The 288,358-nt window shown below is 38.3% G+C and overlaps 1 protein-coding gene, 1 long non-coding RNA gene and 22 other non-coding genes across 25 annotated transcripts; all 24 read right to left on the bottom strand.

Moving 5' to 3' along the window:
- Positions 1-912: 912 nt before the first annotated feature.
- LOC100618384 (thyroid transcription factor 1-associated protein 26-like) lies at positions 913-1,700 on the bottom strand. The gene has a single exon (XM_056808885.1). It carries the CDS (start codon positions 1,683-1,685, stop codon positions 918-920), a length of 768 nt encoding a protein of 255 aa, XP_056664863.1. The 5' UTR covers positions 1,686-1,700; the 3' UTR covers positions 913-917.
- Positions 1,701-3,054: 1,354 nt separating this feature from the next.
- Positions 3,055-3,115, bottom strand: MIR1544C-1 (microRNA mir-1544c-1). The gene has a single exon (NR_127603.1). It is a non-coding gene; the product is annotated as a microRNA mir-1544c-1 (primary transcript).
- A 2,105-nt stretch (positions 3,116-5,220) lies between these two features.
- MIR1545E-2 (microRNA mir-1545e-2) lies at positions 5,221-5,279 on the bottom strand. Its single transcript, NR_162987.1, has one exon. It is a non-coding gene; the product is annotated as a microRNA mir-1545e-2 (primary transcript).
- Positions 5,280-8,296: 3,017 nt separating this feature from the next.
- MIR1544E-1 (microRNA mir-1544e-1) lies at positions 8,297-8,355 on the bottom strand. The gene has a single exon (NR_127609.1). It is a non-coding gene; the product is annotated as a microRNA mir-1544e-1 (primary transcript).
- A 2,481-nt stretch (positions 8,356-10,836) lies between these two features.
- On the bottom strand, positions 10,837-10,896 carry MIR1545F (microRNA mir-1545f). The gene has a single exon (NR_162988.1). It is a non-coding gene; the product is annotated as a microRNA mir-1545f (primary transcript).
- A 6,540-nt stretch (positions 10,897-17,436) lies between these two features.
- Positions 17,437-17,494, bottom strand: MIR1545D-3 (microRNA mir-1545d-3). The gene has a single exon (NR_162989.1). It is a non-coding gene; the product is annotated as a microRNA mir-1545d-3 (primary transcript).
- A 2,540-nt stretch (positions 17,495-20,034) lies between these two features.
- Positions 20,035-20,095, bottom strand: MIR1544C-2 (microRNA mir-1544c-2). Its single transcript, NR_127604.1, has one exon. It is a non-coding gene; the product is annotated as a microRNA mir-1544c-2 (primary transcript).
- Positions 20,096-22,589: 2,494 nt separating this feature from the next.
- MIR1545D-4 (microRNA mir-1545d-4) lies at positions 22,590-22,648 on the bottom strand. Its single transcript, NR_162990.1, has one exon. It is a non-coding gene; the product is annotated as a microRNA mir-1545d-4 (primary transcript).
- A 4,831-nt stretch (positions 22,649-27,479) lies between these two features.
- MIR1545G-2 (microRNA mir-1545g-2) lies at positions 27,480-27,539 on the bottom strand. The gene has a single exon (NR_162991.1). It is a non-coding gene; the product is annotated as a microRNA mir-1545g-2 (primary transcript).
- A 2,466-nt stretch (positions 27,540-30,005) lies between these two features.
- On the bottom strand, positions 30,006-30,066 carry MIR1544C-3 (microRNA mir-1544c-3). The gene has a single exon (NR_127605.1). It is a non-coding gene; the product is annotated as a microRNA mir-1544c-3 (primary transcript).
- A 7,071-nt stretch (positions 30,067-37,137) lies between these two features.
- On the bottom strand, positions 37,138-37,197 carry MIR1545G-3 (microRNA mir-1545g-3). The gene has a single exon (NR_162992.1). It is a non-coding gene; the product is annotated as a microRNA mir-1545g-3 (primary transcript).
- Positions 37,198-42,066: 4,869 nt separating this feature from the next.
- On the bottom strand, positions 42,067-42,125 carry MIR1545B-1 (microRNA mir-1545b-1). The gene has a single exon (NR_127612.1). It is a non-coding gene; the product is annotated as a microRNA mir-1545b-1 (primary transcript).
- A 4,857-nt stretch (positions 42,126-46,982) lies between these two features.
- MIR1545B-2 (microRNA mir-1545b-2) lies at positions 46,983-47,041 on the bottom strand. Its single transcript, NR_127613.1, has one exon. It is a non-coding gene; the product is annotated as a microRNA mir-1545b-2 (primary transcript).
- Positions 47,042-49,400: 2,359 nt separating this feature from the next.
- Positions 49,401-49,461, bottom strand: MIR1544C-4 (microRNA mir-1544c-4). The gene has a single exon (NR_127606.1). It is a non-coding gene; the product is annotated as a microRNA mir-1544c-4 (primary transcript).
- A 4,868-nt stretch (positions 49,462-54,329) lies between these two features.
- MIR1544C-5 (microRNA mir-1544c-5) lies at positions 54,330-54,390 on the bottom strand. Its single transcript, NR_127607.1, is given in 1 exon segment — positions 54,330-54,390. It is a non-coding gene; the product is annotated as a microRNA mir-1544c-5 (primary transcript).
- Positions 54,391-66,673: 12,283 nt separating this feature from the next.
- MIR1545B-3 (microRNA mir-1545b-3) lies at positions 66,674-66,732 on the bottom strand. The gene is given in 1 exon segment (NR_127615.1): positions 66,674-66,732. It is a non-coding gene; the product is annotated as a microRNA mir-1545b-3 (primary transcript).
- Positions 66,733-75,222: 8,490 nt separating this feature from the next.
- MIR1544G (microRNA mir-1544g) lies at positions 75,223-75,282 on the bottom strand. Its single transcript, NR_162993.1, has one exon. It is a non-coding gene; the product is annotated as a microRNA mir-1544g (primary transcript).
- Positions 75,283-77,250: 1,968 nt separating this feature from the next.
- MIR1545D-2 (microRNA mir-1545d-2) lies at positions 77,251-77,309 on the bottom strand. The gene has a single exon (NR_162994.1). It is a non-coding gene; the product is annotated as a microRNA mir-1545d-2 (primary transcript).
- Positions 77,310-79,810: 2,501 nt separating this feature from the next.
- On the bottom strand, positions 79,811-79,871 carry MIR1544C-6 (microRNA mir-1544c-6). Its single transcript, NR_127608.1, has one exon. It is a non-coding gene; the product is annotated as a microRNA mir-1544c-6 (primary transcript).
- A 4,944-nt stretch (positions 79,872-84,815) lies between these two features.
- MIR1545A (microRNA mir-1545a) lies at positions 84,816-84,887 on the bottom strand. The gene has a single exon (NR_034960.1). It is a non-coding gene; the product is annotated as a microRNA mir-1545a (primary transcript).
- A 1,509-nt stretch (positions 84,888-86,396) lies between these two features.
- MIR1544A (microRNA mir-1544a) lies at positions 86,397-86,478 on the bottom strand. The gene has a single exon (NR_034959.1). It is a non-coding gene; the product is annotated as a microRNA mir-1544a (primary transcript).
- A 2,433-nt stretch (positions 86,479-88,911) lies between these two features.
- MIR1545C (microRNA mir-1545c) lies at positions 88,912-88,969 on the bottom strand. Its single transcript, NR_127616.1, has one exon. It is a non-coding gene; the product is annotated as a microRNA mir-1545c (primary transcript).
- Positions 88,970-91,482: 2,513 nt separating this feature from the next.
- Positions 91,483-91,543, bottom strand: MIR1544D (microRNA mir-1544d). The gene has a single exon (NR_127617.1). It is a non-coding gene; the product is annotated as a microRNA mir-1544d (primary transcript).
- A 16,570-nt stretch (positions 91,544-108,113) lies between these two features.
- Positions 108,114-287,368, bottom strand: LOC103101359 (uncharacterized). Of its 2 annotated transcripts, XR_008914431.1 has the most exons (14): positions 287,226-287,368; positions 269,933-270,085; positions 191,521-206,473; positions 189,364-189,501; positions 188,230-188,369; positions 187,284-187,426; positions 186,034-186,171; positions 185,118-185,258; positions 183,697-183,828; positions 182,785-182,919; positions 181,144-181,288; positions 180,171-180,311; positions 159,632-159,744; positions 108,114-145,216 (listed from the first exon to the last, which is right to left on the bottom strand). It is a non-coding gene; the product is annotated as an uncharacterized LOC103101359 (long non-coding RNA). The 2 variants fall into 2 exon arrangements; XR_008914430.1 differs by lacking the exons at positions 269,933-270,085; positions 287,226-287,368 and having other exon boundaries at positions 191,521-207,853.
- Between the last annotated feature and the right edge of the window lie 990 nt (positions 287,369-288,358).

The raw sequence follows: 288,358 nt of genomic DNA, 5'->3' as shown, positions 1-288,358 counted from the left end.
CAAAAGGATGTAATAGACAGAAGCCCATGACAGAAGTCATGCCTTCCACTGGAGAGCACATACCAACTGTATCCTCCTAAAGACCAGAGTGAGCGAGTGGGAGGGAAAATGAGCACATCAGAAAAGAACATGATGATTGAAAGTGACTGTGGTGACAGGCAAGCTTAGGACATCTACTCAGAAATAGACAATATCTTAAAACCCAGAGCAGTATCAGAAAAATTGGCAAAAGAAATGTAGACACCAAAATGATGATTAGAAAGTGAACAACCTGATAAAATTCAGGGGCCCAAATCCAACAAAACTAACTCCTTAGCTATCAGACTTCAACAAATGGTGAAATGTTAAAAGGTTCAGTGAAGAAATTAAATCCTGAAAAATTGGAATTGGACAATGAGCCAATCAATCCATGACACATCAAGAAAAACAGGTAATCAAAGGGGAGAAGCATGGAGAAATAACAGGAGAAAATGTGAACTGCCTCAGGAACAGCAACTGAATTGCCAAATAAATGGAAGACAATTGCAGAATCATTGGAGTAACTGACATATGAGTAACCAACGAGTCTTGACATCCAATTTTAAGAAACATGTCCAGATCAATTGTAGGCAGAAGGCAAAGTCATAATTGAAGGAATGCACTAGTGAACTCCAAAAAGAAATCCCCCAAGTGAGAACTGCCAGGAATGTTCTAGTTACTACCCTGAGCTTCAGGGTCAACAATAAAAGACTGCAATTAAACAGCAAATAATATTTCTAATATGTTGGAACCACTGCGAGGATGACACAAGATTTCTCCTCTACTATTCTATAGATCTGCCAGCTCTAAATTCTCTTCTCTCTGTTTTCTCCTGGACCTGAAATTCTGTGTGCTCAGATGCCACAGACTTAAACATTTTCACTTCTCTGCGTCTTTTTTTATTTTTTAATATTTATTAAAGGAAAAATGTGTTTTAGGTTCTCTCTTGTATTTTCTTTAGAAGATACTCCATTTGTAAGTTCAGATTTGGTTGTCCTTTTTTCATTTTTTTTTTGCTCAATATTTTTTATGCTTCCATTTTCTTTTTTTATAGTGCTGTTGTGCTTTTTCTCTCTCTTGTTTTCTTTTTTCAAACTCCTGCTTCTTAGCTGAATGCTTAGCTTGTACCTTTTCATGTTCTTCTTTTGCTTTCTGATTTGATGTTTTTTTCTTATTTCTTCTTGGAGTGGCAACAGGGCTTCGTCAAAATAGCCAACAAAGCCTGGATTTAATTTCCAGGATTTACACAAGAGAGAGAAAACATACTTCATCGACACTCTAGACTTTTCTTCTGGCAAAGGTTGTTTTTCTTTTTTATCTTGTTTCCTGAGTATTTCTTCTTCTTCAGCTAAATATAGATGTTTTAAATGCTCTGGATATTTTTCAGTAAACTGAGACTCTTGTTTAATCTGTGCCTTTTTTTCTTTCCTTAATAATTTTTTGTACTCCTGAATTTTTTGTTTTCTCTGAAATGCAAATCCTTGTCCCTCATGAACACTGCATGAAAAAGCCTTCTGCGTGTTCGTCCGCCACATCCGTTGTTTTTGCAGCTTCTTCTTCTCCTTCTTCTTGAATTCTGGGCTTCCTGCTGGTCCACCCTGGGGCTGAGCTCCTCCCATCTGGGCCCCTTGAGGCTGGACCACATGGGAGCTCTTCGCCGGAGCCATGTTCCTGCTCTTCTGGGTCCCACTTCTCTGCCTCTTATCATCTCTGCCCTTTCTATGATCTAAGTCTGTCCCCAAGTTGGATCATAGAGGTGAAAAGTGCCACCCTGCTCTGGGGCCATCTCTCCTAAATTGCCTCAAAGCTCAGACATTCTCTGTTGACCACAGTAGCTTTGCTAGGGATACTATGCCGACTCCTCATTCTGATAGAGCCCGGCTGACATGCCCACATGGAATTTCTCTGTTTGGCTGTTTCCATGCTTTTTCATGTTCTCTTGAAAGGCATCTCCAAGTTAGACATTCAGTTTCTCATGGCAATTTCACAGTGATTTTTGTTTGGTTTGGTTTCTGTATCCAGACCTGTTGAGGTTCTAAACACAGATTTATGGGAAAAATATTTTAATTTACTACCACATTTCATCAGTCCTGTTTTAATATAGTCCCTGGTTTGACCTCTGCTAATGTTATTATGGTCTTTGCAATAGAAACACTTCTTGCCAAGCTACCAAGTTAACACCATCTTCATAACAGTAGAAGCTCATTTCCATATCCAGTTTCCAAGAGTTGCTATACTATCCATTGTCTCATTTGGTTCTCTGACAGTTGTTCAGAGGATCTCCTTTTTCACTCTTCATTTTGTCCTAATTATTACATGTAAATTTGTTATTTATCATTATTTGCTTTATTTTTAATTTTGCATTCCCAGGTGTCCCTGGCTGTCCCTCACTAGGGAAGTGAGCACTGTGATATAGATTTTACATGTGCAATCACAGTCTTGTTGTTTGATGTTGAAAAGGGTCTTGCACCCTAATATACCTTTTCCTCATCAGTTGTTTTGTTGCTCCCAGTATAAGACATGACAACGCTTTCTTAGAAATACAAGTATTCTAAAAAGAAATGGTGTCCCTCTTGAGACTTGTGTACTTACAGGATATTTTTTATAGGTACAGCCTATTGATTCACCATAAGCATAACAGAAGAACTTTTCCTACATTTGATTACATTTTGATGATGATGATAATTTTTCCATCTAATTCTTTGACATTCAGAAAAGGAATGGTATATTGAGCTCTGCACTTTGGGCTTCTCTGAAGGGGTTACAGAGTGAGAGGTCACAACAGAGGCCAAACCTCCCCCATAATCTCCCCTACAATAGAATGATCTAACATCCTTAATCAATTCATAAGCAGGATAGCCAAGAAAAACTCACAGTGATTCCTTTGTGACACACGAGGCAGCTGAAGAAGACACATGGAGAGGTCCACCGATGCAGAGGTGGAGTTGGCCCTTGGCATGGCAGGTGTGGCAGGCACCTGAAGGTGCTGGCAGAAGGCAGCAGCAGTGAGGCAGCAGTGGTGGTGGTAGCAGCGGCACCAGTACCAGGGATAGAAAAGTGGTCTTTGAAGTTTACCGCTATTATATCCCTGGGTGCAGGGGCAGCTGCTAATGGTTTGCTCTGTAGCTCTTTATTGAGATTTAGAGGTGTGTTTCCAAGATGCAGAGGAGTGGTGGTATTCTGGAGGGAGCAAATGCCCGGCCCGAGGAAGGACCAGAGCTTAGGTCAGCAGCCTAATGACCACATCTCTATGAGGAGGATACAGCCATGAGAGGTATTAGAAACCAACAAGAGACCAAGGTTGATCTGTAGAAGCTAAGAGGTGTAATAGACACAAGCTCAAGACAGTCATCCCTTCCACTGGAGGTTGAAGAAGCGTGTGTGAAAAATGAGCAACCAAAAAAAGACCTGATGATGTACAGCTCTTATGGCGAAAATGACGCTTAGGACATCAAATCAGAAATAGAGAATTTCTTCAAAACTAGATAAAAGTAGAACAATTAGGAATGATTTGAAAGGTGGCTATAAAGTTGATGAGTAGAGAATGAACTGCTTAGTCAAATAGAGGAGCCTCAAATCATGATGAAAATATCCCCTTAGGTATCAAAATTCCAGAAATGGTGAATGGTATAGAAGCTAAGTGAAGGAATTAGAATTTGACAAGTAGGAGCTAATGAATCCATGACACATCAAGAAAACAAGGTAAACAATGTACAAATGGTAAAAAAAAATGTAAAGTGTAGGAAAAGCAAGTGACCTACAAAAATGGTGGAGGAGGGTGAATTCCAGTATCATTTAGCCACCTGGCAGTCACAATTAACCCACGAGCTTGTGATTTCAAAAAGTTTTAGAGAATCATGTCTGGGGAACTTTTAAGCAAAGGACAAAGTCACAATTGAACGTGTCACCTGGTTGCTTCTGAAAAGAAATCCCCAAAAGAGAACTCCCAGGAATATTCCAGCTGGAACTCGTATCTCCAGGATCATGGAGAAAAATCCTGCAAACAAACAGCAAATAAAATTCCAATACTGTGGAGCTACATTGAGGATGCCACAAGAATTCTCTTCTTTCATTGTATCAGATTGTAAGCTCCCAGATTCCCTTCTCTATGGCTTTCTGTTGCCTAGACCTTTTCTGTGTTCAGATCACATGCAATGAGATACTTTCAGTTCTCATGATCTCATCATCTCTCCCTGTCTGTGAGCTAAATTCCCTCCTAAATAGGATAATCTAAGTGAGAGGCGGCCATCTTGCTCATGGCCAATCTCTTCCCAATTGCCTCAATACTCAGCTATTCTGTCAACCATTGATTCTCAATTCTCACAGTTTGACACTTTGTCCACTCCCTATCCCTAAGTTTATTTTGATGCCAAGTTTTAAAGAGGTGTTTTGGCACCCATCTGCTTATTTAAATGTCTGGCAATTGGGCAGAGAATTAATGTATTTAACACATTTCCTTCCCCCACCCCATGTTTATAAGTACATATAAATGCAATTTCAAATATTAGTTTTTGGTTTTAATTTTGGGTTCCACATTACTTCTCCCAAGGCCTCACCAGGATGGGAGGCACTCGGATATGGATTTTCCATGCATAATCCCTTTATAATTATTTGACCTGCAAAAGCATTTTGTCCCCTAATATTTACAGGATTTGTTCTTTCTAACACCTCTGGTGAATCTTTGATGCTGATAAGTATATACATTCTTTAGAAATACAAGTATGCCACATCACAAATGGCTTTACTTCTGAAACTTGAGTGCTTACACGATCTATTTTCTAAACAAACTCTGTGATCATTCACTGTAACAGTAAAAGGTACAACAAAATTTCTTGTGGAAACCAGTGCATTTGATTACATTTCTGACAATTATTTTTTTCATGTTTTCCCTTTGATATTCAGATTAGGCAGAATATATAATCAGCATTGCCTATTGGGAGGCAGAGTGAAGCTGGCAGGGTGGAAGGTCACCACAACAGGCAAACTTCCCTCAAGACCTCCCTTACAAGAGCATCACAGAAAATACCAAATTGATTTGTGAGCAGAAAAGACAGGAAAATGAATGTATTTTTGGAAGATGCAAGAGATCTGTAGACTCCTGACTGGAGCTTGGACTCTGGTGGCATTTGTGGCAGTCCACTGAAGATGCTGGGAGCAGGCAGACAGCATTGAGGGGAGTTGGTGGTGAGGGTAGCAGCGGCACCAATGCCCAGGATGGAAAGGAGGATTGCAAAGGGATCACCTATCTATCCCAGGACACTGGGTCAGGTGCTAAGTGGTAGCTTTGTTGTCCATTATTCACTTCAGATGCAGGTTGAAGATGGAGACTAGTGGCGGTAGTCAGGAGGGTGCACGTGGCCTACATGAGTAGGCACCAGAGCCAAGGTCAGCAGGCTGGTGAGCAGACCTCTACCAGGAGGAAGCCATGATGGAGGCACCACAAATATAGAGGATACCAAGATTGAGCTGTGAAAGCAAAAGGATGTAATAGACAGAAGCCCATGACAGAAGTCATGCCTTCCACTGGAGAGCGCAGACCAACTGTATCCTCCTAAAGACCAAAGTGAGCGAGTGGGAGGGAAAATGAGCACATCAGAAAAGAACATGATGATTGAAAGTGACTTCGGTGACAGGCAAGCTTAGGACATCTACTCAGAAATAGACAATATCTTAAAACCCAGAGCAGTATCAGAAAAATTGGTAAAAGACTTGAAAGGTAGACACCAAAATGATGATTACAAAATGAACAACCTGATAAAATTCAGGGGCCCAAATCCAACAAAACTAACTCCTTAGCTATCAGACTTCAACAAATGGTGAAATGTTAAAAGGTTCAGTGAAGAAATTAAATCCTGAAAAATTGGAATTGGACAATGAGCCAATCAATCCATGACACATCAAGAAAAACAGGTAATCAAAGGGGAGAAGCATGGAGAAATAACAGGAGAAAATGTGAACTGCCTCAGGAACAGCAACTGAATTGCCAAATAAATGGAAGACAATTGCAGAATCATTGGACTAACTGACATATGAGTAACCAACGAGTCTTGACATCCAATTTTAAGAAACATGTCCAGATCAATTGTAGGCAGAAGGCAAAGTCACAATTGAAGGAATGCACTAGTGAACTCCAAAAAGAAATCCCCCAAGTGAGAACTGCCAGGAATGTTCTAGTTACTACCCTGAGCTTCAGGGTCAACAATAAAAGACTGCAATTAAACAGCAAATAATATTTCTAATATGTTGGAACCACTGCGAGGATGACACAAGATTTCTCCTCTACTATTCTATAGAATTGCCAGCTCTGAAGTCTCTTCTCTCTGTTTTCTCCTGGACCTGAAATTCTGTGTGCTCAGATGCTACTGACTTAAACATTTTCCCTTCTCTGCCTCTTATCATCTCTGCCCTTTCTGTGATCTAAGTCTCTCCCCAAGTTGGATCATTGAGGTGAAAGGTGCCACCCTGCCCTGGGGCCATCTCTCCTAAACTGCCTCAAAGCTCAGACATTCTCTGTTGACCACAATCGCTGCTCAAGTGTCATGCTTGGATACTATGCCAACTCTCATTCTGATAGAGCCCGGCTGACATGCCCACATGGAATTTCTTTGTTTGGCTGTTTCCATGCTTTTTCATGTTCTCTTGAAAGGCATCTCCAAGTTAGACATTCAGTTTCTCATGGCAATTTCGCAGTGCTTTTTGTTTGGTTTGGTTTCTGTATCCAAACCTGTTGAGGTTCTAAACACAGATTTATGGGGAAAATATTTTAATTTATTACCACATTTCATCAGTCCTGTTTTAATTTGATCCCTGGTTTGACCTCTGCTAATGTTATCATCCTAGGGCAGCTCTCCAACCTCTGACCCTCACCTGAAACCCAGTTCTCATTTTTGGTCCCAGTAGCTGCTAGCTTGTGGCAGCATCCACACCCCCTAGGCAAAGTCTTCGACAGGCCGGCCAAACCTTGTGAGGGTAGCCATCGGGTCATAGACCCCTGGTGAACTAAGACTTTGCTCACCTAGTATGTGAAGACTGCTTCGGCTGAACAGACAGAAGAAACCAATAAGAAGGTTCAACGGCTGAGAGGGCGATGTAGGAAAGCACTGTGGAGTGCTTAGGGCGTGTTGTAGCACAAAAGACAACAAGGCCATCCAATGCAGCTGAGGAAGTCTCCAGGTGTAAAGATTTTTCATACCACTGGACCCAGGCTTCCAATGCCAAGAGAGTGGGACTGTCTCTGTGCATAGACTTTTCCACTTAAATCTCCTTCACGCACAAGTGTTTTTGTGCACACTCATCTACATCACAGATGAAAGCGCACAAAGACAATCATCATCCTCGGTTACCGAGAGTCTACTACTACTAATGTTATTATGGTCTTTCCAATAGAAACACTTCTTGCCAAGCTACCAAGTTAACATCATCCTCATAACAGTAGAAGCTCATTTCCATATCCAGTTTCCAAGAGTTGCTATACTATCCATTGTCTCATTTGATTCTCTGACAGTTGTCCAGAGGATCTCATTTTTCACTCTTCACTTTGTCCCAATTATTACATGTAAAATTGTTATTTAACATTATTTGTTTTGTTTTTAATTTTGCATTCCCAGGTGTCCCTGGCTCCCCCTCACTAGGGAAGTAAACACTGTGATATAGATTTTACATGTGCAATCACAGTCTTGTTGTTTGATGTTGAAAAGGGTCTTGTGCTCTAATATTCTTTTTCCTTATCAGTTGTTTTGTTGCTCCCAGTATAAGACATGACAAAGCTTTCTTAGAAATACAAGTATTCCAAATTAGAAATGGCGTCCCACCTGAGACTTGTTTACTTACAGGATATTTTTTTATAGGTACAGCCTATAAGCATAACAAAAGAACTTTTCCTGGAGAAAAGTGTGCATTTGATTACATTTTGATGATGATGATAATTTTTCCATCTAATTCTTTGACATTCAGAAAAGGAATGGTATGTTGAGCACTGCACATTGGGCATCTCTGGAGGGGTTAACAGACTGAGATGTCACAACAGCAGCCAAACCTCCCCCATAATCTCCCCTACAATGGAATGATAGAACATCCTTAATCAATTCATGAGCAGGATAGCCAAGAAAAACTCACAGTGATTCCTTTGTGACACACGAGGCAGCTGAAGAAGACACAAGGAGAGGTCCACCGATGCAGAGGTGGAGTTGGCCCTTGGCAGGGCAGGTGTGGCAGGCACCTGAAGGTGCTGGCAGAAGGCAGCAGCAGTGAGGCAGCAGTGGTGATGGTAGCAGTGGCACCAGTACCAGGGATAGAAAAGTGGTCTTTGAAGTTTACCGCTATTATATCCCTGGGCGCAGGGGCAGCTGCTAATGGTTTGCTCTGTAGCCCTTTATTGAGATTCAGAGGTGCGGTTCCAAGATGCAGAGGAGTGGTGATATTCTAGAGAGAGCAAATGCCCTACCTGAACAAGGATCAGAGCTTAGGTCAGTAACCTAGTGACCACACCTCTATTAGAAGGATACCCTGCTGGAAGTACCAGAAACCTACAGGAGACCAAGATTGAGCTATGAAACAAAAGGGTGTAATTGACCCAAACTCAGGATCATCATCCCCTCTACTGGAGGAAAAGAATTTCCCAGGATATTAAGTCCACAATGAAAAAATAGGAAGAAAATTTGGCAACTCAAAAAGCAAACTTGCAAATTAGCAAACTCATGATATAAAGCTGCTCTGATTATAGGGATGCTTTGGATGTCAAGTTAAAAAGACAGTGTCTTAAAAACTAGAGCATAATGGGAAAAGAATTGAAAGGTACACATAAAGTTGATGACTAGAGAATTCTTAGCTTTTTCATATTGAGGGGTCCCAAATCCTAATGAGATATCAGAATTTCAAAGATGGTGAAAGGTACAGAAGCTCAGTGAAGAAATTATATCCTGAAAAATTCGAGTTCGATGAGTGGTTGATATTGAATCCATGAGACATCTAGAAAAATAGGTAAACAATGTGTAAAGGGTGAAAAAATAGAAGATAATGTGAAATATAGGAAAAACAACTGACCTGAAAAATAAGTGGAGGAGGGAGCCTTCCAGAATCACTGAACTGCCTGAAGTCTCAATTAGCCAAAGATCCTTGACATGAGATTTGAAGAAGTTATAGAGATATATGTGCAATTATCTCATAACAAATGGAAGAATTCACAACTGAAAGAATTCCCTGGTCATCTCTGTAAAGAAATTCCTAAAGGAGAACTGTCTGTAATATCCTGTCTAATACCCTGAGCTGCCAAGTAAAGGAGAAAAGATTGCAAACAAGCAGCAAACAGTAATTCCAATATTGTGTAGTCAAAGTGAGGATCACACAAGATTTCTCCTCCACAATTCTATAGAATTACCAGCTCTGAAATCCCCTTTTCTCTGGCTTCTCTTGAGCCTGACATTTTCTGCTCTCAGATTCCATGAAATTAGATACTTTTAGTTCTCTGGCTTTCATCATCTCTCCCTTTCTGTGAGCTAAATTCCCTCCCAAGTATAATCTAGGTTAGAGATGGTCAACTTGCTCATGGTCTATCTCTTCTAAATTTCCTCAAAGATCAAACATTCTCTTTTGACCATAGCTTCTCAAGTCTCATAGTCTTGACACTGTCAACTCCCTATTTTGATAGAGCATGGATTGAATTCTTCATGCTAAGCTGTTTTCATGTTCTCTTGAAGGGCATGTCTCTGTGAAACATTCAATTTACTAAAGACCCTCCTAGCATAATTTTTGGTTTTTGTTGGTTTCAATTTCCAGATCTGTTGTTGTTCCAAATGCAGATTTTAGGAAAAAAAGCATTTTAATATCATACCATATTCCATATGAACCATTTTTGTGACATTATCATTTCTTTTATAAAGAAGACCTTGTTTGATCTATGATAATTTCATGACCAACTTTGGATATAATCCCTTCTATTCATGCTACCATTTTATCTTCATAACAATAGATTATTTTGATGTCAAATTATACAGTTAATTTGGCATCTATTCTCTTATTTGTTTCTTTGACCATTGTGCACAGGATGAATGTATTAAAATATTTCATTTTCCCATGATTACATGTAAAGATAATTTTTTAATATCAGTTTTTGTTTTAATTTTGAGTTCTGCATTTCTAATCCCAAGCCCTTGCCAGGATAGTAAGCACTCTCATATAGAGTTTAGATGTGCAATCCCTGTATAGTTATTTGATGTTCTAAAACATTTTGCCCTCTAATATTCTTGGTATTTCTACTTTTAAACTTTTTTAGGCAATCTTAGTTACTTAACAGCATCTGTTTCTTAGAAATAAAAGGATCCAAAATTGGAAATGGTGTGATTTCTCAAACTTGAGTGCTTACATGATTTTTTAAAACAAATAGCCCATTCACTTACCATAACAATAATAGTTACAATAACGTTTCCAGTGGATAATAGGGGATTAGATTACATTTCTCTCTGTTATTCTTGTTCTTTTTAAGTTTTTTCTTTGATATTCAAATTAGGTATGGTATATTCAACAATGCATATTGGGGGTCAGAGTGAAAGTGGCAGGGTGAATAGTCACAACAATAGCCAAACGTTCCTCAAAATCTCCCCTGCAAAAGTATCAGAGAATATATCAAATTGAGGTATGATCAGGAAAAGCAGGAAACCAGAGTATTTTTATTTCAAGCATGAAGCATTTTAGGAAGGTGCAAGGGAGATCTGTTGATGTCTGACTGGAGCTTGTTCTTGGTATAGAAGATGTGGGAGTCACCTGAAAATGCTGGCAGCAGGCAGCAGCAGTGAGGGCAGTGGTGGTGAAGGTAGCAGCGGCACCAATGCCAGGGATGGAAAAGGGGATTACAAAGGGATCACTTATCTATCCCAGGACACAGGGTCGGGTGCTAAGTAGTAGCTCTGTTGCCCATGCCTCAGTTTGTAGATGTAGTTCCAATATGGAGAGTAGTGGTGATAGTTAGGAAGGTGCACATGGCCTACATGAGTAAGGACCAGAGTCAAGGTCAATAGGCTGGTGACTAGATCTCTGTCAACAAAAGGCCATGTTGGAGGCACCAGAAACCTATAGGAAACCAAGATTGAGCTGTGAAAGTAAAAGTATATAATAGAAGCCCAGGACAGTCATGCCTTCCACTGGAGAGCAGAGCCCAACACTATCATAAAGACCAAAGTGAGGAAGTGGGTAGAAAAATGAGCAAACTGAAAAAGAACCTGATGATAGAAAGTTACTATGGAGACAGTTAAGCTTAGGACATCAATTCAAAAATTAGACAATATTTTAACAACTCAAGCAATAACAGAAATTGGTAAACAAATTGAAAGGTGGCACAAAGGTGATGATTAGAGAATAAACAACTTGATAAAATATGAGGGTCCCAAATGCTACAAAAATATCCCCATAGCTATCAGAATTCAGAAATGGTTAATGGTACAAAAGCTCAGTGAAGACATTAAATGCTGAGAAATTAGAATTGGATATGTAGGAGCTAATGAATGCATAGCACATCAAGAAAAATAGGTAAGCAAAGTGAAAAGAATGGAAAAAATAGAAGGAATTGTGAAATATCTCATAGGAATAGAAATTGAATTGTCAAATTTATGGGAGAGAGATAATTCCAGAATCATGATTAAGCAAAGAGCTTTAACATGCAATTTCAAATTATAAAAGAAACATATCTAGATAGCTTGAAAGCAAAGGGCAAATCCCCAATTGAAAGAATCCCCTGATCACCTCTGAAATGACATCCCCACAAGAGAACACCTACAAATATTATAGCCACAACTCTCAGCTTCAGAGTTAAGGAGAAAAGAATGCAAGTAAGCTATAAATAGTAATTCTAATATTGTGGAATCATGGTGAGGTTCATACAAGATTTCTCCCCTACCTTTTTTTAGGAGTGCCAGATCTGAAATTCACTTCTCACTGGCTTCTCTTGGGCCAGACATTCCATATGCTCAGATCTCATTGAATTAGACACTTTCAGCTGTCTGGCTCTCATCTCTTCTTTTCTATGACCTAAATCCCCTTCCAAGTAGGATAATTTAGGTTAGTGGTTATCATCTTACTCAGGGGCCATCTCTTCTAAATTGCCTTAAAGTTCAGTCATTTTATGTTGACCATAGCCTTCTTATGTCTAATAGTCTGGACACGTTGTCAACAACATATTCTTATATTCAGAACTTGGACTGACATCCCATCATGGGGAATCTTCACAGTCAGCTAATTTCATATTCTCTTGAAGGGCAACTCCTAGTGAGACACTCAATCTCCTAAAGGCCCTCCCAGCATAGTTTTTGATTTGGGTTTTGTTGGTTTGAGATTCCAGATCTGTTGATGTCCTGAATGATTTTACAGAAGAAACATTTTCATATCATATAATTAAATAGAACTATTTTCCTGACATTATCAATTCTACAAGGCATTGTTTAACATATGATAATTTCATAATCAATTTTTAGATATAACCCCTTCTACTCATGCTACTATGTTTTCATCATCTTTATAAAATAGAAGCTTATTTATATATCATTTTACAAAGGTGCTTTGGCATCCATCCCCTTATTTGTTTCTCTGATGTTTATGTAGAGAATGAATGTTTTAAAATTATTTCATTTATCCACAACTATATGTAATGACAATTTTTAATATTCACTTTTATTTTAATTTTGACTCCCACATTGCCACCCCCAAGTCCTTGCCAGCACAGTAAGCATTCTGATACAGATTTTACATGTGCATTCTCTGTATAGTTATTTGAGGTTAAAAAACACATTTTGTCTACTAATGTTCTTGGTATTTCTACTTTTACATTTCTTTCATCAATCTTAGTATACTCAAAACATCCATTCCTTAGAAATACAAGCATACAAAATCAGAAATGGCTTTACTTCTGGAACTTGAGTACTTACACGTTTGTTTTTTTCCTAAGCCAACAGCCCATTCATTCACCATAACATTAAAAAGTCCACAGACTTTTCTTGTGGAAGACAGTGCATTTCATTACATTTCTGACAATTGTACTTGTTCTTTTCATGTTTTCCCTTTGGGGCAAGGTATATAATCAGCATTGCATATTGGGAGGCAGAGTGAAGCCTACAGGGTGAAAGGTTACCACGACAGATTTTACATGTGCCCATCACAACGTCCCCTACAAAAGCATCATAGAAAATACCTAATCCATTTGTGAGCAGGAAAGGCAGGAAAATGTTCCAGGGATTCTTATTTCAAGCATCAGGCATTATAGGATTATGCAACAGAGGTCTGCAAGCCCCAGAATAGAGTTGACTCTTGGCATGGCTGACATGGCAGTCATCTGAAGACATTGGCAGCAGGCAGCAGCAGTGAAGGCAATAGTGGTGAAGGTAGCAGTGGAACCAATGCCAAGGATGGAAAAGGGGATTACAAAGGGATCACTTATCTATCCTAGGACACAGGGTCAGGTGCTAAGTGGTAGCTCTGTCTCTCATTGTGAAATTCCAAGATGGGTAGTAGTAGGAGTTAGTCAGTTAGAGATAGTCAGGAGGATTCACATAGCCGGTATGAGTAAGGGCCAGAGCCAAGGTCAACAGACTGGTGACCAGACCTGCACCAGGAGGATACCATTTTGGAGGCACCTACAGGAAGCCAAGATTGAGTTGTGAAAGCAAAAATACGTAATAGATAGAAGCCCAGGACAGTCATCCCCTCCACTGGAGAGCAGAGCCTAACTGATGAAAGTGAGGATGTGGATAAGAAACTTAACAAACTGAAAAAGAACTTGATGATAGAAACTGACTGTGGTGACAGGGATGCTTAGGACATCAACTCAGAGATAGACTATATCTTAACAACTAGAGCAATAGCAGAAAAATTGTGAAAAGTATGGGAAAGTGGGAACAAAGATGACAAGAAAATGAACTATGTGATATAATACAGGGGCCTGTAAATCCTACAAAAATATCCCCTTGTCTATCAGAATTCGACAAATGGCAAAAGGTATAGATATTCAGTGAAGAAATGTTCAATTTTGAGTTACCAGTCTTCCCTGTCAACTCCTATCTAGGACAGTAAGCACTCTGATATAGATTTTTACATGTGCAATCACAGTATGGTTTTTTGCTGTTCAGAGGGCTTTCATTTTCTTTTATTCTTTTTTTTCCTTTTCACTTGTTTTATCAATCTTAATATAAGACATAGGTATCTTAGAAGTTCAAATATTCAAAATCAAAAATGGCTTCTGTTCTGAAGCTTGTGTATAGGATATTTTCCTTTTCAATATAGCCTATTGATTCACCCTAATGAAAAAAGGAAAAACCTTGTGGAAAACATGGCATTTGATTACATTTTTGATGGTTATTATTATTTTTTCATCTAATTCTTTGACATTCAGTTTGGGCATATGAGATTCAGATTTGCACATTATGGGTCTGAGGGGAGATTACAGAGTGAAAGATCATAATAACAACCAAACCTCCCCCACAAAAAGAATCACAAAACATCCCAAATTGATTCATGATCAGGATAGCCAGGAAAACTCACAGTAATTCATTTGTGAAGCACAAGGTAGCAGAGGAAGACACAAGGAGAGGTCCCTACATGCTGGATTGGAGCTTGACCTTGGCATGGCTGGTGTGGCAGATACCTGAAGGTTGGCAGATGGCAGCAGCAGCACCAGTACCATGTATAGAAAAGGGGGCTTCCAAGTGAACCGCTATACTATCCCTGGGTGCAGGGTCAGGTGCTAATGGTTAGCTCTTTTGCCCAATATTCAGTTTAGGAGGTGCAGTTCCAAGATGAAGAGGAGTGGTTGTAGTGTAGTGGGAGCACCTGAGGAAGGACCAGAGCCAAAGTCATCAGCCTAAAGACCAGACCTCTACCAAGAGGATATCATAATTAGAGGCACTAAAAACCCACAGGAGACCAAGATGAAGTGGTGAAAGCAAAAGAGTACAATAAGCACAAGCTCAGGGCAGTCATCCCTTCCATTGGAGAGCAGAGCCCAACCATAAGAGTCTAAAAGGAAGAAATAGGTGAGAAAAATTAGGAAATTGAGAAAGAACCATGATGATGCAAAACAGCTATGGTGGCAGAGTTATTTTGTATATCACCATGGAAATGTACAGTGTCTTAAAAACTAGAGCAGTACTAGAAAAATTGGGAAAAGAATTGATATGCAGGTACAAAGTTCATGAATAGAGAATGCACAGCTTAGTCAAATAGAGGGGACTCAAATCCTAAAGGAAATATCCCCTCATATATCAGAATTCAACAAAGGTTAAAAGGTATAGAAGATCAGTGAAGAAATTAAATCCTAAAAAAAATTAGAATCGGACAAGTGGGAGCAAGTGAATCCATGACATATCAAGAAATACAGGGAAACAATGTGCAAAGCTTGAACAAAAAATAGAAGAAAATGTAAAGTATAGGAAAAATAACTGACTTGAAAAATAGGTGGAGGAGGGATCATTCCAGTATCATTGGACTACCTGATAGTAACAATTAACCAAGAGTCTTGACATTAGATTTTAAGAAATTATAGAGAACTATGCCCAGATGGTTTGTAACCAAAGGGCAAAGTCACAATGAAAAGAACCCCTGGTCACCTCCAAAATGAAATCCCCAAAGGAGAACTCCTAGGAATATCTTAGTTACAACTCTGATCTCTACATTTAAGGAGAAAAGACTGCAAACAAATAGCAAACAATAATTCCAATATTGTAGAGGCACAATGAGGATCCCACAAGATTTCTCTTCTACCATTCTATAGGATTGCCAGCCCTGAAATTCCCTTCTCTGGCTCCTCTTTGGCCTGACATTTTTTTGTGCTCAGATCCCATGGAATTAGAAACTTTTGGTTTTCTGACTCTCATCATCTCTTTCTTTTTGTGGGCTGAATCCCCTTTTAAGAAGTATAATCCAAATGAGAGGATGCCATCTTGTTCAAGGCCCATCTCTTTCCCTCTTGATCATACCTTCTCAAGTGTCATAGTCTAGACTCTCTGCCAACTCCCTATTCTGATAAGAGTCTAGACTGACATCCCATCATGGGAATTCTTCATGCTAAGCTATTTTCATATTCTTGTAAAGCACACCTCCCAGTGAGACCCTCAGTTTCCAAAAGACCCTTCCAGGATAGTTTTTGGTTTGGGTTTTTGTTGGTTTAAGTCTGCAGGTCTGCTGATGTTTCAAAGGGAGATTTTAGGAAATAAACTTTTTTATATCATGTCCTATTTCATCAGGATTGTTTTTCTAGCATCACCAGTCTTTGATAGAACAGTATCTGCTATGTGATAATTTCATGATCCTCTTTGAGATATAACCATACTTCTTCTCACGCTGTTATTATCATCTTCATAACAACAGAGGCTTATTTTAAGACCAAGTTTTATAGAGGCACTTTGCCATCCATCATCTTATTTGATTCTCTAATAACCATACAAAGCATTACTATTTAAAAACAATTCAGAGAGCAGTTGGGTATCTCAGTGGATTGAGAGTTAGGCCTAGAGAAGGGAGGTCATAGGTTCAAGTCTGGCCTCAGACATTTCCTAGCTCTGTGACCCTGGACAAGTCACTTAACCCCATTGCCTAGCCCTTACCACTCTTCTGCCTTGAAACCAATACACAGTATTGATTCTAAGAAAGAAGGTAAGGGTTTTTTAAATTCATTTTCCCAAGCTTACATGTAAAAACAATTTTCAATATTAGTTATTTTTGTTTAATTTTGAGTTCTACATTCCTCCCCCAAGCTTTTTCCAGTTTAGTAAGCACTCTGTTATAGATTTTACATGTGTAATCTCCATATAATTATTTGATATTCAAAAGCATTATACCTACTACAACTCTTGGGATTTGTTCCTCTAAACATCTCTGTCAGTCTTAGTACTTTTAATAGCATCTGTCCTTTAGAAATAAAAGGATGCAAAATCAGAAATGGCTTCGCTTCTGAAAAATATATATATATATATTTATGTGATTTTTTTCTATACAAACAACCCATTCATTCACCATAACAATATATTAGTAAATCTACCTTTCCTGTGGAAAACACTGCCTTTGATTACATTTATGGCAATTGTTCTTGTTCTTTTTATGTTTTTTCTTTTGACACTCAGATTTGTTTGGTATATTCAGCATTACATTTTAGGATTCTGGGGGGAAGTTGGCAGGATATAAGGTCACAACAACAGCCAGATCTCCCCAGAATTTCTCCTACAAAGCATCACAGAAAATACCAAGTTGATGTGTCGTCAGGAAAGACAGGAAAATGTTCCAGGGATACTTTTTTCAACCATGAGGAATTGTAGGAAGATGAAGGAGAGGTCTGCAGATGCCAGAGTGGAGCTGGCTCTTGGCATGGTGGATTTGGCAGCCCCCTAAAGATGCTGGCAGCAGGCAGCAGCAGTGAGGAGCAATGGTGGTAGAGGCAGCAGCGGCACCAGTGCCATGGATAGAAAAGGGAATGGAAGAGATCGCTTATCTATCCCAGGGCACAGGGTCAGGTGCTAAAAGGTGCTGTTGCGCATTACTCAGTTCATAGGTGAAGTTCTAAGATGAAGAAGAGTCGTGGTAGTCAGGATGGAGCATGTCCCATACCTGAGGAAAGACCAGAACCAAGGTCAGCAGGCTGGTGATCAGACATCTTACCAGGAGAATATCACTTTGGAGGCACCATAAACCTTGAGAAACCCTAGAATGAGTTGTAAAAGCAAAAGGATGTAACAGAAACACAGGATAGTAATCCCCTTCACTGGAGGGCAGAGCCCAAATGTAACATCAAGTCTAAAATGAAGACATGGGTGAGAAAATGAAGGAACTGCAAAAGAACCTGATGATACAAAGGTACTCTGGTGAGAGTGAAGCTTAGACATCAGCTCAGATATAGACAATGTCTTGAAAATGAGAGTAATAGCAGAAAAGTTGTGTAAAGAAATGTGTGCAAAAAATTAATGACTAGACTGAAGAGTTGAGTAAAATAGAGACCCCACCCCCACCCTGTGATGCTGGAAAAATGTGTATCTCCTTAGGAATCAGAATTGAACATATGGTAATGGTAAAAGCTCAACGAAGAAATTCCCCCCTGAAAAATTAGAATATTCAAGGGGGAGCTAATGAATTCATGACACATCAAGAAAAACAGGCAAACAAATGAAAAAGTGTAGACAAAAATAGAAGAAAATGTGAAATATACCCTAGGAATAGTAACAGAATTTCCAAATTGATGGAAGGCAGATAATTCCAGATTCATTGGGCTATCTTACAGCTATGATTAATCAAAGAACATTGACATGGGATTTTGAGAAATTAAAAAGAAAACATGCACAGATAGCTGAAAGGATTCCAGCGTCACCTCCAAAAAAGAAATCCCCAAAGGAGAACTCACAAGAGTATTCTTGCCACAATCCTGAGCCCCTCGGTCAAGGAGAAAAACTACAAGCAAGCAGTAAACAATAATTCCAATATTATGGAACCAAAATGAGAATTACACAAGATATTATCCTGTACCATTCTATAGGATTGCCACCTCTGAAATTCCTTTCTCTCTGGCTTCTACTGGACCTGATATTCTGTGTGCTTAGATCCCATAGAATTGGACACTTTCAGTTCTCTGGTTCTCATCATGTCAGCCCTTTCTGTGATTTAATCCCTTCTCAAGTTGGATAATTGAGGTAAAGAGTGCCATTCTGCTCAGGGCCATCTGTTTTATATTGCCTCAAATCTCAGCCATTCTCTATTGACCATAGCTTCTGAAGTCTCATAGTCTGTATACTATGTCAGCCCCAGTTCTGATAGAGCCCAAACTGACATACCAACATGGGAATTCTTCATGCTAAGCTGTTTCAGTGCTCTTTCTTGATCCCTTAAAAGGCATCTATAAATTAGACATTCAATTTTCTCATGATGTTCCCAGCATAGTTTTTTGTTTGGATTTTGGTTGGTTTCTGTCTCTAGATCTGTTGAGGTTCTAAAGACAGATTTTAGGAGAAAATATTTTCATTTACTACCACATTTCATCAGGTTCTTATTTCTGATAGTAATGGTTTAGTTTAAAGTGTTAGGTTTGACCTCTGCAAATATCCTGATTTTCTTTGCAATAGAAATACCTCTAATCACGTTACCAAGGTATCATCGTCTTCATAACAAGAGAAGCAATTTCCATATCCAGATTGCCAGAGATGCTTTGCCATCCATCCTTTTATTTGACTGACTGTCGAGCAGAGGGTCACTTTTTAAAAATTCTTCATTTTGTCCCATTAGTATAATGAAGAATTTTTTTAAATGACCCTATATATATACATATATACACACATATATAAAGTTGATATTTAACATTAATTCGTTTGCTTTCAATTTTGTGTACCCAGTTGCTCCCACCACCTCCTCACTAGCATTCTGATATAGATTTTACACATGCAATCACACTATAGTTGTTTGATGTTCAAAAGACTTTTGTCTTCTGATATGCTTCATTACTTTTCACTTGTTTTATCAGTCAGTATAAGAAATGACAAAGGTTTCTTAGCAATAAAAATATTCAACATCACAAATGGCTTCCCATTTCTAACTTGTATACTTACAGGATATTTTTCTCCAAGTACAGCCTATTGATTCGCCATAATGATCACAAGTAAAACAACTTTTCCTGTGGAAAACACTGCATTTGATTGCATTTTTATTGGTTATTATTTCTTTCATCTGGTTCTTGATGTTCAAATAAAGCATGGTGTATTCAGTATTGCACATTGGGTGTCTGAGGAAAGTTGGGATAGTGAAAGGTCATAAGAACAGCCAACCCTCCCTGACAACCTCCCTAAAAAAGAAACACAAATATCCTGAAGCGATTTGCGAGCAGAATAGTCAAGAAAAACTCACAGTGATTCCTTTTTGAAGCATGAGGCAGCTGAGGAAGATGCAAAGAGAGGTCCATATATGCCAGAGTGGAGCTGGCCCTTGGCATGGCAGGTGTGGCAGGCACCTGAAGGTGCTGGCAGAAGGCAGCAGCAGTGAGGCAGCAGTGGTGGTGGTAGCAGCGGCACCAGTACCAGGGATAGAAAAGTGGTCTTTGAAGTTTACCGCTATTATATCCCTGGGTGCAGGGGCAGCTGCTAATGGTTAGCTCTTTCACTCATTTCCAAGATTTGGAGGTGTAATTGGAGAAAAGTAGTTATATTCCAGAGGAAACACATGCCCTATCTGAGGAAGGTCCAGAGCCAATGCCTACATCCTAATGACCTCTACTAAGAGGATAATACATTGGAGGCACTAGAAACCAATGGGAGACCACGACTGAGCTGAGAAAGAAAAAGAATACAGTAGATATATGCTTAGACCAGTAATCCGCTCCACTCAAGAGCAAAGCCCACCTGTAACATAAAGTTCATAGTGAAGAAGTAGGTGAAAAAAATGATCAAACCGAAAAAGAATCTGATAATACAAAGTTGTGGCTTAAGACATCAACTGGGGAAAAGACAATGTCTTAAAATCGAGAAACAGTAGAAAAATGGGGAAAGAATTGAAAAGTGGGCATAAAGTTGATGAGGAGGGAATGAACAGCTTAGTCAAATAGAGGGGCCCCAAATCCTAAAGGGAATATCTCCTAGTGATCAGAATCCAACAAATATTAAAAACAGAGAAGCTCAATGAAGAAATTATATCCTGAAAAATTATAATTGGACAAGTGGGAGCTAATGAATCCTTGACACATAAAACCCCAGGTAAACAATGAACAAAGTTTAAAAAAAAGAAGGAAATGTGAAGTATAAGAAAAACAACTGACCTGCAAAATAGGTGGAGGAGGGAGAATTCCAGAATCACTGGACTACCTGACATTCTCAATTAACCAAAGAGTCTTGACATGTGATTCCAAGAAGTTGTAGAGAACCATGCCCAGATAGGTTGTGATCAGTGGGCAAAGTCACAACTAAAAGAATCTCTGGTCACCTCTGAAAAGGAATATCCCCAAAGGAGAACTCCCAGAAATATTATAGCCACAACTCTGAGCTCCAGTGTCAAGGAGAAAGGACTGCAAGCAAGCAGCAAACAGTAATTCCAATATTGTGGAGCCACAGTGAGCATCACACAAGCTTTCTCCCATACCATTCTATAGGATTTCTAGCTCTGAAATTCCCTTCTCTAAGGCTTTTTCCTAGGCCTAACATTCTGTGTGCTCAAATCCCATGGAATTAGACACTTTTGGTTGTCTGGCTCTCATAATCTCTCCCTTTCTAGGAATTAACTCACCTCCCATGTGGGATCTTCTAGGTGAGAGGGTGTCATCTTGCCTAGGATCCATCTCTTCTTAATTGGCTCAAATGTCAGCCATTCTCTGTTGACCATACCTTCTCAAGTCTCATAGTATGGATGCTATGTCAAGTCCCTATTCTGATAGTCAGAGCCTGTACTGACATCTCATCATGAGAATTCTTTATTTTAAGCTGTTTCCATGTTCTCTTGAAGGGCATATCCTAGTGAGACACTCAGACTCCTGAAGACCCTTCCTGCATAATTTTTCATTTGGGTTTTAGTGGACTTGAATGTCTAGATCTGTTGATGTTCCAAATTTTTAGGCAGATTTTAGGAAAGATTTTTTTATGTCATATCCTATTTCATCAGGATTGTTTTCCTGGTATCACCAGTTCATTAATAGTACAACGCCAAGTATGCCATGTGATAATTTTATGATCCTCTTTGAGATAGAACTACTTCTTCTCATGTTACCATGTTATCAACATCTTCATAACAATAGAAGCTTATTTTGATGTCAAGTTTTACAGAAGTGCTTTGCCATCCATCATCTTATTTGATTTTCTCTCAATTGTATAGAGGATTGCTTTTAAAAATATTTCATTTTTTCCTAACATTACATGAAAAACAGTTTTTAATATTAATTTTTTTCATTTTTATTGCTACATTCTTACCCCTATGCCTTTGTCTGGACAGTAAGCACTCTGATTTTACATGTGTAATCTCAACGGTTATTTGATGTTCATAAGCATTGTGTCCACTACTATTCTTGGGATTTGTTCCTTTAAACTTCTTTTGTCAGTCTTAGTCTTTTTACTAGCATCTGTTCCTTAGGAATGAAAGAATGCAAAATTGGAAATGGCTTCACTTCTGAGAACTGCGTACTTACTTCTGTGTACTTTTTTCTAAACTAACAGTCCATTCATTCACCATGACCATAATAGGTGCAATGACCTTTTCTGTGGAAAACAGCACATTTGATTACATTTCTGACAGTTGTTCTTGTTGTTTTCATGTTTTTTCTTTGTCATTCAGATTAATTATGATATACCCAGCCTTATACTTTGGGTGTCTGGGGAGGCTGTCAGACTGTAAGATCACAAAACAGGTAAATCTCCCCAAAACTTCCCCTACAAAAACATCATAGAAATACCAAATCGATGTGTGAGCAGAATGGACAGGAAAATGTCCCAAGGATTCCTTTTTCATGCATGAGGCATTTTAGGAAGATGCAGGAAGATTGCAGACCTCAGAATGGTGCTAGATCTTGGCATGGTGGATGTGGCCAGCTCCTGAAGACTCTGCCAGCAGGAGTGAGGCGCAGTGGTGGTGGAGGCAGCAGCGGCACCAGTGCCATGGATAGAAAAGGGAATGGAAGGGGATCGCTTATCTATCCCAGGGCACAGGGTCAGGTGCTAAGTGGTTGCTCTGCCACCCATTACTCATTTCGCAGTTGTAGTTTAAAGATGAAGAGGAGTGGTGGTAGTAAGGAGGGAGCATGTGCCCTACCTGAGGAAAGACCAGAGCCAAGATCAGCAGACTGGTGACCAGACTTGTACTAAGAGAATGCAATTTTGGAGGCACCAAAAACTTAAAAGAACTCTGGATTGAGTTGTGAAAACAAAAGGATGTAATAGAAACACAGGACAGTCATCCCCTCCTCTGGAGGGCAGAGCCCAACTATAACATAACCGCCAAGTGAAGTGAGTGGGAAAATGAAGGAACTTAAAAAAACTTGATGACACAAACTGTTATGGTGACAGTAGAGCTTAGGACATCAACTCAGATATCAATTGTGTCTTCAAAATGAGAGCAATAGAAGAAAATTTGGAAAAGATGTGGAAGCTATGCAAAAAATTGATGAAGAAATTACCTCCTGAAAAATTAGCTTCGGGCAAGTGGGAACTAATGAATCCATGGCAAATCATAAAAAAAGGGCAAACAAAGGTAAAAGTATAGAAAAAATAGAGGAAAATGTGAAATATCTTATAGGAATAGCAAATAATAGCCAAATGGATGGAAGAGAAATAATTCCAGAATCGTTGGAGTACCTGAAAGCTATGATTAAACAGAGTCTTGACATCCTTTTCCACAAAATTATAAAGGAAATATATTGAGATAGCTTGAAATCAAATGGTATATTAACAATTGAAAGAATTCCCTGATCACTTCCAAAAAAAATACCCAAAGGAAAACTCACAGGAATATTCTAGCAACTAACCTGAGCTCTCAGGTCAAGGAGAAAAGACTTCAAGCAAGTAGTGAATAATAATTCAAATACTGTGGAGTCACATTGAGGATCACATCACCCAAGATTTCTCCTCTGCCATTTTATAGGACTGCCATTTCTGAAATTCCCTTCTCTCTGGCTTCTGCTGGGCCTGATGTTCTCTGCACTCAGATCCCATGGAATTAGACACTTTCAGTTCACTGTCTTTCATTATCATAGCCCTTTCTGTGATCTAAATCCACTCCTAAATTGGATAATCCTGTTTAGGGCCCACCTCTTCTAAATTGCATCCAAGCTCAGTCATTCTCTTTTCATGATAGTTTCTCAAGCCTCGTAGTTTGGATATTATGTCAACTCCATGTTCTGATAGTTAGAACCTGGACTGACATGCCCCTGCTAAGCTGTTTCCATGCTTTCAAATTCTCTTAAAAAGCATCTCGAAATTAGACATTCAGTTTTCTCAGGATCCTCACAGCATATTTTTGTTAGGGTTTTGTTAGTTTCTGATTCAGATTAGCTGATGTTCTAAAGTCCAATATTTTCATATCCTAACATATTTCATCAGGACCTTTTTTCTGTCAGTAATTATTATTTTTTTAATATAGTGCATGGTTTGACCTGATAATATCATGATTGTCTTGGCAATAGAAACACTTATAGTCATGATCACCTTTTTTATCATTCTTTATTTTCCTCCCATTATTACATGTAAAGGTGATATTTAACATTTTTTTATTCAATTTTGCATTATCACTTGTCCCTGTCACCCCCCTTCCCTGCTAGTATGGTAAGCACTCTAATATAGATCTTATATACATGTACAATAACACTATATTTGATATTCGAGAGGCTTTTTTCCTCTGAAATTTTTTCTCCTTTTCATTTCTTTTATCAGTCATATCACAAGATGTGACAAAGGTTTCTTAGAAATACAAGGATTCAAAATCAGAAATGGCTTCCCTTCTGAGACTTGTTTACTTACAGGCTATTTTTCTATAGGTATAGCCTATTGATTCACCATAATGATAAGAGGAAAAACAACCTTTTCTTTGGAAAACTCTGAATTTGATTGCATTTTGATGGCTATTATTATTTTTCCATCTTATTCTTTAACATTCAGATTAGACATGATGTGTTCAACATTGCACATTGTGGGTCTAAGAGAAGGTGGCAGAGTGAAAGGTCATAACAACAGCCAAACTTCCCCCACAACCTCCTCTACAAAGCAATCCCAGAAAATCTCTAATCAGTTTTAGGGTAGGACAGCCAGGAAAAACTCACAGTGATTCCTTTGAAAATTACAAGGCAGCTGAGAAAGATATAAGGACAGGTCTATTGCGGCTGAAGTGGATCTGGGCCTTGGCTTGGTAGGTGTGGTAGGTACCCACAGGTGTTGGCAGAAGGCAGCAGCAATGAGGGCAGTAGTGGTGATGATGGCAGCAGCACTAGTCCCAGGGACAGAAAAGGGAGCTTTTTGGAGACCACTATTCAATCCCTGGGTGTAGAATCAGGTGCTAATGGTTAGCTCTGTCCCCTATTTATCAGATTCAGAGGTATGGTTCTAAGATGGAGAGGAGTGGTTATATTCTGGAGGGAGCAAGTAACCTACCTGAGGAAGGAACAGAGTCAATGCCAGCAGCTTAGTGACCAAACCTCCACTAGGAGGATACCACATTGGAGGCACCAACACCTTCAGGAAACCATGATTGAGCTGTGAAAGGAAAAGAGTACAATACACACAAACTCAGGCCAGTCATCCCCTTCATTGGACAGCAAAGCCCAACTGTTAGAGAGTCCAAATTGAAGAAATGAGTGAGAAAAATAAATAACCAAAGAAGAACCTGATGATATAAAGCTACTATGGTGACAGGGAAGCTTTAATACATCAACTCAGATATCAATAATGTTTTCAAAATGAGAGGAATAGTAGAAAAATTGGGAGAATTGAAATGTGTGTGTAAAGTTGATGACAAGAAAATGAACAGCTTAGTCAAACAGAGGGGCCCCAAATCCTAGAGAAAATATTCCCTTAAATGTCAAAATTCAACAAATAGTGGAAGGCACAGAAGTCCAGTGAAGAAATTAAATCTTAAAAAAATAGAATTGGACAAGTGGTAGCTTATGAATTCATGACACATCTAGTAAAATAGATATACAAAGTGCATAGTTAAAAAATAGAAGAAAATGTGAAGTATAGGAAAAGTAACTGACCTGCAAAATAAGTGGAGGAGGGAGAATTCCAGAATCATTGGACTGACAGTCACGATTAACCCATGAGCTTTTACATGTGATTTCAAGAAGTCATATAGAACCATGTCCAGATACCTTGCAACCAAGGGGCAAAGTCAGAATTGAAAGAATCCCATGATCGGCTCAAAGTGAAATCCCCAAAGCAGAACTCCCAGGAATATTCTAGCCAATATCTTGAACTCCCAGGTCAAGGAGAAAAGACTGCAAGCAAATAACAAACAATAATTCCAATATTGTGGAGCTACAGTGAGGATGACACAAAATTTCTCTTCTATCCTTTTTATAGGATTTGCCAAATCTGAAATTCCCTTCTCAATGGCTTCTCTTGGGCCAGACATTTTCTGTGCTCACATCTTTTAGAATTAGACAGTTTTGGTTTTCTGGCTCTCATTGTCACTCCCTTTTTTTCTGAGCGAAATCCCCTCTCAAGTAGGATAATAGAGGTTAGAGGTGGCTATCTTGCTGAGGGCCCATCGCTTCTAAATTACCTTCAAGTTCAGTCATTCTCTGTTGACCATACCTTCTCAAGGTTCATAGTCTGGATGCTTTGTCAACTCCCTATTTTGATAGAGCCTGGACTGACATCCCAACATGGGGATTCTTCAGGCTAAGCTGTTTCCATGTTCTCTTGAAGGTCATCTCTCAGTGAGACACTCAGTTCTCCTAAAGATTCTCCCAGTACAGTTTTTGGTTTGAGTTATTGTTCGTTTGAGTTTCCAGAACTATTGATATTCCAAAGACAGATTTTGGGGGGAAATTTCATATCATACTATATTTCATCAGGACCATTATACTTATATTCTCTATTCTTTTATATTATAAAACCTGGATTGATCTGTGATAATTTCATGATCATCTCTGAGATATATCCACTTCTATTTATGCTATCATGTTACCATCATCTTCATAACAATAGAAACTTATTTTAATATCAAGTTTTACAGAGGTGCTTTGGCATACATTATCTCATTTGATTCTTTGGCCATTGTTCAGAGGATGAATATATTAAAATATTTCATTTTCCCCAAGATAATTTTTTAATATTTTTTTGTTTTAATTTTGAGTTCCATATTCCCTCCCTCAAACCCCTTGCCAGGACAGTAGGCATTATGATATAAATTTTACATATGCAATATAATTATTTGATGTTTAAAAAACTTTTTGTCCAATAATATTCTAGGGATTTCATCCTTTAAACTTCTTTTATCAATCTTAGTATATTTAATGATATGTGTTCCTTAGAAGCATAGGGATGTAAAATCAGAAATGGCTTCATTTCTGAAACTTGAGTATTTACATGTTTTTTTTTTGCTAAACAAACAGCATATTCGTTCACCATAACAATTATATAAGTACAACGTTTCCTATGGAAAACAGTGAATTTGATTACAATTCTGGCAATTATTCTTGTCCTTTTCATATTTTTCTTTGACATTCAGATTAGACACGGTATATTCAGCATTGCATATTGTGAGGCAGAGTGAAGCTGGCAGGGTGGAAGGTCACCACAATGGCCAAGCCTCCCTCAAAACCTCCCCTACAAAGACATCACAGAAAAGATCTAATTGATTTATGGGCAGAAAAGACAGAACAATGTTTCAGAGATTCTTATTTCAAACATGAGGCATTTTAGGAAGACACAAAAGAGGTCTGCAGATGCCTAACTGGAGCTTGCTCTTTGCATGGCATTTATGGCAGTCATGCTGGCAGCAGACAGACAGCATTGAGGGGAGTCGGTGGTGAGGGTAGCAGCGGCACCAATGCCCGGGATGGAAAGGGGGATTGCAAGGCGATCGCCTATCTATCCCAGGACACTGGGTCAGGTGCTAAGTGGTAGCTTTGTCGTCCATTACTCAGTTCGCAGGTGCAGGTCGAAGATGGAGACTAGTGGCGGTAGTCAGGAGGGTGCACGTGGCCTACATGAGTAGGCACCAGAGCCAAGGTCAGCAGGCTGGTGAGCAGACCTCTACCAGGAGGACACCGTGATGGAGGCACCACAAATATACAGGATACCAAGATTGAGCTGCGAAAGCAAAAGGATGTAATAGACAGAAGCCCATGACAGAAGTCATGCCTTCCACTGGAGACTCAGACCAACTGTATCCTCCTAAAGACCAAAGTGAGCGAGTGGGAGGGAAAATGAGCACATCAGAAAAGAACATGATGATTGAAAGTGACTCCGGTGACAGGCAAACTTAGGACATCTACTCAGAAATAGACAATATCTTAACAACTAGGCTATTGTGATAAATTTGGAAAAGAATTGAAAGGCAGACACAAAATTGATGATTAGAAAACAAGCAACTTTATAAAATACAGGGGCCCAAATCCTAGAAATTATCACATTATCTGTCAGAATTCAACAAATGGTAAAAGGTATAGAAGTTCAATGTAGAAATTAAATCCTAAAAAATTAGAAGTAGACAAGTGGGATCTAATAAATCCATGACACATAAGTTTAAAAACAGGCAAACAAAGGGAAAATTATGGGGAGAAATTAGAAAAAAATGTGAAATATCTCATAAGAATAACAACTGAATTATCAAACAGATGATATAGAGATAATTTTGGAATCACTGGATTATCTGACAGCTCTGATTAACCAAAGTCTCTTGACATCCAATTGCAGTAAATTATAAGGGAAACATCCAAACCAAAGGTCAAAGTTACATTTGAAAGAAGCCCTTAGAGAACTCCAAAAAGAAATCCCCAAATGAGAACTCCCAGGAATATTCTAGTTATTACATAGAGCTCACAGATCAAGGAGAAAAGACTACAAGCAAACATCTAAGAATAATTTTGATATTGTAGAGTCATGATAAGAATTACACAAGACTTCTATACCATTCTATAGGATTGCCAGCTCTGAAATTCCCTTCTCTCTGGCTTCTGCTGGGCCTGATATTCTGTGTTTCATAGAATTAGACACTTTCATTTCTCTGGCTCTCATCATCTTACCCCTTTCTGTGATCTAAATTCCTTCCCAAGTTGGATAGTCAAAATGAGCAGGTGCCCTCCTATTCAGAGCCTATCAGAGCTGACTCCAAGCTCAGCCATTCTCTGTTGACCATAGCGTCTTAAGACTCATGGTTTGGATACTATTTCAGCTCCCTATTCTAATAGTCTGAACCTGGCTAACATGCCCACGTGGAATTTCTCTATACTTAACAAGTATAGTACATGATCTTTCATGTTTTCTTGAACTCTCCAAGTTAGACATTTGATTTTCTCATGACACTGCTAGTAGAGATTTTTGTTTGAGTTTTGGTTGGTTTCTGTTTCCAGAACTATTGATGTTCTAAAAGCAGATTTTAGGAGAAAATATTTTCATATCCTACTATCTTTCATTGGGGCCATTTTTTTCTGACAGTAATGATTCTATTTTAGTACAGTACATGGTTTTGCCTCTGCTAATATCACAATCATCTTTACAATTGCAATAATTCTCGTCTCACTACCAAGTTATTATCCTCTTCATAACAAAAGAAGCTCATTTCCAAATCCAGATCATCAGAGATGCTTTACCATCCATTGTCTTATTTAATTCTCTGTCAGTTGTGCAGAGGATCACCATTTTTGTCCTTCATCCCCCCCACCCCATTAATACATATAAAGTCTATATTAAAAATTAGTGGCCTTGTTTTCAATGTTGTATTCCAAGTTGTCTCTGTTACCCCCTCACTAGGATGGTAAGCACTCTAATGCACAGTATGGTTATTTGATGTTCAAAAGGCTTTTGTCCTCTGATATTCTTTTTCTTTTTCACTTGTTTAGTCAATATTAGTATGAGATATCACATAAGTTTCTTACAAATACAAATATTCAACATCAGAAATGGCTTCTGTTCTCTAACTTGTGTACTTACAGGATACTTTTCAATTCTTATAGCCTATTGATTCATCATAATAATCATAGGTAAAAAAAACTTTCATGTGGAAGACATTACATTTGATTATAAGTTTGATGGTTATTATTTTTCTAACTAATTCTTTGACATTCAAGTTGGGTATGCTATATTTAGCATTGCACATTGGGGGTTTGAGGAAAGTTGGGATAGCAAAATGTCATAACAACAGCCAAACCTCCCCTACAAGAAATCGCAGAAAACCCCGAATTGATCTGTGAGCAGAATAGCCAGGAAAAACTCACAGTGATTCTGTTTTGAAGCATGAGACAGTTGAGGAAGATGCCGGAGTAGAGCTTGCTCTTGACATGGTGGCTGTGACAGGCACCTGAAGATACTGACAGTAATGAGGGCAGTGGTAGTGATGGTAGCAGCGGCACCAGTACCAGGGATAGAAAAGTGGTCTTTGAAGTTTACCGCTATTATATCCCTGGGTGCAGGGGCAGCTGCTAATGGTTTGCTCTGTAGCTCTTTATTGAGATTCAGAGATGTGGTTCCAAGATGCACAGGAGTGGTGGTATTCTGGAGGGAGCAAATGCCCTGCCCGAGGAAGGACCAGAGCCAAAGTCAGCACCCTAGTGACCATACCTCTACCAGGAGGATACTAAGTTGGAGGTAATAGAAACCTATAGGAAACCAAGATTTAGCTGGGAAAATGAAAGGTTACAGTAGACACAAGCACAGGACAGTCATCCCCTCCCTCTATTACAGCAGAGCCAAGCTGTAACATAAAGAGAAGAAGTGGATAAAAAAAATGAGTAGACCTAAAAAGAACCTGGTGATACAAAGATACTATGGTGACACTTATGGTTCAGACATCAACTCTGAAATAGACAGTGTCTTAAAAACTAGAGGAATAGTAGCACTATTGGGAAAAGAATTGAAATGCATGCATAAAGTTGATGACTAGGGAATGAAAAGCTTAGTCAAATAGAGAGACCCCAAATCCTAAAGGAAATATCCCCTTAGATATCAGAATTCAATAAATGTTAAAATGTACAGAGGCTCAGTAAAAAAATTAAACCCTGAAAAATTGGAACTTGACAAGTGGGAGCTAATGAATCCATGACACAGCTGGTAAAACAGCTAAACAAAGTGCAAAGAGTGAGGAAAAAATAGAAGAAAATGTGAAATATAGCAATAGCAACTGACTCATAAAATAGGTAGAGGAAGGAGGATTCCAAAATCATTGGGCAGACATAATTAAGTAAAGACCCTTTTCATGTAGTTTCCAGAAGTTATAGAGAACCATGTTTAGTCAGATCGTAATCAAAGGAAAAGTCACAATTGAAAAAAATCCCCTCATCACCTCTGAAAAGAAATCCCCCAAAGAGAACTGCCAGGAGTATTATAGCCATTACAAGAATGCCTACCCTTTGACCCAGTCATAGCACTGCTGTATTTGTACCCCAAAGAGATAATAAGGAAAAAGACCTGTACAAGAATATTCATAGCTGCACTCTTTGTGGTGGACAAAAATTGGAAAATGAGGGGATTCCCTTCATTTGGGGAATGGCTGAACACATTGTGGTATCTGTTGGTGATGGAATACTATTGTGCTCAAAGGAATGATGATATATATATGAACAGGGAGAACCTCAATGAATTGATGCAGAATGAAATGAGCAAAACCAGGAGAATATTGTACATAGAAAGTAAAACATTGTGGAACAACCCAATGTAATGGATTTTGCTACTGGTAGCAATGCAACAAGCCAGGACACTCCTGAAGGTCTTATGGGAAAGAATGTTAACCACATTGAGAGAAAGAACTATGGGAGCAGAAACACAAAATAAAAACATATGACATCACTTATCACATGTATACATGAGTATGTGATTTGGGGTTTAGGCTTTAAAAGATAACATAGACCAAAAATGAATAATATGGAAATAGGTATCAAGTGATAACATTTGTACAACCATGGAATTGCTTGTTGGTTCTGCAATGGGGGAGGGAAGAGGGGAGGGAGAGAAAATGAATCATGGAAACATGGAAAAATATTTAAACATAAAAATAAAATAAAATTGAAAAAAGGGAATATTATAGTCACAACCCTGAGCTCCAAAGACTGTAAGCAAACCCCAAACAGTAATTCCAATATTGTGGAGTCACAGGGAGGATCACATAGAATTTCTCCTCTACCATCCTATAGGATTGCCAGCTTTGAAATTCCCTCCCTTCTGGCTTCTGCTGGGCTTGACTTCTGTATGCTCAGATCCCCATTTTTTTACACTTTTTTACACACTTTTTTCCTCAGGCTGTCATCATCTCTCCCTTTTCTGTGCTGTCTCCTCTCATGTAGGATAATCTAGGTGGGAGGGTGCCACCGTGCTCAGGACCCATCTCTTATAAATTGCCTCCAAGTTCAAAAAAATATTCTCTGTTGACCGTACCTTCTCAAGTTTCATAGTCTGGACACTCTGTCACCTCCCTATTCTGGTAGCCAGGGCCGAGACTGATATCCCGTCAGGAAAATTTTTCATGTTAAGCTGATTCTGTGTTCTCTTGAAGGGCACATCTCAGTGAGATATTCATTCTAGTTTTTGGTTTGGGTTTTTGCTGGGTTCAGTTTCCAGATATGTTGATATTTGAAAAGCAGGTTTTAGGAGGAAAAACAGTTTCATATCATATCAAATGTCATTAGAACTGTTTTCCTGGCATTACCAATTCTTTGATATAGTACAATGCCTGGTTTGACTTTTGATAATTTCATGATTAACATTGAGATATAATAACACTTCTTCATACCACCATGTTATCATCATCTTCATAACAATAGGAGCGTAATATCAAGGTTTATGGAGGTGTTTTGCCATCGATCATCTTATTTGATTCTCTGACAACTGTATAGAGAATTACTTTTTAAAAAAATATTTCATTTTCCCCAGGATTACATGTAAAACAATTTTAACATTTTTTGTTTTAATTTTAAGTTTCACATTCCTGCCCCTAAGCCTTTGCCAGGACAGTAAGCATTCTCATATAGATTTTACATGTGCAATCCCTGAATTTGATGTCCAAAAGCATCGTGTCTGCCAATATTCTTAGAATTTGTTCCTTTAAACTTCTTTTGTCAAGCTTAGTATTTTTAATGGTAGAGTTCTTTAGAAATAGGAAGATGCAAAATCAGAAATGGCTTCATTTCTAAAAAATTGTGTACTTATATAATTTTTTCCTATTCAAACAGATGATTAATTCATTATAACCATTAATAGGTACAACATCCAAAGAGTGTTAACATGAGTTTTCAAGAAATTATAAAGAAAACATGACTACATAGCTTGAATCTAAAGTATACAGTCACAATTGAAAGAATCCCCTGGTTACTTCCAAAAAGGAATCCCCAAAGGAGAACTCCCAGGAATATTATAGCCTCTATCCTGAGCTCCTAGGTCAAGAAGAAAAAAATTAAAAGCAAACAGTAAACGATAATTTCAATATTGTTGAGCCACTGTGAGAATCATACAAGATTTCTCCTCTATCATTTCATATGATTGCTAACTCTGAAATTCCCTCCTCTTTGGTTTCTGTTCATCCTGATATTTTGTATGTTCATATCCCATGGAATTAGACACTTTCAGTTCTCTGGCTCTTATCATCTTACCCCTTTCTGTGATCTAAATCCCTTTCCAAGTTGGATAACCAAGGTGAAGGGAGTGCCATCCTGTTGCAGGCCCATCTTTATTAAATTGCCTCTAAGCTCAGCCAGTCTCTGTTGACCTTAGTTTTTCAAATCTCATAGTTAGTATACCGTTTCTGTTCCCTATTCTTATAGTCACTACCTGGACTGACATGCCTACATGGAATTTCTCCATACTAAGCTGTTTCCAATGTGCTTTCACGTTCTCTTGAAAGGCATCTCCAAGTTTCATGTTTGATTTTCGTGGGATTCTACCAGGATAGTTATTAGTTTATATTTAGGCTGGTTTCTGTTTCCAGATGTCTTGAGATTGTAAAGGCAGATTTAAGGAGAAAATATTTTCATTTGCTATCATATTTCATCAGGACATTTTTACTGAAAGCAATAGTTCTATTTTATTTGAGTGCGTGGTTTGAACTCTGCTAATATCACAATTGACATTGCAATACAAACACTTTGAATCATACTACCAGGTTATCATCATCTTCATAACAATATTAATTCATTTTAATCCAGATTTCCAGAGGTACTTTTCCATCCATAGTCTCATTTGATTCTCTGGGTTGTGCAGATGATCACTTCTTTTTGGTCTTTCTTTATTTTTCCCCTAATTTTACATGTAAAGTTGATATTTAACATTAGTTGCTTTTTTCCCAAGGGATTGATCTCCCAGTTTTCGCAGTCCCCACATTGGTAGGAAGGTAAGCACTCTGGTATAGATGTTACATGGGTAATCATAGTATAGTTATTTGAAATTCAAAATGGTCTTGTGCAATGATATTCTTTCTCCTTTTCACTTTTTGTCAACCGTATTGTAAAAAATAATATGGGTTTCTTAGAAGAACAATATTCAGAATCAGAGATGGCTTCCCTTCTAATATTTGTGTACTTACATGATATTTTTAAAGGTACATGATATTTTCTATAGGTATAATGACAACAGGCAAAACAACATCTCCTGTGGGAAAAAAAAACGGCATTTAATTACATTTGGTGGTTACTATTGTTTTTCTATCTTATTCTTTGGCATTCAGATTAGGCATGGCATATTTAGCACTGCATATAGGGGGTCTAAGGGAAGGTGGCAGAGTGAAAGCTTACAAAAACAGCCAAACCTCCCACCCAAACTCCCTACAAAAGAATCACAGAACATCTCAAGCCAATTCATGAGCAGGATAGCTAGGAAAAACTCACAGTGATTCCTAGGTGACACACGAGGCAGCTGAAGAAGACACAAGGAGAGGTCCACCAATGCAGAGGTGGAGTTGGCCCTTGGCATGGCAGGTGTGGCAGGCACCTGAAGGTGCTGGCAGAAGGCAGCAGCAGTGAGGCAGCAGTGGTGGTGGTAGCAGCGGCACCAGTACCAGGGATAGAAAAGTGGTCTTTGAAGTTTACCGCTATTATATCCCTGGGTGCAGGGGCAGCTGCTAATGGTTTGCTCTGTAGCTCTTTATTGAGATTCAGAGGTGTGGTTCCAAGATGCACAGGAGTGGTGGTATTCTGGAGGGAGCAAATGCCCGGCCCGAGGAAGGACCAGAGCTTAGGTCAGCAGCCTAATGACCACATCCCTATGAGGAGGATACAGCCATGAGAGGTATTAGAAACCAACAAGCGACCAAGGTTGATCTGTAAAACCCAAGAGGTATAATAGACAAAAGCTCAAGACAGTCATCCCTTCCACTGGAGAGTGAAGAAGGGTTTGTGAAAAATGAGCAACCGAAAAAGGACCTGGTGATGTAGAGCTCTTATGGCGAAAGGGATGCTTAGGACATCAAATCAGAAATAGAGAATTTCTTCAAAATTGGATAAAAGCAGAACAATTGGGAAAGATTTGAAAGGTGGCTATAAAGTTGATGAATAGAGAATGAACTGCTTAGTCAAACACAGAAGCCATAAATCATGATAAAAATATCCCCTAAGGTATCAAAATTCCAGAAATGGTGAACAGTATAGAAGCTAAGTGAAGGAATTAGAATTTGACAAGTAGGAGCTAATGAATCCATGACACATCAAGAAAACAAGGTAAACAATGTACAAATGGTAAAAAAAAGTGTAAAGTGTAAGAAAAGCAAGTGACTTGCAAAAATGGTGAAGGAGGGTGAATTCCAGTATCATTTAGCCACCTGGCAGTCACAATTAACCCACGAGCTTGTGATTTCAAAAAGTTTTAGAGAATCATGTCTAGAGAGCTTTTAAGCAAATATCAAAGTCACAATTAAAAGTATCACCTGGTTGCTTCTGAAAAGAAATCCCCAAAGGAGAACTCCCAGGAATTTTCCAGCTGGAACTCGAATCTCCAGGATCATGGAGAAAAATCCTGCAAACAAAGAGCAAATAAAACTCCAACACTGTGGAGCTACAGTGAATGTCACAAGATTTCTCCTCTACCGTGGTATCAGATTGTAAGCTCCTAGATTCCTTTCTCTATGGCTTTCTGTTGCCTAGACCTTTTCTGTGTTCAGATCCCATACAATCAGATACTTTCAGTTCTCAGGCTCTCATCATCTCTCCCTGTCTGTGAGCTAAATTCCATCCTAAATAAGATAATCTAAGTGAGAGGCGGCCATCTTGCTCATGGCCAATCTCTTCCCAATTGCCTCAAAGCTCAGCTATTCTGTCAACCATTGAGTCTCAATTATCACAGTTTGGACACCCTGTTCACACCCTATAGACAGGGGCTGGACTGAGATCCCATCAAGAGAATTCTTCCTGCTAAACTGCTTCCATATTCTCTTGAAAGGCACATCCCAGCAAGGCACTCAGTCTCCTAAAGACCTTCCCAGAATTGTTTTTAATCTGGGTTTTTGTTAGTTGGAATTTCCAGATCTGCTGATGGTCCAGGCAGATTTTAGGTAAAAAAGTTCATATCATACCATATTTCATCAGGACTGTTTTGTTGACATTACTGGTTCTTTTATTGTACAACATCTGGTTTGACTTGTGATAATTTCATGATCGCTTTGGAAATGTAACCACTTGTAATCATGCTACCACATTATCATCCTCTTTGTAAGAAAAGAAGTTTATTTTGATGCCAAGCTTTACAGAGGTGTTTTGGCACCCATCTACTTATTTAAATGTCTGGCAATTGGGCAGAGGATTAATGGATTTAACATATTTCCTTCCCCCCCACAAGTTTACAAGTACATATAAATGCAATTACGAATATTAGTTTGGGGTTTTAATTTTGGGATCCATATTACATCCCCCATGTCCTCACGAGAATGGCAAGCACTCCTATATGGATTTTACATGCATAATCCCTTTATAATTATTTGACCTGCAAAAGTATTTTATCCCCTAATATTTGCAGGATTTATTCATTTTAACTCCTCTGGTCAATCTTTGATGCTGATAAGTATATACATTCTTTAGAAATACAAGCATGCCACATCACAAATGGCTTTACTTCTGAAACTTGAGGGCTTACATGATCTTTTTTTCTAAACAAACACCGTGATCATTCACAGTAACAGTGTAAGGTACAACAACATTTCTTGTGCAAAGAGTGCATTTGCTTACATTTCTGACAATTATTCTTTTCATGTTTTCCCTTTGACATTCAGATTAGGCAGAGTATATAATCAGCATTGCATATTGGGAGGCAGAGTGAAGCTGGCAGGGTGAAAGGTCACCACAACAGGCAAACTTCCCTCAAGACCTCCCTTACAAGAGCATTACAGAAAATACCAAATTTACTTATGAGCAGAAAAGACAGGAAAATGAATGTATTTTTGGAAGATGCAAGAGATCTGTAGACTCCTGACTGGAGCTTGGTCTCTGTGTGGCATTTGTGGCAGTCAACTGAAGATGCTGGGAGCAGGCAGACAGCATTGAGAGGAGTCGGTGGTGAAGGTAGCAGCGGCACCAATGCCCGGGATGGAAAGGGGGATTGCAAGGGGATCTCCTATCTATCCCAGGACACTGGGTCAGGTGCTAAGTGGTAGTTTTGTCGTCCATTACTCAGTTCACACAGATGCAGGTTGAAGATGGAGACTAGTGGCGGTAGTCAGGAGGGTGCACGTGGCCTACATGAGTAGGCACCAGAGCCAAGGTCAGCAGGCTGGTGAGCAGGCCTCTACCAGGAGGACACCGTGATGGAGGCACCACAAATATACAGGATACCAAGATTGAGCTGTGAAAGCAAAAGGATGTAATAGACAGAAGCCCATGAAAGAAGTCATGCATCCACTGGAGAGCACAGACCAACTGTATCCTCCTAAAGACCAAAGAGAGCGAGTGGGAGGGGAAAATGAGCATATCAGAAAAGAACATGATGACAGAAAATGACTCTGGTGACAGGCAAGCTTAGGACATCTACTCAGAAATAGATAATATCTTAACACCCAGAGCAGTAACAGAAAAATTGGTAAAAGACTTGAAAAGTAGACACCAAAATGATGATTACAAAATGAACAACCTGATAAAATACAGGGGCCCAAATCCAACAAAATTAAGTCCTTAGCTATCAGACTTCAACAAATGGTGAAATGTTAAAAGGTTCAGTGAAGAAATTAAATCTTGAAAAATTGGAATTGGACAATGAGCCAATCAATCCATGACACATCAAGAAAAACAGGTAATCAAAGGGGAAAAGCATGGAGAAATAACAGGAGAAAATGTGAACTGCCTCAGGAACAGCAACTGAATTGCCAAATAAATGGAAGACAATTGCAGAATCAGTGGACTAACTGACATATGAGTAACCAACGAGTCTTGACATCCAATTTTAAGAATCATGTCCAGATGAATTGTAGGCAGAAGGCAAAGTCACAATTGAAGGAATGCATGAGTGAACTCCAAAAAGAAATCCCCCAAGTGAGAACTGCCAGGAATGTTCTAGTTACTACCCTGAGCTTCAGGGTCAACAATAAAAGACTGCAATTAAACAGCAAATAATATTTCTAATATGTTGGAATCACTGCGAGGATGACACAAGATTTCTCCTCTAGTCTTCTATAGAATTGCCAGCTCTGAAGTCTCTTCTCTCTGTTTTCTCCTGGACCTGAAATTCTGTGTGCTCAGATGCCACAGACTTAAACATTTTCCCTTCTCTGTCTCTTATCATCTCTTCCCTTTCTGTGATCTAAGTCTCTCCCCAAGTTGGATCATTGAGGTGAAAGGAGCCAACTTGTCCTGGGGCCATCTCTCCTCAATTGCCTCAAAGCTCAGACATTCTCTGTTGACCACAGTAGCCTCCTCTGGATACTATGCCAACTGCTCATTCTGATAGAGCCTGGCTGATATGCCCACATGGAATTTCTCTCTGTTTGGCTCTTTCCATGCTTTTTCATGTTCTCTTGAAAGGCATCTCCAAGTTAGACATTCACTTTCTCATGATCATCTTGCAGTGTTTTTGTTTGATTTGGTTTCTGTTTCCAGACCTGTTGAGGTTCTAAACACAGATTTATGGGGAAAATATTTTAATTTACTATCACATTTCATCAGTCCTGTTTTAATACAGTTCCTGGTTTGACCTCTGCTAATGTTATTATGGTCTTTCCAATAGAAAAACTTCTTGCCAAGCTACCAAGTTAACACCATCTTCATAGCAGTAGAAGCACATTTCCATATGCAGTTTCCGAGTTCCTATACCATTCATGGTCTAATTTGATTCTCTGACAGTTGTCCAGAGGATCTCCTTTTTCACTCTTCATTTTGTCTTGCGATTTGTCAAGCACAGTTTTGTTGCATATTGTTGAGAAGGGTCTTGTGCTCTAATATTCTTTTTCCTTATCAGTTGTTTTGTTGCTCCCAGTATAAGAGATGAGAAAGCTTTCTTAGAAATACAAGTATTCCAAATTAGAAATGGCGTCCCACCTGAGACTTGTTTACTTACAGGATATTTTTTATAGGTACAGCCTATAAGCATAACAAAAGAACTTTTCCTGGAGAAAAGAGTACATTTGATTACATTTTGATGATGATGATAATTTTTCCATCTAATTCTTTGACATTCAGAAAAGGAATGGTATATTGAGCTCTGCACATTGGGCTTCTCTGAAGGGGTTACAGAGTGAGAGGTCACAACAGAGGCCAAACCTCCCCCATAATCTCCCCTACAATAGAATGATCAAACACCCTTAATCAATTCATGAGCAGGATAGCCAAGAAAAACTCACAGTGATTCCTTTGTGACAACGAGGCAGCTAAAGAAGATACAAGGATAGGTCCACTGATGCAGAGGTGGAGTTGGCCCTTGGCATGGCAGTTGTGGCAGGCACCTGAAGGTGCTGGCAGAAGGCAGCAGCAGTGAGGCAGCAGTGGTGGTGGTAGCAGCGGCACCAGTACCAGGGATAGAAAAGTGGTCTTTGAAATGAACCGCTATTATATTCCTGGGCGCAGGGGCAGCTGCTAATGGTTTGCTCTGTAGCTCTTTATTGAGATTCAGAGGTGTGTTTCCAAGATGCAGAGGAGTGGTGGTATTCTGGAGATAGCAAATGCCCTGCCTGAGGAAGGACCAGAGCTTAGGTCAGCAGCCTAATGACTACATCTCTATGAGGAGGATACAGCCATGAGAGGTATTAGAAACCAACAAGAGACTATAGTTGATCTGTAGAAGCCAAGAGGTGTAATAGACACAAGCTCAAGACAGTCATCGCTTCCACTGGGGAGTGAAGAAGGGTGTGTGAAAAATGAGCAACCAAAAAAGGACCTGGTGATGTACAGCTCCTATGGCGAAAGGGAAGCTTAGTACATCAAATCAGAAATAGAGAATTTCTTCAAAACTAAATAAAAGCAGAACAATAGGGAAAGATTTGAAAGGTGGCTATAAAGTTGATGAGTAGAGAATAAACTGCTTAGTCAAATAGAGGACCCTCAAATCATGATGAAAATATCCCCTAAGATATCAAAATTCCAGAAATGGTGAACGGTATAGAAGCTAAATGAAAGAATTAGAATTTGACAAGTAGGAGCTAATGAATCCATGACACATCAAGAAAACAAGGTAAACAATGTACAAATGGTAAAAAAAAAAGTACAAAGTGTAGGAAAAGCAAGTGAACTGCAAAAATGATGGAAGATGGTGAATTCCAGTATCATTTAGCCACCTGGCAGTCACAATTAACCCACATGCTTGTGATTTCAAAAAGTTTTAGAGAATCATGTCTAGAGAGATTTTAAGCAAAGAACAAAGTCACAATTGAAAGTATCACCTGGTTGCTTCTGAAAAGAAATCCCCAAAGGAGAACTCCCCGGAATATTCCAGCTGGAACTCGTATCTCCAGGATCATGGAGAAAAATCCTGCAAACAAAGAGCAAATAAAACTCCAACACTGTGGAGCTACAGTGAGGATGCCACAAGATTTCTCCTCTATCGTTGTATCAGATTGTAAGCTCCCAGGTTCCCTTCTCTATGACTTTCTGTTGCCTAGACCTTTTCTCTGTTCAGATCCCATGCAATGAGATACTTTCAGTTCTCAGGCTCTCATCATCTCTCCCTGTCTGTGAGCTAAATTCCCTCCTAAAAAGGATAATCTAAGTGAGAGGCGGCCATCTTGCTCATGGCCAATCTCTTCCCAATTGCCTCAAAGCTCAGCTATTCTGTCAACCATTGAGTCTCAATTATCACAGTTTGCACACTCTGTCCACACCCTATAGCCAGGGGCTGGACTGAGATCCCATCAAGAGAATTCTTCCTGCTAAACTGCTTCCATATTCTCTTGAAGGGCACATCCCAGCAAGGCACTCAGTCTCCTAAAGACCTTCGCAGAATTGTTTTTAATCCGGGTTTTTGTTGGTTAGAATTTCCAGATCTGCTGATTGTCCAGGCAGATGTTAGGAAAAAAGTTCATATCATACCATAATTCATCAGGACTGTTTTGTTGACATTATTGGTACTTTTATTGTACAACAGCTGGTTTGACTTGTGATAATTTCATGATCGCTTTGGAAATGTAACCACTTGTAATCATGCTACCACATTATCATCCTCTTTGTAAGAAAAAAGTTTATTTTGATGCCAAGTTTTACAGAGGTGTTTGGCACCCATCTGCTTATTTAAATGTCTGGCAATTGAGCAGAGGATTAATGGATTTAACACATTTCCTTCCCCCAACCCGTTTTTATAAGTACATATAAATGCAATTTCGAATATTAGTTTTTGGTTTTATTTTTGGGTTCCACCTTACTTCTCCCAAGGCCTCACCAGGATGACAAGCACTCGGATATAGATATTCCATGCATAATCCCTTTATAATTATTTGACCTGCAAAAGCATTTGATCCCCTAATATTTGCAGGATTTATTCCTTTTAACTCCTCTGGTCAATCTTTGATGCAGATATGTATATACATTCTTTAGAAATACAAGCATGCCACATCACAAATGACTTTACTTCTGAAACTTGAGTGCTTACATGATCTGTTTTCTAAACAAACACTGTGATCATTCACTGTAACAGTGTAAGGTACAACAACATTTCTTGTGCAAACCAGAGCATTTGATTACATATCTGACTATTATTCTTTTCATGTTTTCCCTTTGACATTCAGATTAGGCAGAGTATATAATCAGCATTGCAAATTGGGAGGCAGAGTGAAGCTGGCAGGGTGAAAGGTCACCACAACAGGCAAACTTCCCTCAAGACCTCCCTTACAAGAGCATCACAGAAAATACCAAATTTACTTATGAGCAGAAAAGACAGGAAAATGAATGTATTTTTGGAAGATGCAAGAGATCTGTAGACTCCTGACTGGAGCTTGGACTCTGGTGGCATTTGTGGCAGTCCACTGAAGATGCTGGGAGCAGGCAGACAGCATTGAGGGGAGTCGGTGGTGAGGGTAGCAGCTGAACCAATGCCCAGGATGGAAAGGTGGATTGCAAGGAGATCGCCTATCTATCCCAGAACACTGGGTCAGGTGCTAAGTGGTAGCTTTGTCGTCCATTACCCAGTTCACACAGATGCAGGTTGAAGATGGAGACTAGTGGCAGTAGTCAGGAGGGTGCACATGGCCTACATGAGTAGGCACCAGAGCCAAGGTCAGCAGGCTGGTGAGCAGGCCTCTACCAGGAGGATGCCGTGATGGAGGCACCACAAATATACAGGATACCAAGATTGAGCTGTGAAAGCAAAAGGATGTAATAGACAGAAGCCCATGAAAGAAGTCATGCATCCACTGGAGAGCATATACCAACTGTATCCTCCTAAAGACCAAAGTGAGCGAGTGGGAGGGAAAATGAGCACATCAGAAAAGAACATGATGATTGAAAGTGACTGTGGTGACAGGCAAGCTTAGGACATCTACTCAGAAATAGACAATATCTTAACACCCAGAGCAGTAACAGAAAAATTGGTAAAAGACTTGAAAGGTAGATACCAAAATGATGATTACAAAATGAGAAACCTGATAAAATACAGGGGCCCAAATCCAACAAAACTAAGTCCTTAGCTATCAGACTTCAACAAATGGTGAAATGTTAAAAGGTTCAGTGAAGAAATTAAATCCTGAGAAATTGGAATTGGACAATGAGCCAATCAATCCATGACACATCAAGAAAAACAGGTAATCAAAGGGGAGAAGCATGGAGAAATAACAGGAGAAAATGTGAACTGCCTCAGGAACAGCAACTGAATTGCCAAATAAATGGAAGACAATTGCAGAATCAGTGGACTAACTGACACATGAGTCACCAACGAGTCTTGACATCCAATTTTAAGAAACATGTCCAGATCAATTGTAGGCAGAAGGCAAAGTCACAATTGAAGGAATGCATGAGTGAACTCCAAAAAGAAATCCCCCAAGTGAGAACTGCCAGGAAAGTTCTAGTTACTACCCCGAGCTTCAGGGTCAACAATAAAAGACTGCAATTAAACAGCAAATAATATTTCTAATATGTTGGAATCACTGCGAGGATGACACAAGATTTCTCCTCTAGTCTTCTATAGAATTGCCAGCTCTGAAGTCTCTTCTCTCTGTTTTCTCCTGGACCTGAAATTCTGTGTGCTCAGATGCCGCAGACTTAAACATTTTCCCTTCTCTGTCTCTTATCATCTCTGCCCTTTCTGTGATCTAAGTCTCTCCCCAAGTTGGATCATCAAGGTGAAAGGAGCCACCGTGCTCTGAGGCCATCTCTCCTAAATTGTCTGAAAGCTCAGACATTCTCTGTTGACCACAGTAGCTTTGCTCAGGATACTATGCCAACTGCTCATTCTGATAGAGCCCGGCTGACATGCCCACATGGAATTTCTCTGTTTGGCTGTTTCCATGCTTTTTCATGTTCTCTTGAAAGGCACCTCCAAGTTAGACATTCACTTTCTCATGATCATCTCGCAGTGTTTTGTTTGGTTTGGTTTCTGTTTCCAGACCTGTTGAGGTTCTAAACACAGATTTATGGGGAAAATATTTTAATTTACCACCACATTTCATCAGTCCTGTTTTAATATAGTCCCTGGTTTGACCTCTGCTAATGTTATCATGGTCTTTGCAATAGAAACACTTCTTGCCAATCTACCAAGTTAACACCATCTTCCTAACAGTAGAAGCTCATTTCCATATCCAGTTTCCAAGAGTTGCTATACTATCCATTGTCTCATTTGGTTCTCTGACAGTTGTTCAGAGGATCTCCTTTTTCACTCTTCATTTTGTCTTGCGATTTATGAAGCACAATCTTGCTGTCTGATGTTGAAAAGGGTCTTGTGCTCTAATATTCTTTTTCCTTATCAGTTGTTTTGTTGCTCCCAGTATAAGAGATGAGAAATCTTTCTTAGAAATACAAGTATTCAAAATTAGAAATGGCGTCCCACCTGAGACTTGTTTACTTACAGGATATTTTTTATAGGTACAGCCTATAAGCATAACAAAAGAACTTTTCCTGGAGAAAAGAATGCATTTGATTACATTTTGATGAGGAGGATAATTTTTCCATCTAATTCTTTGACATTCAGCAAAGGAATGGTATATTGAGCTCTGCACATTGGGCTTCTCTGAAGGGGTTACAGAGTGAGAGGTCACAACACAGGTCAAACCTCCCCCATAATCTCCCCTACAATTGAATGATAGAACATCCTTAATCAATTGATGAGAAGGATAGCCAGGAAAAACTCACAGTGATTCCTTTGTGACACACGAGGCAGCTGAAGAAGACACAAGGTAAGGTCCACCGAAGCAGAGGTGGAGTTGGCCTTTGGCATGGCAGGTACCTGAAGGTGCTGGCAGAAGGCAGCAGCAGTGAGGCAGCAGTGGTGGTGGTAGCAGCGGCACCAGTACCAGGGATAGAAAAGTGGTCTTTGAAGTTTACCGCTATTATATCCCTGGGTGCAGGGGCAGCTGCTAATGGTTTGCTCTTTAGCTCTTTATTGAGATTCAGAGGTGTGGTTCCAAGATGCACAGGAGTGGTGGTATTCTGGAGGGAGCAAATGCCCGGCCCGAGGAAGGACCAGAGCTTAGGTCAGCAGCCTAATGACCACATCTCTATGAGGAGGATACAGCCATGAGAGGTATTAGAAACCAACAAGAGACCAAGGTTGATCTGTAGAAGCTAAGAGGTGTAATAGACACAAGCTCAAGACAGTCATCCCTTCCACTGGAGGTTGAAGAAGCGTGTGTGAAAAATGAGCAACCAAAAAAGGACCTGATGATGTACAGCTCTTATGGCGAAAGGGACGCTTAGGACATCAAATCAGAAATAGAGAATTTCTTCAAAACTAGATAAAAGTAGAACAATTAGGAATGATTTGAAAGGTGGCTATAAAGTTGATGAGTAGAGAATGAACTGCTTAGTCAAATAGAGGAGCCTCAAATCATGATGAAAATATCCCCTTAGGTATCAAAATTCCAGAAATGGTGAATGGTATAGAAGCTAAATGAAGGAATTAGAATTTGACAAGTAGGAGCTAATGAATCCATGACACATCAGGAAAACAAGGTAAACAATGTACAAATGGTAAAAAAAGTACAAAGTGTAGGAAAAGGAAGTGACCTTTAAAAATGGTGGAGGAGGGTGAATTCCAGTATCATTTAGCCACCTGGCAGTCACAATTAACCCACGAGCTTGTGATTTCAAAAAGTTTTAGAGAATCATGTCTAGAGAGATTTTAAGCAAATATCAAAGTCACAATTGAAAGTATCACCTGGTTGCTTCTGAAAAGAAATCCCCAAAGGAGAACTCCCCGGAATATTCCAGCTGGAACTCGTATCTCCAGGATCATGGAGAAAAATCCTGCAAACAAAGAGCAAATAAAACTCCAACACTGTGGAGCTACAGTGAGGATGCCACAAGATTTCTCCTCTATCGTTGTATCAGATTGTAAGCTCCCAGATTCCCTTCTCTATGACTTTCTGTTGCCTAGACCTTTTCTCTGTTCAGATCCCATGCAATGAGATACTTTCAGTTCTCAGGCTCTCATCATCTCTCCCTGTCTGTGAGCTAAATTCCCTCCTAAAAAGGATAATCTAAGTGAGAGGCGGCCATCTTGCTCATGGCCAATCTCTTCCCAATTGCCTCAAAGCTCAGCTATTCTGTCAACCATTGAGTCTCAATTATCACAGTTTGCACACTCTGTCCACACCCTATAGCCAGGGGCTGGACTGAGATCCCATCAAGAGAATTCTTCCTGCTAAACTGCTTCCATATTCTCTTAAAAGGCACATCCCAGCAAGGCACTCAGTCTCCTAAAGACCTTCCCAGAATTATTTTTAATCTGGGATTTTGTTGGTTGGAATTTCCAGATCTGCTGATGGTCCAGGCAGATGTTAGGTAAAAAAGTTCATATCATACCATAATTCATCAGGACTGTTTTGTTGATATTACTGGTTCTTTTATTGTACAACATTTGGTTTGACTTGTGATAATTTCATGATCGCTTTGGAAATGTAACCACTTGTAATCATGCTACCACATTATCATCCTCTTTGTAAGAAAAAAGTTTATTTTGATGTCAAGTTTTACAGAGGTGTTTGGCACCCATCTGCTTATTTAAATGTCTGCCAATTGGGCAGAGGATTAATGGATTTAACACATTTCCTTCCCCCACACAAGTTTACAAGTACATATAAATGCAATTTCAAATATTAGTTTTTGTTTTTATTTTTGGGTTACACGTTACTTCTCCCAAGGCCTCACCAGGATGACAAGCACTCGGATATAGATTTTCCATGCATAATCCCTTTATAATTATTTGACCTGCAAAAGCATTTGATCCCCTAATATTTGCAGGATTTATTCCTTTTAACTCCTCTGGTCAATCTTTGATGCTGATAAGTATATACATTCTTTAGAAATACAAGCATGCCACATCACAAATGGCTTTACTTCTGAAACTTGAGTGCTTACATGATCTGTTTTCTAAACAAACACTGTGATTATTCACAGTAATACTGTATGGTACAACAACATTTCTTGTGCAAACCAGTGCATTTGATTATATTCCTGACAATTATTCTTTTCATGTTTTCCGTTTGACATTCAGATTAGGCAGAGTATATAATCAGCATTGCATATTGGGAGGCAGAGTGAAGCTGGCAGGGTGAAAGGTCACCACAACAGGCAAACTTCCCTCAAGACCTCCCTTACAAGAGCATCACAGAAAATACCAAATTTACTTATGAGCAGAAAAGACAGGAAAATGAATGTATTTTTGGAAGATGCAAGAGATCTGTAGACTCCTGACTGGAGCTTGGACTCTGGTGGCATTTGTGGCAGTCCACTGAAGATGCTGGGAGCAGGCAGACAGCATTGAGGGGAGTCGGTGTTGAGGGTAGCAGCTGAACCAATGCCCAGGATGGAAAGGTGGATTGCAAGGAGATCGCCTATCTATCCCAGAACACTGGGTCAGGTGCTAAGTGGTAGCTTTGTCGTCCATTACCCAGTTCACACAGATGCAGGTTGAAGATGGAGACTAGTGGCAGTAGTCAGGAGGGTGCACGTGGCCTACATGAGTAGGCACTAGAGCCAAGGTCAGCAGGCTGGTGAGCAGGCCTCTACCAGGAGGAAGCCGTGATGGAGGCACCACAAATATACAGGATACCAAGATTGAGCTGTGAAAGCAAAAGGATGTAATAGACAGAAGTCCATGACAGAAGTCATGCCTTCCACTAGAGAGCACATACCAACTGTATCCTCCTAAAGACCAAAGTGAGCGAGTGGGAGGGAAAAATGAGCACATCAGAAAAGAACATGATGATTGAAAGTGACTGTGGTGACAGGCAAGCTTAGAACATCTACTCAGAAATAGACAATATCTTAACACCCAGAGCAGTAACAGAAAAATTGGTAAAAGCCTTGAAAGGTAGACACCAAAATGATGATTACAAAATGAGAAACCTGATAAAATACGGGGGCCCAAATCCAACAAAACTAACTCCTTAGCTATCAGACTTCAACAAATGGTGAAATGTTAAAAGGTTCAGTGAAGAAATTAAATCCTGAAAAATTGGAATTGGACAATGAGCCAATCAATCCATGACACATCAAGAAAAACAGGTAATCAAAGGGGAGAAGCATGGAGAAATAACAGGAGAAAATGTGAACTGCCTCAGGAACAGCAACTGAATTGCCAAATATATGGAAGACTATTTCAGAATCATTGGACTAACTGACACATGAGTAACCAACGAGTCTTGACATCCAATTATAAGAAACATGTCCAGATCAATTGTAGGCAGAAGGCAAAGTCACAATTGAAGGAATGCACTAGTGAACTCCAAAAAGAAATCCCCCAAGTGAGAACTGCCAGGAATGTTCTAGTTACTACCCCGAGCTTCACGGTCAACAATAAAAGACTGCAATTAAACAGCAAATAATATTTCTAATATGTTGGAACCACTGTGAGGATAACACAAGATTTCTCCTCTAGTCTTCTATAGAATTGCCAGCTCTGAAGTCTCTTCTCTCTGTTTTCTCCTGGACCTGAAATTCTGTGTGCTCAGATGCCACAGACTTAAACATTTTCCCTTCTCTGTCTCTTATCATCTCTGCCCTTTCTGTGATCTAAGTCTCTCTCCAAGTTGGATCATTGAGGTGAAAGGAGCCAACTTGCTCTGGGGCCATCTCTCCTAAATTGCGTCAAAGCTCAGACATTCTCTGTTGACCACAGTAGCTTTGCTCAGGATACTATGCCAACTGCTCATTCTGATAGAGCCCGGCTGACATGCCCACATGGAATTTCTCTGTTTGGCTGTTTCCATGCTTTTTCATGTTCTCTTGAAAGGCATCTCCAAGTTAGACATTCACTTTCTCATGATCATCTCGCAGTGTTTTTGTTTGGTTTGGTTTCTGTTTCCAGACCTGTTGAGGTTCTAAACACAGATTTATGGGGAAAATATTTTAATTTACCACCACATTTCATCAGTCCTGTTTTAATATAGTCCCTGGTTTGACCTCTGCTAATATTATCATGGTCTTTGCAATAGAAACTCTTCTTGCCAATCTACCAAGTTAACACCATCTTCATAACAGTAGAAGCTCATTTCCATATCCAGTTTCCAAGAGTTGCTATACTATCCATTGTCTCATTTGGTTCTCTGACAGTTGTTCAGAGGATCTCCTTTTTCACTCTTCATTTTGTCTTATGATTTGTCAAGCACAGTCTTGTTGTCTGATGTTGAAAAGGGTCTTGTGCTCTAATATTCTTTTTCCTTATCAGTTGTTTTGTTGCTCCCAGTATAAGAGATGAGAAAGCTTTCTTAGAAATACAAGTATTCCAAATTAGAAATGGCGTCCCACCTGAGACTTGTTTACTTACAGGATATTTTTTATAGGTACAGCCTATAAGCATAACAAAAGAACTTTTCCTGGAGAAAAGAATGCATTTGATTACATTTTGATGAGGAGGATAATTTTTCCATCTAATTCTTTGACATTCAGCAAAGGAATGGTATATTGAGCTCTGCACATTGGGCTTCTCTGAAGGGGTTACAGAGTGAGAGGTCTCAGCAGCGGCCAAACCTCCCCCATAATCTCCCCTACAATTGAATGATAGAACATCATTAATCAATTCATGAGAAGGATAGCCAGAAAAACTCACAGTGATTCCTTTGTGACACACGAGGCAGCTGAAGAAGACACAAGGAGAGGTCCACCGATGCAGAGGTGGAGTTGGCCCTTGGCGTGGCAGGTGTGGCAGGCACCTGAAGGTGCTGGCAGAAGGCAGCAGCAGTGAGGCAGCAGTGGTGGTGGTAGCAGCGGCACCAGTACCAGGGATAGAAAAGTGGTCTTTGAAGTTTACCGCTATTATATCCCTGGGTGCAGGGGCAGCTGCTAATGGTTTGCTCTGTAGCTCTTTATTGAGATTCAGAGGTGTGGTTCCAAGATGCACAGGAGTGGTGGTATTCTGGAGGGAGCAAATGCCCGGCCCGAGGAAGGACCAGAGCTTAGGTCAGCAGCCTAATGACCACATCTCTATGAGGAGGATACAGCCATGAGAGGTATTAGAAACCAACAAGAGACCAAGGTTGATCTGTAGAAGCTAAGAGGTGTAATAGACACAAGCTCAAGACAGTCATCCCTTCCACTGGGGAGTGAAGAAGGGTGTGTGAAAAATGAGCAACCAAAAAAGGACCTGATGATGTACAGCTCTTATGGCGAAAGGGAAGCTTATGGTATCAAATGAGAAATAGAGAATTTCTTCAAAACTAGATATAGGCAGAACAATTGGGAAAGATTTGAAAGGTGGCTATAAAGTTGATGAGTAGAGAATGAAGTGTTTAGTCAAATAGAGGACCCTCAAATCATGATGAAAATATCCCCTAAGGTATCAAAATTCGAGAAATGGTGAAAGGTATAGAAGCTAAATGAAGGAATTAGAATTTGACAAGTAGGAGCTAATGAATCCATGACACATCAGGAAAACAAGGTAAACAATGTACAAATGGTAAAAAAAAGTACAAAGTGTAGGAAAAGCAAGTGACCTGTAAAAATGGTGGAGGAGGGTGAATTCCAGTATCATTTAGCCACCTGGCAGTCACAATTAACCCACGAGCTTGTGATTTCAAAAAGTTTTAGAGAATCATGTCTGGGGAGATTTTAAGCAAAGGACAAAGTTACAATTGATAGTATCACCTGGTTGCTTCTGAAAAGAAATCCCCAAAGGAGAACTCCCAGGAATATTCCAGCTGGAACTCGTATCTCCAGGATCATGGGGAAAAATCCTGCAAACAAAGAGCAAATAAAACTCCAACACTGTGGAGCTACAGTGAGGATGCCACAAGATTTCTCCTCTATCGTTGTATCAGATTGTAAGCTCCCAGATTCCCTTCTCTATGACTCTCTGTTGCCTAGACCTTTTCTGTGTTCAGATCCCATGCAGTGAGATACTTTCAGTTCTCAGGCTCTCACCATCTCTCCCTGTCTGTGAGCTAAATTCCCTCCTAAAAAGGATAATCTAAGTGAGAGGCGGCCAACTTGCTCATGGCCAATCTCTTCCCAATTGCCTCAAAGCTCAGCTATTCTGTCAACCATTGAGTCTCAATTATCACAGTTTGCACACTCTGTCCACAACCTATAGACAGGGGCTGGACTGATGTCCCATCAAGAGAATTCTTCCTGCTAAACTGCTTCCATATTCTCTTGAAAGGCACATCCCAGCAAGGCACTCAGTCTCCTAAAGACCTTCCCAGAATTGTTTATAATCTGGGTTTTTGTTGGTTGGAATTTCCAGATCTGCTGGTGGTCCAGGCAGATTTTAGGTAAAAAGGTTCATATCATACCATATTTCATCAGGACTGTTTTGTTGACATTACTGGTTCTTTTATTGTACAACATCTGGTTTGACTTGTGATAATTTCATGATCACTTTGGAAATATAACCACTTGTAATCATGCTACCACATTATCATCCTCTTTGTAAGAAAAAAGTTTATTTTGATGCCAAGTTTTACAGAGGTGTTTGGCACCCATCTGCTTATTTAAATGTCTGGCAATTGGGCAGAGGATTAATGGATTTAACACATTTCCTTCCCCCAACCCGTTTTTATAAGTACATATAAATGCAATTTCGAATATTAGTTTTTGGTTTTATTTTTGGGTTCCACCTTACTTCTCCCAAGGCCTGACCAGGATGACAAGCACTCGGATATAGATTTTCCATGCATAATCCCTTTATAATTATTTGACCTGCAAAAGCATTTGATCCCCTAATATTTGCAGGATTTATTCCTTTTAACTCCTCTGGTCAATCTTTGATGCTGATAAGTATATACATTCTTTAGAAATACAAGCATGCCACATCACAAATGACTTTACTTCTGAAACTTGAGTGCTTACACGATCTGTTTTCTAAACAAACACTGTGATCATTCACTGTAACAGTGTAAGGTACAACAACATTTCTTGTGCAAACCAGTGCATTTGATTACATTTCTATCAATTATTCTTTTCATGTTTTCCGTTTGATATTCAGATTAGGCAGAGTATATAATCAGCATTGCATATTGGGAGGCAGAGTGAAGCTGGCAGTGTGGAAGGTCACCACAACAGGCAAACTTCCCTCAAGACCTCCCTTACAAGAGCATCACAGAAAATACCAAATTTACTTATGAGCAGAAAAGACAGGAAAATGAATGTATTTTTGGAAGATGCAAGAGATCTGTAGACTCCTGACTGGAGCTTGGACTCTGGTGGCATTTGTGGCAGTCCACTGAAGATGCTGGGAGCAGGCAGACAGCATTGAGGGGAGTCGGTGGTGAGGGTAGCAGCTGCACCAATGCCCAGGATGGAAAGGTGGATTGCAAGGAGATCGCCTATCTATCCCAGAACACTGGGTCAGGTGCTAAGTGGTAGCTTTGTCGTCCATTACCCAGTTCACACAGATGCAGGTTGAAGATGGAGACTAGTGGCAGTAGTCAGGAGGGTGCACGTGGCCTACATGAGTAGGCACTAGAGCCAAGGTCAGCAGGCTGGTGAGCAGGCCTCTACCAGGAGGAAGCCGTGATGGAGGCACCACAAATATACAGGATACCAAGATTGAGCTGTGAAAGCAAAAGGATGTAATAGACAGAAGCCCATGACAGAAGTCATGCCTTCCACTAGAGAGCACATACCAACTGTATCCTCCTAAAGACCAAAGTGAGCGAGTGGGAGGGAAAAATGAGCACATCAGAAAAGAACATGATGATTGAAAGTGACTGTGGTGACAGGCAAGCTTAGGACATCTACTCAGAAATAGACAATATCTTAACACCCAGAGTAGTAACAGAAAAATTGGTAAAACCCTTGAAAGGTAGACACCAAAATGATGATTACAAAATGAGCAACCTGATAAAATTCAGGGGCCCAAATCCAATAAAACTAAGTCCTTAGCTTTCAGACTTCAAAAAATGGTGAAATGTTAAAAGGTTCAGTGAAGAAATTAAATCTTGAAAAATTGGAATTGGACAATGAGCCAATCAATCCATGACACATCAAGAAAAAAGGTAATCAAAGGGGAGAAACATGGAGAAATAACAGGAGAAAATGTGAACTGCCTCAGGAACAGCAACTGAATTGCCAAATAAATGGAAGACAATTGCAGAATCAGTGGACTAACTGACAAATGAGTCACCAACGAATCTTGACATCCAATTTTAAGAAACATGTCCAGATCAATTGTAGGCAGAAGGGAAAGTCACAATTGAAGGAATGCACTAGTGAACTCCAAAAAGAAATCCCCCAAGTGAGAACTGCCAGGAATGTTCTAGTTACTACCCTGAGCTTCAGGGTCAACAATAAAAGACTGCAATTAAACAGCAAATAATATTTCTAGTATGTTGGACCCACTGCGAGGATGACACAAGATTTCTGTTCTAGTATTCTATAGAATTGCCAGCTCTGAAGTCTCTTCTCTCTGTTTTCTCCTGGACCTGAAATTCTGTGTGCTCAGATGCCACAGACTTAAATATTTTCCCTTCTCTGTCTCTTATCATCTCTGCCCTTTCTGTGATCTAAGTCTCTCCCCAAGTTGGATCATTGAGGTGAAAGGAGCCAACTTGCTCTGGGGCCATCTCTCCTTAATTGCGTCAAAGCTCAGACATTTTCTGTTGACCACAGTAGCTTTGCTCAGGATACTATGCCAACTGCTCATTCTGATAGAGCCAGGCTGACATGCCCACATGGAATTTCTCTGTTTGGCTGTTTCCATGCTTTTTCATGTTCTCTTGAAAGGCATCTCCAAGTTAGACATTCACTTTCTCATGATCATCTCGCAGTGTTTTTGTTTGGTTTGGTTTCTGTTTCCAGACCTGTTGAGGTTCTAAACACAGATTTATGGGGAAAATATTTTAATTTACCACCACATTTCATCAGTCCTGTTTTAATATAGTCCCTGGTTTGACCTCTGCTAATATTATCATGGTCTTTGCAATAGAAACACTTCTTGCCAATCTACCAAGTTAACACCATCTTCATAACAGTAGAAGCTCATTTCCATATCCAGTTTCTAAGAGTTGCTATACTATCCATTGTCTCATTTGGTTCTCTGACAGTTGTTCAGAGGATCTCCTTTTTCACTCTTCATTTTGTCTTGTGATTTGTCAAGCACAGTCTTGTTGTCTGATGTTGAAAACGGTCTTGTGCTCTAATATTCTTTTTCCTTGTCATTTGTTTTGTTGCTCCCAGTATAAGAGATGAGAAAGCTTTCTTAGAAATACAAGTATTCCAAATTAGAAATGGCGTCCCACCTGAGACTTGTTTACTTACAGGATATTTTTTATAGGTACAGCCTATAAGCATAACAAAAGAACTTTTCCTGGAGAAAAGAGTGCATTTGATTACATTTTGATGATGAGGATAATTTTTCCATCTAATTCTTTGACATTCAGCAAAGGAATGGTATATTGAGCTCTGCACATTGGGCTTCTCTGAAGGGGTTACCGAGTGAGAGGTCTCAGCAGCGGCCAAACCTCCCCCATAATCTCCCCTACAATTGAATGATAGAACATCATTAATCAATTCATGAGAAGGATAGCCAGGAAAAACTCACAGTGATTCCTTTGTGACACACGAGGCAGCTGAAGAAGACACAAGGAGAGGTCCACCGATGCAGAGGTGGAGTTGGCCCTTGGCGTGGCAGGTGTGGCAGGCACCTGAAGGTGCTGGCAGAAGGCAGCAGCAGTGAGGCAGCAGTGGTGGTGGTAGCAGCGGCACCAGTACCAGGGATAGAAAAGTGGTCTTTGCAGTTTACCGCTATTATATCCCTGGGTGCAGGGGCAGCTGCTAATGGTTTGCTCTGTAGCTCTTTATTGAGATTCAGAGGTGTGGTTCCAAGATGCAGAGGAGTGGTGGTATTCTGGAGGGAGCAAATGCCCGGCCCGAGGAAGGACCAGAGCTTAGGTCAGCAGCCTAATGACCACATCTCTATGAGGAGGATATAGCCATGAGAGGTATTAGAAACCAACAAGAGACTATAGTTGATCTGTAGAAGCTAAGAGGTGTAATAGACACAAGCTCAATACAGTCATCGCTTCCACTGCGGAGTGAAGAAGGGTGTGTGAAAAATGAGCAACCAAAAAAGGACCTGGTGATGTAGAGCTCTTATGGCGAAAGGGACACTTAGGACATGAAATCAGAAATAGAGAATTTCTTCAAAACTTGATATAGGCAGAACAATTGGGAAAGATTTGAAAGGTGGCTATAAAGTTGATGAGTAGAGAATGAAGTGTTTAGTCAAATAGAGGACCCTCAAATCATGATGAAAATATCCCCTAAGGTATCAAAATTCGAGAAATGGTGAAAGGTATAGAAGCTAAATGAAGGAATTAGAATTTGACAAGTAGGAGCTAATGAATCCATGACACATCAGGAAAACAAGGTAAAAAATGTACAAATGGTAAAAAAAAGTACAAAGTGTAGGAAAAGGAAGTGACCTTTAAAAATGGTGGAGGAGGGTGAATTCCAGTATCATTTAGCCACCTGGCAGTCACAATTAACCCACGAGCTTGTGATTTCAAAAAGTTTTAGAGAATCATGTCTGGGGAGCTTTTAAGCAAAGGACAAAGTTACAATTGATAATATCACCTGGTTGCTTCTGAAAAGAAATCCCCAAAGGAGAACTCCCAGGAATATTCCAGCTGGAACTCGTATCTCCAGGATCATGGGAAAAAATCCTGCAAACAAAGAGCAAATAAAACTCCAACACTGTGGAGCTACAGTGAGGATGCCACAAGATTTCTCCTCTATCATTGTATCAGATTGTAAGCTCCCAGATTCCCTTCTCTATGACTTTCTGTTGCCTAGACCTTTTCTGTGTTCAGATCCCATGCAATGAGATACTTTCAGTTCTCAGGCTCTCACCATCTCTCCCTGTCTGTGAGCTAAATTCCCTCCTAAAAAGGATAATCTAAGTGAGAGGCGGCCATCTTGCTCATGGCCAATCTCTTCCCAATTGCCTCAAAGCTCAGCTATTCTGTCAACCATTGAGTCTCAATTATCACAGTTTGCACACTCTGTCCACACCCTATAGACAGGGGCTGGACTGAGATCCCATCAAGAGAATTCTTCCTGCTAAACTGCTTCCATATTCTCTTAAAAGGCACATCCCAGCAAGGCACTCAGTCTCCTAAAGACCTTCCCAGAATTGTTTATAATCTGGGTTTTTGTTGGTTGGAATTTCCAGATCTGCTGGTGGTCCAGGCAGATTTTAGGTAAAAAGGTTCATATCATACCATATTTCATCAGGACTGTTTTGTTGACATTACTGGTTCTTTTATTGTACAACATCTGGTTTGACTTGTGATAATTTCATGATCGCTTTGGAAATGTAACCACTTGTAATCATGCTACCACATTATCATCCTCTTTGTAAGAAAAAAGTTTATTTTGATGCCAAGTTTTACAGAGGTGTTTGGCACCCATCTGCTTATTTAAATGTCTGGCAATTGGGCAGAGGATTAATGGATTTAACACATTTCCTTCCCCCACCCCATGTTTATAAGTACATATAAATGCAATTTCGAATATTAGTTTTTGGTTTTATTTTTGGGTTCCACCTTACTTCTCCCAAGGCCTGACCAGGATGACAAGCACTCGGATATAGATTTTCCATGCATAATCCCTTTATAATTATTTGACCTGCAAAAGCATTTGATCCCCTAATATTTGCAGGATTTATTCCTTTTAACTCCTCTGGTCAATCTTTGATGCTGATAAGTATATACATTCTTTAGAAATACAAGCATGCCACATCACAAATGACTTTACTTCTGAAACTTGAGTGCTTACACGATCTGTTTTCTAAACAAACACTGTGATCATTCACTGTAACAGTGTAAGGTACAACAACATTTCTTGTGCAAACCAGTGCATTTGATTACATTTCTATCAATTATTCTTTTCATGTTTTCCGTTTGATATTCAGATTAGGCAGAGTATATAATCAGCATTGCATATTGGGAGGCAGAGTGAAGCTGGCAGTGTGGAAGGTCACCACAACAGGCAAACTTCCCTCAAGACCTCCCTTACAAGAGCATCACAGAAAATACCAAATTTACTTATGAGCAGAAAAGACAGGAAAATGAATGTATTTTTGGAAGATGCAAGAGATCTGTAGACTCCTGACTGGAGCTTGGACTCTGGTGGCATTTGTGGCAGTCCACTGAAGATGCTGGGAGCAGGCAGACAGCATTGAGGGGAGTCGGTGGTGAGGGTAGCAGCTGCACCAATGCCCAGGATGGAAAGGTGGATTGCAAGGAGATCGCCTATCTATCCCAGAACACTGGGTCAGGTGCTAAGTGGTAGCTTTGTCGTCCATTATTCACTTCAGATGCAGGTTGAAGATGGAGACAAGTGGCGGTAGTCAGGAGGGTGCACGTGGCCTACATGATTAGGCACCAGAGCCAAGGTCAGCAGGCTGGTGAGCAGGCCTCTACCAGGAGGAAGCCATGATGGAGGCACCACAAATATACAGGATACCAAGATTGAGCTGTGAAAGCAAAAGGATGTAATAGACAGAAGCCCATGACAGAAGTCATGCCTTCCACTAGAGAGCACATACCAACTGTATCCTCCTAAAGACCAAAGTGAGCGAGTGGGAGGGAAAAATGAGCACATCAGAAAAGAACATGATGATTGAAAGTGACTGTGGTGACAGGCAAGCTTAGGACATCTACTCAGAAATAGACAATATCTTAACACCCAGAGTAGTAACAGAAAAATTGGTAAAACCCTTGAAAGGTAGACACCAAAATGATGATTACAAAATGAGCAACCTGATAAAATTCAGGGGCCCAAATCCAATAAAACTAAGTCCTTAGCTTTCAGACTTCAAAAAATGGTGAAATGTTAAAAGGTTCAGTGAAGAAATTGAATCTTGAAAAATTGGAATTGGACAATGAGCCAATCAATCCATGACACATCAAGAAAAAAGGTAATCAAAGGGGAGAAACATGGAGAAATAACAGGAGAAAATGTGAACTGCCTCAGGAACAGCAACTGGATTCCCAAATAAATGGAAGACAATTGCAGAATCAGTGGACTAACTGACACATGAGTCACCAACGAATCTTGACATCCAATTTTAAGAAACATGTCCAGATCAATTGTAGGCAGAAGGGAAAGTCACAATTGAAGGAATGCACTAGTGAACTCCAAAAAGAAATCCCCCAAGTGAGAACTGCCAGGAATGTTCTAGTTACTACCCTGAGCTTCAGGGTTAACAATAAAAGACTGCAATTAAACAGCAAATAATATTTCTAGTATGTTGGACCCACTGCGAGGATGACACAAGATATCTGTTCTAGTATTCTATAGAATTGCCAGCTCTGAAGTCTCTTCTCTCTGTTTTCTCCTGGACCTGAAATTCTGTGTGCTCAGATGCCACAGACTTAAACATTTTCCCTTTTCTGCCTCTTATCATCTCTGCCCTTTCTGTGATCTAAGTCTCTCCCCAAGTTGGATCATCGAGGTGAAAGGTTCCACCCTGCTCTGGGGCCATCTCTCCTAAATTGTCTGAAAGGTCACACATTCTCTATTGACCACAGTAGTCTTCCGCTGGATACTATGCCAACTGCTCATTCTGATAGAGCCCGGCTGACATGCCCACATGGAATTTCTCTGTTTGGCTGTTTCCATGCTTTTTCATGTTCTCTTGAAAGGCATCTCCAAGTTAGACATTCACTTTCTCATGACCATCTCACAGTGTTTTTGTTTGGTTTGGTTTCTGTTTCCAGACCTGTTGAGGTTCTAAACACAGATTTATGGGGAAAATATTTTATTTTACCACCACATTTCATCAGTCCTGTTTTAATATAGTCCCTGGTTTGACCTCTGCTAATGTTATTATGGTCTTTGCAATAGAAACACTTCTTGCCAAGCTACCAAGTTAACACCATCTTCATAACAGTAGAAGCTCATTTCCATATCCAGTTTCCAAGAGTTGCTATACTATCCTTTGTCTCATTTGGTTCTCTGACAGTTGTTCAGAGGATCTTCTTTTTCACTCTTCATTTTGTCTTGTGATTTGTCAAGCACAGTCTTGTTGTCTGATGTTGAAAAGGGTCTTGTGCTCTAATATTCTTTTTCCTTATCAGTTGTTTTGTTGCTCCCAGTATAAGAGATGACAAAGCTTTCTTAGAAATACAAGTATTCCAAATTAGAAATGGCGTCCCACCTGAGACTTGTTTACTTACAGGATATTTTTTATAGGTACAGCCTATAAGCATAACAAAAGAACTTTTCCTGGAGAAAAGAGTGCATTTGGTTACATTTTGATGATGAGGATAATTTTTCCATCTAATTCTTTGACATTCAGAAAAGGAATGGTATATTGAGCTCTGCACATTGGGCTTCTCTGAAGGGGTTACAGAGTGAGAGGTCTCAGCAGCGGCCAAACCTCCCCCATAATCTCCACTACAATTGAATGATAGAACATCCTTAATCAATTCATGAGCAGAATGGCCAGGAAAAACTCACAGTGATTCCTTTGTGACACATGAGGCAGCTGAAGAAGACACAAGGAGAGGTCCACCGATGCAGAGGTGGAGTTGGCCCTTGGCGTGGCAGGTGTGGCAGGCACCTGAAGGTGCTGGCAGAAGGCAGCAGCAGTGAGGCAGCAGTGGTGGTGGTAGCAGCGGCACCAGTACCAGGGATAGAAAAGTGGTCTTTGCAGTTTACCGCTATTATATCCCTGGGTGCAGGGGCAGCTGCTAATGGTTTGCTCTGTAGCTCTTTATTGAGATTCAGAGGTGTGTTTCCAAGATGCAGAGGAGTGGTGGTATTCTGGAGGGAGCAAATGCCCGGCCCGAGGAAGGACCAGAGCTTAGGTCAGCAGCCTAATGACCACATCTCTATGAGGAGGATACAGCCATGAGAGGTATTAGAAACCAACAAGAGACTATAGTTGATCTGTAGAAGCCAAGAGGTGTAATAGACACAAGCTCAATACAGTCATCGCTTCCACTGCGGAGTGAAGAAGGGTGTGTGAAAAATGAGCAACCAAAAAAGGACCTGGTGATGTAGAGCTCTTATGGCGAAAGGGACACTTAGGACATGAAATCAGAAATAGAGAATATCTTCAAAACTAGATAAAGGCAGAACAATTGGGAAAGATTTGAAAGGTGGCTATAAAGTTGATGAGTAGAGAATGAACTGCTTAGTCAGATAGAGGTCCTCAAATCATGATGAAAATATCCCCTAAGATATCAAAATTCCAGAAATGGTGAACGGTATAGAAGTTAAATGAAGGAATTAGAATTTGACAAGTAGGAGCTAATGAATCCATGACACATCAAGAAAACAAGGTAAACAAAGTACAAATGGTAAAAAAATGTACAAAGTGTAGGAAAAGCAAGTGACCTGTAAAAATGGTGGAGGAGGGTGAATTCCAGTATCATTTAGCCACCTGGCAGCCACAATTAATCCACCAGCTTGCGATTTCAAAAAGTTTTAGAGAATCATGTCTAGAGCGCTTTTAAGCAAAGTACAAAGTCACAATTGATAGTATCACCTGTTTGCTTCTGAAAAGAAATCCCCAAAGGAGAACTCCCAGGAATATTCCAGCTGGAACTTGTATCTCCAGGATCATGGAGAAAAATCCTGCAAACAAAGAGCAAATAAAACTCCAACACTGTGGAGCTACAGTGAGGATGCCACAAGATTTCTCCTCTATCGTTGTATCAGATTGTACGCTCCCAGATTCCCTTCTCTATGGCTTTCTGTTGCCTAGACCTTTTCTGTGTTCAGATCCCATGCAATGAGATACTTTCAGTTCTCAGGCTCTCATCATCTCTCCCTGTCTGTGAGCTAAATTCCTTCCTAAAAAGGATAATTTAAGTGAGAGGCGGCCATCTTGCTCATGGCCAATCTCTTCCCAATTGTCTGAAAGCTCAGCTATTCTGTCAACCATTGAGTCTCAGTTATCACAGTTTGGACACCCTGTCCACACCCTATAGACAGGGGCTGGACTGAGATCCCATCAAGAGAATTCTTCCTGCTAAACTGCTTCCATATTCTCTTGAAAGGCAGATCCCAGCAAGGCACTCAGTCTCCTAAAGACCTTCCCAGAATTGTTTTTAATCTGGGTTTTTGTTGGTTGGAATTTCCAGATCTACTGATGGTCCAGGCAGATTTTAGGTAAAAAGGTTCATATCATACCATATTTCAACAGGACTGTTTTGTTGACATTACTGGTTCTTTTATTGTACAACATCTGGTTTGACTTGTGATAATTTCATGATCACTTTGGAAATGTAACCACTTGTAATCATGCTACCACATTATCATCCTCTTTGTAAGAAAAAAGTTTATTTTGATGCCAAGTTTTACAGAGGTGTTTGGCACCCATCTGCTTATTTAAATGTCTGCCAATTGGGCAGAGGAACAATGGATTTAACACATTTACTTCCCCCCCACAAATTTATAAGTACTTATAAATGCAATTTCACATATTAGTTTTTTGTTTTAATTTTGGGTTCCACCTTACTTCTCCCAAGGCCTCACCAGGATGACAAGCACTCGGATATAGATTTTCCATGCATAATCCCTTTATAATTATTTGACCTGCAAAAGCATTTGATCCCCTAATATTTGCAGGATTTATTCATTTTAACTCCTCTGGTCAATCTTTGATGCTGATAAGTATATACATTCTTTAGAAATACAAGCATGCCACATCACAAATGACTTTACTTCTGAAACTTGAGTGCTTACACAATCTGTTTTCTAAACAAACACTGTGATCATTCACTGTAACAGTATAAGGTACAACAAAATTTCTTGTGGAAACCAGTGCATTTGATTACATTTCTGACAATTATTCTTTTCATGTTTTCCCTTTGACATTCAGATTAGGCAGAGTATATAATCAGCATTGCATATTGGGAGGCAGAGTGAAGCTGGCAGGGTGAAAGGTCACCACAACAGGCAAACTTCCCTCAAGACCTCCCTTACAAGAGCATCACAGAAAATACCAAATTTATTTATGAGCAGAAAAGACAGGAAAATGAATGTATTTTTGGAAGATGCAAGAGATCTGTAGACTCCTGACTGGAGCTTGGACTCTGGTGGCATTTGTGGCAGTCCACTGAAGATGCTGGGAGCAGGCAGACAGCATTGAGGGGAGTCGGTGGTGAGGGTAGCAGCGGCACCAATGCCCAGGATGGAAAGGTGGATTGCAAGGAGATCGCCTATCTATCCCAGGACACTGGGTCAGGTGCTAAGTGGTAGCTTTGTCGTCCATTACCCAGTTCACACAGATGCAGGTTGAAGATGGAGACTAGTGGCAGTAGTCAGGAGGGTGCACGTGGCCTACATGAGTAGGCACCAGAGCCAAGGTCAGCAGGCTGGTGAGCAGGCCTCTATCAGGAGGAAGCCGTGATGGAGGCACCACAAATATACAGGATACCAAGATTGAGCTGTGAAAGCAAAAGGATGTAATAGACAGAAGCCCATGACAGAAGGCATGCCTTCCACTGGAGACTCAGACCAACTGTATCCTCCTAAAGACCAAAGTGAGCGAGTGGGAGGGAAAAATGAGCACATCAGAAAAGAACATGATGACAGAAAATGACTGTGGTGACAGGCAAGCTTAGGACATCTACTCAGAAATAGATAATATCTTAACACCCAGAGCAGTAACAGAAAAATTGGTAAAAGACTTGAAAGGTAGACACCAAAATGATGATTACAAAATGAACAACCTGATAAAATTCAGGGGCCCAAATCCAACAAAACTATCTGCGTAGCTTTCAGACTTCAACAAATGGTGAAATATTAAAACGCTCATTGTAGAAATTAAATCTTGAAAAATTGGAATTGGACAATGAGCCAATTAATCCATGACACATCAAGAAAAACAGGTAACCAAAGGGGAGAAGCATGGAGAAATAACAGGAGAAAATGTGAACTGCCTCAGGAACAGCAACTGAATTGCCAAATAAATGGAAGACAATTGCAGAATCAGTGGACTAACTGACATATGAGTAACCAACGAGTCTTGACATCCAATTTTAAGAAACATGTCCAGATAAATTGTAGGCAGAAGGCAAAGTCACAATTGAAGGAATGCACTAGTGAACTCCAAAAAGAAATCCCCCAAGTGAGAACTGCCAGGAATGTTCTAGTTACTACCCTGAGCTTCAGGGTCAACAATAAAAGACTGCAATTAAACAGCAAATAATATTTCCAGTATGTTGGAACCAATGCGAGGATGACACAAGATTTCTGTTCTACTATTCTATAGAATTGCCAGCTCTGAAGTCTCTTCTCTCTGTTTTCTCCTGGACCTGAAATTCTGTGTGCTCAGATGCCACAGACTTAAACATTTTCCCTTCTCTGCCTCTTATCATCTCTTCCCTTTCTGTGATCTAAGTCTCTCCCCAAGTTGGATCATTGAGGTGAAAAGAGCCAACTTGCTCTGGGGCCATCTCTCCTAAATTGCGTCAAAGCTCAGACATTCTCTGTTGACCACAGTAGCTTTGCTCAGGATACTATGCCAACTGCTCATTCTGATAGAGCCCGGCTGACATGCCCACATGGAATTTCTCTGTTTGGCTGTTTCCATGCTTTTTCATGTTCTCTTGAAAGGCATCTCCAATTTAGACATTCACGTTCTCATGATCATCTCACAGTGTTTTTGTTTGGTTTGGTTTCTGTTTCCAGACCTGTTGAGGTTCTAAACACAGATTTATGGGGAAAATATTTTAATTTACCACCACATTTCATCAGTCCTGTTTTAATACAGTCCCTGGTTTGACCTCTGCTAATGTTATTATGGTCTTTGCAATAGAAACACTTCTTGCCAAGCTACCAAGTTAACACCATCTTCATAACAGTAGAAGCTCATTTCCATATCCAGTTTCCAAGAGTTGCTATACTATCCTTTGTCTCATTTGGTTCTCTGACAGTTGTTCAGAGGATCTTCTTTTTCACTCTTCATTTTGTCTTGTGATTTGTCAAGCACAGTCTTGTTGTCTGATGTTGAAAAGGGTCTTGTGCTCTAATATTCTTTTTCCTTATCAGTTGTTTTGTTGCTCCCAGTATAAGACATGACAAAGCTTTCTTAGAAATACAAGTATTCCAAATTAGAAATGGCGTCCCACCTGAGACTTGTTTACTTACAGGATATTTTTTATAGGTACAGCCTATAAGCATAATGAAAGGACTTTTCCTGGAGAAAAGAGTGCATTTGGTTACATTTTGATGATGAGGATAATTTTTCCATCTAATTCTTTGACATTCAGAAAAGGAATGGTATATTGAGCTCTGCACATTGGGCTTCTCTGAAGGGGTTACAGAGTGAGAGGTCACAACAGAGGCCAAACCTCCCCCATAATCTCCCCTACAATTGAATTATAGAACATCATTAATCATTTCATGAGAAGGATAGCCAGGAAAAACTCACAGTGATTCCTTTGTGACACACGAGGCAGCTGAAGAAGACACATGGAGAGGTCCACCAATGCAGAGGTGGAGTTGGCCCTTGGCATGGTAGGTACCTGAAGGTACTGGCAGAAGGCAGCAGCAGTGTGGCAGCAGTGGTGGTGGTAGCAGCGGCACCAGTACCCGGGATAGAAAAGTGGTCTTTGAAGTTTACCGCTATTATATCCCTGGGTGCAGGGGCAGCTGCTAATGGTTTGCTCTGTAGCTCTTTATTGAGATTCAGAGGTGTGGTTCCAAGATGTGGAAGAGTGTTTGTAGTCTGGAAAGAACATGCTCTACCTGAGGAAGGACCAGAGGCACGGTTAGTAGCCTAGGGACCAGAATGTTTCACAATAGGATACTAAGTTGGAAGGAGTAAAAACCTAAAGGAAACCATGACTGAGCTGTGAAAACACATATCATACACACATGCTCAGGCCAGTCATCCCCTCCACTGGAGGGCAGAGCCAAACTGTTACATAGAGTTCAAAGTGAAGAAGTGGGGCAGCAAAAAAAGGACCTGATGATACAAAGGAATTATGGTGAGAGACAGTGCCTTATAAACAAGAGTCATAGCAGAAAAATTGGGAAAAGAGTTGATAGGTAGACATAAACCTGATGACTTTAGAATGAATAGCTTAGGCAAACAGAGGCACCCCAATCCTAAAAATAATATTCCCTTAGATAACAGAATTCATCAAATGGTGAAAGGTACAGAAGCTCAGTGAAGAAATTCAATCCTGAAAAATTAGCATTGAATAAGTGGGAGGTAATGAATCTATGACCCATTACGAAAAATCAGTGAAAAATATGCAAAACTTGAAAAAATAGAAAAAATGTGAAGTATAGGTAAAGGAACTGCCCTGCAGGGGAGGGCAGAAAATTACATAATCCCTGGACTACCTGAAGTCTCAATTAACCAGTCTTGACATGCGATTTCAAATAGTTATAGAGAACCGTGTCCAGATAGTTTGTAACCGATGGTCATATTCACAAATAAAAGAATCCCGTGGTGTCCCAGAAATTTTCTAGTCACTACCCCAAGCTCCCAGGTCAAGGATAAAAGACTGTAAGCATGTAGCAAACAATAATTCTGATATGGTGGAGCCACTGTGAGGATCACACAAGATTTCTCCTCTAACATGCTATAGGATTGACACCTCTTAAATTCATTTTTTCTGACTTCTGCATGGCTCGACATTTTCGTGTTCTGAACCCATGGAATTAGACACTTGAACTTCTCATTTTCATCGTCTCTCCCTTTTTTGTGCTAAATCTCCTCCCATGTAGGATCATCTAGGTGAGAGGGCACCATCATGCTTCTGGCCTATCTTTTCTAAATTACCTAGAAGCTCAGCCATTCTTTCTTGGCCATGGCTTCTCAAGTCTCATAGTCTGGACATTGCCAGCTCCCTGTTCTGACAGTTAGAGCCAGGACTAAAAACCCATCATAGGAATGCCTCATGCTAAGCTGTTTCATGTTCTCTTGAAAGGCGCCTCCCACAGAGATACTCAATCTCCTACGTAGCCTTCTGTATAGTTTTTGAGTTGGGTTTTTTCTGCTTTGATTTTTCAGATCTGTTGTAAGAAAGGCGGATTTTAGGGGGAAAATTTCATATCACACCATAATTCATCAGGACAATTTTTTCTGACATTATTGGTCTTTTATAATGCAAGGCCTTGTTTGACCTATGATAGTTTCATGATCACCTTTGGAATATAATCCTAAAGATTATAATTATACATAAATAATTATAATCCTAAAGAGATCATCTTTAAAACAGTTGAAGCTTATTTTGATATCAAATTTTATAGAGGTGCTTTGCCCTCCATCCACCTATTTGATTCTCTGATAATTGTGTAGAGAATGAATGTATTAACATATTTCATTTTCCCATGATTACATGTAAAGAGTTTTTTAATACTAGTTTCTTTATTTTTATCTTGAGTTCCACATTCCTTCCCCCAAGCCTTTGCCAAGACAGAAAGCACTCTGTTATAGATTTTACATGTGCAATCTCTATATACTTATTTGATGGTCAAAAGCATTTTGTCTTTTAATATTCTTGGGCTTCATTCCTTTAAACTTCATTTGTCAATCTTACTATAATGGCATCTGTTCCTTAGAAAGACAAGGATTCAAAATCGCCTTAGCTTCTGAAACTTGAGTATTTACCTGATTATTTTTGCTAAACAAACAGCACATTTAGTTACCATAACAAACATAGGTACAACAATCGTTCTAGTGGAAAACAGTACATTTAATTACATTCATGGCAATTTTTCTTACTCTTTTCATGCTTTTCCTTTGACATTCAGATTGGGCATGGTATAGTCAGGATTGCATGTTGAGGGTAGATTGAAGTTGGCAGGGTGTAAAGTCACCATAACCGCCAAATCTCCCTCAAAATCTCCCCTAAAAAGGCATCACAGGGAGTATCTAATTGATTTGTGAGCAGGAAAGGCAGGAAAATGTTCCAGAGATTCTTATTTCAAACATGAGGCATTTTAGGAAGACGCAAGAGAGGTCTACAGATGTCTGACTGGAGCTTGCTCTTTGTATGGTGTTTGTGGCAGTCAACTGAAGATGCTGGGACCAGGCTAGCAGCAGTAGTGGGGGTGAAGGTAGCAGCGGCACCAATGCCCGGGATGGAAAGGTGGATTGCAAGGGGATCGCCTATCTATCCCAGGACACTGGGTCAGGTGCTAAGTGGTAGCTTTGTCGTTCATTACTCAGTTCACACAGATGCAGGTTGAAGATGGAGACTAGTGGCGGTAGTCAGGAGGGTGCACGTGGCCTACATGAGTAGGCACCAGAGCCAAGGTCAGCAGGCTGGTGAGCAGGCCTCTACCAGGAGGAAGCCATGATGGAGGCACCACAAATATACAGGATACCAAGATTGAGCTGTGAAAGCAAAAGGATGTAATAGACAGAAGCCCATGACAGAAGTCATGCCTTCCACTGGAGACTCAGACCAACTGTATCCTCCTAAAGACCAAAGTGGGCGAGTGGGAGGGAAAATGAGCACATCAGAAAAGAACATGATGATTGAAAGTGACTCCGGTGACAGGCAAGCTTAGGACATCTACTCAGAAATAGACAATATCTTAACACCCAGAGCAGTAACAGAAAAATTTGAAAAGATTTGAAAGGTGGGCATAAAATTGATGATTAGAAAGTGAACAACCTGATAAAATATAGGGATCCCCAAATCCTAAAGAAAATATCTTCTTAGAATTCAGAATTCAACAAATGGTAAAAGATACAGAAGCATGGTGAAAAAATTAAATTCTAAAGAGTTCAAATTGGACAAATGGGAACTAATAAATCCATGACAGATCAAGAAAAACAGGCAATCATAGAGGAAAAAGTATGGAGAAATAACAGAAGAAAATGTGAAATTCCTCATAGGAACATCATCTGAATTTCCAAATAAACAGAGGACAATCCCAGAATTAGTGAACTGACATATGACTAAGCAATGATACTTGACATCCTTTTTTCAAGAAATTATAAAGGAAACGTGTTTAAATAGATTGGAACCAAAGGGCAAAGTCAAAATTGAAAGAATCTCTCTAGTGAACTCCAAATAGAGATCCCCAAATGAGAACTCCCAGGAAAAGTCTAGCAATAGTCTACCCTGAGCTCCCAGGCCACGGAGAAAAGGCTGCAAGCACACAATAGTTCCAATATTGTGGAATCACTGTGAGGATTATCAGGTATGAAATTCCCTTCAGTTTGGCTTCTTCTGGGCCTGACTTTCTGTTTGCTCAGATCCCATGGAATTGGACACTTCCAGTTCTCTGACTCTCATCATCTCAGCCCTTTCTGTCATCTAAATCCCCTCCCATGTTATATAATTGAAATGAAGGGGCACCATCCTGATCAGAGCTTATCTCTTCTAAATTGTCTCCAAGCTCAGCCATTCTCTAGATGTTATGTAAGCACTCTGTTATGATAGAGATAGATAGACTGACATGCCCACATGGAAATTCTCCATGCTAACCTATTTTCATGGTCTTTCACGTTGTCTTGTAAGGCACCTCCAAGTTAAAATTTTGATTTCCTCACAACACTCCCAGCATAGGTTTTTGCTTGTTTTGTTGGTTTTTATTCCAGATGTGTTGATGTTCTTTTTGAAATTAAGTTCATTTAATTAATTAATTTAGATGTGTTGATGTTCTAAAAGCGGATTTTAGGAGAAAATATTTTCATATCCTACTATATTTCATGAGGACAATTTTTATGATAGTAATGGTTCAATTTTAGTGTGGTGCATGGTTTGACATCTGCTAACATTACGGTTGTCTTTGTAATAAAACACTTCTATCTATGCCACCAAGGTATCATCATCATCATCATAATAGAAGCTCATTTTGATATCCATATTTTCAGAGGCGCTTTCCCCACCTTCATCTTATTTGATTCTCTGACAGTTGTGCAGAGGATAATTTCTTTTTGGCCATTCTACATCTGACCCCATTATTACATATAATGCTGATATTTTACATTAGTTTCTTTATTTTCAATTTTCCTTTTCTACTTGTCCCCACAACCCCCTCACTAGAATGGTAAGAACTCTGAAATATATTTTACATGTACAGTCACAGTACAGTCATTTGATATTCAAAAAACTTTTGTCCTCTAATATTCTTGTTTCCTTTTCACTTCTTTTGCCAATCTTAGTATAAGACATGGCATGAGTTTCTTAGAAGTAAGGTATTCAGAATCAGAAATGGCTTCCCTTCTGATGCTTGTTTATTGAGAGGATATTTTTCTATAGGTACAGGCTATTGATTCATCATAACAATAGATCAGTGGCAAAACAAACATTCCTGTGGAAAGTACTGCACTTGATTACATTTTTACATTTTTGATAGTTATTATTTGCCCATCTTATTCTATGACATTCAGATTAAGAACTCTATATCAAGCATTGCACATTGGGGATCTGAGGGAAGGGGGCACAGTGAAAGGTCATAACAACAGCCAAACTTCCCCCATAACCTCCTCTACAAAGGAATCACAGAACATTCAGAATTCGATTTGCGGGCAGGGAGCCAGGAAAAACTCACTGTAATTCCTTTTTGAAGCACCAGGCAACTGAGGAAGACCCAAGGTGAGAGGTCTACTGAGGCCAGGGTGGAGTTTGCCCTTGGCATAGTGGGCAGCAGGCACCTGAATGTGCTGGCTGAAGGTCGTAGCAGGGGAGAATCAGTGGGGTTGGTAGCAGTGGCACCAGTGCCAGGGATGGAAATGAGGGCTTCTGAGTGAATTGCTGGATGCAGGGGCAGCTCCTAATGGTTTGCTCTGTAGCCCTTTACTCAGATTCAGAGATGTGGTTCCAAGATGCAGAGGGGTTATTGAAGTCTAGAGAAGTACATGCCCTACCTGAGACAGGACCAGAGCCAAGGTCAGCAGCCTAGTGACCAGACTTCTATAGCCCATTGGAGGCACCAGAAAGCTACTAGAGACCAAGTTGAGCTGTGAAAGCAAAAGAGTAAAATAGACACAAGCTCAGACCAGTCATCTCCTTCAGTCCCAATTAAAGAAGTAGGTGAGAAAAATAAGGAAACTGAAAAAGAACCTGATGATACAGCATTATTATGGTGATGGGGAAGCTTATGACATTGCCTCAGAAATTGATTGTGTCTTAAACACTAATTTAATAGCAGAAAATTTTGTGAAAGGATTGAAAGGTGGGCACAAAGTTGATGAATAGAAATGAACAGCTAAATCAAATAGACAGGCCCCAAATCCTACAGAAAATATCCCCTTAAATATCAGAGTTCAATAAATGGTCAAAAGTATAGAAGTTCAGTGATGAAATAAGATCGCAAAAATTAGTGTTGAAAAATGCGAACAAATGAGTCCATGACACATCTAGAAAAACCGTTAAACAATGTGCAAAGAATAAAAAAATAGAAGAAAATGTGAAGTATAAGAAAGGCAACTGACCTGCAAAGTAGATGGAGGTGGGAGAATTCCAGATCACTGAACTACCTGAAAGTCACAATTAACCAATGAACCTTGACATACGATTTCAAGTATTCATAGAAGACCATGTCCAGATAGCTTGGAACCGAAGGACAAAATCACAACAGAAAGAATCCCCATTGAACTCCAAAAAGTAATGCTCAAAGGAAAACTACCAGGAATATTCCAGCCAAAACCCTGAGCTCCAAGGTTAAGGAGAAGCACCAAGCTTCTGCAAGCAAGCACCAAACAATAATATATTATGGAGCCACAATGAGGTCACAAAAATTTTCTCCACTGCCACTTGAAAGGGTTGCCAGCTCTGAAATTTCTTTCTCTCTGGCTTCTCCTGGGCCTGACATTCTGTGTGCTCAAATCCCATCAAAGTAGACACTTGTGGTTCTTTGGCTGTCATCATCTGTCCCTTTTGTGTGAGCTAACTCCTTTCCCATGTAGGATCATCTAAGCGAGAGAGTGAAGTCTTGCTCAGGGCCTATCTCATCTAAATTGCCTCCAAACTCAGCCATTTTCTGTTTACCATACCTTTGAAGGTCTCATAGTCTATATACTCTGTCAGTTCCCTATTTTTATAGAGACTGGACTGACATCCCATCATGAGAATTCTTCCTGCTAAGCTATTGTCATGTTCTCTTAAAGGGCACATCCCAGAGAGACACTCAGTCTCTAAAAGACACTCCTAAATAGTTTTGGTGACCTCTGACTATATCATAATCATCTTTGAGATATAACCACTTTTACTGATGCTACCATGTTATCATCTTTATAACAATAGAACTTTATTTTGATATCAGGCTTTATGGAGGTGCTTTGATATTCATCCTCTTATTTGATTCTTTGAAAACTATACAGAGGATAAATATATTTAAAAATATTTCCTTCCCTCCTACAGTTACATGTAAAGACAAATTACAATATTAGTTTTTTGTTTCAATTTTAAGCTCCATATTTTTACCCCTGTGCTCTCACCAGGATCATAAGCACTCTATAGATTTTACATGTGCAGTATAGTTATTTGGTGTTTGAAAACATTTTGTCCCCTAATATTCTCAGGATTTCTTCTTTTAAACTTCTTTTGTCAATCTTAATATTTTTTTAAAATATATTTTATTTGATCATTTCCAAGCATTATTCGTTAAAGACATAGATCATTTTCTTTTCCTCCCCCCCACCCCCAATCTTAATATTTTGACAGGATGTATGCTTTACAAATATGAGGATGAAAATCAGAAATGGCTTCACTTCTGAAACTTGAGTACTCACATTTCCCCCCTTTAAACAACCTTTCTTGTAAAAAAACAATGCATTTTATTACATTTCTGACAAGTATTCTTGTTCTTTTCATGCTTTTCTTTTGACATTCAGATTAGACATGATATATTCCCCATTGCATATTGGGGGGGCAGAATGAAGGTAGAAGGATGTAAGGTCACAACAACAACTAGACCTCCCCAAAACTTCCCCTCCAAAAGCATCACAGAAAATACCAAATTGATCTGTGAGCAGGAAAGGCAGGAAAATATCTGAGGGATTCCATTTTCAAGCATGAGGCATTTTAAAAAGATGCAGGAGAGGTCTACAGACACCAAAATGGAGCTGGTTGTTGGCATGGCAGGTCCCTGAAGATGTTGGCAGCAGGTAGGCAGCAATAGTGTTGGCAGTGGTGGTAGCAGGAGCAACGGCACCAGTCCCAGGGATAGAAAAGTGGGCTGCTAAGTGGACCGCTATTCTATCCCTGAGTGCAGGGTCAGGTGCTAATGGTTAGTTCTGTCGCCCATTACCCAGATTCAGAGGTTCAGTTCCTAGATGGAGAGGAGTGGTTATCATCTGGAGGGAGCACATACCCTACCTGAGGAAGGTCAGGAGCCTAGTGACCAAACTTCTACCAGGTGGATACCATGTTGGAGGCACTAGAAACTTACAGGAAACCAAATTGAGCTGTAAAAGCAAAAGGATAGAATTGACACAATCTCAGACCAATCATCCCCTTCATTGGAAAGCAGAGGCTACCTGGAACATAGAGTCCAAATCGAAGAAGTAGGTGAGAAAAAATGAGCAAAATGAAAAAGAATCTGATGATACAAAGCTACTATGGTGACATGGAAGCTTAGGACCTCAACTCAGAAATAGATAGCACCTTAAAAACTAGAGCAGTAGCAGAAAAATTTGGGAAAAAATTGAAAGGGAGGCACAAAGTTGATGACTAGGAATGAATAGCTTAGTCAAATAGAGGGGCCCCAAACCCTAAAGAATATATCCTCTTAGATGTTAGAATTCAACAAATGATGAAAGAACTTCTGTGAAGTTCTGTGAAGAACTTAAATCTTGAAAAATTAGAATTGGACCATTGAAACTAATGAATCCATGACATGTATAAAAAATGGGTAAACAATGTGCAAGGAATGAAAAAAATGTGAAGTATAAGAAAAGCAACTGACCAGGAAAAGTTGGTAGAAGAAGAATTGCAGAATCACTGGAGTACCTGCCAGTTATGATTAGGCAAATGATTTCAAGTAGTTATAAAGAATGATGTCCAGAGAGCTTGCAACTTAAGGGCAAAGTCACAATGGAAAGAATTCCCTGGTCACCTCTGAAAACCCAAAGGAGATCTCCCAGCAGTATTTTTGCCATAATCCTGAGTTCCAGGGTCAAGGAGAAAAGACTGCAAGCAAACTGCAAACAGTAATTCTAATACAGTGGAGCCACACAAGATTTCTCCTCTACCATTCTACAGATTTGCCAGCTCTGAAATTCCCTTCTCTCTGGCTTCTCCTGGGCCTGACATGCTGTGTAGTCAGATTCCATGGAACTGGGCACTTGCAGTTCTCTGGCTCTCCTACTCTCAACCCTTTCTGTGATTTAAATCCCTTCCCAAATTGAATAATTGAAGTGAAAAGGTTCCATACTGCTCATGGCTCATCTCTTCTTAGTTACCTCAAAGGTCAGCCATTCTCTGTTTACCATAGCTTCTCAAGCCTCATAGTCTGGATACTATGTCAACTCCCTATTATGATGGTCAGAGTCTGAAATGACATCCCATCGTGGGAATTCTTCATTCTAAGCTGTTTCCATTTCTCCTGAAGGGCACATCCCAGTGAGACACTCTATCTCCTAAAGACCCTCCCAACATAGGTTTTGGTTGTTTTTATTTGGGTTAAGTTTCCAGATATGTTGCTATTCCAAAGGCAGATTTTGGGAAAGAAACTTTTTCTAATCATACCATATTTTGTCAGGACTGTTTTTCTGACATTACTTGTTTTTTTTTTTAGTTCGGCATCTAGTTTGAACTGAGATATTTAATGATTGTTTTTGAGATAGAGCCATTTCTACTCTTCATCTTCATTCAAATAAAAGCTTATTAAGATGTCAAGTTTTACAGAGGTGCTTTGCCATCCATAATCTTATTTGGTTCTCTGACAGCAGTGGAAATAGTCACTGTTTAAAAAATATTTCATTTTTTCCCAAAATTACATGTAAAGACAATTAAAACTTTTTTTGCTTTAAGTTCCACATTCCCATCCCCAAGACTTTATCAGGATGGCAAGCACTCTGATGTCAATTTTATATGTGCAATCACAGTATAGTTATTTGAGGTTCAAAAGCTTTTTTTGTCTACTTTATTCTTGGAATTTGTTACTTTAAACTTCTTTTGTCAATCTTAGTATTTTTAACGGCATCTGTTGCATAGAAATATAAGGATGCAAAATCAGAAATGGATTTGCTCCTAAAACTTGTATACTTACATGTTTTTAGTTCTATACAAATAGCCCATTCATTCATTATTACAACAATAGCTACAACAACATTTTTAAATGGAAAACACTAGATTTGATTACATTTATGATGGTTATTCCTTTTTCATGTTTTTTTCCTTTTACATTCAGTCTAGATATGGAAGAGGCAAGCAATAATTCCAGTATTGTAGAGCTACAGTGAGTATCCTATGGAATTAGACACTTTCAGTTCTCTGTCTTATATCACCTCTGCCCTTTCTCTAAATGTAGATCCCACATGGAAATTCTCCATGCTAAGCTGTTTCCATGTTCTTTCATGTTCTCTTGAAAGGCACATCCTACTTAGACATTCAATTTTCTTACAACCTTCCCAGTATATTTTGGGGTTTGTTTGGAGTTTGGTTGGTTTCTTTTTCCAGACATGTTGATGTTCTAAAGGCAGATTTTAGGAGAAAATATTTTCATATCCTACTATATTTCATTAGAATATTTTTCTGACAGTGGTGGTACTATTTTAGTACAGTAATGCATGGTTTCACCTCTGCTGACATCACAATCATCTTTGCAATAGAAAAACACTTCTAATCATGCTACCAAGTTATAATCATCTTCATAGCAATAGAAACTCATTTCACTCCCTGAATTTCCAGAGGGGCTTTGTCATTCATTGTCTTTTTTTTGATTCTCTGACAGTTGTGCAGAGGATGCCCTTTTTAAATTTTACATTTTTTTCCTTTTTATATGGAAAGCCAATATTTAATATTAGTTACTTTTTATTCAGTTTTGGGTTCCCAATTTCTCCTTGACATGCCCTCGCTAGGATGGTAAGCACTCTGATATCGATTTTACATATACAATCACTATATAGTCATTTGATGTTCAAAAGGGTTTTTGTCCTCTGATATTTCTTTTCCTTTTCAATTGTTTTGTCAGTCTTAGTATAAAATAAATGACATTTCATACAATTATTCAAAATCAGAAGTGGCTTTCTATCTGATTCTTATGTACTTATAGGATATTTTTCTATATGTACAGTCAATTGATTCACCATAAAAGTAGCATGTTAGTCAATATTTCCTACAGAAAACACTGCATTTAATTACATTTTGATGGTTATTATTATATTTTCATATTAGTCTATAACATTAAGATGGTATATTCAGGTTTACACATTGGGGATCTAAGGGAAGGTTGCTGAATGAAAGATAATAACAGCCCAAACTCTCCCATACTCCCCTACAAAGGAATCAAAGATTCCCAAATTGATTTGCAAGCTGGATATCCAGGAAAAACTCACAGTGATTTCCTTTTTGAAGCATGAGGTGACTGAGGAAGACACAGAGAGATCTGTAGACACTGAAGTGCCCCTGGCTCTTGGCATGGCGGGTGTGGCAGTCACCTGAAGGTGCTGGCAGAAGGCAACAGCAGTGAGGGCAGCTGTGGTGGCAGCAGCGGCACCAGTCCCAGGGATAGAAAAGTGGGCTGCCAAGTGGACCGCTATTCTATCCCTCGGTGCAGGGTCAGGTGCTAATGATTAGCTCTGTCGCCCATTTTTCAGATTGGGAGGTGCAGGTCCAAGATGGAGAGGAGTGGTTATAGTCTGGAGGGAGCAAATGCCCTACCTGATGAAGGACCAGAGCCAAGGATGGCAGTCTACTGATCAGACCTCTACCAGGAGGATACCACATCAGAGGCACCAGAAATCTACAGGAAACCAAGGTTGAGCTGTGAAAGCAAAAGGGTACAATAGACACAAGCTCAGGACAGTCATATCCTCCAATGGAGAGCAGAGCCCATCTGTTACATAAAGTCCAAGTTGAAGAAGTGGACAGAAAATTGATGACAGTAAAAGGAACAGCTTAGTCAAATAGAGAGTCCCCAAATCCTAATGGAAATATCCCCATGAGTAATAAAGAATTCCACAAATGGTAAAAGGTACAGAAGCTCAGTGAACAAATTAAATCCTTAAAAATTAAAATTGCATAAGTAGGAACTAATGAATCCACAACACATCAAGAAAACATGCAATATGCAAAAAGTGAAAAGAAGAAGAAAATGTGAAGAAGAGGAAAAACAACTGACCTGCACAATAGGTGGAAGAGGGAAAATTCCAGAATCATTTGACTATCTGATAGCCATGATTAAGCAAAGAACCTTGACATACAATTTCAATAAATTATAAATATGATAAACATTATATATATAATAAATAATAAATATGTCCAGATACCTTGGAAACATACCTTCTCAAGTATCATAATCTGGAAACTGTGAACTCCCTATACTGATAGTCAATGGCTAGACTAACATGCTTTCATATTAGTCTATTTCTATTAAAGGCTATCTCCCAGTGAGACATGCAGTCTCCTATAGAGACTCTAAGCATATTTTTTCATTTGGGTTTTTTTTTTGTTGGTTTGAATTTCCAGATCTGTTGATGTTCCAAAGGCAGATTTTAAGAAAAAATATTTTCATATCATAGCATATTTCATCAGGACTGTTCTACTGGCAATACTGTTTCTTTTATATGAAAGCTCATGATTTGACTAGAGATAATTTCATGATTGTCTTTGACATAAATCACTTATGTTCATACTACCATATTATCATAATATAACAATAGAAGATTATTTTTATATCAAGTTTTACATATGCTTTTTGCAACCCAACATCTTATTTGATTCTCTAACAACAGTACGGAGGATAACTTCTTTTAAAATATTTCATTTTTCAAAAAATTACATGTAAAAATAATTTTAAGTTTAGTTTTTTGTTTTAATTTTAAGCTCCACATTCCCACACCGAAGCCTTTGCCAGGACAGTGAGCACTCTGATATAGATTTTACATGTGCAATACCTATATAATTATCAGATATTCAAAAGAATTTTGTCCACTAATATTCGTGGGGTTTGTTCCACTACATTTTTTTCATCAATCTTAGTATATTTAATGGCACCTGTTCCTTAGAAATTAAAATGTGCAAAATTAGAAATGGTTTCAGTTCTGAAACTTGTGTACTTGCATGATTTTTTCCTACACAAAAATCCATTCATTCAACATAAAAATATTAAGTACAACAACTTTTCCTGTGGAAAACAGGCATTTGATTACATTTCTAATTGTTCTTGTTCTTTTCATGTTTATTCCTCTGACATTCAGATTAGTCATGGTACATTCAACTTTGCACTTTGTGGGGCTGAGTGAAGTTGGCAGGGTAGAAGGCACCACAACAGCCAGATCTCCCCAAAACATCCCCTACAAAAATATCACAGAAAATATCGAATCGATGTGTGAGCAGGAAATACAGGAAAATGTCCCAGGAATTTCTTTTTCAAGCATGAGACATTTTAGGAAGATTGCAGGCAAGGTCTGCAGATGCCAGGGTCGACCTGGCTCTTGGCACGGTGGATGTGGCAGGCCCTGGAAGACTGGCAGCAGGAAGGTAGCAGCAGTGAGGCACAATGATGGTGAAGGTAGCAGCGGCACCAGTGCCATGGATAGAAAAGGGAAAGGAAGGAGATCACTTATCTATCCCAGGGCACAGGGTCAGGTGCTAAGTGGTAGCTCTGTTGCCCTTTACTCAGTTCACAGCTGTAGTTCCAAGATGCAGAGGAGTGGTGATAGTCAGGATGGAGTATGTGCCCTTCCTGAGGAAAGACCAGAGCCAAGGTCAGCAGGCTGGTGACCAGACCATTATCAGAAAGATACCACTTTGGAGGCACCAGAAACCTACAGGAAACCAAGATTGAGCTGTGAAAGCAAAAGGATGTAATAGAAACACAGGACAGTCATCCCCTCCACTGGAGGGTAGAGCCCAAATGTAACATCAAGTCTAAATTGAAGAAATGGGTTAAGAAGTGGGTGATAAAATGAAGGAACTGAAAAAGAACCTGATGATACAAAGCTACTATGATGATAGGGACGCTTCAAATATAGACAATGTCTTGAAAGTGAGAGCAATAGCAGAAAAATTGGAAAAAGAATAGAAAATTGTGCTAAAAATTGATGTCTAGAGAATGAAAAGCGGAGTAAAATAGAGACCATCCCCAAATACTGGGAAAAAATATTCTTAGGAATCAGAATTGGACAAATGGTAAAAGATAACAAAAACTCAATGAAGAAATTACCTCCAGAAAAATTAAATTTGGACAAGCTAATGAATCCATGACACATCAAGAAAAATAGGCCAAGAGAAATGTAATGGGAAAAAAAAGGAGAAAATGTGAAATATCTCATAAGAATAGCAAATGACCTATGAAATAGAAGGAAGAGAGATGATTCCAGAATGATTGGATGATCTGTCAGTCATGATTAACCAAATAGCCCTGAAATCTGATTTCAAGAAATTATAAAGAAAATCTTTTCAGATGGTTTGGAACCAAAGAACACTGTCACAGCTGAAAGAAACCCCTGGTTACCTCCAAAAAGAAATACCCAAAGGAGAACTCCCAGGAATAGTCTTGCAACTACCCCAAGCTCCCAGGTAAAGGAGAAAAGGCTGCAAGTAAGTGGCATATATACTAAATATATATAAACAATAATTCCAGTATCATGGTACCACAGTGAGAATCACACAAGATTTCTCCTCTACTATTCTATAGGATTATGAGCTCTAAAATTCTCTTCTCTCTGGTTTCTGCTTGGCATAACATTCTTTGTGCTCAGATCCCACGAAATTAGGCATTTTTCAGTTCTCTGTCATCATCTTTCCCTTTCTGTGACCTAAATTCCTTCCTAAGTTGGATAATTGAGTTAAATGGGTACCATCCTGCTCAGGGCCCATCTCTTCTAAATGACTTCTAAGGTCAGGCATCCTCTGTTGACCATAGCTTCTCGTTTCATAGTCTTGATACTACGTCAGCTCCCTATATTGATAGTCAGAGCCTGGGCTCACATGTTCACATGGAATTTCTCCCTGTTAGGCTGTTTCCATGCTCTTTCATGTTTTCTTGAAATGTACCTCCAAGTTAGTCATTTGGTTTTCTCCCAGCATGGGTTTTTGTTTTTGGTTTGGTTGGTTTCTGTTTCTAGATGTGTTGGTGTTCTAAAGGTAGATTTTAGGAGAAACTATTTTCATAACCTACTATATTTCATCAGGACCTTTTTCTGACAGCAATGGTTCTATTTTAGTACAGTGCATGTTTTGACCTCTGCTATCATCATGGTTGTCTTTGCAATAGAAACATTTTTAGTCATGCTACCACATTATCATCATCTTCATAAAAAAAAGACGTTCACTTCAATATCCAGATTTCCAGGGATGCTGTGCCACCCATCATCTCATGAGGTTCACTTTTTTATTCTTCATTTGCTACCCATTATTATATGTAAAGCTGATATTAAACATTAGTTCAGTTATTTTCAATTTTGCCTTCCCAGTTGTACCTATCACCCCCTCATGAGGACAGTAAGCACTCTAATATGGGTTTCACATGTACAATCACAGTCTTGTTTGATGTTCAAAAGGCTTTTGTCCTCTGATATTCTTCTTCCTTTTCACTTGTTTTGTCAGTCTTAGTATAAGAAATGACAAAATTTTTAAATAAATATAAGTATTCAAAATCAGAAATGGCTTCCCTTTTCTAACTTGTGTACTTACAGGATATTTGTCTATAGGTACAGCCTATTGATTCTTCATAATGATAGCAGGTAAAGAACCTGCTATGGAAAACATTGCATTTGATTACATTTTGGTGGTTATTATTTTTCCATTTAATTTTTTGATACTCAAATTAGGTATGGTATATTAAGCATTGCACAATGGAAGTCTGAAGGAAGATTTCAGAATGGAATCAATCAAACCTCCCCCACAACTTCCCCTATAAAAGAACCACAGAATATCCTTAATCAATTCATGAGCAGGAAAGCCAGGCAAAACTCACAGTGATTCCTTTGTAACACACGAGGCAGCTGAAGAAGACACATGGAGAGGTCCACCGATGCAGAGGTGGAGTTGGCCCTTGGCATGGCAGGTGTGGCAGGCACCTGAAGGTGCTGGCAGAAGGCAGCAGCAGTGAGGCAGCAGTGGTGGTGGTAGCAGCGGCACCAGTACCAGGGATAGAAAAGTGGTCTTTGAAGTTTACCGCTATTATATCCCTGGGTGCAGGGGCAGCTGCTAATGGTTTGCTCTGTAGCTCTTTATTGAGATTCAGAGGTGCGGTTCCAAGATGCAGAGGAGTGGTGGTATTCTGGAGGGAGCAAATGCCCTGCCTGAGGAAGGACTGGAGCCAATGTCCATCACCCAGTCACCATTCCTCTACCAGAAGGATACCACTTTGGAGCCACCAGATATCTATAGGAAACCACAAGTGATCTGTGAAAGCAAAAGTGTACAGTAGACAGAAGCTCAGGCAAGGCTCCTCCTTCACTGGAGAGCAGAGCCCACCTGTTACATCAAGTCCAAAATAAAGAAGGAGTTGAGAAAAATGAGCGATCAAAAAAGAACCTGATGATACAAAGGTAATATGGTGACAATGAAGCTTTCTACATCAACTCAGACCTAGACAGTGTCTTAAAATTATAGCAATAGCAGAAAATTTGGAAAAGTATTAAAAGGTAGGCACAAAATTAATGACTGCAGAATGAACACTTCAGCAAAATAGAGGGGCCCCCAAATCCTGAAGAATATATCCCCTTAGAAATCAGAATTCAAAAAATGGTAAAAGTACAGAAGCACAGAAAAGAAATTAAGTCCTGAAAAATTAGAATTGAAGAAGTGGTAGCTAATGAATCCATAACAATGTGCAAGGAAGGAAAAAATAGAAGAAAATGTGAAGTATAGGAAAAGAAACTGACCTGCAAAATATATGGAGGAGGATGAATGCCATATTCACTGGTCTACCTGACGGCCATGATAAACCAAAGAGCCTTGTCATCTGATTTCCAGAAGTCAGAGAAAACCATGTCCAGATATAACCAAAGGGCATAGTCACAATTGAAAGAATTATTTGGTCACCTCGAAAAAGAAATCCCCAAAGGAGAACTCCCAGCCAAAACTCCCAGCCAAAACATCAAGGACCATGGTGGCAAACCTACGACATGTGTGCTAGAGGGGGAACTCAGAGCCTTTCTGTAGGCACGCGTGCCATTTTCCCAGCACAGAATTCAACAGAGTCCGTTACTAGAAAGCCAGAGGGATGCAGGGCTGGGCCTCTCCCCTCCCCATCTCCACACACACACCTGAGGACATTTCTCACACCACCCAACCTTCTAAAAGATTTGCCATCACTGGTCAAGGGGAAAAGACAGCAAGCAAGTGCACACAATAATTCCAATACTGTAGAGCCAAAGTGAGGAACACATAATATTTCTCCTCTATTATTCTATAGGATTTCCAGTTCTGAAATTCCCTTCTCTCTGGCTTCTTATGGGCCTGACATTCTGTAATCTAAATCCCCTCCCAAGTAGGATAATCAAGGTGAGAGGGTGCCTTCCTTTTCAGGGCCCATCTCTTAAATTACTCCACACTCAGTCATTTTATGTTGACCATACCTTCTCAAGTCTCATAGTCTGTTGATGTTCCAAAGGCAAATTTTAGGGAAAAAAGTTATCATGTTATACAATATTTCATATTTCATCATGACATTTTCCTTAACATTACTTGTTCTTTTATAGTTTAGCACCTGGTTTGATCTGAGATAATTATATTATTGTGTTTGAGATATAATCACTTCTATTTATGCTACCATGTTATCATCATTTTCATTACAATAGCAGCTTATTTGGATAGTTTTTACAGAGGTACTGTGCCATCCATCAACTTATTTGATTCTCTGACAATTCTGCAGAGGATGGATGTATTTAAAAATATTTCTTTTTTCCCATAATTACAATCAAACAATTTAAAAAAATATTAGGTTTTTAAATTTTTGAGTTCCACATTCATGTACCCAAGCCCTTGACAGTATGGTAAACACTCAGATATAAATTTTACATGTGTAATTCCTGCATAGTCATTTAATGTTCAAAAGCTTTTTATCCACTCATATTCTCAGGATTAGTTCCTTTAAACTTCTATCAATGTTAGTATGTTTTATAGCATTTGTCTTACAAAAATAAAGAGATGCAAAATCAGAAAAGGATTCGATTCTTAATGTTGGGTACTTATATGATTATTATTCTGTACAAATAGCCACTTTTAATAGAGCAATAATAGGTACAACAATATTTCTTGTGGGGAAAAAAGTGCATCTGATGACATTTCTGAAAGTTATTGTTCTTTTCATGTTTTTTCCTTAGACATTCAGATTCAGCATGGTTTACTCAGCATTGAACTTTAAGGAGCTGAGTGAATGTGGCAGGGTGAAAGGTCACAATAACAACCAAATCTCCCCCACAACCACCCCAATAAAAGAATCACAGAAAATCTTAAAATCAATTTCTGAGCAGTATAGCCAGGAAAACTCACAATGATTCCTTTTTCAAGTGAGGCAGTTGAGGACGAAGCAAAAGATGTCCACATATGTCATAGTGGAGCTGGCTCTTGGCATGGCAGATGTACAGGCACCTGAAGATGCTGGCAGCAGGCAGCAGCAGTGAGGGCAGCAGTGGTGGTGGCAGCAGCGGCACCAGTCCCAGGGATAGAAAAGGGGACTTCCAAGTGGACCGCTATTCTATCCCTGGGTTCAGGGTCAGGTGCTAATGATTAGCTCTGTCACCCATTACTCAGATTTGGAGGTGTGGTTCCAAGCTTCAGAGGAGTAGTTGTAGTGTGAAGGGAGCATCTGCTCTATCTGAATAAGGACCAGAACCAAGGTCAGCAGGCTAGTGGCCAGACCTCTACCAGGTTACCACATCAGAGGCACCAGAAATCTACAGGAAACCAAGACTGAGCTGTGAAAGCAAAAGGGTACAAATAGACACAAGCTCAGGCCAGTCATCCCCTCCACTGGAGAGCAAAGCCCAGCGGTTACATAAAGTTCAAATTTAAGAAGTGGGTGAGAGAAATGAGCAAACCAAAAAAGAACCTGGTGATATAAAGTTTCTATGGTGACAGGGAAGTTTAGGACATCAACTCAGAAATAAACAATGTCTTAAGAACTTGAGCAATAATAGAAAAATTGAGAAAAGAATCAAAAGGTGGTTACAAAGTTGATGACTAGAGAATGAACAGTTTAATCAAATAGAGGGGGCCCGAACCCATCAGAACATATCCCTTTAGATATTGGAATTCAACAAATGGTAAAAGGTAGAAAAGCTTAGTGAAGAAATTAAATCCTGAAAAATTAGAATTGGACAAGTGGGAGCCAATAAATCCATGATACATCAAGAAATACAGGTAAACAATGTACAAAGAATGAAAAATAGAAGATAATGTGAAATATAGGAAAAGTAACTGACCTGTAAAATAGGTAGAGGAGGGAGAATTCCAGAATCACTGAACTACCTGAATCATGATTATTCCAAGAGCCTTGACATGATATTTCAAGAAATTACATAGGAAACATATTCAGATAGCTTATAAACAAAGGGCAAAGTCATAATTAAAAGAAATTCCTGGTCACCTCCAAAATGAAATCTCCAAAGCAGAATTCCCAGGAATATTCTAGCCATAGGATCAAGGAGAAAAGAGTACAAACAAGCCACAGACAGTAATTCCAATATTGTAGAGCCACAGTGAGGATCACACAAGATATCTCCTCTAATATTATATAGGATTGCCAACTCTGAAATTCCCTTCTATCTGGCGTCTCCTTGGCCTGACATTCTCAGATTCCATGGAATCAGATATTTCATCCCCTCTCCCTTTCTATGATCTAAATCTCCTCCCAGGTTGGATAATCAAGGATAGAGAGTTCCATCCTGCTCAGTGCCCATCTCTTCTAAATTGTCTCCAAACTCAGTCAACTCTGTTGACCATACGTTATCAAGTCTCATAGTCTAGATACTCTATTCTGATTGTCAGAGCCTAGATTGACATGCCCACATGAAATTTCTCCATGCTAAGTTGTTTACATGCTCTTTCATGTTCTCTTGATACACACCTTCCAGGTTAGACATTGGATTTTCTCATGACATTCCCAGCATAGCTTTTTGTTTTGGTTGGTTTCTGTTTCTAAGTGTGTTATTGTTCTAAAAGGCAGATTTCAGGAGACAATATTTTCATATCCTACTATATTCCATCGGGACCTTTTTTCTGACAATAGTGGTTGTATTTTAGTATAATGTATGGTTTGATCTTTGCTAATATTAGTATCATCTTTCCAATAGAAACACTTCTAGTCATGCTACCACATATCATTGTCTTCATTGCAATATCCAGATTTCCAGAGGTGCTTTGCCATCCGTCATCTTATTTGATTCTCTGACAGTTGTGACCACTTCTTTTCCATTCTTCATTTCCCCCCATTAGTTGCTATTTTGTCAATATTGATATCAAAATTGTCCCTGGCACTCCCTTTGCTAGGATGGTAAATACTCTGATATTGATTTTAATGTGCAATCACAGTATATAGAGTTATTTGATGTTCAAAAGGCTTTTGTCTTCTGATATTTTTTCTTTTTCACTCATGTTATCAATCTTAGCATAATTAATGACATTTCTTAGAAATTCAGATATTCAAATAAAAAATGGCTTCCTGTCAGAGACTTGTGTACTTCCAGGATATTTTTCTATACATACATCTTAACATGGAGATAATAGGAAAAATAACCTTTCCTGTGGAAAACATTGAATTTTATTCCATTTTTGATCATTATTTTTCCCATCTTATGTTTGACATTCAGGTTAGGCATGGTATAATCAGCATTGCACATTGGGGTCAGAGGGAAGGGGACTGGGTGAAAGGTTATAACAACAGCCAAACGTCCTCCGGCCAAACTTCCCTTTCAAAAGAATCATACAAAATCCCAAAAGGATTGTGAGCTGGAAATGTAGGGAAAAGTCCAAGGGATACCTTTTTAAAGCTGGAGGCAGTATAGGAAGATGTAAAGTGAGGTCCCCAGAGGCAGAGTGGAGCTGGCTCTTGCCAGTGCAGATATGGCAGGCATCTGAAGACGGTGGCAATTGGCAGGCAGTAGAAGTGAGGGTCAGTGTTTGTGAAGGCAGCAGCGGAAACAGTGCAAGGGATGGAAAGTGGATTCTAAAGTGACCTCTTATCTATCCCTGCGCACTGTGTCCGGTGCTAAGCGGTAGCTCTCTTGCCCATTACTCAGTTCGCGGGTAGAGTTCCAAGATGAAGAGGAGTTTTGATAGTCAGGAGGGAGCATGTGTCCTGCATGAGGAATGACCAAGGTCAGCAGGCTGGCGAGCAGACCTCTACAAGGAGGATACCACGTTGGAGGCAGTACAAACCTACAGGAAACCAAGATTGAGCTGTGAAAGCAAAACTATGTAATAGACAGAAGCTTAGGACATTCATCCTCTCCACTGGAGAGCAGAGTCCAAATGTAACATGAAGTCCAACGTGAAGAATTGGGTGAGAAAATGAAGGAACTGAAAAAGACCATGATGATACGAAGCTACTATGGTGACAGGGAATCTTAAAATGTCAACTCAGATATAGAGAACTTCTTGAAAACAAGAGCAATAGAAGAAAAATTGGGAAAGAATTAAAATGTGTGCAAAAACTGATGACTAGAGAATGAAAAGCAGAGTAAAAAACAGGCCCACCATCCATGAAAATCCAGTAGAAACTATCTCTTATTTTCATATCCTACCATATTTCATGAGGACCTTTTTCTGGCAGTGATGGTTCTATTTTAGTACAGTGTACAGTTTGACCTCTGATAATGTCATGACCATCTTTATAATCAAAAAATTCTAGTCATGTTATCCTGCTATCATCTTCATAAGAGTAGAAGCTCATTTCAATAACCAGTTTTCCAGAGTGTTTTCCCCCAATCTCTTCCTACTTGATTATCTGACAGTTGTGTAATGGGTCACTTTTTTCATTTTTTGTCTTATTACTTATTATTTGTCTTATTGCTTATTAATACATATAAAGTCTATATATTTAACATTATTTGCTTTGTTTTCAATTTGGCATTCCCACTTGTCCGTGTCACCCCCTCACTCTGATATAGATTTTATACAAGCAGTCACAGTATATTTGTCTGATGTTCAAAAAAAGCTTTTGTCTCCAGATATACTTCTTTCCTTTATACTTGTTTTGTCTATCTTAGTATAAGACATCACATAGGCTTCTTAGAAATACAAGTATTCATAATCAGAAATAGTTTCCTTTCTGAGGCTTGGTACTTACCAGATATTTGTCTATGGGTACAGTCAATTGATTCGCCATAACGATCACAGTCAAACTTTCCTGTGGAAAGCACTGCATTTGATTACATTTTTGATGGCTATTATTATTTTCCCATCTTCTTATTTGACATTCAGGTTGGGTGTGATATATTGAACATTGGTAATCTGAGGGAAGGTTTCAGAGTGAAAGGTCATAACAACAGCCAAACGTCCCCCACAACCTCCCCTACAAAAACATCACAGAGCATCCCGAAACAATTCACCAGCAGGATAGCCAGAAAAACTCACAGTTATTCTTTTTGGAAGCATGAAGCTACCGAGGAAGATGCAAGGAGAGGTCCATAGACATGGTGGTGGGGCTGGCCCTTGGCATGGCAGGTGTGGTAAGCACCTGAAGGCAGCAGCAGAGAGGTAGCAGTGGTGGTGGTAGCAGCGGCGCCAGTACCAGGGATAGAAAAGGGGGCTTCCAAGTGAACCGCTATCCTATCCCTGGGTGCAGGGGCAGCTGCTCATGGTTAGCTCTGTTGCCCATTACTCAGATTCAGAGGTGGAGTTCCAAGCTTCAGAGGAATGGCTGAAGTCTTGAGAGAATATGTTCCCTATCTGAGGAATGACCAGAGCCAAGGTCAGCAGACTAGTGACTGGACTTCTACCAGGAGGATACCATATTGGTGGCCCCCAAGACCTATAGAAATTCAAGATTGAGCTGTGAAAGCAAAAGGGTACAAATAGACACAAGCTCAGGCCAGTCATCCCCTCCACTGGAGAGCAAAGCCCAGCGGTTACATAAAGTCCAAATTTAAGAAGTGGGTGAGAGAAATGAGCAAACCAAAGAAGAACCTGGTGATATAAAGTTTCTATGGTGACAGGGAAGTTTAGGACATCAACTCAGAAATAAACAATGTCTTAAAAACTTGAGCAATAATAGAAAATTTAAGAAAAGAATTGAAAGGTGAGTACAAAGTTGATGACTAGAGAATGAACAGTTTAATCAAATAGAGGGGATCCAAATCCATCAAAAATTATCCTTTTATCCCCTATATTTGTAAATATAGAAGAAATTGTGTTGTATTGGAAAAGCAACTGACCTGCAAAATAGGTGGAAGGAAACTTCCAGAATCATTGGACTACCTGATTGTCACAATTAATCAAAGAGCCTTGACATGTGATTTCAAGAAGTTATAGAGAACCATGTCCAGATAGTTTATAACCAAAGGACAAAGTCACAATTGAAAGAATTCCCTGGTCACTTCTGAAAAACAAATCCCCAAAGGTGAACTCTCAGGGATATTCTAGCCACAACCCTGAGCTCCATGGTCAAGGAGAAAAGACTACAAGCAAAGAGTGAACAATAATTTCAATATTTTGGTGCTACAGTGAGGATCACACAAGATTTCTCATCTACAATTCTATGGGATTTCTAGCTCTGAAATCTCCTTCTTCTTGGCTTCTACTTTGTCTGACATTCTATGTGCTCAGATCCCATGGAATTAGACATTTTCTCTGGTTGTCATCATCTCCTTCCTTTCTGTGATCTAAATCGCCTCCCAAGCTGGATAATTGAAGTGAAGGGGTGCCATCTTGCTCAGGGCCTATCTCATCTAAATTGTCTCTAAATAAATAAATAACCAAGCAAACAAACAAATAAATAAAGTGTCTCCAAGCTCAGTCATTCTCTTTTGGCCATACCATCTCAAGTCTCATAGTCTGGACACTGGCACCTCTCTATTCTGATAGTCAGAGACTGGACTGACCTCTCATCATGGAAATTACTTATTCTAAACTGTTTCCATGCTCTCTTGAAGAGCACCTCCCAGTGAGACACTGTTTCCTAAAGTCTCTTCCAGCATAATTTTTTTGGATTTTAGTTGGTTTGATCTGTTTATTTTCCAAGGGCAGATTTTAGGGGGGGAAACCATTTTCCTATTATGCAGTATTTCATCAGGACCATTTCATTGACATTACTGGTTCTTTTATACTACAGTGCCTGGTTTGATCTATGATAATTTGATGTTCAGTTTTGAGTTATAACCATTTCTACTCATGCTGCCATGTTATAATATGCATAACAATAGAAGCTTATTTTGATATCAGATTTTACAGAGGTGCTTTGCCATACACCATTGAATTTGGTTCTCTGACAACTGTGCAGAGGGTGACTTTTTAAAACTATTTCATTCCCCGACAAAATTAAACATAAAGACAATTTTTAATGTCAGTTTTTAAATTTAAATTTTGAGTTTCACATTCCCACCTTGAAGTCCCTGCCAGGGCGGTAGGCACTTTAATATAGATTTTATATGTGCAGTCCCTGGATAGTTATTTGATGCTTAAAAGCCATTTGTCCACTAATATTCTCAGCATTTATTCTTTTAAATTTCTCTTGTCAATTTTAATATATTAAATGGCATTTGCTCTGTTGTAATATATTTCAGAATGCAAAATCAGAAATGGCTTTGCTTCTGAAACTTGTGTACTTAAAAGATTTGTTTTCTGAACAAACAGCCCATTCATTCACCATAACAATATTTGGTACAACAACCTTTCCTGTGGAAAACAGTGCATTTGATTACATTTCTGACAATTGTTCTTGTTCTTTTAATGTTTATTCCTTTTACATTCAGATTAGTCATAGTACATTCAGCATTGCATTTGGGGGAGCAAAGAGAAGTTGACAGTGTTAATGGTCACAACAACAGCCAAACTTCCCTCAAAACCTCCCCTACAAAAGCATCACAAAAAAATCTGAATCAATTTATGAGCAAGAAAATGTCCCAGGAATTTCTTTTTCAAATACAAGGAAGTTTAGGAAGACGCAAGAGAACTCTATGGATGCCAGAGTGAGTTTTCTCTTGTCATGACGGATGTGGAAGTCACTTGAAGATGCTGGCAGCAGGTGGGCAGTAGAAGTGAGGGGCAGTGGTGGTGCAGGCAGCAGTGGAAACAGTACGAGGGATGGAAAGTGGATTTTAAGGGGACCTCTTATCTATCCCAGGGCACTGTGTCCAATGCTAAGTGGTAGCTCTGTCGCCCATTTCTCAGTTCGCAGGTGCAGTTCCCAGATGAAGACGATTGGTGGTAGCACATGTCCTATATAAAGAATAACCGGACCCAAGGTCAACTGGTTGGTGACCAGACATCTACCAGGAGGATACCATTTTGGAGTCACCAGAAACCTAGGGAAACCTTAAATTGAGCTGTGAAAGCAAAAGTATGTAATAGAAAGAAGCTCAGGGCAGTCATCCCTTCCACTGGAGATCAGAACTCAACTGTAACATAAAATCCACAATAAATAAATGGGTGAAAAAAATGAAGGAACCAAAAAAGAACCTGATGATACAAAGCTACTATGGTGACAGGGAAGTAGGATGTCAACTCAGACTGTGTCTTCAAAACAAAAGCAATAGAAGAAAAATTAGGAAAAGAATTGAATGTGTACAAAAAACTGATGTCTAGAGAATGAAATGCTGAGTAAAACAGAGGCCCTCAAAATATCTTCTTAGGACTCAGAATTGGAGAAATGTTAAAAGGTACAACAGTTCAATGAAGAAATTATATCTTGAAAAATTACATCATACAAGCAGGAGCTAATGAATCCATGACATAAAAAAAACCAGGGGAACAAAGGGGGAAAGAATGGAAAAAAATTAGAAGAAAATAAGAAATATCTTAGAGTAATAGCAACTGACCTACCAAATTGATGGATGAGAGGTAATTCCAAAATCACTGGACTACCTGACATCTATGATTAACCAAAGAGCCTTGACATTGGATTTCAAGAAATTATACAAGAAATATATCTAGACAGTTTGAAACCAGAGGGCAAAGTCACAATTGAAAGGTTCCTTCCAAAAAGAAATCACCTAAGGAGAATTCCCAGGAATATTATAACCACCATCCCGAGCTTTTAGGTCAAGGAAAAAAGTAAACAGCAAACAATAATTCCTATTTTGTGGAGCCACAGTGGGGATCACACAAGATTTCTCCTCTACCATTCTATAAGATCAATAGATCTGAAATCCCCTTTTTCTCTGGCTTCTGCTGGGCCTAGACATTCTGTGTGCTTAGATCCCATGGAATTAGATACTTTTGGATCTCTGGCTCTCCTAATTTCTTCCCTGTCTGTGGTCTAAATCCCCTCCCAATTTGAATAATGGAGGTGAGAGGGTTCCATCCTGCTCAGATCCCATGTCTTCTAAATTGCCTCCAAGTTCAGACATTCTGTTGATCATACTTTTTCACTTCTTATTTCTGGATACTATGTCAACGCCCTATTCTGATAGTCAGAGCCTGGACTGATATGCCCACATGGAATTTCTCCATGCTAATCTGTTTCCATGCTCTTTCATGTACTCTTAACCTTAAAAGGTACCTCCAAGTTAGACATACAATTTCCTCATGGCCCTCCCACTACAGTTTTTTGTTTGGGTTTTGGTTGGTTTCTTTTTCCAGTTCTGTTGATGTTCTAAAAGCAGATTTTAGAAGAACATATTTTCATATTCTACAATATTTCATCAGAATCATTTTTATGATGGCAATGTAGAATCATTTTTAGTCTAGTGCATGGCTTGACCTCTGCTAATATCATGATTGTCTTTGCAAAAGAAACACTTTTAGTCATGCTATCATGTTATCATCATCTTTATAACAATACTAGCTCATTTCGATAACTAGATTTCCAGAGGTACTTTGCCATCCATTGTCTTATTTGATTCTCTGACAGTTGTACAGAGGAACACTTTTTTCCATTTTTAATTTTGTCCCCATTATTAAATATAAAGCTGATATTTAAATTAGTTCCTTTGTTTTCAATTTTGTGTTCCCAATTGTTCCCACTACCCCTTCACTAGGATGGCAAGTACTCTGATATAGATTTTACATGTGCAATCACACCATGGTTATTTGATGTTCAAAAGGCTCTTGTCTTCTGATATTTTTTCCTTTTCACTTGTTTTTTATCAAACTTAGCATAAGACATGACATAGCTGTCTTAGAAGTACAGGTATTCAGAATCAGAAATGGCATGCCTTCTGACACTTGCTTATTAATAGGATATTTTTCTATAGTACAGCCTATTGGTTCATCATAGTGATAACAGATAAGAAAACCTTTCTTATGGAAAACATTGCATTTGATTACATTTGGATGATGATTATTATTTTTCATCTAATTCTTTGATATTCAGATTAGACATGGTGTGTTGAGCATTACACATTGGGGATCTAAAAGAAGTTTTCAGAGTGAAAGGTCATAACAACACCGAAACCTACTCACAGCAACCTCCCCTACAAAGGAATCACAGAAAATCCCAAAACAATTTGTAAGCAGGATAGCCAGAAAAATCTCACAGTTATTCCTTTTTGAAGCGTGAGGCAGCTAAGGAATATGCACAAAAGAGGTCTGAAGACACTGAAGTGGAGCTTGTTCTTGGCATGGCAGGTGTGGCAGGCACCTGAAGGTGCTGGCTGAAGGCAGCAGCAGTGAGGTAGCAGTGGTGGTGGTGGTAGCAGCGGCACCAGTACCAGGGATAGAAAAGGGGGCTTCCAAGTGAACCGCTATTATATCCCTGGGTGCAGGGGCAGCTGCTCATGGCTCTGTCAACTCAGATTCAGAGTTGAAGTTCCAAGATGCAGAGGAGTAGTTGTAGTTTGGAGGGAGCACATACCCTACCTGAGGAATGACTAGAACTGAGATCAGCAGCTTAATGACCACACCTCTACCAGGAGGATACCACACTGGAGGCACCAGAAACCTACAGGAAACTGTGATTGAGCTGTGAAAGCAAAAGGATACAATAGACACAACCTCAAACTAGTCATCCCCTCCACCGGAATCCGAGAACACTCGGGTTTAAGGGGAAGACAGAAGGAAGGTCCCAGGACCCATCCCCCCTCCCGCCCAGAGCGCTGAGACTCCAGGGGCAGCAGGAATTTCTGGGTGGGCAGAGGTGCTGGTCTGGAGGGTGTACCTTGTGGGCATGGCTGTGCCAAGTTCAGAGCATCCAACACAGATGGTGGGGAAGGAGCTAGAGAGGGAGCATAGACCTGGCAGCCTGGCCAGAGCTGTGGAGATTCTCCATATTTGCTCCAGCCTTCCAGGAGGTTTTGGACTCAGAGCACACCCAGCCCAACTAAGCTGAAATTAATCCCATCAAAAGTCTCCAGAACTCAGGGAAGCCCAGGCTCCACAGCCATCCTCATTGACCGCTGGACTTTAATCCAATCAAAAGCCTCCAGAGGACAGGGAAGCTCAAACTCCCAACAAACCTCCCTCAGAGACTACACCAAGAGATCTTCTGTTAAGGCTCCAAGAGGGGAGACTGACAGAAGCCCCCAAAACAAAAAAATGAAAGGAACAAGAGCACAGACAAATACGAAGAGTTAAGAAGTCAAGAATATGAGCAAACAACAGAAAAAGAAGAAAGAAACTACAATAGACAGCTTCTACTCAGCAAATGGAACAGAGGGAGAGAGATCAGCAAATGATAAATCAGAAATCCCAGAGAATTGGATACAGGCTGTGGAAAAACTCAAAACACAATTAAGAGAGCCTGAAGACAATTGGGAAAAGAACTTAAAAATTAAGATAAGCCATCTGGAAAGAGAGGGACTTGAACTAAAACGAGAAAATAGTGTCTTGAAAGCCAAAATCAACCAGCTGGAAAATGAGGCAAAGGACATGAAAGATGAGGCAAAGAAGATGAAAGATGAGACAAAGGAGATGAAAGATGAGGTAAAGAGGATGAAAGATGACCTTCAAAGAAAATCAGACCAAAAGGAAAAGGATGACCAAAAAACCAGGGATGAAATCCAGTCTTTAAGAACCAGAATACAATAACTGGAATTAAGTGACCTTAATTCCACACAAGGCTGCAGGACACTATAAAACAAAACGAAAAGAATGAAAAAATTGAGGAAAACAGGAAGCATCTCATTCACAAAACAGTCGATTTAGAAAATCCTTCGAGAAGAGACAATTTAAGAATCATTGGTCTACCGGAAGACCATGATAAAAGAAAAAGCCTGGACATAATACTACAGGAAATTATTCAGGAAAACTGCCCTGATATCCTAGAACAAGAGGGAAAAGTGGAGATTGAAAGAATCCACAGATCACCTCCTGCTTTAATCCCCAACTGACAACACCCAGGAATGTTATAGCCAAATTTAAAAACTACCAGACCAAAGAAAAGATATTACAAGCTGCCAAGAAGAAGTCATTCAGATACCATGGAACCACAGTGAGGATATCACAGGATCTGGCTGCATCCACACTGAAGGACCGAAAGGCATGGAATATGATATTCTGGAAAGCAAGGGAACTAGGTCTAGAACCAAGAATCAACTACCCAGCAAAACTGACTATATTCTTACAGGGGAAAGTATGGTTATTCAACAAAATAGAAGATTTCCAAGAATTTGTAAAGAAAAGACCAGACCTGAACAGAAAATCTGATGCCCAAGCACAGAACTCAAGAGAATCATCAAAAGATAATTTAAAAAAGAGAGGGGAAAAGAAAAACAAAACAAAAAACCCACTTTTTGAAAAGAGACTCAATAAGTTAAAATGTTATGTATCTCTATAAGAAAAGAGATCATTGGTAACTCTTAAAAACTGTTGTTATCACCTGGGCAGCTAGAAGAATTATACTTACAGAGAACAGTGACAAACTGTATAGTATGAAGGAGAAGACAGAAATAGGTATATAGATATATGCATGTATAAATACATATATATGTATATATATACATATATATGTATTTATATACAACTAGAGCTTTAAAAAGAGGTTAATACTAAAAGAAATGGGAAAAGAATCGAATGGGGGTAAATTTATATGTCACAAAGAAGCTCATGGCGGGAGCGGGGAGAACATCAATACACTGGAAGGGTAAAGAGGTTGGAGATAGGAAATACTCAACTCTTATGTGCTTTGAAACTGACCCAAAGAGGGAAGAACAGTTATCCAATCCATTGGGGCAGAGAATAGATTTGCACCCTATAGGGGAGTAGAAGGGTAACAAACGAACTGGTGGGGAGGGAAGCAGTACAAGGGAGGGAGAGGGTAGGGGGCAGTTTTGGAAAGACTACAGGTAAAATAAGGGGGGATATAATGAGGGAGGGGGGTAGAAAGGGAAGTAAAATAAGGGTGGGAACTAGGGGGACTGATTATAAACAAACATTGGTGTAGAAGGAAATAGGGAAAGAAGAAAAGGCAGGACCAGGAGTAGAAATCAAAATTCTGGGAACTACACAGCTCTGAATGTGAATGGAATGAACTCATCCATAAAACGCAAGAGAATAGCAGAGTGGATTAGAATCCAAAACCCTACCATATACCAAAAATAAATAAGAAAGAGGTAAGAGAAGTGAATGAAAGCTTAGAAAAATTAGAGTTAATAGACATGTGGAGAAAAATAAATAGGGACAAAAAGGAATATACCTTCTTTTCAGCAGCACATGGTACATTCACAAACATTGACCATGTATTAGGGCATAAAATCATTGCAAATGAGTGCAAAAGGGCAGAAATAATAAATGCAACCTTCTCAGATCATAATGCAATGAAAATAATAATTAGTAAGGGTACATGGAGAGGTAAATCAAAAATTAATTGGAAATTAAACAATATGACTCTCCAAAACTGGTTAGTTAAAGAACAAATCAAAGAAACAATAACTTCATTGAAGAAAATGACAATGATGAGACATCCTTTCAAAACCTATTGGATGCAGCCAAAGCAGTACTCAGGGGCAAATTTATGTCCTTGAGTTCATATATTAAGAAATTAAGAAGGGCAGAGGTCAATGAATTGGGCATGCAAATTATAAAACTAGAAAGCGAACAAATTAAAAATCCTCAGATGAAGACTAAATTAGAGATCCTTAAAATCAAAGGAGAAATTAATAAAATTGAAAGTTAAAGAACTATCAATTTAATAAATAAGACTAGAAGTTGGTACTTTGAAAAAAAATAAAATAGACAAAATACTAGTCAGTCTAATTAAAAAAAGGAAAGAGAAAAAAAAACCAAATTGACAGTATCCAAGATGAAAAGGGAGACCTCACCTCTAATGAAGAGGAAAATAAGGCAATCATTAAAAACTACTATACTCAATTATATGGCAACAAATATGGCAATCTAGGTGAAATGAATGAATACTTACAAAAATATAAATTGCCTAGACTAACAGAGGAAGAAATAAATTACCTAAACAACCCCATATCAGAAAAAGAATTTGAACAAGCCATCAAAGAAAAGATCCTCAGAAAAAATTCCCTGGTCCAGATGGATTCACAAATGAATTCTATAAAACCTTCAAAGAACAACTAATCCCAATATTATGAACTATTTGACAGAATAAACCAAGAAGGAGTTCTACCAAATTCATTTTACAACATATGGTACTGATCCCAAAGCCAGGTAGGTCAAATACAGAGAAAGAAAACTATAGACCAATCTCCCTAATGAATATAGATGCAAAAATCTTAAATAGGATACTAGCAAAAAGACTCCAGCAAGTCATCACAAAGGTTATTCACTATGACCAGGTAGGATTCATACCAGGAATGCAAGGATGGTTCAACATTAGGAAAACTATCTGCATAATTAACCATATTAACAAGCAAACTGACAAAAATCACATGATTATCTTAATTGATGCAGAAAAAGCCTTTGATAAAATACAACACCCATTCTTATTGAAAACACTAGAAAGTATAGGAATAGATGGACCTTTCCTAAAAATAATAAACAGTATATGTCTGAAACCATCAGCAAATATCATCTGCAATGGGAATAAACTAGAAGCCTTCCCGATAAGATCAGAAGTGAAACAAGGATGCCCATTATCACCCTGATTATTTAACATTGTACTAGAAACACTAGCAGTAGCAATTAGAGAAGGAAAAGAAATTGAAAGTATTAAAATTGGCAATGAGACCAAGCTATCACTCTTTGCGGATGATATGATGGTCTACTTAAAGAATCCTAGAGAATCAACCAAAAAGCTAGTTGAAATAATCAACAACTTTAGCAAAGTTGCAGGATACAAAATAAACCCACATAAGTCATCAGCATTTCTATATAGCTCCAATCCATCTCAGCAGCAAGAATTAGAAAGAGAAATTCCATTTAAAATCACCCTAGAAAATATAAAATACTTGGGAATCTATCTGCCGAGACAAACACAGGAACTATATGAACACAACTACAAAACACTCTCCACACAATTAAAACTAGATCTAAATAATTGGAAAAACATTGATTGCTCATGGGTGGGATGAACTAACATACTAAAAATGACAATCCTACGCAAATTAATTTACTTATTTAGTGCCATGCCCATTGAACTACCAAAAAACTTCTTTACAGAATTAGAAAAAAACATGACAGAGTTCATTTTGAAGAACAAAAGATCAAGGATATCCAGGGAAATGATGAAAAAAAAAATGCAAAGAAAGGAGGACTTGCAGTCCCAGATCTCAAACTATAGTATAAAACAGTGGTTATCAAAACAATTTGGTACTGGCTAAAAGACAGAAAGGAGGATCAGTGGAATAGACTTGGGGTAAATGACTTCAACAGGACAGTCTATGATAAACCCAAAGATCCCAGTTTTGGGGACCAAAACCCACTTTTTGATAAAAACTGCTGAGAAAATTGGAAGATAGTATGGGAGAGATTAGTTTTGGATCAACATCTCACTCCCTATACCAAGATAAACTCAGAATGGGTGAATGACCTGAATATAAAGAAGGAAACTATAAGCAAATTAGACTAACACAGAATAGTATACTTGCCAGATCTTTGGGAAAGGAAAGACTTTAAAACCAAGCAAAAACAAAAAAAAATCACAAAATGTAAATAATTTTGATTACATCAAATTAAAAAGTTTTTGCACAAACAAAATGAATGTATCCAAAATTAGAAGGGGAGCAACAAATTGGGAAACAATTTTCATTACAAAAACATCTGACAAAGGTCTAATTACTCAGATTTATAGAGCTAAGCCAGCTGTACAAAAAATCAAGTCATTCTCCAATTGAAAAATGGGCAAGGAACATGAATAGGCAATTTTCAGTTAAAGAAATCAAAACTATTAATAAGCACATGAAAAAGTGCTCTAAATCTCTTATAATCAGAGAAATGCAAATCAAAACAACTCTGAGTTACCACCTCACACCTAGAAGATTTGGCTAACATGACAGCAAAGGAAAGTAATGAAAGCTGGAGGGAATGTGGCAAGGTAGGGACATTAATTCATTGCTTGTGGAGTTGTGAATTGATCCAACCATTCTGGAGGACAATCTGGAACTATGCCGAAAGGGTGCTAAAAGATTGTCTGCCCTTTGATCCAGCCAGTACCCCCAAAGAGATCATAAGGAAAAAGACTTGTACAAGAATATTCATAGCTGTGCTCTTTGTGGTGGCCAAAAATTGGAAAATGAGGGGCTGCCCTTCAATTGGGGAATGGCTGAATAAATTGTGGTATATGTTGGTGATAGAATACTATTGTGCTCAAAGGAATAATAAAGTAGAGGAATTCCATGGGGACTGGAACAACCTCCAGGACGTGATGCAGAGTGAGAGGAGCAGAACCAGGAAAACAGTGTACACAGAGACTGATACACTGTGGTACAATTGAATATAATGGACTTCTCCATTAGTGGTGATGCAATGACCCTGAACAACTTGGAGAAATCTACAAGAATAACCACTATCTACATCCAGAGGAAACACGGTGGGAGCAGAAACACAGAAGAAAAACAACTGCTTGAATACATGGGTTGATGGGGATATGGTTGGGGATGTAGACTCTAACATCCTAATGCAAACATCAACATGGAAATAGGTTCTGATCAAGGACACAAGTAATACCCAATGAAATTGTGGGAAGGTTGGGTGGAGGGCAGGGAGGGAAATAATGTGATTATTGTAACCAAGGAATAATGTTCTAAATTGACTAAATAAACTTATTCAAATGGAAAAAATAAAAATAAAAAAGAGAAGGATAATTAGAAGAGAATGGAGGGAAATACCCAATTAGCAATCTTAATTGTAAAAGTCAATGGAATGAATTTACTCAAAAAATGGTAGAGGTTTGGAGAATGGATTAGAAACCAGAGTCCAGCAATATATTCTTCATAAGAAACACACGAAACAGAAAGATACTCACAGAATTTATATAAGGGGCTAGAACAGAATATATTATGATTCAGCAGAAGTAAAAAGGTAGGGTAGCAATAAACTTATAAATCTCATAAAACACATGTAGACTTAAATGAAAAGTGATATTCAAGCAAATGCCATTTTGCTAAAAGTTACCATATATGATGAATTAACATCAATACCAAATTTATGTGCATCAGATGACATAACATCAAAATTTTTGAGGGAAATATTAAATGCTTTATAGCAGGAAATAGGCATTAAGATGGCAATATTGCAGCATCTCAATTTATCCCCTCTCAGACCTAGATAAATGTAATTATAAAATTAACAAGACAGAATTTAAAGAGAAGAATATAATTTTTTAAAGTAAGATATGATGGACTTCTGGAGAATAGTGAATGGAAATGTAAAAGATTATACCTTTTTTTTCTTATATCTGCATGGCACCTTCACAAAAACTGACAATGTATTTGGACTTAAAAATCTCAGAAAGAAATACAGAAAAGCAAAAATATTAAATGCACATTGGGGGGCCATAATGCAATGAAAATTACACTCAAAAAGAGTTTTTGGAACATAGACTAAAAATTATTTGGAAACCAAATCTATTCCTAAAAAATGAGAGATTTAAAGAGTAAATAATAGAAAGAAATTTTATTAAAAATGAAAAATTAAACCACAGGCCAACATTTGTGGGATGTAGATAAAATAGTACTTAGGGGAAAATTTACATCTATCAATATTTATTTCAGTAAAAGAGAAAAAGAATAGTCCCACAAATTGTATTAATAAATTATATTAAATTACATGAGTCAGCAACACAATTATTTAAAATTACAAATGGGGTATCTTTTAAAAGTAGGTACTTCAGGGGGAAGCTGGGTAGCTCAGTGGATTGAGAGCCAGGCCTGGAGATGGGAGGTCCTAGGTTCAAATCTGGCCTCAGACACTTCCCATCTGTGTGACCCTGGGCAAGTCACTTCACCCCCATTGCCTAACCCTTACCACTCTTCTGCCTTGGAACCAATACACAGTATTGGTTCCAAGGCAGAAGGTAAGGGTTTAAAAAAAATAAAAGTAGATACTTCATAACTTATTTGTTAAAAACAAAACAAAACCTCATACTTCATAATTTATTTCTAGTAATAGGAATATCAGTAGTTGTCTTACCAGATTAAGGCAGTGCAAAAGTTATTTTTTATTTGAGTATGCTTTTTGGATTTCTTCTCACCAAAGTAATATAATTTTCTATTTTCTCACTGACTTTTCAGGACCTGGCATTTACTAAAGAACATTAGCATGGTCATGATATAAATTAGTTAAAAAACATGACGCATATCCTATGCTAAATTACTTTTTTATTGATTGTTCAATTTAACTGTCCCTACCCATTAGTGGAAACTCCACACACAGAAACAAAACTTATGTAAATGTGTTTTTTCTTTTCATTTATTTCTTCAGTTTTAACATATTAAATTACATCTATGCATTAGCAGTATACTTATTTGTGCACATAAATTGTATCTTTTGAATTTTGTGTGCTTACTTTTTCAATAAATAGTGTCTATTTATTAATAATGATGATGATGTCTACTGCAACCATAACTCTTCAAGACACTCCATGGACTGAATTGTTTTCAGGGATTTTTTTCTTTGATTTAAAAAAACTGGAGCCATATTAGGCACTTGAGGTTCACCTTTCCCTACTGACTTTGTCCTAATGAATATGGATGCAAAAATCTTAAATAAAATTTTACCTAAGAACCTATAACAACAAATAGAATTTATTTACATTGGGAATGTAGGAATGGTTTAATGAAGGAAAATATCACTATAATTGATTATATTAATAACAAAATAGCAAAATCATTTGGTCATCTCAAAAGATGCAGAAAAAACCTTTGAGAAAAACTCAACACTCATTCATATTTAAAAACACCGGAAAGTATAGGTATAAATGAATTTTTTTCTTAAAATGATAAGCATCTACCTAAAAATGTCAGCAAGTATTATTTGTAATGGGGAGCAGCTAGAGGCCTTCCCAATAAGATCAAATTGGACAATCTGTATACTAAAGACTTTCCAAGCTGTGTCCTTTTATGTTCAAAAGCTCCTCACTTCTTCAGTATTCTAGAAAATTGTTTTCCTTTTCAAATGTCAAATTTCTATTCTGTTGTGGTATGTTAAGTGACATATATACAGACACATATATACAGATATACATATTTATGTATACATACACAGATATATTGTTCTTGTCTTTCATTCCTTCAGTTGTCCCTTGGACCATAGCAGGCCAGCCCTTTTATCCTCCACTATCTTGTAAAGTCTGTCTAAGTTCATGTCCATTGATTGCATGATACTATCTATCCATCTCACCCTCTGCCTTCCCTTTCTCCATTTTCCTTTTATCTTTCCTAACATCAGGCTCTTTTCCAGTGAGTCATTTTTTTTCTCATTATATGGTCAAAGTATTTAAACTTTGGCTTCAGTATTTGTCCTTCCAGTGAATAGTCTGAATTAATCTCTTTAAGTATTGACAGATTTGATCTCCTTGCTTTCCAAGGTACTCTCAAAAGCCACAATTTTAAGGCATTGATTCTGCAGCACTTGGCTTTCCTTATAGTACACCCCTCACAGTCATATATTGCTGCTGGAAAAACCATAGCTTTGACTATCTGGATATTTGTCAGCAAAGTAATGTCTCTGCTTTTTAGTATACTGTCTAGATTTGCCATTGTTTTCCTTCCCAAGAGCAAGCATCTTTTAATTTTATGCTATAGTCACTGTTTGCAGTTATCCTTGAGCCCAAGAATATAAAATTTGGCATAGCCTCCATTTCTTCTTCCTTTATTTGATAGATAATGGTGGGATTAGCTGCCATAATCTTAGAGTTGTTTTTTTTTTAATGTTAAACTTCAGGACAGCTTTCACATTCTCCTTTCACCTTCACCCAGAGGCTTCTTAATTCTTCTTCACTTTCTGTCATCAGTGTTATTGTCTACATATCTGAGATGTTGACATTTCTCCAGGCAACCTTAATTCTGGCTTTTGATTCGTTCAGCCTGGCATTTAGCATGATGTATTCTGCATATTAGTTAAGTAAATGTGGTGAAAACATACAGCTTTGCCTTACTCTTTTCCCAATCTTAAATCAACTAGTTGTTCCCTGTTTGGTTCTAACCATTGCTTCTTGACATGCATACTGGTTCCTCAGAGGACAAGTAAGATGATCTCGTACTCCCATCTCTTTGAGAACTTGCCACATTTTGCTATGATCCACAGTCAATGAAGCAGAAGTAGATTTTTTTTCTGGAACTCCCTTGTTTTCTCCATTATCCAATGAATGTTGACAATTTGGTCTCTAGTTCTTCTACCTCTTCAAAAACCAGCTTGCTCTTCTGCTAATTCTTGGTTCACATGTTGCTGAAGCCTAGCTTGTAGAATCTTAAGCATAACCTTGCTGTCATGTGAGATGAGCGCAATTGTTCAGTAATTTGAACATTCTTTAGCATAGCAGGTATGTAGGACTGGGACATAAACTGATCTTTTCCAATCTAGTAGCTACTGTTGAGTCTTCCAAATTTGCTGGCATGTTGAATGTAGATCTTAAACTTCATAATCTTTTAGGATTTTAAATAACTCAACTGGAATTCCATCACCTCCACCAACCTTATTGTTATCTCTTCTTAAGGGCCACTTGACTTCATTCTCCAGGATGTATGACTTTAGATCACTAACCATACCATCATGGTTATTGATGAAGTGAAGATATTTCTTCTATAATTCTGTTTACTCTTGCCATCTCTTCTTAATCTCTCCTACTTCTCTTAAGTTCCTATCATTTTTGTCTTTTATCATACCCATTTTTATATGAAATATCGCCTTGATATCTCTAATTTTCTTGCGATGTCTTGTCTTTCACATTTTGTTGTTTTCTTTCTTTTTTGCATTGTTCATTAAGTAATCCTTCCTATCTCTCCATGCTATTGTCTGGAATTCTGCATTCAGTTGGATTTATTTTTCCCTTTCTCCTTTGCCTTTCCTTATTTTCTTAGCTATTTGTAAAGCCTCATCAGAGAGCCATTCTGCTTTCTTGCTCTTCTTTTTCTTTGGAATGTTTTTCATTGCTGCCTCCTGCACAATATTGGGAACCTCTGTTCAGAGGTCTTCAGGCCCTCTGTCTACCAGATATATCTCTTAAATCTTCATCATTTCCATTTCATATTCATAAGTGTTATTACTTAGATCATATCTCTATGGCCTGATGGTTTTCTCTACTTTCTTCCATTTAATTTCAGTCTGAATTTTGCAACAAAAAAGCTCATGATCTGTGCCACAGTCTGCTCCAAATCTTGTTTTAACTAACTGTATGGAACTTCTCCACATTTGGCTACAAAATATAAAATCAATCTGGTTTCTGTATTGACCATATGATGATGTTCCAGTGAAGAGTCTTTTTTGGGTTGTTGGAAGAGTGTTTCCTGTGACCAGCGAGTTACCTTGACAAAACTCTGTCAATCTCTGCCCTGCTTCATTTTGCACTCCAAGGCCAAACTTTTCTATTATTCCAATTATCTTTCTATTTCCTACTTTAGCATTACAGTCCCCTATGATGAATGCAATATCTTTTTAAAATGTTATTTCTAGAAGAAGTTGTAGGTCTTTGTAGAAATGATCAACATTGACCTCTTCAGCATCAATGGTTGGAGTACAGACTTGTATTGCTGTGATGTTGAGTGGTTTTCTTGTATTCAAACAGATACTATTCTGTCATTTTTGAGATTACATCCAAGGACTGCTTTCCTTCCCCTTTTATTGGCTATGAAGGCTTCTCCATTTCTTCCAAGGGATTCTTGCCCACAGTAGTAGAAGTAGTGATCACCTGAATTAAAGTTACCAATTCCTGTCCGTTTAGATTCAATGACACCCAAGATGCCAATAATCTTTCCATAATGTGTTTGACCACATCTAGCTTGCCTTGGTCCATAGATCTTACATTCCAGGTTCCTATACAATATTGGCCTTTATAGGACTAGACTTTCCTTTTGGCACCAGAGCTTGCTTTCGGCTTTGGCCTAGATGCTTCATTCTTTCTGTAGCTTTTATCCAGCAGAATGTTGGATACCTTCTGGCCTGAGGGGCTCACCTTCCAGTGTCATCTCTTGTTATTTTGTTATTTTCTAAGGGATTTTTTTAGCAAAGATACTGGAGTGGTTTGCCATTCTCTTCTCCAGTGGATCACCTTTCGTCAGAGCTCTCCACTGTGACCTGTCTGTCTTGACTTGTCTGCCTCTACATGGCAGAGGTCATAGTTTCATTGAGCTACGCAAGCCCCTCCGCCACGGCAAGGCAGTGATCCAACAGGAGGGGATATATATATATATCTAATATATATATATATATATATAAAAACCTGAATTCGAACATGGCCTCAGACACTTAGTAGCTGGGCAAGTCATTTAACCCTGTTTACCTCAGTTTCCTAATCTGTGAAAATGAGCTGGAGAAGGAAAAGTATTTTTGCTAAGATCCAGTATCTTTGTCAAGAAAACCCCAAATGGGGTCACAAAAAGTCAGACCCAACTGAAAATGATTAAACAAAACAACAGTAGTGCAGTGGCTGGAGTGCTCGGCCTGGAGTCAGGAACACTCATTTTCCTGAGTTCAAATCTGGCTTCAGGCACTTACTAGCTGTATGACCCTGGGCAAGTCACTTCACCCTGGTTGCCTCAGTTTCCTCATCCGTCAAATGAGCTGTGGAGAAGGAAATGGCAAACCGCTCCGGTATCTCTGCCAAGAAAACCTCAAATGGGATTATGGAGAGTCAGATATGACTGAAATGACCAAACAAGCACAAAGTACATATATATATATATATATATGTGTGTGTGTATATATATATATATATACACCATACAATTATTTATGATTACATATTATTTCCCTTCTGAATCCTGTGTGCTTACCTTATTTTTTCATTGAATATGTCTCATTCATTAAAAACAATAGAAAATGTTTAAAACACCACATGCTTTTAATTCTATCTAATTGTTTTCTTTTTAATATTTTCCTGTGAATACAGGTTAGCCATTATATTCACATTTCCATTTTTGTTTTAATTCAGAACATTACCATCAGGGCTACAGATATTATTTTGAGGAAAATCTTGTATTTTATACCATATACATTTTAACTGTTTTCAATTTTAATTTGCCTTCTGTAAGACTTGGAACCCTGAGCATATAAACAAGACCTCTTCCCAGCACTGATATTATGTATGCACGAGACCCTCAGCGGTAGGATAATCCATGTTTGAAGAGCCCTGTATGGGCTCGCCAGCTCTAACATTCCTTCTTCTACATTTTCTTCCCAGGCAGACATTGTCTTTGCTTACATACCTGGGAGTCAAACAATTGCAGTTCTCTGGCTCTGAGCATGCCTCACTTTCTGTGATCTAAAGTGCCTCCCAGATTGGATAAGCTAGGTAGGAGGGCCCCGTGCAGCTCAGGTCCCACTGGTTAGAAGTGACTGTCCAAGTCTATCTGGTTTCTATGTCAATAGTCAGTTCTGACTCACATGGCCTTTGTTTTCCTTTTCATCTGTTTCTTCAGTTTTAGTACATTAGACCCCATACACTTATTAGCCAAATGCAATTTGCGAGAGTACCAGTTATCTTTGGAATTCTGTGTCTAGCTTACGTTTTAGGAACAAATCCTTGATGATTTATTAACAATCGGAGTGATAGCTACAGCAGTCTTAAGCCTTCAAGACACTAAGCAATTACTGTGTTGTTGGGTTTTTGCTTTTCTCTTCACTTCTTATATAAATAACCAATTAAACATTGCATGTTCATGCCTTTTAGTTTCTTAATCAGCATTAGTATGTTAGTATAAGTTTATTAGCAATCCCATTATTTAAAATCATAAATTATTTCCTTTGTGAATTCTGTGTACTTACCTTCTAAAAAAGTAATATGACCTATTCATTAACAACAATAATAAAATGGACAGCAGTCCCGCCCCTTGAGAACATTACTTTTTTGTCAAATATTTTCCCTTTTTTTGTTTAAATTCAGATTAGACATTGTATATTTCAACTTCCATTTTGCCTGTGTGACTCAGGACACACAGTGAATTTTAGGGGATCGTGATTATGCTTATATTCCCATATATTTTGCCTTTTATACCAAAAATATCCTTTTTAAATTTTTTTTTAAATTTTAACTTGCTTTCTATAGAACTTGGAGCCCTGAGCATATAAACAAGATTCCTTCCCAACACTAATATTGCCAGCTCCCAGGATCATCTGAGCTATGCTAATCTTTGTTCTAAGAGCTTTTGCATGCTCTAATGGCTTTCCTAGCCCTAATGTCCTTCCTTCTAAATGCCCTTACTGGGCTGACATTCTCTTCTCTGTAATTTCTCCCAAGTCCGTCCTCCATTCTATATGCTCACAACCACAGAATCAGGTCATTTCTGTTTTCTAGTGCTGACCACCTGTTACTTTCTGGGTTCTAAAGTCCCTCCCAAATTTGATATTCCAGGTTGCAGTGACCCATCCAGCTCAAGTTAATTTTTTCTAAGTTGCCTCCAAGCTCATTCATTCAATGTTCTTCATTACCTCCTAGTTCTAACACTCTGGCTTTTTGTGAACTCCTGCTTTTCATGCTTAGAATCAGAACCACTCTCTCCACCCTGGAAGTCTCAATTCTAAGTTCTCTCCAACTTCCAATATATTCTCTTGAAAGGGCCCTCTAACTAACAAAAACACTGTTTTTGATGTTCCCTCTCAGTTTGGTTATGTTATAGTTGATGTCTCCTCCCTCTAATATTCTAAGGGGAATTTTTCCTTTTCACAGATTTACTCAATTTTATTATATTAAATTACACATATATTTGCAATACTCATTTAAAAGCTTAAACTCTTTTTCTCTTGAATTTTTATACTTTGTTTTTTAATAAACCATTCTGTCCATTCTATAATAATAGTATATATATATATATATATATATATACATACATATATAATCCTTAACCTTTCAAGACACTGTGTTCAATTATTGTGTTTCAGGTTTAGCTTTCTTTTCTTTTCTTTTGATTTTTCTTCCTTCCAGATTAGGCATTTTATCTTGATCTTTCATCTTTGACTGAATGATTTTAAGCATGAGTTTTAATAATCAGGAAATCAACATTGTGTTGATAACAATTATTATATAATATAGATTGCATCTGGTACTCTAAGTAAATTTTAAATTATTGATCCAATTTACTTGTCTGTCCCCATACCTTGCAACTCTGAACTCAGAAATAAAAATCCATCCCAGCAATAATATCCTGTGTTCTCAGGCCCCTCTAAGCTCTGATAATCTATATTCTAAGAGCCTTCTCAGTTCTGACACTGTGTGGTTTTATAATCCAAGCCAGTTCTGAAATGATGGAGTCCAAGGTAATTATTGGCTTTTCTATCCCTTCCTCTAAGTTCTTTACCAGTCTTAGCATTCCTTTCTCTATGATTAATTGTGGACATGATATTCTGTTTGCTTAGATCCCACAAAATCAGATCATTTCTCTTCACCGGCTTTGAATATTGCCTACATTTTATGTTTGAAAGTCTCTCATGCCTTTGCTATTATAGGGTTGGAGACCCCCCATCCAATGTAGGTACTTGAAAATGTTCAGTTGCCTACAGGCTCAGACATTCTGTGTTCTACAGACCTTCTCAAAAATATGATATTCTGGCTTCTCTTTTAAAACCCATTTCTAACATCCTGAACCTGGGACTGACATCCCAGCCCTGAAATTTTCCATTTTAATCTCTATCCAGCTTCTAAGCTATACACTTGCAGTGCCCCTCCAAGTATGACATTCTTTTCTCAAAAGAACCTGTTGGCTCTGTCATTTTATGTTCAAAGTCTCCTCAATCCAGTGATATTCAAAGGTTTTGTTTTCCTTTTCAATTATGTTTTATTATGTTAAAGTTACATATATGTCTTAGCAATACAATTATTTTAAATAACTGTCATGTTTAAAATTAGGTCTTTAACATCTTATTTATTAAGAAAAAAACCCACTTCCATTTCTCGAAATGAATAGGAATAGGAGAAGCTTGGTGGCACAGTGAATAGCGACCCAGGCCTGGAGTCGGGAGGTCCTAGGTTCAAATCTGACCTCAGAAACTTCCTAGTAAGTCACTTAACCCACCCCCAATTGCCTAGCCCTTACCACTCTTCTGCCTTAGAATCAATTCTTAGTAATTGAAGCATTCGTGGTATAGGAATTATATAGAAACATACTGCATGTCATCTCCTAAATATATTTTAATATTGATTCTTAAATTTATTTCTCACTCCCCCCAAAATTGGGCCTCTGAGAACAGAAACAAAACTCATTCCCATATTGTGTCTTATTAAGACCATTTGATCTCTGATAATGTATGTTCTAAGAGCCCTCTCAGCTCTGATGCTTTTTGGTTTTATGGCCAAAACTGGTCCTGAAGTGTGTATTGTAAAGACATTCCTTGTAAAGACATCCTTTCCTCAAAGTGCCTTGTCAGCTCTGACATTCCCTTCTCTATGGTTTTCCTGAGTCTGACATTTTGTGTGCTCGTGTCCCAAGGAATCAGAAAATCTCAATTTTCTGGCTCTGGCTCTCACTTTCTGTGGTCCAAAGTCCCTCCCAAATTTGCTCTTCTAGATTGATGGGTCCAGCCCAGACCCAAACCTGAGATATTCTATGTTGGTTATGCCTTTTCAAATACCACATTTTGGATACCATGTCAACTTCTCAGTCTGTTATTCAGGGCCCACACTACCATTGTAGCATTGAAATTCTCCATTCTGAGTTCTATCCACCCTCTTCTCATGAAAGGCACCTCCAAGCTAGATATTCTGTTTTCTAAATTGTGCCTGCCAATTGATATCCAAAAGCTTTTCTGTTCTCTAATTTCCAACATTTCTTTTTTCCTCTTCATTTATTTAGTCAGTTTTAGTACATTCGTATAGTTAGTATATTAACTGGCTTGTGTGTATTAGCAGTATAATTATTTGAATTCACAAATTGTTTCCTCTGTGAATCCTGTGTTCTTTTCACCACCAATAAATATAGCCCATTAATTAACAATAATATGTACAGCAGCTTTTCTCCATGAAAACAACACATGCAATTACTTTCCCAATTTTTTCCATTTTTTTTTTTTGCTTAAATTCTGATTAGGCACTGAATGTTTGAAATTTCTTTTTGCCTATAGGACTCAGGGCATGAATTGGGTTGGGCTATTTCTTCAGAGGATCACCATATGCTTATTGTAATTATACTCAAATATATGTTGCCTTATAAATCATAAATAATCTTTTTTCAGTGTTTTTTTTTTAAATTGAATTTACTTTTCCCCATGACTTGGACACCTGAGTACATTGACAAGATTCCTTCCCAATACGAATATTATCTGTTTTCAAGACCATTGAAGCCTTGGTAACCTTTATTTTAAGAGCCCTCCCAGCTCTGACACTGATTTTCGAAATTGCATGTTCTAACGGGCTTGGCTCTGATATCCTTTCTTCTAAATGCTCTGCCTACTCCAACATTCCCTTCTCTGTGGTTGCTCCCAGACCCTCCCTCCTGTGTGCCTACATCACATGGAATTTCAGATACTTGCTGTTCTTTAGCTCTAATCATTTCTAACTTTCTCTGTTCTACAGTCCCTCCTCTATTGGATAGTCCAGGTTCAAAGGGCTCTTCTAGCTCAGCCACTCTTGGCTCTAAGTTGCCTCCAAACCCATTCATTCTGTATTCTACATTCTCTCTTAGGTCTAATGTTCTGGCTTTTTGTCATCTTCTGCTTTTCACACATATAGCTGGCACCGCTATTCCCAGAGCAAACTCTATCCAATCTCCAATAAATTGTCTTGAAAAGGTCCTCCAAGTCAGACAGTATTGTTTATGTACCTTTTCAGCCATGTCATTTTTCTGGTGAAAATTCCCTTCTTCTGCTGATATTCTAATTTTGCTTTCCTCCCTTTTCACTTATTTCTTCAGTTTTATGATATTAAACTATCTGTATGTATAAGCAATACAATCATGTGAGAACACAAATTGTTTTACTTTTGAATTCCTTGTCCTTTATTTTTTCAATAAATATTGATCCAACCAGCAATTATACTATCTATTACAATTTTTACTCTTTAAGACACTAAATGCAATCACTGTCTGTTATTTTTTCCTTTCCTTTCCTTTTCCTTCTTTCTTTTTTATTAGAAGGAGATTAAATACTGTATGTTCATCTTTCATCTTTGAGTGATGCTAGACCTGATTTGTACTTGGGCGTGTTACCATTTTGCTGATATAAATTTTTACGTAATATTAGGTGGCTCTTACCCTAAATAAACCTTTACAATTTTTTGTTGATATTTGCCTGTCCTTCCTCATAAGTTGAGTCTGGAAATAAATTTGTTCCCAGAATTGGTTTTGTTTTTTCTTAGGACAATTTGAGCACTGATAATTCATGCCCTCTCAACTGTGACACTGTGTATGACCACAACTAGTATTGAAATTATATGTTCTAAGGGCTTTCCTGCCTCTGATATTCCTTTTTCTAAGTCTCTTGCCTGCTCTGACCTTATATTCTCTGTAACCTTTCTCAGGCCTGATATTCTGTGTGGACATGCATCACATAGCATCACATACTTTCTATTCTCTGGTGCTTACTATTTCTAACTTTCTGTGTTCTAAAGTCCCTCCCACATTGGATATGCCAGATTCCAGGGCCCCATCCAGCTCAGAACTCATTATTTCTTAGTTGCCCTCAAGCTCAGACATTCTATGTCGGACATATCTTCTCAAGCAAGTCTCATATTCTAGGTATTATATTAACTCCCACTTCTGAATTTGAGAGCCTGGATTGCCATTCCAGCATGGAAATTCTCCATTCTAGGTTCTGACCTTCTTATTTGCTCTCATGGAAGACTCCTCCAAGTTAGGCATTCTTATTTCTAAAAGACCCAACCAATCCTAGTTATTTTATATTCAATAGCATCTGTCTTCTCTGGTATTCTAAGGGTTGTTTTCCTTTTCACCTAATCAGTTTTAGTATATTAAATGCCATATATTTATTAGTAATATAATTCTCCCAGTGCATCCCTCTTTCTCACCCTTCTTTTCTTTTCTTGAGATTATCCCAACCTGACAGTCACAGCCATGTTCCTTGCTTAAGTAGATTCCCTTTAATGGCTCTAATGGTGATCAAGTTCTGAGGGGCTAACATGGATCACTTTCCTTCTTATTTATGACTTTCCTGCACTGACCTTCCCTTTTCTGTGGTTTCTCCCAGATCTTACATTCTATGTGCTCATCTCCCATAGAATCAGATAATTTCTGTTCTCTGACCATCTCTTCATTTTATGTGTCCCAAAGTCCCTCCTCCCAAATTTGATATTCCAAGTTGGAGGGCCCCATCTAGTGCAGACCCACACTGATTGATTCTAAATAGCGTCCAAGCTCAGAAATTCTATGTTGAATGTACCGTCTCAGGTCTCATATCCTGGATACTATGTCAACTCCCTATTCTTCTCTTTCAAGCCTGGACTGACATCCCAGCACAGAAAATTTCTATTCTAAGCTCTGTCCAATATTTGCCCTTGAAAGGTACCTCTGACACAGACATCCTAATTTCCAAAGATCTTCCCAGGTTGGGAATTTTGTCTCCAAAAACCTTTCTGTCACCTGATAGGTTACATTTTTTTCTTGTCTCTCATTTAAGCAGTTTTAATGTATTAGATGGCATATGGTTATTACAATACAATTATTTTAAATCACAATGTTTTGCTTGTGAATACTGTGTTACCTTTTTTTCTTGACATATATGGCCCATCCACTACCAGCAAGTAATATATACAACAGCCTTTGGCCTAGAAAGCACTGCAGGCAATTGCTTTTTTTGTCATCCCTCCCCCCACCTCAATTTTTTGGTTTAAATTTAGGAATGATATGTTCATACTTCCAATTTGGTTGTATGATTCAAGACGTGATTTTTAATTCAGAGGATCTTCATTGTGCTTACTGGTATTATATTTCCATATACCTTGTATTTAATAACATAAAATACTTTTGAAAATATTGTCTACATTTAACTTATTTTCTCTGTAACTTGGAGCCCTGAGCACATAAACAAGACTCCTCAGCAATGATGTTGCATGTTCTCTGGCCCATCTGACCTCTCCTCATCTTTGTTCTAAGAGTCTTCTTGGCTCTGACAATGGGGTTTGGTGGGCAAAGCTTATCCTGACATTGTATGTTCTAAGGGCTTTCCTGGCTCTGACATTCTCCCTATAGCTTCCCCCAGGCCCTACATGCGGTGTGTGTTCACCGCCCAACAATTTCTGGTCTCTGGAACAACACAAAAATGAACAGAACTGGGAGATCATTGGGCACACTAACAGCAATGTCCTAATGATGGCCTTGGCTACTTTGATCATGACAGTGATCAAAGGACTTACATTTCCAAAGCACTCATGAGGAAAAAATTCTATCCTCCTCCAGAGGGAGAACTGATGAATTCTGAGAACAAGATGAAGCATAATTTTCTCACTTATATTATTTTTCTTGCTTATTTTTTGTGATATGGCTTTTATGGAAATGTTTTGCATCACTTCACACATATGATTGATATCATAATGCTTGTATTCCCAAAGGGTGGAGGAGGAGTGAGAGGGAGGAAGAGAATTCAGAACTCAAGATCTTTTTTAAAAAGAATATTAAAAATAAAATGAAACAATAATAAAGCAGCTATAATTATTCAAGGTACAGTAAGCTATAACTGTATTTTCTCTTTTCCTTTTTTGTTTTGATTAAAATAGATTTGGCATCGTAGGTTTCCTTTCATCTCTTACTAGCTAATACAGCACATGACTTTTGATCTAGAGTATCCCCATTGAGCTGAAATCTCTTGTATTATCATATATGTGAGATCATTGACCCTAAACAGAATTTATTTTGTCAGATCAGTTTGCCTGCCCTTCCACACAAGGTGGAGATCTGAACCCAGAAATAAGACTTATTCCCAGCAATAATACTGTTTTTTTCTGGGTTTTCCAAGCTGTGTTCTTAAAGTTCTAAAAGACTCTGACCCGGAGTGGTTTTATGGCAACAGCTAATTTCAAAGGGATGTGCTCTAAGGGCTTTCCTGGCTCTGATGTCAATTATTCTAACTTTCTCTGCAGCTTTTTCATTCCCTACCCTGGGGCTTCTCTTGGGTCAGCCATTCTGTTTGTTAAGATCCTATGGAATACAACAGTCTCAGCTCTTTGCCTCTGACCAGCATTCCTTTTCTGTGTTCTGAAGTCCCTCCTACATTTGATATTATAGACTGGAGGGCCTCACCCACCTCAGACCCTACGGATGCTAAATTGCCTCTAGGCTCAGACATGCTATGTTGGACATATTTCCTAAGTCTCGTTATCAGGTCTAATGTCATTAATTAGTTCTGCTCTTCAGAGTCTTGAATGGAGTCCAAAACCATTCTCTGGAACAGCATCTCCAAGTCATACATTTAATTTTCTGCAGACCCTCTGCCTGTCATTTTAAGCTTAAGAGACCTTCTTGGCTTTTATATTCTGGCTTTGTTTTCTCCCTTTCAATTATTTCTTCAGTTTTAGTATATGAAATTACTTATACAAATTAGCAATTATTTGGGATTATACAATTTTCCCTTCTGACTTCTTTATATTTACTGTATTTTTTCTTTCTTTCTTTTTAAACCCTTGCCTTCTGTCTTAATATCAATTCTAAAACAGAATTGCAGGGTCACATAGCTAAGAATATGTACTGTATTTTTTCAATATGTATTGACCATTTTCTAATATTAATAGTGATCTCCACATCAGGTTCAACTGTTCAAAGTACTACAAGTAATAACTGTGTTGTTTTTGTTGTTGTTGTTGTTGCACTTTTTCCTTCACTCTTGATTTGTCACTATATGTTTGCTTTTCATCTTTGACATGCGTTTTGATTTTGAAGATTCCCATTGTGCTAATATTTGTTACACTGACATGTATATGGGATCATCCCCGCTACATTTACTTTGTTTGACTGTATTCACGTTCCCTGCCCTTCCTCATAAAACAAGTTCCCAGCACTAACACCATGTTTTCTCTGGACCATCTGAGCTCTGATGATCCATGTTCTAAGAGCCCTTCCAGCTTTGACATTATATGGTTTTATGGCCAAAGCTTGTCCTGACATTGCATATCCCAAGGACTTTCCTGGCTTTGACATGCCCTGCCTGCTCCAACATTCTCTCCTCTACATGCCGTATGCTCACATCCCACAGAGTTAGACAATTTCTGCTCCCTCGCACTGACCACCTCTCTCTGTGTTCTAACGTCCCTTCCACATTTGACATTCCAGGTTCCATACCCTCATCCAGCTCAGGCACTCTGGATTCTGAATCCCTTCCAAGTCCATTCATACTGTTCTACATTCTGTCCCATGTCTGATATTCTAGCTTTCACAGCAATGCCTACTTTTCACATTTGGAGCCAGGACTGTCGCCCTGATCCTGGAAGTCTCAATTCTGATCTCTAGCCAATCTCCAATATAATTATCCTAAAAGGGCTGTCTGAGCCAGACACTATTATTGATGTTCCTTCTCAGTTATGTCTCTTCCCTCCTCTGATCATTTAAGGTTGGTTATTTTTCCTTTTTACTTAATTTTTTCCAATTTCATTATATTAAGTTGCATATAAGTATTTCCAATACAATCTGTTGAGAGCACAGATTGTTTCCCTTTTAAATTCTGGGTGCTTCCTTTTCTTTTTCAAGAAATACTTATTATTCTGTAATGAAACAGTGAGATCTATAGCAGCCTTAATGCTTCAAGGCATTGCCTGAAATGACTGCTTTGTTTGTTCTCCTTTCCTTTAAAAATTAGTACCACACCAGCATTTTATGTTTACCTTTCACTGGCTGGCACAGGACATGAGTTTTAATTTAAATGAACATAAGTTATCCGGGAAGATTTATCTTCCTGAATTCAAATCTAGCCTCAGACACTTACTAGCTATGTGACCCTGGACTAGTCACTTCACTCTGTTTGCCTCAGTATCCTCATCTGGAAATGAGCTGGAGAAGAAAATGGCCAACCTCTGTAAAATCTCTTCCCCCCCCAAAAAAAAGCCCAATGGGGTCACAGGGAGTCAGACATGACTGAAACAACTGAACAACAAAAAAAATATCCTGCAATTTGGTTTGGTTGTGAAAGTGTGCCTAACTCTTTTCAGAGAAATAAAACTCCTTTCCAGCAATGATACTATGTATTCTCTGGGACATCTGAGCTTTGACAATCCATGTTCTAAGAGCTTCCCAGTTCCAACCCTGTACAAATTTTTGGCCACATCTTGTTTTTGAAATGATATGTTCTAAAGGCTTTCCTGGCTCTAACATCCCTTGTGGATTTTACATGCCCCTTTTTGTGGTTCCTCTTGGCAATACAGTTGTTTGCTTCAATCCCATGGATTCAGAGAATTTCAATTCCCTGCCCATGACCAGCTCTTTTTTGTATGTTCTAAAGTCCCTCCCACATCTGATGTTCTAGGCTTTAAGGTCCTGTCCAGCTCTAGCCACATTGGTTTGAAATCATCTCCATTCTATGTTGGACATTAAGTCTACTTATCTGGCTTCTGGGCTGCCATCAGATCAGGGGAAATTCTCCATTCTATGTCTTAACTTGCTTCCTATAAATTCTCTTGGAATTTACCTCCAAGTCATATATCACATCTTCAAAAGACTCTGCCATCTTCCTTATTGTATTATCAATAGCATTTCCCTTCTCTTATATTACAGGGTTTCTTTCCCCCCTTTTCTTTGACCATTTTGACAATGTTAAATGCCATGTTTATTTATAATATAATTAAGGTCACAAGTGGTTTCTCATGATTTCTGTCCTGATAATATTCTCCCATAAGTATTACCATCTATTAAAAATAATAGTAATATTACTATACTTCTATTACACTTGTACCATTATAGTTTTTTATTATATTATGTGAAGACACTGCATACATTTACATTTTGGTCAGCTATGTTCTTTTCTTTTTCTTTTATTTCATATTTAGCAGTGTATCTTCAAATTTCTGACTTGTGTAATCCAGGACAGGAGTATGAATTCAGATATTCGCCATTGTTCTTATAGTTATTAACATAAATACTACATTTCATATTATAAATATATCTTTAAATTTAATTGCCTTTTTTAATAATTTGGGCCCCTGAGACTTGCACCAATAACCCGTGTTCTCAGGCCCAGCCAAACTTTGTTAATCCTTGTTCCAAGAGCCCTCAGCTCTGAAACTGATTTTATGACCAAAGCTAGTTCTTAAATTTCACATTGTAAGAGTTCATATAGTCCTTCTTCTAAGTCTCCTGCATTCTCTGAAATTCTCTTTTCACAGCTTTCCTGGTTCCTGATGCTGCATTTTTTGCAAATCCCACAGAATCTGGTAATTTCCATTCTTTTGGTTTAACTACCTTTAACTTTCTGTCTTCTAAAGCCCTCCCACATTTAGCCCTGACCCCATCAGTCATCAGTGCTCTTTCTGGCAGTGGATAGCATTTTTCATGATGAATCCTTTGAAACTGGTGGGCCATTGCATTATCAGTGTTAAGTCTTTTCAACTGATTATCTTTACAATATTGTGGTCACTGTGTATCTCTTTCTCCTGCTTCTGTTCACTACACCTTGTATCAGTTTATAATGTCTTCTCAAGTTTTTTCTGAAACCACCTCTTTGTCACTTCTTATAGCACAATAGTATTCTATCAGATTCATATAACATTTTCAGCCATTTTCCAATTAATGGGTATCCCCTTGGTTTCCAATTTTTTACATCACAAAAAGGGATACTATAAATAGTTTTATACATGATTTTTTATCATTTTTTAAAATCTCTTTGGGCGTATAAACTTTGTAGGGTTTCGAAGAGTTAAAGGGTACATATAGTTTAATAGATTCATGAGAATGGTTCCAAATCGTTCTCCAGAAGGATTGGATTAGTTCACAATTCTACCAACAGTGCATTAATGTGCCTGTTTTGCCACATCCCTTCAGCATTATCATATTCCTTCTCTGTCATTTTGGCCAATCTGATGGGCATTAGGTGGTACCTCAGAGTCGTTTTAATTTGCACTTCTTTAATTATTTGTGATTTAGAGAATTTTTTCATTTAACTATAGCCTTGATTTCTTCCTCTGAAAACTAGGGAGCTTATTTTTTTGTCCATTTATCAACTGAGGAGTAGCTCTTATAAGTTTGGCTAAGTTCCCTATGTATTTGAGAAATGAGATTTTTATCAGAGACTTGCTGCACAAACCACACACTCTACCACTTCTCGTTTTTCTTCTAATTTTGACTGCATTAGTTTTGTTCATGTAAAATTTTTATGTTGTCAGAATCATTCCTTTTTAATTTCCATGTCCCTCTCTTTCTCTTGTTTGGTCATGAATTATTCCCACAGGTAATTGTTTCTATGCTCCCCTAATTTACTTATCCTATCACACTTTATGACTAAATTATGTACCCAGTTTGGGTTTATACTGGTATATGGTGTGAGATGTTGCATTTATAACTAGTTTCTGTCTGACAACTTTATAACTTTCTCAGAAGTTTTTGTCAGCTGTTGAATTTTTTCCCTAATAGCTGGGATCTTGAGATTTATCAAATACTAGGTCACTTTGTTCATTCACTTCTCTAGATTATATACTTAATCTTGTCCTCCGGTTAAACACTCAATTTTTTTTATGATTATAGTTTTGGAGTATAATTTGAGATCTGGTACTAGTAGGCCACCTTCTTTCTGATTTTTCTCACTGATTCCCCTGATATTCTTGACCTTTTATTCCTCTAGATGAATTTTGTTATAATTTTCTCTAGCTCTATAAAGTAATTCTTTAGTAGTTTGATTGTTCTGGCACTGAATACGTAAATTAATTTGGGTGATACTGTCATTTTTATCCTGTTGCCTTGGCCTACTCTTGAGCAATTAATATTTCTCCAATTATTTAGATGTCTTTATTAGTATGAAGTTCAGTTGTTCAGTCATCCGAGTTATGTCCTACTGCGCATTCCCTCGGTTATCTTCCTTTGCCTATATTTGCTTGCTACTGTCTCCCCAATTAGAGTGTAAGCTTTTTGAGGAGATTCTTTTCCTTCTGTATCAACATTCATCACAATGCCTGGCACATTGTGGGTACTTAATAAATGTTTATTGATCAATTAGCAATAGTTATTTGAGAGCACAAATTCTCTATTTTGAATTCTGTTCACTTTATTTTTCTCCATGAATACTAATCATTCGTTAACAATAATTTTTATATCTCTAACAGCCTTAACCCTTCAAGACACTTTATAGAATAAATGTGTTGTTGGTTATTTTGATTTCCTCCTTCCCTTCTTTTTTCCTTCCTTCCTTTAACACTGGTATGTTCACTTTGCCTCTTTGACTGGGATACAATATATAACTTTTAATTGAGGATCACCATTGTGCTAATATCAATTATACTGAAATATAGGTGGAATCTCATACACTAAATGTACTTTATCTCTGTTGTGATAATTTGCCTGAATTTCCTCATTAGTTGGAATTCTGTGTACAAAACCAAAACTCGTTCCCATTAATGATACTGCATTTTCTCAGAACCATCTGAGCTCTGATGTGTCTTCTAAGAGCTTTCCCAACTCTGACACTGTGTGACTTCACAGACAAGGCTAGTCCTGAAATTGGGTGTTCTAAAGCCTTTCCTCCCTCCAATATTCCTTCTTCTATGATTCCTGCCAGCTCTGTGGTTTCTCCCAGGTCTTGCATTCTATGTGTTCAGATCCCATGGAATCAGACAATTTCTTTTCTCTGATTATCTCTCATGTTGTGGGTTCCATAGTCTCTTCTCCCAGGTTTGATATTCCAGGTTTGAGGGCCCCATGTGGTTCAAGTTCCATTGATTCTAAACTGCCTCCAAGCTTCCAGACATTCTATGTTGGACATAGCCTCCCAAGTCTCATAGTCTGGCTTCCATGTCACCTCTCAGTTTGGATATTCAGGGCTTTGACTGACATACCAGCACTGAAATTCTCCACTCCAAGCTTTAACTAGCCTTCTCTTGAAAGACTACTTCAAGTCAGACATTATACAGGATCATCCCATCCTGCTTATTTTATGTTCAAAATACTCTCCTATTCAAGGGTCTTTTCCCCTTTTATTTATTTAATCAGTTTTTGTATGGTAAATGACATGTAAATTAGCAATACAATCATTTCTCACCCGGCTGCACTACTTTGGGAACTGACTGATATCTCCAGAATGCTCCTGGCAAGTCATTATTGGAACCACCTCATCAACCTTGGTCCTCCACTTCTGCCTCTCTGATTGGAGGGTTGGGCTATGAACTCCAAACTTCCATTTAAGGATAGGTCAGACATCTCATTTTTTAGCTGGCTGCATTACTTTGGGATTTTCTGATTGACTTCTCCACCATGCCCCGGGCTCTGGTATATCCTCTTCCAACCCTCCTCCCCACCTCCTCTCCCCTTTTCAGCTTCCTTTTGTGTTTTGTCTTGCCTCATTAAAATCTCCTAGAGGATAAGGACTGTTTTTCTCTTCTGGTATTTGCAACCTTAGTGCTTAGCATAGTACATGGCATGTGGTAGGAGCCTAATAAATGTTTATTACCTATTGGCTAAGATCATGAATTGTTTCTCTTGTGGAACTTGATTACTTACCTTATTCTTTCAACAAATACACCAAATTCATTAACAACAACAACAAAAACAAAAACACGTATAGTAGCCTGACCCCTTGAAAATATTACATACATTAACTTTTTTGTAATTTATTTTTTGTTTCATTGTTTTCTGTTTTCACATTTCACATTGCATATTCAAATGTCTACTTTGGCTGTTGTGATTGAAGGTAGGATCTTTAATTCAGAGGACCACCATTGTGATTCCAAATAAGATATTGAAATATCGTGCATATCATATGTATATCTATGTCTATTTTAAATGTTTTGAATTTTTAACTTGTATTTCCCATAACCTGGACATAAGGACAAAATTCTTTACCAGCAATATTTTATGTTCTTGAGACCATTTGAGATCGGATCATTTTTTTCTAAGAACCCTTCTAGCTCTGACTCTGTGGTTTTGTAGCCTTGCTAGTTCTGAAATTATATGTTCTAAGGGCTTTCCTCATGTTGATAGCCCTTCTTCTAAGTGCCCTGCTAGCTCCTTTCTATGACTTCTTCCAGGCATTACACATTCTGTGTGCTCATATTCCAAAGAAGCAAACTGGACAAATCTCTGGCCAAGTTCTCTGATTCTGACTGTCCTCCACTCCTTGTATGCTAAAGTCACTTCCAAGTGGGATATTCTAAGTTGGAAGGTACTATCTAGGTCATGCCCCATTAATTCTAAATTGCCTCCAAACTGAGACATTCTATAGTGGGCATACCTTGTCATGGTCTCATTCTGGTTTCTCTGTCAATTCCCAGTTCTGATATTTTAAGCCTGGACTATCATCCCATCATGAAATCCTCCATTCTAAGCTCTAGCCATTCTCCAATATATTCTCTTGAGAGGCACCTCCAAGTCAGACATTCTATTTTTTAAATTCAGTTTTATTTTCAGTTCCAAATTCTTTTCCTCCCCTTCCACCCTCTCCCCCACCCAATGAGGAAGTAGGAAATACAAAATCTTTTACAAATATGAAGTCATTGAAAACAAATTACTGCCTTTGTCATGTTGTGGAAAACATGCATACACACACACACATACATACGCACACACAAAAGAAATAAAGAGAAAAAATATGCTTCATTCTACACTCTGAGTCCATCAATATTTTATGTGTAGGTGTCTCCTCATGAGTCCTTTGGAATTGTGATTGATCATTGTATTGACTAGAATTATGAAGTCTTTCATAGTTTATTATTCAAAATTGCTGTTACTGTGTATGTCACTCTCATGGTTCAGTCCCTTCACTTTGCATCGATTCCTTGAAGTCTTCTCAGATTTCTGTGAAACTGTCATCTTCATCATTTCTGGCAGCAGTATTTCATTTCCGACACTACTCCATTCATATGTGTGTAGATATTCCACATATATGCATTCGTAATCCGTAACTTCTTCAGACTTCCAGTCGATGAGCATTCCCTCAGTTTCCAATTCATTGCTGACACAAAGAGCTGCTATGAATATTTTTGTATATTTGGGCCATTTCCCCTTTTCCTTGATTTCTTTGTGTTATAGACCTAGCACTGCTAGGTCAAAGGACATGCATAGTTTAATAGTTTAGAAGAGTTGGAGTAGTTCATAGCTCTATCAACAGGGCATTTATTCTGTCACATCTCCACCAGCATTTATTCTTGTCCTTTTTTGTCAGCAGCCAATATTAGGTGTGAAGGGGTACCTCAGAGTTATTCTCATTTATGTTTCTCTAATTATTAAGTGACAGAGCATTTTACATGGCTATTTAAAACTTGATTTCTTCCTCTGAAAACTGCCTATTTGTATTCCCTTACCAACGAGGGAATAACTTACTTTCATAAGCTTGTCACAATTCCTTATTAAAATTAGATTTTTATCAGAAAATCTTGCTGTCCAGATTCACCCCTCCACCCAGTTCCTTGTTTTTCTTCTCATTTTAACTGCATTTGTTTTGTTTGTGCAAAAACTTTACTTTTATGTAATCAAAATTTTCCATTTTGTCTTCTGGAAGCCTCTCTTTCTCTTGTCTGGCCATGAACTCTTCCCTTTTCCAAAAAATCTGACAAGGTAATTTCTTCCATACTCCCTTAATTTGCTTATCCTATCACACTTTGTCTAAATCATGTCCCCGTTTAAGTTTTATATTGGTAAATGGTGTGAGATGTTGGATTGTGCCTAGTTTCTGCCCAACTATTTGCCAGTTTTCATCAAATAATCAATTCTTGCCCTAATAGCTAGGATCTTTAGGTTTATCAAACACTAGCTTACTATGTTCATTTGCTTTTGCATATTATGTGCCTATTCTGATACACTCTATTTGTTATCTAATACAATTTTGTTTTAATTACAGCTTTGTAGTGTAGCTTAAGATCCGGTACTGCGAGGTCTCCTTATAATTTTTTTCATTAATTCCCTTGATATTCTTGACCTTTTGTTCTTCCAGATGAATTTTATTAGTTTTCCTAGTTCTTTAAATTAATTATCTGTAGATTGATTGGTATGACATTAAAGAAGTAAATAAATTAAGTAGGATTGTCATTTTTATTATATTGTCATGGTCTATACATTAGCAATAAATATGTCTCTAGGTTTTTAGTTCTATTTGTGTAAAAAATGTTTTGTAAATTGTGTTCATAGAGTTGCTGTGTATGCCTGGCAGATAGACTCAAGTATTGTTTGTCTTTTTTAATGGAATTTCTCTTTCTATTTTTCCTGCTGGATTATGTTGGTAATATATAGGAATGCCGATCTTGTGTGGATTTATTTTCTGTTCTGCAACTTGGTTGAGGTTCATTGTTTTGACTAGTTTTTTAGTTGTCTCTCTAGAGTTCTTTAACTAAACCCTCATTATATCATCTGCAAATGATGATAGTTTTATTTCCTCATTGCTGATGCTTGTTCCACCAGTTTTTTCTTGTTCCTAGCACTAATATCAAATAATAATTGTAATAATGAATATTTTCATTTGTTCCTTAATGGTTGTATTTGGTTTTAGATATATATTACTTACCATTTTAAGAAAAGTTTCACTTATTCCTATGCTTTTTAGTATTTTGAAAAGATGTGGCTGTTTTCTTTTGTCAAAAAAATTTATGCATTCATTGAAATATGATTTTTGTTATTGATATGGTCAAATATAGTTTACTGAATATTGAACCAGTCCTGCATTTCTGTATGCATCCAGCCAGCCTTAGCGTGGTAACCTCCTTGTTAATATTTTATCTAATTCATTTATTTAATGCTCATTAAGGAAATTGGTCTGTAATTTTTTTCCATTTTGGCTCTTTGTGGTTTTTATATCAAGGTTATATTTGTTTCACAGAAGTATTTTGGTAGGACTCCTTTAGATTTTTTTTCCAACAGTTTATGTAGTATCAGAATTAAATTGTTCTTTAAATGTTTGGTAGAATTCACCTTTAACTTCATCTGGTCCTTTGGTTTTTTTCTTAGGGAGGTCATTTTTGGCCTTTTAAATTTCTTTTTTTAAGTTGTGGTTATTTCGGCATTCTATTTCCTGATGTGTTCGTATGAGAGTTTAGTTTTTCAATTTTATTGGCAAATGCTTGAACAAAATACCACCTAATTATTGCTTTTATTTCATCTTCATTGGTTTTGAATTTACTCTTTTCATTTTTGTAACTGGTAAGGTTTTTCTTTTTTTAAAAAATCAAATTATCCAATGGCTTATCTTCACTTTTTATAACTAAAAAGCAGTTTTATTATTTTATTGGAACTTTTTTCAACTTCTAATTTTATTAATCTGTCCTTTGATTTTCCAGATTATTTTGATATTTATCTGGAGTTTAAATTTTTTCTAGAGTTTTTTGTTTGGTTTTATTGTTGCATACTTAATACTTTGATCTGCTCTTTCTCTCTTTTATTGCTATAAGCATTGAGATAAAAATTGTCCCCTGAATACTGCTTCAGTTTTATCCAAAAGATTTTGGTATTTTGTATCATGGTTGTCACTTTTAATGAAATTATTGCCTCTTTAGGATTAAGTTATTTAGTTTCCAATTAATTTTAATCTATGCTTCAAAGGCTCTTTTTGGAATGTATCTTTTTATTATTTAGGGATTTCATTCAGAATGTGATGTGAATTTCCTTTTCCATTTTTACTTTGCCCTAGGCTTCTAAGATATCAGAGCAATTTTCATTTATAATTTCTTGAAACATGATAGTCTTTTTTGTGCTGTTCATAACTTTCAGGTATTGCAGTGGTTCTTAAATGATCTCTTTTTGATCTAGTGTATCATGTAAATTTGGGGTAAAGGAGGACATAGTGGAAGAAGGCATCTGAGTGATAGGCGATGAGGAAGAGTAGAAAAGAAAGCTCATGGCAAATGGTCTCAGCGCTTCTTAAATTACTTCTCTTTGATCTCTTTTCCAGGTCAGTGGTTATTCCTATATTTCATATTTTCTTCATCATCATCTTCATCTTATTTTTTTCTTAGTGTTTTGACTTAGTTTTATCATTTGTTGACTTCTCATGGAATTATTATCTTTCAGTCTACTTTGGCAAAGTCTAATTTTTAAGAAATTATTTTCTTCAGTGACATTTTGTACCTCTTATATCATATGGCAAATTCTGAGTTTTAAGGAGTTACTCTTTGGTATTTTGGGTGCCTCTTTCACTAAGGCGTTAAATCTCTTCACAATTTTCTAGCATAGTCCCAGTTTTTCTTCTACAACTTTTATTTGATTAAAAAAATAATTATGTTCATTTTCTTTTCTTAGTCATTTTCTTTAGCTCTTTGAATTCTTGTCGGACTTGTGGCCAATCTGCATCTTTGAGTCTTTCTTATAGATATTTTGAAATCATTGTTTTCCAACGTTGTGTCTTGAACTTCACCATAGAGTTGTGTATAGTCTGGCTCTTTTTTTGTTGTTTGGTCATTTTCCCCAGACTATTTCTTGATTTTTAACTTTTTGTTAGAGTTTGGTTCTGCTCGCCTCCACAGAGAATGACTGGCCTGTGCTTCTGTCTTTTATGTCCTTCTTCTGCTTTCACAGCTTATTCTGGGGGCCTGTACATATTTTGGTGCTTCCAAAGTGGTGTGATCCAGGGAGAGGTCTGTGTTCTGCAGATGCCTGACCAGGTTTGGATACATTGCTCATGTGTCATTGAGAGTGTATAGACTGCTGCTGGACTCAATCTTAGTTAATGTTGCTGAGAGGTTCTGCAGATTCAGAGCCACTAAACTGCTGGCTCACCCTTGGTTTTCATCACCTAAATCTGACACTTTAGGCTTGTATGTGAGGTACTTTAAAAGTTGTGTGAATTTACTTTTTAATCAATTATTTTTCTTCTTTTCATTGCTTCCCTTTTAATCCAGATGAGGCACTGCATATTCAAATTTCCCTTTTGGCTGTGTGATTCAGGACATGAATTTTAATTCAGAGGATCACCATTGTGCTTATAAATATTATATTGACATTTATGTTGCATTTCAAACCATAAATATACTTTTAAAATATTTTAAAAGTTAACTTACCATTTTTATAACACGGGCTTCTGAGCACATAAACAAGATTCTGTCCCAGCAGTGATAATTTATGTTCTCAGGCCCATTTGAACTCCAATAATCTGTATTCTAGAAGCATTCCTAGATCTAATACTGTGTAGTTTTGTCCAAAGCTAGTCCTGATATTGTATGTTCTACAGATTTCCTGGCTCTGATATCCTTTTTTCTAAATGTCCTGCCTTCTATGACGTTTTCTTATCCATGGCTTCTCCCATCCCATGGAGTCAGACAATTTCTGTTCTCTGGCTCTCTCCACCATTTCTCTGTTCTAAAGTCCCTCCCATATTTGATAGTCCAGGTTCTAGGGCCACTGCAGGCTCAAACAGTCTTGATTTGAAGTTGCTTCCAAGCTCATTTATTCTCTGTTCTACATTTTCTCCTCCTGCTTTTCACATTTAGAGCTAGGACTGCTGTATCAGTCCTGGAAGTATCTTCTATAATATATCAAATCTCCAGAACATTCCTTTAAAAGCACTTTTAAATCAGACACTGCTATATAAGGACACTTTCATCCATGTCATTTCTATGGTCAAAGTCTCCTTCCTCTTCTGATATTCTAAATTAATGTTTACTTTTCACTTATTTCTTCAGTTTCATTGTATTAAACTACACATATATGTGTATATATTTATAAACAATATAATACTTTTTAAAAATTCTGTATTTTCTTTATCTTTCAGTCAATGCTGACCATTCATTAATAATGATAGTGATATCTTTAGCAGTCGTAACCCTTCAAGACGCTGTATGCAATTATTATGTGGTGAGTTTTTCTTCTTTTCCTTTTCTTTGATATTCCTTTCTCTCGGGCCTCACATTCTTTTTTTATATTAGAACCAAATTAAGCACTGCAATGCAGGGCATAAGAGCTAATTGAGAGCCCTCCCATTTTGCTAAAATAAATTTTAATGAAATTTATGCTCCATTTCATACTCTAAATATATACTTAGTTATTGTTGTTTCTTTGCCCTTCCCTATAAATTGTAGCTCTGAGCATAGAAATAAAACTTGTTTCTGGCAGGGATACTGGGAGTTCTCAGGATCATTAGAGCTTTGACAATCCACATTCTAAGAGTCCTCAGCTCTGATGCTGAGGTTTTTGTATGTTCTAGGGGTTTTTTTCTAGCTCTTCTAGCTCTTTCTCTAAGTTTTCTGCCAGCTCTAACATTCCCTCTTCCATAGTTTCTCCCAGGCCTAATATTTTATGTACTCCTGTCTCACAATTTCTGATTGCAAACTCTGAAAATCTTCTACATTCTACATTTTGTGGTCCCTTATACCTTTGATATTATGTATTCTAGATTCCCTCCCAAGTCTACAATTCTAACTCTGATTGAAAAACCCATTTCTAATGTCCTGAGCTTGGATTGCCATCTCAGTGTAAAAATTCTCCATTCTAAGTTCTATCTACCCTCCAGGATATTCTCTTCCAGTGAATCTCAGTCAAACACTTTCTGTTCTAAGAATCACCTAGCTCTGTTATTTTAAGTTCAAAGTCGCCTCACTTTATTCATATCCAAGGATTTTCATATTTTCCTTTTCCATTATTTATTCAGTTCTATTATGTTAAATTATATGTGTCTTAGCAGTATAATTATTTAAAATCATAAATGGTGTCCCTATTAAATTTGGATATGTAAATCTTTGGTAAAAGAGAAAACTACTCCCTATTCATAATCAATAATATCAATATCAATATCTAGATGGCTATATAAATGTTTCTTTTCAGATTTTCATCCTGCTAGAATATTTTTATATTTCCTCATTGGCTATGTTTTGGGAACTGACTTGCATGATACTGATAAAAATCATACTGAAGCATATGTTGTATATCATGCCCTAAATAAAGTTTTTTAAATTATCACTCCCCCAAATTGGACCTCTGAACACAGAAACCTTTGTTTTCTTAGTTTGTTGTCTCCTTTTCACTTATTTCTTCAATTTTAGTATAGTAAATTACATATATGTATGAGTAGTAGAAATATTTCAGAGCTCAGATTCTTCTCTTTTGAATTCTGTGCATTTCTTTTTTAAATGAATATCCACCATTCATTAACAATAATAGCGGTATCTACAGAAGTCCCAACCCTTGAAGCCACCAAGGGCTAGGTTGTGACCTTTTCTTTTCAATTTTAAAAACTGGAAGCAGAGTGCCCCCTGTAGATTGTCTTTTCATCTATGTGATACAGGATGTAAGTTTTAATTCATAGCATCACCATTGTGCTGATATAAATTATACTGACATACATGTGGCATCTTATATCCTAAATATACTTTGTTTTTGTTGTGATAATTTGCTCATAAGATGGAACTCAGAACAGAAACAGAACTTGTTCACAACATTGAAATTTTGTGTTCTCAGGACGATCTAAGTTCTGATAATCCATGTTCTAAGAGCTCTGACATTTTACAATTTCATGGTCAAAGTTAGTTCTGAAATTCTATGTTCTAACGGCTTCCCTTGCTCTGATAATGCTTCTTCCAAGTGTCTTTCAGCTTTGCTATTCCCTCCTCTTGGGCCTCACATTTCTATATGCTTAGCTGCCATGAATCAGACAATAGCTGTTCCTTGGCTGTATCTCACATTTCCTATGAATTAAATAATCTCTCCCAACTTTCATGTTCTAAGTTGAAGGACACCATTCAGCTCAGGCCCCAGTGATTATTTCTGTTGCCTCCAAGCTCGGACATTCTATATTGGACACACTTTCTCAAGGCTCATATTCTGTATACTATATCAACTCCCAGGTGTGACTGATAGTCAGAGCCCCCCGGGCTACTATCCCAACACTCTAAACCCTATCTATCTTCTAATAGAGTCTCTCAAAAGGCATCTCCAAGGCAGATGTCCTAATCTCTAATGATATTCCTAGCCTAGGTATTTTATGGTCAATAGCATCTCTCTTCTCTGATATTCTTGGGAGTATTTTTCCCTTTTCTCTTAATCAGTTTTAATATATTAAATGCTAGATGTTTCTTAGCTATACAATTACTTCAGTTTCTTTTCTGATCCCTATATATGGTCCATTCATGAATAATAGTAGTATGCATATCCACCTTACCTCTTGAAAATACTACATGTGATTTTTTTGTCTGTTCAATTTTTCCCCTTTAATTTTGGATTAAGCATGGTATATTCAAAGTTCTACTTTGCCTGTGTAATTTAGGACTTGGATTTTACTTTATAAGATCACTGTTGTACTTTTCTAGGTATTATATGGTTCTACATAAGTATACTCTTAAAATGTTTTTTTATTTAATTCTCCCTGACCAAGGGAGGGAGAACCCCTGAGCACATAAACAAGACTCCTTCCTAGCAGTGATATTACTTATTCTCAGGACCATCAGTCCTCTGATAGTATTCTAAGAGGCTCCGACAGTAAATTTTTTATGGCCAATATCCTAAGGGTTTTCCTGGCTCTTATATCCCTTCTAAATTCTCTGTTAGCATTCTCTCCTCTATGGCTATACCCAAGCCTGACATTCTGTGGACCCATTTCTCACTGAATCAGACAGTTCAGTGTTGGAAAGTTTCACACCTCTGATAATATGGTGGGGGGCTCTGGAACCTTAGATCGCCTCCAAGCTCAGATATTCTATATTTTTACATGGCCCTTCCCAAGCCTGATGTTCTGACTTCTTTTGGAAAACCCATTTCTAATATTTTCTAAGCCTGGACCAGTATCCCAGTTAAGATAATCTCCATCCTAAGCTCAATTCGGCCTCCAAAATTTTGAGATGTGTTTCCAAGTCAGACAATCTATGTACTAAAAACTTTCCCAGCTCCTTAATTTTATGGTCAAAGTCCCTTCACTCTAGTGTTATTAAAGGGGATTCCCCCCTTCACTTATTTATTCAGTGTTAATAAGTTAAATGGCATTTATTAGTAATACAATTACTTAAAAACACAAATTGTTTCCCTTGCAAATCCTATATACTTACCTTCTTTTTCCCCAACAAATATGCCCCATTAACAGCAGAAACCCTTGAAAAAAAACCACATTTTTTTCCTTTCTGTCACTTTCCCCCCTTTTCAATGTTTTCCTGTTAATCCAGGTTAAACACTGTATATTCCAATGCCCACTTTGGTTGTGTGATTCAGGACATGAGTTTTAATTCAAAGGATCACCATTGAACTTATTGATATTAAATTGCCACCAGTGTTGTATTTTATACCATAGACTTTAAAAATATTTTTAAATTTTAGCGTGCTTTCTCTTTAACTTGGACCCTGAATACATAAATAAGACTCCTTCTCAACAATGATATCATGTGTTCTCAGGCCCTTCTGAGCTCTCTTAACCCTGGTTAAACTCTGACACTATGGGGTTGTGGCCCAGGGTAGTCTTGAAATTGTGTATTCTAAGGGTACTCCTCCCAAGTGTCCTGCCTTCTGACATCCTCTTCTCTCTGACAGCTTCTTACAGACCTTCCTATGCCACAGAATCAGACGATTTCTCTTCTGACCACCTCTCTCTTGTCATCTAGGGCCCCTTCCAGCTCAGGCCTTCTTGACTCTGAATTGCCTCCAAGTTCATTCTTTCTGTGCTCCACATTCTCTCCCTGGTCTGATAGTCTAGCTTTCATGTCAACTCCTGGTTTTCACACTTAGACTGAGGACTGCTGTTTCAGCCCTGGAAGGCTCTCTTCTACGATTTCTCCAGTCTCTAATATATTCTCTTGAAAGGGCTGTCCATACAAATCAGACACTATTATCTAAGGACCCACTCAGCCGGGTCATGCTTTAGTTTTCCTTTTTCCTTATTTCTTCAGTTTTAGTATATTAAATTACATATATGCATTTTTCAATATGGTCATTTGCAATCACAAATTATTATTCTTTAGAATTCTATGCACTTAATTTAATTTTTCAATGAATCAATTGACCTTTCATGAACAATAATAGTGATATTGACTGCTGCCTTAACCCTTCAAGAAACTGCCTGCAATTATGATATTCAGTGACTTTTTCCATTCCTTTTCTAAAATCAGAATCATATTAAACACCATACATTTAGTTTTTGAGTAATAGAGGACATATTTTTAATTAAGAGAATCACTAATATGCCAATACAAAGTATAATGTAAAACAGGCTACTTTTCATCCCCTAAAGAAACTTTTTTATTGTCCAGATTTACTCATTTGTCCCCATAACTTTGCAACTCCAAGCTCAGAAACAGAAATCCTACCCAGTAAAGACATTCTATGTTCTCAGGTCCATCTGAGTTCTGATAACGTAGAAGAGCCCTTCCAGCTCTGACACTGAGTGCTTCTGACCCAGGCTAGTCCTGAAATATATTCTAAGGCTAGTCCAAGGCTCTTCTGTCCCTTCAAGTTCTCTGCCAGCTCTAACTTTCTCTTCCCTATAGCTTCTTCCAATTAGCAGTATCATTACTTGAGAGCACATGTTCTTTCTCATTTTAATTCTCTGTACTAATTTTTCCAGTAAATATTGAACATTCATTAACAATAACAGTGATATTTAAAATTGCTTAAACTTTCAAGACAGTGCATAGAATCACTGCTTTTTCAGTTATTTTCTCCTTTTCTTTTTTCTGTTTTCTTTTCTGAGGAGCCAGATGGAATCTAATTAGGGACTATATGTTCACCTTTCTGTTCAGGATATACGTTTTAATTCAGAGGATCATCATTATGCTGACATATATTACACTGGATTATACATTAAATACATACTGTTATTGCATAATTTACCTGTCCTTTCCCATAAGTTTAAAATCTAAATGCAGAAACAAATCGCCTTCCCAGCAATGATACTGGGTTTTCTTGGGACCATCTGAGCCCAGGTAATCTATGTTCTAAAGCTCTCCTAGCTCTGATACCATGTAAATTTATGGCCACAACTGAGATGATATCTTCTACAGGCTACACTAGCCCTTAGACATCACTTCTACTTGCCTTGATAGTTCTGGAATTCTCTTCTCTGTGGCTTCTCCAAAACTGTGCTCACATCTCACTGAATCATATAATTTCAGTTCCCTGGCTCTGACCAACTCTCATTGTCTGTGATCTACAATCCCCCCAAGTTTGATACTCTAGTCTGGAGGGTCCCACCTAGCTCAGGCCCCATTGATTCTAAACTACCTCGAAGCATAGACATTCTAGGTCGGACATGCCTTCTCAAGTCTCATAGTCTAGATACTATGTCAGCTCCCAGTTCTGCCATGCCAGCACTGTAATTCTCCATTTCTAAGCTCTAGCCATTCTCCAACATGTTCTCTTGGAAGACATCTCTAAGTCAGACATTGCAGTTTCTGAGAGGTCTAGAACTGACATTTTACGGTCAAAGTCTTTCCCCCTTACTTTCTTCAGTTTAAAGATATTAAACTGCCATATTGATTAGCAATAGTCCTTTGAGAGCATAAACTAGTTTTCTTTTGAACCCTATGTTCTTTATATTTTTCAATACATACTAACAACAAGAGTATCAACAAGAGTAGTGATATCTGCAGCAGGCTTAACACTCAGAAGCACTACAGACAATTACTCTATTGTCTTTGATTTTTTCCTTTTTTTAGCTTCCTTTCTTTCGGAACTTGATTAGACATTGCACGCTCACTTTTCCTCTTTGACTATGTGAGGCAGGACATGAGAACTAATTACAGGATGATCATTTTGTTAATATAAATTATATTGAAATATATGTTGCAAGCATCTCATACCAAAGCATACTTTTAATTGCTGTTTAAATTTACCTGTTATTGCCAATAAGTTGTGAGTGAGGACAAAAAAACTCGTTCCCAGCAACAATATCACATATTTTCAGGACCATCTGTCTGAGCTCTGTTCATTTCTATTCTAAAGGCTCATCCAGCTCTGATACACTGTGGCTTTATGACAAAGCAAGTCTTGAAATTGCATGTACTAAAGGCTTTCTCACCTCTTCTGTCCCTTCCTCCAAATACTCTGCCAGTTCTAACACTCTCTTCTTTCTGGCTTCTCCCAAGCCTGGCATTCTTTGTGCTCATATCTCACTTAATCAGACAATTCCCTGTTCTCAGGCTTCGAACACTTCCCACTTTGGGTGTCTCAAGGTACCCTCCCCCCCTTTGATATTATGGGTAGCAGGGACCCATCTCGGGCACACAGGGTGTTAAATTGGCTCCAAACAGACATTTTGATTCTACAGACCCACAAAAGTCTGATATTTTCTGGCTTCCATCAGAAAACTCTTCTCTAACATTCAGAGCCTGGACTGCCAACTCACTGTACAATTCTTTCTGAAATGCATCTCAAAATGTGACAGCCTATGTTCTAAAAACTCCCCAGGCTTTGTCACTTTATGTTCAAAGACTCCTCTTTCCAGTGATAGTCAAGGTTTTTTTCCTTTTCACTTACTCAGCTTTGTTATATTAAGTTACGCAGTTGTCTTAGAAATACTATTTAAATTCACAAATACTAAACCTTTTAAAACTGGGTATATAAAACTTTTTTCAACAAGCACTCCCTATTCATTACCAATATCAATAATATTATTGTTAGACCAAAGTAATGAATGGAACAACGATTCCCCCCTCCCCTCAAGATATACTTTTTAAGATTTTCAGCCATTGAGGGAATATATTTTTACTTTTTCTCACTGGCTGTTTCAGAACCAGACTTGAAAATCATAGCATCTGTGGGGGGCTGAAATAAATGATATCAAAATATGTTGCAGGTCATATCCTAAATACATTTCGCTATTTTTTTTTCAACTAAACTGTCCTTCCTCATAAAGGGGAACTCTTACACTCAGAAATAAAACTCTTTCCCATGAGGAACTTGTAGATTTTCAGGACTATATGAGCTCTGATAATCTATGTTCTAAGAATTCTCCCTGCTCTGACACACTGAGGTTTTGAAGCCACTACTGAATGTTCTAAGGCTTTTCCTGGTTCTGATATTACTTGTTCTACCTGCCATCTTTGACTTCATTTCCTTCTCTCTTGGGCCCGACATTACTTGCTCACATCCCACAATGCCACTTTCTGTTCTCTGGCTTTAACCATCTCTCACTTGCTATATTCTAAAGTCTGATAGTCCATATTCCCTGACTACATCCAGCTCAGGCACTTTTGATTCTACATTGCCTCCAAGCTCATTCATTGTATTTTCTACATTCTCTTCTAGGTCTGATGCTGTCTTCTGTGTTCACTCTTCGTTTAGACACCCAGAGCCCAGACAGTTATCCAAGTCCTGAAATTCTAAGCTCTAATTTTCTAAGCTCTATTCAACCTCCAACTGTGTGGACTTATGGGCCAAGCATGTTCTGAAATTCTATGTTCTAGCAGTTGTGCTAACTCTGTTATCACTTGCCCCACATACCTTGAAAGCTGATATTTTCTTGTCTATTGTTCCTTCCAGGTTCGTATCCCATGGAGACAATTTTGGTTCTGTATTCTAAAGGCCTTTCCAAGTTTGATACCTAGGTTAGAGGACTCCACTGATTTGAAATTTCTTCCAGCTCAGACATTCCATGTTGGACATACTTTCTCTTAAGTCTCATATTTTAGGGGCAGCTGGATTGCTCAGTGGATTGAGAGTCAGGTGGTTCTGGCTTCAAATCTGGGCTCAGACACTTTCTAGCTGGGTGACCCTGGGCAAGTCACTTGACCTCCATTTCCTAGCCATTACTGCTCTTTTCTATTTGATACTTAGTATCAATTCCAAGATAGCCAGTAAGGGTTTGGGGGGGGAGGCTCATATTTTGACATCTATGGCAAACCCCAATTTTGATATTCAGCCCCTGGACTGGCCTCAGCCCTGAAACTCTCCATCATGCTGATATAAATGATACTGAAATATGATTCAACTCTTATACAAAATATACTTTGAGAAATTCTTACCTGACCTTCCTCCAAAGTTGGAACTTTGAGCAAAGAAATAAAACTTCTTCCCAGAAATGGTACTGTATGTTCTCAGGACCATCTGAGCTCAAGACCATCTGTTCTAAGAGTTTCTTCACCTCTGCCATTCTGAGGTTTAAAGCCACTCTTTGTCCTGCCATTCTATGTTCTATCATTTTTCCTAGCTGCCTTCCCAGCTGTCATTCATTGATTCTCCCAGGCCTACTGAATCAAGCAATCTCAGTTCTCTGACTCTGATTGGCTCTCACTTTCTGTGTTCTAAAGCCTTTCCCAAATCTGATACTCTAGTTTAGAGTGCCCCATACAGCTCATGCAACACTGATTAGTATATATTCAAAATTGTCTCCAAATTCAGATACAACCTCTCAAATCTCATATTCTGGCTTCTATGTCACTGTTCATTTATGAGGTTCTCTGTTCTAAACACCCCCAGCCTCCAAAATATTTTCTTGAAAGGCACCTCCAAGTCATAGTATTTTCTTAGTGCCATCATGTAACCCTGTTTTTTTTTTATTAAAGTCACCTCCCACCTGTTTGTTTTCTTTTTCACTCACTTATTCAGCTCAACTACATTAAATTCCATATATGTATGAGAGCACAAGTTTTTCTTTTGAATTCCATGTACTTTTTTCAATAAGTACTGATTGATCATTCATTAACGATAATAGTGATAGCTAAAATAGTCTAATTCTTAAAGACACTCAATGCAATTATTTTTGTCTTTTATTATTATTAGTAGTAGAAGTAGAAGAAGAACCAGACTTGACAGTCTGCTTCTCCTTCCCCTCTGATTTTGTGCAGTCTCTTTTAATTCAGAAGATCAACTTTGTGCTGGCATAAATCTTGTTTCATACTGTAAATAAATCTTGTCTCACATCATTTACATTTACCTCTCCTTCCCCAGAAGTTGAACCTCTGAGTGTAGAAACAAAACTTGTTCCTAACAATGGCATCATGTATCTCACCTATGTTCTAAGAGCCCTCCAAGCTCTGGCATGGTATGGTTTTATGGCCAAAGCTAGTACTGAAGTTTTATGCTGCAAAGGCTTTCTGAGTTTTGCTATCAGGTCTTCTTCTACCTGCCTAGCTAGCTCTGACATTCTCTTCTTTCTGACCTCTTTCAGACAATTTCAGCTCTGTGGCTCTGACTATCTCTCACTTTGACTTCTGACATCACCCCTGAGTTTGCTATGCTAGGCTATAAGGTCCCATCTAACAGAGGCTCCTCGTTTCTAAATTGTCTCCACCCTCAGACATTCTTTGTTGGTTCCACCTTCTCAAGTCTCCTATTCTGTTCTGATTCTGGTACTCAGAGCCTGGACTGCCATCCCAGCCCTGAAATTCTCCATTTTTAGCTTTATTCATCAACCAATATATTCTCTTAAAAGACCCCTTCAAGTCAGATATTATCGTTTCTAACGTCTCTTCCATCCTAAGTATTTTATGCTCAAAAGCTTTTTTGTCATCTGATATTCTAGTTTTTTTTTCTTTTCACTTACTTAGTTTTAGTATATTAAGTGATATTTGTATATTGTGTACTAGTATATTAAATGTTTTAGTATATTAATTGCGTATTAGCAATACAATTATTTAATATCACTAAATATTTCCCTTGGAAATCCTACATACTTACCTTTAAAAAATAAATTTGGCCCATTTTGTGAACAATAACTGTAATATCTATAACAGTCTCCCCCCTCCCTTTAAAATATTGCATGCTTTTACTTTTGGGTCAGTTATTTTGTTTTTCATTTCATTGTTTTTCTTTTAATCCAGTTTAAGGCTTTTCTTTTCAAATTTGTACTTTGGCTGTCTGATTCAAGGATCACCACTTCATGCTTATAGATATCATGTTGGATTTCATTCCATAAACATATTTTTGAATGCTTTTGAAAATTTGCCTTTCCTTCCTTCTAACTTAGACAAGATTCCTTCTCAACAATGATATTGTGTGTTTTCTTGATCAACAGAGCTCTGCTAAGAGCTGCTTTGACACTGTGTAGTTGTTTTTGGTCAAATCCAGTCCTGAAATTGTATATCCTAAGGGCTTTCTGAGCTCTGATCATCTGTCTTTCTAAGTGCCTTCCCAACTCTGGCATTCCCTTCTCTATGGCTCTCCTTGGCTTCACATACTGTGTGTCCAGATCATACTGAATTAAGACAATTATCTCCCACGTTATAGGTTTTAGGACCCTCACTCGTTTGATACTAGGGCTAGGAAGGCGCCATCCAGATCAGGCACTCTTGGTATTAAATTGCCTCTAAGCTCCGAATTCTATATTTACAGGCCTTGTCGGGTATGCTATTCTGGCTTCTGAGCCTGGATCCATCATCCCAGTGTGGAAATTCTCAATTCTAATTGTTATCCAGCATCTAATACATCTCCGAAGCTTCTCCCAACTTTTTTATTTTTATATTCAAAGTCCTCTCACACTGGTGATATTTAAAGGGTTTTTTCCCTCTTTTCACTATTTAGTATTGTATATTGTGTTACATATTTCTCTTAGCCATACAACTATTTAAAATCACAAATAATGTTCCTTTTAGAATTGGGCACTTAACACCTCACTGGTTTCAGTTAAACATCCCCTATTCATTACCAAAAATGAGATGCCAATAGCACTTTTACCTGATTAAGAAAGTGCACGGAATTTGGATTTTCCCCCCATCAGAATATTTTTATGTTTCTGGATTGTCAGCCTGCTAGGGTAATATATTTCTGCCTTTCCTTAGTGGCAGTGTTTCGAATCTGATTTTGAAATCAGAGCATCAGTATTGTGCTGATATTATATTTAAACTTATGCTGCATGTCAAACCTTAAATATCCTTTCTTATTATTCTTAAATTTTACCTGTCTCTCCTCATAAATGGGATCTGAACAATGATTCTGTATGTTCTTGGGACCACCTGAGCTTTGATAATCTCTGTTCTAAGAGTTTCCTTAGCTCTGACATGCTGATGTTTTAAAGCTACTCTTATTCCTGACATTGTTTGATCTAAGGGCTTTCCTGACTCTGATATCCCTTTTCCTAAATGTCTTCTTACCTGCTCTGACATTCTATTCTCTCTGGCTTCTCCCAGGTCATTCTATATGCTAACATCCCACAGAATCAGACCATTTCTGTTCTCTGCTTCTGAAAAATCTATCACTTTCCATGACCTAAAGTTCTCCCACCTTTGACATACCAGGGTCCCTTTAAACTCAGGCCTTTTAGATTCTAAATTTCCTCCAACTGAATTAATTTAATGGCATTGTATATTCTACAAATCCTCTGAGTTCTTATATTCTGGCTTCCTCAACAACTCCTAGTTTTGTCATTCAGAGCCTGTACTTCATTTTCTCAGTAAATCCTGACCATTCATTAACAACAATAATGATATCCACTGCAGCCTTTAACCCTTCAATTTACTTCCCCTGCAATTACTGGGCTTTCAATTATTTTTCCTTTTTTAAACTGGAGTATGATTAGACATTGGTTGGTCACCTTTACTCTCTGTGAGTTCCAGGATATGAGTAGGTCATCACCATTGTACCGATGTTAAATTATATTGAAAAAAAAATTATATTGAAATATATATTGTTCCAGATAACATAAATATAATTATTTTTAAGAAATTTCCCGTCCCTCCCCATGACACACTTAAGAGACCCCTTCCTAGAAATGATATTATGTGGTCTCAGGACCCTCAGCTCTGATACTCAATTTAAAAGGACAATCCTTATCTTGATATTGTATGTTCTAAAGGTTTTCCTAGTAGGTAATAACTAACATTTATATAGCACCTACTAGACATAGGCACTGTGCTAAAATGCTTTCCAAATATTGTTTCCTTTGATCCTCACAACAGCTCTAACTCTTTTACCCCTTCCTTGGCATTCTCTGACATTTCATGTGTTCATATCCTGTGGAATCAGACAAATTCTCTTTTCAAGCTCTAGACATCTTACAGGTTCTATGTTCTAAGGTCTCTCCCATTTTCACTATTCCAACTTTCATGGCACTATTCATCTTGGGCACTCTTGATTTTAAATTTCCTCCAAACATAGATATTCTGGGTCCTACCTGCCCTCCCAGGTTTGAAATTTTATATTCTCAACTATGATATGTTCTCTTGAAATGTACCTCCAGATCAGACATTCTATGTTCTAAAGACTCTCCTAGCTCTGTCATTTTATGTTGAAAACCCCCTCATTCCTGTGACATTCAAGGGTTCTTTCTATTTACTGTTTTGTTCTAGCAAATTATATATGTCTTAACAATACAGTGATATGAAATCACAAATGGCATCCCATTTTCAAAGCGGGTTTTATTAAAAACAGATTTTTTCAATAAACAGTCCACATTCACTACCAAATTATAGGATACAATTCTTACTAGAATATTTTCAGGATTTTTTTTTGTTTTGCTTTGGTTCAAGTCATCTAAGGCAAAATCATTTGGTTGTGTTTAGAAAAGTTTTTATTTAAAGCATTGCCATTGTTCTTTTAGAAATTATATTGAAACAAATGTTGCATCTCCTACTATAAATATACCATCATTGTTTTTTAAATTTCCCTCTCCTTCCTCACAATTTGGAACTCTGAGCATACAGATGAAACTCTTTGCCCTCCCAGCTCTGATGCTTACGGCCAAAACTAGTTCTGAAATTGTTATGTTCTATTGAAATCCCTTGTTCTTAAATGGTTGCCAACTCTGACATTCTCTTTCTCTGTGACCTTTTCCAGGTCTTACATCCCATAGTGCTCTGGCTCTGATCAACCCTCACTTTCTTTGCTCTAAGGTTCCTCCCAGGTTTGATACTCTAGCTTCTGGGGTTCAATTCGGCTCAGGGGCTCTTGATTCTAACTGGCTTCCAATTTAATTTATTTTAGGACATTCAGTGTCCCACATATTTTTCAAGGTCTGATATCTTGTCTTCCAGGTTTTGACACTCAGAGCCTGCACTGTTTTCCCACAGTGAAATTCTATGTTATTAGCTTTCTTTAATCTCCAATATATGTTCTTAAAGCAGAATGGTGGGTTCTAGAAACCCTATGATTTAATTTTAAAGACCCTCCCTCATCATATATTCTAGGGGCTTATCCAATCTGATCATATTATATATGTGTCTTAGCAACAGAATTCTTTAAAATCATAATTGTTTCCCTTTTCAATATTGTGTACTTACCTTATTTTTTTCCCAATAAATACAGCCCTTTCATTAATAATAACAGAAATATTCACAGCAACTTTTGGCCTTCAAGATACTGCATGCAATTACTTTTGGGGCAGGTTTTTTTTCTTTGTTTTCTTTTGGAGTCAGATTAGGCACTGTCTGTTCACCTTTCCATTTTGCTTTTGTGACTCAGTATGGGAATTTTAATTCAGAGCAGCATCATGAACATATGTTGCAGCTTGTACCCTAAATATAATTAAAAATATATATATACTCGTCCCTCCCCAGGAGCATATAAACATAACTATTGCCCAGCAATGATCTTGAGTGTTTTTAGCACCATCCCAGCTCTGATCATCTGTTTTAAGAGTCCCTCCAGCTCCAATGCCCTCTAGTCTGAAAGGTTCTCCTAGTCCTGCCATTGTATGTCCTCAGGATTTCCCTGGCTCTGGTATCCTTTCTTGATTCTTCCCTGCTGGCTAAACTATTCTCCTTTCTGCAACCTCTCCCAGATTGGAGCTTAATTGAACAATTTGGGTTTTCAGTCTCTGACCATCTCTCCCATTCCCGATGATTCCTTCTAACTTCAAGGGTGTCATTGCAGCTCAGGGACTCTTGACTCTAAATTGCCTCTGAGCTCAGATATTTTATTTCTATAAGTCCTCACAAGTCTGAGGTTCTTTCTTCTATGTCAGCTTCCAGGCTTGACATTCAGAGCCCCCAGTGCCCTATTCTTATTTAGCCCTAGTCAATCTCCAAGTCAGACACTCTATTTAAAAAAGAGCTTTCCAATTCCATCATTTTATTTTTCAAATTCTCTCCCTCCTATTTTTCCCCCTTTTCTTAAATTACATATAGATCTCCACACAGTGATTTCAAATGGAAAAGTTGTGTTCCTTTTGAATTGCTTGCTTAACTTAAGTACTCCCTTGTTCATGAAAAATAATAGTCAGAGAGGTAGGCTTGGAGTTGGGAGGTCCTAGGTTCTGAATCTCGCCTCAGGTACTTCCTTCCTAGATGTGTGACCCTGGGCAAGTCATTTAACCCCCACTGCCTAATCCTTCCTGCTCTTCTGCCATGGAACCAAAACTAATATTGATCATAAGATGGAAGGCAAGGGTTTAAAAAAAAATAATAATAACAACAGTTCTATCTACAACAGCCATGTCCCTTCAAAACACTGCATCAGATTACTTTTTTTGGTGTGTTATTTTTTCTTTTCATTCTTTTATTTTGGAGACAGGTTAGGCACTATATTTTAACCTTTTCTTGCTGACTGGGTTTGAGGCCATGAATTTTAGTTTAGAACATTCCCATTGTGATGATCAAAATTATAGCTTGCCCTTGTTCCATATGCCTTCACATTCTCTCTAGTTAGTCTTGGGTCAGATATTCTGAGTGTTAAGCTCCCACTGACTCAAGACAATTGGTGTCCTTGGGCTCAGGCCAACTCCCATTTTGTCTTTTAGAGTCTCTTCTACCTCTGGTATTCCAGGTTCTAGGAACCCGTCTAGCTTTGGTATTCTGAATTCTGAATTTCCTCCAAAGTCAGATACGTTATGTCCTGCATGACCTCCCAAGTCTCATATTCTTGCTTCTTTATCAGCTCCCAGTTCTGACAGTCATACCTAGAGTTGCTATCTCGATGCTGAAATTCTCTATTCTAAATTCTATCCAACCTCCACTGTATTTTCTTGAAATATACCACCAAGCCCAGACAGTCAAGGTTCTAAGCCTGCTTCCTCCTCTAACAATCTAAGATGTTTTTCTTTTCATTTGTTTAATTTTATGACATTATATTACGTCTTAGCAAAATAATGATTTAAAATCATAAATGTTATCCTTTTGAATCCTGGGTACTTACCTTAGTTTTTTTTTTACAATAAAGAGTCTCCATTCATTAAAAATAATAGTAATATCAATAGCAATTTTACCTCATCAAGTCACTGTATGGAATTACTTTGTTGTTGATTTTTTTTCGCTTCCCTTTTTGGTTTGGTTTTGAAGGGGTTTAGGCCCAGGGTTTGTCTGCAGGGTTCAGGACCTGAGTTATAATTTTCAGCATTACTATTGCATTGATATGTTATATTGAAATATGTTATATTTAGCTCTCTAAAAATACTTTATTATTTTTCAAAATTAACTTTTCAGGGGCAGCTGGGTGGCTCAGTGGATGAGAGGCAGACCTAGAGATTGGAGGGTCCTAGGTTCACACCTGGCCTCAGGTCACTTAAGCAAGTCACTTAACCCCCACTGCCCAGTCCTTATGCCTTGGAACAAATATAGAGTATTGATTCTAAGAGGGAAGATAAGGATTTAAAAAAAAATTTATCTTTCACTCTGAATATGTTGTTCACTGAAGGTCTAAATTTAAAAAAGCAAATTCCTTCCCAGTTTTGACATTCTCTTCTCTATGGCTTCTCCTAGACCTGACCCTTTCTTGGCTGATGTCCCACTCATTTGCACAATTTGTGTTTTCAGATTCTGTTCATCTGCCACTTTCTGGAATCTACGGTCTCTCTAACCCTGATATTCCAAGGCTCCAGGGCCCTATCACATTCAGGCACTGCTGTTGAAATTTCCTCCAAACTGAGACAATGGGTGTTCGAAGTGACTATCCTAGTCTGATATTCTGGCTTCTATGTTCTCAACTCCAATTTCTGTCATTCAGAACCCTAGTTCATCTCTACAGGCATATTCCAGTCCAGATACTCTATGTTTGAAGGCCCTCAAAGCCCTGGAATTCCATGAAATAAGGCCACACCCCAGTATAATATTCTAAGACTTTTTTCTTCTCATTTTCATGTCCTTTTATTACATTGAATGTCTCTTTATCAATAGAATGATTTCAGAGCAAAAATGGGGTCCTTTAAAAGTACTCTACATTATACTTTAGTCTTTATACTTCCTGTCATGCTATACTATACTCTCCACACCTTATTATTTCCATAGGTACTCCCCATTCACTACTAATACCACCAATGTCAACAGCAGTCTGACCTGAGTAAGCCAGTTCATGGAGTTCCCTTCTTTTGGGATATCTGATGCAGGCAACACCATTGTCCATGGAAAGATGAAGCCTCTTATACTGTGTCTTCTCAGTCTCTAGCCATCCCCACATTTTTTATTTTATGCACCCTTCCACCTCTGAAATCCCAGGTTCCAGGGCCCCATCTGCCTCCATGCTCCTCTGTGTCCCCTTCTTGATCTGATGTTCTGGCTGGCTTCTATGTCAACACCCAATTCTGACCTTCAGAGCCCAGACGGCTTTCCTAGGGCTGAAATGCCCTATTTTAAATTCTCTTCAATATGTTGTCCAGAAAGGCAACTCCAAGCTTGGATATTCTGGGCTCTAAAGACCTGATACCTTCCATTGGAAGGCCGCTCCCTTCTCTGTTCTTCCCAGGGTTTTGTTCTTATCCCTTACTTATTCAGTTTTATTAGAGTACATACCTGTCTTAGCAATACAATGATTTAAAATCTCAAATGAGGTTTCTTTAAAATCCTGTGTACTTACCTTAGTTTTTCAATAAACACTCCACATTTATTAACAATAATAGTAATATCAACAGCAGTCTTGCCCCATCATGGCAATGCATGTAATTACTTTTTTTTTCATTTTTTTCTTTTCATTTTTTTTAGCCAGATAAGGCACTGTATGTTCACCTTTCTTCTTTGGCTGTGTGGTTCAGGACCTGAGTTTTAATTCAGAGTATCACAATTGTGCTCATATAAATGATATTGAAATATATGTTGCATCTCATACCATAAATATACGTTGTATTTTTCAAAATCAATTTACCTGTCCCTCCCAATACCTAGCTCATAGGGTAAATCATAAAGACAAAACCTCCTTCCCACCTATGACCTTATGTGTTCTAAGGCCCCTTTTATGGCTTGAAATTTCTTTTCTCTGAGCTCTGCCAACTTTGACATTGTGTGGTCTTAAGGAAGCTCTCTTGTTCTTAGTGCCTCTCTACTCTGATCCATGTCTCTAGGACTACTCTCAGTTCTGGCATTGGCTTCGCTAAGATTCCAGTGACTTAGACAATTTGGGTTTGCAGTGGTGCCAAACTCAGTAGAAATGAGGCCCTCTAACCTATACCAAAGGATCTCTGACGGTCGCATATACTGACCCGGTTTTAAAATGCAATATTATCTGTTTTATTGAATTTTTATGAATTTAGTTAAGTATTTCCCAATTCCATGATTGTTTTTTACACTTTTATCTTAGAATCAATACCAAGTATCAGTTCCAAGGCAGAAGAATGGTAAGGGCAAGCCAATTGGGGTTAAGTGACTTTCCCAGGGTCATGCAACTAGGAAGTATCTGAAGCCAAATTTGAACCCAGGACCTTTCGAAATTCCATTTTAAACTGGTTTAGGGAAGATTCCCAATGTTTGGTCCCTTTGGCCTAAGGGACTTCCTAGCTTAGATGCTCCAGGGCCTCATCGAATTCAGGCATTCTTGACTCTATTATTTCCTCCAAGTTCTGATATTCAGTGTTTGAAGGCCTCTGATATTCTAGCTTCTCTGTCCACTCCCAGGCATATCATTTTGAGCCCTGACTGCCCTCCCTACTCTGAAATTCTCTCTGACCTCACAAACAATTCTCCCTAGAAAGTCCCCTCCACACCAGACACTCTGGTCTAGGGTCTTTCCCTCTCAGTCCTGGAATTCTGTTCTCTCACCATAATTTGCTATGCTATTTCAGGCTTTTTTTCTTTTCAATTACTTATTTTTACTTTATTACACTGCATATGAGATTGATCAATATAATGATTTAGAAAGAGAAAATGGTGTGCTTTTGGACTCCTCTGCACTTACCACCTTCTTTGTTTCCCTAAGCACTCCCCAATTCCTTATCAATAATGGGAAGAGTAGTAGCAGTCAGACCAGATTAAGGCACTACATTGGAATGACTATTTTTGTCAGAGCTTTTTCAATGGTTTTTTTTTTCCCTAAGCAAGATAAAGTGATCACTTTCCCTTTGACCATATGGTTGAGGATCAGAATTTTCATTCAGAGCATCACCACTGTGCTGCTATAAATGATACTGAAACATATGCTGCATCATAACATAAATATACACGTATATAAATAAAATCAAACATATAAATATATGTTGTCCAAATGGACCCACCCCATGCTTAGACATAGCCCTGAGTACATCAGCAAAACTCCCTCCAAATGTTGTTATTGTTCAGAACCATTTCAGATTTGCCAATTTATGTCCCAAGAGACCTCTAAGCTCTGAATTCTAAGATATGAATGGCTCTCCTAGTTCTGTTTTCTAAGGGCTTTCCATGTGCCTGGCCTGCTCTGTCTTTCTCTTCTCTGTGGCCTCACTCTTGAACCTGACCTTCTATGTATACTTAGCTCCCTCTGAATCAATCTTTTTATACTCTCACCCTCTCTTATCTGCTCTTTTGTTTTAGGTTTCCCCCGATGGTTGATATTCCAAGTTCTGCGGCCCCATCCAGCTCAACACTTCTTGATTCTAAGTTGTCTCCAAGCTCCTTCATTCTCTGTTCTACATCCTCTCCCAGGTCTGGTATTCTGGTTTTTGTGCCAACTCCCTAACTTGACAATTAAAAGTCTGGATTGCCCTTCCAGTTTTATAATCCTATGTTCAAAACTGTATCTGTCCTCTAATATATTCTCTTCAAAGGCATGTCCACTTATTCTTCAGTTCCTCCCTCTTCTATTATTCTAGGGTATTTCTATAGCTAACTTATTTTACTGCCTTCTATGTAACTTAACAATAACTTAAAATCCCAAATGACATCACTTCTAAATCTTGCATACTTACCTTGTTTTTCCAATACTCTCCATACATTAGCAATAATTGGAATGCTACTGGCAGCCTTAGCAGATCAAGTCAGTGCACGGAATGATTTTTTCAGGGCTGTTTTGTGGGGGCATTGCATTTTCACCTTTCCTCTTTGAAGGTGTATACCAGGATCTCAGTTTGATTTCAGAGCACCACCACTATGCTGATATAACTTATACTGTAAATAAGTGTGCATCTCATACCATAAAGATCATTTGTTGCTCTCTTTGAAATGTTCCTGACACTCCCAATACCCTGGACCCAGGAATGATATTGAATGTTCTCAGGACCATTTCAGATCTGCTCATCCTTGCTTTATGAGCCTTCCCTCTCAGTCTCTCAGTTCTGACATCCCACAGGTCAAATGATTTGTTTTCAGCTCCCTCCCATCTTTCAGATTCCAAATTGGACAGTCTCTCTCAGGTCTGATATTCTGGCTTCTATTTCAATTTCCAGCATTCAGAGTCACTTGACTACTATCCTAGGGATGAAATTCTCTACTCTAAACTCTATCTAGCTGCCAGTATATTCTCTTCAAAGTCCAGACATTCCATATTCTAAGGATTCTCCCAGCCCTGATATTTTGTATTCTTAAGACTCCTCCCTTTTTTGATAGTCTAGAGGTTTTCTGTTTTGTTTTTAGGGGGTAGAATGGGGGCTTACCTTCTCTTTGGTTCAGTTTTATTACTTTGGATACAAGTTTTAAAAATAAAATTATTTAAAATCCCCAATATTGCCCCACTTAAATCCTGTGAACTTACCTTATTTTTTTTTCAATAAATACTCCCCATTCATTAAGAATAATAGGAATAGCACCAGCTGTCTTACCCTTCAAGGCACTGCATGGGTTTACTTTTTGGTCGGGTTTTTTCTTTTCTTTTTTTTAGGGGGGGGATGCCAGACTAGGCACAGTATGTTCACGTTTCCTCTTTGTGTGATTCACGACCTGAGTTTTAATTCAAAGCATCACTATTGTGCTGATATAAATTATATTAAAATAAATGTTGCATCTCATGCCATAAATATAGTTATCATTTTTTAAATTTATCTGTCCCTCCTAATATCTTGACCACTGAGCATCTTGAAAAAAATAAAACCAACAAAACCTCCTTCCCAGCCATGAGGACCTGTGTGTGTGTGTGTGTATGTGTTTTCATGTTCATGTTCTCAGGACCAGCCCAGATCAGAAAATCTATGTCCTAAAGGTCCTCCCAGCTATACCACTGAGTTTTTAAGGATGTTCCCCCTCCTGATGTTGTGTTAAGATTTTCCTTATGTTCTAAAGGTCATTCCGGTATAACTATTTAATGTTCTAAGGCCCTCTGATTGCTTAGCAATACAATGATTGAAAATAACAAAAGTATGTACTTTTTAAAAACTTACCTTATTTTTCCATATGTATTATTCACTTAGCAATGACAGTAATAATCATAGCAGTCTTTCCTCATCAAGGCACTACATGGAAATATTTTCTTTCTTTTTTTTCCTTTTCCTATCAGCCCTAAGTGCTTCTCTAGTGAAGTCTGTCTCTGTCTCTTTTCTACATTTCCCACTTTCACTTTTTCTACTTTATTGTAAATAAAAGCTGTTAACAGTCATTTTGACTTAGGGGCTAATATTTTATAAATACCAACCACTTTTATAACTTTCATATTGAGTCGAAACCTAAATTTAAATCTTACACTACATTTGGGGAGGGGGGAGCCAAAGTAAGTATTATACATTTATCTTTCCTCTTTGGCTGTGTGGTTCAAGACCAAGTTTTCCACTTAGACCATCACCATTTTGCTGACAAATTATATTGAAATATATGTTGTATCTTACACCATAAATATACTTCATTTCAAATTTTATCTATCCCTCCTAACACTTGGATTGCTGAGAACATCAGGAAAAAAGGACATATTGTGGTTTTAAGGTCATTGCTGGATCTCCCATTCTCTATTAAAGAGCTTTTCTGACTCTAAGATGACTTGTTCTAAGTATCCAAGCACCTCTGACATTCTCTTCACTATACCAACTCCCCAGCCTGAAATTTGATGGGCTGAGGTCACAGGATAACTTGTGTTGTAATTACATCCTCACGTGCCTACTACATTCAATATTCTTACTTTGAGGTCCCCCGTCCACTCTTGATTTGAAAGTGCTTCCAAGTTCTGACACTTGATATTTATTCTATGTGCCTGCTGAGACCTAATATTCTGGCTTGTTTGTCAACTCCTAGATCTGACACACAGATCCTGGACTGCCATTCCAGCCCTGAAATTCTCCATTCTAAGTGCTATCTCCCCCCCCACCCCCATATTCTCTTAAAAGGTACCACCAGACTGAGACAAGACCCTCTCAACTTGGATATTTTTGGTTTCTAAAAACTCTCCCTCCTTTGAGATTCTAGGCTTTTTTACCTACTTCTAAAGATCTTTCTAGCCATGACAGTTTATGTTCTATGGCCTAGAACTCCTTAGACAGGTTTGTATTTTTCTTTTCATTTATTTATTTTTTATTACGTTGCATATCATATCTGTCTTAGAATAAGAAGTACAATGGTTTAAAATCACAATGGTGTTTCTTTGAGTCCTGTTTCCTTATCTCATTTTTCTTCAATACTCCTATTCGTTAACAATAATAGTAATATCTAGAGCATTTTTGGAATTGTAGGGGGTCAGTTTTGTTTTGCTGAGTTGTATTTTTTTGAGGTAGATAAGACCTATTTTCACCTTTCAATGTTCCCTAGATTTATTTCTAGGATTAAGTTTTAAATCACAGCATCACCAATGGATTGATATAAATTTTACTGAAATAACTGCTACATTTCATATTCTAAGTATATTTTGTTCTTGTTTTTATATTCCCTTGAGCCTCTCTATACATCTGCACACTAAGTACATAAACTCAGACTCCATTCTGCCTGTGATCCTGTGAGGTCTAAGTCTCTCCTGGATTCGACCTGCTCCCTTAGCTCTGATATTCCATTCTCTCAGTGCCCTCTCAGCTCTCTCATTCTTTCCTCCACTACTACTTTCAAGGCCCATAATCTATGTACTAAGGTCCCACTGGCTGTGTTTTTGTTCTAGTTTTGTTCCTTGGCTCTGTCTATCTGCCACTTTCTTCTATGTCCCTCCTCCATCTCATATTCCAGGTTCTAAGGGCTCCAAATCCCATAGTCTAGATTCTAAATTTCCTTCAAGTCCAGATAAATAATATATTATATACGCTCTCTGGTCTGATATTCTGCTTTTCATTTGTGACATTAAAATCCAGACTGCCTTCTTTTTGCTGAAATTCCCAATCTTCTCTGTCCCACCCCTATCATTCCCTCTTGAAAGGTCCTTTCCAAGCCTGGCATTCTATGTTCAAAGCACCCTCACAGCCCTGCTGTTTTTTGTTCTCTGGTCCCACTCTGCTCTAAAATTCTAGGATTTTCATCTTTTTTAATTGTTATCATCTTACACTGCAAATGAGTCTAAGCAACATGGCACCAATGCCATCCCTCCTAACATACTTCACAATTTAGTCATCAGAAAATACTCCCAATTGATTACCAGCAGCAGTCTCACTCACTCAAGAAATTGCAAGGATTACATTTCTGACTCCTCATTTTTCACATTTTGTACTTCTGTACTCCCAATTCTAATAGTCTGTATTCTCTGCTCTCTTCTCCCATCTCAAGTGTTCTCCCTTGCATGCCATCTCTCAAACAGGACCCTCACAGCTCTTACATTTTCTCATCCAAGGGCCAAGCCTCCAAGGATATTCCATTGTGTTGTCTATTTTTCTCTTATTGAACTACACATGAATCTTAGTAAAAGAATCGCAGCATAGTCCCTCTTTTAAATGGACCATACTTAATACCTTAGAGTTATCAATAAATCCTCTAAATCCATTCCCAATAACAGGAATATTCAAAGCAGTCTTACTTAATCAGGCTACTACAAGAAATCATTTCTCTTGGGGGATTGTTTTGATTTCTCAGAGCCATATAAGGCTCTGGATTCTAAACTTACACCTTTTCCTCTGGGATTCAGAAGTGGAGTTCAATTCAGCCAGTCACCTCTCTCAAAATCTAAATTATATGAAAATCAAGTTTCTATTTCAAACCACAAATATCTTTTGTTACTTAGTTTTCAATCAGACTCTCCATGCCTTGGACCCTGGAATGCATGAAAAAAACCCATCTTCTCAATTATGAGGCTCCAAGTTCTATGGCATCTCCCAGGTCTGAGGATCTCTGTTCTATGTTACCCTCTCACCTCTGACATTCTGGGTATTTTTGAAAGGTGCCTCCTAGGTCAGAAATTCTGTGTTCTATGATGACTCCCAGGCCTGCTCTGACAATTTGTGTTCTCAAGCTGTCACCATCTTCTACTCTCTGTTCTCTAAGGTGCCTCTTACTTCCCACATTCCAGGGTTCAGGAACCATCCATCTTACTTCTTCATTCTAATTTTTCCTTCAAGGTCAAACATTCTATGTACTCTGGCTTCAATGTTCACCCACAGCTCTGCTCAGCCAGCTCTAGTACTCTAGATTCTAAACTCTCTTCATCCTCTAATATTCTTCCTTCAAAAAAATCACAGGGGGCAGCTGGGTAACTCAGTGGATTGAGAGGCAGGACTAGAGATGGGAGGTCCTGGGTTCAAATGTGACCTCAGACACTTCCTAGCTGTGTGACCCTGGGCAAGTCACTTAACCCCCATTGCCTAGCCCTTACTGCTCTTCTGCCTTGGAACAGTATTAATTCTAAGGTGAAAAGTAAGGGGTTAAAAAATCACAAACAAACCCTTTCAGAAAACTCTGACATTCTTTGGTCTACAGCAGAGGTGTCAGACATGAGTCATGAGGCCCATAATAGCTGAAGTATAGTTGAATCAGATTAAGGCGTAAATTTAGAAAATTGAAAGTATTTTAAAATGATAAAAACACAGATCTCATTATATATATATATATATACATACATATGTGTGTGTATATATTTTCATGTATTTCAAAACTAAGTCAATATGCACTTTGCAGGGCTCCTTATGTACAGTTGTGTGGCTCCCATTTCTATTTGAGTTTGACCACTCTGCTCTAAAATTTTATATTTTTCTTTTCATTTCTGTGTTTATTTTTATCTTAATGAACTTTATTTGTCTCATCAAGACATTGATTTAGAAGTGGAAAATACTTGACACATGATGGTACTCAATAAATACTTCCCATACTCTACTACTGACAGTATTGTCCCTTCAAGGAAGTACAGGGAATCAATTTTTGCCCATTTTTTCCCATCTAATTTTTGAGACAGATAAGACCCTATATTTTCACCTTCTCACTTTCCTGATACAGTTGTGGAGAACTGGGTTGTAATTCACAGCATCATCACTATATTGACCTAAATTCTACTGAAATAACTGCTATAATTCTCACTGTAAATAAACTATGTTCCTGTTTTTAATTGTCTATGTTCCTCATGTATTGTCCACTGAGTACGTAAAAAACAAACTCCCTCTCAACTGTGATTCTTTGAATCCTAAGGCCCATGATAACTTCAAAAATCAATGTTCCTCCAAGCTCAGATATCATATGTACTACATACCATCCTAGGTCTTGTATTCTGCCTTCAATATTCACTACCAGACTGCTTTCCTTGTCCTGAAAATCTTGATTCTATCTTCTTGCCTACCTCTGATATTTCCCTTTGAAACAGACCCTAAAATTCTAGGCCTTTTAAAAAATCAACTTTATTTTAGTGTACTGGAAAAGTCTCTGAGCAATACAATGATTTAAAAGGACTAATGGTGTCTCTTTTAAATGCATTGCTCTTGAAAAGTTATTGCACTTCTGGGGCAATACTGTGTATCAGATCCAAGGCAGAAGAGTGGTAAGGACTAGGCAATGGGGGTTCCATTACTTGCCCAGTGTCACACTGCTAGGAAGTGTCTGAGGCCAAACTGGAACCCAGGACCTCCTGTCTCTAGGCCTAGCTCTCAATTCACTGAGCCACCAAGCTGCTCACTATTTTAAAAAATATTATATAGTTCTCCCAGTTCATGTCTAATATTCAGTAACCTAAGCTCTTTTCTACCTAGAACATTCTCCCTTGAAGGGCACCTCCCAACTAACACTGTGCTAAATTACATGAAAATAAATCTAGCATTTGAATCCATAATTATACTCTGTTATTAGAGTTTAGATTTACCTCTCTCTCTCTTCATGCCTTTGTGTTCTGTGAATATAAAACATCATATTCTTAAGAATTCCATTGAGAATTCTGTCCTTCTAGCTAGAACAATAGTAGTCTAAATTCTCCTTCTACTTGGAAAAGTCTCCCTTCAATGGCATCTTCCAAGCAAGCTCTATGTGCTAAAGATCTTCATAGCTCTGACAACACAGGTTCCAAGGGTGAACCTTCCTATGATATTCTATCCCTTTATATTAGATTATTTTTCTCTTATTGCACTGTTCATGGGTCTTAGTTATAAAAATGACAGCACAAACAGTCCTCCTTTGAAATGCTTTGGACTTAAAAATGTATGGTAGAGAGTAAATATTTTCTATCCATTCCCCAAAATAGGAACCGCAATAGCTACAAAGAATTGCATGTTTAATCAGGGACTGTTTTTATTTTGTGGAACCATATACAACATCAGGTTATAAACTAAAACCTTTAGTTCTATGGTCTGGGACTTGATCTTTAATTCACAATTACCACTATCCTAATATAAATTATATAGAAATAAATATTTTTCAAGTGACAAAGATCTTTTGGTAGTAGGGTTTCAAAAACCCTGTATTTCTCTATGCCTTGGTGCCTTAAAACATCAAAAGAAAAAACAAGGATGCCATTGAGTTATAAGTCTCCTTACTAGCTCTGAAAATCTAGGTTTTATCATACCTCCTAGCTCTGTTCTTATAGAACCTACTCACATCAGAAATTCCATATTCTATGTGCTCTCTTGCTCTGATCTAGGTTGCCTTCCCAGCTCTCACTTTCTCTTCTCCATAGCTATTCTCAGGTCCCATACTCTTAAGTAAGGTCCCACTGACTCAAATTATTTTTGTTCTATGGCACTGTCCAGCTACCACTTTCTGTGTTTTAAAGTCTCTCCTATCTTTCATGTTCTAGGTTGTAGAACTCATTGGGCAGTCCCGATTCAAAATTTCTTCCATGTTCTTGGAGTTTAAGTGAACCTTTCTCCCTATATTCTTTGAATCCATGAAAACAGAGAAAAAAATCCATATTCTGCAGGATGACAATGAAAGTTCTATGGGCTGTATTGGCTCTGAAAATCTAAATTCTATCATTCTTCTAACTTCTCTAATTTCAGATTCCTCCTAGAGCAAACATTCATCATTCTACATACTCTATTTAAAATGCATTGTACTTTGAAAGTTATTATGAGCAATTAATGTTCTGCTCATTAACAATAAGTCTTAAGTAATCAAGGTTCTTTAAGGAATCAAATTGATGATCATTTTTCTTTGGTTCTTCTATTATTTTATTGGGCAATTTTGCCCTCCCAGCTCTAATAGTCTGTCCTGAAAGGTCTCTTCTCCCTTGGAATATTCTATTATGAATGGCACCACCCAGTCAAGACTTTCTATGTGCTGAGGACTGTCAGACCTCCAATATACTATCTTTTAAGAGCACACACTCCTATGAGATTCTATCCATTTCATGGGTTATTTTTCTCTTATTGCACTGCCCATATGTTAAGTTACAGTAGTGAGTAAATACTCTCAGTTGATTCCCAATAACAGGAATATCAAAAGCAGTATTATTATTCAGGGCATTAAAAGGAAATCCTGGGCCTGTCAAGGGATCCTATTTAATTCTTCGAACCATGTAAGAAGCATGATGGTAAGCTTATACCTTTGGCTCTGTGGTCAAATAATCACCATTCTCATGATGTAAATTATATTTTGAGCCTAAAATATCATTTGTTAGTACAGTTTCTATTAACCTATTGCTCTTGATGAGAGCATTAAAAAAAATCTTCTCAAGGATGCCATTGAGTTTTAAGGGCCCTTCTAGCTCTGAAAGTCTAAGTTCTAATGGACCTCCTAATCCCATCATTTCAGAATAGTTCCAAACCAGAAATTCATCATTCTATGTTCTGTCCTGCTATGATAATCCATTGCACTTGGGTGCCCTCTCAGCTCTCACATTCACTTCTTTTTGGCTACTCTCAGGCTCCATAGTGTATGCAGTGAGGTTCTGCTGGCTCAGTTTTTTTCCCTACCGCTCTGTCCATCTATCACTTTCTGTCTTCTAAATGCCCTCCTCCCTCTGTTATTCTAGTTTCTAGGGCTCATCCAGATCTGGCGGTCTAGATTCTAAACTTTTCCAAGTTCTTCCTAGAGTTTAAATTAATCTTTCTCTCTCTGTTCCTTGGCCCCCTGAGGACATAACTTCATCTTTTGTAGATCTACTTCTGAAAACCTAAAGTTCATTGCCCCTCTTCTCTAATTTCAGGCCCTTCTTAGATCAAAACTTCACCATTCTCCATGTTTCCTTTTAAGTACACTGTTCTTCAAAAGTTACTGTAGGCAATAAATAGTCCCTAATCATTACCAATAGCAGTAATGAGTAATTAAAGATCTCGAGGGAATGAAATGCAATTCTGTCCTTCTAGCCCAATATTCCATTCTCTCAGCTCTCTTTTCTCTGAAAAACTCTCCCATGAATGGCATGTCTGAACCAAGCCTTTCTATTTGCTAAGGATCCTCACTCCTTTGTCATTTAATGTTTTAAAAGAGAACCATCCTATGATAGAAATCTGATTATTAGTTTTTAATTAATTAATTTTATTTATCAATTATTAGTTTTTAAAGAATTGTTCTCTTACTGCACTGCTGATGGGTCTTAGTTATAATGTAACAGCACAAATGGTCTCTCCTTGAAATGCCTTTGGACTTATAATCTTACGGTACTGAGTACACACTCTGATTCCCAATACTAAGAATATCAATAGCAGTCTTACCATAACAGGGTACTACAAGGAATCACTTGTCTCATTTTGGGGATTGTATTTATTTCTGGGAGCCTTCTAAGGTGCTCGATGGTAAATTTATACATTTGACTCTGGGCTAGAACCTGAGTTTTAAGTTGGAAAATCACCATTATTGTGATATAAATTATGAGGAAATAAATGTATCATTTTAAGTCAGAAATATCATTTATTACTAGGGTTTCAAATATCCTTTCTCTCTGCATGCCTTGGCACCCCCAAAACATCAAAAAACCTCATATTCTCAAGGATGCCATTGAGATTTCTATAGCTCTTGCTGGCTCTGAAAATGTAATTTTAGACTCCTCCTACTTCATACAGTTAGCATTGCATCTACATCCTTTTTAATGCAATGTACTTAAATCATTATCATGGGCAACTATTACTCTCCAGTCATTACCATTAGCAGTCCAAAGTAATCAAGGATCTGCAAGAAAGCAAATTGGTGGCCAATGTTTTTTCTTTCAATTTTGACATGGTGTGCTGTTCTGCCATCCCAACTCTAATCATGTGAAGTCTGATCTCTCTTCTACCTGGAATATTTGGCCTTGAGTTGGACCTCCTCTCAGTGTCAAGCCTTTTTTTGTCCTAAGGAGCCTTAAAACTCTGACATTTTATGTTCTAAGGGTGAACTGTCCTATGATATTTTATTCATTATTGGTTTATTTTTCTCTTGTTGCACTGTCCATGGGTCTTTAGCCATAAAGTTAGAGCACAAATTGTCTTTCTTTGAGATGCCTTATCATTAAAGTGTTATGGTGAAGATAAAATACTTTTGATCCATTCCTAGTCATAGGAATATCAATACAACTCCAACCAGATAGGGGCACTTTAAGGAACCACTTGTCATGTTGGAGATTATTTTTATTTTTTAGAAACATCTAAGGCTCTTGATGATGAACTTGTATGTTTGACTGCATGGTCTCATGCCTGTGACTTAATTTTAAAATTATCAATCTCCTGATATATATTGGGTGTAAATAATAGTATTTCAAGGCCAAAATATAATTTGTAACATTACAACTAACCCATTTCTCCATGCCATTTTGACTTGAGAACATATAATAACCCATGTTTTAAATGATGCTATTCAGAATTCTAAGTCTTCCAATTCTTAAAATCTAGGTTCTAATCCTACCTCCTAATTCTCTCCTTTCTGAACAGTTCCAAACCTATTCAAACACATGCTACATGTTCTCCTACTCCAATATCCCTTGTTTTAGGTGCCCTTCCACCTCTAACATTCTTTTCTCTATGGCTACTCCAAGGACACATACTCTACATACTAAGGTCACATTGGCTTGGAGCATTTTTGTTCTTTTACTATTTTATGTCTTTGAACCTCCTTCCTACTCTCATATTCCAGGCTCATCCAGATCCTCCAGTCTAAATTTCATTCAATGCACTCCTTTGTAAATATTCCTTCACTATTACCATTTCAGTCTTAAGTAATCAAGCAAATAAAAAGGATAAAATTGATGACCATTTTGGAGGAGGGGGGGTTTATATTTTTTATATCATGCAGTTCTCCCCTCCCCACCCCAATATTCTATTCTAAGCTCTCTGGTACCCAGAGAATTCCCCCTTGAAAGACACAACCTAGTCAAGGTTTTCTACATATTAAGGACCCTCATTCATTGACACTATATATTCTAAAGGCAGATCCTCCCATGACTGCACCCTGAAAATCTAAGTTCTCTCCCTCTTCTTAGCTCTCTAATTTCACAGCTCTCTCAGATCAAGCATTCAGCATTCATTCCAAGTGCTCCCTTTTAAATGCACTGTGACCTCAAAAGTTACTGTGGGCAGTAAAGACTTCCTAGTCATGACCAATACAGTATTTAGTAATCAAGAACTAGTAAGAATCAAATTGATCTTTTTTGTTTTTTTTTCTTCCAGTTCTAATCATCTATATGCTAAGCTCTCTTATATTTGGAAAATTTTCCAGTGAGTGGCATCTTCCAACCAATTCCTTCAACGTGCTAAGGAATCTCATAGTTCCAACACATTAAGGTGGGCTCATTCGTCCATAGTCTTAATGGTAAAATGACAGTAGAAATGGTTATTCTTTGAAATGGCTTATACTTAAAACCCCATAATAGTGAAAAAATACTATAGATATATTCTGAATAGTAGGAGTATCAGTAGAAGTCTAACTGATCAGTAAGACAAAGAATCAGTTTTCTCAAGGGTTGTTTTTATTTCTCAGAGCCATATAAGGTACTTGATTAACTGTGTGATTGGGGGAACCAAGTTCTAATTCAGACAAGCACTACTCTACTCTACTGCTATAAATTATATGGGAATCAAGGTACCATCTCTCTCCATACCTTGGCACCCTGAGGACATTTTTTAAAATCCATCTTCTAAAAGATACCATTGAGAGTTCTAAAGGCAACTTCCAGATTAGAAAATACAGAACAAAAGTTATAGTACCTCATAGCTCTGTTGTGTTTTTAGAACCCTCACTGCAGAAATTTCATATTTCTGATCCCACTGGCCTTGTTCTGTGGCTCTCTATGTCACTTTCTACCTTCTCAAGACTCTCCTACCTCTCATTCCAGATTCTAGAGCTCATCACAATCAGAGAGTCTGAAGTCTAAATTTCTTTCACAGTCTTACTGGAGTTTAAATAAGCCATTCCCTCTCTATTCTTTGGCCCACTAAAAACATAAAAACATTCTTGTCTTCTCAAAGACAACACTGGGCTGTACTGGCTCTGAAAATCTAAATTCTATCACTGCTCTTTAATTTCTGACTGCTCCAAGGCTACTCCATATGTTGCCTTCTTAATGTGCTGTACTTCGAAAGTGGTTGTGAGTAATCAGTGACCCCAGTTATTATCAATAGCAGTCTGAAGTAATCAAAGATCTGCAAGGAATCAAACTAATAACCATTTTTTGGTTTGCTTTTTTTTAATCTGATGTAGTTCTTCCCATCAAGCATTAATACTGTACGTTCTAAACTCTCTTCTACCAGAAATATTCTCCCTTCCAGTCAAGCCTTTCTATGTTCTAAGGACTCTCAGAGCTCTCACATTAATGTGTGTGTGTGTGTGTGTGTGTGTGTGTGTGTGTGTGTGTGTGTGTGTATTTTCTAAGGGCAAAACCTCCATCTTTTTTCCACTTATACAAAACTTCCTATGATTTTTTATTCATGTATTTGTTTCATCAAACTCTTATTGCCCTGCCCATGAAACTTGGCTGTAAAATGACAGCACAAATAGCCTCTCTTTGAAATGCCTTGTACTTAATACCTCATGGAAATGAGTAAATACTCTCAATTCATTCCCAATTGCAGGAATATCAATCGCAGTTTTAACTGATCCGGGCATGACTTGTCTTGTCAAGGAATTGTTTTTAACTCTTGGAACTGTGTAAGGCACTAGATTATAAACTTTGTACATTTGTCTCAACAGTCTATAACCTGAGTTTTATTTCGGGCAATTACTCTCATGATATAAATTATGTGGAAATAAAGGTAGCATTTCAAGCTACAAGTATTCTTTTCTATTAGAGTTTAAATGAGCTATGCCCTACTGCTCTAAGAACATAGAAGAACCCATGTTTTCAAGAATGCTATTGAGGCCTCCTGTAGCTCTGAAAATCTAGGTTCTATTGTACCTCCTAGCTCTGTTCTTTCTGAACAGTTCTAAGTCATAAATTCCACATTCTATGTGTTCTCCTATTCCAACATCCCTTGCTCTAAGTGCTCTCCCAACTCTAACATTCTCTTCTCTATGGCTGCCATCAGGACACATACTCTCAATACTTAGGTCACATTGGCCCAGCCAATTTTTGTTCTATGTCTATGTCCTTTTCCTATTTTCTGTCTTTGAAACTCCTTCCTACCTCATAGTTCAGGTTCTAAGGCTCATCCCAATCCCCTAATCTATTTTCTAAATTTCAAAGGCCCTTTTCTTCAAAGGTTATTATAGGCAATAAATACTCCTTAGCCATTCCCAATGTCTTCAGTAATCAAGGAAATGAAAGCAATTAAACTGATAACCACTAGGGAGAGGAAGGACTTTTTATGTCATGCAGGTCACTTCCTCAGCTCTAACCCTCTTTACTTTCTGGTACCCTTGACTGGTACAACTTAGGCAAGCTTCTTTTCTACATGCGAAGGACCCTCATCCTCTGACACTATATGCTCTAAAGGTAGATTCTTCCATGAGTGTCTATCCATGTACTGGTTTCTTTCTTTTTCTCTTACTACACTGCCCATGGGTGTTTGTCATAAAGTGACAGCACAAGTGGTCTCTCTTTGTACTTAAAACCTTATGCTAATGAGTTAATACTCTAGGATCCATTCTGAATAAGAGGAATACCACTAGAAGTCCAACCTGATCAGGGTTGGACTTGATTAGGACAAGAAATAAGCTGATGTATATAAAGCTCTTGATGACAAACATATTTTTGAAGTGTGTTCTGGCACCTGAGCTTTAATTCAGACAATCACAACTCTCCTGATAAATATAGGTGATATGGAAATAATGGTAGTATTTAAAGGCACACATATCATTTTTGGGTTAGGATTTCAAATAACTTTTCTCTCCATGCCTTCTTAACTTGAGAACAGAAAATAATTCACATTCTCAAAGATGCCAATTAAAGCATCTTCCAGCTCTAAAAAGCTAGATTCTTTTTCGCCTCTTAGCTGTATTCTTTTAGAACAGTGCCAAGCTAGAAATCTGATACTCTATAGGTTCTCTCCTACTTTGATATACTTTGCTCTAGGTGCCTTGTCAGCTCTCACATTCTCTTCTATATTGTTACTCTACAGTGCCCTGATGAGGTTCCATTGGTGAAGACTATTTTTAACCTTTGCATCTGTCTTTCTCCCTCTTTCTGAGCAATTCTCTTCTATTCCAGATTCTATAAGTTATTTAGGTTTTACAGCTTCAATTACAAATTTCTTCCATGATCTTAATGGAGTTTCAATTAGTCTGTCTTTCTCTATTCCTTGCCCCACTGAAACCATTAAAAAAATTCCATCAAGGATGACATTGAGACTTCTTTGGCTTATGCTGATTCTCAAAATCTAAGTTCTAGTGCTCCAAGACTCCTCTTATATCAGACCTTCAGAATTATATGTGCTCACTTCTAAATGTGCTGTTCTTCAAAAATTATCATGGTCAATATATACTTCCTAGTAATTACCAATAGCAGTACTGAGTAATTAAGGATCTACATGGGAAAAAAATCAACGACTTTCATTTTGTGATGTTCTTTTTGTTTTTTATTTGGTGCAGTCATACCCTCCCAGATCAAATAGTCTGTACTCTAAACTCTCTTATACCTGGAATATTTTCCTTTGAATATCATCTTCTAATCAAGATGTAATAGGTGCTAGGGGCCCTCATATCTCTGTCATCATGTGCTTGAAAAGTCACCTTCCTATGATATTCTATAGATTTATTTTGTTTGTATTGTACTGTACACATGTCTTAGCTGTAAAGGGACAGCACAAATGGTTGCTCTTTGAAATGCCTTTATACTAGTATATATTATGGTAGTGAGTAAATCTTCCCTATTTATTCCCCAAAACAGGAATATCAATAGAAGTCCAACATGATTATGGAATTGCAAAGAATCACTTTTCTTGTCAAGTGGTTGTGTTTCCTTCTTGAAGACATACAAGGCCTTCAATGATAAACTTAACTGTTTGGCTGTGGGGTCTGGTATCTGAGTTTTAATTTTGACAATCACTATTCTTCTAATACAAATTATATTAAAATCAAGGTAGTATTTCCCTTTTTTTACACATCTCTCTGTGATTTGATGTCCTGAAATCATAAAAACATCCTCATGTTGTCAAGGATGCCACTGAGTTCTAAGGCCCTCTTCAGCTCTAAAAATCTAGGTCCTTTCTGACCTCCTAGTTTTGTCCTTTCAGAACAGTTCCTAAACAGAAAATCAATATCTAGGAGCTCCCCTGCTTTACTATTCCTTTTTCTAGGTGCCTCCCTAGCTCTCACATTTTCTTCTCTATAACTCTCAGGTCTTTTAGTCTCCCACTCCTAATCCCACTGCCTCAAACTATTTTGATTCTGTGGCTCTGTCCTTCTTTGACTTTCTTTTGGTGAAATTCCTTCCTACCTCTCCTATTCTATGTTGTAGGACACATATAGATCTTTTGGTTCAGATTTTAAACTTCATCTAAGTTCTCTCTAGAGTTTCAATTAATCAATCTCTCTCTCTCTCTCTCTCTCTCTCTCTCTCTCTCTCTCTCTCTCTCTCTCTCTCTCTGTCTCTCTCTCTCTCTCTCTCTCCCCCCTCCTATCTGAGAACATCTTATACCAAGGATGATATTGACATTTTATGGCTCATATTAGCTCTGAACAATTAGATTCTATTGTACCTCTTACCTCTGTAAATTTAGATCATTTTGATATCAGACATTCAGCATTCTTGGTGCTCCCTTTTAAATGCAGTTTCAAAAGTTGTTGTGGGTGACATACACTCCCTAGTAACCAAGGATCTGCAATAAATCAATCTGATGACCTTTTTTTAAAAAAATATTGTACAGTTCTGACTTCTCAGCTCTAATAGTCTGCATACTCAAAACTCTCTTCTACCTGGAAAATTCTTCCTTGAATCGCATGTCCCAACGAAGTCTTTCTATGTGCTAAGGACCCTCATGGCTCCAATACATTATCTTTTAAGGGTGACCTAAGATATTCTAACCATTTATTTGTTTATTAATTTGTCTCTCATTGAACTGCCCATAGCTCAGTCTTAAAGTGTCCACCCTTCTAAATGCCTTGTACTTTAAAACTTATGGTAATGAGTCAATAACTTGGATCCATTCCAAATAACAGACATTATTAGAAATTTAACCTAACTAACCTAAAAGAAAAATTCTGGACAAAGAACAAATTTTAAATCCCTAATTAAACACCAAATTGAAAATCCTGAAAATCAAAGGAGATATTAATGAAATTGAATATAAGAAAATCATTGAAAAATAAATAAAACTATGAATTGGTTTTATAAAATACATAAACCATTCGTTAATTGGATTTTTTAAAAAGAAAGAACACTTAATTACCAGAATCAAAAATGAAAATGATGAATTTATCACCAATGAAGATGAAATTAAAGCAAGGAGCTATTTTACCTAATTACATATCAATAATCTAACAATCTAAGTGAAATGGATGAATATTTGCAAAAATATAAATTGCCCAGATTAAGTGAAGAGGCAATAGAATACTTAAATAACCCTGTCTTAGAAAAAGAAATTTAACAAACCATCAATGTGCTCCCTAAGAAAAAATCCTCAGAACCAGAAGGATTCACAAGTGAACCCTACCAAACATTTAAAAAACAATCGATCCCAATATAATATAAACTATTTGGAAAAATAGGCAAATAAAGAGTCCTAAAACAAATACCTTTTAGGACACAAATATGGTGCTGATACCTAAAACTAAAGACCAATTTCCCTAATGAATATGGAGATTATAGCAATATATCACAAAGATCATACATTATGACCATGTGGTATTTATACCAACAATGTAGGGCTAGTTCAATATTAGGACAGCTATTAGTATAATTGATATAACAATAACAAAAACAAACAACAAAAATTATATTATCTCAATAGATGTAGGAAAAACTTTTGACAAAATACAATACTCATTCCTATTAAAAACAAAAGAAAGCATAGGAATAAATGGAGCTTTCCTTAAAATGACAAGTAGAATCCATCTAAAACCATCAGCAAGCATTATCTGTAATGGGGATTAGCTAGAAGCCTTCCCAGTAAGATGAGGGGTAAAGCAAGAATGCCCATCATCACCACTATTATTCAACATTTTACTAGAAATGCTAGGTATAGTAATAAGAAAAAAGAAATTGAAGTAATTAAAATAGGCAATAAAGAAACAAAACTATCACTCCTTACAAATGATATCATGGTATACTTACAGAACCCTAGAGAATAAAAAAAACTAGGGAAATAATTAACAACTTCAGTAAAGTTGCAGAATATAAAATAAATCCACACAAATCATCAATACTTCTATATATGCATATATATATATATATTACCAATAAAGTCCAGCAGCAAGAGATAGAAAGAGAAATTCCATTGAAAATAACTGTAGATGATATAAAATACTTGGGTGTCTGCCTGCTAAAACAAACCCAGGAATTATATGAACACAATTACAAAACACGTTCACACAGAAAAAGTCAAATCTAAATAAGTAGAGAAATATTAATTGCTCATGCCAAGCCAATATAATAAAAATGGCAATTCTACCTAATTTACTTATTCAGTGCCATACCAATCAAACTACTATGAAATCATTTTACAGAGCTATGAAAAATAATAACAAAATTCACCTAGAAGAACAAAAGGTCAAGAAAATCAAAAGAATCAATGGGAAAAAATGTGAAAGACTGTGGTCTGGCAATACCAGATCTCAAACTATTACAAAGCAGTAATCATAAGAACAATCTAGTACTGGCTAAGAAATAGAGTGGTAGATTAGTGGAATAGATCAGATAAACAATACATGGTAGTAAGTGACCATAGTAATCTAATGTTTGGTAGACCCAAAATTTGAAGCTTTAGGACAAGAAGTCACTATTTGACAATAACCGCAGGGAAAACTATAAAGTAGTTTGGTAGAAACTAGGTATAAAGCAACATATCTCACATCAGAAACCAAGATAAGGTCAAAATGAGCACATATTTTAGATATAAAGGATAATATACACAAATTAAAGAAGTATGAAAAATGTTACCTGTCAGAGCTGTGGATAAGGGAAGAATTTATAACTAAAGAAGAGATAGAGAGCATTATGAAATGGAAAATGGATAATTTTGATTAAATTAAATTGAAAAACTTTTGTACAAACAAAACCAATGTAACCAAGATTGGAAGAAAAGCAGGAAAATGGGGAAAACTTTTATAGCAAATATCTCTGATTATTTATTCTTATTTCTCAAACATATTGAGAACTGATTCAAATAAGTATACAAGTCATTCCCCAATTGATAAATGGCCAGAGGATATGTACAGGCATTTTTCAAAAGAAGAAATCAAAATGATTATAATCATATGAAAAAATGCTCTAAATGATTATTAATTAGAGAAATGCAAACCAAAACAACTTTGAGATACCACACCTCATACTTATCAGATTGGCTAATAAGACAGAAATAAAAAATGACAATTGTTGGAGGGGATGCGGGAAAATTGGGTCACTATTGGTGGAGTTATGAGCTGATATAGCCATTCTGGAAAGCAATTTGGAACTATGTCTAAAGGCCTCTGAAATTGTGCCTACTCTTTGACTCAGCAATATAACTGCTAAGTCTGTAAACCAAAGAGATCAAAGGACAAGGAAAAGGGCACCTATATGTACAAAAATATTTATAGGAGCTCTTTTTGTGGAGGCAAAGAATTGAAAACTGAGGGGATGCCCATCAGTTAGGGAATAGATGAACATGCCGTGATATGTGATTCTGATGGAATAGTATTGTGCTATAAGAAATGACAAGCAGGATGGTTTCAGAAGATCCTGGAAGACATATATGAATGGATGCAAAGTGAAGTGAGCAGAACTAGGAGAACATTGTACACAATAACACAAATAGTGTACAATGATCAATTGTGAATGACCTTGCTATTCTGAGCCAAACAATGATCCAAGACAATTCTGAAGGACTTCTGATAAAAAATGTTATCTACCTCTAGAGAAAAAATTGATAGTTTGAATGAGTACAGATTGAAGCATTTTTTTACTTCTTTATTGTACTTTTTTTGCTGTTTCTTTTTGCAATATGGCTAACATGGAAATGTTTTGCATGACTTTACATGTATAATCTATGTAAAATTGCTTGGCTTCTCAAGGAGGCAGTAGGGAAAGGGTGGAGGGAGAGAATTTGGAAATTAAAATTTTTTAAAGTGAATGTCAAAAAAATGACATGTAACTGAGAAAAGTTAAAGGAAATTTTAAAGAAAGGAAAGAAAAAGAAATCCAACCTAATCAAGATACCATAAGGAAACACTTTTCTTGGGAAGTGGTTCTGTTTTAACTTCTTAGAGACAAATAAGTTACTTAATTATAAACTTATATCTTTAGCTGTGTGATTCGGGACTTGAGTTTTAATTCAGACAATCTCCATTCTCCTGATATAAGCTATATGAAAATAATGATAACATTCAAGGCACAAATATCTTTCATTCTTAGGGTTTCAATTAACCTGTCTTTCTTGAGGCCTTGGTGCCCTGAGAAAATACAATTGCCCAGGTTCTATTGAGAATTCTAAAGCTCCTTTCAGCTCTGAAATTTCAAGTTCTTTTGGAACTCTTAGCTCTGTTCTTTAAAAATAGTTTCAAACCAGAAATAGAGCATTCTACATGCTCTCCTGATATAATATCCCTTGTCCTCAGTGGCTCCCGTATTACCTTCACCTATCTTCCCTAAACGTTCTCTTATCTATGTCTTCCATCAGGTCCCATGAACTAAACTAAAGTCCTAATGGCTATTTTAGTTCTCTGGCATTGTCCTCCAAAGTCCTTCCTCCTTCTCATATTCCAGGTTCTAAGGCTTATCTTTAACCCACAGTCTGGATTGTAAATTTCTTCCAAGATTCCAATGGAATTTTTATTAACCTGTCTCTCTTTCCCCTTTGGACAAGTGAGAACAGCAAACCCCCACCAAAACTCATATGCTCAAAAAGTGACACTCTATGGCCCCTACTGCTTCTGAAAATGCAAGTTCTATGGCCCCTCTTACCTCTCTAATTTCATTCCCCTCATTCAACATTCTATGGGCTCCCTTTTAAATGTACTATTCTTCAAAAGTTATTCTAGGGAATAAATATTCTCTCTTCATTACCAATTGCCATCTTAAGTCATAAAGGAATTGAAAAGAAATAAAATTGATATTTTTTGTTTCTAAAAATTTTATATGGTGTCCTTATGAACTCCTGGCTCTAAAAGCATGTACACTAAGGTCAATTTTATTTGGAAGATTCTCCCATAATTAGCACCTCATAGTCATGACTTTCTAAGTTCTGAGATGACACATTATCTTCTAAGGGAACACATTTCTAAGATATTCTACTGATTTCTTAGTTTGTCTGTTCTCTTATGGCACTACTCACAGGTCTTAGTAGTAAAGTGATGGCACAAGTGGGCTCTCTTTGAAATGCTTTGTATTTGCAATCTTATGATAGTGATCAAAGAAACTCCACTTAATCAATAGAAATCTAACCTGATCAATATACTACAAGGAATCACTTGTCTTAGAGGATTTTCTTTTTTACTTCAGAGATTAAAAAGATACTTGATTATAAACTTCTGCCTTGAACACTGCCATTCAAGAGATGAGTTTTAATTTAGAAAATCGCCATTCTTTTCACATAAATTAAACCTGATCAGGACACTAAAAACAATGGATTATCTTATTGGAGGATTGGTTTTGCTTATTAAGAGACATATAAGGCTCTTGATAATAAACTTATACTTTTGGCTATGTGGTCTGGTACCTGAATTTGAATTCAGACCATCACCTGTCTCCCAATTAATAATATATGGAAATAAAGATAGCATTTCAAGCCACAAATGTCACTTCTTACTAGGATTTCAACCAAGTTATCTCTCTCCATGAATTGTTGACCTTAGAACAAGAAATAACCCTTGTTCTCAAGGATGCCATTGAGTGTCTAGCTCTGAAAATCTAGATTCTGGCAACACTTCTTAGCTCTGTTCTTTCAGAATACTTCCAAATCAGAAATTCAACATTCTATGGGCTCTCCTGCTTTGATATATCTTATTCTAGGTGCCTTCCCATGTCTCACATTCTTTTCTCTAAGACTACTCTGTCTTCTTATCAAGGCCCTACTGACTCAGATTATTTTTGTTCTGTGACTATCTTTCATTGACATTTCCTCTCACCTCTCATGTTCCAAGTTCTATGGCCCAAACACGTGCCCCAGCCAAGAATCTAAATTTCTTACATGACCTTTTTTAAAAACCCTCACCTTCTGTTTTAGAAAAAAGAGTGGTAAGGGATAAGCAATTAGGGTTAAGTGACTTGTCCAGGGTCACACAGCTAGAAAATCTACCTAGCTGCCCCTCTTCCACAATCTTAATGGAAGTTCAGCTAATATCTCTCTCTCTTTCTTGGCTCTCTGAGAACATAAAAATCCACATCTTTTCAAGGCCTGAGATTTCTAAGGCCAATGCTGGCTCCGAAAATCTAAGTTAAAATCTACCTCTTATCTCTCTAATTTCAAACCTCTCTTACAACAGATCTTCAGCATCCTAAGACACTGCACTTCAAAATGTATTATAGACAATAAGTGCTCCCTAGTCATTACTAATAACATTGAGTAATTAAGGATCTGCATGGAATGAAATTGATAACAATCATTTTGTGTTTTTGATTTTTTAAAATATGTTGTATTTCTACTCCCTCAGCTCTAATAGTCTCTACTATAAGCTCTTTACCTTGGAATAGTCTCCCTTGAATGACAGTCAAGACTTTTTTTGTGCTAAGGACCCCCATCCTTATGACATATTATTTAGGTAAAGGCAGACCCTTCCTATGATAGTCTATCCAATTATTAGTTTATTTTTCTTAAATTAAAGTTCAATAATTGACCATAGGCCTTAGTCATAAAATGACAGAAAAAATGGTCACTCTTTGAAATGCCTTGGATTTAATGCCATATGACATGGAGTCAGTATCTCCACTCATTCCAAATAACAGGGATATCCATAGCAGTTTGACCAGATCAGGTCCCTACAAGGAATAATATGTCTTGTTGGGTGATTGTTTTTATTACTTGGAGCCATGTAAGTCTTTCAGTTGATAAACATACTTTTGGCTCTGTGGTCTGGGATCTGAGTTTTAATTCAGACAATCACCACTCTCTATATATAGATTATATGGAAATATAGGTAACATTTCAAGCTACAAATATCTTTTGTTATTAGGGTTTCATTTAACCTGTCTCTCTCCATTCCCTGGTACCCAAAGAACATGAAATAGCCCATCTTTTCAAGGATTAAATGGAGAGTTCTCTGGCCCATACTGCCTTGGAAAATGTAAGTTCTATCACCCCATGTGACTTTGATAATTTCTTAACCCCTTTAATCAGACACTCAGTATTTATTCCAGGGTCTTCCTTTTAAATGAATTGTATTTCAAAGGTTATTGTGAGCAACAAACCCTTCTAATAATTACCAATAGCAGTCTTAAATAGTCAGAGATCTGCAAGAGATCAAATAGGTGGCATTTTGGGGGTGTAGCTTTTGATTTTTATATTGTGTCATTTTGTGTTACCAGTTCTAATACTCTAAGCTGTCTTCTAGTTGGAAACTTCTCCACTGAATAGTACCTCCCCAAAATACTCTTTCTATGTGACAAGGAGTCTCATAGCTTATACATTCTGTTCTAAGGGCTAACCCTCCTCTGATATTCTATCCATTTATTGGTTTGATTATTTTTCTCTTATTTTACTATCAGCATTATTTTACCATAGCTCTTAGTGGTAAAATGATAGCACAAGTGGTATCTCCATGAAATTCCTTATACTCAAAGCTTGATGGTAGTAGATCAATATTCTTGACCCTTTTTGAAAAAGAGGAATATCAACAGAAGTTAAATTTGATCAGGGCACTATATGGAATCACTTGCCCTGGTGGGGGTTGGCTTACTTCTTAGAGACATATAAGGCTTTTGCTGATAAACTCATGTTAGGTTGTATGGTTTTATGCCTGAATTTTAATTCAGACAACCACCATTCCCTCCACTATATATTATGTAGAAATGATGGTAGCATTTTAAGGCACAAAAATCTTTTCTTTACCAGGGCTTCAACTAATCTGTCCTTCTCTATGCCTTGACCTGAGAACATAAAATAATCCATATTCTCAAGTATGCCACTGGGTATTTTTTTAAACTCCTACTTTCTGTCTTAGAATCATTACTAAGTATTAGCAGTAAGGGATAGGCAATAAGACTTGCCCAGCGTCACATATCTAGGAAGTGTCTGAGGCCAGATCTGAAGCCAGGACCTCCCACCTCTATGCCTGCCTCTCAATCTACTGAGCTGTTCCTGCCATTGAGTATTCTAGGGTCCTTCCTAACTCTGAAAATCTTGGTTCTGTCTTACATCTGTTCTTTCATAACAGGTCAAAACAGGAAATTCAACCTTTTATAGGCTCTTACGCTCTGATTTCCTTTATTCTATCTGCCCTAACTGCCCTACCCCACTATCTCCAGCTTTCACATTCTTTGACCTATGTTTGCTATTAGTAAATTAAAAAAAATTAGTACTCATAGTCTATGTACTAAGGTCTCACTGAATTAAAGTATCCTATCTATCCCTCCTACCTGTCATATACCTAGGTTTTCTAGGGCTCATTCAGATCCCAAAGGCTGGATTTTAAATTTCTTCCAATATCCCATTAGAATTTCATTTAACCTGTCTCTCTCTAATCCTTGGCTAGCTGATAACTGGACCAATCCCAATGATCTCAAGGATGACAGTGAAAGTTCTATTACCAGTACTGCCTTGGAAATTCTAAATTCTATCACCATTCTTACCCCTCTAATTTCATTCCCCTCTGAGACCAGACATCCAGCATTCTCTGTGCTTCCTTTCCTTTCCTACCATCTACTTGGAATATTCTACTTTGAATGATGCCTCCCAAACTAGCCTCTCTAGGCGCTAAGGACCCTCATAGGTCTGACACTATATATCCCAAGGACAAATTCTCCTATGATGTTCATCCATTTATTAGTTTGTATATTTTTTCTTTTACTGTACTGGTCATGGGTCTTTGTTGTAAAGTGACAGCACAAATGGTTACTCTTTGAAATTCCTTGTGTTTAAAACCTTATGGTAACAAATTCTTTCCTTTCATCTTGAATAACGGAAATATCAACAGAAGACTAGAAAACTCATTTAGTTTTTCAACTAGCACTTGTCTTGGGGTATTGCTTTTATTTCTTGGAGCTATATAAAGTACTCAACTAGTAATTTACATCTTGAGTTCTGTGGTTTGGGAAGTAAGTTTTAATTAAGAAATGTATCATTTTCCTGATATAAATGATATGAAAATAAAGGTAGTACTTCAAGCTATAAACATCCTTTGTTATTAGGATTTTAATTAACCTGCCTTGATGCCACGGTGCCCTGAATAAACAAAATAACCCATTTTCTTAAAGATGATATTGAGAATTCTGAAGCCCCTTTCAGCTCTGAAAATCTAGGTTCTAATATACTTCCTAGCTCTGTTCTTTCAGAACCATTCCAAAGCAGAACAGCATTCTGTATGCTCTCTTAATATAATAATCTCTTCTTCTAGATACCTACATGGCTCCCCCCTTCCCCTCTACATCTGCCCTCAACCCAGCTCTCACATTCTCTTATCTATGTCTGCCCTCAGATAACATAGTCTAACATTGTTTTTATTTCTCAGACCTATATAAGGTACTTGATTATAAACTTGTACCTTTGGTATGTGGTTTAGGGCCCAAGTTTTAATTTGGACAATCACCACTCTCTAGTATAAATTATATGGGTAAAAATGTAGCCTGTAAAGCTACATATATCCTTTTTTAAAACTAGGGTTTCTATTAACCTCTCTTTCTCCATGCTTAGGTGCCCTGAGAAGATAAAATAATCCATGCTTTCAAGCATGTCATTGAGAAATCTAAGGCCCCCCCTTAAGCTCAGAAATTCTTGTTTATATTTCACCTCTTCCCTCTCTAACTTTAGACTCTTTTACATCATATATTCAATATTATATATGCTCCCTAGTCATTACCAGTAGCAATCTTAAGTAAAAAAGGAACTTTTTATTGCTATTTTCATATTGCCCTCTCACCTCTAATAACTAATACTCCAAACATCAATCTTACCTAGAAAAGTTCTCCTTGAATGGGACCTCCCAGTCAAAACTTTTTTGTGCCAAAGACCCTTCTAGCTCGGGTGCTCTATGTTCTAAGGACAGCCCCTGCTATGATATTTTATACATTTATTGGTTTATTTTTCTCTTATTGCACTGCACTTGGGTCAGTCATAAAAGTGACAGCACAAAGAGTCCCTTTTGGAAATATCTTGTACTTAAAACCATATGGGAGCAAGTAACTATTCTCAGCCCATTCTGAATAACAGAAACATCCATAGCAGTGGAGCCAGATCAGAACTCTCTTGTCTTGGGGCATTGTTTGCATTTCTTGGGGCCATATAAGGGATTCAATTAGAAGTTTAAGCCTTTGGCTGGGTTTTTCAGGACCAAAGTGTTAATTTAATTATCACTCTCCTAATATAAATTACATGGAAATCAAGGTAGCATTTCAAGTTACAAATATCTCTATGACTAGGGTTTCAATTAAGCCATCTCTTTCCACTCTTTTATGCCCTGGGAACATAAACTATCCCATGTTCTCAAGGATGCCACTGAGAATTCTACCCCTTTCAGCTCTGAAAAACCAATCTAGGTTCTATCACATATTCTATCTCTGTTTATTTCAAAGAAGAAATTCAACATTCAAAGTGCCCTCCTGATACAATATCTTTTTTCCTGGGGAACAACCTAGCCTCGATAATCCCAAATTCCATCTCTCACATTTTTCTATCTACGTCTACTCAGGTCTCATAGTATATGTATGAAGGTCCCATAACTCAAACTATTTTTGTTCTCTGGTTCTGTCCAACTCCCAATTTCTCTCTTCAAAAATCCTTCCTTTCTCTGATATTCCAGGTTCTGGGGCTGATTCGGGTACTGAAGTCTGTATTTGATTTCTTCCAAGATCTCACTGGAATTTCCAATTAACCTGTCCCTCTCTATTCCTTGCTCTGCAAGGGCCAACCCCTGCCCATATCCTTTCAAGGGTGACACTGAGATTTCTCAGGTCCATGTTGTCTTGAAAATCTAAGTTCTATATCTCTTTTTTCCTTTGTAATTTCAGACCCAGGATATTATATTAGACAATCAGCTTTCAATAAGCTCCCTTTTTATTGTAGGGAAGAAATACTCCAGTCATCACCCATAGCAGTATTAAGAATATGAATGCAATGAAATTGATGACTTTCTTTTTGTGCGTCTTTTTTTTTTAAACAAATATGGTCCCTTTATGCCCTTCTACCTCTTACATTCTGTCCTCTAAGGTCTCTTCTAGCTGGAAAATTCTCTCATAAATGGCACCACCCAGTCATGACTTTCTCTGTGCTGAGGATCCTCAAAGCTCTTTACATATTACCTTCTAAAGGCAAAATTTCCTATGGTATTCTACCAATGCATTGCATTGATATTTTGTCCATGGGTCTTAGTTACAAAATGATAGCAGAAGTGGTTTTTCTTTGAAATGCCTTGTGCAATCTAGATGCTCCTTTTTAAAGCCACTCCTCAAAAGTTATTTTGAACAATAAATAGTTCCTACTCATTAACAATAGCACTTTAAAGTAATCAAGGATCTGCAAGGACTCAGATTGATGCCCATTTTTATTTTTTATTAACAGTGCAGTTTTGTCCTCTTAGCTCTAATATTCTGTACCCTGAGCTCTCTCTTACCTGGGAAATTCTCCCATGAATGGCATATCTCCCAGTCCAGATATTCCATATGTTAAAGACCCTCAAAACTCTGACACATTATCTTCTAAGAGCAGGTTAGCCCTCCCATGATTTTCCATTTATTGGTTTGGGTATTTTTCTCTTATTGCACTGCCCAAAGGTCTCAGTTATAAGTGACAGTTCAAAAGGTCTCTCTTTGAAATTCCTTATACTTAAAACCTTAGGGAACTGAGTTCACATTCTCAATCCATTCAATCCTCAATATCATTGTAACAGGAAGAACATTAGATTACAGTATAATGGGAATATCACATGAAGTCCAAACTGATCGGGACACTATAAGGAATCTCTTGTCTTGTCAGAGAATTGTTTTTACTTTTTAGAGACATAAAAGGATGATAAATTTATACATTGGCCTGTGGGGTCTGGTACCTCAATTTCAATTCAGATAGGTATATTACCTGAAAATAATGGTAGCATTTCCAGCCACATATATAATTTCTTATTAAGATTTCAATTATCTTGTCAACCTGAGAATATAACATAACTCATGTTCTAAAAGATGTCATTGATCATTTTCAGGCCCCATCTAGTTCTGAAAATCTAAATTCTACAGAATCTCCTAGATTGAAACCCAAAATTAAGTATTCTAATGTTATCTTCTATATGACATCTCTTATTCTACCTTGCTCCCATCTCTCTAGTATACCCCAATTCTCTCACATTCTCTTAGGGTCCATTGTCTATATACTAAGATCTCACTGGCTCAACCTATTTTAGTTCCCTGACACTGTCCATCTCCCCTCTTTCTGTCTTTGAAGATCCTTTTTCCTTCTCATATTCTAGGTCCCAGAGCTCAGTAAGATCCCACAGATTCTAAGTTTTTTCCAAGATCTTGCTGGAATTTCAGCTAACTCCCTATCTCTATTCATTTGCCAGCTGACAATAAAAAAACAAAAACAAAAATAAAACCTATGTTCTCAAGGATGACATTTAGAGTTCTATGGCTTATATTGCCTCTGAAAATCCAAGTTCTAGCATCCTGCTTTAATTTCATTGCCCACAGAGATCAGATATCCAGCATTCTATGTTGCTGATGTCATTGTCATTACCAACAATCATTAGCAGTCTTAAGTAATTAAGGAACTCTAATCAAATTTATAATCTCTTATTTGGAGCTAGTTTTTTGTGGGGCTAACCCCTCTACAAGGAATCACTTGTAGGAGATTGTTTTTATTTCTTAGAACCATATAAGGTACTGGATTATAAACTTAAGCCTGTGACTATGTTGTTTAAGACCTGAGTTTTAATTCAGACAATCACCATTATCCTGATGTAAATTATATGGAAATAAAAGTATCATTTCAAGTCACAAATATAATTTCTTACTAAGATTTCAATCTTAGTCTGTCTCTATGTCTTGTCAATCTAAGAACATAAAATAATCCATGTTCTCAAGAATGCCATTGAGTATTCTAAGACCCCTTCCAGCTTTTCGCATCTAGGTTCTATAGCACCTCAAAGCTCTGTTCTTTAAGAACAGTTCCAAATCAGAAATTCAACATTTTTCCACATCTGTTTTGACACTCATTGTTCTAGGTACTTTCCCAGCATTTGCACTTCTCTATGGCTACTCTCAGGTCCCTAGTCTACTTACCATAGTGCCATTGGCACAGACTGTTATTGTTCTATGGCTCTGTCCTCCCACTTTTTCCTAACTCTCTCATATTCCAGGTTCTGTGGTCATCTAGGTTCTAAATTTCTTCCAGGACCTTAATGGAATTTTAATTATTTTGTCTCTCTATTCCTTGGCCTTCTGCAAACAAAATATTCATCTTCTCACAGGTAGCACTGAGTTTCCACGCCCCATACTGGCTGTGAAAAATCTAACTTGCCTTTGTAATTTCAGATACCTTCTACATCAGACATTCATCATTCTATGTGCTTCTTTTAAAGGGCAATATACTTCAGAATTTATTGTGGGCGATATATACGCCCTAATCATTGCCAATAGCAGTACTGAGTAATGATATGCATAAAATTAAATTGATGAGCATCATTTTGTGTTTTTCGTTTTGTATTTTTGACTCTTCAGCTCTAATAATCTATACTCTAAGCTCTCTTTTACCTGGAAACTTTACCAATGAATATCACTCCCAGTCCAGACTTTCTATGCGCTAAGTAAGGATCATCAAAACTCTGACATACTATTTTCTCAGAGTAGACCTTCCTATGATATTCTATGGTTTATTTATCTCTTACTGTGCTGCCCACAGGTCTTAGTCATAAATTGACAGCACCAATAAGTCTCTCTCTGAAATGTCTTAGATTTAAAATGTTATGGTAGGCAGTAAATATTCTGGATCCATTCCCAATATCAGGAATATCATTAGAAGTTCAACCTGATCAGGGAATCACTTGTCTTCCCTTTACTTTTTAGAGATATATAAGGCCCTCGGTGATAAACTTCTTTGTTTGGCTGTGTGGTCTGATACCTGAATTTTAATTCAGACATTCACTACATTCTGGATAGATGTTAAATGGAAACAATGGTAGCATTTCAAGCCAAGAGGATCATATCCTATTAAAGTTTTAATTATTTTGTCTCTCTCCAAGCTTTACATTATGGTAGTCATTAAATACTTTTTGATCCATTCTGCAGAACAGGAATATTAAGAAAAGCCTGACCTGATCAGTACACTCCTGGGATTTTTTTTCTTAGAGCCATAAAGTACTTGATGAGAAATTCATGACATTTGGGACCTGAGTTTTAATTCGGACAGTTATTACTCCCTCTGATATAAATTATATGAAAATAAAGGTAGCATTTCAAAAGTTCTAAGGCTCTTTCCTGCTCTGAAAATCTAGGTTCACTCACACATCCTAGTTCTGTCCTTTTAGAAGAGTCCCAAACCAGAGATGCAGCATTCTATGGGCTCTCTGGTTATAATATTCCTTGTTTTAGAAGACCTCCCTGTTCTCACATTCTCTCCTCTATAGCCACTCTCTGGTTCTATAGTCTACATATACTGATATCTTAATGTTTCAAGAATATTTTTGTCCAGCTACTTCTTTCTATCTTCTAATGCTCCCACTACCTATCATATTCCATTTTATAGGGCTCATACAGATCCTGCAGTCTAGATTCTAAATTTCTTCCATAATCTTAATGGAGTTTCAATTAATCTGTCTCTCTTTATTCCTTGGCAAGCTGAGAACATTAAAAAACCCATCTTATCAAGGATAACACTGAGATTTCTAAAGCCCATACTGGCTCTGAAAATCCAAGTTCTATTGCCCACTCTGTAATTTCCAACCCTTCTTACAACAGACCATAACATTCTGTGTGCTCCCATTGAAACTTGGTGTTCTCCAAAGTTTACTGTAGCCAATGTATATTCCCAATTTGTTATCAATAGCAGTATTGAGTAATAAAGGTCTTCAGTGAATGGAATTGATTACCATTTTTTGCTTTTCTATTACTATACCTCTAGTTCTGTCCTAAGCTTTAACATTCGATACTTTAATTTCTCGTTGGTCTGGAATATTCTCCCTTGAATGGCATCTCTCAGTCAAAACTTTCTTTGTGCTAAGGATTCTCATAGTTCTGACATAGTTTCTATTGGAGAAGTTTCCTATGATATTCTATCCATTTATTAGTTTGTTTACTTTTCTCTAATTGCACTGCCCATAGGTCTTAGTTGTAAAGTGACATTACAAATGGTCTCTCTTTTAAATGCCTTATAATCAATACATTATGGTAATGAGTCAGTATACTCTATTGACTCCCAGTAACAGAAATAAATATCAATAATTATTGTACCTGAACAGGGAACTACAGACAATCACTTAACAAAAGATTGTTTTACCACTTTGAAGTATAGAGGGTAGTTGATAAACTTATACCTTTTGCTTTGAGATTTGGGAGCTGAGTTTTAATTCAGATAATCACCACTCTCCTGATATAAATTATGTGGAAATGTACTTTGTTACCAGGATTTAACTTTTCTCCATGCCTTGAGAACATAAAGTAACTTCCCCAAGGATGAAGTGGAGTCTATGCCCCATAATGTTTCTGAAAATTCTATCAACCGTGCCTATGAAGGTCCTCTCAACCTCCTTACCACTCTCATTTCAGACCATACAAGATAAGATAAGTCAACATTCTGTATGCTTCTTTTAAAGTGCACTCTTCTTCAAAGTTATTGTGGGAAACAAATACTCCCTAGTTATTACCAATAACAGTCTTAAGTAATCAAGGATCTGCAAAAAATCAAATTGATGACCATTTTGATCGGTTTTAAAAAAAAATATGTGTGTAGCTCTGCCCTCCTAACTTCAATATTCTGTACTCTTTGTTTTCTTCTACCTGGAAAATTCTCCCAACAATGGCACCCCCAAGTCCAGACATTCTATGTGCAAAGGGCCCTCACAGCTCTGACATATCATCTTCTAAGAGCAGACCTTCTTATGATATTCTATCCATTCATTGGTTTGGTTCTTTTTCACTTACTCACTGCTCAGAGATCTTGGTCATAAAGTGGCAGCACAAATGGTCTCTCTTTGAAATTCCTTATTTAAGACCTTATGGAACTGAGTTCACACTCTGGCTCCATTTCTAATAGCAAGAATATCATTAGAAGTTCCAACTGATTGGGGCACTACAAGAAATCACTCAACCTATATATATAGGGGAGTTGTTTTTATTTCTTAGACATAAGATCTTTGAAGACAAACTTCTATGTTTGGCTGTGGGGTCTGGTGCCCCAGTTTCAGTTCAGACAATCACTACATTCCTGATATATGGAATTGTGTGCAAATAATAGTAACATTTCATACACAAACATCATTTCTTAGTAGGTTTTCAATTAATTTATCTGTCTCCATGCCTTGTTGACCTGAACACACAAAATGGTCATGTTCTAAGTGTTCTAAGTCCTTTCTGAGTGTTCTAAGGTCCCTTTCAGCCCTGAAAAATCTAGATTCTATGGCACTTCCTAACTCTAAATCCAAAATGTAATACTATGTACTCTCCTGACATGATCTGTCTTGTTCTATATCCCTCTCTTTCATTCCCTCTCTCCCTTATTGCCTCTCATATTCTCTTATTTGTGTCTTCCCTCAGGTCCCAGTCTATGTACTAAGATCCCCTTGGCTTGAGTTATTTTAGTTCCCTGACACTATACATCTCCAACTTTCTGTCTTCAAAAATCCTTCCTCTCAAATTCATGGTTCTAGGGCTCATTCAGATACTACAGTCTAGATTCTAATTTTCTTCTAAGATCTCACTGGAATTTCTATTAACCTGTCTCTATCCATTGGTCAGCTGAGAATAAAAAAATAAATCAATAAAACAATAAACATATCCTCAGGGAAGATATTGAGAGTTCTAGTACCCACATTGCCTCTGACAATCCAGCTTCTATGGCCTCTTTTACCTCTCTAGTTTCACTCCCCTCAAGGTCAGTCATTCAGCATGCTATGTGCTCCCTTTTTCAAAAGCACTGCCCTCAAAAGTCATAGTAGGCAATAAAGATTCCATACTCATGGCCATTAGCAATCTCAAGTAAAATTGGAAACTCAAAGGAATCCAACTGATGTGCTCTAATTTATCTTTATTTTTATATCGTTTATCTCATTTGATTAATGCACTCAGAAGGATTGCTTTTCTTGCGGATTGTTTTTCTTTCTTAAAGCCATATAAAGGTACTGAGTTATAAATTTATACCTTCGGCTCAATTGTTCAGAATCTGAGTTTCAACTCAATCATTGCTCTATGGATATAAATGATATGGAAATAAAAGGAGCATTTCAAGCCACAAAAATCATTTCATACTAGAGTTTCAGTCATCCCATTTCTCCCTATGCCTCCATGTTGATTGAAGAACATAAAATTCCTCATGTTTTCAAGGATGTAATTGAGTTTTCTAAGACTCCTTTCAGCTCTGAAAAATCTAGGTTCTAAAGGACTTCCTTGCTCTGTTCTTTAAGAACAGTTCCAAAGAAATCCAATATTTTATGCATTATTCTGATATAATCTCCCAGCTCTCACATTCCATTCTCCATGGCTAATCTCAGGTCCCCAAGTCTACTTATGAAGGTTCCACTGGCTCAGATAATTTCCTTGTCAAAGGCTCTGTCCATTTCCCCAATAATGTCCATTATTTTCTAAAGTCCCTTCTACCTCTTATATTACAGGTGCCAGGACTCATCCAGATCTGGCAGTATGGATTTTAAATTTCTTCCAAGCTCTTACTGGAGTTCCAATTACCCTGCCTGTCTCTATTTTTGGCCCCCTGAGAACATAAAAAAACTGATCTTCTCAAGGATTCCATTCTATTCCAGGTCTGAAAATCTTGTTTCTATACTGACAGCAGAAATGTAGGCCCCATTGACTGGCTGTCAAGTGGCTTGAGCCTCTTCCACTTTCTTTCTTTTAAATTCCCTTCTATTTCTCATAATGCATGTTCTTGGGCCCCATTGAGATCTGGCAATCTGTATTATAAATTTATTTCAAGTTAAAAGTAATTTTATATGATACACCCTCTCTGGTTTGATATTCTGTCTTCAATGCCCACTCCCATTTGTGATATTCAAGGTTCAGACTGCCTTCCTTTTTCTGAAATCCTCTTCTCAGTCTCCTCCATTTTTCTCCCTTTTTTATTTGTTTGAAATCCTTACCTTTTGTTTTACTATCGATTCTAAAACAGAAGAGTGGCAATTGCTACGCAATTGGAGTTAAGTGATGTGTCCAAGGTCACACAAAAAGGATATATCTGGGGCCATATTTGGACCAAGGACTTCCTGACTCTAGGCCTGGCTTTCTATCTTCTGTGCTACCTAGCTTCCCCACTATTCTCTCTTGAAAGGCACTTTCCAGTTCTGACATTCTATGTACCAAGAACCCTAACAGTCCTGACATTCTATGTTCTATGACCCATCCTGCTAGAAAACTCAAGTTTTTTATATATTTATTCTTATTTTTCCATACTGCAAATATAATGTCTGAGTAATATGATGGCTGAAAAGCACCAGTGTTAAATAAATGTTAAATAAATTAAATAAATGACATTTTACAAGTCACTATATATATATATATATATTCTCTCTTCATTACCAATAGCAGTCTTAAGTAATTAAGGAACTGCATTTAATCAAATCAATGTCTCCCCCCCCCCTGCTTTTTTTAGTAGCATTGTCATTATTATTTGGTCCAGGTCCTCTCACTTTCCTTGTAGGGGATTTTTACTTCTTGGAGTCACATAAGGCTCCAAGATTTTAAACTTACCCCTTTGGTTTTGCAGTCTAGGATCTAAATTTTGATTTTGGCAATTACCACGATCCTGATACAAGTTATTTCAGAAATAAACATTGCATTTCAAATCACAAATATCCTTTGTTAGTAGCTTTTGAGTCAAGCTGTCTCTTTTCCATAGCTTGGTGTTCTGAGGCCATCAAAAAACTCATCTTCTCAAAAATTACATTGAGATTTCTAAAGACAAAGCTCAGTGCTATAGTTCTCTATTCTGTGGCCTCTCTAGTGCCCAGCATGTTTCCAAAACCAAAAAAATTTAAAGCACCTCTCAGATCAGACATTTTGAGTCCTTTTTGGTTACTTCCTAGTCCAACAGTTTGTTTGTCATGGTGCTGTGGGCCACAACAATCTGTGTTCTAAGGCCCCTTTCCACCTTAAAGATGTCAGACCACAGTGCCTCATTCAGCCTGAATTTTCTTTATACCACTTACCCTTCTCCATCTATTATCTATCCTAGCTTCATTTTCCACTCCCACATCTGCTTCACCAGCTCTAAGATTCTGTCTCCTAATGTCTTCACCTCCAACAGTTTCCCTTGAATGACACCTCCCAGATAAGATAATTTATGCCATAATGACCCTGACAGCTCTGACAATCCATGTTTTATATCACCATCCTCCTCTCAAATTTAGATCTTTTTTTCATTTTTGATTTATTTTTATCTTATTGCAGTCTGCATGTCTTGGAAATGGGATTATTTAAAAGCATAATTTTTGAGCTTTAAGTACATTGTACTTAACACAGCATGGAAAGCACTAAGTAGTTCCCATTCATTACCAAAAGTAGTCATTTCAATCACAGTCTTACCCCATCAAAATTGCATGTAATCACTTCTGTGCCTTTATTTTCAAGCCACATGAAAGTGTATTTTCATCATTCCTTTTTGGCTATTTGGTTCATGGTCTCAGTTTTAATTCAGGTATTACCTTTATCCTAATATAAATTATATTTAAGTAAATATTCCATTTCATAACATAAATCAACTTTGATATTGTTTTTTAAATCAACCTGTCTCTTCCTGCTACCTTTGGCCACCAAAGATGCCAAAAACCTTCTTCCCAGCTATCTGGTATGTTATAAGGTGCCTTATAGCTCAGAAGAACTATGTTCTAAGGTTCACAGCAGTTTTGTCCTATGCTTTTTAAGACTTCTATTCCTGACATTTTGTGTTCTGATGTATTTTATTACTGGTTTTAAAAATTAACCTGTGCTTCCCAATAACTAGGCCCACGAGGCACATTGAAAAAAGCAAACTGTCCATCCCAGCTCCAGTACTGTAGGTTTGAAGATGCCTTGGAGGTCTGAAGCCTTATTGTTCTAAAAAGGCTATCCCATCACTGGCTTTTTCTGATTCATAGTTCACTCATACTTTTGACATCTTATATGCTTCCAGCTCTGGTTTCCTTTCTTCTACATGCCCTATGGATATTCTGACATTTTCCCCTCTGTGCCTGTGCCTAGGCCTGACATTCTCTCTGCTAAGGCCTCCTGGACTCTGACCATCTGTGTTCACCAGCCCTGCCCATCTTTCACTTCCTTTGTTACAGGATTCTCTGAATGTCCACTTTTGATGTGCCAGGGCCTAGGGCCTCATCCAGCTCAGACATTCTGGAACCTGACACATCTCCCGGCTCACAAATGCTCTGTTCTAAAGGCTCTCCAGTTCCAAGATGCTGGCTTCTCTGTGGACTCCCTGGATATAATACCACTCAGAGACAGGATTGTTCTCTAGCTCTGAAATTCTCTACTCTAAGCTCTCTCTTTCTCACCTCGAACTTCTTCTCTTGAAACACACTTTCCAGACCAGGCATCTATGATCTAAGGCCCTACCCTCCTCTGACATCCTAGGGAATGTTAACGGTTCATTTCTTAATATTTATGACATCATATATGTATATATGCACATATATTATATATGTTTTAGCAACACAGTAATTAAAAAAGACAAATAAACCTATGTACTTAATACCTTACTGCTTACAACAAAGACTTGACATTCATTACCAATATTAGTAATATTAATCACAGTCTTACCTGATCAAGGCACTTCTTGCAATTACTTTTTTGCCCATTTTTTTCTTTATGGAACCAAATAAGGCACTTCATTTTCACCAATCCCCTTTGGCTATGTTGGGTCAGTCCCTGAGTTTTTTAATACAGAGCTGCACCACTGCACTGAAATAAATTATATGAAAATTAATTTTGCTTATGATACAACAAATAACATTTTTGGTTAATTAAACATCTACTTGTACTTCCCAATACATAGATCCACTGAGCATATAAAAACTTCTTTCCTGCTATAATATGGTTGTACAGATCCAAATATCTGCGTTATAAAAGCCATAGTACACATCTGACATTCTGTCTGTGTTTTAAGGATTCTCCTTTTTCAAAGTGTCCTAGAGGCTCCCCTCTCTCTGCAGCTCTCAGGCCTGACATTTGGAATGTCAAGCCAAGGTGGCCTGGGTTCTAAGAATTTGTGTCCGCAGGTTCTGACTATCTCCTGCTTTCTTAGTTGTAAGGGTCCGTCAGTCTCCCACTTCAGATATTTCAGGTTCTAAGGTCTCAGCCAGCTCCAGCATTCTGTATTCTAAGGCATTTCCCAGATCTGAATAGCTATGTGCTAAATGCTGCCCCAGATCTGATACTCTGGCTTCTATGGCCAATGCCTATTCTACCATTCAAAGTCTAGAGCTCTCAAATCCTTTACTCAAAGCTCTCTTCCATATGTAACATTTTGTGTTGAAAGGCACCTCCCAGCCTAGACCTACTGGATTCTAAGGGAACCTCCCAGCACTGCCATTCTTTGTTCTGAGGCCCCACACAATTCTGATATCAAACTTTCCCCCCATTTAGTTTGATTATGTTGCACTGCACATGAGACTGAAACACGATGACATGAAAGCACAAATGATGTATGTCCCTTTGAAATCTTATGTATTCAACACTGTATTTTTTCATGAAACAGTCCCCCTAGAAGTAATATCAGTACTGGCAATCTTACCAAATCAAGGCGCTGCATGGAAATAATTTTAATACCCGTTTTGTTTCCTCTTTATGGAGCCTGAGAAGGCACTGCATTTCCCCCTTTTCGTCTTTGGCTGAATTGATTTAGTACCTGAGTTTTAATTCAAAGGATCACCACAGAGCTGAAATGAATGAAACAGAAATTAATGTGGTATGTCATGGCATCACTCTCATACCTTAACCCATAGAGCACACTACAAAAACCTCATCCCTGCTATGGTATTGTTTGTTCTAGAGCCCATCACAGATCAGAAAATCAATGTGTTAGGGGCTATCCCACTACTGAAATTGGTATTTTGTCACTCTCGCTGACATTCCTTCTTCTAAGAGCTCATCTAGCTCTGAAATCCTTTGTTCTAAGTACCCTCCTATCTCAGACATCCTCCCATGTCTATTCCCAAGCATGACATTTCTGTGCGAAGATACCCTGCCATTTTGTGTTCACAGGCCCTCTCCATCTTGTATTTTCTGTGTTATAGGCTCCCCTGAATGTACACCTCTGATATTCCAGGTTCTAGGGTCCCATCCAGTTTAGACATTCTGCATTCTAACACATCTCCCAACTCACACATACTCTGTACTAAATATTCTCCTAATTCTGGTATCCTAGCTTCACTGTGGACTCCCTCTATTTAGTACCATTCAGAGACAAGATGCCCTCTAGCTCTTGGATTCTCTTTTCTAAGCTCTCTCCTCCTCTAACACTTTCCTTTGAAAAGTACCTCCAGCCTAGACAGCTGGAATCTACCCTGGCCAGGCATCTTAGGGATTTTTTTTTCTTTTCGCTTCTCAATATTTATTTTAGTACAGTGCATAGTCAGTAATAAATTATTTTAAAAGCACAATCAGTATCCCCTTTAAAACCTTTATTTATAAAACCTTCATTCATAACCTGGTCCCCTCCTACCTTTTCAGTCTGTTTTTAAACCCTCAATTTCAGTCTTGGCATCAATACTAGGAACCAGTTCCAAGACAGAAGACCAGTAAAGGCAAGGCAATTGGGATTAAGTGACTAGTCTAGGGTAACACAGCTAGGAAGTGTCTGATGCCACATTGGAACTTTAGGACCTTCTCTAGGCCTGGCTCTCTCTCCATTGAGACACCTAGCTGCAACTCTTTCCGGTCTTCTTAATCCTTATTCCCTAACACATACTCTTTGAACCAGTGACTCTGGAATCTTGGATGTTCCACAAATGAGACATTCCTCTAATATAGCTCTCTAACATAGCTCCGGGCAGTTCTCTGGCTATTCTCCCCCATACCAGGAATGATCTCTCTCCTCTGCTCAGACTACCAACTTCCCTGGCTTCCTTTAAGTCCCAACAAAAATCCCACCTCCTACAGGAAGCCATCCTTTAACTCCTCTTCATTCCAGTGCCTTCCCTCTGTTATTATTCCCTATTTATCCTATATAACGTTTGCTTTGTATAGATTTGTTTTCATATCACCTCTCCTATCAGATTGTAAGCTTTCTTATGCTAGGGACTATTTTTGACTCTTTTTTGTATCCTAAGGGCTTAACACAGTGCCTGACACAAATTAGGTTCTTAATGATTCATCATTCATTCATTCATTCATCATTCATTACCAATGACAATAATATCAATGACATTCTTACCAGAACAAGGCACTATGTGGCATTACTTGTTTTGCCTGATTTTTCCTTATTTTAGAGACATAAAAGGCAGCATTCCCTCTTTCCTCTTATTGGATTAGTAGTACCTGAGTTTTAATTCAAAGGTTCACCACAGAGCTGAAATGAATGATATAGAAATTAATGTTGCATATCATGGCATACTTCCCAATACCCTAACCCACCAAGTACATTGTTTTAAAAAGTTGTTTTCCCAATATGATATTCCTTGTTTTAAAGCCCCTCACGAGTCAGAAGATCTAGGTTCTGTTCATGACATTTTTTTACTGTAAGATCATTCCTACTTCTGATATGAAGTCTTCTAATGGCTCACTTAGCAAAACTATTCCTTGTTCTAAGTACCCTCTTAGCTCTATGCCACTTGCAGGCCTGACCTTCCTCTGTGCTAAGGTCCCCTAAGCTCTGACAATCTATATTCTCAAATTCAACCATTCCCACTTTCTGAATAGCAAGACCCCTCCAAATCCTTGCCCCTGACATTCAAGGCTCTAAGGCCCTATCTAGCCCCAGCTTGCTGAATTCTAAGATACCTCCCAGATCTGAACAGTTACGTTTTAAATACTTTCCTAGATCTGATATTCTGACTTCTACGGTCACCAGAGACTTCTAAACTCTGTTTCCCATTTAACATTTTGTGTTGAAAGGTACCCAGCCTAGATGTCCTCCCAGAACTGTCATTCTTTGTTTTCTAATATCCAAGATGGTTTTTCATTTGTTGTGTTAATTTTTTAGTTCTCATTTATTGTACACATGAGACTTAGCAAGACAATCATTGAAAAAAACTAATCATGCCCCTTGGGAATCCTATGTACTAAACATCTATTTTCTCCCCCTTCAACAGCCCCCATAGTAGCAATATCAGTAAGAGAGCCTTACCAAATCAAGGCACTGCATGGAAATAATACCCGTTTTGTTTCCTAGTTATGGAGCCAGAGAAGGCACTGCACCCTTTTCCTCTTTGGCTGTATTGGTTTAGTACCTGAGTTGTAATTCAAAGGATCACCAGAGCTGAAATGAATGACACAGAAATGCATGTTGTACATCACAGCGGAATTTCATTTTCTTGCTGTTCTTAACATTACTGCACTTCCCAAGACCTTCACCCCCTGGGCACATTACCACAATTTCCCCGCTGCGTTATTACATGGGTTCTGCAACCCCTCACAGGTTGTATGTTTGATGTTCTCAGGGCTCTCCTGTCTCTGACTTCTAACATTCTATGTTCTAAGGGCTCTCTTAGCTCGAATTTCCCTTGTTCCAAATGTCCTAGAATTCCTGGCATTCTCTCTTGGCAGCTCTCAGGATGGATAATCAGAGTGCTGAGGTTGCCTGGGCTCTGACCATTTGTGTTCTCATCTCCTACTTTCCTTGTTATTGGGACCAATTCAGTCTCTGAATTCCAGGTTCTAGGGCTTCAGCCAGCATAGGCATTCTGTTATTGTTGGTTTTTAAACTTTCATTTCTTTGAACACTCATACTTTAAAAAATTCTGTTATTTATTGAAATTCCTACTTTCTGGCCTAGCTAGCAACTCAAAGACAGAAGGGCAAGGTCGAGGCAAATGGGGTTCAGTGACTTGCCTAACTTACAGTTAGGAAGTGTCTGAGGCCAGACTTGAATCAGAGCCCCCCAACTCCAGGCCTGGCTCTCTATTTATCCACTGAGCCACCTAGTTGCCTCTAACATTCATATTTGAAAATTTTGAGTTCCAAATTTTCGCCCAACCCTCCCCTAGTAATATGATACATGTAAAGTCATATTGAAATATTTCCATATTAGCCATGTTGCCAAAAAAGGTAAGAAAAATAGAATGAAAAGTCTGTTTCCATCTCCACTCAGAGTTCCTTAGTTCTCTCTTGGTGGGCATTTTTTGTCATAGCTCCTTTGGAATTGTCTTGAATCAGTCTTGATCAGAGTCAGCTCAGGCTTTCTGTCCCACCCAGACTTTCCCAGATCTGATGGCCACAGCTTATTCTACCATTCTGAGCCCAGAGACATCCAAACTCTCAAGTTCTTCTCTCAGCCACATGTAACATTTTCTGTTGAAAGATACCTCCCAGCCTAGATCTGCTAAGTTCTGGGGGCCCTCCCAGCTCTGCCATTCTTTGCTCTGAGGCCCCACTCATTTCTGATACCACAGGCTTCTCTTTTTATTCTATTTCATTGCACATGGGACTCACTAGAAAGACAATGCTGTGAAAACACTAATGATCCCCCTTTGAAATTCTACATATCGAATTGCTTATTTTTTCCACTCAACAGCCCCCATAGTAGCAATATCAGTAAGAGAGCCTTACCAAATCAAGGCACTGCATGGAAATAATACCCGTTTCGTTTCCTTTTTATGGAGCCTGAGAAGGCACTGCATTTTTTTTCTTTTGCTGTTGGCTGTATTGGTTTAATACCTGAGTGAGTTGTAATTCAAAGGATCACCAGAGCTGAAATGAATGACATGGAAGTTAATCATGTATATCATGGCAAAATTTCACTTTCTTCTTGTTCTTAAATCGCCTTTCTCCCACTACCTCAATCCAATGGGCTCATTCAAAAGGAACTCCTTTCCCAGTATGAAATTGTTTGCTCTAAAGTCCTTCACAGGTCAGAAGGTTTACACTTTAAGGGTCACCAAACTCTGACAGTCTGTGATTTTAAGGTCACCTCTACACAACTGAAATTCTCTTAAGTGCTCTCTGAGTTCTTACTTTCCCTCTGTGCAACATTTAAGCCTCACATTCTCTACCTCTCTAGGTCCCCTAGCCTCTGACAATTTGTATTCTCAGACTCTCGCCATCTCCCTCCCATTTTCTGTGTCATGGGGGTCTCCTGAATGTTCTTGGGTTCTAACACATCTCCCAGATCACAAATGCTCTGTTCTGAATGCTCTCCCATTGCCAATACTCTGGCTTTTCTATGTGCTCCCTAGACATAGTACCATTCAAATGCCATTGGATTGCCCTCCAGCTCTCAAATTCTCTATCCTAAACTCCCTCCCACCCCCAACATTCCCCTTTGAAGAGCATCTCCCAATCTATCTTCCTCTGATATCCTAGGGGTGTTTTCTTTTCCTTTCTTCTTATTTCTTTTATTATACTGTGTATTTCTTAGTAACATGGTATTTTCAAGTACTTAGAGTAGCTTTTCTAATTTATGTACATAACAGCAACAGACACCTCGCTCCTTATCCAATAACGGTCATTTTGGTCACAGACTTACCAGACAAGGCACAGGTTGGGATAACTTGTTTTGCCTGATTAGTCCGTATTTTAGAGCCTTAGAAGGCAGCATTCCCCCCTTTCACTCTTTGGCTGAATTCATTTAGTACCTGAGTTTTAATCCATATTCACCACAGAGCTGAAATAAATGATATGGAAATTAATGTTACATTTCATGGCAGAATTTCCCTTTCTTATTATTTTTAAATTTCCTGGTGCTTCCCAATACCTTTGACTGCTGAGGACATCAAACAACAATATCACTTTACCCACTAATGGTATTGTGAATTCTTTAGATACATATAGTAGGTGCTTAATAAATGATGGTTGATTATGATGCTCTATGTTCTAAGGGCCATCCCATCTAGGACACTGTATAATTTCAAGGCCACTCTTACTTGTCACATACTGAGAAGTGCATAAGCAGCTCCCAGGCCTTGGTCTCTCCTATGTCTGGTTTAGAGTGTCTGATGGAGGTTCTAACATTATGCTCTCTATACAGTTCACAGGCCTGACATTTTTCTGTGCCAATATCCCCTGGGCTCTGGCAATTTGTATTGTATTGTGTGAGACTCCAACCATCTCCCACTGTATGAATATGCTCCCCCAGTCCTCACTTCTGATATTTCAGGCTCAGGGCCCCACCTCATTGATTCTAAGACACCTCCTAGTTCAGAATAGCTCTTCTGTCTTCTGTGTATACTCCCAGGCCTAACACTGGAAGGACAACCATCTACCACTTTCTGTGTTATAAGGTTCTCTGAACACCCACCTCTAACACCCAAGGCTCTAGGGCCCCAAGAAGCTCCAGCACTCTGGATTCCAAGATACCTCCCAAAACTGAACAGCTATGTTCTAAATACTCTCCCAGAGCTGACAGCTTGGCTTCTGTGGCCACTGCCTATTCTACTAACCAGAGGCCACCCAGCTTTCAAATTCTCTATTCTTTTGTAAGCTTTCCCCCCACATTTAACATTTTATGTTGAAAGACTCCACTCAGTCTAGGCATACTAGGTCTTAAGGACTCTCTCAGCATGGTTATTCTTTGTGCTGAGGTCTCACCCATTTCTAATAGCCAAGGTTCTTTTTCATTTATGAATTTTCATTATATTACATAGCATATGGGACTTAGCAAATTAATGACATAAAACAATCAGTGGTGTCCCTTTTAAATGCCATGTACTAAGCACCCTATTTTTCTTGCATGAAACAGTCCCCATAGTAGCAATATAGCAGTAATAATAGTCTTACCAAAGCAAGGCACTGCTTGGAATTATTTTACCCGGTTTTTTTCCGCTTTATGGAGCCTGAGAAGGCACTGAATTCCCTCCATTCCCTCTTTGGATATATTGGATTTGTACCTGAGTGAGTTGTAATTCAAAGGATCACCAGAGCTGAAATGAATGACATGGAAATGAATGTCATATATCACGGCAGAATTTCATTCTCTGTTGTTAAATTCACTGGTGCTTCCCAAAAACTTAACAAACTGGAACCCAAGAAAAACACTTGCCCACTAAGATTTCTTTATTTTAAAGCCCTTTCACAAGTCGGAAGATTTGTGTCCTAAAGACTGTCCCATCTCCGACATTGTGGGATTTTAAGACCATTCCTACTTGTTGTGAGGGCATTACTATCTCTGTTATCTCTTGTTCAAAGTGTCTTCCTACCTCTGACATCTCTTCTCCAAGACTACTCAGAAGCCTGACAGCCTGCTTGCTAAGGTTCCACTGTTTCTAACATTTTGTCCTCCCAGACTCTCATCATCCCCCATTTTCTGAGTTATAGGCTCCCTTGAAAGCCCACCTCTGATATTCCAGGTTCTAGAGTCCCATCCAGCTCATACATTCTAGACTAACCCATCTCCCAGCTCACAAATGCTCTATTCTGAGCTCTTTCCCATCCCCAACATTCCCCTTTGAAAAGCATCCCCCAGTCTGGCTAACAATTATCTAAGGTCCTACCAACTTCTAACATCCTAGTAATTTTAAAATTCCATTTTTTGTTTCTTTTTTGATACAGCATATATGTCTCAGAAATATAGTCATCTCAAAGACCATCTGCATATGGCGTCCCTTTTAAAACCAATGAACTTAACACTTTATTTTTTTCAACAAAACATTTTATTAACTAATTTACTATCATTTGTTGTGATGACCATTTATTATCTAATGAGTCATTTCAGTTGAGGACTTACCAGACAAGGCACAGCTTGGGATTACTTGTTTTGCCTGATTGGTCCATATTTTAGAGCCTTAGAAGGCAGCATTCCCCCTTTTCCTGGTTAGTTATTATTGGATTAGTACCTGAGTTTTAATACAAAGGTTCACCACAGAGCTGAAATGAATGATATGAAAATCAATGATGCACATCCTGCCATAACTTTGCTTTCTTAGTGTTTTTCAATTGATTGGTGTGACCCACAGAACACATTAAAAACCACCCCAACAACACATTCCTGATTGTATTATTTCTTCTTAAGTCAGAAGTTCCATATTCTAATGGCTTTCCTGTCACTGACCTTCTGTTATTTTAAGGCTACTCTTCCTTGCTTCTGATATTCTGTATTTTTAGCTCTGATTTCCCTTCTTCCACATGCCCTGCTGGTTCTCATATTCCCTCTGTGCAGCTCTTAAACTCGACATTCTCTGTGCTAAGGTTCCTGAGGCTGACAATTTGTATTCTCAGACTCTCGCCATCTCCCTCCCATTTTCTGTGTCATGGGGTCTCCTGAATGTTCTAAGGCCCCATTCTGGATTCTAACACATCTCCCAGATCACAAATGCTCTGTTCTGAATGCTCTCCTATTGCCAATACTCTGGCTTCTCTGTGTGCTCCCTATAGTACCATCCAAAGGCAGGATTGCCCTCCAGCTCTCAAATTCTCTATCCTAAGCTCCCTCCCACCCCCACCATCCCCCTCTGAAAAGCATCTCCCAATCTATCATTAAGAATCTTATCTTCCTCTGATATATATTTCTTTTCCTTTTTTTCTTTTTAAAAATGTTGTCTTCGAATCACTACTATCTATTGGTTCCAAAGCAGGAGAGCAGTAAGGGCTAGGCAATGGGGGTGAAGTGACTTGCCCAGGGTCACACAGCTGGGAAGTATCTGCTTCCCAATTTGAACCCAGGCCTGGAGTTTTATCCACTAAGCCAACTAGTTGCCCCCTTTTTACTTTCTTAATGTTTATTTTAATTTACTGCATGTTTCTTAGCAACATAGTTCTTACATAGTACTTGGTGGTGTTTTTAAAACCTGTGTATTTAATTTAACATTAACAAAGAGGCCAATTCATCATCCAATAATGGTCATTTTGATCACAGACTTACCAGACAAGGCACAGGTTGGGATAACTTGTTTTGCCTGATTAGTCCGTATTTTAGAGCCTTAGAAGGCAGCATTCCCCCCTTTCACTCTTTGGCTGAATTCATTTAGTACCTGAGTTTTAATCCAGATTCACCACAGAGCTGAAATAAATGATATGGAAATTGATGTTGTATAACATGGCAGGAGTACCTTGTCTCACTGCTTTTAGATTTACTGATGCTTCCAATACCATAACCAACTGAGCACATTTCTAAAAACAACCAAAATACCCCCCCCCCCCGGCCCCTTTCCTGGCTACGACATCAGCAGTCAGAAAATCTATGTTCTAAGGGCTGGACCATCTCTGACATTCTAGGACTTTAAGGCCATTCCTGCTTCTGACCTGCTCTGGTCTATGTGCTTTTCTAGCTCTGGCATTCCCCTCTCTCTGTACAGGTACATTCAGGTTTGACATTCTGAAAGCTAAAGTCTCCAGGGCTCTGAAAAGTTATTTTTTTACTTACTTAATTTTTAAATTAAAATATTCTTTTTTATGCATTTACTTTTAAATTGTTTATTTTTCAGTTTGTGTACAGAAACAGTTTTTGACAATTGCTTTAGATTTTAGAATTCTAAGTTTTCTCCTTCCCTCCCTTCCCCAAGGCCATTAGTAATCTGACATGAAGGTATGTGCTAAGATTCAGAGCCCACCCCACCCCTGATATTCCAGATTCTAGAATTCCATTCAGCTTTAGGCATTCTGGATTCTAGGATGGCTCCCAGCTCACACATGCTATGTTCTAAATTCTCTCTCAGTTCTGGTATTCTAGTTTCTTTGTTCCCTTCCTAGTCCCATCAAATGTCAAATTCTCTGTTTTAAGCTCCCTCTTGCCTCTTAACATTCTGTAGTCTGGACTACAAAATGTACTTTCCAGCTCAAATGTTAGGGTCTTATCTCCCCTCTGACAGGCTAGGAATATTTTTTCTAGTTCTTAATATTTATTTTATTGCATTACATATTGTCAGTCAATAAACATTTCAGTGTCTACTATATGCCAGGAGGTGCTAAATAGAGATACAAAATACAATACAAATACAAAAAAAAATACAAATACAATACAATACAATACAAAAAGAGGCAAAAACATTTCCTGCCCTCAAGGAGTTTATAATCTAAAGAAGTAGACAATAAGCAAACATGTACATGCAAACAACTGTATACAGAATAAATAGGAAATAATTAAGTGAGGGAAGGCACTGGAATTATATGAGAGAGGCTAGGAAAGGCTTACTTACTCTAGAAGAAAGAATTTTAATTAGGACTAAAAGGAAGCCCAGGAAAGCCAAGCAGTGGAGATAGTGAAAAAAGAAAGCATTCCAAGGAGACAGCCAGAGGTCCTGGGTTCAGATGTGGTCTCTGACCCTTCCTAGCTATGTGACCCTGGGCAAGTCACTTAACCACAGTTGCCCTAGTCCACACCCCTCCCCTGCCTTGGAAATGATATTTCTTATCAATTCTAAGACATAGAAGGTAAGAGTTTTATTTTTTAAATACTGGGAAATGGGGGTGAGGGTAGTAGAAGGGAGAGGGTAGATTATGAAGGACTTTGGTTGCCAAAGAGGATTTTATGTTCAAACTTATTGGTGATAGGGACCCAGTGAAATTCACTGAGCAGGGGAGTGGCATGGTGGGACCTAGCTTTAGGAATATCACTTTGGTGCCTGAATGAAGAATGGCTGGCGTGCAGGCCAACCAATGATCAAACTATTGTAATAGTCAGGTTTGAGGGGATTGAGGATGATGGTGGTGGAAGTGGCAGAGGAAAGAAGGGGGCACATTGGAGAGAGATTGCAAAAGAGAAATTAATAGTCCTTCCCAATAAATTGGATCCTGAGGAGGGTAAGAGAGAAGAAAGAGTTCAGGATGACTCCTATGTTTTGATGCCAAGGGTCTGGGAGAAGAATGGTGTTGCCCTCTACAGGAAGGAGGACAATTAGTTGAGTTTGGGGCATGTTGAATTTAAGATGTCTACCGGATATCCAGTTGTCTCCTTGGTACAGTATTTTATGAAAAGCAGAAATGGTACCCCTTCTTAAATATCTGGCACTTAACCCCCATTTGGTATACACAAAGACTCATCAATCATGACCAACAATAGTGACATCAACAGAAGGCTTACCAGAACAAGGCACTGAACAGAATTACTTTTTGCCGTTTTTTTTTTCTTTTATGGAACCAAATAAGGCACTGCATTTTTCACCAATCCCTTTTGGCTATTAATTCATTCCCTGAGTTTTAATACAGAGCTGCACCACCGCACTGAAATAAATGATGTGAAAAGTAATGTTGCACATTTACATCTCCATATATTGCTTTTACATTTTACTTGTGGATCCCAAGACACTGACCCACTGAGTGCATTCAAAAGATCAAAATCCTTTCCACTACAGCACACAGATCAGAAGTCCTCTATTCTAAGGTTCATTTCATCACTGCTATTGTTATTTTAGGGCTCCTCTCATTGTTGTCCAACTCTCAGGGACTCCATTTGGGGTTTTCTTGGCAGAGATACAAGAGCGGTTTGCCATTTCCTTCTCCAGCTCATTTGACAAATGAGAGAACCAAGGCAACTAGGGTGAAGTGCTTGCCCAAACTCACACAGTTTTCCATTTCCTTCTCCAGCTCATTTTCTAGATGAGGAAACTGAGGCAACCAGGGTTAAAATAAAAGTGACTTGCCCAGGGTCTGAGGCTGGACTTGAATTCAGGAAGATCTGCTGTGTCACCTAACTGCCCATCCTACTTCTGACGTACTTAGTTCTACGTGCCCTTCCAGCTCTGACCATCTCCCTTTCTATGTTATCAGGTCCTCTGAATCCTGCTATTCCAGGTTCTTAGAACCAACAGAGCTCAGGCATTCTGGATTCCAACATATCTCTCAGCTCACAAGTGCACTGATCTAAATGCTCTCCCACTTCCGATACTCTGGTTTTTCTGTGGTCTCTATAGCCTTCAGAGATAGGACTGCTCTCTTGCTCGTAAATTCCCTATTCTGAGCTCTCTCTCCTACCATCAACATTTTCCTTTGAAAGGTATCTCCAGCCCAGACATCTAGAATCTTCCCATGGCCAACATTCTAGGGATTTCTTAACATTTACTTTAACACACTCCCGATGAATCTTAGCAATACAACATTTTAAAAGCACAACTTGGCATCCCTTTTAAAACCTATGTGTTGTTTCATTGCTCTTCAGTCATGTTCACATCTTTATGATCACATTTGGGGATTTCTTGGCAAAGGCACTGGAGTGCTTTGCCATTTCCTTCTCCAGCTCATTTTATATAAGAGGAACTCAGGCAGAGCTAAATGACTTGCCTAGGGTTACACAGCTAGAAAGTATGTCTTGAAGCCAAATTTGAACTCAGGAAGAGTCTAACTTATTTCCAGTTTGGTGCCCTGTTCACTTCACCACTTAGCTGCTCCATGTACTTAACACCTAATTGTCTTTAATTAAGATCTGTCATTCATTACCGATAATAATCTCGATGTCTTGCCAGATCAAGACACTGCATGGAATTACTCTGCCCATTTTTTCCCTTTTTTTAAGCCACATAGGGCACTATGTTTTCCCCAATTTCCTTTTGGCTGTGTTGTTTCAAGGCCCAAGCATTGCTTTTAAGGCAAAAAAGTAGTAAGGGCTAGGCAATGAGGGTGAAGTGACTTGCCCAGGATCACCTAGCTAGGAAGTGTCTGAGACCAAATTTGAACCCAGGACCTCCTGTCTCCAGGCCCGGCTCTCTATCCACTGAGCCACCTACCTGCCCCCAGGTCCTAGGTTTTAATAACAAAATATTTTGTCATGGTACAGAAATTATATAGAAATATGGAAAATGCAAAAGTGTATATCTGTCCTAAGAGCCTTCAGAACCCTAACATTTTCCTACCAATGGCCACTCCCAGGCTTCACTGTCTGTGCTTGTCCTCTGTCCACCTAGATCCCACCAGCTCAGCCTATCTGCCATTGTCTTCTAAGGCCTCTCCCAGGTCCTATATTATTAGATTCTGGACCCCATTCAGCTCAGACTTTGATTCTAAGATGCCTCGGGTCTCGGAAGAGCTTTATTCTAGCAAACCTGATATTTGGACTCGTATTTCAAATTTCCCTTCTTGGAGTCAGCATCTAGAATGAACTCCCAGCTCTGAAATTCCGGATTTTAAATCCCCTTCCAACATTTTCTGTTGGCCCCGGCATTCTACAGACTCTAAGGACTTGGATAGTTTCAGTTCCAATACCCTCGCCAGTTTTGGCCTTCCAGCAATGTCTTTCTTTCACTTCATTCAAAAGATTTCTTTACCACACGTTTGTAGCGTAAAGCAATGATTTCAAAGCCCAATAACATATCTTTTAGATCCAATCCTGAGTGTTTCTAATAAATAGCCTTCGTCATCAATAATGGTGGTCTCGATATAGATCTGACTGAGCCCAAGCACTGTGTGGAATTCCTTTTTTACTAGGGTGTTTTGGTTTGCTTTTTGTCATTCAAGACAGTTTATTTTCACCTTTTCTCTGGCTATAAGGTTCAGAACCTGATCTTAATTCTGAGGGTCACCCATATAAATTATATTCAAACAACATTTAGTTGCATAGTATATCCATTTGAATTCTTTTACAAATTAACCTGACTAGTCTATTATTTCCACCCAATGAATACTGCCCATTTGCCCCTCCCTGAAGCCAGAAACCATCCTTCCTAGCAGTGGTTTGGTATGTTCTAAAACAGAAGTATGGAACTCAGGTCAGCAAATTCCTGAGTGCAGTCACAGCCAGATTAAAATGTAACTGGGAAATGCTAAATAAAATAAAAATGAAACCCAGCAGAGAGATTATTTTGTGGCTTTCTAAATCAAAATATTTTCTATGGAGTTTGATACACCTCACAAGTTTGAAGATCTAGATTCTAAGGTCCCTCCTGGCTCTGACTTTCTGTGGTCTAAGAGCTCTCCTAGCCTGGCACTCCGCTATTTATAATGTAAGACCCCACAGACTTGGCTAATGTGTGCTTTGGGGCTCCAACCATCTCCCACTCTGTTATCATCCCCCCCCTCTGATATTCCTGATTCTGGAGCCCCAACCATCACATGCATTCTTGATTCTAAAACAATTCCTGCCTCAGACCATCTCCATTTTAAGTACCCTCCCAGGCTGGATAGTTTGACTTCTTTGACCACTTCCTGTTCTAGGACATTAGAAGCCTAGATAGGACTCTCAGCTTTGGAATTCTGCATTTAAATTCTCTCCAGCATTCTCCCTGGAAAGGTTCCTCTCAGCCCAGTCATTCCTGATTCTTGGAAAGGGAATAAGCATTTATTATGTATATAACTACTATGTGCCAGTCACTCTGCCACATGCTTGAGACATATTAATTATGTCATTTTATTCCATTTGGTTCTCACAACAACCAGTAAGGTAAGTGCTATTATTAATTGCATTGAGGAAACTGAGGCAGATAGTGACGTTTCCAGGGTCACATAGCCAAGAAACTGGGTGTCTGATTCTGGATTTGAACTCTGGTCTTCCCGACTTCCTCCAGTTGCCTCAATTCTAAAGAATCTAAGGACCCTCCCCATCTTGACATTAGGTTTTCCAAGTTCCAATCTTTTGTGGCAAATTAGGGTATTTTTTTCTATCAATTGTTTATACCAAATGTTTCTTAACCAAAACAATTTTAAAAAATAGTGTTCTTTTAATGCCTTGTAGGAATTACCTCTAATAGTTTATAGTAGCAACAGTTTCCCCAAGTTAGGATACTTCGTGGAGTTAGTGGGGGGGGTTGTTTTTCTTTTCAGGGAGCCCCTACACCTTTCCTTTTTTGGCAGTGTGGTGAAGGACCTGAGTTTTGACTCAGAGCATCATCACTGTGCTGATACAAATTTCATGAAAAGAAATGTTGCACAGATACTATGAATATCCTTTATTATTTTAAATTTTATCTCTCTTCCATACTCTGATGTGTTCAGCATAATCAAAACCACTTAAACAACTATCATGTTTTATGTTCTCAGGTCTGACTCTTGAAGTTCTAATAATACCTCTCCCATCTACACCACTTGGTCTAAGAGCTTTCCTAGCTCTGACATCCCATGTAGGTTCAAAGTGCATTGAAAAATAAACTTTCTCACAATGTCAACTTCCTTCCTTGAAAGGTTCCTCCCAGCCCAGACACTGGATGTATCAGGGCTGTTCTAGCCTTCTAGGGATTATTTATTTGTTTGTTTGCATTTCATATGTGCCTTAGTAATATAGTATTTTAAAAGCACAGATGATCTTTTCAAATCCTTTTTTACTGGCAACTTGCCAATAAAAGTATCATCAGTAGCCATCTTACCTCATCAAGCAATTGAATAGAATCTTTTTGGGGCCAGATAAGGGACTATTTTCTCTGGCTGTGAAGCTCAAGACCTGAGTTTTAATTCAGAGCATCACCACTGTGCTGTTATAAATTACATTAAAATAAAGATTGCAGCACAGATTGAACACAAGCAAAAAAGCTCGTTATACTATTGTGTGTTCCAAGATCTCTTCTCTCAGCTCTGTATATGTTGTGAAAGCTCCCTCATCAAGGAGAGTCTCCTCCTGACATTTTGTGCCTTCTAAGTTCTGACATTCCTTCTTTTATGTGCCCTCCTGGCTATGACAGTCTCCTCTCTATGACTACTCCTAGGTCAAATATCCTGTGTTCTCAAATGCTACTCGCTTCAACAATTTCTTTTCTCAGGCTGACTTTTTGTTTTAGAAGGTCCCTCCCACTTCTGATATTCCAGGTGCTAGAGTTTCATCCAAGTCAGGTGTTTTTAAGACACCCCACAATTCGGCCAAACTACGGTCTCAGTGTTCTGAAGTTCTGATAGTCCGGCTTCTATGTTTTCTTCCAATTCTGACCATCACTGGCTGTGTGGTGGGTTCCTTGGTATCAGTGATGTTCCCTGAACAGAGGCCCCTTCTTACTACTGCTGTCAGGGAACTGTAGGAAATTTTTTTCTCATGGAGGCTTTTTAAAAAGCCCTATTAGGCACTGTGCTTTCTCCTTTCCTCTTTGGCTATGTGAGTTGGGACCCACGTTTTCATTCATAGTATCAGCACTGTGCCAATCCTAAATAAAATATTGCATATCATACCACAAATATGCTGTTTTAAAAATCAAAGTTCAAAACTCCTTCCCAGCTATGATTTATGTTCTAAAGCCCTAAGGACAATTCTTTTCCAGAAATGTCTGTGTTGGGAGGACTTACCTATTCGGATATCCCTGTTATAAGTGTCCCTCTGACATTCTGTGGTTCCTCCCAGGCTTGGCATTCCAATACACAGACCCCATGTGTTCTCCAACTTTGACTATCTCCTACTTCTTGTGTTCTGATACCTGTTTGCCACACACCTTCCAGCTTAGACATTTTGTATTCCAATTTACTTGACCCTTTCTGCTTATTTTAGCATTCTTCCCACTGACATTCCCATAGGCTCCTCTCTAGCTAAAGTGATCAGGACTTCAAGATGGCCCCCAGCTTATACATTCTATGTTCTAATAGTTCTGATATTCTGGCTTGATGTTCACTCCACATTCTGACATTCTGTCTCTGGAATGCCTTCCTAGCTTTGAAAATGACTTCCAAGATCCAACTTATTCTAACTCAAGTTTTTGACTTTGCATTTTTTAAAAATAAAAACCCTCACCTTCCATCTTGGAGTCAATACTGTGTATTATCTCCAAGGCAGAAGAGTGGTAAGGGCTAGGCAAATGGGGGTTAAATGACTTGCCCAGGATCACACAGTTGGGAAGTGTCTGAGCCACATTTGAACCCAGGACCTCCCATTTCTAGGTCTGACTCTCAACCCACTGAGCCACCTAGCTGCCCCACCAACTTTGCATTTTTAAAAAATAATACTGTATATTTTATAGCAATGCAGTGTTTTAAAAGCATAAATGGTGGCCCTGAGAATTTGTGTGCACTTAGTAAATTCCTTTTCTGATACAGGAAATTTGCTGCTAATAAGACGAAAAATATACAGCTGCCTTATCTAATTAAGACACTGGGTGGTGGGGTTACCCCAACAGAGCTTTGGTTTTTTACTTCTCCTCTTTGTGGGGTATAGGGCCCAAGTTTTAACCCAGAGCATCAAAACTATGCCAGAATAAACTATATTGAAATAAATGTTGCAGAGTCATAACACATAATTTCATTATTTTTTTAAAGCAACCTGTTCTGCCTAATACTTTATCCTATGGAACACATAGACAGAACTGCTTCCCAGCCCATTCATTGGCTTCCCAAATCCTGGCCAGTTTTATCTTTGTTCAGAGCCCTCCTGATAATCTGAAATTTTAAGACCACTTCTAGATTTGATATTCTTCCATCTAAAGCTATGCCTGTGCCTGATGTTATGATCAAATACCAAAGTGGTCCACAGAATTCAATACTCTAGGCATTCTTTTCAAAAACCTACTTTTCTGAGTTTTAAGGTTTCACCCACTTCTGCTATTCCAGGTTCTAGAGTTCCTTTCGGCTAAGGCATTCTAGATTCCTAGGTGGGTCACTGTATTTTAAGAGTGCTACCTGTTCTGATATTCTGGCTTCTGTCTCCTCCTGATTCTTCCAGTGTCTCAACTCCCTTTGCAGCTCTGAAATTTTGTATTCTGAGCTCTCTCCCACTTTCAACATTCTCTTTGGAAAGGACTTCCCAGCCATAACAATATTCTAAATACTCCCTCTCTGCTCTGACCTGCCAATGTTTTTTTTCCCTTTTCAATTTATTACACCTCATGTTTCTTAGCAATCTGATTATTTAAAACCTGTTTCCTTGGAATATTGTTTACATAAAAAGTTTTGCCCAAATAGACATAACCAACTTATTAAGAGCAACAGGCCTATAAATGGCAGTCTTATTGACAGAGGCACTGTAATTACTTTTCTGTTGGTGGTCAGGGAAGGTATTGCATATTTTTGCATTGTCACTATGGTTCAAGATCTGACTTGAGCTCAGAGAATTAAAACTGAGCTAATATACACTATATTAAGATAGATATTGCATTGTTGTTCAGTTTTATCTGATTCTTCAAGACACCGTATGGGATTTTCTTGGCAAAGATGCTGGAGTCCAGGAGATTAAGGCAAATGGAGTTTAAGTGACTTGCCTAGTCATCTAGCTTATGTCTGACTCCAAACCCAGCACTCTATCCACCGAGCCATCTAGCTGCCTCCATGTTCTCTACCATACCATCTATTGTTACATTGTTTAAACAAGTGAATGATCCTAATACTTTGGCCTACTAATTTAAAAACCCCACTCCATCCTAGATAGGAACTCTGGTCCAAGGTGCCTTCCAAATGTTACAATATGTTAAGATCCTTCTCAACTCTTACTCTGAGGTCTTACTACCATTTCTGTTATTCCATGCTCTTAAGGTCTCTTAGATCTGTTATCCCCTGTTGTAAATATGCCTCCAGGACAGATTCTCCTTCTCTAGGGCTATGTCCAAGCTTGACATTGGGTTCAGATGTTCCACAGGATCCCAAAAGTTTGAGTTCTCAAAATGACCATCTCCTACTTCCTGTTTTAAGGTCCCTCCAAACTCTTATCTTCTAAATTTAAGGATTCCATCATCCCAGGTAATTCTTGTTTCTAAAATTCCTCCCAGCTCAGATATTCAATTGTTTCCTATTGTCCTGTAAGTTCTGACAATCTCTGTAATTAGAAGACCGTGACAATCCCAGTTCTAGAGACAACTTCATCTTAGTCATTGTCCATTTTAAGATGCCTCCTAGTAGTCTAAGATCTCTCCCACACCCACATTTCTTCCTTAAAAGGCACCGCTCAACTCTGGATTTCTAAATTCTAAGGCCCCATCCAGCTGGGATTTATTTTTTCTGTTCATCTTTATGACTTCAAATATGGTTCTTAGTTGTCCAATGATATGAAATGCTGCCATACTTAACAATGGTGTACTCTGAACAAGCTTGTGCTGAATCGAGAAAGCCTCATGTAAAATGTTTAGTGTAAGTATTTACATCTCAGAAATGAACAAAAGCTACAAAAGTGAGAGAAAATGTTACTAAGGCAAATTAAATGTAAAAGTGTGTCACGTATCAACTTTCCCCCAGAGCCCATTGCTAAAACACTTACAAACACACCCCCATTTAACACTTTATTTTTTCAGTAAATAGTCAGTTATGAGGGCAATCTTACCTGACCAAGGCCATGTATACTACTTTTGATAGAGCCAGATAAGGCTTTTTGTCTTACTTTTCCTCTTTGCATGGTCTAAGACCTGACTTTCAATTCAGAGCATCACAACGATTCTGAGAGAAATTATATTGAAATCCTTGTTGTGTATTATACTCCAAGTGTGCCTTATTACTTTTTTTAAATTAACTTGTCCCTTCCACTGCCTTGGTCCACGGAGCACATAAAACTCCTTCCCAGCTACAGTGTTTTAAGGCCCCTTCTTGCCCTGATAGTTTGCATTCTAAGTCTCCTAAAGCATTGCATGCAATACTTTTTTCTGGTTCTGGGGGGGAGGGAGGGAGAAGTTACAAAAAAGGCACCATGTTCTCCCTTTTGGTTGTGTGGTTCAGGACCGGAGTTTTAATCTGAAACATCAGTATTTTGCTGATATAAATTTTATCGAAATGAGTATTTCATATCACTGCATTGTGTAAAACCAATCTCTTTGAGCATACCTCTAACTTGAGCCCAATGATTAAGAAAAATTCCTTCTCATCTTTGCTATTGTTTTAAAGGCCCCACTTCTCTCAGGATTTTAGGTTCTGAGGGCAGTCCCATCCCTGAAATGTTCTGGTTTCCTGCCACTTCTAGTAATAACATTCTGTCTTTTAAAGGCTTTCTTATTTCCCTTCTCTGTGTCCCTAGGCTTGACATTCTGTGAGCTAAGGTGTCCTAGGATCTTGCCAATTCATGTTCTCTAGTCCTGAACACCTCCCACTTTTGTGTATTATGAATCTTGTGCTTTTCTCCATCTGATACTCCACGTTCTAGAGCCCCATCCAACTCAGGTGTTCCGGGCTCTAAAAAACACTGTCCTAAGTTCCCTCCCAAGTCTGATATTCTGGCTTCTGTGCCAATCCTCAGTTCTAATTTAAAATGCTCAACTTGCCCTCCAAATCTTGTGTTCTAAGCTCTTTCCTATGCCCAATAAAATCTGTTAAAAGGCACCCAAGCAGTCATACATTCTGTGTTCTAAACACCCTACCATTCCATGACTGTCTACATGCCAAGACCCCATCCTGGTCTGAATCTGTAGCTCCCCCTCCTTTCTTTTATTGTTACACCACATATGGGTCTCAACAATACAATGATTTAAAAACACAAAAGATGTTGCTTTTGGATTCTGTGTAATTAATACCTTTAAAATACTTTGTATTTAATACTGATAATTTGAACATCAGTAGGAGTCTTACATGGTCAAGACACTGCATAAATTAGTTGGATCCTTTTTATTTAATCAGATAAGTAACTGTATTTTCAGTTTTCCTTTAGTCATACAATTCTGTTTTGAGAACCTCTTAAACATTTTATATTCTGAGGCCTCATGTAGCTCTGACCTTTGAGAGATTTTTGTTTATAATTTGACACTGCATATTTCTTAGAAAAGCAGTGATTTAAAAGCCCAAATGACATTGCCTTTGAGTATTGCATACTTAATGCTTGTTTTCAAGAGATTAAAAAATTAATGATCAGTAGCATTAATATCAATTGTATTCTTACCCAATCAAAACAGTGCAAAGAAATCATTTTAATTTTGTTTCCCAGATGATGCTCTGTATTTTTATGTCCTTTACCTCTGTGCAGTTCAGGCCCCAACTCTTAAAATCCTGAGCACCAATTTTGCTGACAAAAATTATGTTGAAATGAATGTTGCATCTTATGCTATAAGATATATTGTTGATTCTTTAAATGGGCCAGTCATTCCCCATATCTGAGCCCAGAGTAAAAAAATGAAAGCAAAACAAGAAGCATTCCCTCCAAGCTATATTTGTGTTCTCAGGACCCTCCTAATTCTACCAATCTATATTTCAAGGGTTCCCCCCTGCTCCGATATCCTGTGGTTTAAGCCCTGTTCTAACTCTGACACTGGGTTCCAAGACCTCTCATAATTCTGGGATCCCCTTGGGAAAGGGCCTATAGAATTAAAGGATTCATGTTCTAAGGTCCCACCAGCTCTGCCACTCTGGGTCCTCCTACGTTGATCCATTTCCCACAGTATGAATTTTAAGGTCCCTTTGACCTCTAATACTGTTCTCAAGAGCCTTTCAGCTCAGGCATTTTAAGTTCCAAGTACCTCTCCCAGGTCAGACATTTGGGTTTCTCTGGCTACTGGCAATTCTGCCATTCAATATCCCCAGTGTTCTTCCAATTCTAAACTTTACCCCTCAAAAGGCACATGCCAGTACAGGCATTCAACACTTAAGGACCTGCCTGGCCCCTACTCTCCACCTCCACCCAACTCTCATCTACAAGGGTTTTGTCTTTTCATTTCATGATTTAAAAGCACAAATGGTGTACCTTTTGAATCTTGAACTTAACACTTTTCTTGAATAAATTTAATATTATTTAATAAATTTCTTCAATAAATCTAACCAATTCATTCCCTAAAATGTTGTTATTGATACCAGTCTTACCTGATTAGGGCCATACAGGGAATTATGGCTTGGTGGAGGTTTTTGTTAGCCAAATATGGCAATGTATTATTAATGTACTTCTTTGTCTCTGTCCCAATCTGACTTTTAGTTTTGAGCATCAAAACTGCTGATGTAAAATATGTTGAAGTATGTGTTGCATCTTACACCATCAATATGCTTATTCTTCCTTCTAATATAACCAGACACTCCCTGTAATGTGGCCCACTGCGCAAATAAGAAACGCTATACTCCAGCTTTTGCTAGTGTGTGTACTAAGTCCCCTCCCAGCATTAAGATTCTCTTCTCTAGGCCTATTCATAGGCCTGATACTCTATATCCAAAGATCCCATGGGCTCTAATAGTTTGGGTTCTCAGGACCTGAACATCTCCTATTTCCTGTCTTCTAAGGCTCCTCTCCATCCCAGGTTTCTAGGGCTCCATCTACCTCAGGCATTCCAGATGCTAAGATGTCTCCCAACTTGCTCTCCTCCCAGGTCTGATCTCCTGGCTTGTGTCCACTTTCAGTTTTGACATTCAATGTGCAGCCTGACCTATCAGCCCTGAAATTTCTGTTTGCGAAAGCTATCTGCCACCTCCAACATCTGCTTGAAAAACAGTGTTCTCCCCCAACCTCACAGTACTCTGGTCTAAGGCCCAACCTCACTCTGACCTTCTAGGAGCCTTTTTCTTTTTCTTTTTCTTTTCCTTTTATTTTATTTTATGACATTGCATGTTTACAATGATGTGAAAGCACAAATGGTAGCCTTTTAAGTCTTGTGTACATATCGCTTTATAGTTTTCAATAAATACAACCAATTCATGTCCTGGGTCACACAGCAAGTAAGTGTCTGAGGCCACATTTGAACTCAGATCTTCCGGATTCCAGGTCCAGCACTCTCTGCACTGCATCACATAACATTAAAATCCACAGGAATCTTACCTGATCCATGCTCAGACTTTAGGGGGGGGGGTAATCCAGATAAGGCACTGTATGCTTACCTTTCCACTTTAGCAATGTAGTTCAGGACCTAACTTTTAATTCAGAGCATCAAAATTGTGCAGATATAAATGTAATCAAAATAAATATTGCTGCTTATACTAGAAAAAGACATCATTAGTGTTATTTAAAATGTCCCTGTCCCTTCCAAAACATTGGCCCACTGAGCAAAATTTTAAAAGGTCTCCTTTCCAGTCTTCCCAGCTCTGACAATCTGTGTTTTTAAAGGCTCTCCCCATTCTTACATTCTGTGATTCTTAGGTCACTCCCGCATCTGCGGTTCTCTATTCTGAGTAATATCCAACCTCCAGTATATTCTCTGGAAAGGCTCCTCCAAGTCACACATTCCATGTTCTAAAGAATTTCATACTTCTGTCAGCTTAAACCCCTCCCTTCTCTGATAGTCTAGGTTTCTTTTTTCCTTTTAATTGATTTTTATTTATTACATTGCACATACTTATCAATACAGTGATTTAAAAGCACTTGCATATTTAACATTTTATACTTTTAATAAATAGAACCAATTCATGTCCTGGGTCACACAGCAAGTAAGTTTCTGAGGCCAGATTTGAACTCAGGTCTTCCCGATTCCAGGTCCAGTACGCTATGCACTGCATCATATAACATTAATATCCACAGCAATCTTACCTGATCCATCCATGCTTAGAAAAAAATGGGGAGAGGGGAATAAGGATATTCAAATAAGACACTGTATGTTCACCTTTCCACTTAAGCGATGTACTTCAGGACCTGACTTTTGATTCAGAGCATTAAAATTGTATAGAAATGGTATAGAAATAAATTTTGCATCTCATAGCAGAAATAGACATTGTTACTATTTTTTCTAATTTACCTGTCCCTCCCAATACCCTTGCCCACTGTCCTTCCCAATACACTGGCCCCGCTGAGCACATTAAAAAAGGCTTCTTCCTAGCTATGAATGCTGTGCATTGGAAAGCCCTTCCAAATTCGGTCAATCTGTGTTTCAGATTCTTAAGTCTCTGCTATTTCTGAAATTACGATTCCAAACTCTTACCAGCCTCCAATATTAATTTCTTGAAAGTCACCTCCAAATCAGACTTTTCACATTCTAAAGAATCTCCCAACCCTGTTGTCTTAAACCCCTGATCAATCCTCTGATATTCTGGCTTTCTTTTCCCTCTTTAATTTGTACATTCATTTTTATTTTAGTACATTGCAAGCATCTCCCTTTAAACCCATAGTCAATAGAAATAGTCTTTCCTGCTGAAGGCACTACATGGAATGTTATTTTTGTATGGTTTGGGCTTCGTTGGGGAGTTTTGGGGTTGCCACTGTGCCCTTTGGCTGTGTGGTTCAGAACATGAATTTTAATTCCAAGTATCACCACTGTGTTGACATAAATTATATTGAAATGAGTGTTTGATCTCCTACCAAAAAATGTTATTTGATACTGTCATTCCTAACACCTTGATCCACTGAGTACATAAAAAAATAAAACCCCTCTCTTGCAACTAAGAGATTTCCTATTCTCAGCACTTTCTCAACTAAAAATCCATGTTCTAAGGGCCCTCCTAGCTTTAACTCTCTGTGGTTTGAAGCCCACTCTAGGCTCAGACATTTTATGTTACAAGAATACAGTCTGGTCTGATATTCTGGCTTTTTCTGTGGCTGCTTACATTTCTGATATTCAGTGCCCTGACTACTTTTCTACCTCTAAACTCTATTCTACACTCTCTTCCATTATTTTCTATTTCACTCTTCAAAAGGCACATTATAGGCTAGATATTCTCTGCTTGCTCCAGGATCCTCCATAGGACAATACACTCTGCTCTAAGACTCCACCTAGTTTGGATCTACTAGGCTTTTTGCTCTTGCATTTATTTGTTTGTATTTTATTACACTGCATAGGTCTTTTAGCATTACAATGCTTTAAAAACATGAACAATGAACAATGATTTAAAAACATGAACAGTGTCTCTTTGGAAACTTGTATATTGCATTTCCTTCAACAAATTAAATCAATTCATTCCCAATAACATTAATATCAACAGCAGTCTTACCTGATCAGGACCATATAGGAAATTACCTTTTTGGGGCAGTCAGATAAAGTACTGTATTATTGTTCTTCTTTGTCTCTGTGGTTCAGAACCTGACTTTTAATTCAGAGCATCAAAACTGTGCTGATATAGATTATGGTGAAGTACATGTTGCATCTCATTTCATGAATATGTTTTGTTACTTCTTTTTTTCTAAATTAACCAGTCATTTCCAATAATTTAATATGCTGAGCAAATATAAAACACTACACCCCAGCTTATAATATTGTGTATTCTAAATCTCCTCCCAGAACTGAGATTCTCCTCTTTAGTGCTATTCCCAGGCCTACCATTCTATGTCCTAAGGTCCTATGGGCTCTGAATTTGAGTTCTCAGATTCTGCCCATCTCCCGTTACCTGTCTTATGAGGTCCCTCCAAACTGACACAATATTCCAGGTTTCTAAGGCTCCACCCACCTCAGGCATTCTGCAGGCTAAGATGTCTCCTAGCTCAGAAATTCTGTCTAAGATCCCAACGGTTCTGATAATTTCTTCAATTAGACCAGGCCCATCTCCCACTTTCTGTTTTGGAAAGTCACACCTACCTCACATTTTTCTGTCTAGAGCCCCTTTCAGCTCAGGTAAGTTCTCATATTCTATAGCTTGAAAGATACCCGTAGTTCTGATATTCTGCCTTCTAAAGGCTCTTAAAACTGATGTCACTTATTTGAAGGCCCTCCAATTTCTGACACTCTCTATTCTAAGGTCCCATTGGCTCTGTCATTCTGGCTTCTTAGGCAGTTCTGATTTCCTGCTCTCTGAGTTGTAAGGTCCTTCCCCATTTCTGATATTCCCTGTTCTCAATATCTTTTCAGATTAGACACTCAAGATTATAAAACACACCCCAATTCAGCCATTTTATGTAATAAGAGTAGAGCTGGGCCTGATATTCTGCTTTTTATGGTCACTCCCAGTTCAGACATTTAGAACCCTGACTGCCTTCTCAACTTCCATATTCTAAATTCTCTTCAAGATCTAACATCTCCTGCTTGAAAAAGCACCTTCTGGCCCAGATATTTCATGTTCTAAAGACTTGAACTTCCCAGAGGTCACACCAACCTTTGATCTACTTGGATTTTTGGACATTTTTCAGTTTATTTTTATTTTATGACACTGCATATTTTCCTTAGCAATCCTTTTTTTTAATTGCTAAGAGCACAAATATTGTTTCTTTTTAAAAAATTTTATACTTAACTCTTTTTTTCAATGAAAACAAATTTATTATCATTTAAGACTTACCTGATCAGGGCTGTGGAAATAATTACCTTTTTTTTTGGTAGCAATACATGACATTGTATTTTCACCTTTCCTCTTTGGCTGTGTGGTTCGGAAACTGAGTTTTAATTCAGAGCATCACCCCTGTGCTGATACAAATTATATTGAAATAATTTTTTCACATCAAAGCATATATTATTGTTATTATTAAAAGTATCGTGTGAATCCCAATACTGTATAATTCGACACATTAAAAAAAAAAAGCAATCCAACTGCGAGATTATGGGTTGAGGCCCCACCCTGTTCCAACCTCCCAAGGCTTCCCCTCTTTCAATTTTTTATTCATTTTTATTCGATTATATTGCATGTATCTTAACATCACAATGACTTAAAATCACAAATAGTATCCCTTTAAAATTGTTTAACTTTTTTCAAAAATGTTTCCCATTCATTCCAAATTATAATAATGCATAAATCTTACCACATTAAGGCTGTCCATGGAGTTATATTTTTTTAAGCCACAAAAGGCATTGTATTTAATTCAGAGCCATCACCTCTGTGTTGATGTAATTGAAATCAATGTTGTAAATAGAAGCATAAGCCTATTTTATTATTAATCATTAAATGAATTAGTCCTTCCCAAAGCACAATAAAAAAAAAGTAACCTGCCCCTTTCCCTGATGACTAGCGGACTCTGGGCTCTGATTGGCCCACGGTTTCCCCACCCTCTTCCACCTTTGCAGCAAACATAGATATCTCGGGCATCTGATTGGCCCCGGATTCTATGACGTAAATTTCTCCGCCTCCTTCCCCACCTTCGCATTCCCAGATTCTATGGCGCACTTTCTTTTCCATTCAGGCCTATGGGGCTAGGCCAAGAAGAAAGCCGTCTCTGGTACCAGATTAGCCCCGGACACTCTGACACACTCCTTCCCCACCCTCCTCCCTTCTCTGTCCTCCTCCCCTCCCTCTGCCGCACACAACAAAGCTGTCTCTGACACCTGATTGGTCCCAGAACTCTGACGCACTTTCCCCACCCCCTCCCACCTTTGCAGCAAATATTAGATTGGCCTAGAACAAAGCTGTCTCTAGCACCTGATTGGCCCCGAGCACTCTGACACACTCTTTTTCCCGCCCCCTCCCACCTTCAAACATTAGTTAGGCCTAGAACAAAGCTGTCTCTGGCACCTGATTGGCTCCGACACTCTGACGCACTCTTTCCCCGCCCCCTCCCACCTTTGCACAAAGCTGTCTCTAGCACCTGATTGGCCCCGGACACTTTGACGTACTTTGCCCGCCCCTCCCACCTTTGCACAAAGCTGTCTCTAGCACCTGATTGGTCCCGGACACTTTGACGTACTCTTTCCCCGCCCCCTCCCACCTTGCAGCAAATATTAGATAGGCTTAGCACTCAGCACCTCCCATGACATGATTGGTCTCGGATTCTCAGATGTACATTTCCCCGCCCCCTCACCACCCATTGCGTCAAATACTGGATAAGCTTAAAACAAAGCAGCCTCCGGCAATTCCTCCCCGCTTTCCTCCTCCCCTCCCTTCCCCTCCCGCCCCCTCCCTCTTCTCCACCTTTACATCCCGGGATTCTATGGCGCACTTTCTTTTCCATCCTTCCCGCCCCACCCCCAAAGGTCTACAATGGCTAGACCTAGAACAATGGTACCTGAGCTTCCCCGCCCCACACCCCCAACCCCAGGTACTAGGACACATTTTTCCCCCACCCCCCTTTCCACCTCCACTGACAACAAGGCTAAGCCTAGAACAAAGCTGCCAGTCTCTGGATACTAAGACACACTTTCTTTGTCTTCCACCTCCGCGGCCAACACACCAGCTAGGTCTAGGAACAAAGCTTCCTCTGGTACCTGACAGACCCCAAATACTAGGAAGCGCTTTCTTTGCCCTCCCCCTCCCCACTTCCACCTCCGCGGCAACATTGCTAGAACTAAAGCAGAGCTGTCTCTGGGACCTGGCAGTCCCCAGATCCTAAGACACACTTTCTTTGCCTTTTTCTTCCACCTTCCCAGCCAACATGAGATAAAAGCAGAGGACAGACAAAGCTACCTCTGGGACCTGATTAGCCTCCAGCTTCGCTGGCAAAACTTATGCTACCCACCCACCTTCGAATTTCACAGCAAACAGGCCTCGGACCAAGCTGCCCCTGGGCCCTGATTGGCGCAGATCAGTGGCGCAGTCTCCTTCCCCAGCCACCTTCCACCTTACCAGCCAACATGGGATAGGGCGAGGACAAAGCTGCCTCTGGGACCTGGTTGGCCCTGGATTCTCTGCAGCACTTCATTCTTCCCCACCCCCCTTCCACCTTCACAGCCAATATTGGCTAGATTGAGGACAAAGCTGCCTCTGGGACTTCACTGACGCACATCACTGGAGCAGGATGCTTCCCCATCCACCTTCAAGCAAACACTGGCTTGGTAGAGGACAAAGCTGCGTCTGGCTCCTGATTGGTGCAGATCAGTGCCGCAGTTTCCCACCCATCTACTTTGCATTTTAGCAATCAGCATGACATAAGCAAGCCATCTCTGGGTCCTGATTGGCGGAAATTAGTGCCGCATTTCCCACCCACACACCTTCTACCTTCACAACCAGTCTGGGATAGGCTGATAGCGAAGCGGCCCCTGCATCCTGATTGGTGAAAATCAGTACCGCAGTTTCCCATCCACCCACTTTTGCATTTTAGCAATCATCATGACATAAGCAAGCTGTCTCTAGGTCCTGATTGGTGAAAATTAGTGCTGCAGTTTCCCACCCATCTACTCTGCATCTTAGCAACCAATCTGCCATAGGCAAGCTGTCTCTGGCTCCTGTTTGGATGAGATCAGTGCCTCAGTTTCCCATCCAACCATTTTCTACTTCGCAATATACAGGACAGGCTGAGGACAAAGCAGCTTCTGGAATCTGGATTCTCTGGGGCACTTCCTTTCTTTCTTCCTAGCCTCAGTTTCCATTCCCCATCCCTATGCCAAATTTGGGTAGTCTAGGACAAAACTATCCTTGGCAGTTGACCTTCCATCTCCTCTCCCTTCCCCTATGTAGCTTCCTAATCACCTTAAGGGTTTAAAAATTCCCTGCCCTTTGGAGCCCTAAGTACCAGCACCAGTAATGTCATGGTCCCTTCCTGACCATACTGGTTTCTATGTGAGGAGGCAAAAGAAGGCAGTGTCCAATAAAGCTACTCCCTTTGGTCTTGTTGAATGTTCTAATGAGTCACTGGTGTAAAGTCGCTGCTGCCTTAGCAACTGACCTCTCCGGCCTGGGATAACTCCCTGTGACTACCTTTATAATCAATGTAAGGGCACTCCTTTCTCTGATATACCTTCTTCTAAATGTTATCCTGCCAATGTCACCCTCTTTGAAACGGCTACTCCCAGTCCTGATATTATGTGCTAAATTCCTCCTACTTTGGACAATGTCTATTTTCGGCCTCAGAACTTCTGCCTCTCTGTCCTCATCCCTCCCCAACACCTGCATTCCAGCTTTTACAGCAATAACCAGCTCCAGATTCTGGATTAAACATTCCCCTCAATCTCAGACACTGTAGCTTCGAAATGCTCTCCCCAGTCTGATATTCTGGCTTAACCTAACATTTCATTTCGGGCCATTCAGGGGCAGGACTTCTCTCCTAGCTAAGAAATGGAGTCCAGTAGTCAAAGTTTTCATCTACTCCCAAAAGTCTACTTTAAAATGTACCTGGAAGTACTCAATAACATTCAAAATTCTAAAGACTTTCCCAGCCCTGAAATAGTGTATTCGAAGGCACAGATTTATATAATATTTGGTATTTAAAGGACCTTCAAATCCTTAAGGTGCGCTGAACTATGATCCATAAGGTTTTTTTTAGTTTTTCAATTTACTTGAATATTATTACGATGTACAGCACATGTGACTTGCTGATACACTTTTGAAGTATAATCAGAGCCCCCATTAAATCCTTTATACAGAACAACTTGGATTTTTGCTAAAAACTCTCCATGTCGATTCTCATTAAGAGTAATAACAACAGCAAAATTCCTTATAGAAGGAACTTCACGGAACTGCACTCAATTCCATTGGAATATTTTTTGTTATGGGAGGATTATTTGAGCTAGCCAAAAAAGAAATGGTTACTTTCACCTTACCTTTTTGGCTATGTCCTTAAGAATGTGAGGAGGGTGTGGTTTAGGATTGACAACTGGTTTTATGAAACTCCAAATTGACTCTTGCCCTTCACAGCCTGTTTACAAGAAACCCCTTTGCTGATCCTTTGTCCCAACCAATAAACCTCAAGCACCCTTTGATTACTTTAGATAGAATTAGCAGATATGGTCGTGTGTTAGGTACCCTTTTGTCTTCCTAGTTTCTTACTTTCTATCTAGGCATCTCCTAGGTGTTCCAGCCCTGGCTAGAATCCTCCTTCCCTAGCCTCCATGTAGTTAATTAGTTGTCCTTCCTTTCCTATACTATACTCCCTAAAGGGTATATAAGATGCCGAATTCTTCAGTTCAATAGAAAATCCCATTTGTGGTTCATTTTCCCAGAGACAATATTCCCAGAGTCTCAGAGTTGAGCTCCGTTGTGGTGTTGTGTGAGCATGACTCTGTGTGGTGGCCATAAGAACGCTGTCTGTCTTGTCCTGATTAAAGACGTGTTCTATGTAACTGCTTTGGTGTTTCTTCGTTTTTTCAGGTTAACAGCATCACTACTGAGTAATATAAAGTTCTAATGAATGATTGATCTCATATAAAAAAATCGACTTTCCTCTTTTTAAATTAACCAGAACTAGCTAATATTTTGGTTCATTAAGGTTATATATTAAAATAAATCCTTGTTCTTTTGATGTTTTTCTTTATAAAGACCTTTCCAGAGCTGAGGATTGATGTTCTCAGAATCCTCTCAGTTGTCGTACATGAAAGTTCCTAGGAGACTTCGGGTATGATCTTTTTTGTTCTAAAAACTCTAAAAAGAGATGCCTTCTCTTGAATATTCTCTGATCTCTCTCATTCTCTTCCCCCAGCCGTTCCCATTTCTATTCCCAGTCCCTGAACATATCTCTCATTCTCTCTGTTCTAGTGCCTCCCACCTTTGGCACCCAATTCAGGATTTTGAATGAGAAATTTCCTTCAAGCCAGTCATTTTAAGCCAGACATTCCTTCAAAACCAGACAGGTTTTACCACCTTTCCCCCATCTGATACTCTAGCTATACTTTCCACTCAAAATGAACCCATTTAGAAGAGGCACTTGTTTTCTAGCTGGAAATTCAGTATTCTAAGCACTAGGAAGCCTCCAGTCTACCTACTCAAAAGGAATCTGGAAAATTGGATATTCACTGTTCTAAGGAAGTTCCAAGTTATAACATTTTACATTCTAATGCCACAGTCTCTTATGATCTATAAGTTTTTAAAATATGTTAATTGAATTATTAAAATGTGCATGGGTCTTAACTGATATACTAATTTTGAAACAAAAGCTGTGACTCTCAAAGGTCTTTGGTTTACACCAGGTCCAAAAAATCTACTTTCATTATAATTAATAATGTTTCTGTGTGCAGATGATTTCATTTTTATTTGAGGGGCTTTGCTAGCAAAATAGTCAGTACATTTCCTATATCCTTTGGCTGTGTGGTTGAGGTGAGGGAGTAAGTCTGGTTTTTTTAGTGTTTCATCCATGCCTAATGTAAATTGAATTGGCATGCTTGATATAAAAAAAATTATCTTCTTGCTTTTTAAATTACCCTGAACTGGCCATTATTTGGTACCACTAAGATTGTATAAGAAAAGAAATAGCTGCCATCTGTGATATTTTCCATTCTAAGTTACCTATAGAGCAGATGATTTAAGTTCTCACATGCCTAACAGCTATCATATATATTGGTATCATATATGGTGGTTTTAAGGAGAATCCGTATTCTAACTTTTTCTGTGCTAAGTTCCATCCATCTGCTATTCCTTCTTCTAAATGTTCTCCTATCTCTCTCATTCTCTTCTCCATGGCACCTCCAAAGACTGACATTCTGTATGCTGAAGTCCCATTGTCTCTGATAATTTTCATTCTTGTTGCATTGCCAGATTCTAAAGTCTCATCCAAACCTAGATTCAGGATTCAAAATTTCCTTCAAGGAAGAAAATGGAGTGTTGAGCTCCTAAAGCTGCTATGTCCTTCCAGCTTTCCTGCTTTCATTGTGTCTTTCCTTTTTCTTGCCAACACTGTCCTAACAATCTTATTTTAGGAAAAATTCCTTGAATTTTTAGAACCAACACACAGGATTGATTCCAAGATGGAAGCTGATTAGTTGAAACCTCTTTAAGAAGTTAATATTGAAGAGATGCAGAGCTAAGATGGCAGCATAGTAGCAGGAGCCTTCTGAATCTCCTTCCAACTGATCATTACAAAAAGTGGCTCAAAAGGACAGAAATCAAAATCGGAGAAATAAAGGGGCTCTCTCACTGGACACAGACTTAAAGAAAGGTGGTGTTTGGGGATTTCCACACTATAAGGGGGCAAAACTACACTTATCAAAGCACAAGATGATCACCCCTCCCCTATACCACCTACCTTGCCAGAGTCAGAGAGAAGGCCCAGGCAATCTCTAAATTCTCAGGGGTTGCCTGAGGGCACCACAGACATACCCCTAAGGGTATGGCAAGGCCTTGGCAACAAGACTTGAGACCAGAAGCTGAGGAGTGCAGAACCTGGGCAGCAGAGTATGGAGCTTGGGCAGAAACAAGGCTGGCCACAGCCAAGGTAGCAGGGAGATAGAAAGATAGCCTCGGGGCAAAAAGCTTTAAAGCATGGGACAAAAGAATATCACAGATTTATCTACCCACATTCAGGCTTCTGACTGGGAAGGGAATATACTATCATGGCAAAGCCCTGCAAGACAGAAGCTAAGAAAGCAATCAACATGCAGGAACCAGAATCCACTAGTGGCAAAAGAAATAAAGCAGTAGCAAAAAAAAGCTATTGACCCTGAATAATTTCTATGGAGGAAAAAAACAAAATAAAGAAGCAACAGAAGATAGTGAAAAACAAGCAAACAAAAAAAGTTTGAATAAACTTTCCCCCCAAAATGAAAGTTGGTCACAAGCTCTGACGGAATTCAAAAAAGGAGTTCAAGAACCAAGTAAGAAAGATTGAAGAAAAATGGAAAGAAAAGTGGGAAAAAGAAATGAAAGTAATTTAAAAAGAAAATAATAGCTTAAAAGACAAAATTGATCGTATTGAAAAAGAGGCACAGAAACCAAATGAAGTAATAAGCAAATTAGAGACCAGACTGGACTTCCTGGAAGCCATGAAAAGGAGGATAGAACAAACCAAAAAGGAAAATGAAAAGATCATAGCTGAAAATCAGTCTTTAAAGACTAGAATTGGGCAAATAAAAGCTAACAACCTCACAGGAAAGCAAGAATTAATAAAGCAAAATCAAAAGAAAGAAAAAATAGAAGGAAACATGAAATATCTCATTGAAGAGACAACTGGCCTGGAAAACAAATCCAGGAGAGACAATTTGAGAATTATTGGTCTACCAGAAAGCATGGAACAAAATAAAAACTTTGACATCATATTGCAAGAAATTATCCAAGAAAACTGCCTGATATTCTTGAACAAGAGGCAAAATAGACATTGAAAGAATCCATAGATCACCCCCAACATTAAATCCCTAAAAGACAACCTTGAGGAATGTTATAGACAAATTCAAGAGCTTTCAGGCTAAGGACAAAATATTGCAAGCAGCCAGAAAGAGACAATTCAGATATCAGGGAACACCAGTCAGGATTACACAGGATCTGGCAGCCTCCATACTAAAGAACCACAAGGCTTGGAATGTGATATTCAGGAAGGCAAGAGAATTGGGTCTGTAACCAAGAATCACCTACCTATCAAAACAGACTATATACTTTCAGGGGAAAGAATAGACATTGAACAAAACAGAAGATTTCCAAACATTCCTAAAGAAAAGATCAGAACTAAATGGAAAATTTGATGTCCAAATACAAAATTCATAAAAGGTAAACAAGAAAATGGGAAAAAAATTTAAGGGCTCCACAAGGTCAGAGTTATTGTATTCCTATATGGAAAAATGATATCTGTAAATTCTTAAAAATTGCTTTAATTATCATAGTAGATAGAAGTATTATTCATAGGCAGAGGTTGTGGTATTAAGTTGTTTAAAGATGATACGTAAAAAAAATTTGGGCAACAGGATGAAAAAAAAAGAGGATGATACTAAGAGAAACTTGAAGGAAGAAGAAATAGGATAAATTATACCACATAAAGAGGCTCATGGAGGGGAGTGTGAAGAATACTATTATAAGGGGAAGAAAAGAATGGGACTAGGTAATACTTAAACCTTACTCTCAGTGGAATCAGTTCTGAGAGGGAAGAACAGCCAGATATATTGTAATATAGAATTCTCTCTTACCTTATAGGGAAGTTGTGAGGGAATAACAAAGGGGGTGGAGTGGGGCAAATAGTATTAAAAAGGAGGGAAAGGTTGGGAGGTGTGTGATTAATAGACCTTAAAGAGAAATAAGAGAGGAATAAGAAGGGAAAGGGTAGGAAGGAAAGTAAAATAAGGGTGGGGAAAAGGGGGACTGATTAAAAGCAAAACACTGGTGTAGAAGGAAATAGCGAAAGTAGAAAGGGCAGGACTAAAAGAGGAAATCAAAATGATGGGGAACATACAGGTGGTAGTCATAACTCTGAATATGAATGAGATGAACTCATACATAAAATGGAAGTAGGTAACAGAGTGGATTAAAAACAAAAATCCTACCATATGTTGTCTATAAGAAACACATTTGAGGTAGGTAAACACACGCAAGGTAAGAGGCTGGAGCAGAATTTATTGGGCATCAACTGAGAAAAAGAAGGCAGGAGTTTCAATTATGATATCTGACAAAGCCAAAGTAAAAACAGATCTCATTAAAAGAGATAAGGAAGGTAATTACATCCTGATAAAATGCAGTATATACAATGAAGAAATATCAGAACTCAACACGTATGCAACAAATGGTGTAGCATCCAGAAGTTTAAAGGAGAAACTATTAGAGCTTGAGGAGGAAATAGATAGTAGAACTATACTAGTGAGAAACCTAAACCTTCCTCTATCAGATCAAGATAAATCAAACCAAAAAATAAATAAGAAAGAAGCAAGGGATGTGAATGAAATATTAGAAAAATTAGAGTTAATAGATATATGGAGAAAAGTAAATGGGGATACAAAGGAATGCACCTTCTTTTCAGCAGCACATGGTACATTTACAAAAATTGACCATGTACTAGGACATAAAACATTACAAACAAATGCAGAAAAACAGAAATAATGAATGTAACTTTTCTGATCAAAATGCAATAAAAATTATAATTAGTAAAGGTACATGGAGAGGCAAATAAAAAATTAATTGGAAATTAAATCATTTGATTCTCCAAAACGGGTTGGTTAAAGAACGAATCATAAAAACAATTAATGATTTCATTAAAGATAATGACAATGAGGAAACAACATATCAAAAATTTTAGGATACTCTAAAAGCAGTACTCAGGGGAAAATTTATATCCCTGAGTGCCCATATTAACAAAAAAGAGAAAGAGGAGATTAACAAATTGGGAATGCAACTAGAAAAAGAACAAAATAAAATACTAGCTAAAAGGCTACAACAAGTTATCACAATGATTATTCACTATGACCAGCTGAGATTTATACCAGGAATGCAAGATGGTTTAATATTAGGAAAACCACCTGCATAATTGACCATATCAACAACCAAACTAATAAAAATCACATTATTATTTCAATAGATGCAGAAAGAGCCTTTGACAAAATATGACACCCATTCCTATTAAAAACACTAGAAAGTATAGGAATAGAAGCATCTTTCCTCAAAATAGTAAACAGTATTTATTTAAAACCATCAGCAATCAAGGGTTCCAGGTATAAACAAATAATGAAAATATTAAATATATATTCAAAAGCTGACTCTAAGGAGCAAAGTATTCATGGACCAGACATATGGATATATTTCTAGTATTTCACATTATTTTGTTTTTTAATTAAACCCGTACCTTCCATCTTGGAGGCAATCCTGTGTACTGGCTCCAAGGCAGAAGAGTGGTAAGGGCTAGGCAATGGGGGTCAAGTGACTTGCCCAGGGTCACACAGCTGGGAAGTGTCTGAGGCAAGATTTAAACCTAGGACCTCCCGACTCTAGGTCTGGCTCTCAATCCACTGAGCTACCCACCTGCCCCCTATTTCACATGATTGATTTCTGAATCCTTAAATTGAATTAGGGCTGAAATTTTGTGGAACTTAAACCTCTCCCCTTGTCTGTAGTCTGGAAGGCTAGCAGGCAATTTCTATAGCTTCTTTGTAATGGCAAAGATACACACTCAACATGTGAATGAGGTGATGCCAGGGCTCTGGAGGAAGTAGGACTTTCAAATGAGCCTTTGGTCTGGGCACTGGCCATGCCATTGTGTTGGTATCCTTTCTTTTGTCTTGTTGTTGATAGCCAATATGATGCTAATGTTTCTATCACACAACCTGTTTGATTGACAATCCCATATCCCCTATTCCTTGAAATCTCAATAAAAATCAGTTCTGCTATCTGACCTTCTCTCTGACCATCTGAGGATGAGCTGACAGGCTGGATGGGATGCTGAAGAATCCTGTGTCTTTTTGTCTGTTTTCTCTTCCCATGTCCTTCTTCCCTTAATCTGTAACCCTTCTACCTGTATTAACTCAGTTCATGGCTTCCCTTTCAGATGTTTAACCCATGCAAGAAGATCTTGTAGCAGCACAAGCAAGTATCATCTGCAAAGGGAATGAGTTAGATGACTTCCCAATAAGATGAGGAGTGAAGCAGGGATGCCATTATCACTATTACTATTTAATATTGTATAATATAGGGGCAGAGTCCAGATGCCGGCTTAGAAGCAGCAGAAGTTCAGACCTCTGAAAACCCTTCCTTACTGATCACAAACTGACTGCTCCTAAGAGACAGAAAATCAAACCTAACAACAAGACAGAGCCAAGGAACCCTCCTGCTGGACTCAGTCCAAAAGGTACGGCCCCAGAAAGCCAGAATCCAAGAACACTCGGGTTTAAGGGGAAGGCAGAAGGAAGGTCCCAGGACCCCTCCCCCCTGACCTAGAGCTCTAAGCCTCCAGCGGCAGCGGGAACCTCTGGTCAGGCAAAGGCACTGATCTGGAGGGTGTACCTTGTGGGCAGGGCTGTGCCAGGCTCAGAGCATCAAACACAGGTGGCAGGGAAGGAGCTGGAGAGGAAGCACAGAGCTGGCAGCTTGGACAGAGATACAAAGACTCTCCATATTACTCTAGCCTTCCAGGAGGTTTTGGCCTCAGCGCACATCCAGCCCAACCCAGCTGAACTTAATCCCATCAAAAGTCTTCAGAGGTCAGGGAAGCCAAAACTCCAACATCCCTCCCTCATAGACTTCTGGACTTTAATTTAATCCAATCAAAAGCCTCCAGTGGACAGGGAAGCTCAAACAACAACACCTCTCCCCCACAGACTGCAGGGAGAGACCTTCTGTCAAAGCTCCAAGAAGGGAGAATGACAGAACCCCCAAAACCAAAAAAATGAGAGGAGCAAGAGCACAGACAAATACAGGGAGCAAAAAAGGGGTAAATATGAGAAAACAACAGAAAAAGAAGAAAGAAATTACAATAGTCAGCTTCTGTACAGGTAATGAGCAAAAAGCGAACAAAATGGGGGGAGGGGGGCTGGAAAGGAAAAATCAGAAATCCCAACGAATTGGATACAGGCTTTGGAAGAACTCAAAATGCAATTCAAAACACAATTAAGAGAGGCTGATGACAATTGGGAAAAGAACATAAAAACTAAGATGAATCATCTGGAAACAGAAAATAATGTCTTGAAAGCCAAAATCAGCCAGCTTGAAAATTAGGCAAAGTAAATGAAAGATGAGGCAAAGAGGATGAAAGATGACCTCCAAAGAAAATCAGACGAGGAGAAGGATGACCAAAAAGCCAGGGATGAAATCCAGTCTTTAAGAACCAGAATACAACAACTAGAATTAAGTGACCTAACAAGACAGCAGGACACTATAAAACAAAATGAAAAGAATGAAAACATTGAGGAAAATATGAAACATCTCATTCACAAAACAGAAGATTTAGAAAATCATTAGAGAAGAAACAATTTCAGAATCATTGGTCTACCAGAAGACCATGACAAAAGAAAAAGCCGGGACATAATACTACAGGAAGTCATTCAAGAAAACTGCCCTGATATTCTAGAACAAGAAGGAAAAGTGGAGATTGAAAGAATCCACAGATCACCTCCTATACTTAATCCCCAACTGACAACACCCAGGAATGTTATAGCCAAATTCAAAAACTATCAGACCAAAGGAAAGATATTACAAGCTGCCAAGAAGAAGTCATTCAGATACCATGGAACCACAGTGAGGATAATGCAGGATCTGGCTACATCCACAATGAAGGACCAAAAGGCATGGAATATGATATTCCGGAAAGCAAGGGAACTAGGTCTACAACCAAGAATCAACTACTCAGCAAAACTGACTATATTATTACAGGGGAAAATATGGTGATTCAACACAATAGAAGAATTCCAAGCATTTGTAAAGAGAAGACCAGACCCGAACAGAAAATTTGATGTCCAAGCACAGAACTCAAGAGAACCATCAAAAGGTAATTTAAAAAGAGAGAAAAAAGAAAGACAAAACAAAAAAAACCCCACTTTTTAAAAAGAGACTCAATAAGTTAAAATGATATTTTCCCTATAAGAAAAGAGGTCATTGATAACTCTTAAAAACTGTTGTTATCACCTGGGCAGCTAGAATTACACTTGGAGGGAACAGTGACATACTGTATACGATGAAATGACAAGACATAAAGAGGTATATAGATATATGTATGCATAAATGCACATACATGTATATATACATATATAAATAAAATTAAAACTAAAAAAGAGTTTAATACTAAAAGAAATGGGAAAAGAAACAAAAGGGGGTAAATTTATATGTCACAAAGAAGCTCATGGTGGGAGGGGAGAGAACATCAATACATTGGAAGGGTAAATAGGTTGGAGACAGGAAATACTCAACTCTTACATGCATTGAAATTGACCCAAAGAGGGAGAAACAATCAAATACATTGGGGCAGAGAATAGCTTCACGCCCTATAAGGGAGTAGAAGGGTAACAAACAGACTGGTGGGGAGGGAAGCAGTACAAAGGAGGGAGAGGGTGGGGGGTAGTATTAAAAAGACTGCAAAGAAAATAAGTAGGGAAATAAGAAGGGGGGGGGTAGAAAGGGAAGTAAAATAAGGAAGGAAACTAGGGGGACTGATTAAAAACAAACACTGGTGTAGAAGGAAATAGTGAAAGAAGAAAAGGCAGGACTAGGAGTAGAAATCAAAATACTGGGAAATACACAGCTGGTAATCATAACTCTGAATGTGAATGGAATGAAATCACACATAAAACGTAAGCGAATAGCAGAGTGGATTAGAATACAAAACCCTACCTTATGCTGTCTGCAAGAAACACACATAAGGAAGGTAGATACGCATAGGGTGAAAGTAAGAGGATGGAGCCAAATCTATTGGGCATCAACTGATAAAAAAGAAGGTAGGAGTCACAATCATGATATCTGACAAAGCCAAAGTAAAAATAAATCTAGTTAAAAGAGATAGGGAAGGTAATTACATCCTGATAAAAGGCAGTATAGACAATGAGGAAATATCAGTACTCAATATGTATGCACCAAATGGCATAGCATCCAAATTTCTAAAGAAGAAACTACTGGAGCTCAAATAGATGAAATAGAGGGGAAAACTTTACTAGTGGGAGACCTGAACCTTCCTTTATCTGAACTAGATAAATCAAACCAAAAAATAAGAAAGAGGTAAGAGAAGTGAATGAAATCATAGAAAAATTAGAGTTAGTAGATATGTGGAGAAAAATATACAGGGACAAAAAGGAATACACCTTCTTTTCAGCAGCACATGGTACATTCAAAACATTGATCATGTATTAGGGCATAAAATCATTGCAAAATGCAGAAATTATAAATGCAACCTTCTCAGATCACAATGCAATGAAAATAATAATTAGTAAGGGTACATGGAGAGGTAAATCAAAAATTAATTGAAAATTAAACAATACAAGTCTCCAAAACTGGTTAGTCAAAGAACAAATTGTAGAAAGAATTAATAATTTCATTGAAGAAAATGACAATGATGAGACATCCTTTCAAAACTTATGGGATGCAGCCAAAGCAGTACTCAGGGGAAAATTCATACCCTTAAGTTCATATATTAACAAATTAGGGAGAGCAGAGGTCAATGAATTGGGCATGCAAATTAAAAAACTAGAAAGTGAACAAATTAAAAACCCTCAGATGAAGACAAAATTAGAGATCCTAAAAATCAAAGGAGAAATTAATAAAACTGAAAGTCAAAGAACTATTGATTTAATAAATAAGACTAGAAGCTGGTACTTTGAAAAAACAAATAAAATAAACAAAGTACTGGTCAATCTAATTTAAAAAAGGAAAGAAGAAAACAAAATTGACAGTATCCAAGATGAAAAGAGAAACCTTACCTCTAATGAAGAGGAAATGAAGGCAGTCATTAAAAGCTATTATACCCAATTATATAGCAACAAATCCGGCAATCTAGGTGATATGGATGAAAACTTACAAAAATATAAATTGCCTAGACTAACATAGGAAGAAATAGATTACCTAAACAACCCCATATCAGAAAAAAGAAATTGAACAAGCCATCAAATAACTCCCTAAGAAAAAATCCCCAGGTTCAGATGGATTCACAAATGAATTCTATCAAACATTCTAAGAACAACTAATCCCAATATTATACAAACTATTTGACAGAATAAACAAAGAAGGAGTTCTACCAAATTCATTTTACAACACAAATATGGTACTGATCCCAAAACCAGGCAGGTCAAAAACAGAGAAAGAAAACTATATATAGCCCAATCTTCCCAATGAATATAGATGCAAAAATCTTAAATAGGATACTAACAAAAAGACTCCATCAAGTTATCACAAGGGTTATTCACTATGACCAGGTAGGATTCATACCAGGAATGCAAGGATGGTTCAACATTAGGAAAACTATCTACATAATTGACCATATTAACAAGCAAACTGACAAAAATCACATAATTATCTCAATAGACACAGAAAAAGCCTTTGATAAAATACAACACCCATTCCTATCGAAAACACTAGAAAGTATAGGAATAGAAGGGCCTTTCCTAAAAATAATAAACTGTATGTATCTAAAACCATCAGCAAACATCATCTGCAATAGGAATAAACTAGAAGCCTTCCCAATAAGATCAGGAGTGAAATAAGGATGCCCATTATCAACTCTATTATTTAATATGGTACTAGAATCACTAGCAGTAGAAATTAGAGAAGGAAAAGAAATTGAAGGTATTCAAATTGGCAATGAGGAGACCAAGCTATCAATCTTTGTGGATGATATGAGGGTCTACTTAAAGAATCCTAGAGAATCAACCAAAAAGCTAGTCAAAATAATCAACAACTTTAGCAAAGTTTCAGGATACAAAATAAACCCGCAAAAGTCATCAGCATTTCTCTGTATCTCCAACCCATTTCAGCAGCAAGAATTAGAAAGAGAAATTCCATTTAAAATCAACCTAGACAATATAAAATACTTAGGAATCTATCTGCCAAGACAAACACAGGAACTATATGAACACAACTACAAAACACTCTCCACACAATTAAAAATAGATCTAAACAATTGGAGATACGTTGATTGCTTATGGGTAGGATGAGCTAACATAATAAAAATGACAATCCTGCCCAAATTAATTTACTTATTTAGTCCCATAACCATTGAACACCAAAAAAACTTTTTTTACAGAATTAGAAAAAATCATGACAAAGTTCATTTGGAAGAACAAAAGATCAAGGATATCCAGGGAAATCATGGGAAAAAAATGCAAAGGAAGGAGGATTTGCAGTCCCAGATCTCAAAATAAAGCAGTGGTCATCAAAACAATTTGGTCCTGGCTAAGAGACAGAAAGGAGGATCAGTGGAACAGACTTGGGGTAAATGACCTCAGCAAGACAGTCTATGATAAGCCCAAAGATCCCAGTTTTGGGGACCAAAACCCAGTATTTGATAAAATATTCTGGGAAATTTGGAAGACAGTATGGGAGAGATTAGGTTTGGATCAACATCTCACACCCTGCACCAAGATAAACTCAGAATGGGTGAATGACCTGAATATAAAGAAGGAAACTATAAGCAGATTAGGTGACTTTGGGAAAGGAAAGACTTTAAAACCAAGCAAGAGCTAGAAAAAAATCACAAAATGTAAATCAATAATTTTGATTACATCAAATTAAAAAGTTTTTGTACAAACAAATCTAATGCATCCAAAATTAGAAGGGAAGCAACAAATTGGGAAACAATCTTCATTACAAAAACCTCTGACAAAGGTCTAATTACTCGAATTTATAAAGAACTAAAACAATTGTACAAAAAATCAAGCCATTCTCCAATTGATAAATGGGCAATGGACATGAATAGGCAATTTTCAGTTAAAGAAATCAAAGCTATTAATAAGCATATGAAAAAGTGCTCTAAGCAAATCAAAACTCTGAGGTATCACCTCACACCCAGCAGATTGGCTAACATGACAGCAAAGGAAATTAATGAATTCTGGAGGGGGTGTGGCAAAGTTGGGACATTAATGCATTGCTGGTGGAGTTGTGAATGGATCCAACCATTCTGGAGGGCAATTTGGAACTATGCCCAAAGGGTGATAAAAGACTGTCTGCCCTTTGATCCAGCTGTAGCACTGCTGGGTTTGTACCCCAAAGAGATAATAAGGAAAAAGACTTGTACAAGAATATTCATAGCTGCGCTCTTTGTGGTGGCCAAAAATTGGAAAATGAGGGGATGCCCATCAATTGGGGAATGGCTGAACAAATTGTGGTATATGTTGGTGATGGAATACTATTGTGCTTAAAGGAATAATAAAGTGGAAGAATTCCATGGGAACTGGAACAGCCTCCAGGAATTGATGCAGAGTGAGAGGAGCAGAACCAGGAAAACACCGTACACATAGACTGATACACTGTGGTACAATCGAATATAATGGACTTATCCATTAGTGGCAGTGAAGTGATCCTGAACAACTTGGAGGAATGTACAAGAAAGACCACTATCCACATTCAGAGGAAACACTATGGGAGTAAAGACACTGAAGAAAAACAACTGCGTGAATACGTGGGTCAAAGTAATATGGTTGGGGATGTAGACTCTAAATGAACATCCTAATGCAAAACACCAACATCATGGAAATAGGTTCTGATCAAGAACACAAGTAATACCCAAAGAAATTGCACTTTGGCTGCAGGAAGGGTGGTGGAGAGGAGGGGAGGAAATAAAGTGAGTATTGTAACCAAAAAAATAAAATAAAATCAAAGGAAAAAATCAAAGTATATTGTATAATATAAATGCTAGTAGTAGCAATTAGAGAAGAAAAAGAAACTGAAGGGATCAGAGTAGGTAATGAGGAAACTAAACTATCATCACTCTTTGCAGATGACAGGATGGTATACCTACCAAGAAAATCAACTAAAAAACTGGTAGAAACAATCAATAACTTTAGCAAAGTTGCAGGGTACAAAATAAACCCATATAAATCATCAGCATTCCTATATGATTCCAACTGTAATAATTAAAATTATGAGGCTGATAGATTAATAACTTTATTAAATCAAAGTAATAGTAGTAGTAAAGAGAGGGAATGATAGGAAAGAGGTAGAGAGATACTTAGCTTTCTAATGTATTGGCCACCATGATAAGTCTGTAGCTAAACTCCAACAAGGGTTCATTCTACTCTCCACACTCCAGCCAGAAGACCCAGATGGGCTCCTGGTCTGACCTTATAAGCTCTTTTCTCCACCTACTAACTCTCACTCTTCACGTCTCAGGAACCAACCATAGTTTCTTAATTTTCCTGAGCCATCCAGGGAGACAGTGCCTATGGAATCAGTTTACTGTCTCATTGGTTCCTTGGTTCTTTAACTTCCTTTCTCTGAGGGCTTATATACCTGAATTTACTTAGTGTTTTTTTTTTACCTCCAGGTCATTGAGAGATGACGTTAAAAATGCAACATAATTGAGAGAGAAATTTGCTTCTGACACAACAAAACCCAGCAGCAAGTCAGAAAGAGCAAATCCATTAAAAATTACTATAGACAAGATAAAATACCTCAGAATTTACTTGCCAAAAGACAACCTCCAGGAATTGATGCAGAGTGAGAGGAGCAGAACCAGGAAAACACTGTACAAATAGGCTGTCGATTGTAATGCACAGCTGGTTAGTTGGCCTTACTGGTGCAGGTTGGAACAGCACCTCTGTTTTGCTGAGGCTGATAGTCAGGCCAAACAGTTTTGTTGCGGTGGAGAACCTGTCCACAATGGTTTGGAGATGATTTTCTTGGTGGGCCATGAGAGCACAGTCATCTGCAAAGAGAGCTTCCAGGAGGAGTCTCTCTGTTGTCTTTGTTTTTGCAGTCAGGTGGCAAAGGTCAAATAGTGAGCCATCCAGTCGGTATTTGATGTAGACGCCCAGGTCTAGATCCATCACAGCATGTCATAATACTTAGGTTAAGTATAGGTTGAATAGCACCAGAGCGAGGACATAGCCTTGTCCGCCATTGGAGATGTTGAAGCGGTCGGAAGTCTCTCCACCAGATAGGACTTCCCCTGTCATGTCGACATGAAAAAGCTGGATCAGTTTAACGAATTTTGCTGGGCAACCGAGCTTGCTGAGGATCACCCACAATGTGTCCCTGTTCACTGTGTCAAACACCTTTGTCAGGTCTATGAAGACAATGTAGAGACTTAGGTTCTGCTCAAGGCATTTTTCCTGCATTTGCCTCACCGTGAAAACCATGTCGATGGTGCTACGATCTGGTCGAAAGCCACATTGTGATTCAGGAAGGTTCTGCTCTGAAACAGATGACAGGAGTCTGTTGAGTATAACACTGGCAAGGATCTTTCCAGCAGTGGAGAGTAGTGAGATGCCTCTGTAGTTGTCACAGGCTGCTCGTGAGCCTTTGTTCCTTTGTTCTTGTATAGGGCTACGATGGAGGCATCTCTGAGTTCTGGGGGCATGTCTTCCTCTTCCCATATGCTGGTCAGCACTATGTGGAATGCCTGGAGCGCCTTTCCATTTAAGGCCTTGTACACCTTGGTTGGGATACCGTCTTTACCGGGTGCCTTGCCTGCACTCATTTGTTTAATGGCTTTTTGGACTTCCTCTATTGAAGGAGGGACGTCAAGTTGTTCAGTGGTGTGGTTTTGGGGGATTTGGTCAAGGGCACTTTGGTCAACTGAAGAGGGTTGGTTGAGAAGCTAACTGAAGTATTCTTTCCATCTGTTGCTGATGCCTTTTTTATCTTTTATGAGAGTGTCACCGTCAGAGGATAGCAAGGGAGTGGTGGTGGGTTTTAATGGCCCATAGACAGTCTTGAGGGCACTGAAAAATTGTTTGTAGTTTTTCGTATCAGCAAAACGCTGGATTTCTTCTGCCTTTTTTTCCCACCATCGGTCTTGCATCTTCATGCTGTGCCATGGCTTGGAGAGACTTGAATCTGTCCTTTTTAGGAGCAGAGTTTGGGTTATTTTGCCGCTCCATAAAGGCTTTGTTCTTTTTGCTCAATAGGTCTTCAATAGCAGTGTTGTTCTCATTGAACCAGTCCTGGTGGTTGCATTGTTTGGGGCCTAGGGCTGCCTTTGATGTTTCCTTCACTGCGCTTTTGAACTAGTTCCATTTCTCAGTTGAGCTTCCAGTGAGTGGTCCCTTGGCAGACAGCTTGTCATCCAGGCAGGACTGGAATGTTTGCAAATAAGATGGATCTCTAAGACGACTCACGTTGTAAAATGCGCAAACTGTCTGGGCGCGTTTTGGATGGCGAGGCGCAATGCACATTTGAAGAGTCGCTCTAACCAATCGGTGGTCTGTCCAGCATTCAGCTCCTCTCATGGCTCTGGTGATCTTTACATCCTGGATGTCTCACAGGCGTACAATGATGTAGTCAATGAGATGCCACTGTTTTGATCGTGGGTGCATCCACGTTGTTTTATATTTGTTCGCCATTCTGAACACAGTGTTCGTGATGGTGAGTTCTAACTCTGAGCATTTGCTGAGTAGCAGTAGGCTGTTGTTGTTCATTTTGCCCACACCGTGTTTGCCAAGCACTCCTTTCCATCTTTCATGGTCTTGGTCAACGCAGGCGTTGAAGTCTCCCAGTAGTATCAGCTTGTCATTTGTGGGCACTGAGTCCAGGACGGCACTCAGGTCAGAGTAGAACTGCTCGATGGTCTCCTCTGTGCTGGTCAGTGTAGGGGCATATGTGCTGATGATTTTGGCATACCGGTCTTTGCTGAGAGGTAAACGGATCTTCGTGAGCCTCTTGCTGATGCCCATAGGCAAGTCTGGCAACTGAGCAAACTGGTCTTGATAGCCAGGCCAACACCGTGGATTCTGTCTTCATTTGTGGCTCTACCTTTCCAGAAGAAGGTGTATCCAGTGGTGGGTTCGCTGAGTGATCCCTCTTCTGGTAAGCGTGTTTTGCTTAAGGCTGCGATGTCGATGTTATATCGCACCAGTTCTTTACTGATTAGAGCTGTTCTTCTCTCAGGTCTTGGAGTATTCTCTCTGTCAAGTAATGTTCTGATGTTCCATGCTCCTAGTAGGAGTTTCTTTGTATTATGTTTCTTTTGATTTCGACCGCTTAAAGGGATGACCCGCCAGCCATGGTGTGCTGACCGGGTGTTTGTAGGGCAGGCAATGTTTGGGACACCTTTTCTAGTCCCCTCCCTTGATTAAGGTGAGCAGTGCTGTCCTAGAAAGGGCTGCTCAGTCACTCAGGATGCTGCCAAACGTCCCTGCTGCCCTAGTGTCCAGGGCTGAGTGACCACTGGTCCGTGGGCCGCCTATGTGCAGGATCATGACTACAACTGCCAGTGGTCACCTCCACATGTTGCGTCGCCACCCCCTATCGCCGCAGGTCTTGAAGAGGATGGACGGGGTTAAGATAGATGAGTGTGCACAAAGATACTTGTGCCTGAAGGAGATTTAAGTGGAAAAGTCGATGCACAGAGACAGTCCCACTCTCTCGGCATTGGAAGTCTGGGTCCATTGGCACGAAAAATTGTTACGTCTGGAGACTTCCTTGGCTGCATTGGATGGCCGTGTTGTCTTTTGTGCTCCAACATGCCCTAAGCACTCCACAGTGCTTTGCTGCGTCGCCATCTCAGCCATTTGTTTCTTCTGCCTGTTCCGCCGAAGCAGTCTTCACATGCTGGGTGAGCAAAGCCCTGGTTCACCAGGGGTCGATGACCTGATGGCTACCCTCACAAGGTTTAGCCGGCCTGTCGAAGCCATTGTCCGGGGTGTAGCCGCTGTCACATGCTAGCAGCTACTGGGAGCCACAAGTGAGAGCTAGGTGTCAGGTGAGGGTCAGAGGCTGGAGAGCTGCCCTAGGAGGGCACGACAAGCCCTCCATACCAGAGATACTACCCCTCCCTGAGCACCCCATACACCCCATTTGACACAGTGACACCTGGAAACCAGAAACTGCAAAGTAGCCCCAAGGAAAGATCATGAAACCCCGCCTAAATGACTTTCCTTATTAATATCCCCTTATTATTAGAATTGCTATGATTATTATTCTTAGCCCCAGGAAAAATAGATGAGAGCAACATGCTTGCAGGGTTAATACAAATGTCCCACTCTGTTCCCCTAGGATATTACCAGGGGAGCCCACTTATAAAATTAAACCTAAGGAATCTTATATACCCACTTAGATAGGACCCTCTTTCCTAGGCAGAAAAACTTCTGGCAAATCTGTGCTCTGAATTTCCCAACCTATATCTGGGTCATGTTGATTCTACCCTCTGACCCTGCATTTAGCAACAATGTTTTGTTGACTGTCTTCCTAGGCTTCCTGTCTGTTGTTAGGTTCTATGGAAACATGTATGTTGAGAATGAAACTGTGTGCCAAGTAGATGTGTGATTGTGAGGGTACAAAATAAAGCCAGGCCTCAGCTAAGGGGGAACAGTTTATCCTGTGAAACCTGTGCTGTGGGTTGAATGCAAAAGCTGTGTCCCATCCATCATTTCGCCAACACTGTCCCACTTCCAAGACCCCACCCCCTGTGGGAGGCTGGCCCACCCCACAGCAGGGAGGGAAAGAAAAGGAATCCTGTAAGTGTGGAAAAATATTTAAAAATAAATAAAGTTTAAAAAATAATTTCCTTCAAGCTCAAGCATTCTAGATTCTAAGTGCCCTCCTTGAGCTAAAATTCTGCCTTCACTTTCCATTCTAAATTGGGACATTTATAGATACAACCTACCACTTAGCTAGGAAATTCTATATCCTAAGCACTCAGCCACCTCCAACAGTTGTTTGATTGACTACATGGAGGCTAGGGCTGGAACACCTGGGAGAGGACTAGATACACTGAAGAAAACTAGCAAGACCAAAGGGTACCTGGAAGTTCAGACATTCACTGTTTTAAGGACATTTTAAGATATGTCTGGACATAAAAAATAAAACCACCCTCCTAAGCATCTATAATGTTTTATCATTTTCTTTAACCTCCTATAATTTATAAGTTGTTTTCCCTCATTACTTTTTTATTGATTATCAGATCATTATTGCATTGTACACAGGACTTACCAGTATAATGACTGAAACTGAACTCCTTTCCATTCTAAGTGCTCCTTCTGTTATACCTCGTTTCTGTGGCCAAAAAACTCTATATTCATGACCAACAGCATTCTGGACCACAGAAAGAAATGAACATAATTGCATCTGGTTTGGTATAATGATGTTTGGGGTATTTGGGAGAGTTTTATAGTTAAATAAACAAAATATTACTTTCTTCAAACCTGTTTGGCTGAGTGTTTAAAGATGTAAGATTTTTTTTAAAGCTTCACGTCATGTGTTATAGAAATAAAATAGGAATAAATGACTCATCCCCTGCAAAAAAAAAAGATTTAACTTCTTCAATTGATCAGAACTGGTAACATTATTTCTCACTATGAATACATTACAGGAAAATAAACCTTTGCCATTGATATGTTCTGTTCCAAGGTCTCTTGCAGAACAAGTGATTTATGTCCTCTGAGCCCTCTGAACTATCCCACAGGTTGGTTTTTAGGACACTTCAACATCTGATCCATGTTCGAAGGACTCTCCAATTCTGAAAACCCTTGTCATAAATACTTTACTAACTCACTTTTTCTTGTTGGGAGTTCCCAGATATGATACACAGTATGCTCAAATCCCATTGCTTCTGACAATTTCCATACTCAGCCCATGAACATCTCTCATTTTCTCTCTTCTAGTCCCTCCTGTACCACTGATCTTCCATCTTCTATAGCTTCACCCACCTATGGATTCTGGTTATGAAATTTCCATCAATCTCTGCCATTCTAGATTCTAAAAGCCCTTCCTAATCTAATATAATGACTTTTTCTATTCCAAATTGGGACACAACCCCTAGCTAGAGAATTCTATATTGTAAGCTCTCAGCAATCTCCAATTTTCTACCTTGGAAGGTAGCTGGAGTTACTCTATAACATTCAATGTTCTGAAGATCTTTCTATCTCTAATAACGCTGGTTCTAAAGTCATACCCTCTTAAGAGATAAAAGGGCTTATTTTCCTCTTTTTATTAAATGGATTATTTTTTTACAATGCATATAGGTCTTACTGATAGAAGGGATATGCTTTCTTTCTAAATCATTCTAACTCCTTGGTAGTTAAGAACTAGTTTTGGGGGGTCAAAAATGCTCTATATTCATTATTAATAGTAACGTCCATAGCAGACTTGGACAAAGAAGGAATTGCATGGAATTAGATGTGTATTGCTCTGCAGATGTTTTTATTTTGATTTGATTTTTTTAGATAGCTAAAAATACTTACTAGAATTTTTAGTTATGTAGGTGAGTTTTTTTAAGCATCACCTCTGGCCTAAATATAGGCATTTGAACTGTTAATGTCATGGGGAAAATCTTCTTTCCTCTAGTTTTTAAAATTAATTAGAACCAGCCAATATTTTTGGCTGCTCAGGAGATAGACACAAAAATCAATCCTTGCCATTTATGACATTTTCCAAAGTAAGGCTTCTTCCTGAGCTGATGATTTTAGCACTTACAGTGGTTTTGAGAACATTCCCCCTTTCTGACCTTCTTCCATGGTTCCTCCTAGAAGTTGGGTCCATTTTAAATCCTCTATATAGAACAACCTCTTTGCTAAAAAGTCATTATCCTCAATATCAAAGATTCTCCTTAATAGCAACAATAATATCATTCTTCGTCTCAGAAGAAACTGAGTGAATTTGCCTTTGATTCCAAGGAAAGGTTTTCAGTTATGGGGGGGGCGGTATTTTGGGAGCCAAGAAAGACACTAGAACCTTTTGACTGTGTGCTTGAGAGTGGAAGCTTTTTTGAAAAGCCTCACCACTGAGCTAATCTGTAATAAATCACATTAAGTTGTTAAACACAGAGGAAAAGTCTACTTTCTCCTTATATTTTTAATTAACTAGAGCTGCCCAATATTTTTGGCCATTAAGGGTATATATTTAAATAAAGCCTTGCCTTTTATGGTTATGTTCTCAGAGTCTCTCAGCTACTACATAGTGGTTTTTTTTTTTTGAGGAAAATCCAATTTCTGACCTTTTGGGTTCTAAAGACTCTCCTTGTGCTGATATCTCTTCTTCTAAGAAGTCTCTCACTCTTTCATGCTCTTTTTCATGCCTTCTGCCTGGCTGGCATTCTGTTTGCAAAAATTCCATTTTTTTCTAGCTGTTTTCATTCTCAGCCTCTGAATTTCTCCCACTTTCTCTATTCTAAAATCTTTCTAATTCTGACATTGGGGTTTCTAAAACCACATTCAGCTCAGAATCTCCTCAAGCTCAAACATTGTAGGTTCTGGGTGTTCTTCCATATCCGATATTCTAGGTTTTCTGTCCAGTCTTCCTTCTAACATTCACTACGTCCATCCTACTTAGGAAAGTCTGTATTCTAAGATCTCTACTTCTTCCATATTCTTCTCTGAAAATCAGCTTGAAGTTCAGGCATGCTAGGTTCTAAGATCACTTTCAGACCCGACATTCTAGCATCTGAGGCTACAACCTTCTAGGGTTCATTTATTCTTTTCACTTTTCCAGTTCTACTGATTTCAGTATAATTCACTTATGCTTAATCATTACACTGATGTCAAAACACAATAATTTTCCTTTTAATTCTGTGGACTTAACAGTTACATTTTGTGCAAAAATTCTCTATAATATCAGAAGAATATCAGTACTTGTCTTACCTGATCAAGGTACTACACAGTATTATAATTTTGCTTTCTTTCTTTTCCCTTTGTTAATTTCAGCTAAATAAGTCACGGGCCTTGAACCATGCCTGTTTATCTGTGAGTTTGAAGACCTGAGTTTGCATTCAAAGTATCACTGCTGTGCTAATATAAATTATATTATATGAATGATTTTTCTCTTCCTTAAAATATAATGGCTTTTAAATTATTTGGTCCTTCTCTATACTTCGACCCATTTTAAACATTACCAAGAAACTTCCTTCCCAGTGGTAATATAGAACTAAAGCTTTATTCACCATTTCTTGGCACACCTAGTTCTGTCATTCTCTGTTCTATGGCTCCTCCCAGTCCTTCCCTTCTCTGTCCCAGCATCCCACTGGATTTGAAAACTTCTTTTCTCAGGCTCTGGGTATCTATCACTTGCCATATTCTATATGCATCTAGGACATTTCTAGTGCCCCCAACTTGGTTTGGATAGTTCATACAACTCAAATAAAACCTGTTTGAATTCATCTTCCAATTCTGATATTCTGACTTCTACATACAATCCTTATTCAGAATCCTAATCACATCAAATTCCTCCAGTTCATTATTCCTTTGAGTACAATAGTATTCCATCACCAACATATACCACAATGTGTTCAGCCATTCCCCAATTGAAGGTCATTCCCTCATTTTCCAACTTTTTGCCACCACAAAGAGTGCAGCTATGAATATTCTTGTACAGTCTTCTTCCCTATGATCTCTTTGAAATATAAACTCAGCAATAGTATGACTGGAATAAAGGGCAGACAGTCTTTTATCGCCCTTTGGGCATAGTTCCCAATTGCCATCCAGAATGGTTGGGTCAATTTGCAACTCCACCAGCAATGAATTAATGTCCCAATTTTGCCACATCCCCTCGAACACGCATTGCTTTACTTTGCTGTCATTTTAGCCAATCTGCTAGGTGAGAGGAGGTACTTCAGAGTTGTTTTGATTTGTATTTATCTAATTATAAGAGATTTAGAACACTTTTTCATGTGCTTATTAATAGTTTTGATTTCTTCATCTGAAATTTACCTATTCATGTCCCTTGCCCATTTATCAATTAGGGAATGGCTTGATTTTTTTGTACAACTGATTTAGGGTTAGGGTTATATATTTGATATATATATATATATTATATATTTGAGTAATTCGACTTTTGTTAGAGATTTTTGTTATAAAGATTGTTTCCCAATTTGTTGCTTCCCTTCTAATTTTCATTGCATTGGTTTTGTTTATAAAAAAGCTTTTTAATGTAATCAAAATTATTTATTTTACATTTTGTAATTTTTTCTAACTCTTCCTTGGTCTTAAAATCTTTCCTTTCCCAGAGATCTGACAAGTATACTATTCTGTGTTCACCTAATTTACTTATACTTTCCTTCTTTATATTCAAGTCATTCACCCATTCTGAATTTATCTTGGTGTAGGGTGTGAGATGTTGATCTAAACCTAATCTAAACAGTATGGGAGACATACTGTATTCCAGTTTTCCTAGCACTTTTTGTCAAATTTTTGTCTCAAAAGCTGAAATCTTTCGGTTTCTCATAGACTGTCTTGCTGAGGTCACTTACCCCAATTCTATTCCATTGATCCTCCTGTCTCTTAGCCAGTACCAGATTTTTCTGATGACCACTGCTTTATAGTACAGTTTAAGATGTGGTACTGCTAGGCCACCTTCCTTCACATTTTTTTTATTATTTCCCTTGGTACTCTTGATCTTTTGTTCTTCCAAATGAACTTTGTTATAGTTTTTTCTAATTCAGTAAAAAAGGTTTTTGGTAGTTCAATGAGTGTGGCACTAAATAAGTAAATTAATTTTGGTAGGATGGTCATTTTTATTATGTTAGCTCATCCTACCCATAAGCAATCAACGTATCTCCAATTGTTTAGATCTAGTTTTAGTTGCATGGAAAGTGTTTGTAGTTGTGTTCATATAGTTCCTCTGTTTGTCTCAGCAGGTAGATTCCTAAGTATTCTATATTGTCTAGGGTGATTTTAAATGGAATTTCTCTTTCTAACTCCTGCTGCCTGGATGTATTGGAAACATATAGAAATACTGATGATTTGTCTGGGTTTATTTTATATCCTGAAACTTTGTTAAAGTTGTTGATTATTTTCACTAGCTCTTTCGTTGATTCTCTAGGAGTCTTTAAGTAGACCCTCATATCATCTGCAAAGAGTGATAGCTTGGTCTCCTCATTGCCTATTTTAATACCTTCAATTTCTTTTTCTTCTCTAATTGCTACTGCTAGTGTTTCTAGTACCATGTTAAATAATAGAGGTGGTAATGGGCATACTTATTTCACTTTTGATCTTATTAGGAAGGCTTCTAATTTATCCCCATTGCAGATGATGTTTGCTGATGGTTTCAGGTATATACTGTTTATTATTTTGAGGAATGGTCCTTCTATTCCTATACTTTCTAGTGTTTTCAATAGGAATGAGTTTTGTATTTTGTCAAAGGCTTTTCCTGCATCTGTTGAGATAATGATGTGATTTTTGTTGGTTTGCTTGTTGATATGGTCAATTATGTGAATGTTTTTTCTAATATTGAACCATCCTTGCATTCCTGGTATAAATTTCACCTGATCATAATGAATAACCCTTGTGATCACTTGAGAGTCTTTTTGCTAGTATTCTATTTAAGATTTTTACATCTATGTTCATTAAGGAGATTGATCTATAGTTTTCTTTCTCTGTTTTTGATCTACCTGGCTTTGGAATCAACACCATATTTGTGTCATAAAAGGAATTTGGTAGAACTCCCTCTTTGCTTATTATGTCAAATAGTTTGTATAGTATTGGGATTAATTATTCTTTGAATGTTTGATAGAATTCACTTGAGAATCCATCTGGTCCTGGGGATTTTTTCTTAGGAAGTTCTTTGATGGCTTGTTCAATTTCTTTTTCTGATATGGGATTATTTAAGTGTTCTATTTCTTCTGTTAATCTAGGCAATTTGTATTTTTGTAAATATTCATCCATATTACCTAGATTGACATATTTATTGCCACATAACAGGGCAAAAGAAGAAATCATCAGTTCTGGAGAGTTACTAGGATAGAAAATATCATAAATTAGAAAGTAATAATGGCCAGTTCTAATTAAATTTTAAAAAAACAAGTGGAAAGTTAATTTTTCTTATGGCAGCAATTGTATATTGTACACACACACACACACACACACACACACACACATATATATGTATATATACATATACATTATGAGATCACCTAGAACTAATATTTTGGTCCACGAATAACTGGTCTTCTAAGAAATCTCTGATCTCTCTCATGCTCTTTCCCATGGCTACTTCAAAGTCTTCCATTCTGTATACTTAAATTGTCCTACTTCTATTTCCATTTTCCACCTCTGAACATCTCCAACTCTTGCTGTTCTAGTCATTAGTCATATGAAACATATTTACACATGTCAACGTTGAATCTAGAAACCCCAAACTTGTGGCCTAGTGGGGTCTGGAAACTCCAGGTTTTGACCTTGTCACATGAGAGTTCCTCCCTGAGGGAAAGTCCTACTTCACTGCCTCTTAGACTAACAATATATTTTAAGATGTTAAGTATCTCTTTTGTCCCAATGATCTCTTCCCCCTAAGGCCAAAGTCCTCTACTAAGGTAGCCCAGCCCTTGGCTGGGACTTTCCCTTTTTGTGTCCATTGTAAAACAGCAGCCCCTCACTGTTATTCCTGTCTGGAACTCCTCATTTTCCTTTATTACCATTGTAAAGTCAATCAACTGTCCCTCTCATCTGTAGCCCCCATGTTTCACCTAGAAAGGTATTTAAACTCCCCAACTTTAATGGGTTCTCTGAGTCGTCATCTAGCTTGGTGGCACTCCCAGGGATAACATCCCCAGATTCCAGGGTTTATATCCTATAAAAGTTGTGGCGCCAGACTCTGAGTAAAGAATTAAATAATGGACTTATTCCCATCCTGATTAAAGACTTGTTTTTTCTTACTATTTGATAGTTCCATGTTATTTACAAGTTAACACATATTAGCTATGTTTCAAAAAATAAATTGAAAAAAGTATGCTTCAATCTATACTCAGAGTTCATAAGTTTTTTCTCTGGAAGTTGATAGTATTTTTAATCATTAATCCTTTGGAATTGTCTTGCATCATTGTGTTGATCATTGTTATAATACTACTTTTGCTATGTACAATGTTCTCCTGGTTCTGCTCACTTAACTTTGCATCAGGCCATATGAGTTCTTCGAGGTTTTTCTGAAACCACCCTTCTCTGCATTTCTTATAGTGTGATAGTATTCCATCCCAATCATAAATCACAATTTGTTCATCCATTCCCCAATTAAGGGACATCCCTTCAATTTCCAAATCCTTGCCACCACCAGAAATAGAACTGCTTTAAACATTTTATAATACAGATCTTCTCCCAATTTCTTTGATCTTTTTGGGAAACAGATCTAGTAGTGGCATTGCTGGGTTAAAGGGTATGCACACTTTTATAGCCCTTTGTCCATAGTTCCAAATTATTCTCCATAATGGTTGGAATAGATCATAACTCCACCAACAGTGCATTAGTGTACTTATTTTTCTAGGTTCTAAGTGCCTTCATGATCTGTTATTCTGGCTTAACTTTTTACTTCAAATTCAGAGGTGGCACCTCCAACATTCTTTTGTAAAAGTTACCTGGAAGTGCACCATTACATTCAAGATTCTTCTAAATCTTTTACTCTCTTCTCCATAGCTATTTTGAAGCCTGACATTTTGTTTCATAAAATCCTTCTGCTTCTTGACAATTTCCATTCTCGGGCTCTGAACATCTTCCAGTTCTCTCTGTTCCAGTCTCTTCCAACACTGACATTCCAGCTTCTAAACCCTCAGCTCTGGATTCTAAATTAGAAATTCCTTTCAAGCTCAGACATTCTAGGTTTCAAGTATTCACTTTGAACTAATATTCTGGCTTCACTTTTCATTCCAAATTGGGACATTCATAGGCAGGAATTATCCCCACGTAGGAAATTCTGAAATCTAAACTCAGCAACCTTCTACATTCCTTCTTGAAAGGACAAGTGTTTTGGATTTGGAGACTTTTTTTTGATAACCCCAAATAGTCACTATTTCTAGGTGCCCCCCAAAATGTTTTTTTTAATAAAGAGATTGCGACTGGATAACTAATACATATATACATACATATATAATATACATAATAGATACATTTATTATATATACAGAATATATATATATATATATTTAGTTGGAATAAATTATAAATCTCCTATGAAAAATCTATTCTTTTCTTGTTTTTTAATTACCTAGAAATGGCCACTATTTTGGCCCACAAAGAATATATATGCACTTGATCTTAGCCAAAAGGCTGAGAAGTGATTACTAAGAATATATACAGAAATGAATCCCATCATTTGTAATATTTACCACTCTAAAGCTACCTGTAGAACACATGATTTATGGTCTCAGAGCTGTCCTTGCTATCAAATATGGTGGTATGGGGGGGGCATTCTAAGATCTGACTCGCTATTTTTGATATTTCTTCTTATAAATATTTCTTGTATTTCTCTTATTCTCTTCTTCCTAGATACTCCAAAGCCTGACATTTTTTATGTTTAATCCTAGAACTCTCTCTGATCTAACATTCCAGCACCACTTTCCATTAGAAATTGGGATATTTAACAATGGAAAAAATATTCTTTTTTAAAATTTTTATTTAATTTTTTTCCTTTTTAAATTTAGAATATTTTTCCATGGTTATATGATTCATGATCCGTCCTCCAGCTCTTTCATCCCCACTCTAGAATCCGACAAGCAGTTCCACTGGGTTCAAAACCCATTTCCATGTTATTCATATCTGCATTAGAGTGATCCTTTAACATCAAAACCCGAATCATATCCCTATCACATTATGTGATCGATCACACATATATATTTTTTAAATTTTATTTAGTCAATTTAGAATATTTTCCCTTGGTTACAAGAGTCATGTTCTTTCCCTCCCCTCCCCTTACACCCTCCCATAGTCGATGCGCAAGTCCACTGGGTTTTACATGGATCACATATTTTTCTAATGCATTTCCATTTCCAAAGTTCTTCTTCTGGATGTGGACAACATTCTTTCTCACAAGTTCCTCTAGATTGTCCTGGGTAATTACATTGCTGCTAGTAGAAAAGTCCATTACATTCGATTCTGTCATAATGTATCAGTCTCTCTGTACAATGTTCTTCTGGTTCTGCTCCTTTCACTCTGCATCAATTCCTGGAAGTCATTCTAGTTTGCATGGAACTCCTCCAGTTCTTTATTCCTTTCAGCACAATAATATTCCATCACCAACATATACCACAATTTATTGAGCCATTCCCCAATCAATGGACACTCTCTGATTTTCCAATATTTTGCTACCATAAAGAGCAAGGCTATGAATATTTTTGTACAAGTTTTTTTTTCTTATTATCTCTTTGGGTTACAAACCCAGCAGTGGGGTGGCTAAGTAAAAGGGTAGGCATTCCTTTAAAGTCCTTTGCACACAATTCCAAATTGCCCTCCACAATAGATGGACCAATTCACAGCTCCAGCAGTGTATTAGTGTCCCAATTTTGCCACACCCCCTCCAACATTTATTACTTTCCTTTGCTGCCATATTGTCCAGTCTGGTTGGTGTAAGGTGGTACCTCAGAGTTGTTTTAATTTGCATTTCTCTAATCAAAAGGGATTTAGAACACTTTTTCATGTGCTTATTGATAGTTTTGATTTCATCATGTGAAAACTGCCTATTCATATCCCTTGACCATTTGTTGATTGGGGAATGGCTTGATTTTTTGCAAAATTAAACCTTTGTCAGAGAGTTTTGTTATAAAAATGTTCTCCCAGTTTGATGCTTTCCTTCTAATTTTGGTTGCATTGGTTTTGTTTGTATAAAACATTTTTAATTTGATATAATAAAACTCATTCATTTTACATTTTGCAATATTCTCTATCTCTTGTTTGGTCTTAAACTCCTTCCTTTCCCAAAGATCTGACAGGTATACTACTCTATGTTCACCTAATTTATTTATGATTTCACTCTTTATATTTAAGTCATATATCCATTTTGAATTTATTTTGGCATAGGGTATGAGATGTTGATCAAAACCTAATTTTTCCCATTCTATATTCCAATTTTCCCAACAGTTTTTATCAAATAGTGAGTTCTTGTCCCCAAAATTAGGGTCTTTAGGTTTATTTTGAACACTAGCTTACTGAGGTCATTTACCCCTAGTCTATTCCATTGAGCCATAATTCTGTCTCTTAGCCAGTACCATATTGTTTTGGTGACCATTGCTTTATAGTACAACTTAAGATCTGGTACTGCTAGGCCCCCATCCTTCACATTTTTTTCATCATTTCCCTTGATATTCTTAATCTTTTGTTCTTAAAGATAAACTTTGTTATAATTTTTTCTAATTCTACAAAAGTTTCTTGGTAGTTTGATAGGAATGACACTGAATAAGTATATTAATTTGGGTAGGATTGATATTTTTATTATATTATCTTGTCCTACCTGGGAGCAATTAATATTTTTCCAGTTGTTTAGATCTAGTTTTAATTGTGTGAACAGTGTTTTGTAGTTGTGTTCATATAATTCCTGTGTTTGTCTTGGCAGATAAATTCTTAAATATTTTATATTGTATAGAGTGATTTTAAATGGAATTTCTCTTTCTAACTCCTGCTGCTGAGTTGTGTTGGAAATATATAGAAATGCTAGTGATTTATGTGGACCCTACAATTTTGCTAAAGTTGTTAATTATTTCCATGAGTCTTTTAGTTGATTTTCTGGGGTTCTTTACATAGACCATCATATCTGCAAAGAGTGATAGTTTAGTTTCCTCATTGCCCACTTTAAATCCTTTCAATTTCTTGTCCTTTTCTAATTGCTATCACTAGCATTTTAGAACAATATTAAATAATAGAGATGATAATGGGCATCCTTGCTTTACTCCTGATCTTATTGGGAAGGCTTCTGACTTGTCCCCATTACAGATGAAACTTTCTGATGGTTTTTTGTTGTTTTTAAACCCTTGCCTTCTGTCTTGGCATCAGTACTGTGTATTGGCTCCAAGGCAGAAGAGTGGTAAGGGCTAGGCAATAGGGGTCAAGTGACTTGCCCAGGGTCACACAGCTAGAAAGTGTCTGGGGCCAGATTTGAACATAGGACCTCCTGTCTCTAGGCTTGGCTCTCCATCCACTGAACTACCCAGCTGCCCCTTGCTGATGGTTTTAAAAATATACAGTTTATTATTTTGAGGAATGGTCCTTCTATTCCTATACTTTCTAGTGTTTTCAATAGGAATGGGTGTTGTATTTTGTCAAAAGCTTTTTCTACATCTATTGAGATAATCATGTGATTTCTGTTAGTTTGGTTGTTGATATGGTCAATTATATTTATGGTTTTCCTAATATTAAACCATCCTTGAATTCCTAATATAAATATCACCTGATCATAGTGAATAATCCTTGTGATAATGTCCTGGAGTCTTTTTTGCTAGTGCCCTATTTAAGATTTTTGCATCTATGTTCATTAAGGAGATTGGTCTATAGTTTTCTTTCTTCATTTTTGTTCTGCCTGGCTTTGGAATTGGTGTCGTATTTGTGTCATAAAAGGAATTTGGTAAAATTCTTTCATTGCTTATTTTGTCAAATAATTTGTATAGTATTGGAATTAGTTGTTCCTAAAATGTTTGATAAAATTCACTTGTGAATCCATATCGCCCTAGGGATTTTTTCTTAGGAAGTTCTTTGATGGCTTGTTCAATTTCTTTTTCTGAGATGGGATTATTTAAGTATCTATTTCCTCTTTTGTTAATTTAGGCAATTTATATTTTTGTAAATATTCATCTATTTCACCTAGATTGTAGTATTTATTGCCATATAATTGAGCAAAGTAATTCATAATAATTACCTTAATTTCCTCTTCATTATGAAAACATCTTTGATAGTTAATTTGATTCTCTTTTTCTTTTTATTAGATAAACTAGTACTTTATTTTATTTTGTTTTTTTCAAAGTACCAGCTCCTAATCTTATTTATTAGTTCAATAGTTCTTTTACTTTCAATTTGATTAATTTCTCCTTTAATATTTTGGGTTTCCAAATTTAGTTTTTATCTAGGGATTTTTAATTTGTTCTTTTTTCCTAATTTTCTTAAGTTGCAAGCCCAATTCATTGATCTCCTCCCTCTCTATTTTGTTGGTATAGGCACTCAGTGATATAAATTTTACCCTGAGTACTGCTTTCGCTGTATTCCATAAGATTTTATATGATGTCTCCTCATTGTCATTCTCTTTAATGAAGTCTGTAATTGTTTCTATGACTTCTTTTATGACCCATCAGTTTAGACGAATTAGATTAGTTTCCAATTAACTTTAAATTTGCCTTTCCATGGACCCTTATTAGAATTAATTTTTACCACATTATGATCTGAAAAAGTGGCACTTATTATTTCTGCTTTTCTGCATTTGTTTGAAAGATTTCTATGCCCTAGTATATGGTTGATCTTTGCATATGTACCATGTACTGCTGAGAAGATGGTATATTACTTTTTGACTGTTCATTTTTCTCCAGATATCTATTAACTCCAATTTTTCTAGGATTTCATTTACTTCCCTTGCTTCTTTCTTATTTATTTTTTGGTTCAATTTATCTAGTTCTGAAAGGGGAAGGTTGAGATCTCCCACTAGTATGGCCTTACTATCTATTTCCTCCTTGAGTTCCTTCAATTTTTCCTTTAAAAATCTAGATGCCATACCATTTGGTACATAAATGTTTAGTATTGATATTACTTCATTGTTTATAGTACCTTTTAGCAAAATGTAATTACTTTCCTTATCTCTTTTAATCAGATCAATTTTTACTTTGGCTTTGTCTGGTTCCACAATTGCTACTCCTGCTTTAGTTACTTAGATGATGCATAATAGATTCTGCTCCAGCCTTGGATCTGTGTGTGTCACCTTGCCTTAAATGTGTTTCTTGTACACAACATATAGTAGGATTCTGGTTTTTAATCCTATCTTATCCACTTCCATTTAATGGATGAGTTAATCCCATTCACGTTTAGCATTATGATTATTAAATATGTCTTGCCCTCCATAGTATTATCCCCTTTAGATACTGTTCTATTCCCTTTCTCTCTGTTCCTCCTCACCAATATTTTGCTTTATGTTACCCCTCCAACTCCCCCTCCCTTCTATTACCTCCTTCCCTTGTCTTGTTCTCCTTCTTCTTGACTGTAAGGTGATAGAATTCTATATTCCACTGAGTATACTCACTTTTCCTTCTCAGCCAGTTACAATGAGAATAAAGTTTAAGCATTGCCTGTCACTACCCTTATCTTCCCCTCTCTATATTGAATTTTCTCCCCTCTTTATGTTATATAATTTATCCCATTTTATCTCTCCCTTTCCTTTTCTCTCAGTGCAACCCTCTCAGCCTTTGATTGATTTTTACATGTCATTCATATGTATGCATATGATATGATACATATTATCATTCCAAATCATCACATTTACATATACAGAATATCATAATATATCATCCTATACCTCATATTATCATAATCAGCTTACTTCTCCACCCTCTTTCTGGGTAAATTCCTTCTAACTTGTCTACTACTCAGAGTAATTTTGAGAATTACAGAGATCCTCTTTCCATGTAGACATATAAACATTTTTACCTTAATGAGTCCCTTAAATTTTCTCTTTCTTATTTACCTTTCTGGGCTTCTCATGTGTCTTGTATTTGGCCTTCAAATTTTTTTATGTCTAGCTAACCTCAAGAATGCTTGGAAATCTTCTATCTTATTGAATGACCATTTCCCCCCTGAAAGAATATACTCACTTTTGCAGGATAGGTGACTCTGGGTTGTAAACCCAAATATTTTGCCTTCCTGAATTATAATATTCCATGCCTTACAATCCTTTAATGTAGAAGCCACCAGGTCCTGAGTGATCCTGATTATAGCTCCATGGTATTTGAATAGTTTCTTTCTGGCTGCTTGAAGTGTTTTTTCCTTGACTTCGTGGCTCTTGAATTTATCTATTACATTCCTAGAAGTTGTCAGTTGAGGATTCCTTTCTGGAGGTGATCTGTGAATTCTTTCAATTTCAATTTTATTTTCTTATCCAAGGATCTCTGGGCAGTTATCTTTTATAATTTCTCATAATATGATATCCAATATGATATCGTGGCTTTCAGGTAGTCCAATAATTCTCAGATTGTTCCTCCTAAATCTGTTTTCTAGGTCAATTGTTTTTTCAATACAATATTTGATGTTTTCCTCTGTTTTTTTCATTCCTTTGATTCTTCTTTATTGTTTCTTGATTTCTTATGAAATCACTAGTTTCTAGATCGTAAATTCTGATTTTTAAGGCCTGGTTTTCCTCTGTCAGTTTTTGGTTTTCCTTTTTCAATTGGCCCATTTCTTGTATCACTTTTCTTTCTTCTTGTATCACTTTCCTTCTTTCTTGCATCACTTTCATTTCTCTTCTGCACTTCTCTTCTACCTCTCTTAATTGGTTTTTGAAATATTTTTTGAGCTCTTCCAGACTCTTTGTCCATTCCATATTTTTCTTTTGGACTTTGTGTGTGTTTCCTTTTGCTTTCACTGTCCCCTTCTGTGTCTGCATCTTGCTCTTTGTCTACATAAAAACTCTTTAAAATTAGGTGCTTTTTGGTTGTTTGTTCATTTTTCCTATTATAAGCAGGCTCTGTTTTCTGGGAAGTTGGGGCTCTTTATCTTCAGTCCTTCCTTGATACTATTTTTGGCTTATTTTCTGAGTTGTTACTAGTTTACCAGATGGTATGGGGGCTGAGAGCTCTGATAGTCCCCTCTCCCTGATGATTCAATTGACCCTTGAGATGTTGCTAGCTGAAAGACTTTCCTCAGGCTTGGATGTAAGCTCTTGTTCTCAGTCTGAACTTGATCAGGCCAGAGGCTGATCAAATTCTAGCCCCAGACTTAGACTCAAGTTTTTTTTTTTGTCTCAAGGTGTTCTTGATTCAATCATGAACACCCTTGATTGCCCTGTCCTAAAGTCTTACCCTTAGTTTTGGGCAAAAAGATCCCAAGGAGGCTTCCCCTGAGAACTGTGTCCTCATCCCAAACCATGGATTATGTCCTCATCCCAAGTCCAGCCTGGGATTCCTGGCTTTGTTCTGGGCCCATGTGGATCAGCCCCCTTTGGCCCAGATTGTCCTGGGCTGGGACTGCAGACTTCTCCACATGTTTGAAGTTTCAAGGGGTATGAGTTGGCTTGGACCCCTACTTGTCCAGGCAGGATCTCAAGGTCTGCCTGCTAGGTAGGGCTTAAGCTTGGAACCTGTGAGAGCAGTTGTGTGGAGGTGGGGAGTGTGGCTTGCTCTTGGCTTGCTCTTCACCTGCTGCTATGCCTCCTGCTAGCTCTGCTCTCTTCTCACCCCAATTCTTCAGATGGTCTCTGCCTACCTTTTGGGTTCCTCCTCTTTTGAGGGTTATTTCACTCTGTCGCTTTGTTGATTCCTTCAATCCTGTATTCATTTTTTGATGGCATTTTACTCTTTGTTGGAGAAGATTTTCGTGGTGAAATGGCACTGCTTTGCTAGTTACTCCTCCATCTTGGCTACACGCCTGAAAGTCTTTCTATGGAAAAATATTCTAAATAAATGAATAAATTGATTTTTTAAATTGGGATATTCAAAGGTAAGAATTACTCCTAAGTATAGAATTCTGAATTCTAAGTTCTTGGCTATCTTCAATATTCCCCTAGAAAGGCACACAGAAGTATTCCATAATATTCAATGTTCTATGACCTCCAGGATTTGATGCAGAGTGAAAGGAGTAGAAGCAGGAGAACATTATACACAGAGACTGATACACTGTGGCATAATCGAATATAATAGACTATTCTTCTAGCATCAAGGCAATGATCCAGGACAATTTTGAGGGACTTATGAGAACGAACGTTATCCACATCCATAGAAAGAACCGAGGGAGCAGAAACCAAGAAGAAAAACAACTGCTTGATTGATGGGGATATGATTGGGGATGTAGACTCTAGACAATCATCCTAGTGAAAATATTAATAATATGGAAACAGGTCTTGATCAATGACACATGTAAAGCCCAGTGGAATTGCTCATTGGCTACTGGAGGAAGTTGGGAGGAGGGGAGGGAAAGAACATGAATCATGTAACCATGGAAAATATTCTTAATTAATTAATTAATTAAATAAACTTTAAAAAATTCTGTGTTCTAGGAAACTTTCCATCTCTGACATATATTATTCTAAGTCAGGATCCTGTTATGATCTAAAAGGATTTAAATTTTTTAGTTTTTTTATTTCTCTGTTCTATTCTCTCCCCACACCGACATTCCAGCTTCAACAAATTCATCCATTCAGGATTCTGATTTTGAAATTCCCTACAATCTCAGAGATTCAAGATCCTAAATTAATATCCAGGTTTCATTTTCCACTCCACATTAATAGGTAGGAATTAATTCCTAGTGAGGAAATTCTAGATTTTAAACTCTCTGCCACCTGACAAATTCTCCCTCAAAACTTACCTAGAAGACCAAATATTCAGTGTTGTAAGCAATTTCCAAGGAATCGCATTTTTGTCTCTAAAGCCACACTGACCAAGACCTAGAATGTTTTTTTTATTATTAATTAAATCATTACAATTCAGTGAGGTCTTACAAGTATACTGATTCAGAAACATGAGCTATGTCCCTTATAAACACTTCCATTTTTGTTGGTGGCTCATAAATCTATGACCATTGACAATACTATTAATTCCATTCTTTAAAAAGAAGGAACTCTATGGAATCATATGTGTTTCAGTGTACCAGGGTTATAAGGATTTAAGGGTTTTTTAAAAATCTGGCCCAAAACTGGTCAACATTTTCACCAGAGCCTTTTGGCTGAGTGGTTGAGAATGTGAATTTGAGGTGGTTGTTGTTTTAAAGCTTTACAACTGTTTTATTTAAATTAAGTTGAAACATATAACTGATTCTCATACAATAAAATATACATTTTTAAAAAATACTTAAAGTTGGCCAATATTATGGTTCATTAATGATATATCATATGACATAATATAATAATAATGTAAAGGCAGCTAGGTGGTGTAGTAGATAGAGGACTGGGGATAGAATCAAGAAGATCTGAGTTCAATTCCTGACTCAAACACTTTTTAGCTGTGTGACACTGGGCAGATTACTTAATAGTGTTTGCCTCAGCCCCTATATGGAAAATGAGCTGCGGTGTCTCTGCCAAGAAAGCCCCAAATGGGATCACAAAGAGTCATACATGACTAAAAAATGACTGAAGAATAACACCAATAATATAAATGAAAATCAATGCTTGCCATTGATTTTTCATCCCTTTTCATTGCATATGGAAGTTTCTAGGAAACTCCAGGTGTCACCTATTCTGTTCTGAGAGTTCTCCTTGAAGTGAGATGCCTTCTTTTACCTGCTCTCCTACTTCTTTCATTGTCCTTTCCATGGCGACTCCCTGGCCTGACATTCTGTGTGCTCAAATCCCACCACTTCTGGCAATTTCCATTCTCTACAGCTGAACATCTCTCTCTCTTTCTCTGTTCTAGTCCCTTCCAATACTGACATTCCAGCTTCTATGAGGTAGCTCAGGATTCTGGAATTGAAACTACTTCCAAGCTTGGTTATTTCTGACTCTAACTTCCTTCTCTGATCTAAAATTCTGGCTTCACCTTCTATCCCAAACTGGGACTCTCAGGGTCAAGACATATCTCCTAGGTAGGAAACTCTGTAATTTAAGCTCACAGCCACCTCCAGATCTTCCCCTGGAATGGTTCCTGGGAAGGAAACACATTCAGTGTTCTAAAGCCCTTCCAACAAATCATAACTTCCTCTGAACGAGGCTCTTTTTCCAACTCATATTGGATTATTATATGTGCCCATGCATCTTACTGATATGATGGTTTCTTCTTCTGCCTTATGGGTCCTCAGTACCTAACCCTGTGTTTAAGTGGCCAAAATACTCTATATTTATGATCATTAATAGTAATATTAATTGAAGTCTTTACCAAAGAAGGAAATGCATGGAATTACAAATTTTCGAGTAGGCAGTATTTTTGTGGGGAGGGAAGGGGGCAGTTGAAAGCCAAATAATAGAGAATCATCTCACCAAATGCTTTTGGCAGTGTGATTAAAGAGATGAACTTGTTTCTTATATTTTTGTTCTCTTTGTTTTAACATCACTAATGCTTAATATGGATTCTTTGGGAATAAATGATGACTGCCTACAAAAGATCTACCTTCTTATTTTTAAAATCACTTTGAGATGGCCAATATTGGAGCCTATGAATGATAGCTATATGAAATTCAATCCTTCGCATTGTGAGGTTTACCACTCTAAGGCCCTTCCCCAGCAGATAATTTATGTATAGGAACCCTCCCACCTATAGCTTATAGTGGTTTTGAGTATACTGCATGATCCAACATTTTGTGGTCCAGGGAGGCAGGGCTGTCTTTCCTCTCACATCCTCCTTCTATGTGCTCTGCTAACTCTCATTTTCATCTCCATGGCAACCGCCAAGGCTAACACTCTTATTTACTCAAATACTGTTTCTGAAATTTTCCATCACCAGACTCTATCCATTCCTCCCCCTCCTCCCCACCCCCGGTTCTGGTCCTGCATTTCTACATCCTCATCCACCTCATGGTCCTGAATCCAAAATTTCCTTCCACCTTATACATTCTATACCATCAGTGATCTCCCATCTACTGTTTTCTCTATACCTTCCCCTCAAAATCTACACATTCACAGGCAAAACCTACTTCCTAGATAAGACATTCTATATATTAAGCTTTCAGACACCTCCAACACATATCCTGGAATGGGATGGGGTAGCCCAGACATTTAGTGTTCCATGGGGCTATCAAGAACTGATCTCTGGCATTCTAAGGCCAAATCCTTGTGGGATCTAGAAGGATGCTTTTAAACTTTTCTCATTGGATAATTAGTACAAGGCACATGGATGTATAAACAAAATTCCAAAATGAACTCAGTTCTCTTCTAAGTCTTCAGTATAAGTTGCTGTTTTGGCCTGTTAATTTTATGGTTGGGCTGAATATGTAATTGGTTGCCAGGGATTTAATTTCTAAATTCCAATTTTACTAAAGTAAAATGGAATTTATGGTAGTTTATTTTTACAATAGAGGTGTGAAGATTGGATTTAGCTATTTCCTGATTTTAACAATGAAGATAATTAGTCTAACAAAAATCAGGGGGGGGGGGGTTGTGAATGTTAAATTATTCCACCCTACTTAGACTGTACTTTAGGGGAAGATAAAGTTGTAGTCTCTTGATTGAACAATGAAGGTACTTAAATCTTACCTTATAGTGAAGCTAGAACTTTAAGATAAGCCTGTTTTAAGATCTTAATACAAAAAGGTGTTAAGTAACTATCAAGGTTAAATTAATCACAGAAAGGTCAAGTAACTCACAAAAGGTGAGCTTAATAAATAAGTGTTAAGTAACTCTAAAGATATAATCTAATCAAAGAAGATGAGAACTCTAAAAGAATGGGCATTTAGAGGAGGGGACACAAGGGTGAAAGGTCTATATGTTGGCTCACTTCCTCACTCTGGTACCTTTTGTAGCAGAGAGTTGGCTGATAGCAGTGTGCTGGGCCTTTCAGCATCTTAGCATGGCTACAAGCTATTGTCTGGTTCAGTGGTGAGTTTCTGGCTGAGTTTCCCTCCTTTACTTTTCCAACTTTATCCTCTTAGAAGCCTCTAATCTTCTTCAGAGACCTAGAGGCAGGAATTTTAAACTCCCCCTGGCACAGGAATTTCCTTAAATTCCTTCCCTCTATGTCAATTAAATTACCATGAATTTCCAGACTGACTTGGGTATTTTATTTGGGATTTCCCCTGGTGGCCAATTAAATGTAGATTTTAAGTCACAACCCTAAAATTATTTTCTCAGAGGGAAGATATTAAGGAAGAGAGAAAAGGAGAGAGAGAGAGAGAGAGAGAGAGAGAGAGAGAGAGAGAGAGAGAGAGAGAGAGAGAGAGAGAGAGAGAGAGAGTGAGTGAGCTCTGGCTTCCTCTGAGCCAGATAGAAATTCTAAGGTCCCATGATGGGTCTTTCCCAGAGGCTCATGCCTTTAGAAAGGGCAAGGAAAGAAGTCAGCCTTTACACTCTCCACATTGTCAGTTCAATTGGCAGATTCTTTTATCAGCCTCAACTCCAGCAGGGTCCACTCCAAGTGTGTCTCTTTCAAACTCCCAGAAGACCAACCACCCTCAGGCCCTTGTCTCTTTCTTTTAAAGACTTTTTCTTTTGTTACTTCCCCTAATTCCATGTCTACCAATCACAACTGACACTCTACACTAGGACTACCCAGAAGGCAGTTAGTTGATTCTAATTCATTACCCACTATCGCATACATGGGTCACAGACCTCCCACCTCATGATTAACGGGGAGATTTACACCCTTGGTGATCAGATCTAACATGGGCAGACCTTCCCACTCAACTTTAAGTACTGTGCTTACATTTTGAGGATTAAATCAATAAATAGACAGAGGATTACAATTTCATCTTCACAATCAAGGAAGAGCTAAGTACCATCATTGTTACAATCAGAGGAGAGCCAAATCCAATCTTCACAGACCCAAACATGCTCAGCCTTCATTTTCATTCTTAGAAATATCAGGAGCACTTTGGTCAAAGAAGGACCTTCAGGGAATCACACTGGCTTTGGTGTTACAGAGTTTTCAGTTTGGTGCACTGGTTTGGCTTGTCTCCAAATCCACAGGACTTTCACTGGACTTTTCTAGATGTGTAGTGAAGTTTGGGAGATTGGCACAAAGTATCACCGTTGCAGAATAGCAATTAGCATTAAATCAAGGATTGATCTCCTAGGCAAAAATCTTCCTCCTTGTTATGGCCAATATGTTGGCTCAAATAGCATATAGAGTAAGAGAAGTCTTGCCATTTCTGAGATTTTCCATTCTAAGGTCCCTCCCAAAGCTCAGGACCTCTGTTCTCAGAGAACTCCCAGCTGTTACAGATAAAAGAGTGGTTGCCTTAAACTGTGACCACAGAAATATGGTTTCAGATAAAAATATAGTGGTTGCCATGCAAAAATTCCCAAATATTAAATATACCCAAGTCAGCTGGGTTTTATGGAGATTTTAATTAATACAAATTAAAGAATTAATGAAAGGGAGAGAGTAAGTAGAAATAATGAGAAAGGGCTAGGCCAGCCTAGGCTTAAGCCTTAAGAGAGAGATCAGTCAGTCTTTAATCCACTCACAACAAGATTTGTCCCAAGCAAGATTCTAGTGTTCAGAGAGACCCACCAGTTCAGCTCCTCAGCTAAATTAAGTTCAGCCACTGAGCCCTCCAATTCAGCTTTGGCAAGCTGACCCCTCAGAGCCCTTTCTGACCTCCTTTTAAAGAGAATTTTCTCCTCTGTCAGCTCCCCTAAGTTTTCACATCTACCAATCACAGTAGACATTTTCCAAAGGACTGACCATTCTTAATTCACACCTGAGTAGACGAAAACTTCATACCTTTTTTGTTAAGCTTGTCCCTTGCAAGTTTGCAAGTTGCCTGACCTTTATAGGTACTTAGCACCTTTTTGTATTAGATATAAAAATAGACCCAGCTTAATGTTTTTTAGCTTTACTTTAAGTATGGGTTAAGTACTTTTCATTGTTCAGTAAAGAGTTTACAACTTTATCTTCCCCTAAAGTATGCTTAAGTATGGGTGGAGTATAGAGTTCTCACATTCCTGATCAAGTCCCTTCATTGTTTAAAATGGGGAATGGTCTTAACCAAATCTTTTGAAGTAGGGTCTAAGAATTTTTAAGATTCACAACCCCGCCTGATGATCATTGGGAGACTAGTCTCCCCATTGATCATTTAACATAATCATCTTGTAGTCCTAAATGCACTTCTAACTATAGATGCATACAATATTCAATTTTCTAAGAGGAAATTAGAGTAGTGAGGGAGGAATAGAAAAGAAAGAAAGCAAAAGCAATGTTTTGCTAGGCGCATTGACAGAAAGCCAAATTAGGGGCAGTCCCTTTTGGCATAAATGTGTCCATTTACAATAAATGTTCAATCATATTTCAGTTCAATCAACCACACCCAAAGTTCATTCTTGATCTTCTTGATGTATTGTGGGTTTTCTGGCATCTTTCTGCAACAGTTCATTCTCTGGATTTAGGAGTTAGCAAGGTTCTTCCTTGAAGATCTTTTCTCGAACAAAAACAAAATCTTAGATTTTTTTTTTATAAAAATACAATCTCAAACAAAAAAATAAAAAATTTTGGATTTTAAATTAAAATACAATCCCCCCTGAAGTAGGTGTTAAAAAAACATCCAGTTCAGCTTAGGGTGCAATGTTGAGTTATGGGGGTGTATGAGTCAATTATTAAAAGAAGAGAAAAACACAACTAAAAACATAAGGAAAAGAATTCAAAATAGGCCCTTGTATAGGTCCAATTTAAAGTAATTTCTATCCCACAAGTCTGTAGGACAGAATGCAATAATATTTCATTTACCCATTTGCAGCCAAGACTACAGGAAGTTACCATAATATAAGAAGGAAAGGAACTAGAATTCTATTTTGATAGGGAAGCTTCATTCCCTCATCTGACTTTTTGTCATCCTCAGGGATATAGGGAGCCAGCATGATAGTCAACTTTTGTACTTGTATGAGTACTTCGCAAAGAGTGTAGATACAAGGAAGTCCTACGACTTAACATATGTCAAGTGTCGCAACCTCGAATCCACATTAGTTTCAACTCCTTCCATATTGGTGTAGAAGTTCATCAATCACGCATGGATTGGTTTCATTTTTACCTGTGTGCTCTTTTTGGTACTATTCAGGTTAAGTCTGTGCTCCTTGTTTTTATCCCATTTTCTGGAATCATACACAATCATTAATCACAGTACCATTATGTTTTATCAATAAATCGCAGGTTCCCATAGTTTAAAGCTTTTGGGTATGCATTGATATTATAGCAAGAATATATATATATATATATATATATATGTATGTATGTATGTATGTATGTATTAAACTTATATTCCTGCAGAAAAATAATATTAATTATATGTACCTCTAGTACATATAGTACAGGAAATGAGAAAAAAATCAAATATTCTAATCAAAAGAAAAGAAAAGCAATAATGAAAATTAAGGAAAAAAATCAGTAATTCAATGTGTCTTTGAAAAAACAGCATCCACTTGTCAATGGATTATTATCTCCAATGCATATGATAGGGTACAGTCAGTCAGTCCCAACAGAAGATGCTCCCTTCACATGTGAGCAATGAATCCAAGAGTCCTTTTCTCCAACCTTTATAGATGTTGGAGTAGTTAACAATATTTGGAATGGTCCTTCCCACGAAGGCTGAGTTGCTCCAGTATGCTTGAAATTCTTAATATACACTTTGTCTCCTGGGTTCAGGTCATGAAGAGAAAAATCTAGTGGTCCGGCTTGTACTTCAGCTCCGGATTCATGAAGTTCACATAGTTTGTGATGTAACTCCTGTATATAGGAAGCAATAGTAGTATCTCCCCCTAATAGTGATGTAAATGCAGAGGAAAAAGGCTTAGCCTGTATAGGTGGATGTCCAAAAAGCATCTCAAATGGTGAGATGTGTAGGTCTCCTCTAGGCCTGCTTCTAAGATAAAATAGGGCCAGAGGGAGAATTTCAGGCCATTTTAAATGTGTCTCAGTGCATAATTTTCCAATCATAGTTTTAAGTTCTTTGTTCATTCTTTCCTACTATTTGGAGGGGAGACAAAACTGAAAAAGGTTAATTAACATAAACAAAAATCAATAGAATCTAAGAAGAATCACCTTCTTTATATTTGGGATGTTCCTTGGGCACCCCCCTGAAGGGCACCTCCCTGAGGGGCATTAGCACCTCCAGTATTTTTTGGACGAGCACCATTTCTTATATATTGTTGTTGGGTATTATCATTTTCTTCATTTGGAGCATTGTCGTTATTTTCCCAATTCCTATTTCTATAATTTTGGTTTCTAAAGTTCTTATTTCTATAGTCATTGTAGTTATTTCCATAATTATTATTATAATTTCTAAAATTTATAAAATTCTTGTTTCTATGATTATTATCATCATTTTTATAGTTATTATTTCTAAAGTTGTTATTAAACTGCATATTCCTTCCAATCATCTTAAGAAAGGTTCTACATTCCATCATTTTGTGGCCCTTCTTCTCACAGAAGTGGCAGATTACTGATTTATTCATTAATTCCCTCGAAGGGGCTATGGTCTCTCCCTTATTTTTCAATTGTCTCTTTAACATTTCAATTTCTTTCTTTAAATCTTCCACTAACGTACTGTGTTCCTCAGGTCTTTTTACATGACCCTTATAAACATAGGTTGCCACTCTCTTCAATTCTTCAAGGTCCATAGAGTCCCAATTAGGACAGCTAGTTTTAAAGTAGTCTTTTACCACTGAACAACAATTCTCAACAAATTGCCTACGTATTTGTCTAATGTCTCTTTCTCTGGATAAATCAAGGTCCATATATGTATTCCCTACATCAATAAGTCTGTCCATAAACTGGGAGGGTGTTTCATCAATCTCTTATTGGGTTCTTTCAAATTTTGATCATTTTTCAGGTCTATCCAAGCAAGCTCTCATGGCTGTCAATAATGCTTCTCTGGCCTGGTTTAGTTTTGTGTGATCTAGTTCAACATTGGGGTTCCAATGTGGATCTTCAGTTGGCCAATAATGTCCTCTTCTACCTCGTTTCTGATTAGCCAGAGAGATGATATTGTTTTTTTTCTCTTTTTGTTAAAAATGTCTCTAACAAATTCTCAACATCCATCCAAGTGGGGTCAAAAATTCTGAATATGTTCTCTAATATTTTATAATTAATATTGGTTCTTCCTCAAATGATGAAAGATCTTCCTTAAATTTATTTAAATCCTCAGGGCTAAAAGGTGTATGATGTCTTACAGATACCAAGTTCCCATCTTTATTAAAAGGAAATTCCCTTAAAGGAAATAACCTATCTGAATTATTTGGTACTCCTGTTTCTGTTTCTAGCCTTCTTGCTCCATTCTCAATGGGGTAGGTATGATAAAGAGAAGAGTTGGGCACATTGAGGGAGAGGTTTTGTTGTTGTCCCATAGTGCCACAAAGATCAGAGGTAAGAAGGATATGGGAATTGAATTGGACAGGGTGGGAAGGAGGGGCAAAGGAAGAAGTGTGAAAGGATACAGAGGTGTTAGTGTTGGAGGAATCAGTAGGTTGTGAACTTAGAGTGGAGGCATTAGGATGGTTGGAAGCATAGGTGCGGTGTGAACTTGGAGTGGAGGGTGTGGTAGGGTCAGAAGAATGGGTGGGGTGTGAACTTAGATTTGAGGGTGTGGGGTTGGAAGCATAGGCAGGTTGTGAACTCAGAGTGGAGGGTGTGGGATCTGAAACATGTGCATGGGGAGGAGTGGGTTGGTTAGAAGTAGGGTTTTCTGAGGCCGATGGGGCAGGGGGAGGGGGAGGTTGGTTAAGAGCAGGGGGTTCTAAGGTTGGTAGGAGGTGCAGTGGGTTAGCTAGGAGGGTTAATGTCCAGAGACTCTGATAATGTTCTTAACTCTCTTTTAATGCTTCTCATAAAAGCTACAATCTCTCCCTGACTTTCCTCTATAAGCTCAAGCCAAGTATTTAGTTCTTCATTTTGTTGAGTAGTAATAGAAGGAACACTCAGTTGGTTTGACTGAGAAGTGGGTTTTGTAAGGAAATACAATATTACAGCTATAACAATCAAAATCCCAAGGGGGAGTACTGTGTCGATTATACTTTGCCATAAGCCCCATGGTATGAGAAATCTCAGAGAGGCAACAAATGTGAATTTTACAAGGTTGGTCATGGAGCTGAATAGCCAGTTGTTAAGTACTTTGTGAACACATATTTCTAAAGTAAACACGTGGGGAGCAGAACAAGGCCAAAACTTTCCCCAGGTTTCCCTTAATCCTAATTTAGGCAGTTGTTCCCTAAAGGAAAGGATATTTAGAAACAGCTCTCCTAGCCAGGACCTTAGGGCCCTGTTGCTAAGATTTAAAACAGCTGTATTCTTTTTAATTTAAGGAGAAATCAAAATGTTTTTTACTCACCCACTCTTGCAGCTGTGTTCTGAAGCCAAGTTAGCACGTTTAAAAGACTGACTGACAGAGCAAGTAATAAAGAGAGAAAGGAAAGAGATCTCACAGAAATTTTTGAGGGTTTTTTTCACCAACTTCGTGGTCAGCCATAAACTGTTACAGATAAAAGAGTTGGCATAAACTGTTACACAGCTCACAAAGAGGTTGGTTTGCAGTACATTCAAAGGTCTGACATTTTGTGTTGTAAGGTTTTACTTTGCTCTGATGAGAGAGACATTTAGAGGTGGTGCTTATGTCTAGCTAGGAAATTCTATATATCCTCAGCCCCCTCCCTATTTAGCCCTTGGATGGCATGAGATAGCCCAAACATTCAGTCTGCTAAAGACCTTCCAAGACATAACATTGTTGGTACTAAAGAAATACTATCCTATAATCTTTAATGTGGATTTTCAACTGGTATTTCCATGCATTTTCTTTTCTTTTTAAGCCCTTACCTTCTATCTTGGACTCAATACTGAGAACTGGTTCCAAGTAAGAGTGGTAAGAGCAAGACAATTGGGGTTAAGTGACTTGCCCAGTCACATAACTAGGAAATGTCTGAGGCTAGATTTGAAACCAGGACCTCCCATCTCCGGCCTATCCACTGAGCCACCTAGTTGTTCCAAAGGATTTTCTTACAATGTGCTTAATTACCCACAGATACCATTATCTGGAAACATTACTTCTGTTTCTTCTGAAGGCTTGGCAAGTAACACATTGGATGTCTTTTATGCCCCAAATACTCTATATTGACTTTCATGAATAATCATATCGATAGCAGTATTTGCCAGAGAAGGATCTTCATGGAATTACATTTTTGGAAGACCAAAAACAGAGAAGGAAAACAATAGACCAATACCCTTAATAAACATAGATGCAAAAATAGTAAATAAAATACTAGCTAATAAACTACAGCAAGTTATCAAAAGGATTATTCATGGTGCCCAGGTGGGATTTATACCAGGAATCCAAGGATGGTTTAATATTAGGAAAACCATCTGCATAATTGACCATATCAATAACCAAACTAATAGAAATCACACAATTATATCAATAGATGCAGAAAAAGCCTTTGACAAAATACAACACCCATCCCTTATTGAAAACACAGGAAAGTGTAGGAATAAAATGGCCTTTCCTCAAAATAATAAAAAATTGGAAAATGAGGGGATGCCCTTCAATTGGGGAATGGCTGAATAAATTGTGGTATATGTTGGTGATGGAATACTATTGTGCTAAAAGGAAAAATAAACTGGAGGAATTCCATGGAGACTGGAACAACCTCCAGGAAGTGATGCAGAGCGAGAGGAGCAGAACCAGGAGAGCATTGTACACAGACACCAATACACTGTGGTACAATCAAATGTAATGGACTTCTCTATTAGTGGCAATGCAGTGATCCTGAACAACTTGGAGGGATCTATGAGAAAGAACACTATCCACATTCAGAGGAAAAACTGTGGGAGTAGAAAAACGGAAGAAAAACAAATGCTTGATTACATGGGTCAACAGGGATGTGGTTGGGGATGTAGACGCTAAATGAACATCCTGATACAAACACCAACAACATGGAAATAGGTTCTGATCAAGGACACATGTAATACCCAGTGAAACTGCATGTCAGCTATGGGAAGAGTGGGGGGAGGTAAGGGAGGGAAATAATATGATTCTTGTAACCAAGGAATAATGTTCTAAATTGACTAAATAAATTAATTTTAATTTAAAAAACATCAGCAAGTATCATCTGAAATAGGGATAAGTTAGATGCCTTCCCAATAAGATCAGCAATGAAGCATGGATGTCCATGATCACCACCACTATTTAATACTGTACTAGAAAGGCTAGCTATAGCAATTAGAGAAGGAAAAGAAATTTAAGAGATCAAAGTAGGCAATGAGGAAACTAAACTATCACTCTTTTACAGAAGACATGATGAATCCTAGAAATATCCTAGAGAATCCAAGAAAATCAACTAAAAATCTAGTAGAAATAATAATTTCAGCAAAGTTGCAGGGTAGAAAATAAAACCACATAAATTATCAACATTCCTATATGTTTCTAATATAACTCAGCAGCAAGGGTTAGAAAGATAAACTCCACTTAAAATCACTCTAGACAATATAAAATACCTGGGAATCTACTTGCCAAGACAAATTCAGAAATTATATGAACACAACTACAAAACATTCTTCACACAAATAAAACTAGATCTAAATAATTGGAAAGACATTAATTGCTCCTTGGTAAGATGAGCTAATATAATAAAAATGGCAATCCTACTTAAATTAATTTATTTATTCAGTGTCATACTTATCAAACTACCATGAAACTATTTTTAAAAGCCCTTACCTTCCGTCTTGGAGTCAATACTGCTCCAAGGCAGAAGTGTGGTAAGGGCTAGGCAATGGGGGTCAAGTGACTTGCCCAGGGTCACACAGCTGGGAAGTGTCTGAGGCCAGATTTGAACCTAGGACCTCCCATCTCTAGGCCTGGCTTTCAATCCACTGAGCCACCCAGATGCCCCCTCATGAAACTTTTTTATAGAATTAGAAAAAATTATTATAAAGTTCATTTGGAAGAAAAAAAGATCAAGAATATCAAGGGAACTAATAAAAAATGTGAAAGAGAACTAGCATTACCAGATCTTAAATTATACTATAAAGCAGTGATCATCAAAACAACAGCTTAGACATTGAAGGGTGGATCAATGGAATGAACTAGGGGTAAATAACCCCAGCAAGTGAGTGTTTGATAAACCCCCAAATCCCAGTTTTTTGGGACAAGAACCCACTATTTGGCAAAAAACTGCTAGGAGAATTGGAATACAGTATGGGATAAATTAGGTTTAGATCAACATCTTACACCTTACAACAAGATTAACTCAGAGTGGGTAAATGACTTAAATATAAGGAGGGAAATCATAAACAAATTAGGTGAACATAGAATAGTATACCTGTAAGATCCACGTGAAAGGAAGGAATTTAAGATCAAGCAAGAGATAGAGAACACTATAAAACGTAAAATGAATAATTTTGATTATATTAAATTAAAAAGTTTCTGTATAAACAAAGCCAATGCAACCAAAATTAGAAGGGAAGCAACACATGGGGGGGGGAATTATAAGAAAAACCTCTGACAAAGGTCTAATTTCTCAAATTTATAAGGAGCTAAGTCAATTGTACAAAAAATCAAATCATTCCCCAATTGACAAATGGTCAAGGCACATGAATAGGCAGTTTTCAGATAAAGAAGCCAAAACTATCAATAAGAACATGAAAAAGTGTTCTACATGTCTCATAATTAGAGAGATGCAAGTCAAAACAACTCTCAGGTACCACCACACACCTAGTAGATTGGCCAATATGCTAGCAAAGAAAAGTAATAAATGTTTGAGGGGATGTGGCAAAAAACTGGGACACTAATACACTGCTGGTGGAGTTGTGAATTAATCTAGCCATTTTAGAAGGCAATATGGAATTATGCCCAAAGGGTTTTATAAGACTGCCTGCCCTTTGGTCCAGCAGTACCACTACTCGGTTTGTACCCCAAAGAGATAATAAGGAAAAATACCCATACAAAAATATTGATAGCCATACTCCTTGTGGTGGCAAAAAATTGGAAAATGAAGGAGTGTCCCTCGATTGAGTAAATGACTGAACAAATTTTGGTATGTGATATTGATGGAATATTATTGTGCTGTAAGGAATGATAATCTGGAGTATTTCTATATGAACTGGGAGAACCTCAGTAAACTGTTGCAGAGTGAAATAAGCAGAACCAGGAGAACATTGTACACAGAAAGTAAAACATTGTGGTACAATCCAGTGTAAAGGACTTTGCTACTAGTTGCAATGCAACAAGCCAGGACACTCCTGAAGGTCTTATGGGAAAGAATGCTAACCACATTGAGAGAAAGAACTAGGAGAGTAGAAATGCAAAAGCAAAACCTATGACATCACTTAACACATGTATGTATGGGTATGTGATTTGGGGTTTGGACTTTTAAAAATTGCTATATAGAAAAAATGAATAATATGGAAATAGGAACCAAGTAACAACATTTGCATAACCCTGTGGAATTGCTTGTTGGCTCATCATTGATGAATTATACTGGAAAAAATTAATGATTTCACATGAAAAATCTACTTTATTCTTACATTTAAATTTAGTTTAAAATGACTGCTATTTGGACTCATTAAGTATAAATAAATACATATATATGCACACACACACACACACACACACACACACCCATATATATATAAATGACTAAATCCTTGCCATTTGTGAGATTTTCCACCTAAAGCCCTTTCCTGAGCAAATCATTTATGTTCTTTCAACCCCCCACTTCACAACATATAATGGTTTTGATTACATGGCAAGATCTGACCTTTTGTGGTCCAGGGAGGCACATCTCTTTCTTCTCATCGGCTCGCATTTTTGTCTCCATGGCAACCACCAAGGCTAACACTCTGAAATTTTCCATCACCAGATCCTCTCCATCCTCCTCTAGTCTTTCACAATTTGGATCCTGATTCTGAAATTTCTTTCCAGCTCACAGATCTTCTGTTCCATGAGTGATCCTCCATCTGATGCTTTCTCTAAACTTTTCCGTCAAAATCTGAATACTCCGAGTCAGGACTTAACTCATAGCTAGGAAAGTCTGGGTTCTAAGCTCTAGGAAACTTTCAACAAATATCCTTAAAATGCTGGAGGACACCTAGTCATTCAATTTTCCAAGGCATCTCATTCCCCTCACCCCCATTTCTTATACCAATAAAATGTGCTTTAATAATTTAATGATTTCAAAGCACAGTCAGTATCCCTTTAAAATCTATATAACCCAATTTTCCAAATATACACTCTATTAATTATGATTATTAGCAATATAAAGAGCAGTCTATCAATGAAGAAATTGTTGTTGGTGTGTGACCCTATTTTGGTGCCAAAAAATAAATAGCACTTTCACCATATCCTTTTGGTTCTATGTTTGAGGATATAACTAATTTACTTTCATGGGGTTTTTTTAAACCCTTACCTTCCGTCATGGAGTACGGTGTATTGGCTCCAAGGCAGAAGAGTGGTAAGGGCTAGGCAATGGGGGTCAAGTGACTTGCTCAGGGTCACACAGCTGGGAAGTGTCTGAGGCCGGATTTGAACCTAGGACCTCCCGTCTCTAGACCTGGCTCTCAATCCACTGAGCTACCCAGCTGCCCCCCATGTTTTTTTTTAAATTATCTAGAACTAGGCAATATTTTGTCACTAAGAAGGAATATTAAAACAAAGCTTTGATAGGTTAATTTAAATTATAAGAAACCATTCTTGTTTAAAATTTTTATGTATTTTTTTAATCCACACCTTCCATCTTAGAATCAATACTGAATATTAGTTTGAAGGCAGAAGAGCAGTAAGGTCTAGGCAAGTGATAGCTAACCTTTTAGAGACTAAATGCCCAAACTGCAACCCTGCCACATGTGAGCAACCACCATAGCCCAGACAGGGAAGGGAGGAAGTGCTCTCATTGGACTGCTGGGCAGAGGGGTGGGTGATGTGAAAAATGTCCTCAGGTGCATATGGAGAGGTAGAAGGGAGCAGGTCCCTCCAGCATATGTGCCATAGGTTTACCAACATGGGTCTAGGCAATAGGGGTTCAGTGACTTGCCTAGGGTCACACAGCTGTAAGTGTCAGGAGGGAGTTTAAATTTGAACCCAAGACTTCCCATCTCTAGACCTGGCTCTCAATCCATTGTCACCCAGCTGCCCTCCTTAAAAAAAATTTTTTCCCCTAAGGAACCTTTAAAGAAGCAGATAAGCAGATAATTTATGTTTTCAAAAGCCTTCCAGTGTTCCAATATGGTGATTTTAAAGACAATTCTAAGATCTGACCTTTGTGTTCTAAGAGCTTCTTTGCTGTAAGATCCATTCTTCTAAGTACTCTCCCCCTAATTTATCATATTGTTCTCCATGTCTACTCCCACGTTTGATATTCTGTGTGATAAAATCCCACTTCTTTTGACAATTTCCCTTCTGAGTCCCTGAACCTCTCTGTCCTAATCCCTTCCAAAAAGGACATCCCATATAGCCAAACTTCTCAGGCATGAGGTTTTTGGATATAAAGAAACAACTTTCTCTGATCTCTAAGGCTATTATGGCTTTTCCAGTTGTGAAACTGTTGGTTCTAAATCTGTACCCGCTTATGTAGTTTTTCCTCCTTTTTTATTGATTGAATTATTGTCAATATACAAGAGTACAATGGATATACCAATTTTGAAAAATAATTCATATCTTTTAAAAATTCTCTTTATGAAAACTGCCTATTCATGTCACTTGACCACTTGTCAATTGGGGAATGGATTGATTTTTTGTAGATTTGACTCAGTTCTTTATATATTTGCAAAATTAAACCTTTGTCAGAGAGTTTTATTATTAAAAAATGCTCTCCCAGTTTGATGCTTTCCTTCTAACTTTGGTTGCATTGGTTTTGTTTGTACAAAACATTTTTAATTTGATATAATCAAACTCATTCGTTTTACATTTTGAAATATTCTCTATCTCTTGCTTGGTCTTACACTCCTTCCTTCCCCACAGATCTGACAGGTATACTAATCTATGTTAACCTAATTACTTAAAATTTCTCCCTTCATATTTAAGTCATTTACCTATTCTGAGTTTATCTTGCTATAGGGTGTGAGATATTGATATAAAACTAATTTTCCCATACTGTTTTCCAATTTTCCCAGCAGTTTTTGTCAAATAGTGAGTTCTTGTCCTAAAATCTGGGGTCTTTGGGTTTATTTTGAACACTAGTTTACTGAGGTCATTTACCCCTAGTCTATTCCATTGATCCACACTTCTGCTTCTAAGCCAGTACCATATTGTTTTGGTGACCACTACTTTATAGTACAGTTTAAGATCTGGTACTGCTAGGCCTCCATCCTTCACATTTTTTTTCATCATTTCCCTTGCTATTCTTGATCTTTTGTTCTTAAAGATGAACTTTGTTATATTTTATTCCAATTCTATAAAAAAGTTTCTTGGGAGTTTGATAGGTATCACACTGAGTAAGTATATTAATTTGGGTAGAATTGACATTTTTATTATATTAGCTTGTCCTACCTAGGAGCAATTAAGGTTTTTCCAATTGTTTGGATCTAGTTTTAATTGTGTAAAAATGTTTTGTAGTTGTGTTCATATAATTCCTGTGTTTGTCTTGCCAGGTATAGTCTTAAATATTTTATAGTGTCTAGAGTGATTTTAAATGGAGCTTCTCTTTCTAACATTCCTGGAAGTTCTCAGTTGAGGATTTCTTTCTGGAAATGATCTGTGAATTCTTTCAATTTCAAATATATTGTTCAAGGATCTCTGGGCAATTATCTTTGATAATTTCTTGTAATATGATATCCATCATCATGGCTTTCAGGTAGTCCAATAATTTTCAGATTGTTTTTCCAAGATCTGTTTTCTAGGTCAGTTATTTTTTCAATACAATATTTGATGTTTTCCTCTGGGTTTTTTTTATTCCTTTGATTCTTCTTTATTGTTTCTTGATTTCTTATGAAATCACTAGTTTCTAGATGGTAAATTCTGATTTTTAAGGACTTTCCCTTTGTTTTCACTGTCCCCTTCTGTGTCTGCACCTTGCTCTTTGTCTACATAAAAACTCTTTAAAATTAGGTGCTTTTTGGTTGTTTGCTCATTTTTCCTATTTAATTATAGGCAGGCTCTGTTTTCTGTGAAGTTGGGGTACCCTCTTAAGCTTCAGTCCTTCCTTGATACTATTTTTGGCTTATTTTCTGAGTTGTTACTAGTTTACCAGATGGTCTGGGGGCTGAGAGCTCTGATAGTCCCCTCCCCCTGATGATTCAATTGACCCTTGAGATGTTGCTAGCTGAAAGACTTTCCTCAGGCTTGGATGTAAGCTCTTGTTCTCAGTCTGAACTTGATCAGGCCAGAGGCTGATCAAATTCTAGCCCCAGACTTAGACTCAAGTTTTTTTTTTGTCTCAAGGTGTTCTTGATTCAATCATGAACACCCTTGATTGCCCTGTCCTAAAGTCTTACCCTTAGTTTTGGGCAAAAAGATCCCAAGGAGGCTTCCCCTGAGAACTGTGTCCTCACCCCAAACCATGGATTATGTCCTCATCCCAAGCCCAGCCTGGGATTCCTGGCTTTGTTCTGGGCCCATGTGGATCAGCCCCCTTTGGCCCAGATTGTCCTGGGCTGGGACTGCAGACTTCTCCACATGTTTGAAGTTTCAAGGGGTATGAGTTGGCTTGGACCCCTACTTGCCCAGGCAGGATCTCAAGGTCTGCCTGCTAGGTAGGGCTTAACTTGGGACCTGTGAGAGCAGTTGTGTGGAGGTGGGGAGTGTGGCTTGCTCTTGGCTTGCTCTTCACCTGCTGCTATGCCTCCTGCTAGCTCTGCTCTCTTCTCATCCCAATTCCTCAGATGGTCTCTGCCTACCTTTTGGGTTCCTCCTCTTTTGAGGGTTATTTCATTCTGTCGCTTTGTTGATTCCTTCAAGCTTGTATTCATTTTTTGTTGGCATTTTACTCTTTGTTGGAGAGGATTTTCATGGTGAAATGGCACTGCTCTTCTAGTTACTCCTCTATCTTAGTTCTACCCAGAATATAATTTTCTCAAGGTGATATTAGAAGAATTTAGTAAAGAGGAATGGAGCCGGATAATTTTATGGAAATAATTGTTAACAACAGGAGACAGGTTACTCTTGTCCCCGAATATAATTGGAGAGAATTACCATTTAAGGTTGAATTGTATGGGAAGGTTATTGGAAAGAATGCTATGGAGAAAATTGGTTAGGGATACAAGGCAAGTTTTCTGTAATCATATACTATAGGACGCTTTAGATAGGCAAATCCTAAAAAATAGAAATTGATAATTAAGAGGATAAAGAAGGTCCTTTTTCCTGAGGCTTTAAACAGAGATTTTGGGGAAAATTTAGTAAATAGTGTAAAAATGAAGATTTTGAACCACAGACTTCAATTCCCAGAAGTCCTTGGTGTTTCCCAGCATTCCCTATAATCTCACCTGAGTCCCCAGGTTGGTGAGATCACAATTGGTATTTAACTGGCAGTAATGCCTCCCTATCTCTCTTCCATTCCATTGTAATATTGTAGTAAGTAAGCTAAGCACCGGGATTCTGAATTGACTAATCAGTCATGGGCATGTGATTATTATTTTGTATCTTCTTTATTCCTTGATTTCTAATAATCTTTAATAAACCTCAGAAAATGTAATATTTTTATTATTAGAGATATAATTTTAAATTTAACAATAGGAAACACCTAGCAAATATCATTGTCAAAAGTGGGGGGAACAACACCTACTGATAATCATTTCTAAGCAACATCTTTAATAAACAGGATTCAGATAAAACACCAAATTGTGTTTCAGTGCCAGTAAAGTTTATACATTTTTGAGCTTCAAGGCAGGAAGTAAAGAGATAGGAAGGGAGCCTTTTGTGCCTAGGAATACTAATGAAATCGCCTGTAGACTAGGCCAAAATTCAATGGTAAATAGCCCTTATAGATACTCAGGAAATTGAAAACTGAGTCCAAAAAACGTTAATGTAGTAAAGTGAGAACTTGGTTAATTTGGGTATCCCATGATACTGCCATAACAAGAGAATTATTTCCATAATAATTTTTATCTACAGACTTTTTGCTTTGGCTGTGATTCAGTTGCAACATTATTTCTTTCATGTTATTTCACTCCTAATGCTTCCTTTAAGTATACAAGAGTTAAAGGCATTTAAATAATAGTTAATAGGAATAATGTCTAAGCCGTTTGAGCATGGTTAAATAAGTAGTTAAAAGTAAACTAAAACAGGTTTTTAGACCCTCAGCATCTCAACCTCCACAAGGGAGGTGTGAGAATGTTGGAATTATGGGAAATTAAAAGTATTTTAATTTTGAGACTTTTTGAATTTAATTTTTTAAATTGTTATATAGCTAAAATTGTCATGCAAGCATTTTTAATATGGTTTTGGGGGGCTATAATGGGATACTTAATTAGAATTTTACTCAGTATTAGATGATATTTTTTATTTTTTCCACAAACAGCGAGGAGATCATTTTCAGATTTACAAGCCTTGATGAACCTGTGATGTAGATTTTATTTTTGCTTTCATATTTCTATAGTTTAGTTTGCATCTATTTTTAATATTGCTCTTTCTACATGATTACTTTGGTAGAGTACGCCAAATCTTTTTTCTGATCAAATATATGGTTTGGGTATATTTGTAAGTGGCATAAATATTTTTAATAGAAATGATAAGAGGTGGTTAAAAACTAGCAAATGAGGTTACTTTTTTTAAACATTATTTTATTTGGTCATTTCCAAACATTATTCATTGGAAACAAAGATCATTTTCTTTTCCTCCCCCCCCCCCACTCACCACCCTTCCCTCTCCCATAGCCGACGCATGATTCCACTGGGTATCACATGTGTTCTTGACTCGAACCCATTTCCCTGTTGTTGGAATTTGCATTATAGTGTTCATTTAGAGTCTCTCCTCAGTCATATCCCCTTCCCCCCTGTAGTCAAGCAGTTGATTTTCATCGGTGATTTTACTCCCACAGTTTATCCTCTGCTTGTGGATAGTGTTTTTTAGATCCTTGCAAGTTGTTCAGGGACATTGTATTGCCACTAATGGAGAAGTCCATCACCTTCGATTGTACCACAATGTATCAGTCTCTGTGTACAATGTTCTCCTGGTTCTGCTCCTCTCGTTCTGCATCAATTACTGGAGGTTGTTCCAGTCTCCATGGAATTCCTCCACTTTATTATTCCTTTTTGCACAATAGTATTCCATCACCAACATATACCACAATTTGTTCAGCCATTCCCCGATTGAAGGGCATCCTCTCATTTTCCAATTTTTGGCCACCACAAAGAGCACAGCTATGAATATTCTTGTACAAGTCTTTTTCCCCATTATCTCTTTGGGATATAAGCCCAGTAGTGCTATGGCTGGATCTAAGGGCAGACAGTCTTTTATCGCCCTTTGTGCATAGTTCCAAATTGCCCTCCAGAATGGTTGGATCAGTTCACAACTCCACCAGCAATGAATCAATGTCCCCACTTTGCCACATCCCCTCCAGCATTCATTACTTTCCTTTGCTATCATGTTAGCCAATCTGCTAGGAGTGAGGTGGTACCTCAGAGTTGTTTTGATTTGCATCTCTCTGATTATAAGAGATTTAGAGCACTTTTTCATGTGCTTATTGATCGTTTTGATTTCTTTATCTGAAAACTGCCTATCCATGTCCCTTGCCCATTTATCAATTGGAGAATGGCTTGATTTTTTGTACAACTGATTTAGCTCTTTATAAATTTGAGTAATTAAACCTTTGTCAGAGGTTTTTATGAAGATTGTTTCCCAATTTGTTGCTTCCCTTCTGGTTTTGAGGTTACTTTTAATGTTGACCCAAGCATCAGTGTCAAGTAATAATTAAAGGACTGATGACATTTCAAAGCAGACCAAGACTAGAAGGATATTTTAAATCTATGTGTAGTAGCAAACAAATGCACTGGGAGTCAATCAGTTCCTATAGGAGAATATGTTTATAGATTTCTCATGTTTTCTCTTTCATCAATGAAGCCATCTACACAAAGGAGAGGTCTGCAAAAGAGAGGACACTGACACAGGACCCAACAAATTTGGAAGACTGAAAGACTTTGGGGGAAATGGGGTAGTGTTTTGTTTGTTAAAATTTTGCTAGAGGCAGAGTGCCTGCCTTCTGAAATGTGCTGAACATTTGGGAAATGCCCCCCAAATGCCATTTGTCTATACTTATGCCCCATGTTTTCCAACCTTCATAACAGGATCCACCTCTCTTAGGCAAAACCCTTTTGTCCTTTTTGGTGTGGTCAATGGTGTTCAGCTTTTGCCCACAAGGGAGGTGTCAATTTGAAATCTGAAGACCCCAAGTCTGCCCCTGTCCCCTGAGAATTCAACCCAGAGAAGTCCTAGACTTGCCCATTTCAGACAGAACAATAGACTTAAAGGTAGACCAAAACAGAGGTTAAGTATCCTTTTATCCTAGTAGTTTCTCTCATTGTATCAAAGTCCTCTCCCAGCCCTAAGATGGATCCTTCCATTTTGTATACATTATAAAGCATCAGCCTCTCCCTGATAATCCTGTTTTGGGCTTCCCACTTCCTTGTAATCATGTGTGAAAAGGGAATCCTTTATTCTCTTTGCCTAGTTGGAGTTGACACTCTTGGTTAACATTAACTTAAGGACTCCTCACTAAACTGAAGACAGGATTAACTCTCCTTTGTCTAACTTTTAAATTGAATCAACAAAAGATTGAACACCCTACTTAGTGCTAGGTTAGAAGCCAGCAAGATTCTTGGAGAGCTCCACCCTTTTTTAAACTCAATCAGCCAGGAACTTGTGAATTCTTTTAAGAGTTCACACTCTCAGAAACTGTTCAATCCGGAAACTGTGAACCTTTTTGATGAGAAATTGATTTTCAGAAGGTGAGAAGTAGATCCCACAGACAGTGCTAGACAATTTGGAAACTGTGATTGGCCTCTGTGAAGAGGGGAAGAGAAAAGAAGTCACCATAAAAGCAAGCCTGAACTCCCTCAGAGGGATAGTCTTTGAGAAGATTGTCTGAAGAGATTGTCTTCTGGAGATAGTCTTCTAACTAGGGAGAGTCTATGAGGAAGCTTTGGTGGAGACTTCAGCTTGGACCGTGAGCTTGAAGCTCGGCTTCAGCTTAGACTCTGACTCCTGGACTACTTCGTTGGATGAGTGAAAGGCTGACTACTTTCCTAGTTTCCTAAGAGACTAGCTTCCATTTTAGAGGAGGCTATGTGGTTACTCACCACCAGCCTTCCTGGTTGAAAGCTAATTAATCTCTGCCTGGATTAAGCAGACCTGGGGCAAAACATTTAGGTTGATAGGATAGATAACTTCTCTATACCCCTCATATTTCTCTTTATTGTTTCCTCTCTGTTTATAAATACTTGTAAATAAATTTCTGACTTGAGATATAATAAACATTGGCGACCACATTATTTCATAAAATTACTGTCCAACTATTAATTTTCACCTTTACACATGGCAATGCTCATCAATCATATTTCCCTGTCCTTAGTTCCCCAAAAGGTATATAAATTCCCCAAGTTCTATTGCTCTTTGGAGAAATCAACTAGTGTGGTACATTCTCCCAGGGATACCTCCCTGGAGCTCCACTGTGTAGGACCTGTGAAGTTTATGGTTCTGGGCTCTGTGATAGCAGTCGAATACTGTACCTATTCATTTCCTGATTAAAGACTTGGTTTTTCTGACTACTTTAGTAGTTATGTGTTATTTCCAAGTTAACAATACCTACTAACTATGATATAAGAGCTTCTAAGGCATCTTCCAGGATTCTGAATTCAATATTTTCTTTAAGCTCAGACATTCCTGGTTCTGGGTATCCTCTAAGTTCTGATATTCTGATTTCCCTGTCCAATCCAAGTTCTGACATTCAGACTGGAACTTCCATCATAACAAGGAGAGTTTATATTCTAAGTTATCTTCAACCTTCAGTATTTTTCCTTGAAAATCACCTTTGAAGCCCCAATGTGCTAGATTTCTCAGGCCACAACTTCCTCAGCCCAATAATGGTTCTTACAGTCCTTTAACATTTTCAGTTCTAGTTTTAGTGCAGACTTCCAGCCTAAGATGGCCACAGAGTAGAAGAGTAGCAAGGGTTTTCTTCTCCTCACCACTGACCAATATAAAACACCTCAAAAGGACAAAAGGAAAAAACCAAATAAGATGAGCAAAGGGGCTCTACTGTAGGGCACATTCTTGAAGGTAGGCAGGGTTTGGGCATTTCCACACCATAAGTGGGTAAAATTACTCCTACCACTGATCACCCTCCCCCACTCCACCTACAGCACCAGAGTCAGAGCGAGTGTGGGGCAAACTCTAGGTTTTCAGGGGCTGGCTGAGGGCATCACAAACTTACCCCTGAGAGCAGCGAGACGTGGGACCCCAGGAGGCTGAGGAATGTGGAGCTTGGATGCAGAGATAGGGCAGAGAAAGGCTGCCCACAGCAGGCATGGCAGAGACTGAAAAATAGCCTCAGGGCAAAAAAAATACTCTGTAGCTCCATACACAGAGACCTGCCTACCCTCCTCACTCAGATTTCTGACTGGAAAGGGATGAAAAAAAACTAAAACAGCAATGGCCACCAACACCTAAGAACTACAATCTATAGCCACCAAAAGAAAAAGAAAACTTTGACAAATTCTATGGAGAAAAACAACAATCTACAGAGGAGATAGCAGAGAGCGACAAACAAGCAAAAACATCCAAACTTTCAAAAAAAATGAAAATTGGTCACAAGCCCTCCAGGAAATCAGAATGGATGTGGAGAACCAAGTAAGAAAGATAGAACAAACTTGGCAAGAAAAGTGGGAAATAGTTCAAAAAGACACTAGCAGTTTAAAAGACAGAATCTCCAAGTTGGAAAAAGAAGCCCAGAAATCAAATAAATGATAAACAAATTGAAGACCAGAAATGATCTGCTGGAAGCCATGAAAAGCAGGATAGACTGAATCGAAAAGGAAAATAAAAAGATCATAGCTGAAAACAAGTCTTTAAAGACTAGAATTGCAAGTAGAAGCTAATGAGACAGCAAGAATTAATAAAGCTAAGTCGAAAGAATGACAAATTAGAAGGAAACAGGAAATATCTCATTGAGAAGATGAGTAACTTGGAAAACAGGTCCAGGAGAGACAATGTGAGAATCATAGGCCTACCTGAAAACCTAGAAATAACATTTTCAATTCTATTCATTTCAGTTCCTTACAATAACTTGAAAGCTCAAATCATGTTCTTTTGACTTATTAATTCCAATGACTTAACACCTATTTTTTTCTAAAAGTGCTCTACAACCATCATCATTAATAAAATCAATACTTGACTTACCTGATGAAGAGACTATGAAGTGTTACAAGACTTTCTTTCCCTTCTTTATTTTATCCTTATTGTTCTCATGTAAATGAAGCACTTTCCTAGTACCTTGGAAGATTGTCTGGGTGGTGTGAAGCCTTGGATCGCATTCAAAGCATCACTGTTCTGCTGATAGAAAATTTATTGATATACTGATTAGACTCTTCCCCAAAACATAATGGCTCCTTTTTTAAAATTATTTGGTTTTCCCCATACTTTGGCTCACTGAGCACATAACCGAGAAATCTCCTTCCCAGAGATAATATTTTATGTTGCAGAGCTGAAAATGTATCATCTCATGGAATACCCAGCTCCAAAATTCTCTGCCTTTAAGGCCTCTCTGACTTCTGACATTCTGTGTTCTAAAGGCTCTCCTAGCTCTAATGACCTTTGTTCTAAGTCCTCTCCAAACTTTTCTCATTCTTGGGGGCAGCAGGATGGCTCAGTGGATTGAGAGTCAAGCTTAGAGATGGGAAGTCCTAGTGGCATGGGCATTGTACTTCCAAATTACAGAAGTGTTTCAGGCAAACTGTAAGCAGGGAAATTCCTTTGCTCCCTTCTATCCTTGTGCCTCCTAATCCAAAACATTTGATAACTCCTATAAGACCATGAGAGAATTATCCTGCTTGGATTGTCCTTTAGATTTGAGATGGACAGAGAGATGCACCTCCTTGATACATCTAGTGGTATCAGACAACCATCTGTCCTCTATGAGGGTCACTCCCTATGTCTTCAGGTAAACATTCTTCCCCTATGCCTCAGTGCATAGCACTCTAGAGACACATCTTCACAATGGCACAGGGTCATGTCTTCACTTTTGTAAAGAGTATAAAGACCCCAGAATTGATGTCATCTGAGGGATAGCTTTCCATCTATGCTGTCCTCCTAGGAGGCAGTTTTTCACCTATGCTGTCCTCCTGGCCAGATTCAACATTACCTTCTAAATTAATAAATTTCTCTTTAGTCTTAAGCTAAGTTTCAGCATCTTGCATTCTTGCAAAAGGTACCCTTCCTGAACCCTGGGGGTTCACCTCAAGCCCCCCACAACAGTTCCAAGGCAGAAGAGTGGTGACTAGTGTCAGTGGGGAATAAGTGACTCGCCCAGGGTCACACAGCTGCATGAGGTCATATTTGAATCCAGATCTCTGGACCTGGCTCTCAATCCACTGAGTCACCTACCTGCCCCTGATATTTATTTCTAAACAGTTTCCCAAGGTGTATGAAATTGGAATAAATTATTAATTTCAGGCAATAAAAATCTACCTTCTCAGGTTTTTCCCCAAAATTTATTTTGAAATATTTGGGCCTAATAAAAATATCTATTGAAATAAATCCTTGCAATTTATGACCTTTTTTATTTTAAGGTCCTGCTGAGGATCACCTGTATTTAGGATACTCCAATTTTTCTCCCTGTTTTTATTCTAAGAGATCACCTCATTTTATAACTCCATGTCTAAATGCTTTATTTACTCTCTCATTCTAGTCTCCAGGGCTATTCCAAGAACTGTTATTCTGTACCATAAAAGCTCATCCTTTTGATATTTTCCATTTTTGCCCTTAGAATCTCTCTCATTCAAGTAGAAATGCAGAAGAAAAACAACTGCTTGATCACATGGTTCAATGGGGATATGATTGGGGATGTTGACTTTAAATGATCACTCTTTTGCAAATATTAATAATACGGAAATGGGTTTTGAACAATGATACACGTAAAGCCCACTGGAATTGTTCATCAACTCTGGGAGGGGGAAAGAAGGAGAGGAGGGAAAGAACATGAATCATGGAACCATGGGAAAATATTCTAAATTAATTAATGAAATAATTTGAAAAAGGAATATCTTCCATTCTCTTTGTTCTAGTCCCTCCTAACCCTGACATCCCAACTTCCAAAGTTTCATCCAGCTCAGGATTCTGGATTCAAAATTGCTTTTGACTCAGACATTCTAGATTCTAAGTACTCTCCCAGATATGATATTCCAGTTTCACTTTCCTTTACAAATTGGGACAAAGACAAGTATTTCCTTCTAGCTAGAAATTCTGGACTTTTCACCTCCTCCAACATTGAAAGATAGCTGATGTGTCACATAGCATTCAGTGTTCTGAGGAACCTGCTAGCCCAGACATATTTTGTTCCAATTCTACACCCCAATATAAATCTTGAAGGTCTTCTATTGTTCAATTCTGTATTTATTTGGACATTATTACATTGCTCATGTTCTTTGCCAATATGATGTTTCTGAAGTATGAGTTTACCCATTTAAATACTCTATAAAGAACAACTTAATTTTTCTAATAAGTCTTTATACTGTTTATCATTAGTAGTAATGAGCATAGCAGTCTCTGCCATATAAGGAACTGCATTTAATTGCCTAGAAAAGGTTTGTGTTATAGGTGGATTATCTGAGCTACTAAAAAAACAGACAATACTTTCACCAAACCATAGGTTTGAGAATGTGAATTCGTGTAATAGAAATTAAATTCAAATAAGTGAGAGAAAAATCAACTTTATTCTTGTTTTATAACATACCTAGAACTGGTCAATATTTTGATTACTAAGATGAGAAATGAAAATTGATCTTTCGTATTTATTATATTTTCTAAGGATCCTTCCAAGTAGATGATCTATCAGTGATGATAAAGCTTTTAGAGACTGAGTGCCCAAACTGCAACCCTCACACTGCATGTGAGCCCTATATCTTACCCCAGACAGGGGAGGGAAGAAGCACTCCCATTGGGCTGCTGGGCAGAGGGGCCATTGATGATAGAAATGTCCTCAGGGGACAGCTGGGTAGCTCAGTGGATTGAGAGCCAGGCCTAGAGACTGGAGGTCCCAAGTTCAAATCTGACCTCAGACACTTCCCAGCTGTGTGACCCTGGGCAACTCACTTCACCCCCATTGCCTAGCCCTTACCACTCTTCTGCCTTGGAACCAATACACAGTACTCATTCTAAGATGGAAGGTAAGGGGTTAAAAATTAAAGAAATAAATGTCCTCAGGTGAGGTGGAGAAGGGGAGGGGAACAGCCTCATCTGGCATGCATTCCATAGGTTCACCAACATGGATCTAGGTTCTCCAAGTCCTCTCAGGAGCTGCATATGAACTTTTTGGGGATACACCAGGCCTAACATATTGTATTCTAAGAGCTTTTCTTGCTTGGATATCCCTTCTTCTAAAAACTCTCTGTACTTTATCAAGCTCTTCTCCATGGCTACTCTAGGTCTGACATAATGTGGGTTAAATTCCCACTGTGCCTGACAATTGTCAATATCAGTCCCTATCTCCTATACTGCATGTTTGAATCTGTCCCAACGATGACATTCCAGTTTCTATAGTATCAACCAGCCCTGGATTAGAAATTTTATTGAAACTTAGATATTCTAGGTTCTAAGAACACCTCTCTGTTTTTTTTCTATTTTCTTTTTTCTTTTTAAATATTTTATTTGATCATTTCCAAGCATTATTCATTAAAGACAAAGATCATTTTCTTTTCCTCCCCCCCACCGCCCATAGCCAATGCGTGATTCCACTGGGTATCACAAGTGTTTTTGATTTGAACCCATTGCCATGTTGTTAGTATTTGCATTAGAGGGTTCGTTTAGAGTCTCTCCTCTGTCGTGTCCCCTCAACCGCTGTAGTCAGGCGGTTGTTTTTCCTCAGTGTTTCTACTCCCACAGTTTATCCTCTGCTTATGGATAGTGTTTTTCTCCTAGATCCCTGCAGATTGTTCAGGGACATTACACCGCCACTACACAGTTTGTCCTCTGCTTATGGATAGTATTTTTCTCCTAGATCCCCGCAGATTGTTCAGGGGCATTACGCCGCCACTAATGGAGAAGTCCATTACTTTTGATTATACCACAGTGTATTAGTCTCTGTGTACAATGTTCTCCTGATTCTGCTCCTCTCGCTCTGCATCACTTCCTGGAGGTCATTCCAGTCTCCATGGAATTCCTCCACTTTATTATTCCTTTTAGCACAATAGAATTCCAGCACCAACATATACCACAATTTGTTCAGCCATTCCCCAACTGATGGGCATCCCCTCGTTTTCCAATTTTTGGCCACCACAAAGAGCGCAGCTATGAATATTCTTGTACAAGTCTTTTTCCCCATTATCTCTTTGGGGTACAAACCCAGCAGTGCTATGGCTGGATCAAAGGGTAGACTTTCTTTTATCGCCCTTTGGGCATAGTTCCAAATTGCCCTCCAGAATGGTTGGATCAGTTCACAACTCCACCAGCAATGAATTAATGTCCCTACTTTGCCACATCCCCTCCAACATTCACTGCTTTTCTCTGCTGTCATGTTAGCCAATCTGCTAGGTGTGAGGTGATACCTCAGAGTTGTTTTGATTTGCATCTCTCCGATTATAAGAGATTTAGAACACTTCTTCATGTGCTTATTAATAGTTTTGACTTCTTTATCTGAAAACTGCCTATCCATATCCCTTGCCCATTTATCAAGTGGAGAATGGCTTGATTTTTTGTACAATTGATTTAGCTCTTTATAAATTTGAGAAATTAAACTTTTGTCAGAGGTTTACATGAAGATTTTTTCCCAATTTGTTGTTTGTTTCCCTTCTGATTGTAGTTACATTGGTTTTGTTTGTACAAAACCTTTTTAATTTGATGTAGTCAAAATTATTTATTTTACATTTTGTGATTCTTTCTATGTCTTGCTTGGTTTTAAAGCCTTTCCCCTCCCAAAGGTCTGACATGTATACTATTCTGTGTTTACCCAATTTACTTATGGTTTCCTTCTTTATGTTTAAGTCATTCACCCATTTTGAATTTATCTTGGTGTAGGGTGTGAGGTGTTGATCAATTCCTAATCTCTCCCATACTGTCTTCTAATTTTCCCAGAAGTTTTTATCAAATAGTGGATTTCTGTCCCAAAAGCTGGGATCTTTGGGTTTATCGTATACTGTCTTGCTGAGGTCGCTTGCCCCCAGTCTATTCCACTGATCCTCCTTTCTGTCTCTTAGCCAGTACCAAATTGTTTTGATGACTGCTGCTTTGTAATATAGTTTGAGGTCTGGGACTGCAAGGCCCCCATCATTTGTGGTTTTTTTTCATTATTTCCCTGGATATCCTTGTTCCTTTGTTATTCCAAATGAACTTTGTTATGATTTTTTCTAAATCAGTAAAGAATTTTTTGGGGAGTTCCATGGGTATGGCACTAAATAGATAAATAAGTTTGGGTAGAATGTTCATTTTTATTATATTGGCTCATCCTACCCATGTGCAGTTAATGTTTTTCCAATTGCTCAAGTCTAGTTTTAGTTGTGTGGAGAGTGTTTTGTAGTTGTGTTCATATAGTTCCTGTGTTTGTCTCAGGAGATAGATTCCTAGGTATTTTATTTTGCCTAAGGTGATTTTGAATGGGATTTCTCTTTCTAGTTTTTGCTGCTAAGCTGTGTTGGAGATATATAGAAATGCTGATGACTTATGCGGGTTTATTTTGTATCCTGCAACTTTGCTAAAGTTGTTGATTATTTCAATTAGCTTTTTGGTTGAATCTCTAGGATTCTTTAAGTAGACCATCATGTCATCTGCAAAGAGCAATAACTTGGTCTCTTCCTTGCCTATTTTGATGCCTTCAATTTCTTTTTCTTCTCTAATTGCTACTGCTAGTGTTTCTAGTACAATGTCAAATAGTAGAGGTGATAATGGGCATCCTTGTTTCACTCCTGATCTTATTGGGAATGCATCTAGTTTATCCCCATTGCAGATGATATTAGTTGATGGTTTTAGATATATACTGTTTATTATTTTTAGGAACGATCCTTCTATTCTTATGCTTTCTAGTGTTTTTAATAGGAATGGATGTTGTATTTTATCAAAGGCTTTTTCTATTGAGATAATCATGTGGTTCTTGTTGGTTTGCTTGTTGATGTGGTCAATTATATGGATGGTTTTCCTAATATTGAACCAGCCCTGCATCCCTGGTATAAATCCTACTTGATCATGGTGGATGACCCTTCTGATCACTTCCTGGAGTCTTTTTGCTAGTATCCTATTTAAGATTTTTGCATCTATATTCATTAGGGAGATTGGTCTATAATTTTCTTTCTTTGTTTTTGACCTGCCTGGTTTTGGAATCAGTACCATGTTTGTGTCATAAAAGGAGTTTGGTAGAACTCCCTCTTTGCTTATTATGTCAAATAATTTGTATAGTATTGGGATTAACTGTTCTCTGAATGTTTGATAGCATTCACTTGTGAATCCTCCAGGCCCTGGGGACTTTTTCTTAGGGAGTTCTTTGATGGCCTGTTGGATTTCATTTTCTGATATGGGATTATTTAGGAATTCTATTTCTTCTTCTGTTAGTCTAGGCAGTTTGTATTTTTGTATATATTCATCCATATCACCTAAATTGGTGTATTTATTGCCATATAATTGGGCAAAATGATTGCCTTAATTTCCTCTTCATCGGAGGTGATGTCCCCCTTTTCATCTTTGATGCTGTTAATTTGCTTTCCTTCTTTCCTTTTTTAAATTAGATTAACCAGTACTTTGTCTATTTTGTTTGTTTTTTCAAAGTACCAGCTTCTTGTCTTATTCATTAAATCAATAGTTCTATCACTTTCAATTTTATTAATTTCTCCCTTAATTTTTAGGATTTCTAGTTTGGTTTTCTGCTGGGGGGTTTTAATTTGATAGCTTTTGAGTTTTTTTATTTGCATTTCTAATTGATTGGTCTCTGCTCTCCCTAATTTGTTAATATATGCACTCAGGGATATGAATTTACCTCTGATTACCGCTTTGGCTACATCCCAAAAGGTCTGAAAGGATGTCTCGCCGTTGTCATTTTCTTCGATGAAATTATTGTTTCTATGATTTCTTCTCTAACTAAATGATTTTGGTGTATCATATTGTTTAATTTCCAATTAGTTTTTGATTTGGTTTTCCATGTACCATTACTGATCATTATTTTTATTGCCTTGTGATCTGAAAAAGCTACATTTATTATTTCTGCTTCTCTGCATTTGTGTGCCATGTTTCTGTGACCTAATGTATGGTCAATCTTTGTGAATGTGCCATGTGGTGTTGAGAAGGTGTATTCCTTTTTGTCCCTATTTATTTTTCTCCATATGTCTATTAATTCTAATTTTCCTAAGATTTCATTCACTTCTTTCACCTCTTTCTTATTTATTTTTTTATTTATCTAAATTTGATAATGGTTGGTTCAAGTCTCCCACTAATATGGTTTTACTGTCTATTTCTTCCTTCAATTCTCCTAGTTTCTCCATTAGAAATTTGGGTGCTATATTATTTGGTGCATACATGTTGATTAGTGATATTTCCTCATTATCTAAAGTCCCTTTTAACAAAATATAATTATCTTCCCTATCCCTTTTGATCAGGTCTATTTTTGCTTTGGCTTTATCAGATATCATGATTGCCACTCCTGCCTTCTTTCTGTCAGTTGAGGCCCAGAAGGTCTTACTACATCCTTTAATTCTGACCTTGTGGATGTCTACCCGCCTCATGTGTGTTTCTTGGAGACAACATATGGTAGGGTTTTGGATTCTAATCCATTCTGCTATTTGTCTACATTTCATGGGTGAGTTCATCCCATTCACGTTCAAAGTTATGATTGTCACTTGTGGACTCCCTGGCATTTTGATATCCTTCCCTAATTCTAACCTTTCTTCTTCAGCTCTAACTTTTTAATCCAGTGATTTATTTTAAATCAGTCCCCCTTGTCCCCTCCCTTGATATATTTCCCTTTCTAGTCCCTCCCTTTTTGTTCCTCCCCCTCCCCCCTCATCTTCCTCCCTTTTTTGTGTTCCCTCCCCCCAACCCCCCCTTGGTTTTCCCTTCTCCCTACCCTTGTTGGGTAAGATAGAATTCAAGATCCCAATGGATCTGGATATTCTTCCCTCTCAGAGTTGATTTCCCTGAGAGTAAGGTTTAAGTAAAAACTCTCTCCCTCTCCTTCTTATAGGAGTTTTCTTCCCCTCCCCTTCCCATGTGAATCTTTGTGTGAGAAAGATTATTCTATTTGGCTTTTCTTTTCCCCATATTTACACATTACATTTTCCCCACATATTAATATACATAGATTGATATAAATGTAGTCCTTATAGAAGAGAGTTTGAGTAAAAGAAAAAGAACATTTTTCTCCTTTTCCCTTTCCTTAATATTTACCTTTTCAGGTATTGCATGCTCTTTGTTTTCAGTATCGAACTTTCCACAGAGCTCTGGTCTTTTCTTTGCAAAAACTTGGAAATCTTCTATTTTGTTGAATGCCCATACTTTCCCTTGGAAGTATATAGTCAGTTTTGATGGGTAGCTGATTCTTGGTTGAAGGCCCAGCTCTCTTGCCTTTCTGAAAATCATGTTCCATGCCTTACGATCATTCAGAGTGGAACTTGCAAGGTTTTGTGTTTTAAAAACTAGATTCGAATACAGGACTACAACCACCACAATTCCTTGCTCCACTTCCCCAAAATGCCTTGTAATCTCACCCGGGCCGAGATCGAGAAGGTATTTAAGCTGATTCAAAGGCTTTTGAGGGGCTCTTGGCTCTTGGACTTCCATTTTGGGGCAGGTGTGGCTTTTTTTCATAATGTAGGTGAGGTTGTGTCTAGGCCACTCTATGGCCTGGACACGTGTTTCTTATCCTGTATTTTCTTTAATCCTTAATCTTCAATAAACCTCTAAAAAATATAATACTCCTTGCAGAGAGAAACGAATTTCTACCTGCCTCAGTCTCCCCGGTCTCCCCTAAATTTTAATCTTTACAGTGTGACCCTGATTGGCATTCCTTTATATCTAAATTGTCTTTTTCTGGCTTCTTGTAAGATTTTTTATTTTGCTTGAAAGCTTTGGAATTTGGCAATTACATTCCTGGGAGTTGTCTTTTGGGGATTTAGCGTAGAGGGCGTTCTGTGAACTCTCAGTGCCTGTATTGCCTTCTTGTTCTAGGAACTCTGGGCAATTTTCTTTGATTATATCTTGTATTACGATGTTGAGTTTACTGTTTATTTCTGGCTTTTCTGGTAGTCCAATTATTCTTAAATTGTCTCTTCTCCCTCTATTTTCCAAGTCTATGACCTTGTCAGTGAGATATTTTATGTTCTCTTCTAATTTCTTGGTCTTTTGGCTTTGCTTTATTAATTCTTGCTCATTTTCTTCCAGCTGCCTAATTCTGACCTTTAAAGCCTGGTTTTCCTTTTCACTTTGGTCAAACCAGTTTTGTAGATGCGTGAATTTCTTTTGCATTGTTTCTCACTTTTCCTCCCAGAAGGCTTCCATCTTTTTGATCATTTCCGATTCAAATTCTTCATGGGTTTGTGGAGAGTTTCCATTTCCTTTGGAAGGTTTTGGAGCATTTTCTTGTGTTTCCTTTTCTATCTCCTCTGTATTTTGCATTTTTGCTCCATAAAATGTGTCCAAAGTTGCCCCTTTCTTCTTGTTTTTCTTGGACTGTTGAGGCTTTTGTGCTTCTGTGCTGTTTGCCATCTCTATCTAAGTGGGGAGGAGTAGCTTTTCTTATCTCTGTCTGGTGTTCAGAGGTTTTAGCCCCAGGCAAACTGTTCGTTCTCCGTAGCTGTTCTGTTTTCCCGGGGATGCCAGGAATTTGCTGGTGTTTTGGTGTTACTGCTCTCCTCAGTTCCCTCCCGATGCTTCTCCATTGCCTTACTTCCACGTTCTGAGCCTGGCTTGGCACTCTCCGCGAGGTGTTTCAATGCCTTTGCCGGCCAGAAGACCCAGCACTCTGAGGGGGGAGGGGCTGTGGCTTCCTGGAGCTCAGAGGGCTCCTGATAGGATTAACTTCCACTGGGTTGGAGTGAGTATGCCCTGAGGCAGGGACCTTCCTTGAGACTCAGATGGAAGGATCCACCCAGGGGGCTTCAGGTTGCCCCCCCCCTTCTGTTTCCCTGCTGTCTGTGTTGGGTGCCCCCGCAACTGAGTCAGGTTGTTTTCAGGAAGAGGCCTTCAGAATAGCCGGCCCTGAGGCTCTGAGGTTCCCTCTGCTGCCTCGGACTCAGCGCTCTTGGTTGGGGGGGATGGGTCCTGCGACCTTCCTTCTGCCTACCCCTTAGGTCCGAGTGATCTCGGGTTCTGGCTTTTGGGGGGGCCGTACCTTTTGATCCAGGTCCAGGAGGAGGATTCCCGGGGTCTATGTTGTTTTTCATTTTGAATTTCCGTGCCCTAAGAGCCCATAGTTTGAGATCGGTAAGGAAGGGTTTCCGGAGATCTGAACTTTAGCTTTCTCTAAGCCACCATCTTGACCGGAAGTCACCTCTCTGTTTTAATATTCAGGCTTCACATTCTATCCCACATTGAAATGTTCAAAAGCATGATTTACCTTCTAGCTAGGAAATTCTGTATTTTAAGCTCTCACCTACCTCCAATTTTCCATCTTGAATGGTACCTAGAAGCCCAGACATTTGGTTTCTAAGGACCTTCTAAGACATGAAATTTTTGGTTCTAAAGCCATTATGATGTATAAAGTTTACTTTTTTATTTTATTATTGATTTGATTATCATAACAAAGAACATGGGTCTTTCTGATATACTTATTTTGAAATATGTCATCATTCTTTTAATTCCTAAGTAACATCTTACTTTTATATCCCAAAATACAAGAGTACCTTCATTGTCATTAACAGTAGTCTTTACAAAGAAGGATCCACAAGGAATTATATTTCTCTCAGTGTTCAGGTTTTAGTGGAGTTTTTTGGCTGAAAATTAGACAATAGTCTTTCCAAACCCTTTTGACAGTGGTTGAAGATGTCACTTGTTTGTTTTTGTTTTAAGCATCATCCATGAATAATATAAATTAAACTGGAATTAATAAATGATCTCACATAAAAATTTACATTCTTATTGTTTTTTAAATTATCTAGAATTGGTCAATATTTAGCCTTACCAAGAATATGTGAAAATCTTTGCAATTTATGAAATTTTCCATTCTGAGGCCCCTTCCAAAGAAGATGAATTCTATTCTCTGAACCCTTCTAGCTATCAAATATTATAATTTTGTAGACACTCCAAGATCTGATCTTCTCAGTTATACAGGCTTTCTTGCTCAGATATCCCTTCTTCTAAGTTCTCACTTCTCTCTTTCTCTTTTCCATGGCTATTCCCAAAGGCTCACATTCCCTGCTTCTAACAATTTCCATTCTCAGCCCCAGAACATCTCCAACTTACTCAAGTCTAGTCCTTCCCAAAGCTGACACTCCAGCTACGGATTTTAGATTCAGAATTTCCTTCAAGCTCAGACATTATAGGTTCTAACTGCCCTCCCTGACCTAAAATCCTGGCCTCCCTCTTCATTCTTCATTTGTATATTCAGGGGCAAGATTTAACCCCTCAGCTAGGAAGTTCTGTAGTTTAAGCTCTTAGCCATCTCCAACATTCCCACAGATAATACTATTTGGAAGGCCAGATGATAGGTGCCGTAAGGGCCTTTGAAGGCATGAAATTCTTAGTTCTAAAGCCACCCCCATCCTATGATTTATAAAGTAATTTTTCAAGGTTTTACTAATTGTATGATTGAGACGATGGACATGTGTCTGATTTGGGGCAAATCTACGTGTAATACATGATACCTTGCTAGGTAATACCTTGGAGTTTTTCCCCCCAATAGTTTGCTTTCATTATCAATAGCAATAGCAGTCCTTATCAAAGAAGGAAATACAGGGCATTGCGTGGGGCAGGGTGGAGTTAGGTTTTTGTAATTTTAGCAGGGGGATACGGTTTGGCTGAGCAAAAAATATTCAGCACTATGTGGTCAAGTATGAAGTTTTTTTGGTTTGGTTGGTTTTTTTTAAGCTTTACTAGGCAATATAAATTAAATTGGGTCAATGACGAGCTCATATTAAAATTTTACCTTTATATTTTAGTTTTTTTTAAATATTGAATTCCCATTTATTTAGAAGGTAAGTTGCTGGGATTTTCTTTCTTCTTTTCATTTCTCCCCACCAACCCATTAACTAAAGGCTGCCAGTAGCCTGAAAGGCCCCTCCAGCAGTGCCCCCAACTATCTTCTAGGATTGTAGGAGCCCAGATTCGATCCCCCTGAAACTGAGGCCTGGGTTCCAGGCCCTGTTCTGCCATTATGACCCCAGGCAAATCATTTTGCCCCTCTGGGAGCTGGAGTGGATGGTCTGATGTTTCTCATAGGTTTGACTTCCTAGGAATATTTCTAGGCTGTGCCCCAGACCTTAAGGCCTACCTCAAAGGTAAGAGAAGCTGCAATTGTAAAAATGGCCTAAACATCTCCTGGTGGTGGGGAGGGAGTGTGAGGAATGAGCCAGGAATGAGAGGGGTGGTTCATGGAAGCACCTAGATGTGGAGCTGGGTCAGATCAGGCTGTCTGACCTCCTTGTGGCCCAAGAGGTGGTAGTGATAAACTTTGAGAAAAGGGAGAGGGCCACGCTAAGCTATGGAAGATCACACAAAATCAAACCTTTTGCTCTCACCTCTTCCAGTTAAGCCCGTTATCAGGTGCTGGGCAGGCCAGGGCAGCTGTTGAGTCAACAGGGATGCCCTGTTCACTTAGAAATTTCTTGTTTCAGCCCTTTCAAGCAAAAGGAATGCAGTGAGCCTGGGGCTTATGTGTGGCCCTTGGAACCCTGTCCTGCTTAGGGGAAGGGGATGGAACCTGTGATTGAAGTGAATTCAGTACCAGCACAGTGGCTCTGGGGAGTGTAGAAGGGGGTTGTTAGGACTTGAGAGGCAGCACCAGCTTCTCCATACCCTCTGAGGAAAGGGGAAGGTTAAGCTTGAACTAGGGTTGAGACATCCAGATGCTGGTATTAGAGTCTGGACAGACTTAGTAAAGAAATGTAGGCCTAGTCTCCTGTCTTGGGACTCTCAGCCTCCAAAATAAAATTAGCCCTAAAGCCTGCTCCGGGAAGGGCTATGGCTCTCCATAGAATCTAAGAGCTTGAAAGATGGAGACCCCAAAGCTTGTCCTTGTTCCCACCAGAATCCACCCTGAAGGGAGTCTCAGACTAGCAATTTCAGACTGATTAATAGATCTTAAGATATTTATTGTAATGAATGCTGGAGGGGGTGTGGCAAAGTAGGGACATTAATTCATTGCTGGTGGAGTTGTGAACTGATCCAACCATTCTGGAGGGCAATTTGGAACTATGCCCAAAGGGTGCTAAAAGACTGTCCGCCATTTGATCCAGCCATAGCACTGCTGGGTTTGTACCCCAAAGAGATAATAAGGAAAAATACATGTACAAGAATATTCCTAGGAGGCGGAGTCAAGATGGTGACCTAGAAGGAGCAGAAGTTCAGAGCTCTGAATACCCTTCCTTACCAATCACAAACTGAATGCTCCAAAGGGACTGAAAATCAAAACTAACAACAAGACAGAGCCAAGGAACCCTCCAGCTAGACTCAATTCAAAAGATATGCCCCATCAAAATCCAGAATCCAAGAACACTTGGGTTTAAGGGGAAGGCAGAAAGAAGGTCCCAGGATCCCTCACCTCCCCCCCACCCAACCGACCTAGAGTGCTGAGACTCCAGCAGCAGTGGGAACTTTTAGTCGGGCAAAGGTGCTGGTCTGGAGGGTGTACCTTGCGGGCAGGGCTGTGCCAAGCTCAAAACATCGAACACAGACGGCAGGGAAGGAGCTAGAGAGGGAGCATAGAGCTGGCAGCCTTGCCAGAGCTGTGGAGATCCTCTATATTTGCTCCAGCCTTACAGGAGGTGTTGGCCTCAGAGTACACCCAGCCCAACCAGATGCAGAGTGAGAGGAGCAGAACCAAGAGAACATTGTACACAGAGAGTGATATACTGTGGTACAATCGTATGTAATGGACTTCTCCATTAGTGGCAATGCAATAACCCTGAACAACTCAGAGGAACCTACAAGAAAAGCCACTATCCACATTCAGAGGAAACACTGTGGGAGGAAAAACACAGAAGAAAAACAACTGCTTGATTACATGAGTTGAGGGAATATGGTTGGGGATGTAGACTCTAAATGAACATCCTAATGTAAACACCAACAACATGGAAATGGGTTCTGATCAAGGACACATGTAATACCCCATGAAATTGTGGGTTGGCTGTAGGAAGAGTGGGTGGAAGGGAGGGAGGGAAATAATGTGATTATTGTAACCAAGGAATAATGTTCTAAATTGACTAAATAAACTTATTCAAATGGAATTAAAAAAAGGATGCTCACTCTCATATCCCTTCTTCCAAATGATATCCAGAGCTACTCCCAGAGCTCAGATTCTTTCCCAGTTGTTTTGTAGAGCACCAATATGAATATGAACACGAACAATGCATTCACTTCTGAGCTTTAATTCAATCTGGGTGGTTGAAGATTTTTTTAAAGCTTCACCGATATGTAAATAAATTAGATTGGAATAAATGGCTCAGAGGTGTATAGTTAGAAATTCTTGAGCCCCTAAGACTACAATACCCCAAATTCCTTTCTGCATTACCTAGAATCCTTTTCCTGCATCCTGACCTTTTCGTGATTGTATTTAAGTTTGCTGTGACTCCTCCCTCTCTTCTTCCCCACACAGGTTTTACTCGAGTTTTTTATTTTACTAAATCTTATGAATATAATACTTGAGTTCCTGTATATTAATTTCAAAACCCACAGAGGAAAAGTTTTCCAAATTCATGAGAAATGGGCAGGACTTGGGTCTGCTAACAAGAAAGGGAGAACCTGCCCTGGATCTCTAACGCCTGGGGTTTGGAGCCAATTCATTTATTAATAATATTCTCAATAGAACAGTGTTAAGATTTAAATTTTGGGAAACTGAGGCAGGTAGAAATTTGTTTCTCTCTGCAAGGAGTATTATATTTTTAGAGGTTTATTAAAGGTTAAGGATTAAAGAAAATACAAGCAAGAGAAGCACGTGCTAGGTGGGCCATGAGGCCCACCCAAATTTCACTCACATCATGAGATCCGTCTGTTTGCCTGTGGAGCTAGGAAGAGAAGAGCCCCTGCCATGGGCGGAGACCCTTTAAATAATGGTTTTGCTCTCAGCCCAGGTGAGAATTCAGTGAGATTACAAAGCATTCTGGGGAAGTGTAGCAAGGACTTCTGGGGATTGAAGTCCTGGATTCAAGTCTATTTTTACAACAGGGACCTGAGGGGAGGGGGGGGCTCTCCTCCTCCTCCCCAGCCCCAGCCCAGCCCTTCTGTCCATTCCTGTGTCCAAGTCCTTCTTCTTGCCACACCTTGCCCCAGGTTTTCCTGAGCTTGAAGTGGGTGGGCAAGGAGAACTGCACTGGCCTTGCCCGCCTTTCATTTAATTCTTCGTTTCTAGTCCCCTCCTGCTGCCTGAGTAAAACCGTCCTGCGCCTTGTGCCACTCTCCTCCCTCCCGCTCAGACTCGCTTTCTTTGGGGGGTCCAAGCCCCTGCTCTGGCTGCGTACCTCTCCGAGGAGAGATCATGCAGGAGAATCGGGGCCTGCCTGGAGGCGCCCCTTCAGGGGGACCCCCATAGCAAGGCTGCCCTGCACTATGTCCATCCCCAAAGCGCTGCTGTTGTCCCCCACCCCCTTCTGCTCCCGCCTGCCTTCTCCTGAAGACAGGGGCCCAGGGGAGGAGGAATTTGAAGGAAGAAACACCCGAGGCCTCTCACCTTCCCTCCTGCGTCCTCCGACCTCATTTCTTCTCTCCTTCTCCCATTTGCCCTGCGGAAATGGCTGAACAGTTTTCTTCCGCCTCAGCAAAGCCCCTCTTGTTAGACTCTGACTGTGACCTTTTTAAGCCATCCACATTCCCCCGTGGAAAGAGATCTCCGTTAGGCAAGATGCTTTGCTATAATCTAAACCCAGTGCTCGAGAAAGGCCCTTGGGTGGGATGGAAATATAAAGCCATGTCCATGCAGATGTTCTCGATGACAAGCAACATAGCAGAATACTCATAGTCCATATGTATGCCATATGATACAGTACGACATTGACAATATATATTGTATGATGTATTTACATGTAAGATACAGGATTCAACATGGAGCAGAATAGTGTGTGTATTATAAAACATGAGAGATCATACAGATATTTTTAATATATAAGTAGTCATCTCAACCAAAGAAGAAGCTACATTTGTTTTGGTGTGGAAATTGGGGGGGGGGGGCTGGTCACCCATTAAATACAGCCACCATTAAATACCAGACCTTTTTGGCCATGCCTTGGGATTTTTATCTATTCATTTATTTTACAATATCGGGACTGGTTAATACAAATGAAATTGGAAACATGATTACTCTCATGCACCAAATGTGTTTTCTTTTTCAAAAGATTTATTTTAAACTAGCCAATATTCTGGCCCATGAAGAAAATCTATCCAATTTGTGGGGTTTTCCATTCTGGGGGGGCCCTCCAGAGCTAAAAGGTTTGTCTTCTCAGACACCTTCCGCGTTGACATATCCTGATACTGAGGCCATTCCTAGTTCTGATATGCCGCATCGTATGGGCTCTCCTCCCTCTGACAGCCCCCTTTCTCAGTGTTCTCCTCTCTCTCTCTCTCTCTCTCTCTCTCTCTCTCTCTCTCTCTCTCTCTCTCTCTCTCTCTCTCTCTCTCTCTCTCTCTCTCTCTCTCTCTCTCTCTCTCTCTCTCTCTCTCTCATTCTCTCTCTCTCTCTCTCTCTCTCTCTCTCTCTCTCTCTCTCTCTCTCTCTCTCTCTCTCTCTCTCTCTCTCTCTCTCTCATTCTCTTCTCCATGGCTACTCCCAGGTCTGATATTCTATGCACTAAAATGCCACTGCTTCTGACCCTTGCCATGCTTAGTCTCTGAATTTCTCCCATTTCCTCAGTTCCAAAGGCTCTCCTAACTCCAATATTGAGGTTCTAAGACCTTCTCCAGTCCAGGATTTGGGAACAGCTATTTCTCTCAAGTGCACACATTCTCGGGTCTAAGTTTCCTTCCAGATCTCCTATTCGGGCTTCTCTGTCCAATCTGAGTTCTGACATTCAGAGGCTTCACTTCAGTCGCAGCCAGGAAGGTCTGTATTCTAAGTTCTCCGTGACCTGAAAATCAGCTTGTAAGCCAGGCAGGCTAGGTTCTAAGGACACTCCAAATCTGGGTAACAGGTTCCTGGTCACAACTTTCTAGGACCTGCAGTGCTTCTCTTGTTCCTTTAACTTTTTCAATTCTATTGATTTCAGCAAGCTACCTTTTGGCTTTATCATTACAATGTTTTCAAAGAACAAATCCTATTCTGTTTCATGCAGGAAGCTTAAGACCTACTGCCTGCCCGGCCACCCCTGCAAAACTACTCTATAATCTTGATCATTAAGAAGAATATCAAAATCTATCTTACCTGATGAAGGGACTGGGAAGTATTACGAGTTCTCTTGTTGCTTTTCTTCCTCATCATTTTCAGATGAATGAGGCACTGTTCTGGCACCTGGCAAGATTGTCTGCCCATTTGAAGGCCTTGCTTTTCATTCAAAGCACCACTGCTTTCCAAAAAACACACGATAATTATTTTGATTATTATTCATATCGAGAACAATTTTTATCAATGGAAATGTAAATCCATTGTTTTCATTGTGTCTGGGGGTTTTGTCAGTATTTTTGCCATACTATGTGGCTGTGCGGTTATGGATGTGATTTATTTTTTAAAGAGTTCTCACTTGGCTAGGATATATTATATAAGAATGAATTATTAATTTCAGATAAAAATCTACTTTCTTTTTTATTTATCTAAAACTGACTAATATTTTGTGCACTAAAAAAGATATTTCAAAATAAATCCTTTCCATTTATGATGTTTTCCTTTCTAAGGCCAGTGACAGAGCTAAGGATTTATATTGTCACAGCCTTTCCAGCTATTGCTTAAGACTCCGAATTCTGACCTTTTGTGTTCTACGAAATCCCCCTCTCAAATATTCCTACTTTTAAATGGTCTCCTACCTCTCTCAGTCTCTTCTTTATGGCTATACCAGATCCTGTCATTCTGTGTGGTAAAATCCCAATACTTGTGACAAATTCCAGTCTCAGCCTCTGAATATCTCCCATACTCCCTATTCTGGACCCCCTCAAAATCTGACATTCCAGTTTCTATAATTTCATTCTCAGGATTCTGTATTTGAATTTTCCCTCAAAGCTTACACATTCTAGGTTCTAAGTTCCCTCTCCAATCTAATAGTCTAGCTTCCTTTTCCAATCTAAACTGAGACAATCATAGGTTGAAATTATTCCCTGTACAAAATTCTGAATTCTATGCTTTCAGCCACTTCCAACTTTCCATCTTGAAAGATACCTGGAAGTATTACGTAATATGCAAAATTGTAAATATTTTCCCAGTCCTGACATATTTTCTTTTCATTGTGTACCTTCTGATAATCTTGAAGGTTTTCTTTTTTCAATTTTTTATGTATTTGGATATTATAACAATGCACATGTACCTTGCTGATATGTTGGTTTCTCCCCCTCAATTTATTACTTTTT

The sequence above is a fragment of the Monodelphis domestica genome, chromosome X, assembly GCF_027887165.1.
Source record: "Monodelphis domestica isolate mMonDom1 chromosome X, mMonDom1.pri, whole genome shotgun sequence".
Lineage (NCBI taxonomy): Eukaryota > Metazoa > Chordata > Mammalia > Didelphimorphia > Didelphidae > Monodelphis > Monodelphis domestica.
Note: the sequence above shows the minus strand (reverse complement) of the source record. Positions and strands in the feature narration are given on the sequence as shown.

Excerpts from the sequence above, each read along its gene's own strand:
- LOC100618384 (XM_056808885.1), bottom strand. The coding sequence starts at position 1,685 with ATGGCTCCGGCGAAGAGCTCCCATGTGGTCCAGCCTCAAGGGGCCCAG.